General features: G+C 37.6%; 15 protein-coding genes and 1 long non-coding RNA gene across 26 annotated transcripts in view; 8 read left to right on the top strand and 8 right to left on the bottom strand.

The window, feature by feature from the left end:
* The window catches only part of kif16ba (kinesin family member 16Ba), a 29,542-nt gene extending 10,405 nt beyond the window's left edge, over window positions 1–19,137 (top strand). Inside the window, exons 14-33 of one of the 3 annotated variants that reach the window (XM_081361938.1) lie at window positions 127–178; window positions 1,105–1,242; window positions 3,582–3,664; window positions 4,038–4,126; window positions 4,222–4,284; window positions 5,508–5,540; window positions 5,969–6,022; window positions 7,064–7,265; window positions 7,562–7,785; window positions 8,475–8,859; window positions 9,988–10,248; window positions 11,887–12,224; window positions 13,223–13,381; window positions 13,484–13,589; window positions 14,569–14,616; window positions 15,536–15,580; window positions 15,660–15,782; window positions 15,921–16,010; window positions 17,324–17,407; window positions 17,488–19,137. In XM_081361938.1, coding sequence (XP_081218064.1) covers window positions 127–178; window positions 1,105–1,242; window positions 3,582–3,664; window positions 4,038–4,126; window positions 4,222–4,284; window positions 5,508–5,540; window positions 5,969–6,022; window positions 7,064–7,265; window positions 7,562–7,785; window positions 8,475–8,859; window positions 9,988–10,248; window positions 11,887–12,224; window positions 13,223–13,381; window positions 13,484–13,589; window positions 14,569–14,616; window positions 15,536–15,580; window positions 15,660–15,782; window positions 15,921–16,010; window positions 17,324–17,407; window positions 17,488–17,649 — 2,739 coding nt within the window. In that variant the 3' untranslated portion in view covers window positions 17,650–19,137. The remainder of the gene's footprint in view (window positions 1–126; window positions 179–1,104; window positions 1,243–3,581; window positions 3,665–4,037; window positions 4,127–4,221; window positions 4,285–5,507; window positions 5,541–5,968; window positions 6,023–7,063; window positions 7,266–7,561; window positions 7,786–8,474; window positions 8,860–9,987; window positions 10,249–11,886; window positions 12,225–13,222; window positions 13,382–13,483; window positions 13,590–14,568; window positions 14,617–15,535; window positions 15,581–15,659; window positions 15,783–15,920; window positions 16,011–17,323; window positions 17,408–17,487) is intronic. The other 2 variants (XM_081361939.1, XM_081361940.1) reach the window with 2 other exon arrangements.
* ndufaf5 (NADH:ubiquinone oxidoreductase complex assembly factor 5) lies at window positions 18,976–24,072 on the bottom strand. 2 transcript variants are annotated; one of them, XM_081361943.1, is made up of 11 exons: window positions 23,754–24,072; window positions 23,627–23,667; window positions 22,877–22,940; window positions 22,113–22,160; window positions 21,451–21,554; window positions 21,335–21,374; window positions 21,057–21,254; window positions 20,589–20,649; window positions 20,426–20,509; window positions 19,350–19,432; window positions 18,976–19,242 (listed from the first exon to the last, which is right to left on the bottom strand). In XM_081361943.1, the coding sequence occupies exons 1-11, from the start codon at window positions 23,919–23,921 to the stop codon at window positions 19,141–19,143; spliced, it is 993 nt and encodes a 330-aa protein (XP_081218069.1). In that variant the 5' UTR covers window positions 23,922–24,072; the 3' UTR covers window positions 18,976–19,140. The 2 variants fall into 2 exon arrangements, with proteins under 2 accessions (XP_081218069.1, XP_081218070.1); XM_081361944.1 differs by having other exon boundaries at window positions 22,027–22,160; window positions 23,754–24,018.
* Window positions 24,073–24,874: 802 nt separating this feature from the next.
* On the top strand, window positions 24,875–33,119 carry esf1 (ESF1, nucleolar pre-rRNA processing protein, homolog). Its single transcript, XM_081361941.1, has 14 exons — window positions 24,875–25,063; window positions 25,613–26,069; window positions 26,190–26,458; window positions 27,205–27,318; window positions 27,409–27,518; window positions 28,340–28,492; window positions 28,652–28,766; window positions 28,843–29,008; window positions 29,130–29,288; window positions 30,836–30,960; window positions 31,049–31,145; window positions 31,227–31,315; window positions 31,385–31,534; window positions 31,697–33,119. The coding sequence occupies exons 2-14, from the start codon at window positions 25,649–25,651 to the stop codon at window positions 32,000–32,002; spliced, it is 2,274 nt and encodes a 757-aa protein (XP_081218067.1). The 5' UTR covers window positions 24,875–25,063; window positions 25,613–25,648; the 3' UTR covers window positions 32,003–33,119.
* Window positions 33,120–33,462: 343 nt separating this feature from the next.
* Window positions 33,463–40,637, bottom strand: btbd3a (BTB (POZ) domain containing 3a). Its single transcript, XM_081361942.1, has 5 exons — window positions 40,523–40,637; window positions 39,714–39,909; window positions 39,531–39,621; window positions 38,559–38,677; window positions 33,463–37,283 (listed from the first exon to the last, which is right to left on the bottom strand). Exons 2-5 carry the CDS (start codon window positions 39,854–39,856, stop codon window positions 36,251–36,253), a joined length of 1,386 nt encoding a protein of 461 aa, XP_081218068.1. The 5' UTR covers window positions 39,857–39,909; window positions 40,523–40,637; the 3' UTR covers window positions 33,463–36,250.
* A 32,402-nt stretch (window positions 40,638–73,039) lies between these two features.
* jag1a (jagged canonical Notch ligand 1a) lies at window positions 73,040–103,727 on the top strand. Of its 2 annotated transcripts, none has more exons than XM_081361910.1 (26): window positions 73,040–73,241; window positions 73,556–73,864; window positions 79,300–79,357; window positions 81,740–81,997; window positions 83,117–83,177; window positions 83,636–83,766; window positions 85,013–85,132; window positions 87,859–87,972; window positions 88,890–89,003; window positions 89,308–89,421; window positions 90,566–90,612; window positions 92,213–92,386; window positions 92,510–92,660; window positions 94,105–94,269; window positions 94,360–94,473; window positions 94,594–94,707; window positions 95,832–95,945; window positions 96,021–96,137; window positions 96,712–96,739; window positions 97,532–97,617; window positions 97,723–97,836; window positions 98,845–98,954; window positions 99,044–99,268; window positions 99,392–99,523; window positions 100,255–100,408; window positions 101,028–103,727. In XM_081361910.1, exons 1-26 carry the CDS (start codon window positions 73,170–73,172, stop codon window positions 101,576–101,578), a joined length of 3,747 nt encoding a protein of 1,248 aa, XP_081218036.1. In that variant the 5' UTR covers window positions 73,040–73,169; the 3' UTR covers window positions 101,579–103,727. The 2 variants fall into 2 exon arrangements, with proteins under 2 accessions (XP_081218036.1, XP_081218035.1); XM_081361909.1 differs by having other exon boundaries at window positions 101,025–103,727.
* A 12,941-nt stretch (window positions 103,728–116,668) lies between these two features.
* On the top strand, window positions 116,669–119,045 carry LOC308688581 (uncharacterized protein). The gene is made up of 3 exons (XM_081361719.1): window positions 116,669–116,712; window positions 117,009–117,262; window positions 118,019–119,045. The coding sequence occupies exon 2, from the start codon at window positions 117,011–117,013 to the stop codon at window positions 117,242–117,244; it is 234 nt and encodes a 77-aa protein (XP_081217845.1). The 5' UTR covers window positions 116,669–116,712; window positions 117,009–117,010; the 3' UTR covers window positions 117,245–117,262; window positions 118,019–119,045.
* Window positions 118,591–130,345, bottom strand: srd5a2a (steroid-5-alpha-reductase, alpha polypeptide 2a). Its single transcript, XM_081361716.1, has 6 exons — window positions 130,138–130,345; window positions 128,278–128,671; window positions 123,006–123,169; window positions 122,528–122,629; window positions 119,190–119,340; window positions 118,591–118,839 (listed from the first exon to the last, which is right to left on the bottom strand). Exons 2-6 carry the CDS (start codon window positions 128,649–128,651, stop codon window positions 118,773–118,775), a joined length of 858 nt encoding a protein of 285 aa, XP_081217842.1. The 5' UTR covers window positions 128,652–128,671; window positions 130,138–130,345; the 3' UTR covers window positions 118,591–118,772.
* Window positions 130,346–130,370: 25 nt separating this feature from the next.
* On the top strand, window positions 130,371–137,883 carry psen2 (presenilin 2). The gene is made up of 11 exons (XM_081361713.1): window positions 130,371–130,490; window positions 131,499–131,663; window positions 132,510–132,724; window positions 133,503–133,644; window positions 133,771–133,838; window positions 135,040–135,260; window positions 135,853–135,951; window positions 136,072–136,122; window positions 136,248–136,367; window positions 136,542–136,657; window positions 137,248–137,883. The coding sequence occupies exons 2-11, from the start codon at window positions 131,532–131,534 to the stop codon at window positions 137,401–137,403; spliced, it is 1,320 nt and encodes a 439-aa protein (XP_081217839.1). The 5' UTR covers window positions 130,371–130,490; window positions 131,499–131,531; the 3' UTR covers window positions 137,404–137,883.
* Window positions 137,884–139,448: 1,565 nt separating this feature from the next.
* On the bottom strand, window positions 139,449–142,028 carry dpy30 (dpy-30 histone methyltransferase complex regulatory subunit). Of its 2 annotated transcripts, XM_081361717.1 has the most exons (5): window positions 141,960–142,028; window positions 141,625–141,665; window positions 141,343–141,390; window positions 141,046–141,197; window positions 139,449–139,677 (listed from the first exon to the last, which is right to left on the bottom strand). In XM_081361717.1, exons 1-5 carry the CDS (start codon window positions 141,967–141,969, stop codon window positions 139,605–139,607), a joined length of 324 nt encoding a protein of 107 aa, XP_081217843.1. In that variant the 5' UTR covers window positions 141,970–142,028; the 3' UTR covers window positions 139,449–139,604. The 2 variants fall into 2 exon arrangements, with proteins under 2 accessions (XP_081217843.1, XP_081217844.1); XM_081361718.1 differs by lacking the exon at window positions 141,343–141,390.
* Window positions 142,029–143,594: 1,566 nt separating this feature from the next.
* On the top strand, window positions 143,595–157,893 carry spast (spastin). Of its 2 annotated transcripts, XM_081361709.1 has the most exons (17): window positions 143,595–144,094; window positions 146,369–146,452; window positions 148,666–148,749; window positions 149,546–149,626; window positions 149,740–149,894; window positions 150,836–150,981; window positions 151,389–151,482; window positions 151,829–151,903; window positions 151,994–152,065; window positions 153,664–153,739; window positions 153,823–153,914; window positions 153,992–154,071; window positions 154,153–154,195; window positions 154,338–154,417; window positions 154,498–154,568; window positions 154,686–154,726; window positions 157,037–157,893. In XM_081361709.1, the coding sequence occupies exons 1-17, from the start codon at window positions 143,770–143,772 to the stop codon at window positions 157,160–157,162; spliced, it is 1,725 nt and encodes a 574-aa protein (XP_081217835.1). In that variant the 5' UTR covers window positions 143,595–143,769; the 3' UTR covers window positions 157,163–157,893. The 2 variants fall into 2 exon arrangements, with proteins under 2 accessions (XP_081217835.1, XP_081217836.1); XM_081361710.1 differs by lacking the exon at window positions 149,546–149,626 and having other exon boundaries at window positions 143,603–144,094; window positions 157,037–157,757.
* A 927-nt stretch (window positions 157,894–158,820) lies between these two features.
* ugp2a (UDP-glucose pyrophosphorylase 2a) lies at window positions 158,821–180,991 on the bottom strand. 2 transcript variants are annotated; one of them, XM_081361712.1, is made up of 10 exons: window positions 180,903–180,991; window positions 177,803–177,930; window positions 173,339–173,446; window positions 167,579–167,764; window positions 165,006–165,139; window positions 163,913–164,210; window positions 162,759–162,956; window positions 162,443–162,685; window positions 159,150–159,254; window positions 158,821–159,062 (listed from the first exon to the last, which is right to left on the bottom strand). In XM_081361712.1, exons 2-10 carry the CDS (start codon window positions 177,899–177,901, stop codon window positions 158,955–158,957), a joined length of 1,479 nt encoding a protein of 492 aa, XP_081217838.1. In that variant the 5' UTR covers window positions 177,902–177,930; window positions 180,903–180,991; the 3' UTR covers window positions 158,821–158,954. The 2 variants fall into 2 exon arrangements, with proteins under 2 accessions (XP_081217838.1, XP_081217837.1); XM_081361711.1 differs by lacking the exon at window positions 180,903–180,991 and adding an exon at window positions 178,117–178,745.
* A 132-nt stretch (window positions 180,992–181,123) lies between these two features.
* On the bottom strand, window positions 181,124–193,197 carry mdh1aa (malate dehydrogenase 1Aa, NAD (soluble)). 2 transcript variants are annotated; one of them, XM_081361715.1, is made up of 9 exons: window positions 188,397–188,570; window positions 187,700–187,798; window positions 186,373–186,469; window positions 185,349–185,524; window positions 185,087–185,209; window positions 184,586–184,762; window positions 184,049–184,162; window positions 183,858–183,947; window positions 181,124–182,172 (listed from the first exon to the last, which is right to left on the bottom strand). In XM_081361715.1, exons 1-9 carry the CDS (start codon window positions 188,397–188,399, stop codon window positions 182,050–182,052), a joined length of 1,002 nt encoding a protein of 333 aa, XP_081217841.1. In that variant the 5' UTR covers window positions 188,400–188,570; the 3' UTR covers window positions 181,124–182,049. The 2 variants fall into 2 exon arrangements, with proteins under 2 accessions (XP_081217841.1, XP_081217840.1); XM_081361714.1 differs by lacking the exon at window positions 188,397–188,570 and adding an exon at window positions 192,689–193,197 and having other exon boundaries at window positions 181,743–182,172.
* Window positions 193,198–216,938: 23,741 nt separating this feature from the next.
* otx2a (orthodenticle homeobox 2a) lies at window positions 216,939–221,990 on the bottom strand. Its single transcript, XM_081362559.1, has 4 exons — window positions 221,686–221,990; window positions 219,928–220,045; window positions 219,589–219,740; window positions 216,939–218,045 (listed from the first exon to the last, which is right to left on the bottom strand). Exons 2-4 carry the CDS (start codon window positions 220,022–220,024, stop codon window positions 217,314–217,316), a joined length of 981 nt encoding a protein of 326 aa, XP_081218685.1. The 5' UTR covers window positions 220,025–220,045; window positions 221,686–221,990; the 3' UTR covers window positions 216,939–217,313.
* Window positions 221,991–224,128: 2,138 nt separating this feature from the next.
* LOC308688208 lies at window positions 224,129–227,867 on the bottom strand. The gene is made up of 3 exons (XR_014029846.1): window positions 227,598–227,867; window positions 226,838–226,871; window positions 224,129–225,102 (listed from the first exon to the last, which is right to left on the bottom strand). It is a non-coding gene; the product is annotated as an uncharacterized lncRNA (long non-coding RNA).
* Window positions 227,868–264,710: 36,843 nt separating this feature from the next.
* Window positions 264,711–271,521, top strand: gprin3b (GPRIN family member 3b). 3 transcript variants are annotated; one of them, XM_081360850.1, is made up of 2 exons: window positions 264,711–264,806; window positions 267,510–271,521. In XM_081360850.1, exon 2 carries the CDS (start codon window positions 267,603–267,605, stop codon window positions 269,592–269,594), a length of 1,992 nt encoding a protein of 663 aa, XP_081216976.1. In that variant the 5' UTR covers window positions 264,711–264,806; window positions 267,510–267,602; the 3' UTR covers window positions 269,595–271,521. The 3 variants fall into 3 exon arrangements, with proteins under 3 accessions (XP_081216976.1, XP_081216978.1, XP_081216977.1); XM_081360852.1 differs by having other exon boundaries at window positions 264,722–265,035; XM_081360851.1 differs by having other exon boundaries at window positions 264,726–264,932.
* A 7,809-nt stretch (window positions 271,522–279,330) lies between these two features.
* The window catches only part of LOC308687895 (ovochymase), a gene marked incomplete at its 5' end in the record, with an annotated part of 20,634 nt that continues 11,606 nt past the window's right edge, over window positions 279,331–288,358 (top strand). The window contains 9 exons of the mRNA XM_081360720.1: window positions 279,331–279,352; window positions 280,485–280,653; window positions 281,662–281,887; window positions 282,572–282,665; window positions 283,132–283,272; window positions 283,638–283,735; window positions 286,260–286,386; window positions 286,492–286,716; window positions 288,253–288,358. The exon at window positions 288,253–288,358 is cut by the window's right edge and continues 116 nt beyond it. Coding sequence (XP_081216846.1) covers window positions 279,331–279,352; window positions 280,485–280,653; window positions 281,662–281,887; window positions 282,572–282,665; window positions 283,132–283,272; window positions 283,638–283,735; window positions 286,260–286,386; window positions 286,492–286,716; window positions 288,253–288,358 — 1,208 coding nt within the window. The remainder of the gene's footprint in view (window positions 279,353–280,484; window positions 280,654–281,661; window positions 281,888–282,571; window positions 282,666–283,131; window positions 283,273–283,637; window positions 283,736–286,259; window positions 286,387–286,491; window positions 286,717–288,252) is intronic.

The raw sequence follows: 288,358 nt of genomic DNA, 5'->3' as shown, positions 1-288,358 counted from the left end.
AACATTAGAGTTTGTGCCGTCAGCTCTAATTGTCACCTGCCACTGCATCTAGATGTGTTCATCAGCCTGTAGTTCACAGTAAGAGTGTGTATTGAGTGAATGTGATTGGCTTGTGTTTGTTTACAGGAGGGAAGGACGTACGTTGGCCGTGTTGACGCCACTAATGAACAGGACATCAGTGAGTTTGCAGTCTTATGTGTTTTCATTGACTGAACTCTCTCTCCTTCAGTTCAGTTACTGAAAATTATCTTTCCATTTAAACATCCTATGCATCATATCATGTAATTTTTCCGGAAATAAAATGTAATCAATTTTTGTTACTTTAGATTTCTTTCAATTTCATGTGAATTCCATCCTTAAATATCCTTAAAGGGATACTTCACCGATTAGCATTAAGCTTTGTATCAGTAGAAACCCGGTAGTATTTTCGAATGACCGTGCTTCCCCTCCCTCATGTCCCTCTGAGACGAGAGATTTCTGTATTGTGTGTCTGGAAAAAAAACCTCGGATGACGCAAAAATCGTCATTTCGGTCATCTGAGGCTTTTTTGTCCAGAGGCGAGAGACTGCAGCCAGTAGTAGGAACTAGTTCCGCATGTTTTCAACCCGCCCATAGGGGGATCTCACGATAAAACTGCGTCTTTTCAGTTTCGAGTCAACTAGTAGCCTAGTTGTATCATTTCTTCCGATACTGCCCTCTGTAACCGGTAGGCGTGGCTCGGGAGTGTCCTCGTAGGGCAGCGAAGCAAGGGCATTCTGGGAGTTGTTGTCTTTCATCCACATGAGCCAAAAATACATTTTCTGGCTTTTCTCAGTCTAGAAGACACCAACTTCTAAAATAATTTCACATTTCTACTTCATAAATGACCCAATTTAAACACACATTCAACTTTCCAGCGGTGAAATATCCCTTTAATATTGAAAGTATAATTCTGCATCCTGTTTGCTGCCTAAATTGAACTTCAGATTGAATTGAAATGCAATTTTCGATTGGCACAACCCTGTTATTATCATTCATAAAGCCTTTGTAAATGTGTCTCTCTCTCTCTCTCTCTCTCTCTCTCTCTCTCTCTCTCTCTCTCTCTCTCTCGCTCTCTGTGTGCAGTTCTTCATGGTCTGGGTCTGGAGAGTGAGCACTGTCTGATAGAGAATCGGAACGGAACGGTCACTCTCATTCCTCTGAATGATGCTCAGTGTTCGGTCAATGGAGTTCAGATCACTGAGAACTGTCAGCTCAACCAAGGTCACATATATATAATAAAACCATTTTCTCACATTGCAAACTACAATCTTATAAAATCAAAATTCTCATTTTCTAAGGCAATACACCACAAGTGAATATGGTAAAAATTCAAACCAATAGACATCACTATATACGCACCAGAGAAACAAGGGCGCCGCCATCTTTAGAATATTGTCTTTGAACTTTTGTTTTTGCAGTCGCTCTGTATATTCCTATGGCATTGCTGTTCAAGAGTAATTAGCTTTTGAAGTGGATTTACTTAATATAAAGTTAACGAAAGTTATCATGAGGATTGTAATGTTTAAACCAGATGTCTTAACAAATGTCAGTTGACCGGGAAGATTTTACAACGAGCCGCTCATTCATAAATACGCAAGATCGCTGTGAAAATAAAACCGGAAGTCAAAAGACAACGAGCGCAGCGCTGAAAAGGGGCGGGGCTACATAAGGTCTATACAGTCCCTCCAGTCTTTCGCGTCTGCGATCGCTCAATACAGTGCGAAATCAACAAAATGTCACTTTTTTTTTGTTGCGACCCTGCATAATTCAGAACAGAATTCTGAACATTGGATAAAGCTAGGCTCAAAATTTGTTTAATTTTGGTGACGTATAAAAAAAAATTCAGAGGGGATTTTAGATCTCTTTTTATCTCTCCATAAATCAGAAAATACTTTCAACAGCCAGAAACAAAAAAAAAACATTTTCACCATGTTTTTAGGAATAAAATGTAATATAAATGAGGCGAATTATACATGAACAAACCCCTCTGAAATAACCTTCAGAATTTAAATGGGAATAAAACTAGTTTAAGGGGAGCTTTGTAGTTCAGTACTGGTTAAAAACTCATTTTGAGAAAACAGCCTTCGAAGATATGTATTGTAATTGAATCCTACAGATAGAAAAAGTGTTATAAAAGAAACTCTTAAATGTATATTATGTTTTTTTGGCCACTAGTCTGAAAGACGTGTTATGAATGCAAAATAGCATTCATAAAATTCCCAAAATCTCAAAATTGACCAGTGCATGAAAAAGCAGTAGTTTCGCGTAGGGCTGCAACAACTAATCGATAAAATCGATAATAATCGATTATGAAAATCGTTGTCAACGAATGTCATTGTCGATTAGTTGGTCTGCTCACGTCACGGGGAGCGTTGCTGATGACGTCACTTTCATGACAACGCAGTCACGCGAAATGGCAGAGAGTAATCGGAGAGAAACATCAGCACGGCAAGCAAAAACTATATTCTCATTATATGAAGATGTGAAAATGGTATAGTCTAGTTGAATTCAATGCTACTGTGTAAACAGCTTTGTTTACTAACTTCGGGACAGTCACACTAGATCTATTTTGTATCGAGCATCAGGTTGCGCAATCAGTTCGCTCGCAACATAAGTGATGGATTAAAATAGCGCTACCGCAGAAATAGGTTAAATTAAATGGTGTTTACAAAGTGAAGCACTAAATATAAAGGCAGTTAAATAACAGCAGCAGTAAAATATTGTTTTTCAGTCACTGTAGTCAGTGGTTTTCAGCGAATGCTTGTGCAGTAATACATCATTTTTCCTGTAACTTTTAACCAAGCCTGTTGTCAGCTGCGTACCTCCATTCCGCTCTTTTTATAGCATTTGTCTACTATGTAAGGGATAATCCCGCTTATTACATGGCTACCCACCAAATAAATCAATTATTTTACACAAAATATTGATTTAAAAAGGAGTTTATTGATTTAAAAATGATTGTATTGCTTCCGCTAAAGAAAATAGTCCGTTCCGTCTCTACGGTTAGAATCCTGCGTCCATAGCAACGCTCTGTTTTTCTGGTGTGTTATACTTCGCAGCGGCCTGTTATCAAGAAATAACAGATCGCATTCTACATTGGAATTCAAAATCTGCTGCTTAATATCTTATTACAAACATGTTTGTGTCCTAATTTCATAATGTGAAGTTTATATGAGCAGCGCAACTCAATATTTTGTTTTGTTTATATATAAATATATATTTTGGATATTTAAAGAAGTTTTACTGTTTAAAAACTGGACAAACTTTTGTGTTTGGGGTTTAAAATGTAAAAATTAAAGATTATATTAGTAAAACTCAATGTGTGGCTTTTGCACTTTTTAAAGTACACTTTTACACATAAATACCCTGATTTAGGGTTTTATTTAGTTATAAACAAAAATCAAATTGAATTTTAAAAAAACCCTATCCGATTAATCGATTAATCGAAAAAATAATTGTCCGATTAATCGATTATCAAAATAATCGTTAGTTGCAGCCCTAGTTTCGCGTTAGTGTCTTTCCCTAAACAGCACTTTAATAAGTGCATTTGTGTTTCTCAGGTGCTGTCATTCTCCTCGGCAGAACCAATATGTTCAGATTTAATCATCCTAAAGAGGCGGCTAAACTACGAGAGAAGAGAAAGGTGAGAGAAATTCACACATGAAGCATTAGACACACGTTTGTTGAAGTCGGCGTGAAACAGAGTCTTTTTTCCCCTATTGTGACGTATGTCTAAGTGAAACGGCAGCTTGAACAAGAACAGATGTAGGGCGGGACTTGATTTAGTCCATAGGGAATTGATTGAATGATTGTGGTTTGCTATTGGTGGATCTCATGTGAGTGACAGGTGGCTCCGCCCTCACGCCAGTAAACGCATCATCAGAGAAGACATTTTTTTTTTTTAATTTAAAAAAATAATGATATGCACAGATTTATAATAAATTGCAATATTCCATAAAATAAATAAAAATTGACAATTTTGATTACATGGTGACTTTAATCTTCCTGTTCTCCAGAGCGGCCTCCTAACCAGTCTGAGCTTATCCATGTCTGATCTGTCCAAATCCTGTGAAAACCTCTCCACAGTCATGCTGTATAACCCCGGGTAAGCCATCGCCTGTGTGTGTGTGTGTGCACCTGTGCGTTAGAGCGAGTGGTAGCTTCCTCTTCCTCAGCCCTCCTCCCTCTCTTCCTTCCCAGGAGCCTCCTCTTCCCTCCTCTCTCCATCCTCCACTCTCTTCATGCCCTCCGGCGCCATTGCTGGTACCGCTGATACCCAGTGCATTAAAACAGCAGACAAAAACACTAATTCAAACCCCGCTTGCCAGATCACCAGAGACCCTTCCCCAAAAACAGACACTAGGGATGCACGATATATCAGTGACCATATTGGTATTTACCAATGGAGGATAATGCGCATATTTAGAAGTATTCTTAAATTATGAATTGGACAAGTACACAATAAAGACCACCAACAGCCAATAAAATGTTGGTATATCCACTACTGTTCAAGAGTTCGGTATCAGTAAGATTTTTTTTTATTTATTATTAATAATATTATTCAGCAAGGATGCATTGTATTGCTAAAAATTGACAGTAAAAACAAAAAATATATATTTCAAATAAATTCTGTTCTTTTAACCTTTCTATTCATCAAAAAATCCTGGAAAAATGTATCACGGTTTCCGCAAAAATATGAAGCAGCACATTTGTTTTCAACATGATAATAATAAAAATGTTTCTTGAGCAGCAAATCAGCATATTAGAAGGATTATGTTTACAAGAGGCTGTATACCAATTTTTTGAGAATCGTTGCAGATGTTGCACCTTAATGATTGATTTTAATCTAAACTATTGCCAGTGGTTTGATTTGGTTAGTAATGGATGAAAATAATTCTTTTTTTTTACAATTAAAACAGTGTTTTTTTCAACAGTACTAAATACATATGCATCAATTTTGCTGTACATATTTTAATATTTTAATGCCTGATTTCAAGCATGTATAATTTTAGGCTGGACACGGCTGCTCTAATGAGAACACACGTTTAAAATAATAAAAAACACCATAGGTTTATCAACTATAGACTTTTTTATATACATATATATCGATGCATCCCTAGTAAACAACAAAACGCATGTTGTCTTTTTGCATTGTCAGATTAATAGAAGGATGCACAGTAGAAATGAGTTTTATGATGGTTTTGTTGGTGAGGTTCTGATCTGCAATCGCGCATGATGATTGGCCTGTAAAACCCTTAACAGTTGTGATGTCATGAGTCTGGGCGATGACCTGCTACTACACCAACTTCATGTCATGAATGAACGCCAACCACTCCATTTTTACACAACTAAGTGTTTATTTTATTTTAATATTTAGAGTTGTTCATCATTTACTCTTTTGAATTGTCTTTAATTAAATGAACTCAGACTAATAGCTAGGATTTGTGCAGCGGTATTTGGTGACATTTCCTCTTTCCTCATGGCAGTCTCTTCACTGAAAAGGGTCCCATCTTTCTCAGGTAGAACCAAAGCACAACTAGTGTTCTCATATTAACTGTCGTGTTATTTATATATATATATATTAATCATCAGTATGTGTGGGTTCAGTCTCTGCATTTCTCGTTCATCATGCTTGTGAGGAGCACATCATCATCTTCATAATACTTTAGTTGAACGTGTGTCTTCATCTCTTTTTTTGTTGTTGTTGTTGTTGTTGTTGTTGTGTGTTCTGCAGCATGTGCTTATAGTTGCAGCGCATGCATTGTGACTGATGGATGCTCATAATAATGCAGACCCTCATCCCATGCGCTGGTGTGAGTTTGCTGTGGTGTGTGTGTGTGTGTGTGTGTGTGTGTGTGTGTGTGTGTGTGTGTGTGTGTGTGTGTGTGTGTGTGTGTGTGTGTGTGTGTTCTAAAGGTGGAAACTTATTATGTCTTAAATGTTCCAGACTGGAGTTTGAGAGGCAGCAAAGAGAAGAACTGGAAAAACTGGAAACTAAAAGGTGTGTCTTGTGACTTATCAAATATTAATATATGCAAAACACTCCAGTGAAACGTAATTGACATAAAGCAGTCCTGCCCGCTAATTTACAGTTAATTTAGCATTTTATCCAAATTAACTTATGCAAATACACAATTGTCGGTAACACTTTACAATAATGTTTTTGTTATTATTAGTTAACTACTTTAGTTAACATGAACTAACAATAAGCAATACTTCTACGGCATTTATTAATCTTAGTTAATGTTAATTTCTACATTTACTAATATATATTTAAAATCAAACGTTTTACCTGAAAACATTTGTTTACTGTACTGTGAACTAACACGAACAAATTGTATTTTTATAAAAGTCCCCGTTTTGAAAATCAAGCTTTTAATGTTGTTTATGTTTATGCTTTAAGACAAACCATGTGTAAATTCATAAGTCGACACCATTGCTGAGTATTTTCTCCTTAAAACTGCAGTGAATATCAAAGACAGTCTCAAAAACACGGTTTGAAATTGCTGGTGTTTCTGACGTCACACACTACCTTGTAACCAATCAGATCAACGTGTGATCGTCAACGAGTGGATCTCTGAGCTGGTGCGAGTGAGTGGAGGCGGGGCTCATTTGCATATTCATAGAACCGCGTATATTAAATGAGGCAAGGGTGTAGAGATACATTCAAGCTATTTTAAGGCATGAATCAATTTTTTTTAAAGGGAAAACGTTTAAATATGTCATTTTGGTGATTTTTAAGGGAAAAAATTATTGACTACAGTGGGACTTTAACTAACATTAACAAAATGCTGTAAAAATATGTTAACAAATGAGAAAGTGTTTCCAAATTATCAAAAGCGAGCTGCATCAATACATTTACATATACAGCGGAATCTCATGGTATATACTTTGCAAATTCTAACAAAAATCATGCAAAATACAGTTTTATGGATATGCAATATATATTAATGACTGGTAAATTCAATTTCACCCACTACTGGTTAATTTTGGGCCCTTGCCTGTCCAATCACCATCCTTGCCTTTGTGTCTTTTGGTCCAGGCGGCTGATAAAAGAGATGGAGGAGAAGCAGAAGTGTGAGAAGGCGGAGCTTGAGCGCATGCAGCAGGAGGTGGCGTCTCAGAGGAAGGAGTCCGAGCAGGTGCAGCTGCGCATACGCAGACAGGAGGAGAGCCTGCGCAGACGCAGTCAGGACATCGAGAGCCGCCTCAGGGACTTGATCGCTGAGAAAGAGCGATTCCAGGTCAGACTGCCGTTTGGGTTGTTAACAAGACAATAATATTTTATTGCCATAATGATGGAATTCTTCTGTTCTTCCTGCTGATAAAATCTTAACAGTTATTTCTCCTCAAGGCAACACATAAATGCATTAATTTGTACTTGGGTAAGTTTTTGCCTTGCCATTTAGTGCATTTTTGCACACACTAAGAGTCAAAATTCACCTCAGACAAGAGTTTAAATCGAAACAGTGCTTTCCTATAAACCATTTTTTGAATGTCAAGGCAGACTTCTTTATATGCTAATGTCTGTTTTGTTCAGGAGGAGAGACACAGAGAGCAGAAGGAGCAGGAACAGCAGAAGCAGAGGAGATTACAACCGAAGCAGAAGCTGGAGGAGAAGGAGGTGCAGGAGGAAGATCTGGAGGAGGAAGAAAAGACTCAGGCCCAGCGAGAGCAAGCGGAACAAACCGAGCTCTTTCGTGAGCTGGAGCGGCTCAAAAGAGAGCGGGAGGAGCAGGCCGTCAAACTCCAGCTAGAACGCAGGTGAAAAAGAGAAATACTTTTACCTGCTGTTAATGCCTAGCTTGGAAAATATTTTTAATTATTCAACTAGTCTCAGTATAAGAGTGAAAGCAATCCAAACTAAATTGCAGAAAAGCTTTGTTTTTAATTATTTAAAAATGTAAATCATTGATTTAAATTTTTTTTAACTTTACAAAAATAAAACTAATAATAATATGAGTAGTATAAATTATTTTATTTAATTATTATAATATTTTAAATAATTAAATTGATAAAATAATTAAATTATATATATATATATATATATATATACACACTAATAAAACTATTATATTTACTTTTATATAACTACATTTAAATATATATATTTAAATGTAGTGTTATGTAAAAGTAAATTTAACTAATAAAACTATTATAAGTATAATCATATTATTTTAAAATGTATATACACAGTAATATTAATATCACATAATATTTTTAGTATAAATTATTAAATTAAATTAAGTTATTTATGAAAATAATAATTATGTGTGTGTATTATTTAATTATATGTCGTTACTTTTATTTGTTAAAGTTATAATCATTATAAAGTTATATTGGAAATGTTATATTATAAAGATATCATACATTTAAAAATTTATTTAAATTTAGATTTTTTTAATATATGGAGTGCCTACTTTTGCAAGCGTGTCGGACTGAATGTCTTCCAGGCGTCTAGAGGAGCGTGAGAAGGAGCAGCTGAGTCTGGTGGGGCGTCTGGAGGAGCAGCTGAGGGAGCGCAGCGAGGAGGCGTCTGTCCTGCTCACTCCTGATGAAGCTCGACGACTGGAGGAGGAGAGGCGGGCGCTCACCGAGCTCAGGGAGGAGCTGCTCAGAGCCAAGGAGGCGCGCATCGATGGGGAGGAGGAGAGCGGGGAGGAGGCCCGCAGGAGTGCGCAGGCAGGCTATGAACATTTCAAGCAGATGCAGGTGGAGGAGCTGGGTTTGCTGGAGGAGTCGCTGATCCAGCAGGAGGAGCGACTGCAACGGGAGGTGGCCAGTGAGCGCACGTCTCTCGGCCTGTTGCTGCACGCGCACAAGGACAAACAGAGACAGGTAGAGCTGTCCGTATTTCAAAAGCTCACTGAAACCAGAGGAAAACGAATTCGAACAGGCCTGTCGTTTTTAATTGTTTATTATCTAGAGTGTTGTCTTTAAAGGTTTAGTTCACCCAAAATTATAATTCTGTCATTAATTACTCACCCTCATGTCGTTCCAAACCCGTAAGACTTTCGTTCATCTTTGGAACACAAATTAAGATATTTTTGATGAAATCCGAGAGGTTTCTGAACCACCCATAAGCAGCAACGTCATTGCAACTTTCAAGGCCCAGAAAGTTATTAATGATATTGTTAAAATAGTCTATGTGACTACAGTGGTTCAACCTTAATGTATGAAGCTTTTTGTGCACAAAACCCCCTAAAATAACGACTTTATTCAACAATTTCTTCTCTTCCATGTCATTCTCCTACACTGTTGACATAGTGTTAACTGCATGCTTATTATTTGCAGACAGAATTTTCACTGAACTACTGTAGTCACATGGACTATTTTAATGATGTCTTTACTACCTTTCTGGGCCTTGAAAGTTGCAATGACGCTGCTGCCTATGAGATGGACAGAAACTCGGATTTCCTCAAAAATATCTTAATTCGTGTTCCAAAGATAAACGAAGGTCTTACGGGGTTGGAACGACATGAGGGTGAGTAATTAATGACCGAATTTACCTTTTTGGGTGAATTAACCTTTTAACTATTGGGATAATAGTGTGGCACTTAAATACTGTTTAATATGGTAACATTAATATGGTAATGTTGCTGATTTTTCTTAATTTTTCTTTCTTTCTTGTTGTTTTTCTTTTAATCTCATGAAATAGTGTGACCTGTGAAGGCCAGTTCTCGAACAAATGACTCTTTTACTCTCTTGTAGCCCTATTCCTGAAACAAATTACTAACATGTGTGAGTCATAATATTGAGTCATAATAAATATTTCACTAAGACGAGTTACCGGTTTGAATCAGTCTGAAAAAGTGAATCATTTAAAGCATTATTAGAAAGAAAATTTCTTTCAAATGTGAGTAAATTGAACTTTATAATCAAATAATTAAATCAGATCAATATTAGATTTAAAATGGAATGGAATCTGGCGATTCGCTGCGTCTCATGCTGTTCTCCTCTTTGCAGGTCCGTGACGTGATGGACCGTGGCGTTCAGGACGTGTCCTCTCTGGGTCAGGAGGAGGCTCTGATCCAGCAGGCCGAACACAGGCTGCAGTTTAAAGAGAGACAGCTCCTATCTCTCCGTGAGAAACAGCTCCCCGCTGTCTCCGAGGAGCGCCAGAGAGCCAGTGAGCTCCTGGAGCGAGCGAGAGGGGGAACAGGCTCTCCTGGTTTGGACAGAAGTTCAGAAGAAATGGACAAAGAACTGGACGAGACTCTGTATCAGGTAACACACTCAAAACTCTGGTCCGTCAGATGGTCTCATCTTGACGCTACTCGGCCAGAATAAGCTGCATTTTTTTTGCTATTTAAATAACTTAAAGGCAGGGTATAGGTGATTTGTTCCAGAAACATTTTTTGTTATGCTGGTTGAAAGTCCACATCCTGATAGCAATCACTACATTAAGTGGTCTAAATGTATTTATATGTAAATATATCATCTGTGGAAGCTTGGGACCATAAAATGTTTGTTCAATCATTGAATTTGGTCTGAATGTGATGAAACAATGTCCTACCTGCCTATCAGTGTATGTATTTCCACACCTCATCATATATCATCATATTTGTTTACTCACACCTCATCATATCACACGTCATCAGTGCATTTAATGCTATGTAGAATTAGACAGACGTCAGTCACTGAGCAGCGCAAACGAAACACCAGCCGCCTTTTACAGTTCCTCCTGAACCAAAACTACCAGCTGATGCTGCGTTCACTTCACACCATAACTGCTGTAATTTGGAAGACATGGAAACCTGTGACGTTATATATACTCAGATCAGTTTATGACTCGAATTTATGCGTTTCTGTGTCAACACTATCAACACTGAAATGAATCTGCAGCAGTCAGGTGGTACAGGTCAGACCTGTTTAAGTTATTTGTTCATTATTATTGTAATGTTATTTGCTTTGAAACTTGAGGTAGTTTAACGCTGTCTCTTGTGACACTTTTGCTCTGGCTGTGTGTGTTCAAGTTCATGTGTTTTGAAGGAGGCATGGTTTTGGAGGCGCTCTGAAGGGAGGGTGGGATCTCATGCTTTCAAAGCTAACTTGCTAATTGCTAGCCTTCTCCGAAAGTTGCCTACCCTAGCTTTAAACTTTAAACTGAAATGTTGTCTTGGTTGAAGTTGAAGTAGTAAAATGATTAAAACTAAAACAGAAATAAAAATAAAGCTAAATAGAAATATTAAAAATTAATAAAAGTAACAAAAGCACAAAATTACTAAAAGCTAAAATTTAAATGAAAACTGAAAATATAAACAAGAAAAGCTAATTCAAAATATTAAACACTATAATAGTATATAATGATACAAAAATCACTAATATTGCTGAAATAGTTTTGTGAATTTAGAAACAGACGTTCAGCTGTTTTCAAAACTGTCTCGCTTGTCCATTATTTTTGTCCTGTTTTTCCAACAAGTAATGGATTCATGTTATGTCAGTGTGGCAAAACACAACTTCATTGAAATGAATCAGTTCCAAAAAAAACTGATTCACCAAATCATTAGAGTCATCATTCTAGTTTACCTACAAATCCCAGCATGGCATTTGAGCAAACTCTACAGGCATGAATGATAATACCTCAAATCATGCTGGTGGTTTAGAAGGTTTTTTTTTGTTTGTTTGTTTTTTACAGTGACCAGACATATATAATTTTCATCTGGCTATAGATAAAATGAGAGTAACAATTCCTGTAGACTTACATTGAAGGAGGAAGTTGAGCAATATCTGGATACCAGAATATTAGAGACTTGTTTAACTTATTTAAACCCTAGATTTTTTTTCACCCTAAGCACTTGTTTCAGTAGCAGCATCTCACAACCTGTCCTTCATCTTTCTCTGCTGTGTGTTTCCTCTCTGCAGGTTGAGAAGGAGCTGGAGGAGAAGGAGGAGCGCTTGTCTCAGTACAGCGCGAGCGCAGAGCAGTTGCAGCAGCTGCAGCAGTCGTACGAGTTCACTGCAAACGTGGCCCGACAGGAGGAGAAGGTTCGCAGGAAGGAGAAGGAGATCCTGGAGTGGAGGGAGAAACAGCAGCGGGAGGCTCTGGAGCAGGCGGTCGCGCGTCTGGAGCGGAAACACTCGGCCTATCGCAGGAGCCTCAGCCTGGAGCCGGACCCTGAAGGGCCCCGCAAGAGGTCACAGTCCGCACTGGGACAGAGCACTTCCAAGTTTACAGGAACACAAGATCCGGACCAGGACAGGTGAGGACTTGTTTTTTAGGAGCACACTAGCACTGGGGGTTTCCTTTTCAAACTTTGTGATGTGAAAGACCCTCAAATACAATGATCCTCTTGTGGGACCCTGCTCATAAATATAAAGGTAGCTGAGCTGTATATTTTTATGTATAAAAATCCATTTGTACTGTGTAGGAATATGATTAAGGTAATGGTAACAACTTTATTAATCCCATTATGAAAGTGTTCATGCCAGACCACTCACATAAATCCTCAAAAATACAAACATAAATGTATAATAATTTGAATAAATATACATAAATATAAACCACCCATAAGCATCAAGACAATATATATGTTTATATGTTTTCAATATATATATATATATATATATATATATATATATATATACTGTGTATGTATGTATATATATGTATATGTATATGTATGAATACATGGTATTTGCAACAACAAAAAAAAAAATGCAAATATGAGAACATAATAAAAGTAAATGTGAGGTTATAAAGACAGCTGATCAAATAATTGTTTGCAAAATGAAATAATTAGCTTTTAGTAGTCAGTATACTAAAATAAATTATTAAAATATTACCTGGAAAATATTTACTTTTTATTAAATTGACAAGTGTTTCTGAAATTGACACTTAAATTGCCCCCCCCCCCCCCCTAAAAAAAAATATTTAGAATACAAAAAAAAAAATAAAAGTAAAATAATTATAATTATTGTCTTATTAATTGTAATAAATTAACAAATTTCCGACCGGTCTTTAGAAAGCTGGATGGAATACTATTAAATTTAGTTAAAAATAATCACGCTAAGCATATAATATTTAATTAAGATTTTAAGTGCAGACATGAACTATAACAGCCTCAAAAAATGTACTTTAAAAATAAATAAAAACAAACTCGAACCCTAGGACCCCCTTGCGGCCCCCAGGGGTCTCTAGAAATGAATGTGATAAATCCAGAGCTCTTATCCTTCTGATTTTATTGTGGATGTTTGTCAGGATGGAGCGAGAGATTGCCCAGCTGAAGCAGAGGATCAGTGAGAGTGAAGGAAGTGTGCGCAGTCTGAGCGTGAGCGGAGAGGAAAAGAACAATGTGAACCAGTCGCCCGTCAGCCCCATGCAGACCCTCCCCAGCGTACTGTCTGTGGGAGACGAGAGGTGCGCGCGCTGCTCAGTGCTCTCGAACACAGTTTTACTGCTCGCTTGTGATTTGGCCAAGCAATGCTGGACTGTTCCTTTAATGACTCGTTTCTCCTTCAGGATAAACATGTATATTGAAGAAGAGGTGCAGCGGAGGCTGCAGGAACTGAACCTGCTGAACAGAGAGAACAACAACACGCTCTCGCTGTCCTCAGACTCACTGCAGGTATATGACTACAGCTCGAACACTCACTCACTTTAAACTGCAACAGCTATAGTCTGGAGACTAGGAATTAAGTGTGAAACCACCAGAAAGTCTTTTGCAGTCAATATTCGTCTGGTTGTTTTGTGTGACCCTGTTACCCCAATGAGCATTTCTTGTCCTATGGTCACACTTTAATTTTTCAATTTTTATTAGTATTGCATCCTTCTCATGGGCATTTAATAATTTTTGACTTTTCAGTGTGTTAAATCTCTTTTTTTAGCCCATTTTTTTCTTGATTTTTTTCGCTTCTAGTCCTTGTTAACAATTATATATATATCAACATTAACAATGATTATATACAAAATGAATAGTAGTTATTAAGTTTGATGTAGTTTACAAAAAAAATGTGTTTTTTGCTTGAAAAAAAAAGATCGGTATATTGAATTGCCTAATAATTATGCACGCACTAATATATATATATATATATATATATATATATATATATATATATACAGTATATATATATATATAGAGAGAGAGAGAGAGAGAGAGAGAGAGAGAGAGAGAGAGAGAGAGAGAGAGAGAGAGAGAGAGAGAGAGAGAGAGAGAGAGAGAGAGAGAGAGAGAGAGAGAGAGAGAGAGAGAGAGAGAGAGAGAGATGTATATATGTATTCAGTGCCTTGCGAAAGTATTCGTACACCTTCATTTTTTTTTCACATTTTGTTATGTTGCTGCCTTATGTTAAACTACTTTAAATAACTTTTTTTTTTTCACATCAGTCTACACTCCATAAACCATAATGACAATGCAAAAAACAGATTTGTGACAACTTTGCAAACTTATTATAAGGGAAAGACAATCAAATTAGCCAAAGCTTTTAACGTTTATCCACAGAGATTTCTGTGCAGGCACACATTGTGGGAAAATAGTTTAATGTCTCCCTAGTCGTGCACAAGAGACACATTATTTTTGGCACCAACACAGTTGTTTAACTCTACAGGAGGAGGAGCAGGATAGTGACGGTAGCTCTGTTAGATTGACGGATGAGGTAAGCACAGGCCTCAGCCAATCAGCACCATCTGAGTGGGCTGTGATTTGCATGATCCAGCCTTAATGATTTGCATATTGCTCACAATCTCTGATGTCAGTAGATTGGGTGTTTCCTCTGCGGTTTTCCACTTTGGGAGCATGCAGCCTGCCCACCGATTTCTTGGATAGATGCATTTGCTGTTGCTGCAATGATTTTTTTTTTTCTGTTCCCAGACATGTTCCTAGATCAACATGTTTCCAAGTCCTAACCCAACCCATAACTTATTCCTAAAATCAGAGGGAAATGATAGGTGAATAACACTGATGTAGAAGCACCTAACCCTTGTTGTAAGCCTAAACTTGACATTAACTGTAGACTTATCCCTCAAATCTGATTGGTTGATTGGAATCTTTTTCCAGGATCAACAAAGATGTTGATCCAAGAACATGTTCTACTAGTTTAAATCACATTCACTGTTTCCATCCATCTATTTTTATGGAAATTTTGGGATATTGCATAAAAACACTGGATGGAAATACCAAGATGCGCATAAATTCTAAAAATGGGCATAAAAAATGTATGTGCTCAATTGAGTCGGATAAAAAAAAAGATCCGATAAGAAGTGAACTACGATGGAAACAAAAAACTCATGTGACTTTGCCTCAACAGAGGATGTGATTGGATAACTGGACTGACCAAAGATGTTGGTTTGGACGTTCTGAAATCCCTGAGCCAAAGTCTGTCATCAGAATGATTTGGTTTAATTCCCTTCCAGAAGCGATATTCCACTTTAATTCCAAGTTAAATTTGCAACATTGGATGGAAACATAGCTATTCATACGAAATGAGAAACAAGTACTCGCTTGACCCCTGAAATCAGCTCCGTTGAGTTATGTGTAATTTTGTGACCCTAATAAACTCAATTTCAATCTCTCAGGACAGCGATAAAAAACGCTTGGATCCACGCAAACTGAAATACGAGGTATGATCTTACTGTAAGTGTTTAGGGAATGATATTTCATTAGCATGTTTTCTGACCGTCACTGGCCGTCTTTCCACAGCGACTGGTGTCCATTCCCCTGGATCCGAGTCCAGAGAATCTTAAAGATCCTGTGAAGATCAGTATTCCACGTCACGTCCTGTGCGGACAAGGCAAAGACGAACACTTCGAGTTTGAAGTCAAGGTTTGTCTGCGTTTTATAGTCTCAGTCGGTGCATTATCTATGAGAATTGTCGAATTGACCAACCGGCGACCTCCACTGAATAAAAAATCTCTGTACATGAAAATCTTTGATGACTTGGTGTTTTGCGTCTGTGTTCAGATCACTGTTTTGGATGAAACGTGGACGGTGTTTAGAAGATACAGTCGTTTTCGGGAGATGCACAAGTCTCTGAAGCTGAAATATCCAGAGGTATGACCTACATGGACACATGTTATGGGTTTGAATCCCAGAGAGTGCACGTACTGATGAAATATAAACCTGGAATCTGGGCTTGACATTAACACCTGCCAAATGCAGGTGTATTTACAGTGGTGTGTAATGCAGTCACTCCTATAGCCACTTTGGCGGGTTGAATTTTATATATAATACATACATTTTTCAATTGTAGTCTTTTAAAAAAGCATCTGAAATAATAAAGTGCAATGTAGTGTTGTCAAAAAATATCGATTTTTTTTCAATACATATCAATACTGAAATATCTGAAACGCTTTTAATACTCATTTTCCGCAGAATAGATACACGAGACCAGCTGCTCTTTCTCTCTCTCTCTAATCTCTCCGATAAACCCGCCTCCACTCACTCACTCCTTTCATTTGCTCCAGATGAATAGTGTTGCTGTTACAGGGCTTGAATTTCAGTGTGTGATTGCACATATTGCGCATAACTGTACTCATTCCCGCAGATTTTGTGCTCTCACCTAAAGTGCGGCACATAAAGTCGCCTCTCAGCACTAAACGGAGTTATTTTTCACTGCTTATTGCGCTTAAACAGTCAAATACACTCAAAATGGCAGTCCTGGCATTCACGTAAACACAGTTATGTTTTAAGTGAATGTAAACAGTTGAGAAAGAAAACGCATGTGTAACAGTATAATGGATGTGTGCGTCAGGTCTTAAAGTGACAGCAGCCTAATATTCCTGCTGCCAAATTTTAAGATAATATTAAAAATATCTAAATGGCAGCTTTTCCCCATGGTATCGATGTCAAAATTGTAGCCAGTAAAAATGCGGAGTGGCTAATAATTGTAATAATTGTAAATTTTTAATGATTATTATTATTTGAATGAATGTATTTCAACCCAAAATAATTAAATATTATGCTTAAAGAAAAGTTAAGCACATTTTTCGGACCATACATTTATTTTGATTTATTTATGCATTATTTTCATGCAATAAGCTTAATGCATTACAGGTTGTTCTAGATAAATGCAAAAGATTAAACCGATTTTAGATCAAATTTATTCATGTAACCTGTCCATTTTTTTTTTTATCATTATTTTAAATATTTATATGTATATATGTAATATTTATAAAATGTTATCATTCCTATAAATATATAGAACACCAAAATGATTAAATATTTTGCTCTAAGGAAATATACAGTAAGATCATCCATTCATTTTTTTCCCCACTTGATTTTATTTAAATATAATCTTGCCTTGTTTTCGTGAGATTCACCCAACTATGGAATATATATTTTAACTCGTGAATGTCTTGTTCTAGCTCGCGGCTTTGGCCTTCCCTCCCAAAAAGATTTTTGGAAACAGAGACGAAAGAATGATTGCGGAGCGCCGGAACCAGTTGGAGGTAATCAGATGTGCTGACTGTCATCCACCTTTGAATGAGAAGGTGTTTTTCTAATCTAAGATGCCATTATGTTTTCCCAGCAATACCTGCGGAACTTCTTCCATGTGATGATGACTTCATCCTCCTCTTCTCCTCTGAGATCGGACGAGTGTGGATTACAACTCTCCAAACACGCCGTGTGCGACATCTCTCCTTTCTTTAAGAAGGGAGTGTTCGACTACAGCAGTCACGGGACGGGCTGACACACACACACACCAATAAAACACATAAACACTAATTTACATGCACTTTATGCAGCTCTCTGACACACACACACACACACATAAATACAAACCGAGAAAGGCATTTTACCCTAAAATCAAAGGGAAAAAAATAAGAAATTATATTCTCCATTTTAAAAAAAATTCATTGTGACATTATTTGCATGACAATTAAGCACGTTTTACCTGTTTTTGCTTTTGAGGGTTGTAGTTTGTTATTCTGGGGTGATTTAGAATTTGTTTACTGTATTCACGTTAAAAATTACTAAAATATTTTTTATTATAAAAAAATACAACCAATGGTACCATACTTTACAATCACTTTAAATAATATAGATTTTTTTCTTCTTCATATTGTCATGTAAATAATATCATAATGGAAACAATCCTAATAATAAAAAATCAGCTTTTTTTTTTCTTTTTTTTTTGAGGTGAAATATGACCTGGATACACTCGTATTCTCATGAACACACTCAGGAAAGTTGGAAATCAGGTGAAGGAGGAATGAGAAAAGATTAAAAAAAGGATCCAAAGTAGATGTAAATAGTTTTGTTAGTGCCTTTTTGGCTGTAATTGAGCTTTAAAATGCATCAAAGGTAATGAAATATGTTAATATGACAACTGATGGTCACCGTAACCTGCTTCAAACATTGTGTGTTTACATCGAGGACCATGAAGCCTTTTTCTGTGGACAAACAGGACGTCCTGTAGCTGCTACTTGAGCTTGTGATTCATGTTTAGTTGCTGCATATAATGAATCGCCACTGATTTGCTTTGTTGTAACTGCCATTAATGAGAACGGAGGCCTCTGATTGGCTCCAATCCATGTATACTCATTATCATCCATTATACTCATGCTAACATTTAGCAGATATGTTTTTTAATAACCACTAAGAGGTCAAAGCTCACAAAATGCCACATGTACCGTGAGCCAATGTCTTCCAGAATCCGAAATGGAAATGATTGTCCTGCTCACTGCCCTGGACGCAGTTAAAGGGCTTTTAATGTAGAATATGCTGCAATTTGAATTTGGAGAAAGATTAATGTTCAGCGCTATAAAGCCATATGTATATGTAAATGTATTGTACACTTGATCTGTACAGAGGAGCTTGATCTCATGATGTTTGAAGGAAAGGGATAGTACTGTTATATTAGCCCTTAGGAGTTTCTTGAGCTAGTGCTGAGTGTAAGATGTATACATTTTTAAAAGAATATTTTCATTTGCTTTTTTATTTCTGAAACTGAATGTAATCACTTGTGCGTAACATGATTTGGTAACTCAGTTTTAGAGAGTAAGGCAAACTGTTTAGCGCCATATTAAATTCATGGTTTATTTATGTCGGAGTACATTTGTCAAACAAGCTTTAGCAAAAATACAGTTTGTTGATGCAACATTTCAGTGTAATCATGTTCATGTAAGTAAAGCAGATCCTTCAAAGCACGTACGTTGATTTGAGGGATGAAACTCGACTCCTAGGACTTGTCATTGGTTTTCTGGTGGTCGGTCTGAAGTTTGTCTATTTTTGATAAATCCGCCAACGAGACATTCGCCGAACCCCGTTTTGCTGGTTTCGCCTGTAAATTCATCACAAAATGGCAAAATTAGAATCTGACTGCAGTTCCACTTTTGGAGGAATGTGATTGGCTGTGGTTCCATTCTGACCAATGAAAATGCAACAGACCTGAGAATCATGAGGCTTCCAGCCAATCATGTAGAGGATCTGAAACGTGGCTGGAACTGAGCCGTCTTCACTGCCGTACATCTCTAAAAGAAATTACACAATATCTAGGGTCATCAATCTCATTTAGGTAAAGAAAACAATTTAGCGTTCAAGCCTCACTGAATCCATTGGCAAAGACAATATTTGAAGGTCCAAGATACTTCTGCTATAGTGACAAAACTGCTAATTTTCTTTCTTTCTTTTCACAGTAACTAGGAGTTGCAATATAATATAACTAAATAACCTACTTATAAATAATTAAAATTCCGTAATTCCAATAACTGAATGTTCTTCATAGTTTACACTTTTTATCACCTATGAATCTACATTACTTATTGATTAAATATAAATTTTCTACCGATAAAATGTTATGGCTTGACTAAATTTATATAAAAATGCAAATATAAATTATATTCATTATAAATTACTTAAACTTTTCCAGGTCTATAAATCACACTTTTGAAAAATGTCCTCATAGGTTGTCCAAAATCATTAGAATTACATGATTAGAATTGTAAGTGTTAACATAATAAATATATAATAAAAAAAATACTATGGAAATTTAAATTGTCATTACAATGTTAATTTAAAATAAAGGTACTATACAGTTATCTGGACCACACGTGACCACAACCGCTCTTGGTTGGTCGTAACCCCAGTGACGGGTGGGTTTAGGGACGGGGTTGGGGTAGGTCATCAGGTCTGGTCCGGATAACTTAATAGTACCAAAATAAATAATATTAGTAATATTATTACATTATATTAGTTACGTTTCCATCCAAAGATGCAAAATTAACTTGTTTGCAGGATTGGAGTATTGTATAAAACTTCACTTCCGTGGAAAATATCTGTAATAAAGAGACCGCCTCAATTGAGTGCATATGTTTTTTTAAGCGCGTTCTTACAATTTATGCTAAATCTTGCCGTTTCCAAACTTTCCGTCCAGCGTTTATATGCGATATCCCAAAACTTGCATAAAAATAGGTGGATGGAAACATAGCTATAGTTATATTTGAGTGAATCCTTTGCAGTCTCACCTTTATAAATGGCAGCAGCCGCCAGTATAGTGTCTCTTTGCAGGAGTGACTTCCTGTTCCACGCACAGTTGCTCTCACCCATACCTGAAGCGGATGAATAAACCATAAACACATTCTCCTTCAATTTAACAAAAAATCACCAAATTTATAAGATGCAGTTTACCTTGTAAATCACTCATGACCTCCAGCATACCAGGGTAATGGACCTGAACCTCATCAATGTCCTGGATTACAACACAATAATGAGCCTCAATATAATCACTCATAATTCAAATCAAACAGATCCCTTAACGTGCAATATATAAACAGTGGCTTCAATGTGGATTATGTACAGTAGTGGCTAAAAAATATTTATTTTTAATGACCGTACAATTTGATTAATTCATCAAAATATGAGGATAATCTTTCTGATTTTTAAATATGAGGGAAGAATAAAACACTAAACCTAGTTCTGACAAAGTTATTTGGCAAAAAAGGCAAACTAGCTACTAGCTTGACTCAAAACGACTATACAATATGCACACAAAAGCTTTAACTAATAACATTTGAGTAAGGGTGAAGATGTCGGACCTCACTTTTGGCCACTACTGAAGCTGAATCTTTGAAGTGAGATGTATTCGAGTACTCGTACCACAGTGAGCATGTTGAATCGGGCCTGTCCCATCAGGTTGCCCAGGTCAGTGACGGCTGTGTAGGGCGAGATGTGGGGCGCAAACCCGCCCTCCCTCTCCAGCTCGGCTAACTGCAGAGAACATCGCAGCTCGTAGAGCGTCTCGCCGCCAACCATCGCTCCAATGAACACGCCATCCGGCTTCAACACATGGTGGATCTGAACGACAAAAAGAGGGAATTTCGGTTTGTTTAGCACTTGCGCACCACAGGAACGCACACTTGCCTAGATCCTCGTACCTGTCTCAAAGCTCCGGGAAGGTCGTTGATCCAGTGCAGACTGAGGAGACGAATACGGGTTTATAAATGAGAGTTCATCTTTACATTTCCCATCATGCACTGGGGTGGTACAGTACCTCAGGCTGCTGAGCACTAGGTCAAACGTGTTTTCTTTAAAGGGCAGGAACTCCTCATCTGCCACGACACAGTGAGTAGGAATCTCACATTCCCTCCTGTTCCTCTGAAAAACGAGGAGCAGAAAGAAGGTTCAAGTAAATGTAAGTGTTGAAAAGTTTGGGGTCTGTGAGATTATTTTTTTGTTTTTAAATGTTTTTGAAAGAAGTCTCTTCTGCTCACTAAGGCAGCATTTATTTGATCAAAAATACAGTAATATTGTGAAATATTATTAGAATATTTTAATTTTTTTAATTTATTCCTGTGATCAAAGTTGAATTTTCAGTCTTCACTCTTCAGTGTCACATGATCCTTCAGAAATCATTCTAATATGATGATTTTCTGCTCAGGAAACATTTCTGATTATTATCAAGGTTTGTAGAAACTGATTTTTTCGAGATTCTTTGATGAAATATAAAGTCCAAAAGAAGAGCATTTATTTGAAATTTAAATTGTTTGTAGCATTACAAATGTCTTTACTGTCACTTTTGATCAATTTAATGTGTCCTTGCCGAATAAATGTATTCAATCTTACTGACCTGAAAGGTTTTAACGGTAGAATCATGGGTTACACAATGAGTTCCAACTGCATTTCAATGAAATAAAGACGTGTGCAATCTCTTACCAGGGAAGAGTCTGAGACGTCTGTTAAGAAGAGACGTTCAACAACCTCCTGAGAGGAGAGAGAATCAGTGTCAATTAGATGGAAACACAGAAAGGAATAATTTACTTGCCTTCATGTCGTTCCAAACCTGTGTGACTTTCTTTTTAAGAACACAAAAGGAGATGTTGTAAAGAATGTTCACGCTGCTCTTTTCCATGCAATAAAAATACATTTAGGGAATGTCAAGCTTCTAGTGTCTCAAAACCAATATAGCACACTAGGAGCTCGACAGTCTCCATTCACTTTCTTTATGACAACTCTCTGAGTGTTTGCGATGGTAATGGACATGATAATGTTGATATATTTGTTCTCGGTGAAATAGCTCTGTTCTGCTGCTGCTATACAATATAGCATATATGAATTACCCATAGCAAATCTATACAGGTGGAGCTGGGGAAGGTGGAGGGTTTCTGAAAAGCGCGCCGCAAATGCTGAGCAAGTATTTGAATGTTGAGCAGCGAGCTCATTGGCTACTGATACAGCAGGAACCAATCAGCTGTGCCCTATAGAGAATGATGTGATTGCAAGCAGGTTGAGTTAAGGACCTATTAGCCTGCGCCATCTAGAGTTTCATGACAGAACTTTGTATGAAAAGAGTAATGTGAACATTCGTCAAATTATCCTATGTATATAAAAAAAAAAAAAACATGAAGTTAAGTAAATTGTGACAAATCTTAATTTTTCTTTAACAATACCAATCACTGTAACATTAGGAACAGTTCTACCTTACTCAAATGCTCTGCGATGTGACTCTTCCCACATCCTACATCCAAAGCCAGAGGGAAAGTCCTGCGATGACATTTAGGGGATCAAAAACTTGCATTTTGTTATTTTCTCACCCTCGTGTTATTCAAAACCCACATGACTACATTTGTTCTGATTAACACACAATTCGACATTGCTGTTGCAATGAAAGTGGATGGGGACTGGATATCTTGAGCTCCCAAAATGCAATAAAAAATAAATGTGTCTGTTCGTTACCCAGAGCTATCGTATGAGTTCATCAGACTAGAAATATAGCACAAAAAGTCGTGTGGAGCACTTTCATGGTGCTTTTCTGGAGGTCAACAGCCAAAGTCCCCATTCACTGCTATTGTGCGGTAAACAGTCGGTCGGACATTCTGCTCAACATCTCCTTTTCTATCCCACAAAACTGAATAAAGTCAAACGGGTCTGGAATGACATTACATTAAAATTGTCTAAATGTTTAATTTTTGGCTTAACTATTCTTTTAAGTTTCTTTCTTCTGTTAAAACACATTGACTTCCATAGTATCGAAAAAAGATACTATAGTCAATGATACCCATCAACTGTTTGGTTACCACAATTCTTCAAAATATCTTCTTCTGTGTTCGGCAGAGGAAGGAACTTCATGCAGGTTTGGAACAACATGAGGGTGAGTAAATGATGACAGAATTTTTATTTTTGGGTGAACTATCCCTTTAACATGCGTTTAATAATATGTGGACAGTGACCTTGAGACGTCATAAACTCTGTCTGCCACTCTGCTCGCCACCTGCAAACACATACACACACAGTTCACACACACAGCTTGACTTCTCGTAGAAACAAACGCAGGTATCAGAAATGCATCTCTCTCACCTCGTCTCGAAGGTAATCGTATTTGCCGCTGTCCTGTAAAGATGATGCCCATTGTTTCTGCTTGCGCTTCATGTTCCTGTCAAACACGTTCATCGCGCCTCCGTGACTGGAGGACAAACACCTCCATCCTCTCCACACACAGCGGAGGCTTTTCACACTCATATTCATGCTTCCTAATTCATGCTCATTTCAACAGATACATTTCATAACACTTTCAAACACATTTCATCTGTGTGCCTCTAAAAACAGAGCTCAGCTTTGCGTCACATAACAGGGAGATATGAGGTAAAATGTGGAATGGATCAGACCATCATACCGGACTGGAGCATGGACCGGAGTCAGTTTAAAGCGATTGTTCAACCAACAATGACTATTCTATTCTATTCTATTCTATTCTATTCTATTCTATTCTATTCTATTCTATTCTATTCTATTCTGTTATATTATATTATATTATATTATATTATATTATATTATATTATATTATATTATATTATATTACAATGAAAAGCAAAGGGAAAACGTCTAAATATACAGAACAATTTACAAACATAAAAAGTGTGACTTAATTTCAAACTAAATCTTTGTGTTCTTTAAAGGTTATAATTCCAATATTGCTAATAGTAATATTAATGATATTTAAGAATTGTGTTCATATTTTGTGATTTAAAACTGATGATGAATAATGGAATTGACCGAAGATTTTCTTATTTGCACATTTATTTATATATTTCCAGCTTCAAGCTCGATTAGACAAATCAGAGTTATTTTAGTAGCTTATTTATTGTAGTTTTATAAATATTTTGAATTAATTTTCGGTTTTGGTTTGTGTTTCAATTTTGTTTAAAGTTTTTGTGATTTCGTTGTTTGTTTTTCCTAAATATGTCAATAAAGTTATTAAATATATTTTTTATTTCAGTCATAGTTTTAGTTATTTTAGGACATCAATTAAAACTAAATGAAAACGAGAATATTGCTTTGGCAACTATCTGAAATACATGTTTAAGAATTTTGTTTTATTTCAGTTAATGTTAATTTTATTTCAAATAACGAGAAATTGTTTTTAATTGTTTTTGTTTTATTTTTAACTGTTTAAATGAAGTACAATAACCCGTCCTCAGCTTCCCACACAGTCGCATATCAAAGACAAGAGGACAGACGCTCGCGTCTGGTGTGTTTTGAACTTTTCGACTTGCCGTAGGAAAAAGAAGGCGTGGTTTCAAAGAGGTCACGGAAGTAGTGAAGTAGTGAAGCATCACGGGAAACAAAACACGTGTGGAGCTGCTTAACATCGCACGAAAAACCAGTAGGTCAGTATTGGCCTTTAAATAACTGTTTTATTTGTTGTGGAGTCCGTTTTGTGCTGAATTCTTGTTTCGTGTCCTGTGCTGTAAATTAACGGCATGCTCAATGTTTTAGTTTGTCAATACAGTCATATACAATGGAACAAAATGTTTGCTCTGTAAATCACATACACACTGTAAACAAATAAATTCAAAACAAAAAAAGAGTATGCATATTGCCTTTTGACAAGTATACATTATAAAATACAATGCTCTGTAATTGAAAATAAAAAATAAATTACACTAATAAGTACTGCAGTAAACATTGTGACAACTAGCCCCACTCTACCCTATTTTTCCTTAATTGTCGGTTTGTTTTGCTGTAACATCACTTGTTAAAATCAGTAGTTGATTTAGTTTATTTCACTATAAGGAAACACTCAAGAACCACATTATTTTGGGCTGTCTGCGTAAGAAATATTTCGTGACATTTCTTTAAATGGATATACATTGACAGGTAATTCATATAATTCTAGGCAACTGGTTTCTCATGAACCTCTTTTGTGTTTTCCACAGGTTAACACTTCCACTCAGTTCTTCCAAATAATCACCATGACTTCCAAAAACACTGCAAGCGGCGACGACCGCTTCTCCAAGGTTAAAAAGGACCCTCGCTTCTGGGAGATGCCCAACAGAGAGCGCAAGGTCAAGATCGACGAGCGTTTCCAGTCCATGTTCCACGACCAGCGCTTCAAGCTGAAGTACACGGTGGATAAACGGGGCCGGCCCGTCAACCACACGACCACCGAGGACCTCAAGCGCTTCTACAAGCTCTCTGACTCCGAAGAGGAGGACGAGGACACAGAGAAGGAAAAGAAAGCTGAAGAGGAAGCTCAGGTTGAGGATGAAGATGAGAGTGATGAGTCTGAGGAGGAGGAGGAGGAGGAGGAAGAAGCCGAGAAGGTTCTGAAGTCAGAAAAAGCGAAGAAAAAGAAAGAGCCGCTGATAAAGGGAGTGAGAGTGTTTGAAGAAGGTACTGCTGATTTATTATGTAACTGTTTGTTTTGGATCGATTTTGATAAGTATGTTTGTATAATCTTGTGGGGTTTGTTTGTTATTTATGAATTGAGACCGTTTTTATTGGTTTTATCAGATGAAGATGAGAAATCTGGTGTTGAAGAAGATGATGAAGAAGGTTCTTCTGTAGGGGAAGATGATGATGACGATGAGGAGGAGGATGATGATGATGATGAAAGCGAGTCAGATGAAGACGACGAGAAAGGACCTGATCTGGCCAGAGGGAAGGGTAACATCGAGACCAGCTCTGATGAAGATGATGATGATGATGATGATGAGTTGGAGGAAGAGGAGATTGAGCATGACTGGGGAGAGATGTGTAAAGATGCTCCACGCGGTGACAATGTGAGATTTCATCCAAACACTTTATTCTGCTCACCAGGGCTGCATTTATCTGATCAAAAATACAGTAAAAACGGTAATATTGTGAAATATTATTACAATTGTAAATAACAGTTTTCTATGTGAATATATAGTCAAATATAATTTATTCTTGTAATTAAAGCTGGATTTTCAGCATCATTACTCCAGTCTTCAGTGTCACATGATCCTTCAGAAATCACTCTAATATGATGATCTGATGCTCAAGAAACATTTATGATTATTATCAATGTTGAAAACTTAATTTCTGTGAAATAGAAAATCTTTAGTAACATTATAAATGTCTTTTCAGTCTTTACTGTCACTTTTGATCCATTTAGTATATCATACTTTTGAACATTAGTACATTTATTAAATGAAAATTATATTTTATATATAATATATTTAACATAATTTATATTATATTAAAATTGAAAATAATAAATAATAAAATATAACACATTTTCCCCACCAAATTAATATTTTAGCATAATGCAATTGAAAGAATTATTTAGTTTAAAGAAGAATCTTACTGACTTAAATTATATTTAATATTTTTTTGTGATATATATAATATATTTAACATTATATTATATTAAAATTGATAATAAAAATAACAAAAATAAAAAATTTCCCCACCAATTTTTTTTTTTTTTTTTTAGAATAATGCAATTAAAAGAATTACTTTAAAAATGTATGGTGTGTTTTAGTGTGTTATTTTCTGTGTGTAGACGACACGGCGGTTGGCAGTTTGTAACATTGACTGGGACAGACTGAAAGCTAAAGATCTGCTGGCTCTCTTCAACTCGTTCAAGCCCAAAGAAGGCGTAGTGCTGTCTGTAACGGTAACTGTCCCTTCTCTTCCTGCTCTGGCTCCTCCCACAATCCCTTTATCATTTCCGTTCGAGTCTGAATGCTTGTCCTGCGTTTGTCAGATCTACCCGTCTGAGTTTGGGAAGGAGAGGATGAGTGCAGAGCAGACCCAGGGTCCGCTGGAGCTCACCAGCCTCCCGGACGACCCCGACGCAGACACAGAGGAGCAAAGGTACCGCTTTCATCACCTTTCAGTGGGCTTACAATACAGAACACAATACCAGAATGCATTGCAAACAAACTTAGTCACAAAAAATGCGTCCTAGATGGCTAACTCTGGTTTAATTCATTCTATACTAAAAACCGGACTATACAAATATTTCAGTCTGATTAAAATGTGACTTTTTCACCCAGTGCTGTGTGTTTTTATGGTTATCAGAGTAGTCTGATAGATAAAAAAAAGTGATCAAATGATTTTAGCTGTAATGCCGTTCGAGAAGTTTGGGTCAGTCATTTATTTTTCATTGAAATTAATACATTTATTCAGCAACGATGTATTAAATGTATGACAGCATAGACAATCATAATGTTGTGAAATATTTCTATTTCAAATCATTCTATTCATCAAAGAATCCTGACAAAAATGTATCACGGTTTCCTCTAAAATAATGTTTTCAACATGGATAATAATACATTTTTCTTGAGCATCATGTTAGATCATATTAGGATCATGTGACACTGAAGAGTTATGATTCTGAAAATTCAGCTTTGATCACAGGAATAAACTACATTTTACATGGAAACAGTTATTTTAAATTGTATTAATATATCACAATATTACAGTTTTTACTGTATTTTTGATCAAATAAATGCAACCTTGTTGAGTATACCCTAACTTTTGAATGGCAGGATATAACTGTATATTTCACCCTTTTGATAATATTTCATATTTTGATATGGTTTTAAAGGACAGTATTATTATTTTCCGATCAGAGGAAGCCTCATTTATTTCAGCCCAGTGTTTTATGATGAAGGTCTTCCATGTGTTTTCAGGATCTGCCGGGAGAAAGTGCGTGACTATCAGTTCAAGCGCCTGAGGTATTACTACGCAGTGGTGGAGTGCGAGTCCGTCGAAACGGCGGTGAAGATTTACGAGGAGTGTGACGGCCTCGAGTACGAGAGCAGCTGCTCGATGATCGACCTGCGGTGAGTCCCTCACGTCCCCGGGGGACATTCAGTCAAAACCTCGGCTGAAAATGGCGTTTAAAACTGAAACCATCAACATTTCTAAGAACTTAGCACTTCATTATCTCTGAGAGATTTATTTGTCAGTTGTCATTGGTTGATGTTGGTTTCATTTTCCAGGTTCATCCCTGATGACGTGACGTTTGACGATGAGCCGAAGGACAGAGCGACCGATGTGGATTATGGTTCCTACAAGCCCAAACTCTTCACATCGGCGGCCACCACAACAGCCAAGGTCTGTCACGCTGAACACTACACGAGATCTGAGCGCCTGAACTCGGCGTACTGTAACGTCTGCTGTCCGCCATCAGGTTGAGCTGACGTGGGATGAAACGGATCACGACCGGGTCACTGCTCTCTGCCGGAAGTTCAATAAGGACGAGCTGTTGGACATGGACTTTAAGGCTTACCTGGCCTCCTCCAGTGAGGAAGAAGAAGAGGAGGAGGAGGAGGAAGAGAAACAGACGGAAGTGATAGGCTAGTGATGACTAAATCTCATCTATCATATGGAAAAGAGCATGCTGTTAAACATCTCCTTGTGCTGGTGAACTTGTAAGTCTGGCTGTCTTTGAAATGTTTTGTTGTGTTGAATGTTCAGCTAAGGAGCCGGCTCAGCCTCTTCCCGAGGAGAAGAAGGGCAGCAAGGGGAAGAAGAGCGCAGAGCAGATCGCCAAATACAGAGATCTACTGAAGAGCATTCAGGACAAAGACAAGGGGAACGATGACGCCATGGACATGGAGATCACATGGTTACCAGGTATCAGAGATACTCTTCTCCTCACCTAAAAAGTTGATTAAGTGTTATGTTTTATATTATTTTTAATATTACTTTATTTTTAAAAGAACATATTTTGCATTATTTTATACCTATTAATATTATATTATTAATATTATAATAAATATTTTTAATAAAATGCAAAAAATATATCAAATAATTATGTTTTAATTATTGCAGAAAACGATTCTCTATTTTATTTTACGTTTAATAATATTATATATTATTATAGTATTAATTAATTATATATATATATATATATATATATAATTGTATTTTAAGTAAATATAATAAATATGTACATGAATGTGTGAATAAAATATATAACGTAAATTGAACATATATACATATAAAAATGCTTTATGACCAGACATTTTTGTTTTTAATTGTATATAATATATATATATATATATATATATATATATATATGTATATGTATATGTATATATATGTATGTAAATATAAACTATTACAAACAAAATAAATATATGATAATTATATATATAATTATAGAATATGTATATATATATTTATATAGTATTCATTATATATATTATAATTGTTTATAATTATATTATTAATATAATATATATTTTAAGTAAATTTAATAAGTACATAAATGTGTCAACAAATTATAAAATGAACAAAATAATATATACATATAAAAAAATAATATTTTTAATAATAACATAATTTTTTAAAAATTGTTAATATTTTTTATTATATATATATAAACACAAACATACATACATACATATATATATATATATATATATATATAAGTAAATATAACTAACTATCAAAAAATATTTAAGGGATAATGTATAGAGAGGCGGTCGTTATAGAGAATAACAAGCCCGGTTGTTATTCGCTATAACGCCCGCCTCTCTATACATTATCCCGCTTATTACATGGCTACCTACAAAATAAATAATTAATTTGACACAAATTATTGATTTAAAAAGGAGTTTATTGTTTTAAAAACGATTGTATTGCTTCCGCCAAAGAAAATAGTCCGTTCCGCGTCCATAGCAACGCGCTGTTTTGCATGGCAACGGTCTGTTATAGCTCGCAGCGGTCTGTTATCAAGAAATAACAGACCGCATTCTACATTGGAATTCAGCCAAGCCATGTAATAAATAAATATAATGTATATATTTTATATGTATTGTATTATAATTGTTTATAATTATATTATTAATATAATATATATTTAAGTAAATATAATAAATATGTACATAAATGTGTAAACAAAATATATAAAATAAAATGAACAAAATAATATATATACATTTATAAAAATAATATTTTTAATAACATTTTTTTTATTTTTTTAAATATTCGTTTATTATATATAAACACACACACATATATATATATATATATATATATATATATATATATATATATATATATATATATATAAACATATAAGTAAATATAAACTATAAAAAAATATATATATATATATAAAAAATATATTTTATTTATACTGTATGTTAATGTTAATGTTATTTGATTGTTTTTAGGACTGAAAGAAACAACCGAGAAGCTTGTGAAGAAGAAAATGTTGGGCAAAGATGTACTGTCTCCGTGGGAGGAATATCTGCAGAAGAAAAAGGAGAAAAAGAAAGAGAAGAGGAAAGGAAAGAAGGTAAGCGTGTCACTGAGGAATAACCATTCCGTTTGCCCTTCATTTCTGTGCTTCTGACTCACTCACATACACCGTCTCTCTGGTGCAGGACGCGCTGGAGGCGGAGCCTGCGATCAGTGATGATGAACTTCCTGCTAATGTTGACCTCAACGACCCCTTCTTCAAGGAGGAGCTCGGCGCGACAGGTTAGCCTGCGCTTTATTCCCCTCACACTTCAACACATTCAACATGAGGGAGATTAAACCATGAGGTCAATTCTATTGCAGCATCCCTGGAAAACAAAAAGAACAAGAAGAGCAGGAAGAAGGATGAGGAGAGGACACCAGAAGAACAGGAAGAGCTGGAGAGACGGAGGGTACGTTTCTGTCACAACGTTTGTTTCTGGGTAATGTATCATGATGACCAACTGTGTCTTGATCTCCAGGCCGAGATGGAGCTGCTGATGGCTGACGATGAAGACGACAAGCACAAACATTTCAACTACGACAAGATCGTAGAGCACCAGAACCTGAGCAAGAAGAAGAGGAAGAAGCTCCTGAAGAGCGACACGCCACTGGAGAACGACGACTTCAAGGTCAGAGTCTCACAGAGTCACTCTTTTAGATTTACAGGAGAGGAAAGATTTGTTTTTGTGTGCATGTGTTTGAATCAGAGTTTTGAATCGATTCTCTGAACTGATTCTGTAAAGTGAATCAAACTTGCCAACTCTAACTCCATTTCTGCCATGGTTCTCCAGGTGGACGTTCACGACCCGCGCTTCCAGTCTATGTTCACGTCCCATCTTTACAACCTGGACCCGTCCGACCCGGCCTACAAGAAGACCAAAGCGACGCAGAGCATCTTAGAGGAGAAACTGCGGCGCAGAGAGGAGGAGCACCAGAGACAGGAGGAGACGCTGAAGAGCAGAGCCTCACAGGAGAAGATCACAGCAGAGACTTCATCCGCCACTAAAGTCATGGACCCCAATTTATCACTGCTCGTCAAATCCATCAAGAACAAAACCCAACAGTTTCAAGCGCGCAAGAAACAAAAGACGCAGTAGACTGAGAACGAGAGTGATGTCTTTTTGCTTTGCCTGGTAGAAGACAAAATGAAAAGCTGTTTGATAATAAACTTCATATTTTGTTTGTGTTGCTATAAAATCTTCTCCTAGTTCAAAATCATTAAAACATCTTTCATGCTTGACCTGCCGTTTTTGGACCAAACATCACAGGTTGTAATCACAGACGGACTCGATGATGGTGAGATCAGATCATACCGGCTGTTGTCAGACTCCTTGTGCATACACACATCTCACTGGATTATTACAATTAATGGTAAAAGGAATATTTGGAAATGTAAACGAATATTTCCTACTGATATGTTTTAGGGCCAAGCACAACAGAAGCAAACAACAAAGCTAGCAGCAGACCAACTGCAAAAATGAGGAAATAAAGACATTTGACGACAATTTTGAGCAAAAAGATTGACAACCCATAAATACATTGAGTTGTAATGAGATATAATTGCTTTTAATTTCATAATTTTTGGTTACACTTTATTTTAAGGCGTAATTGTTACAATTATAAGTGCTGAGTAATATTAAGCAACTACATGTACTTACTATACGTTTAGGGTAGGATTAGGATTTGGTTGAGGGTGAGTTGCATGTAATTATGCATAATTTACTGTTATTACTATGGTAAGTACACATATGTAACAAGGACACTGTAAAATAAAGTGTTACCCAATTTTTTTTCTGAAACTTTTTGAGTACCTTCAGGGCATGGTGCCGAAGAAACATACTGAGTTTCGTAACGATATGCCAATGCGTTCGTAAACTATAATATGCAAAGCCATTGCAGTTACAGCTTTGGATCTTTTTTGTCATTTGGTAATTAAAATGACGGCCATGTTTTTCAAAGTTCACCAAGTCATAATGGACTACGAGAGCAACTGAGACAAAGACACTGCATGTCAATTTTGAAGTTCAGACCAACGGTACTATAGAGCCAATTTCATGTTTTGTGTAATTATAGCACCAACAAGTCCACCACTTTTTTTGTGTGTCCCCAGAGTGTGCCCATAAGTAAGTGTCACATTTGGTGAACATATCTAATTTTGTTTAGGAGTTATAGACATGTATATGTGTGAATATATAAAAAATGACCTATGCACGACTTTGATTGCATTTTTTCTTTTTTTTGCCACTTACTATCAAAATCTTGGCATTTGGGCTTTAACAAGTACCTTATGAACATATAGATTAAAAAACGCGCCTCGAGACATTGTGCTTTTCCCAATTGCACTGCATCCTTCAAAAGCAAAAACACGTTCTGTGTGAACGAGCTCTTACTCCCTAAAAAGTAACTAATTGTGTTACTTAGTTACTTTTTATGAAAAGTAATGAGAAGTTACTTTTTTTTTTTGCGTGACTTTTTCTCACGTTTTTTGCTGCCCGTTTGAACAAAGCCAAAAATGCTTCAGAGTGACACTTTTAATGAAAGACAAGACTGTAAAAAATGGAGTTGAAGTTAGCTTTATTCATAATGACACAAAACGCTGCCCACACATTCAAATAAGTCTGTTGGCACTTTCACAGGCACCTCATTTCCGACATAACAGAAGAAACAGGCTTGTCCCATGTGCAGTATATCTAAATACAGCTGTGAATGAATGAGTGAATAAATGAATGAAAACCTCTTATCACACTTACAATTCCAGTGAATGTGACCAGTGCATGTAAAAACATCTCGATTCATGGTCCAGGAATATAAAGTGTACATGTAAGAACGGCTTGAGTAGTTCACACCATTAGACTCAATCCAGAAAAGGCACAAATTGCAGATTTTAAGTTTGATTTGACCAAGTAACATGGAACTCCAGTCTGGATCACAATGGAGCATTTCAAGAGAGAAACCAAACAGAATTAAATTATTCTAGATTGTGCCACAGTGTTAAAAAAAACAACTACTTAATGATAAATAGTGCAATTAAAGTTTGACATCGACATGTACATCATCTGAAAGAGCTTGAGGGGAGTTTAGTGTTTCAGGTTGGGGGTTTTTCTTCCCATTTTATGGCAAAAATTGTTTGGAAAAGTGTCAGAACACCTCGAGTTGTGCACCAAAGTTTAATACTTTAATAAAATCTATCTAAGTTTGAGTAATAGTGTTTTTTGTCTTAACCAGCACCACTATTTATCTCTCTCCTAGTCTTTGTAAAACCCCTTTTAACTTCATGCCACTAACATACAATATTGTGTTCCACCAAAATGCTATAAAATATAGGATTAGGCTACATGAATATTACGTAGAGAAAATAAATTCTTAGCGAAACGCTTCAGGACAAATTGTGCTTCACGTGTCGAGTAAAAAAAGTATACAAATACTTTAGAGTTCAGTAAAATACAGTTTCATTACGATACAACGCACAAAGTGATACAAATATGATTTTGTAGAATAAATCAAGCGTGTGACTTCACAAATTAGATTTAAAGATATTAAATCATCTTTCTCACTAAGAATCACAACATGTCTGCCGTTAGTCAGAGCAGACGGTAAACATCAACGGAATGATAACTCAGCTTAAACGTTGCCAGTCACGAGATAATCAATCATGTGACCTGTAAACCCAAAGGAGACCCCGTGTCTAGAGGGTTTTAGTGTTTTACCAACACTCACTTCATGAGGATTTGCGTGATCTAGATGTTATTTGTGTTTAAACTTAAGATTTATGTATTTTAGCAGACTTGTTCTTACTGGAGTCATTTTCATGAATGCTTTGAGACAAAGATCTATCCAGCTAACGTTATATCGGTGGATCTAAGGGTACGTTTACACGTCAACGATGTACTAAAAATGGAAAAGTTTTTCCTTTGTGGTTTTCGCGAACAAATGACAATATTATCAAACGATCTTCGTTCACACGGACCCGCGAAAACAACTAGAAACGCTGCTTCGTTTCAGTAAACGGACCACTACATTCCAAAGTCAAAGAAATTACAACAATTTACGCTTCACTAGGAATAACGGTCATTTTAATAATGGTTACCTGTCTGAAATAAGACATCCTTTAATGCTAAACTTGCACTTTGAGTGTACGTTTTACATGACAGCGATGTAACTTACTAAAAACGGAAAGTTTTTTTCTTGAAGGTTTCCTTGAAAACGACTAAAAACGCTGTATTCTGCTGATAAGCCAGTAGGTGGCGATGTCACTTTGAAAAGAAACACTACGCGCCTTTAGACTGAACAAGTAACACATAAGCGCATAATGTCACTGTTTTCACAGATTCATGTTTTTGTAGTTTACACGGAGACGATAACGGTATAATTTTCAAAAACTTGCAATTTCAAAAGTATGAATTTTCAGGCCCCCAAAACGCCGCTGTTGTGTAAACGAACGGTCAAAGCGGGTATAAAGTTTCTCGTTTTCAGTTGAAAACGGTGTCGTGTAAACGGCCCCTTAATTGCGGCTCTTAGCAAAATATGTCACACAAAAATGAAAATTAGGTCATTTGCTCAAGCTCATGTCATCTATTTGACTTATGCACAATTTCCCACGTGATCTGAAATTGTATGATAGCTTTCTGTGAGGAAATGCACTGTTAATTGAAAATCATTCCCTCCAATCTCATTTGCATATGCATATTTAAACTTGGCGTCACATTTAGTTGCAAAACTTGCAATAACCAATTGCCTTCGGCTTCAACAATGTCAAACATGGCAAGACATGTCTTGACACCAAATTTGCGAGATTGGAAACTAGATTTGAGAGCTTGAGGGCCTCAACTGACCAACAAACTTATAACTTGCACTACTGTTCAAAAGTTTGGGTTCAGAAAGATTTTTTTAAATGTTTTGTCTCTTCTGCTCACCAAAGCTACTTTTATTTGATCAATAATACAGTAAAAATAGTAAATATTGTGAAATATTATTACAGTTTAAAATAACCGTTTTCAATTTGAACATATTTTAAAATGTAATTTATTCCCGATTAAAGCTGAATTTTCAGCATCATTATTACATGTTTTTTGCTCTTTCTGAAGCCTGACAGCCCTGACCTGATTGAAGAATAGCATGAACTTCTATGTTCTACAGAAGTAATAAAGTCGTACACGAGGGTGAGTAAATGACTGAATTTTCATTTTCAGGTGCACTAATGCTTATCATATATAGTCTATAAGGATTGTCAAGAATCTTATTCTTTTTGCAGCCTTTGTGCAAAATCTGAGCAGCACTTCATTACCGGAACAAAAACAAAAAAAAACGTTGGTTTCTGATTAATCAGTTGTGAACGGGACGCACTCTCAAGCATAAAATATGAGTTCAGGTATCTGCCCCCCTTGCACACCCGTCCCGTTGGTGCTGTCCGAGGAGCACTGGAACTGGAAGGTCACCTTCCCGCACTGGACCTCCGTCATGCCCTCCTGGCCGAAATAGCTCAGCTCGTTCCCGTCCAGAACCACGCTGGCCGTGTAGAACGTGTCGGGTTCGATCTGCACCGGGTACTCGAAGAACACGGGAAAGGTGTTGCTGGAGCCGTCGGAGAAGTATTTGATGATGGCGACGCCGAGCGTCACGCCTTGACGCTTCAGCTCGATCTTGGCCTGGTACTCGGCCGAACCGCAGCTGGAGCCGTACAAGCCGAACCCGGCGATGAAGACGCGCTTGTCCACGGCGAACTGGATGCTGTCGCAGCGCCCGCGGTACCGCCACTGATTGCTACGGTACGCGCACGACTGAAAGCGGTGGCACTTCTGCGGCGTCAACCCTTTCCGTGGTTTGCAGACGAACTTCAGCTCTGGTTTCTTGGCCGCCGTGTACCACAAGAAAATATCGTTGGTCTCGTTGAGCGTCAACACGCCCGACTGCGCAACGCCGTTAGCGAAATCATCAAGCGCCATCGCCGGGATCCGTATCAGATAGATGGACTTTCCCAAAACAAGCCGTTTGTTCTCGATGGTGGGCTGGAGTTCCTGTCGTTGACACTCGGCCTCCGCCCAGCTCAAGGCCGCGTCGAACACCACCATCTCCTTGGCGTTGAGCGTCTCGCGCCGAAGGATGCTCTCTAAAGTCTGAGTGTCTATGTCGCAGAATCCCTCGGAGCGGAGGGCGAGTTCGGCCTGCGCGTCGATGACCTCCCAGCAGCGCTGAGTGAGGTCGGGCTCCTCGAAAAGGCAGCTCTGAGAGAGCAGGACGCAGGCGTTTCGAGCGCTCAGGCTCGTCTCCAGGAAGTTGACGCAAGCGCGGGCCAAGTGTGGAACGATGTATTTTTTGGCGGCGTACAGTGTGGCGAGGACGGTGTCTGCACACAGGTCGATCTCATCACAGTAGATATACCTGACAACAGAGAGCAAAATTATTCTATTTAAAGGGATACTGCACTGATTAGCATTAAGCTTTGTATCAGTAGAAACAGAATTTTTCGAAATAGTATTTTCAAATGATCGTGCTTCCCTCCCTCGTGTCCCCCTGAGACGAGAGATTTCTGTATTGTGTGTCTGGAAAAAAAACTCAGATGACGCAAAAATCATCATTTTGCGTCATCTGAGGCTTTTTTTTATTTTTTATCATTTCTTCCAATACTGCCCTCTGTAACCGGTAGGCGTGGCTTGGGAGTGTCCTCATAGGGCAGCGAAGCAAGTGCATTCTGGGAGTTGTTGTCTTTCATCCACATGAGCCAAAAATACATTTTCTGGCTTTTCTCAGTCTAGAAGGCACCAACTTCTAAAATAATTTCACATTTCTACTACATAAATGACCCAATTTAAATACACATTCAACTTTCCAGTGGTGAAATATCCCTTTAATGCTGCTGTCATTTAAGCAAATGACAGGCAAACCAAATACTAAGACATTCTGAAATTCATGTTAATTCACTCTAATTGTTATGCTAATGTAAATTTAATTTGTAATGCATACTGCATGTAATGCAAAATGTTATACTTTTTTTTTTTTTAAGAATTCACTAATGATCTCAGACTTTTGAAACCTATTATATATCTTTATCCTTAAAGACACCATAACATAATAATTTGAGTTTTTGTAGTAAATATTTATATGTATGAGTTTTTGTAATAAAATAAGAGAAATAAAAAAGGTTAAGTATATTGTATTTGGAAGGTCAATAATTAAATTAAAAAATACTTTTCAAATAAAATATAAATATATAAATATTCACTATTGGTTTCAGACTATCTTCATCTTTAAAGACAATTACATCCTTGTTATTTTTGTAATGGAAATAAGTATAGTATTATATCTATATTATTTATTCTATTAAAAATATATACAAAATGTAAAATATTATAATTTAATACAATTTAAAATTTTAAATATATACATATTCATCACCAGTGGTCTCCACAGCATATTTTTCTCTTTAACGACTTTAAAATATATTTATTTGATTTATATATATATATATTTATAATTTTATATAATATTAACAAAATGTATATTTTAATTTATACAATATTAAAAATATATTTATTTTATTAGAAAAATAAATTCTCTAGTGTTTTCTTTAAAACCCATCAAAATTTAAGTTTTGCATCTTTAATTGATGTTTATTAGCTTTGTGGCAAAGTACATGCTAGAGACTGAAAGTCATACTTTAGCATGGCAAGGAAAGAAGGCGGCTCCACATCAGGGATCCGGATCTCATCCTTATCTTCAGCCAGTTCTCCGTAGAACATGGCATGAAATACAGAACTGCCCACAGCCAGGACATACTGAAAGAGAGAGAGATGCAAACAGAGATCATGAGCACCACTCTTTTTCAGTTTTATTTATTCCTGCATTTGCTAACAGTGACTCCCATGAAACCTGTAACCAACATGTCCCTGTCCAAAAATATATATATATATTACATTTATATATATATATATATATATATATAATTTGTAATATACTTGCTGTCACTTTAAGACGGATCCATTATACTGTTACACTTGCGTTTTCTTTCTCAAATGTTTGCGTTCACTTAAAACATAAATGACTGTGTTTACATGAATACTCACCAAGACCGGCATTTTGACATTATTTTGAGTGTATTGTGATTTTAAGCGCAATAAGCAGCAAAAAATAACTAAATTTAGTACTGAGAGGCAGCTTTATGTGCCTCACTTTGGGTGAGAGCACAAAATCTGCAGGAATGAGTAAAATTATGCTCGTTTTGCTCGTTTCCAAGGCTGCGATACGCTGCGTTTCCTGCCAACTGGCATCCCGGGGTGTCTAAATACTATTGGGTGAACAGGCAGTGGGCGGAGTCACACAGACCAAAACAAATCCCGACTGACAACACGGAACTTGTAAAATAATAAGTAAAATAACTGGCTGTAGAAGTGTTTTTCAGAGAAACGAGTATGTGAACTTAGCATGTTTCCTAAATATCTGCAAACATATTATGGTATTTTTATGCTTTAGTAGAGTGAAAGAGTTACATACAGCACCTTTAAGTCGCTTTAGATAAAAGCCATCTGTCAAATGCATACATGTTTTCATGAGATTCACCATTCTGCAACAAACTGGAGTGATAAGATGCCCATATTTTGGTTGCACGGCTGAACAGTGGTAATTCTGTACCTTGTGTCCCGGCACTCTCTGGGTTCCTCCAGGAGGTCCCACCACAAAATGAATATCGGCCATCAGCTCGTTGTTGAACATGACTGAGTTTCTGCACGGGACAAATGGATAATGAAAAGACCCTTTAGCCATCGGTGCAACATCACATGCTGACTAGGCAGTGGAAGAGAAAGAGTGGATTACCTCTCTCTGATCGTGGGATACAAGCCTTGCCAGTTACATCCCTGAATGGTGTTGTTGTTGCTCACGTTCTGCTGATGGTACTGTTGGACAGCATTGGCTGTGACAGCGGGCAGTTTTTTGGCAGGAAACAGCTCAGCGGCCATTTTACCAACACGTCAATTAATCAGGAGGATTTCATGGCAGAGGATCTGGCAACCTTTAAAAGATTAGAATATAACATAATATTAATATACCATGGCATGATATTATAATATAACATAATATATTATGTTTTTAATATAACGTATGAATATAAATACTTTTTATACATCTACTTCTCTCATGTATAGGCTATGACTCTTAATGCTAGTCAATAATGAAATTGGTTGCTAATGGCAGTTAGTTAAGATTATCTCATAGCTGTCGTTACAGTCTTTTTGATTTGATTTTTCTCATGTATGTTGTCTTCAACTCGTATATTAAAACGAAGCAGTTCACATACGAAACGAAGTTAATTCACATTCTGGACATAAACACAGTTAGCAATCACAGCTAAAGCTGCGATAATCATCCAAATACACACAGAACAGCAGCACATATTGTTAAACGAGGGATTAAATTATCCAGAAGCACATGCATTTAATAAATACTTTGATATCGGTCAATAACAGATGCTGATCTATAATTCAGATGCAAGCAACAGGAAATAAACAAAAACAGGCACCGGGCTCACACACCTAAAAAATAAACCACACAAAACATCTAACGTTAAACACCAAGACGAAATGCCAACGCTCGTCAACCGATAACAGTTCAATAGTCGTAATTACCAGAGGCTGATTAATGCAGCAGGTTTCGTGAGAGTGAAGAAAGTTTGCAGCTGGTTTGCACATCAACAACATCCTCCATGATCGGAGGATCCGCCTGACGGACTGCGCATGCGCCAAACAAACAAGCAACAAGAAGAAGAAGGAAGAAAGAAGTAAATACCACTTGGAGTTAGCAGTAGGTACTACTAACTTTTCACACTTTAGTCTTTTATTTATACATTTATTCAATTATTTGTTCATTTTTTGCCCGTTCAAGAATAATTCGAATATTTTATTTGAGGTACGTTAATATTTAGAGACTAAAAGTGGTGGTTGACAAAAAAATTGGTTCCCACACACTAAAAATATTTGCAATATTGTAAGCAAAATTGCTGCCAAATTATTTACATACCAAATAAAAAAATTAAGGAAATAAAATATATATTTTTTTATTGACGCTGACAGAGCGAATGAAGACCAGCAGGTGGCGCTCGACGCAAGGTCTTAGAATATTTGATAACCTTTTTTAAAATCTTTATAATGACGTCTGTCCTCGTTATAATGACGTCTGTGTTATAGTGACGTTTATCCCCTATGTCCAGATTGAGGTATACATGATTTTTTTTTATTTGATTTTTTTTTTTTTATTGTATTGTATTGTATTTTACGGTAAATATGTTTTTAATTATTTGTCATAATATTATAATCGCTCTATTTTAATGTAATGTTTTGTATATATGCATATTCTGCACTGTAAAACTCATAATTACATTTTTAGCCCACTTTGACTTTAATTGTCGATGAAGAAAATCAAGCTGAAAATACATTATATATAAATTAAATTAGCATATTTTATTGTTTATGTCCTCAGTTGGTCCTCTTCTACATCGATGTAAGAGTTTTGCAAATTTTTCAGTTTGCCAGCCGTAAGGGAATTAATGGATAATATTCTAATACAAGAATTAAGCTCATAAATAATGGGCAAGGCTATCTAATAATGTTTTTAAAGCAGTGCAGTTGCAAATAATTGTGAACTTGCATGTTTGAATCTAGTCTCTCTTGCCATCATTGACAAAACATGCATTACAAAAAGTTTATTGGATTTTTGCACCTTACACACAGACATCTAGTATCCTAACCATCTTCAACCTTAAACAGAGGTCAGGGTGCGAAATTCGCAGACCGCAAAGAATCTCTCTTATTAGCGATAAAATAACAAATATTCAGACGCATCACTGGAATCCCACGGCCAGCAAACCTCTGACTGAACATTGACCCTGAAAAGCAGCTTGACTAGAGCTTAACAGCAAAAACAGTCACAGGAATGCAACGCTGCCCTTGTTGCACTGATGCAAAGGCTTTACGTAATGATTTACTAATTACACTATGAGGCCTTGGCCGAGGGGGATGCTGGGTAACGGGTCTCTCGGTTAGACACCGGCAGGCACCGACCTAATGGAAGGGGTCCATAAACAAGCAGCACTTTTATTGTCTGGACAATGATTTGTATCTCTCAGACCCATTTAAAAGCTATTTAGAGGGTTTTAAACATGGGAAATGACCATTGTTTGCCCGTCTACAGTAGTTATGGTCGGCTTCAATGCAAAATTGTTCGTGTGGAGTCTTGCTCTATGTTTACTCTTCTATTCATAGATCCATTCGAAGACAAACTTTTTGTTTTCCACAAAGTCTGAAATTAAACTTCTGTGGTAAAGCTTGTGAAATGTCATATTGAAATATCAGTTTATTAAAATATCACTTTGCTTTTATAGGATGGGAATGGTCGATTTGGTTATGGCAGACACTAAAACATTATGCAAACCAGAATGGTAAGTATTTGGACACTTAGCCACACTTAAAAATGTCTGCATTTCATTGCATTTGCAAACAATAGGGTACGTCGAACGTCGCATGACGAAACCGGAAACCTGGTCTCATCGCATCCGCTTGTCATAGAAAGTGTTAACAGCCGTATGAACTGATGCCGATATCTATGGAATTTTAAGGTAATCAGCTAACCTACCTATCTCACTTTGTTATTAGCTTTTTATTCTATTTAAATATCTAAACGTTAGTGTGAAGATTTTTTATTTTTTTTACTTTTAAATATCGATCTTCACATGCGAGGGACATTGGTTATGATCATCTTTGCTCGCTCCTTTTAAGTTATCTTGAGTAAAACAGTAAAAAAATGCATGAAGCACATACAAAAGACCTGAACCGGACGCGATGCGTTCTGTTTTCCGGTTTCGTAATGCGGCGTTCGACATATACCCTATTGCTACAGTTTCTCAGAACTTTTTTTTCTTTTCAGACATACATAGTGAATCTATGAAGTCAGTTCACACAGGTTTCCAATCAGCAACCTCAAACTATAAACATTTTCCATTTATATTTTACCAAATATTTCCGTAACATCTTGATTTTCATAACAGTATACCCAGCTAACAGGGAATGTTTCTCTTAACTTTTTCTGGCAAGGTTCTCTCAATGTGATGAACAAATAACAAAGACTATAGCAATACAGAAAGATGGTGCAATCGTCGTAATACTCTGAATGGAAGAAAGCTCAACACCATGGTGCAATAAGTCCTGCCTTCTAAATAAAAGAGCCAATCGCCGATTGGTAAAGTCATCGCTAGAAGCTCCGTTTTACTTTGTGCGCTTAGGACTGCGCATGCGCATTAGCTTGGCCCATCCTGAAAAAAAAGTTTATTGTCATGGTTCGAGCGTCTAGAAACAAAATGTATGAGACAGTTGTTGTCAGATTTCATTGGGGATTTCATAAATGAAATTTAATCGTAAGCTTGGTGAATAGTTTAGGAGAATTTGATGTTTTCCCATTCAAAGAGATAGGAGCTGCTCTTGCATGCCCGCGAAGCGTTTCAAAGATGGCCGCCGAGTGAAATGTCTGGTCTTAAAGGGACTTTGACTAATATTCTTCCAGGTACGTTAATAGAATGTTCGTTCAAAGTTACGTGGTCTATGATAATGTTCTCAAAACATTAGCACAAATATGCACACAAAGTCACATGACTTATGTAATAATGCTGTTAACCACAGCTCACTATCTATGGTTACTCAAAAATTTATTGCAAATACAGTGCCTCCAAAAAGTTATTATTAGCCTACTTAAAAGATATAGCCTAAAGTTACTTAAACCACACTTAAAAATACCAAACTAAAGGACATAGGCATATGTTAAAGAAAAACAGCACAAGCACACTTTTCAAGCACAACTTTTTTATAAAAAAAGAAGTTTGTTCAAAAATATGTTCTTAGAATGTTAAACTAACATTGTGAAAACATTATTTCTGAATGTTCTCTGTACATTAAAAACATCCACTTTTTGTTTAATCATTCTTCAAACATGGAAATGTTACTTTTGAATGTTCTTTGAACATTCTGAAACTACGGAGCGTCTAAAGGGACATTCTGATATAAAATATAAAACGGGAGGGAAAAATATATTTCAATGCTTTTGCGTTCTCTAGCAAAACCTTTGTCTTTCCCCAAAAACATTTGCATTCCCTCACAAAATGCTTGCATCCCCCTGAAAAATAGTGTGTTCGCTTGCAAAACGTTTGTGTCCCTTGTGATTGAACGCAAAACATTTTGTGAGAGAATGCAAAAACATTGACATCCTATTTTTTTCCTTCACCATGTCCCTTTAGGGGCTCCATATGAAACAATTAGTAACATTTTATTTTAAAAATGTTAGAAAACGTTCCATGAACAAAGTATAAATAATGTTTTAAATATAACATAATCTCTGCAAGTACAGATATTGTATCATTTTTGATGAATGTCAGCTGCTTATAAAATCCAGTGTTCTCTTTTTCCTTTGTATAGTGAGCGGCGCTGATTTATGCCTCAAGTGTATTGTGGGATATCAGAGTCTCTGAACACGGGGTTGGTAAGACTTTTCCTACTCATATTGATTTAGGTTTGACCTTTGTGTGTTTTTCCTTCCTCTATTAGATTATCTTTCACTTTGCAAAACTGATTTTGCACCATTGCACAAAACATCTATGCGCTTGTGATATTGCTTATCATTTCAGCCCATAATAGTAAATTTGTTGTTATTGTGATAAGACATAATGAGATTGTTTCTGTTCATGGATATTTGCACGTAAGAAATATTTCATTGCCACATGGAAATAGAAACGCTTTCATTATATATATATATATATATATATATATATATATATATATATATATATATATATATATATATATATATATATATAATATGCCATAGTTTTTAAATAATATAGGCTATACAGTAGTGGCCAAAAGTGATGTCCAGAGTGGATATTGGTTTCGAATGACCCTACAAGTTTGAATAAGCAATCAAAATATGAAGAAAATATTTTATAATTTTAAATATGAGGGAAGAACAAAACACTAAACTTGGTTCTGGCAAAATTATTTGGCAAAAAATATGTTTTTGCATGTGTTCATATTCATAATTTCTTTGTATGACAGCCTGGCCAAAAATATATGTCCGCATAATTCTGCATGTTTCATTGCATTATGACAATTAAAACAACTAACTCCAAGCACAACTACACAATGCTTAAAAATCTGAAACACATTTTTAATAATATTTGAATAAATGGTGAAGATGCCAATTTTCCTAGGCTGGATATCACTTTTGGCCACTACTGTATATAGGTGTTCATTATGTTAATATGAGCATGTTGCATATATTTGACTTTTGAAAAGTGTGTAGAGTGGTTTTTTTTTTTTTTTTTTTTTTTTTTTTTTTAAATCTCCCAGCCCTACTTCTCTTTTCCTGAGAGTCCTGTCATGGTGTCACATTTTAGGGTTGTTTTGACGGCACATGCATTCAAGCCCAAACCCCCCAAGATCCTTTTCAGATCCTCGAGTGAGCAGATTGGCCAAAGTCAATTAGAAGTCTATTACAATGAAATGCTGTTTATGGAGATAAAGGATGAATTAGCCGTACTAACTCTCTTCATTCACAGCCTCTCTCTTTCTCTTTTTCTGTCAAGTGGCATTCACTGAATTGAATAATACGTCTCATGCCTGGGAACCGCAGCGTTTGGGACTGAACACATGGTGTGATAATGGGGGGCTCTGTATTCATAGGCTGGTCAGTTCCTGCCCCTCGTATTGTGCGCTGGCTTTCTCAGGGCTCAGTGTGTGTGTGTTGTGGAGAAGGAAAGGGTGGTAACAGTGTTTCGTGAAGCGTATTGTAGTATTTCTTAGCAAGGGCTCTTATTGTTCATTCTGGCTGCGAGTGAGAGGAACAGACGGCTGGGCTGCACATCCCAGGTGCATTTTGGGATCGTGTGTATCTTGATTCAACCCCTCCTTTCTCACATCATCCATTGTCATGATCTCAAGCGGTGTGTGTGCTTGTGTCCTTAAGTAAGGGTTAATGCCCGACGAGGTGTCCATTATCAGGTATTATACCATGGTCTGGGTGAATACTCGATTCTGATTGGCTGCAGGGTGTCCGTTAAAAAGTGATAATGGACACCTAGGAAAGGCGTCCCATCAATTTGCCTGATGACAGTTCTAAATGATTGCGCTGGCTCAAAGTCACTGATCAACTGCTGCGGTCGGGTCGCTGTGGCCACGTTGCTTGGCAACGCCTGTATACGGGAGATATTAAATAGTGCGCTCGACTTAATAAATAAAAACCCTCACGATTTTTACTCTAAAACACATTAAAGTATTATTAATTGATTAAATATTTCTTTCTTTCGTAAGTAACCATGGTATAAGCGTGTTAATGCCCTTCGAGGTGTCCATTGTCAGGTTTTAATGGACTTCGGCGGAGGCAACCGTCCTCCGCTGCGCGTCAGACGGTTCACGCCTCGCCGTCGTCCACTAAAACCTGATAATGGACACCTCGTCGGGCATTAACCCTTACTTAATGGACGACGGTTGCCTCCGCCGAAGTCCATTAATACCTGACAATGGACACCTCGAAGGGCATTAACCCGCTTATACCATGGTCACTTACGAAAGAAAGAAATATTTAATCAATTAATAATACTTTAATGTGTTTTAGAGTAAAAATCGTGAGGGTTTTTATTTATTAAGTCGAGCGCACTATTTAATATCTCCCGTATACAGGCGTTGCCAAGCAACGTGGCCACAGCGACCCGACCGCAGCAGTTGATCAGTGAGTTTGAGCCAGCGCAATCATTTAGAACTGTCATCAGGCAAATTGACGGGACGCCTTTCCTAGGTGTACATTATCACTTTTTAATGGACACCCTGCAGCCAATCAGAATCGAGTATTCACCCAGACCATGGTATAATCATTTATATGTGGCGCACTTTGACATTTCTCAGATCGCAACTAAAATTCTTAAAACTACTTGTTCAACCTCCACATCATAATTACTTGTGCACATCTTAAAAGCAATTTTTCATTCTTGTGTTTCCATGCATTATGCAGTTATGTGATCATTTGGCTCTTGATCTGTCTACCTGACCATTACCAAACCAGCATAAACCAGACTGAAAACTCATGCCGGCCAATGTCTCTCCTTCTGTCCTCCAGTGGTCATTCATACAGCACTAGCCACCACCAATGAATAGTCAATAAAGAGCCCATCACTTTCCGCTGCATTTGCTTGAAAGAAAAGCACCTCAGAAAGCTCTTCTCCGGCCCAAACCGTCACCCCTGCCATCTGTGCCGCTGTTCTCCGCCCTCCTGCGCGTGGTTGAAAGGGATAATGGAGTCTTGAATAAGTTTTGAATACTTGAGAATAGACCGTCCCTTATTATCTCTGCCAGCATCTGCTTGCCGCTCCATTGATGTGCTCCGTGTATTTACTCCACTCAATTAAACCACTATAAACTCCATTAGCAACAACAGAGGCAATGAGAAATGGCCACACAATAGGGACGGATGAGGGCCCTTCCCTCACTTCTTCACGGGGAGGAGGTCTCCATTCAGAGGAGCCGTGTTCAGCGCTGGAACAGCTGCTGATAATCTGCTTCTGCGCTGCTCGCCGTGTCTTTCTTACTGTCGTGTCAATGGTTTCAAACAGGTGTTGTTTTAATTAGTGTAGCATTCGTGGGCATTTAGAGGCCCTTTGCCTCATAAGGGCCCTCTGACATATAAAGAGCAGCCAAATACACATGCCATCACTCTCTGGACCAATATTACAGGCGTTAATGACTTTAAATGGGGTTAAATGAGGCCATTATGCAAATGTGTCCACTTTGCACTCACAGAAATGAACACACACATGTTGAATGTTAGAATGTGGTGTTTTCGTGTTAATTTTCGCTATAGAAAAAGAGGAGGGATGGCTCAAATGCGTCTGGAGTATATATTTACATATGCGAAGTGTTTTTAATTTTCTCCATATGGATTTCAGGAAATTCTTCAGTAAAGAGGCACTGAACCAAACCAACCAGATCTAATCACAATTTTTTGGGTTGGGCTACAAGTGACACTATTGCAGTATAGCAGCAAGTATTTGAATAGGTTTGTAACATGAGGAAAGTTTGGGGTTAATTTGTCATAAAGCTCAAAAGCAATAGTTCACCCCAAAATTTAAATTCTCTCGTCAAAGAAACGTCATCCAATTTCTTTCTTCTGTGGAAAACAACAAGAAGTTATTTTGAAGAATGTTTCAAATGTTTATGCCATGAAGGTCATTTGGGACCAAAACTCGATTAGACTCCTTTTATGTTTTACAGTCCAACAGGTTTGAAATACTGCCATTGTGAGTAAATGATGACAGAGTTAAAATTTTTGGGTGATCTATCCCTTCAAAAGTTGTAAAAAGCTTGGTTGCTATTTTGATAGCATCTTCCAAAATAGGAAAAACCATTTTAAAAACTTGTTTTTAACATTCTTTTGAAATAACATTTTCACAACTTAATGATAATGTGAGTACAACGTTCAGTGCAGTTGTGATGTCCAGAGTGATCAGAAACTTTGTTTAAAGGGCTCCTATTATACTTTTTTACATTTTTAACTGTCTTAAGACTTACAAAGTACAAAATTATTCTCTATATCAGTACGCACTGTTTCTGAACTCCCTGAAACGACTCGATTGTAGTCTTGAGTTTTCTTCTGGGAACAAACACGTCACAATATTCCTCATGAATAATTCCAGCCCATGGAATATGCAAATAAATGGACTTGGTTGCAGTTATGGTAAGGGGTGTGACATTTCAGAAACACGCTCAAAGCGACTGACCAATCACAACACACTGGTCCAGCCGACCAATCAGAGAACAGTGTGCTTTTCAGATGGAGGAGCATCTGGAACTAATCAGAGCGTTACTGACAGACTGAGAAGAGAGGTGCTGCAACAATGTCAAATATATAGAAAAGAAAATGTGTTTTTTTTTTTAACATTCAAGCATGAAAACCTATTCTAGTGGACACCAAACACTGAATCAAGACTTTGTAAAAGGCAAGAAGAGCAAGATTGTGTGTGTATTCTCTGTCCCTGATCTTGTGGGTCACATTTCTGTCAGTTGATTGTTTTATTGTTAAATGATTGTCCTACAGTTGTACCAAACAGCATGTCTATATTGTTTCATTATATCATAGAAATATAGTATCTGAGTGAGTATTTTACTTTGGAGAACCTGATCTGCTTACAAAGTGGTTTTGACCCTTAAAACCACCCACTGGGAAAACTAAAGAAATGGAAAATGTTTCTGAAATGCGATATTTGAACTTATTTTCCTCTGGAGGGAAGTACTAAAGTTGCGAGAGAACAAGGAAAAGAGAGAATAAAATGAAATTTTGAAAAAGGTTATGAAAAAAGCGTTGAAGCGAGCCATCACTCACCGACACCGGAGGGCCTGAACTGTGGCCGGTGTGGAGACGGTGCATGGCACATTGGCTGGAAACTATGCATTCACTGCAACGCTGCATGAAGAAACCATTACCACAGAGAGCCATGGGAAACAGCTCCATCCATTATTCAATCAGTGTAGAGACGTTTTCTCTTCTTTAACTGTGGGTTGAATCGGATAGCAGATACTGAAGGCGTGCAGAAGAAGTGAAAAGCATCGTCTCATGTGCCTGTTTCTTCACTGTTTCAGGAATCACAGGTGATTTGTTTTTTAGGGGTTAATAGAGAACAGATCTGAGACTTTCACCCAATACTTCCTTTCTTGCTTTGGGACTTCCTCTTACTTTGACATATTAATGTGGTTTGGACTGGACAAACAGTCTCTGAGCACATGCTGGTTGGAGTATAATATATTAATTTGGCCTTTTATATCCCAAAAAGTGGCATTAATGAGATCCTCAGAGAGGAAAGCTGCTGAGAAGAGGTGTTTTTACTTTTTAACCAATCAGGCTTGCTATTTAATTATGGTGTACAATAAAAAGTGATAAAGACAGCTGTGGACTTCACGCAGGAGCATCAGTTCTTTGCAAGTGCACAAAAGTTGCAATCTCACTCTTTCTCTCTGTGTGTCTCTCTCTCTTCCCTGAGGCCCATGGGATCCTGAGCTCTTGGTGTCCCCTGCTTTAGGACAATAGGAGGAATGTCCAGTCCTTTCTGTGGCTCAAACAGAGCGTCAGGAGAGGAAGTGGCCTCAGCACGTTCAGTCCATCCACAGCCTCAGGCTTTCTCATCTAATCCCTGTCTCTAATGCGGCTCTCTCTTCCTTTCTCAATCCCTCTTTCCATCACTCCCCCTCTCTCTTTTCATTGTTTAATTTACATGCTCTCGGTTGAGGTATAGAGAGAGGCTGTTTTCACAGCGTGCTTTGCTACATTACAGCAGCGATGATGGGCTCCCTTCGTCCAGGTCACTATACTTTATTATATTTTCGTTATATGAATATTTTTAAGAAAATCAAGACTGTTTTTTCTGCCATATCACATTATTTTCATGAAAAATAAACACGTTTTTTTCTCATTTCTGTAATGCAAAAACATTTTCATTACCGAATTGTATTACAATAATTTGTCAAATAGTATAAAACTAGTAAAATGTTTGCATTACAGTAATTTAGCAAAAAATGTAAATGCTTATAAATAATTAAAACAACAAAAATATAATCACAATTTTGTAAATAATTCCATTATTTAAAATGTACTGCATGTATATATTTCAATGGTATTTGTTTTACTTCATTCAATTTATGCTGTTTTAAATTGTATTAAATTAATACAATTGGTCATACTATAAAAGTCATATAAAATGAATATTCAATAGTATAAAATTAGTAAAACATCTACAGTAATATGGGAGATAAATGTGCTAAAAACAACTACACTGTAAACAAAAATATATATTTAGAATTAGATGGGGAAATTGACAATTAAATATTGACTCAACAAATTGCTTTCAACTAATTATCCCCAAACAAAAAGATGCATTGTGGTAATTTTAGCTTAAGGTCTGAAGGTAAAATTAAAAAATATATATTCACTGAACATATTAAATTGTGTTCAGCCAATCCATCAAGTAGAAGTGAAAAATCTGTGTTTGCCGAACAAGCCTTGCAAAAAAAAAAAAAAAATGTATACGCATGCGCCTGAGAGAAACCGTTTGTCAGCAACTGTAACATAAGAAGGCAATAGGATCCAATTGCAAGTTAATGAACAGTTTAATGACAACAGTTCAGAATAAACAGAGTAGAAGATGCTGGTCAGACACGTTGGGACAAAGCTGGAAAGAAACAACACGAGCCAGGAAACGGTGAACCAGAAAAGCACAGGGCTCACAAAGTGATCCCCTCAAACGATCTGACAAAGACAGGATGAAATCACAGACAATAAATAGGTTGCTACTTGAGAAACAGCTGGCGCTGATCAGCTCATCAGCAGCGATAACGAGCCACGCCCACACTCACACTAATACACACACTATACACACACAGAGCGAGGGCGAGTCAGTGAACCCATGAACCGTGACAGTTCCCCCCCAGGTTCTCCCAGGAGAACTTACTCGTTGATTGTAATCATCAATAAGGGAGTGATCCAGGATTCTCTCCTCCGGACCGTAACCTTCCCAGTCCACCAAGTACTGAAATCCGCTTCCCCTCCCGTCCAAAATTCAGTGAACGGAATAGGCTGGTTCCCCATCTACGAGACGCGGCGAGGGAAGAACCGGGGCAGGCGGATTAATATGAGAATGAAACACGGAATGAATTTTCGTGTGCGTAGGAGGGAGTTTGAGGCGGACTGCCACTGGGCTTAGAATCTTAGTGACAGTGAACGGGCCGATAAATTTGGGAGCCAGTTTATTACTAATGGAATGGAGAGGAATGTTCTTAGAAGAAAGCCACACTTTTTGACCAACGATGTATAAGGGAGGCTTGAGCCGGTGGCGATCGGCCTGAGCGAGAGGAGAGTCTCACGGGCTCTACTCCATGTGCGGCGACACCTCTGGGTGAAGGCGTGAGCAGAGGGAACCGCGACTTCAGACTCCAGACTAGGAAAAATAGGTGGCTGGCAACCTAGACTACACTCAAACGGAGAGAGGCCTGTGGACGAAACTGGTAACGAGTTATAAGCGTACTCAACCCAAGCAAGAGAGTTGCTGGCTCCAGGAGGAAGGATTCTGAGAAACCAGACATCGTAAAACTCTTTCTAAATCTTGGTTGGCTCGCTCGGCCTGACCGTTAGTCTGGGGATGGAATCCAGAAGACAGACTAACCCTCGCCCCCAGTAACTGATGAAATCTAGCGCAATATGGGACCTGGGTCTCGAAGGGACAGACGGCGGTTGAAGCAGCCCATCTGGGGGTCGATTGGAAGTTTTGCCACGGGCACAAACCGAGCAGGCCAAAACAAAATCCCGAATATCACGAGCCATAGAAGGCCACCAGAATCGTTGTTTGACCAAAAATCTGGTACGACTAACTCCTGGATGACACGCCACATGAACCATGACCCCACCGAATAACGTCGGTCCAGACTCCCTCCGGCACAAATAACCGACCCGGTGGGCAATAGGGCGGAGGCGTTACCCCTTCTAAGGCCGTGCGGACCTTCAAATCGACCACCCATGTGAGTGTAGAGACAAAATGTCTCTCAGGTAGAATGCACTCAGGAGTAGACGGGCGTTCGGAGCGATCAAAAATACGAGACAACGTGTCGGGTTTGATGTTCCTGGAACCTGGATGGTACGAAAGCGAAAAGTCAAAACAACCGAAAAAAGTGCCCACCGAGCCTGCCTGGAGTTCAGTCGTTTGGCGGACCTGATGTATTCAAGGTTCTTATGATCAGTCCAGACAATAAAGCGTTCCCTCGCTCCCTCTAACCAGTGGCGCCATTCTTCCAGTGCTAACTTGACTGCCAACAACTCTCTGTTACCAATATCGTAATTACGTTCAGCAGTAGATAAGCGATGAGAAAAAAACGCGCAAGGGTGCAACTTGACCTCCACCACAAACTGACGTGAAGGATCAGGGGCTACAAGAATGGGAGATGAAACGAAGCGGCTCTTGAGGTTGGTAAATGCCGCTTCCGTAGCATTAGACCACCTGAACGCCGTTCTGGTAGCGGTCAAAGCGGTCAGAGGAGCGGCTAGTTGGCTGAAATTACTAATAAAACGCCGGTAAAAATGGGCAAATCCCAGGAACCTCTGCAGGGCCTTACGGGAATCTGGAATTGGCCAATCTACCACAGCCTTAACTTTGTCAGGATCCATGCGCACTCCCTCAGACAAGATGATGTATCCCAAAAACGGGACTGACTGAGCATGAAACGCGCACTTCTCCGCCTTGACAAAAAGCCCATTCCCATTCAGGCTGCATAAGCTATGAAGTTGATGTCTGCCATTTTGTTAGTCTGGGGGCAACTCCTAGTACTAGCTTGTTGAGGACATAACGTGGCCATGGTATCATTTTAGGTAACGACATCCTCCTCAGTTGGTTCTGGCTTACTTAGTGCCCTAGGCAAGATTAGATATGGAGCCTCTAAATTAGGAAATAAAAACAAATGTAACTATTAAGCCCCTTTCACACAGCGCTTTGAACCCGGGAAATTGCCTTCTGTGTGAACGCAAACACGACCCGGGATTGATGCCGGGATCGATGCCGGGTTGGGGACCTAGTAACATTGCCGTGTTCAGTCCCGGAACGCGCGCTGTGTGAACAAAAGCTGTAATAATGCCGTGTCGTAGTGATGACGCTGAAGCCGGGATCGTTCGCCAGCTGTGAAACGGTACGTAATGCGCAAGTTTATGATCGAATCAGAGAAAAAAATGCACAAGCGTGGATCTTGAGAGAGAAATCGCAGCTCATAAGCAAACTTAAGACACTGCTGAGACATTAAAGTCACATCGACGTCATGTGTCTTCTCGGGATTTTTACGGGTTGTGTGTGATTGCACTCTCTGATTCCGGAAAATCACTGGCAGTGTGAATGAACCAAAATCAAACGAACCCGGGTCAAATCCCGTGTCACTTTATCCATGTATTTTCCGGAATCTCTGTGTGAAAGGGGCTTTATTGTTTTTAATACAGAACTATAAACCAAAATTTTCAACAACAAAAAATGTATTGAATAAATGTTGTTATTTCAGGCCAAATACAATAAGAATATCAATAAAAATAAAAGTGGTGTTTGGGTTAATGCTAATGTTACGTATAGTATTATTTGATGATATTACATTGACATTATTATTTAATTGACTAATTTAATGAATTTAATGAACGAGGACCAGATTTGTTTGCTGTAATCCACTAATGTATCCACCTTATTATCAATGCAGAAGTATAAGCTATTTTACGTATGCAAGACTTCCAATTCATTTGCTGCCAGGATCCGCCACTAGACATCCTCGTGAATTTAAAATTCATTAAGATGTTTTAAGATTGCAGCATGTGATTTAAAGACATAAATTAATCAAATTTGGCAGTGTTATGTTAAAAACATTCTGTTCTGTCACTTGTTGTCAGCTATTTGATGCAAAGAGGCTTTTTCATTTATTTATTTTGCAGGTTTTCCACATAAAAAGTCCATGCAGTGCCGCTTCTGCAAGTTTTCATCACATCACCAAGACATCATCATTTTCAAGCACTACAGAACTTGCCATTGGTCAGTTAATGCAGCTTCCTTTCCCTGTTTACACCCAGAATGTGTTTGCATTTTCAAAAGAATTGGGCCTTTAAAAACACATTTGTGGAGGGTACATCCAAAGACTGGCATTAAGGAGAATGCCACATTTTCTTGTGACAACTGTGATTTTAAGGACATCTGCTCTCAATCAACATTTCTTCACAATTTAAGAGGACATCATGAGCTCGAAGTACCTCCTGTGAGAATACAAAAATTCAAGTGAAGTTACACTGAACATTTGAAGTAACCCTCTCCAGTTACTTGCATCTTATAGTGTTTTTGACGTTTTTGCACTTTAGCAATATTTGTAGATGTTTAATGTTTGATGTAACTGCAGTTTCAGGAACTCAAAGTACCTAAATACTAAAATTTAAGTGAAATTTCTCTAAACACTGGGTGAGGACACTCCCCAGTTACTTACATTTTATGGTATTTTTTGATGTTTTTGCAGATAATTGATGTTTTTCAAATTTGATTTTGTTAATGTAAGGTACAATTCATCAGCTTTGTGTATCTTAGCAGAATCCTGAATTTAAATGCATGATTTGTGCAGAATGTCCTTTCAATGTATTTACCATTTTAAGGCATTTTCACAATACTGTTGTAGATTTAATAAAATGTATTAAATAAACTATTATATTATTAAATAAACTGGCAGAATGACTTGAGTGTTTAATATATAATGTAAGATATATATATATATATATTTTTTTTCATTTTCTTTTGGGGCAACGGGGAATAAACAATACAGTAAAGTTGCTTTACTAATATAAATTTACCAATATACATTTTTAGTTTAGGTAAAACAAAAAAGAATGCTATTACAATTTAAAATATATAATTGGGCCAATAACATGGTTTGGTAAACGTAATTTTTTTTATTACACTTACAGAATTTCTCTTGGGGCAATTGAAAAATTTAGATGTGACCAGTCACTAGAACATTTTGAGTTGGGGAGATGTTTTACAGTGTACAAAATAATAATAATAATAATAATACAAAAACAAATTCAATTTAAATCTACTACCATGAACTAGAAATACTTCACATTCCGGTAATGAGAATCCAGGATGGAAATGTGTGTAATTGTTATAAACATTATGTCACAATTCCCAAAAATGTTAATGGTTCCAAAAATAAGCTTTCATCTCTTTATTTTAAATATATTTTGGGATGAAATGTGACTTGGACACATTCTTGACAGGCTTTGAGAGATTCATCCACAGGTTTACTTGTTTAAATGCCCTGATAGCAAAAGAAAACCTCCAAAGCTCTGAAATCGGAGGAAACAGCCTCACTCATCAGTGGAAGGATTAGATGAGCCTCAGCGACTGCAAACAAGCCAGAGAAATACTTCACGTTCGTGTTTTTCAGGGCCCTGTGTTGTTTTAATTTAGTATTGTGTGTGTGTGTGTGTGTGTGTGTGTGTGTGTGTGTGTGTGTGTGTGTGTGTGTAGGGGAAGAGGGGGTTTGATATGTTCCTTCCTCTTTGCTTATAAATGAGCCGTTTAGTGGCCGAAAAAGCCAGTTTACAGTGAAAGACCCATAATAACTTGTCGAAAAACATTGAGATTCACATGAATAAATGTTTCCAACCAATGTGAAGTCACTTAAAGCAGTTTATCGTCATTTGCTGTGACAGATGTTTGGAACGTAGCTGATTTTTCAGACTCTGAAAACTAAAGTGACTCTGAAGAGCTTTTAGACTTATGAGATACTGAGCACATGCTAGTTTGGGGTCATTTTACTTCAAGTATACTTCAAGATTTATACTTCAAATAAATGCTGTTCTTTTGAGCTTTCCATTAATCAAATAATCCTTAAAAAAAGAATTATTATCATGTTTGCACAAAAAATATGAAGCAGCACAACTGTTTTCAACATTGATAATAATCATAAATGTTTCTTGAGCATTCATGTTTCAAATCATCATATTAGAGTGATTTCTGTAGGATCATGTGACACTGAAGACTGGAGTAATGATGCTGAAAATACAGCTTTGATCACAGGAATAAATTACATTTTATGTGTTAAAATTTAAAACAGTTATTTAAAAGTGCAATAATATTTCACAATATTACAGTTTTATTGTATCAAATAAATACAGCCTTGGTGAGCATAAGAGTCTTCCTTGAAAATATATATATTTTTAATTACCGACCCCAAAATTGTGAACAGTGTAGTGGCATCTGCAAACAACTTATGTTCACACAGGTAAAATAAATAAATAAATAAATAAATCATAACAATCATTATTAAGTATGGCTCCAGTGTCCAAATGCTTGAAGATGGTCAGTGCAGGAGACTAAACATATTAGGCTATAGTTTCTGGTTATTTTGTCTGTCCAGAAATGTGTGTGGTTTTCTCTACATACTGTGAATGAATAAAGTGATTTACAAAGCATACCTGTGTGCGTGCGTGTGTGTGTGTGTGTGTGTGTGTGTGTGTGTGTGTGTGTGTGTGTGTGTGTGTGTGTGTGTGTGTGTGTGTGTGTTTGAGGATACAATGTCAGAAATTTTCCTCATGCATTTGCTAATGGGGCTTTCAGAATGAACAGTTTACACTGCAAAGACCAAATGACTCTGTATGGCCAGCAAGGTGTATGTTAGTGTCTGTGTCTTTCTCTGCACACTGTGAAAGGGCTTCTCAGTTTGGCCAGGCGTACCTGTGTGTGTTTTCAATGCACACTGTGAAATGAGGCCAGAGTTTGCACTGACTGATATCTGCACACACAAGATGCATGCTGACAGGAATGCCCCTAATAACCACCCTTTAAAGACCATCCATTCAAACTCAACACACCTTCACTAAGGTATTGTCTAGCACTGCGAATGATTATGCTGTATCTGCATTCTGACTAGTACACATTCTGATATATATTTCTTTTTCTTTTGCGTCATAACCATCTGAAAGCCCCTCATTTGGGTCTTATGAGATGTTATACAGTGATATCACAACCCAGAGAGATGATTGTTTGGATTAATGGTTTCGTTTGGTTTCCTCTCATGGGTTTGTGGTCGTGATTATTCGCCTCAGTTCTCCGTGTGGGATTTTCATTTAGTTGCTCTTTCCAAATCCACATCCACACTCATATAAACAGAAAATAAAACAGAACTTTAAAAAGTTGTTCACATTAAACATGAAAATGCTGTCGTCAAAGTACTAAATCAGTCATTTATGTTGTGTTTCAGTTGAGAAGCACCCTTAAAAGGCAGCAAGGCAGCTCACAGAGTATTGGGCCGGAGCTCATGTTCGACTTGCTCTTATAACCATCAACAGTTCATCTGTGTGTCATAATTTTCAAGAAAGGGGTTTTTGAGTTTGAGTTCTGTGACATTTCAAACGATGATGTCATTGCTCTAGGTTCCAGGGCTCCGATTTCCATCCCAGAGAGAGAATGAACGAGGTTGCCATGGTGATCAAGTCGTCAGTCATCATCACAAGTCATCGCGCTCTCGCATAGTGCGACGCACAGCGCGTTTCCACCGCGCTCGTAAACACAGTTGTGTTTGGTTAGCGAGGTTAGCGTTGCTTTTTCTTTTTTTGTCTGTCGGCTTCAATATCGCTCTGCTTTTTCTCCTCGTTTTGCCTTTTCTTTCAGGCGCCCATAAACACAATCGCGAGCGCATTAAACAAAATTAATATGTGTTACATTAGATTACATGCCATGATCATGTGGTTAAACATTCCTAAACGCTTGTGCTTGTGTGTGTGTAAACTGTGGAGGAAGAATTGTGGTTTCTAGGGCAAATGACTAGAATTGAGGCTTTCTGAACTCTTGCCTCGTTCTATGTGTGTGTGTGTGTGTGTGTGTGTGTGTGTGTAAACAGTCATCCTTTGTAATTAGCGTTATAGCGCACGGAGTGTTTGAAGCTGAAGCCTGCGCCACCACTGGGCGCTACAGCAGATCTACATCGACCACAGTAAAACCGCGGGAAAATTTGTCGCCTGAGAAAAACATATCGGGCAAGAAAAAGACTAAATCTGCCATCGTTTACTCACCCTGTCGTTCCAAACCCGTGCGAAATCCTTTCGTCTGTGGAAAACAAAAGGAGATGTGAATGAATCGTGCGGTGAGCGACCGGACCAAAAGCTCACGCTAAATAATTATTCAGTAAATTAAAGGGAGAGTTCACCCGAAAATGAACATTCTGTCATCATTTACTCATCCTCATGTCGTTCCAAACCCGTAAGACTTTAGTTCATCTTAAAACACAAAATGAAGATACTTTTGATGAATTCCGAGAGCTTGTCCGTCCATTGACAGTCTGCAACTACCTTTGACGCTTCAAAAGGTTCCTAAAAGAGATTAGCAAACTAATCCATATGAATTGCCCGGATTAGTCTAAATTTTCTGAAGAGACTCGATCTCTTTATATGATGAACTTAGTTTGAATTTAGGCAATTTCTTGTCGTCCCAAACCCATAAGACTTCATCTTCAAAACAAAAATAAAGATAGTTTTTAATAAAATCTGAGAGATTTAATTTTCTCCATTGAAAGTCTATTCACCCAAAATTGCCGGTTCAAAACCTTCATAAAGAGATCGTAAAATAAATCCATATGAATCAAGCGGTTTAATCCAAGTCTTATGAAGAGAGACGTGCATAGATACAGCGCACAAATAGGCTACAGTAAACGGAAGCTCAACTGAGTTATTAAAGTATGGCACATCTCAGGGTAAAGTTGAATTGAAAAAGACACATGATTGACATGATTAATTTTTGTATAGCACTAATTCATTTACAGGAAATGGGTACAGTGACTGAACTTTTAGCACAGGGTGGAGCGCTCAGAAATGACATTTAGATTTACTGAAAACGAATGGCATTTCAGTGAAGGGAAACTGCACAAAATGGAGAGGAGAACTCGCAATTATTTTTATTGACTATAACGTGCAACAAAAGCCAAGAGCTCTTCAAGCGCCTCACCAGAGACCGTATACCTCCACCCGATCAAAGCTCTCAGAAACGCTCCGACTCTGGCACATCCACTCTGTGATTGGTGTGTGTTGTGTCAGACTCTCATGAGGGCAAATGGGAATGTATGAATGTGTCTGTCCAAACGATTGTGTGTGTGTGTGTGTGTGTGTGTGTGTGTGTGTGTGTGTGTGTGTGTGTGTGTGTGTGTGTGTGTGTGTGTGTAATAAAAGTAAGGTCTATGATCTGTGTCCTGCGTCCCTGCTGAGAGCCAATCTGAAGTGGGATGTGGCAGCTGGCCATATACACACACACTCACACACACAGGTCAGAAAGGTTTTGTTAGTGAACGATATTCACCTGCAGTAAAACCAAATTAATGTAAATAAACATTGTTAATTATCTTGATAACGTTGATCGAGCCACCAAAGCACATTACATGCATTTATTTAAAAAAAAATACGCTCCTCACCCCAAAGCACTAGATACCCATTTGAAATTCTAAATGAAACGTGTATTGTTATTATAATTTATTTGATCATTATTGTGCATGATGTTGCTGTATAGGTGTTCTGGGTTGATGTTAGGCTTTTGTCCACTGGCCACCAACAAACACATAATCATATTCTGCAAGTTATGACTTGGGTCCAGTGTTGGCAACTATTTTCAATGGAAAGATGCTAGATGTTATGCGCAGATTGTCGGCACTTTATGTCTGTTTTCTCTCCTAATCTGTGCCCACTGTGCTTTGAAAAGAAAAAAAGTTGGCGGCACTGCTTGGGTCCCTGTTTTAAATTTCCCCCATTTATGGTTGCGAGTAATTTATGCTCCAGAGTTTACAGTATACCTACAGTTGAGCAATATTATAGTGATTCTAGCCTTGCAGCACTACCAATAAAATCCTGAGGATTCTCACAGTCATCATTGCGGCATATTTTTGATGATCCATTTGTGTGTCGTAAAACTGAGAGAAAAAAAGACAGAGAGAGTTTCATGCTTGAGAGACCTGTTTGTTTGCCGTTCCAGAGATTTGCATATAAAAGTGAGCACAACAAATGAGCATGTGCGTGGGCTGTTTGAGTTTGTGTGTGTGAATGAATGTGGATACTCGCATGCTTCTGACAAGATACTTTGGACAGTTTCCTGCCCAGCTCTGAGTGACAATATAAAAAACTAAACTGCTAATGCATGATTTCACAGGCTGGAATACTATCTTAAAGGTCACAAAAACCCCAAAATGAAAATTCTTTCATTATTTACTCACCCAAATGTCGTTCCAAACCTGTAAGACTTTCGGTCATCTTCGAATCTGAGAGATTTCTGTCCCTTCATTGACAGCTACACAACTACCACTTTGACTCTTCAAAAAGTTCATAAAGAGATCGTAAATCTCGACCGCTTCATATGATGAACTGATTGAATTTAGGCTTTTATTCACATAAACATTAATCAGTGCACACATCAGTTATGATTAACGGAAGCTCAAGCATGATTGGTCGACGTGTGAGAACCAATGAGGTTCATTCTCATGTTACGCATCACGTTTGGCTTGTGCAAGGACCAATGAGATTCATTCTTGTGTTACGCATCACGTTTGGCTTGTGCAAGGACCAATGAGGTTCATTCTCATGTTATGCATCACGTTTGGCTTGTGCAAGGACCAACGAGGTTCATTCTCATGTTATGCATCACGTTTGGCTTGTGCAAGGACCAATGAGATTCATTCTCGTGTTACGCATCACGTTTGGCTTGTGCAAGGACCAATGAGATTCATTCTCATGTTACGCATCACGTTTGGCTTGTGCAAGGACCAATGAGATTCATTCTCATGTTACGCATTACGTTTGGCTTGTGCAAGGACCAATGAGATTCATTCTCGTGTTACGCATCACGTTTGGCTTGTGCAAGGACCAATGAGATTCATTCTCATGTTACGCAGCACATTTGGCTTGTGCAAGGACCAATGAGATTCATTCTCGTGTTACGCATCACGTTTGGCTTGTGCAAGGACCAATGAGATTCATTCTCGTGTTACGCATCACATTTGGCTTGTGCAAGGACCAATGAGATTCATTCTCGTGTTACGCATCACGGTTGGCTTGTGCAAGGACCAATGAGATTCATTCTCGTGTTACGCATCACGTTTGGCTTGTGCAAGGACCAATGAGATTCATTCTCGTGTTACGCATCACGTTTGGCTTGTGCAAGGACCAATGAGATTCATTCTCGTGTTACGCATCACGTTTGGCTTTTGCAAGGACCAATGAGATTCATTCTCGTGTTACGCAGCACATTTGGCTTGTGCAAGGACCAATGAGATTCATTCTCGTGTTACGCATCACGTTTGGCTTGTGCAAGGACCAATGAGATTCATTCTCGTGTTAAGCATCACGTTTGGCTTGTGCAAGGACCAATGAGATTCATTCTCGTGTTACGCATCACGTTTGGCTTGTGCAAGGACCAATGAGATTCATTCTCATGTTACGCATCACGTTTGGCTTGTGCAAGGACCAATGAGGTTCATTCTCATGTTACGCATCACGTTTGGCTTGTGCAAGGACCAATGAGATTCATTCTCGTGTTACGCATCACGTTTGGCTTGTGCAAGGAACAATGAGATTCATTCTCATGTTACGCATCACGTTTGGCTTGTGCAAGGACCAATGAGGTTCATTCTCATGTTACGCATCACGTTTGGCTTTTGCAAGGACCAATGAGATTCATTCTCGTGTTACGCATCACGTTTGGCTTGTGCAAGGACCAATGAGATTCATTCTCATGTTACGCATCACGTTTGGCTTGTGCAAGGACCAATGAGATTCATTCTCGTGTTACGCATCACGTTTGGCTTTTGCAAGGACCAATGAGATTCATTCTCGTGTTACGCATCACGTTTGGCTTGTGCAAGGACCAATGAGATTCATTCTCATGTTACGCATCACGTTTGGCTTGTGCAAGGACCAATGAGATTCATTCTCGTGTTACGCATCACGTTTGGCTTGTGCAAGGACCAATGAGATTCATTCTCATGTTACGCAGCACGTTTGGCTTGTGCAAGGACCAATGAGATTCATTCTCGTGTTACGCATCACGTTTGGCTTGTGCAAGGACCAATGAGGTTCATTCTCATGTTACGCATCACGTTTGGCTTGTGCAAGGACCAATGAGATTCATTCTCATGTTACGCATCACGTTTGGCTTGTGCAAGGACCAATGAGATTCATTCTCATGTTACGCATCACGTTTGGCTTCTGCAAGGACCAATGAGATTCATTCTCATGTTACGCAGCACATTTGGCTTGTGCAAGGACAAATGAGATTCATTCTCATGTTAAGCATCACGTTTGGCTTCTGCAAGAACCAATGAGGTTCATTCTCGTGTTAAGCAGCACATTCAAGTTTGGAATGACATGAGGGTACGTGAATGATGACAGAATTTTTATTTTTGGGTGAACTAACCCTTTAATGCTTACTAAATACTATACTGCCGACTATTTAAAATGTGCAATGTGCTCTGGCAATTCTAGTGCATAACCGTTCAAAAGTTTGAGGTCAGTAAGATTTTTGATTGATGCCACTTGTGCTCACCAAGCCAGCTTTTATTTGATCATAAAACTGCAATATAGCAAAAAATTGCTGAAGAATTACCAGCAGCCATTTCTCACCTGATAACTAACTAGAAATAGCATTTACTGTCAGGATATTTGTGCTGAGAGTAATACTATGATCATTTCATTTTATTTATTTTTCTCTGGTAGTACTAGAAGGATAACAGTGACCTTTGACTTTAGTTATGTGACTGGAAGAGGGTTGCCAGGTCATTAGCCTAGTGAGACTCAGTGTGTGTACCTGTATGTTCGTGAAGTGCACCGAAACTCCACCAAAACCAATATTTATACTCTCAGATGAATTTTGTGTGTGTTTTAGGGCCACTGAAGTTAGCATGTAGCAATGTAGCAAGAGAAAAGTTCCTAGGCCCTGTTTACACCTGGCATTAAGATACATTTTGCTCGATCGAATCACAAGTAAACAAGGGAGACATATTTACATTTTCCCGTTTACACCTGGGGTTTTAATTGTCCACTTCCGACCACTTCTGTCCTGAGTTATTCGAAGAGTGGGTCTATGGGCAGGTAAATGTATGGGCTTTTTGAGATCTTTCAATCGAATGGATGAAATAAGCTTCCAATAAGACAATGGAAAAACACACGGAGAGCAGCAGCTTTTGTTTCTGCTCTGAGAGCCGCAAGAGCACTCCTAACGCTGTGAGTGTGCGTTAGAAATCAGGAATGGTGAGAGAACATTGTGCTTGGTACGTTTTTCGTCTTCAAACCAAACTTGGGTCTTCAGCCGACAAAGTTTAAATCCCGTATGGCATACATGCTTCCCATAAGGTTCTCACATTAGGTCAGTAGACGGAGAGTAGGCGGTCTTTTGTGGCTGTTCGAACACATTCGACCACATGAGCTTCTACACTACGAAAGCAATCAGGTCGAATGCGTTTTTGACTACCTCTGGAAGTGGTCGAAAGTGGACAAGCTCAAAACGTCTCAGACCCTGTTTACACCTGTATTTAGCGTCTTCCACTTGTGATCTGATCGACCAAAACGCATCTTAATACCAGATGTAAACATGCAGGGCCTTAGAGAAAGAGAGGAATTATGAATCATGAATCATGGTGCTGTTGCACCAGATGTGTGTACAATTCATGGGAGCTGCACAGTTTGAAATCAGTTTTGTGTGTGTGTATTTCTGATTTTACAACTATTTCTTTTGCTGCATTCAAGAACAGATTGCCACATTGTTTAAAAGCAAATGCATTGGCACCCATTTGTGCGCCCATGGGCGTGTTGGTCTGAAAAGTGCGCGATTTGCGCAATTTGCACATTACGCCCAAAACACACCCATTACTCATTAAGAGACAACCCTTTTAGACCATGAGTGTGCCGTCCATTTTTCCCGTCGTTAAACTAGCAAAAGTGGATTCAGACACACCCTAAGTGCACTTGCGGCGTGCGCTTTAGACCATGCACTTAGATCGTTAAAATAGGGCCCTTAATCTCTCAAGAATATCTCTCACCTTATAGGTAATATCTTTATCAAAGTGTGTAATTTCTGTGCCACTAGAAGCCCCTAACAGAACCACAAAAATACAGTCTGTTTTCAGACAATTTGTTATTTCTGCCATTTGTTGAACAAACTGGTAGTTCCGGTGGTGCTATAAACTGTTGTGTCTGACCCAGTACGGCTACTCAAATGAACAAACTGCAATTATTTTGTTGCCTCTAGAGCTACAGAAATTTCAATTTACAAGTTAACATTAGTCACTTAGTCTCCATAAATTTGAATGGATTTTCTTTCGCACAGATATGTCATCTGAATATCAAAGCAAAACTGATTTGAATATTCGTGGGAAATTTCAGGGCTAAAATGACTCAGCTGGATGTGTTTCAACAAGACTATCAAAAAAAAAGAAAAGAAAGTTTTTAGGAATATGCTGTGAAATCCAGTTTGTGGGAAACAACTGTTGTGACTTCTTTGGTCAAGAGCGAGTGAGTGTGTGTGTGTGTGTGTGTGTGTGAGTGAGAGTGTGAGTGTGTGTGTGAGGGACGAATTATGGGACGATTTACAGAAAACACAAACACACAACCTATTAACAAAGTGGTAGCCAAAAACACTAGATTTCAGCTCCATAAATACACGTTTGTCACAGCTGTTGAGTCTCCTCAGATACCTAGATAGATAGATAGATAGATAGATAGATAGATAGATAGATAGATAGATAGATAGACAGACAGACAGACAGACAGACAGACAGACAAACAGATGTTCTGTCTATCTCCTCTCCAGATGTGCTTCTTGAACCTGCTGTAGTGCTGGATCTGTTTTCAGAGAGTGAAATGTTTTCCTGACACATCAGGGACTGAGGACTTCAACTCCCTCACAGGCGCGTGCAGGCTGGATCTCTTCACACACACACACACACACAATGGATCCTTAAACCAGCCGTTTGTTAGGTTTGTATGGTTTGTTAGGATATGACATTATTTGGCCGATATACAACTATTGAAAGTCTGGATTCTGAGGGTGCAAAAAAATTGAAACATTGAGAAAATCGCCTTTGAAGTTGTCAATTTATGTTCACGATTGTGCTGCATTCACTCACAAAAATAAATGTTTTATATATTTACGGTAGGAAATGTACAAAATATCTTCATGGAACATGATCTTTACTTAATATCCTAATGATTTTTAGCATAAAAGAAAAATCAATAATTTTGACCCATACAATGTTGGCTATTGCCACATATACCCGTGCGACTTGTGACCGGTTTTGTGATCCAGCGTCACATATTACCGAATATCTCCTAAGCGCAATGGTTTTAATACTAAGCTAATGATATTTGTTGTAAAAGTCTAAACTTAAACCTCACACAAACCTGCTAATTTAAAGCAAAACAATCAAATAATGAGGTCCAGCTCACAAATCAGTGGTCGACGGATATTCGTGAGGACATTTGTGAGCTAGACCTCAGCTCATTTTCAGATTCTATTGACTATGCGCTCACAAATGTTATGTGACTGTCCTGCAAGTGTTGTGTCGAGTAAATCGTTCCTGTTCTTTTCTCTGCTCGTTACTGTGTAATCATGGAAAGCTGGTGTGTGCGTCCCACGGAGCGCAGCTGCACGGCCCGCGGTGCAGGGTCTCGGCTCGAGCTGGGCCCGTGTCCCGCTTCTCTGGGAACGGATGGGAGCATTGCACCAAAACATCTTAAAACAAAACATGGCCTTCGCCGCATGATGTCTTTTTACCAGGTCACAGATTCAGCAAAGTCTCATGGGAACGACACCTGTTGTGAAACAGACTCAGAGAGCTCACGGCCAAGAGAGGTGGCTGTTGTTGTCGGCCTAATGAACACAATTCATAAAGCATACAGATAAAATACATATTTCTACATTTTTCAGAAATTCAATATTTATGAATATAGGAATAAGATTTTTTTTATGTATTTTAAAATAATTAAGGCATTTCCCCCTGTTTTTTCACTAAATTAACACATTTGAATCATTTTTATAGCAGTACATAAACAGTAAGTTTTACTTAGACATATTTTTACTACATTTTTGTAGATTAATCACTTTTTGTATATATTTTGTAAAAAATCATACACATTTTCTCCAAAGGGAAATAGATTTATAACCATATTTAGGCTATATATATATATATATATATATATATATATATATATATATATATGTATATAAATCCAACAATCAGGAACGCTGCTGTTAGGGAACAGAATTAGCGACAAAAAGCTAAGCACTATTAAAACATTACTAATGATGTAATCAATTATCCATATTCCTATATAGGCCTATCTGAATATTTTGTACTATACTTAAAGGGCACCTATTATGCAAAATTCACTTTTACATGGTGTTTGAACATAAATGTGTGTTGGCAGTGTGTGAGCAAAACCACCCTAGAATGATAAAAATCCACCCAGTAGTTTTTTTACTATCTCAATAAATCATAAGCACTGTCTCAGAACGCCCTGTTCTAGATTTCCCTCACTGTGACGTAGAAATGAGCTAAGCCCCACCGACGTGATTTGATTGACATCTGGTTTTGGCATAGACCCCGCCCTCGGTGATCTGCATCCTCCATTGTTTCAACGACAGCCGGTAATGTCTCCTAAGAAGTGTAGGTGTTCTGTTGTGGGATGTAAGAATGGACATAATAGTCTTCACTGACATCAGAGCCACTGAAAACGCAGCGGATGGATTTTATTTATAAAGAAAAGACACCACTTAAACTTCCTAAATACGAGATTCATTTTCTGACTGACTGTTAGTGAACGAGGGTCAAAGTTAATCCTCAAGTGTGGATCGTTGCCTACAGTTCGCGATCCAACGTCACCTCCTGAAGAAGTAAGTGTATTTTATGATTTATGAGCAAATAGTCATTTCAATCGATGTCAGCCAGTTCAACAACAAATGCGTCTAAAGCTATTTATTGTCGTCGTCATAGGATGTCTCAACAAACAACGTCAGACAGTTTTATGTCACGTAGGCATTTTTTTTGCAGCATTTACTAATGTAAATAAATTAAGGTCTGCTCTATCTCCATAGACAGTAGGCTATATAAACGTCTATCTCCCTCCCCTTAAGAAAAAAATAAATAAATCGTTTGTACTTAGCAAACGTTATCACAGTAGTGTGTGTGTGTGTGTGTGTGTGTGTGTGTGTGTGTAGTTTCAAAAAATTGCGCGAACGTTATCACAGTTCGTGTGTGTGTGTGTGTGTGTGTGTTGCACATCCATAATGGCAAAGGGGACGCGATTAAAACTTTGTAAGTACATAAATGTATCAAATAACCATTCCGAGACGTTTAGTCCATTCTCATTCGTGTTTATTCTGTGCCGGAGTCTCTTCATCATCTGGGTCCAGCAGCAGGGCGGGGATATGCAGCTCATTTACATTTAAGGTGGTAGACGCCAAAACAGCTCTTTTTAAAACAGGCCCCAAAAATGACATTTTCAAATGGTTATAATAAATTAACTGTGGGGTATTTTGTGCTGAAACTTCACAAATGCATTATGGGAACACCCAAGACCAATATTACATCTTCTAAAAAGGGGCATAATAGGTGCCCTTTAAAATGTATTGTTTCTGACTTTATTACATCACTTGCATTGCTTTATGGGATGCATAGTTTATTATCTAATAAAAGTGCACAGCCTTGATCTCTTTTCGTCTGTCTGTCTAAAGAGTAATATATCACTAAATGCACACACACACACACACACACACACAAACAAACACAGAGACACAAAAACACACACACACACACACACACACACACACACACACACACACACACACACACACACACACACACACACACACACACACACACACACACACACACACACACACAAACACACACACACAAACACACACACACTAGAGATCTCACACATACTTTTCCATTGACTCCTGATCATTGATAACATTAGCGTGCCATTTACAAACCAATGATAAATGGTTATAATGGTTATACTGACACTACATACCGTCTTCATTCTGTAATCTGACATACTTGTGAGTAAAACAAGATATTTAATGATAAAAAGTGTAGGGTGGGACATTATTTATCCATTAGGAATTTTTGAAAGGTGGACGGTACATTCCAGAATGGAGTCAGGTGGTCTATGGGGGAGGCTGAAGAATAATGAGTTAAAAAGTAATGGATCTGTGATGTCAGCCAAAAAGAAAGATTGAGGTGGAGCAATGCAATATTAATGAATCATGTATAATAAGACCATGCTTGTTGGCATAATTAGATGTAGAAATCAATTAAAAAGTGAGTCAAATGTGTGATGTGTGTGCCAGTAAAGAAAGAAGACTTATTTTCAAAGTTTTGCCAAATGTGTAAACTTTGAGCTGTATCTGTAATAGTAATCTTTTGTCATACTGGTGCCTTTTTCCTGTTGTTGTCAAATGTCTTTTGTGTTTTCTTAACTATAGTATCTGTGGAAATTCACAGCGTTACATTTCTCAGCTTTGCCATTTCTTTTATTCTTGTGAATCTTATCTGTAACAAAGGTATGTGTGAGAAAATGTTGAAGACAAACTCCATTACTTCAATGTCGATTACAGCACAGCTATAAACAGAAAACTGTAGAAACTGCAACAATTTTTCATTTAAGACAATGACAACATCTGGCTTAACTCGGAGAGATTTGAAATGTGTTCATCATGTTGTCCAGTTGTAAGTATTTACAGTGTCTGGCTTGCATTGAGCTATTTAATCTTCAGAAAACAAAGAAAGAGTTGCAATTAGCTGCGTTTTCCCTTCAAACAAACTCTTTCCTCAAAGCTTTCCTCAGCACGCACACAAACATTGACAATCTTTCTTTTTTTCGAGACCAAGATGCAACATGGCTGAGCAGACGAGAGGAAGACTTGTCATGTCCATCAGACCCTTATACAGATTCTTATACATAGTAGTTTATTGTCTGAGAGCTGATGAAACTCAATCATGTTCATTTAAAGGGGCTATATGTAGAATTCAGAAACACTTGTTATTAGCGACACCGGTGGCCATTAAGTGAACTGCAGCCAGAAACGTATTCCTCGTGCTGGTATTCGCGCACACATAAACGTACAAGAGATTGAAAGTAACTCAAGGCCCCGATATACTCACAGCAAAGTTGTTTTTCATTCTTTGCTTAAAGTAAAAAGAAGCTGGAAATACGTTTAATGCGATATACTGTTAATGATCATACTGGCAGCGTCCACTGCTGAGAGCGACGTTTACATGTAAATATGTGCGCTTTCCCTTTGAACAAAAATGACAGCTGTGAGAAAACAGCAGTTAAGAACGCAATAAATACATGAAAATTCTTATATATATACCTCCTTAAAAAAGTTTTACAGTGTGGACAACTGTGGACAGAGGTCATGTAACCATATAATAAATAATGAGAATTTTGATAAGATTTATGCTCAAATATAAATATAAATAAAAGAAGCATGTATATTTTATATATCTAATATTTATATATATATATATATACACGTATATAAAATATAGACATCATGTTTTAAGATATTTTATTGGAAAAAATTACAATAATGCTGATGAAGGAAATGATTTTTGCATTGGGTGTCTGTGAGAAATCCGAAGGACAGATGAAGCGTTGCAGATATAATATGTAACAATAGTTGCTCATTAATTCTCCTTTTTTTTCTCACTGACAAGTTTCGCAACGTCGCTCCTGCAGGGAAATGACACACAGGTCAGAGCAAGAAAGGAGACGAGAGGCTGTGGGAACTTCTGCTCGTACACAAACACACACGCACACAAACACAAGCCGAGCACGGCGTTACTGTAAAACATCCCAGTTATGAATGATCAATCTACGAAAACTAAGTCAAAGGTAAAGAGATGAATAAACAAACATGCAAATAAACAAAAACACAGACTGATAACGATTTTCTCACGAGGGTGTGGAAACCCTTGCCATCCGTCACGCATGAACAGACAAGGCATGAAGATACAGGAAAGTAAAACTGGTTGCCTCGTGAAGGGGAAAGAGTAACATGGGCTACTGGCGGCTTGACAGCGTATCACTGCTTGCGGCTACAGGCCTGTTGGGATGTTCATGTCAGTTTTGGTAAATCATGGTTGAGGTGCTATACATGATGTCACTGCACTTATGGGTTCTGAGGAATTGGGAGATTGTGAGATTCCTCGATAAAAGACACCTGGATTTTTGTCGTTTTTTAGTTTTTTGAGTAGGTTTGTGTGTGTCAACACACTGCAGTGTCACAGCTCAATTGTTTCTCGACCACAAAGGGGAATGGAACAGATTTCAATATGCCAACAAACAATTTTGCTTCTGTAATGCTCTGTATTTTAAAGTGAAACAGCCTTTTTGAGAAAAGAAAGACTGGAAAATTGGAATAACATCAATTTTGAACTTTCTCTTCATCAAAGAATCCCGAAAAAAATCACAGTTTCTACAAAAATATGAAGCATCACACCTGTTTTCAACATTGATAATAATCAGAAATGTTTCTTGAGCATCAAATCATCATATTAGAGTGATTTCTGAAAGATCATGTGACACTGAAGACTGGAGAAATTCAGCTTAGATCACAGGAATAAATTACATTTTACAATATATTCAAATAGAAAAAAAGTTATTTGAAATTGTATTAATATTTCACAATATTTTTATTTTTTATCAAATAAGTGCAGTCTTGGTGAGCAGAAGTCGTCTTACTGAACTTACTGAACTGTGTTGACTTTTTTTTTTTTTTTTTATATGTGTGGATGAATCATACCTGCTCTCTTAATTGTCAATGTAATGCAGTTCATTCCATCCAGCAGAGGCGGAGGGGGCGTGTCCTAAAGAAAGGGGGCGTGTCCCAGAGGAAGGGGGCGGGCGGCTCCTGTTTAGGCCTGTGCCATAATCTATTCATGACCGCTCTTTAAGGAGAGTGAGACCCAGCTGCTCTAATTTAAAAATAAAGACCCCCACCTTTATCAGCCCCTCCTTCCTCCATCTCTATTTCACAGGAGATTCCCCTTTTCTTCTCCATCCCCCCCCCCCCATTCCTGTCATGTTCTTTTCATTAGGGACTCCTCAAGCACGGACTGGGAGATGATTAACCGCTTCACGTTTAGCTTTGAAAAGAGCAGTTTGTCGTCCCGAGAAAGAGCCGTCTCCGACCAGCTGCCATTACAGGCATGAAAAGACTGAGGCTGTTTCTGTGGCAAAAACAATGGAGAGCTAGCAGTGGCCCTGTGTGGTGATATTCATGCTTCTTGCTCATGAATAATATATGCATAATAACAGGACTGTCACAATGGAAACTTGTACCGAAATGTGTAGCGAATGAACCTCATTAGAATGCAATCAAGTGAAGTATAGGCCTACCGAAAACGCAATGAGGCAGAGACACCAGGAAGGAAGGTCAGAGAGCGATGCCTAATACGATTCAGACCGACAGTCTCTGGCATGCTGATACGCAGATAAGGCTCATGGGAATAAACTGTCAGAAATCATGGGTATGCTGTCTGAGTTGTGTAAACCTAGACAGGACAGACACCAGTTTTAATTTGACCTGAATGAAGATGACACTTCATTAAGGGATAGACGTATACAGTCAGTTAAATGTGTTGTCCCACTGTGTCTTGGTGTTGATTGTTGAGACAATGAAACATTAAAAACATGTCTTTCTAGTGGAGAAAAATCATGGGTTGCAAAAATGGTCATAATCATAATAATTTATTATAATCTTAATGGAACAAGGGAATGGACAATTTAGTGTATGTGATTCATATTCATTTAAAATTATGCTTAAATTTAATTTTAAGATTTATTCAAAATGTTTTATTAAGCTTTATTTTTTGTATTAATTCATAATATGAATATTTAAGGATTATTCAATTCAGTTTGATGGAATTTTACTATTAATTGAAATGCGTAAATCTTGAAAAAAGGCTTACAACATTGAAAAAACATGGGCTGTAACAAAATTATGTGACAGCAAATACAAATTAAATGACATTATATATGTGTATATAAATAGCCTATATATATATATATATATATATATATATATATATTCTAAATTTAGAATAAATAAATTAAAATATAATATATATATATTTTTTATTTTTTTATTATAAATTTCTTGTATAAATTCTATAGTAGGCTATAAGTCTTGTATAGGCTATAAACATTTTCCAAAGTAAACATTTTATTTTATTTTTGAACCCTCATACCTCATACCATTAGTTTTCGATTTAATAATTTTTTTCAAAATAACTGGTCGACGAAAATTGCTTTAGAAAACAAGGTGGATGTTATTCCCACCCATGGCCCCGCCCACTCATGAATATGTAAGCATCCCAAGTGCCGGCCCCGCCCCTCCTCCGTGAACGCGCTGTATAGATGGAGCGTTCGCTCAGTCGCATTCGCAGCTTTTCCTCTCCAGCCCGTGGGCATTGTTGTAAAAACAGAAGGACAATACAAGAATAGAGTGGAGGATAATAGAGCCTCTAAAGGGGCATCAGGGAATCTGTCCTCTATTGGATCTGAGCGGCTCAGTCCTCGTGCATGAGGCACTATATGAGAGCCGTGTGTCGGATGAACGTGTAGTTTCACAGCGAACAGACAGACAGAGGAGGCATGATTCTGAGACGGAGTCCAAGTTTTGCGGTGCTGTCCGTTCATGTGCTTTTGCGGTGCCTGTGGATGCGGGTACGTGCGGTTTGGCTTTTTTTAAATGTGACATGTGATGGTGCCATCAGAACATTTACACTGAAATAGATTTGAAACCAAGATGTGGTAGTTTTGCAGTTTTTCTTGGATCTCACATTTTGCTTCAAACTTTTAAGTTTTTTTTAAAAGCTTTTAAGGTTCACAGATTTTGCTTATTATGCACGCAACATCTGGAAGAAAAACAACAACATTTTTGGCACTTACGTATAGATAATGTATGGATAGATAGATGGATTTAATCCACATGTCAAAGATGTTGACACTAATACTGTTTTGCGTATTTTTTGTTCCAGGTATGTGAGGCATCGGGGCATTTTGAGATGCAGGTTCTGTCCGTGCAGAACGTGAACGGGGAGTTGCAGAGCGGCGCGTGCTGTGACGGCGCGCGCGTCGCGTTGGACCGCACATGCACGGCGGACGAGTGCGATACGTTTTTCCGCGTGTGTTTGAAGGAGTATCAGTCGCGGGTGTCTTCGGGAGGCCCGTGCAGTTACGGAAGCGGATCTACTCCCGTTATCGGTGGGAATACTTTTTCTGTCAAGCCCCTCGACAACACGAACGATAAATCCAGGATTGTGCTGCCCTTCAGTTTCGCGTGGCCGGTGAGTTGAAATGCTGTTTTGTTAGCAAACACGTTGGGAAATCATAATCTGATTAAACAAGACGGCTAAACATATGATTACGGGAGACAGGGGCTAGTTGTCACACTCTTTAGTGCAGTAGGCTGAATATTTATCACGGTGGGTTTACGTGTGAAAGTCAGTTTGTGTATAGACTATTTACAGAACAACCACACTGTTAATGAAAAAAGTTTTTGTGACAACATGTCTCCAATAGCGGGTCATGAAACTCTCTGTGACAACTTGCCCCGGTCTTTCCCTCGCCTTACCATTTCCAAGAGGCATCCAGCATCACATTCTGTTTGTAAACACACACTCGACATTTCCCAGGACTCTGATTACAAGCTGTTGTTTTGTGAGAGCCGGTTCTGGCCCCGTTCACGTGCTCTGTGCCATGGCATTCCTGTATGGTGACGCTCAGGTTGGACAGGGGTCTTGTGTTACCCCACCCTAGCCGGCCCACTCCACCAGTATCCTCTCAAAATAGCAAGACAATGCGTTATTAAACACCTGAGTTTATCTCCAGCACCTACTGATGGACAATCAGAGGCTGTTTTGCACACAATGGCCACAGGAAACTGTTTTAGATATCTAGTCAGAGCCACCATTGATCATTTAAGGGGGAGGGTTATCTTTCAATCTCTGTATCTCTTAATGAAACCAAGCCTATACCTAGACAGCATTTCTGGGCACCTAGGTGTCCTCCTTGTCCAAATCGTGTCTATGATGCTGGTAAATGAATGGTCCATTGGTTTTGAAACACATTCAGTAATTCGACCTTCAAAGCATGCATTCACATATAAGGTGGCCAATTCTGATATGAATGGACATAGTGGACTATATAATGCTGTATGAGGAAATAAAACATTACAGTTCAATCATAGCAAATGATTAAATCAATACTACAAAATATTTACTTTAAATTCACAAGAAAACATTGTTATCGGCTCATGCTGATGATAATTTCAGAATGGCCAGATATAGGCAAATTGACCACCCAAGCTGATTTATTAGCTTGTGATTGACCAATATACAGTCGTTTCTCCATGATTGCCATTGGCAGATAACCATGTACGCTTGATTGGCAGAAGTGTTCGTTCCCTCTTGTGTCAGTTCTAAAATCTGCGGACAGCCTTGTCAATGAATAATACACATTTTTTGGGGGGTGAATTTGAGTAAAGATTGTGTAAAATATGTGTTTATATCAGTAATTTTGTGTTTCACATTTGGTATATATTGACCAGTGATCACCTTCCTCTGTCTAGACATTACAGCTTCTTTATTTGTGAAAAATAGGATTGCATTATCAAGACGTTCCTAACTATCTGTATATTTTACTTTTTGATCAAGTTTAAATTATTCATTTTCAAATTATTTCTAAACATTTTAGATTCAAGAAGTTCCTATCTATAAATCTAGTATAAGTATAAATCTATTTATTTGACAGATTCCCCCCCCCCCCCCAAATTATTTATTTAAATAGTTTAGTAAATATTATGTAAAATAAATACACGTTTAATTGCAGAAATTGTTCAAATTAAATATAGAGGTCGACCGATAGTGGATTTACCGATAACGGTAACTACTTTAATCCCCCGATAGTCTTTTGAATGGATACTTAATGGAGAAAACACATTAAATTGTGCTGAACTTTATTAAAAAACATTTAAAACAGTACTGAACCATGAAAATGTACTGTACTTTTAAAATATAAAAAAATAATATATTAATTATACCTTGATCATTTTTGTTAGTTCATAGTGCATCAACTAATGTTAAGAGATACAACTTTAAAATGCAAAAATGTATTGGTAAATGTTGAAATTAACAATGAACAGTAACCTTAGTTATTTTTACAAAAGGACTCTTATTATGAAGTGTTACCATTTCATATAAATCCAGTCGCTTGACGTACTGTTATCGTCCTTTCAGCCTCGACATCAAACACACTGCTGTTCTTACTTATAAATATAAATGAATTACTTTAATGGTTAGAAAGCACATATGGTAGTGTACTGTACACATACCATTTCATTGTCTGTTTTATATCGGCATCTGAAGTGTCCCGCTCGCGTCAAAACAAACTCCACGAGGCATCAGTGATGGTTTTATTTCACCTCTAGAGGCCGCTGTCGTGCTGTTTAATGCCAGCAGATCCTTCTCAGCCGCTCCAGAAATGGACGAAAAGCGGAAAAACTATCGGTATGGATTTTTTCCGATAACAGATTGTTCCAGGAATTGGTTATCGGTGCCGATTAATCGGCAAAACGATCAATCTGTCGACCTCCAATTAAATAATAAATTGTGTGATATCATATAGGCCTATATCAGCTTTATATCAGACACCTGCTCTCTAAGATATCGGCATCGGTCATCGAAAAATCCATATTGCTCAACCATGCAGCCATTTAAAAATCACTTTATATTTTATAGACCGTCTCCCAAGGCTTGATCTGATTCTGGAGAGCATTTTTCTCTGTTCGGAATCTGAATGGTGGAGTTGTTTTTTGCTGAAGCCCATGTTTACTTTCACAACTCCTAAGACCGAGCCGTCAAAACGAGGTCAAAGCGAGTCAGTCTGATAGTCCAATTAGGGCCAGTTTCCGTGGCAGCCGCGCTCAAACATCTCACCCCCTGCCCACGTCGATCAGAGCGCTCTAGACCCGCCTCACAGCCGCTCTGAATGGAGATTAATTAGACATTGTCATCTTGCATGCTTTCTTTTCCGTCACAAGTCTACCTAGCAATTGAACTGGGTGCTGGATTGTGGGAAGGCGGTTCAACAAAGCGGGTTTACAAAGAAACACAGGGGGTCTTTGCACGAGTGTGTGTTTGTGTGTGTGTGTGTGTGTGTGTGTGTGTGTGTGTGTGTGTGTGTGTGTGTGTGTGTGTTCGTTTCTGCACCATCAGCAGTGGTCAGATAAAAATTCAGGGTGTGTGTATGGATGTTTAGGACGGTGTCTTGGAAACCAGCGTCCTGCTGTTGGTGAACTTGGAGACGCTGTAGATGAGAGAGCTTCTAGATCGCAACTCGGTTGTGTTTGATTGTACTGGAGATATTTCATGCTTCACTCTTGTCTTTAATGGTTCCGGAAATTTAGTGAAACATCTTATCAAGAACCATTTTCACTGTATAGGGTTGTTGAGTTGCTCTTTGGTAATTAAAAAAAGGTTCTTTGTTACATTTTATAGGTTTTTGGATCCATATATTGATCTCTCAGTTATAATAACATCCTGCTCGTTCATGGGACATTTAATATGGCGACTCCTGATGGTCTTTAGTTTGTAAAAAAACTCTTTGTGCGAACCTTTACGTTTTAAAAGTTAAAGTCGCCCTGTTGTCAATAACTTTATCCCTTAAAACTCATCTTTGATCACCAAAATTACATATTTAAACGTTTTTTTCCTTGAAAAAATTCTATGAATATGCAAATGAGCCCCGCCTCCACTCACTCACACCAGCTCAGAGATCCACTCGTTGACGATCACACGTTAATCTGATTGGTTACAAGGTAGTTTGTGATGTCAGAAACACCAGCAATTTCAAACTGTTTTTGAGACTGTCTTTGGTTCACTGCAGTTTTAAAGAGAAAAACTCAGAAATGGTGTCGACTTGTGAATTTACACATGGTTTGTCTTAAAGCATATTAAAAACACCACATAGACATATAAACAACATTAATAGCTTGATTTTCACCACAGGAGGACTTTAAATGTTTTGATTTGGGCTGTGCAATATAATGAACGTTCAGAATGTTTTTACTATGATTTTTTTTGAAAATATAAAATAAAGCAGCAACATCATCAATATCTGGTGTTGGAAAAACGCATTATGGTGCATATGAATGAAACTATGAATTAAATATTCTTAATTCTGCTATTTTCTTTAACTAGATTTTTAAACATTTTTAATCTCATTGGTTTCAATGACTTGGTTGAAATTATGTTTTTTTCTAACTGAAGCCATTACAGAGCAAATACATAAATATTAAGATATAAATATTGAATATGGTCAAACAAACACTGTCAGTGTGTGTGAAGTGAGCGCTGTCCGAAAGGTTCTCCATGTCTTTCTCACACCGTCTCACTGAGGTGTCACTTGCAGCCCTTCTTACAGTGTCTTTCTGTGTGAGTTCGAACCATGTGCTTCAGCCCAAGCTACACACACTCCTGTGTGTACCTTTTTGTGTGTGTGTGTGTGTGTGTGTGTGTGTGTGTGTGTGTGTGTGTGCGCGTGTCGTGTGTATGGATTAAAGCACATAAAGGCCCATAGATCCCTCAGACTGCAGAGGCAGGAAGAGTCGGCATTGTTTGAGTGTGTGTGTGACGTGAGGTCATCATCTCACTGAGAGTGAATGTTTTTGTTCTCAGAATCAGACTCGTATTCTGAGAATCTTTTCTGTTAGTTTCATGTTTTTTTCCCCTCAAACATCATCTAACAACATCTTGTTGCGGATTTTCTCACGCATTCTTTCACTCTCCTGTCTGTCCTGTTACTTATCTTTAATTGAGATCGTGAAAGTAGTTCAGTGATGTCTGCTGATAAAGCAAAGAGTGATCAATCATTACTGTGTGTATTAATGATCCTCAAACATTCTGAAAATGTTTGTTATTAACCCTGTAATTCAGACTGAACCGCTTGAACGTATTTAGAGTATATTCAAATTTAGAGATAGTTTCAGTCTTATTAATATTAACTATTGTTCAAAAGTTTGGGGTCAATAAGTTTATTTTTTAATGAAATTATTATTTATTCAAAAAGGTATCACAATTTCAACAAAAAAGATGAACAACTGTTTCCACATTGATAATAATCAGAAATGTTTCTTGAGCATCAAATCAGCATATTAAAATGATTTCTGAAGAATCATGTGACACTGAAGACTGGAGTAATTTTGAATGGTCATAATATTTCACAGTTTACTGTATTTTTGATTAAATAAATGCAGCCTTGCTGAGCAGATGAGACACAATAACATATCTTATAAACCTCAAACTTTTGAAAGGTAGTGTAACTTTTTTTTTTTTTTTTTTTATTACTTTTAAAAAATATTGATCTTTTAAATCCCAGGTTTAAGTTGAAAAATCACAGGTTTAAGTTTAAAATCTCCCATAGACTTAAATTGATAGATTATTCTGAAATGTAATAGACAGCAATGGTGTTGAATTGTGATTGGTTTGGCTGTCTAGACTGCAAAAAGACTGAAGTTTTGGTTAAAACTGTTTAGCTCTGAAATTAGTGAAAACCTTTTGGTGGGAAAGAAAGATTTACTGACACTTGCCGGCCAGCGGGTCGTCCTTATTGTATTTCACTGGCACATTGTGAAAGAATAAGATTAACATTTGCCAATTTAAGGTGATTATTGAGTTTTGATGTTATTGCGTATTGATGTTTTCATATTTTTTCTTTCTTTCAGAGGTCATATACGTTGATTGTGGAGGCTTTGGACTTCAATAATGACTCAAGCACTGGCAGTAAGTATCTCTCTCTCTCTCTCTCTCTCTCTCTCTCTCTCTCTCTCTCTCTCTCTCTCTCTCTCTCTCTCTCTCTGTCCACACACACACACACACACACACACACTTTGTTCTGCATGTTTGAAGAGAGTACAGTAAAAGAGTGACAATGTGATCAAGAGTGTGTAAATGCAGAATTCTGTTTGTGTGTATTTTCATGCATTTATCTCTCTTTGTGTGTGTGTGTGTGTGTGTGTGTGTGTGTGTGTGTGTGTGTGTGTGTGTGTGTGTGTGTGTGTGTGTGTGTGTGTGTGTGTGTGTGTGTGTGTGTGTGTGTGAATGGCTGGCAAACACTTCCTGTTACTAAACCGCTGCCTGCACCTGCTTGCATTCATCAGTCTTTTAAACACATTTTTATAAGCATGAGACAACACACACCCACCCACACACAGCAGTGAAAAAGTAGGAAATTTGTGTCATTACTTGCAATAGTTTTGTATAGAAATGAAGATTATTAAAATTATTCAGATCTAAGTGAAGTGTGTGTGTGTGTGTGTGTGTGTGTGTGTGTGTGTGTGTGTGTGTGTGCGTGCGTGTGCGTGTGCGTGTGCGTGTGTGTGCCAAACATGAACATATTGACTTGTATTTAACACCAACATGTCAAGTAGCCTTTGGCACGGGTCCAGCTTCTGTAGTGCATCGTTTATTTATACACACACACACACACACACACACACACACACACACACACACACACACACACACACACACACACACACACATTAGTAAATGAAACAGCAGTAAGCATAGGCCTAACCAATCAAATGACGATTTTATCTGCTATTTAACTATGTTTTCAAAGTGTAGTACTCATACTAATTCTCATACTAATAATAATACTTGTACTAATTCTGCAGTATGTAGTGTACTGTGCATAATTAATAAAAACTGGACATAATATTTTCTGTAATGTAATGATTTTTAAAATCATTTTACATATGTAATGACAGTTTTTCCCTCTTGCACAATGGTGTGATGTCTCCAGCATGATGCAGGAGTGTGAGGGTCTGTCTCGCTCTCAGGTAAACAGCGAGGAGAGGTAACAGTGAGTTCTCAGGTTTGGCAGCCTGACACTGACTGATGCCCTTCCTCCTGTGTTTCTGAAGGACAGGTTTGGGTCAGGACGCTTGGTTCTCCTAAACCACGAGCCGCACACACTTCACACGCACCTCTCACAATTTATAGCCCTTCGGCCAAATACCTCACCGCTGTGCTGGATACTGGCCTGCCCTGAAAAAATTACTACGGTATTTCTCTGCACATAAGAACAATAGTAAACAAAGTATATTGGTCACTGCTCTTAAAGGGACAGTTCACCCCAAAAATGAAATATCTGTCATCATTTACTTATCCTTATGTCATTCTAAACGCAACTTTAAAACACAACAAACACACACACACAAACACACAAAGATATTTAATAAGAACCTATTTTTTACTTTTCTTTAGTTCTGCAAAGCACAAAGTCACTCCAAAGGGAGTTATTCTCTATATCAGTTTCTGAAACGCCTCGATTGTAGTCTTGAGTTTTCTTCCAGGAACGAATCACAATGTTCCTCATTTAAATAATTGCTGCCCAAGGTATATGCAGAAAACGAAGAATCCTGGTTGAGTTAGTTAGTAGTTAGTTAGTGTTGAAACTCACAGTTATGGTAAGGACATTTTTTCCGAACACACTGGTCCAGCCGACCAATCAGAGCACATTTCGCTTTTCAGAAGGAGGAGCTTCATAGAGACGGGAACTAATTAGAGCGTTACTGACAGACTGGGAAGAGAGGTGCTGCAACAATGTCAAATTTATTAAAAATAATGTGTTTTTTGAACATTCAAGCATGAAAACCTATTCTAGTAGAGCCTAAAAACAAAATCAAGACTTTGTAAAAGGGCATAAGAGGTCCTCTTTAAGCAGAATGTCCGAACTGCTATTTCCACACAACAAAATTATACTATCAAGATCCAAAAAGGATAAAAAGATTAAATTTTGATATATTTGTCATGCTAAGCTTTCTAAAAGACTTGGAACATAGAGTACAAATCATATAAGGGAACATTTATGATACTTTAATTATGTTTTCTGTCATTTTGGGGGCTATAAATCATCTACTTTTGTTGTATATAATAGACATTCAGCCTAAAATCTCCTTTTGTGTTTAAAGGGCTCATACCCTATCAGAAAACCTTTCACCTTAAAGCCAGTACACAAATCCGCTTGTTGCAAACAGACTGTGTGTGCGTGTCAGAGTTGTGCAAGCTAGTGGCATACTTTCACAGTCACGCCGAACACAAGCGTAATTAAACCACAGCTGCTCCAATTCTCCCTGTTTCTCTCTCTCTCTCCTGCAGGCATTAATGGACAAGTAATAGAGAAAGCGGTCCAGTCGGGCATGATCAACCCGAACCGTCAGTGGCAGCTTCTGAAGCACAACGGCCCCGTGGCTCAGTTCCAGTACCAGATTCGGGTGACCTGCGACGAGCATTACTTTGGCTTCGGCTGCAATAAGTTCTGTCGGCCCAGAGATGACTTCTTCGGCCACTATACCTGCGATCACAATGGCAACAAGACCTGCCTGGAGGGATGGGCTGGCCCAGAATGCAACACTGGTAAGGGGCGGGGCCTTGATGGTGGCCTTCTGACATATTTATACTGCTGTTGTGCATGGATTTATGGATTACGCTAGAGGCACGCTACCATTAAAACATTTGGGATGTTCAGAAAGAATTTTTAAATGTTTTTGAAAGAAGTCTCTTCTGCTCACCAAGCCTGAAAAATACAGTTTAATACTGTGAAATATTATTACATTTTTAAATAACTGGTTTCTATTTGAATATATGTAATTTATTCCTGTGATGTAAAGCTGAATTTTCAGCATCATTACTCCAGTCTTCAGTGTCACATGATCCTTCAGAAATCACTCTAATATGCTGATTTGATTATTATCAATGTTGAAAACAGTTGTGCTGCTTCAGATGTTTTTTTATGTTTAAAAGAACAGCTTTTGTTTGAAATAGAAACCTTTTGTGACATTTCCAAACTTGAAATACTCATGGAAATTAATACCATTTTAAAAGTAATGTACATTTATGTATTGAATATACATTTTTAGAACATTTTTAACTTTCTAATCGGTTGCAAATTTTTCTTATTTTTAATAAAATCACAAGATACTGGAAAAGTCGTGGAAATTCATTGTTGAAAAAGTGTGGGAAGTGGATTCAGGCTCGGTCAGACTGGACTTATGATGGCTCTGTATCATTGACCTCATGGGGATGTTGTTATTTGAGATTGTCACTATCACAACAAAGCTTTGTGTCTCTCTCTCTCTTTCTCTCTCTCTCTTTCTCTCTCTCTCTCTCTCTCTCACACACACACACACACACACACACACACACACACACACACACACACACACACACACACACACACACACACACACACACACAATCATCCTGTCTGACAGCCAGTGTGTGTTTAGTGTTTGATACGGTGTGGGTTTGCGACAGTATTAGGGTGGATTTTGTTTCTGTAATAGTTTTTATTCCCTCATTCGTTCCCGCATGAAGAAACATGAGTGGAGGGGAGGAGAAATGACATCATGTTGGCAGAGTGTGTGCGATGATGTTCAGAACGGCTGAAATGGCGTGATGAGAGAGAATTGCTGAGATCACACAGATGGAGCTGATAGCAGTAACAATATTCCTCTTTCTCTCTTGTTTTCTTAGCGATCTGTAAGCAGGGCTGCAGCACAGAGCATGGCTCCTGTAAAGTGCCTGGAGACTGCAGGTAACCTATAGCATTTATTTACACAGAAAATGGTTTAAATGACTCTGTTCCAAAACCAGGTGAGCTGACTCACTGTCTACTGTATCCAAATAGACAGCAAAGGCAGCATGCTAAACAAAGCTTTTTTTTTTGCATTTTCTGCACTGGGCTACTCATTAGTAGGGATGTTTCCGAAGCCAAATACCTTATTCGGAAAGGGTACGGATAATGAATAACACATTCTATAGAACCCCTAAACTAAAAATATATATGTCAATGCTTTTGCATTCACTCACAAAAGTATCTCGGGGGAACGTGAACGTTTGCGAGCGAATGCAAAAGCATTGAAATATAATTTCTGAAATCCTGTCTGGGTTGGCAGCTCACTAGGAATTGCAACAGAGCCGCATTACGTCAGTGACTTCATGTTACAAAAAGTGTGTGTCTTATATTCAGAGGTGACGTTGTGCCCTTCACAGGTGTCAGTACGGCTGGCAAGGCGAGTATTGTGACCAGTGTATTCCACATCCCGGTTGTGTGCACGGCACATGCGTCGAACCCTGGCAATGCCTGTGTGACACAAACTGGGGAGGGCAGCTCTGTGACAAAGGTATTCTAATCTATTCTGTTCTGTTCTATTCTATTCTGTTCTATTCTGTTCTATTCTATTCTATTATGTTCCATTCTGTTCTATTCTGTTCTTTCCCATTCTATTCTGTTCTGTTCTGTCCTATTCTGTTCTGTTCTATTCTGTTCTGTTCTGTTCTATTCTATTCTATTCTGTTCTGTTCTATTCTGTTCCATTCTGTTCTATTCTGTTCTGTTCTGTCCTATTCTATTCTATTCTGTTCCGTTCTGTTCTGTTCTGTTCTATTCTATTCTGTTCTGTTCTTTCCTATTCTAATCTGTTCTGTTCTGTTCCGTCCTATTCTATTCTGTTTTTTTGTCATGTTCTATTCTATTCTATTCTATTCCATTTTATGTTCTGTTCTGTTCTGTTCTGTTCTGTTCTGTACTGTCCCATTCTATTCTATTCTGTTCTGTTCTGTTCTGTCCTATTTTATTCTGTTCTGTTTTGTCATGTTCTATTCTATTATGTTTTGTTCTGTCCTATTCTATTCTATTCTATTCTGTTCTGTTCCGTCCTATTCTATTCTGTTCTGTTTTGTCATGTTCTATTTTATTATATTCTGATCCATTCTGTTCTATTCTGTTCTGTTCTGTTCTTTCCCATTCTATTCTGTTCTGTCCTATTCTATTCTGTTCTGTTCTGTTCTGTTCTGTTCTGTTCTTTCCTATTCTATTCTGTTCTGTTTCGTCCTATTCTATCCTGTTTTGTTTTGTCATGCTCTATTCTATTCTATTCCATTTTATGTTCTGTTCTGTCCCATTCTATTCTATTCTATTCTGTTCTGTTCCGTCCTATTCTATTCTGTTCTGTTTTGTCATGTTCTATTCTATTCTATTCTATTCTGTTCTGTTCTATTCTATTTTGTTCTGTCCTATTCTATTATATTATGTTCTGTTCTGTCCTATTCTGTTCTGTTCTTTCCCATTCTATTCTATTCTGTTCTGTTCTGTTCTGTTCTGTTCTGTTCCGTCCTATTGTATTCTGTTCTGTTTTGTCATGTTCTATTCTGTTCTATTCTGTTCTATTCTGTTCTATTCTATTCTATTCTATTCTATTCTATTCTATTCTATTCTATTCTATTCTATTCTATTATGTTCTGTTCTGTTCTGTCCTATTCTGTTCTGTTCTATTCTGTTCTGTTCAGTTCTTTCCCATTCTATTTTGTTCTGTTCTGTTCTGTTCTGTTCAGCTTGGCTCATTTGTTGAGTTGTTTTATCTGATTTAGATTTGAACACCTGTGCCACGCGGCAGCCCTGTCTCAATGGCGGCACCTGCAGTAACACCGGACCAGACAAATACCACTGTGCCTGTCCTGATGGCTACTCTGGACAGAACTGCGAGAGAGGTGGGTCACACACACAAACAGACACACCTCCTCGCATGAGTGATGTCCACTGCAAACATCCGATATAAAGAGAGAAAAGGATGGCGTGGGCGGAGGGAGGAGGACTGGGAGGGGCATCCACTCCTGATTGAACTTGTATCATGAACTCAGATTCCTTCATTTAGAGTATTGTGAAACACAAAGTTGTGATACACCATGATTTCTCAATATTTACACTACAGTTTAAAAGTTTGAAGTCGGTAAGATTTGTCTTTGAAAGAAGTCTCTTCTACTCACCAAGGCTGCAATCATTTGATCAAAAATACAGTAAAAAAAAAGTTTTGAAAAACGAACTCAAAACTTTTGAACTCTAGTAGTGTATGTATTTGATTTGATGATTATTCCACATTCATGGAAGATCTGGAGAAAAACTGTCCTGGATAAAATACTGATTGATTCGAATTTTCCAAAGAGAAGAAAGCTGTTCAGCAATGGTTTGACAGATGTTTTCTTGAGTGCACGATTTGTATGTTTTTGATCTGAATCGCTCGTGTTGCTTATCAGCGAGTCGTCCGATTAAGCATGTATCATGTTGCCGTTCGTACCGTCCAACTGGCAAGAAACTCAATTTTATTTACTTGCCAAAGCCAGTTTTTACTCACATTTGGCACTTGGTGAGGGTTCGTTTTGGATCCTGCTTGTCAGTGCTTGCCCATATTTCTCTCTTTCTTTGTCTGAGATTTCTTTAGTCAAAAACATGCACACATACACTTGAAATACCAATCAAGCAGTCGACGTCCTGGCCAAGCCAAAGAATGCAGTGTGCATTAATTTGATTTGAGCAGAAAAATCCATCACATCGTGTGCACGCTCCATCACAGATGTGTGTTGGAAAAATAGCTCTGGTTGGTTTGGCATGATGTGTCTGCTGTCAAACACACTTCGCCAGGTCGTCCAGGACGCAATAATAAAGATATTTTCTTGTTCTGCTGTTTTCGTTTTGTTCTGGTGTGCATCGGTTTTCTGTTTATCCTTTTTTCTTGTCATGTCTTATTGGAAATACATGCTCACAGCCTCTTGCTACACTCCTCTGTTTTTGTTGGTGGTCTCTGTTCGGTGTGAGAAAGGCCAAAGGGGCTTTCCCGTCCACTGACTGATCTGATAAAGAGCGATAGACCGAAGAGAGGGAGTGACTGGGAGATTGAAAGGGGGAAAACCAAGACATGACCCTGCCTGACTGCATGTGAACACTTGAGGGAATATGATTTTGATGCAACAAAACTGATACTGATTCTTCTCTCTCTGTTTAACATTCAGTTGACCCTTTGCTAAACTTGACCCCCTCTGTTATTGTTGAGAAGCTTAACAAAAAAAAAACAAAAAAAAACATGATTTCTGAATTGGTGAACTGCACGGTTTTCAGGAAAGCTTTCCAAACACAGAGGACTTCTATATAAATACATTAGTAAACTGCAAATGATCATTTTTTTTATTTTTTTGGCAGATATTTATAAAATGTTAGTTCAATCATGACAACTCTCTGAATAGTTTTAGCATGCTATTGAATATGCCAATGTTAATGTATTTGGTCTTGGCGGACTAGATCTGCTACACTGCTGATACTGTTGATTATTGCTGCTGTAGAGCAAGTATGGACTTGCTACTGCTAATAGATACACAGATATGGTGCTATGAGCGTGTAAGATATCCTGCCGCTGCATGAATAGACAGATATGAATAAATCCCGTAGCAGATCTGGGCAGGTGGAGCTGGGGAGGTGGAGGGGTTCATAGGAACTCTGATGACGCGCTGCAGGACTAGCTTACGGCTAACACTGAACCAGACTATTTAAATGTTGAGCAAGCATTCTCATTGGCTGGAGGGTCAGCAGAGGCCAATCAGCTTGCGTCATGTGGTAATCATGTGATGGCTTGCAGGTTGCATGTAAAGGAATGATCAGCGCCCTCTAAAGTTTCATGACTAAACTAGATATTTTATTGATATAGCTCGCATTGTTAAATAAGTAAAAAGTGGAAATGGCAATAGTGTAAATGGAGTAAAAAAGAAACAAATTTTAATTTAAAATATAAAAAAAATAAAAAATTAGCAATGCTATATGTTTTAATTTAGTCATAATGTACTGATCATATAAATAAAAAACGCTGCAATCAGGATCTTAACATTTGTGTCATTTTAACATTACTAATTTACTATTATAGTATTTATTATTACTATAAAAATAAAGTTTTTTTGTTTATAACTTAACTTAATATTTCCATTTCTATTAAGCTTTCATTTTATATACCTAAAACACATTAAACTTATTTTATTTCACATAGTTGCCAAGGCAACATTACTAAATGTAGTTTAATTTTTCATCTAATATTTATATCATATTTTATTTCAGCTTTATTATTTTTTTTACATTAACAAAAAGATTTCTAGTTTTAGTTTAGTGCTGCTGGAACAACAACTGAAACTACTAACTAATTAAATAAATAGAACAAAGAAATATTACGCAAGTAGAAAGAGGCCGTGCTGCCATAAGATGACATGAAACAGGCAGAGGCTTGAACAGAAGGAGAGTTTGTCATTGTTTGGCAAATGTGTGGTCCATGTGTTTTATTTTGGGGTTGAATGTCTGTATTTTGTGCATTCCTTCAGAAAACACTGTTCTGTCTCAGTTTGTATTTTGATTGTGTGTGTGAGCACAACATTATAACATCTCTCCCTCTGGCTCTCTGTAGCGGATAATGCCTGTCTGTCTGAGCCCTGCTTGAACGGAGGTAGTTGTGTGGAGTCCAGTCAGGGGTTTGAGTGCCAGTGTGCGCCGGGCTGGACAGGACCGTCCTGCAATATCAGTAAGCCTTCTCTACACGGTCTCAAACTGCTCAGATTTGCCTTCAGTCATAGGTCAGCAGTTTTCATACGTTAAAAACATCTGATTGACAGCGCCGAGGCATATATAGAAACCAGAATGTCATAGAGACTTGGAGGTGGGCTCCTTTAACTCGGGCCAGTAACATTCGAACCACTCGTAACACTCTAGTAACATGACATTAGCTATGTTTCCATCCAAAGTTGCGAATTTAACTAAAAATGGGAATATCGCAGAAAACATTTGCGAATAAAGCAGCGAGTCGAAGAGAACAAAATCAGATCGTCACTTCTTGATAATACTGGTGCTAAATATCACTAAGAAAGGTAGGAGAAGCCACTCTATATAATAACTTTCGTATGTAATAAATTGCTTAACGAAGTAGACGAAAATCAATAAATGCATTTCGGAGGCGCATTTCGTGTAAGACCGTTCCGGCAGGTAATTATACCGAACCACTCTGACGTCAGACTTTGCTCAGGCATTTCAGAAAAACCAAAACAGCATTTCAGATGCTGTGCAAAAAGACCGTTTGCCAGTTATGCAACGCGCAAAGTCACATGATTCAAATCAAATAAATGTGTTTCCATCGTAGTTTATGCGCATGTTAATGAGTGCATACTTTTTTTATGCAAATTTTTTAGAATTTATGCGCATCTTGTTGTTTCCATCCAGTAGTTTTTTATCAATATCCCAAAATGCGCATTAAAAAAGGTGGATGGAAACATAGCTAGTGACAAGCACCACACTTATTTATGTCAGAAAATGTAAAAATATGATTTTATGGCAATTTCCTTTTTTAAAGAGAAAGATATGACGCTTAAATGAAACATAACTCAGAACTCCAGAAGTCTCTTGAAATATGATGCAAATCTCCTCTGGGTTTTTCCTCTTCCTCAGATGAGGATGACTGCAGTCCAAACCCGTGCAATCACAGCGGTGTGTGTGTGGACCTGGTGGACGCCTTTAAATGCATCTGCCCCGTGCAGTGGAGCGGGAAGACGTGTCTCATTGGTGAGTGTTTGTACCCCTCTCTGTGCCTCCGCTTCCCCTCTCTTTCTTTGAGTCAGGGTGTGTTTGTTCAAAAATCCAATTTCCGTGGAAACCGAGTCCGCTTTGGAAGAATTTAAGTTACAGACCACCATGAGACCCCACCGCTGTTTCATACTAGAGTGCATTCACAGTCCATTAACACACACACACACACACACACACACACACACACTCAATTCTTCAGGGACGTTTGGCTGTATGTGTATCTGTCTGATTGTAATTAAGACTACGCTCATGCTGATTTCTTTTGTCATTTTTGGCACAGATGCTAATGAGTGTGAGGAAAGCCCATGCATCAATGCCCACTCCTGCCGGAATCTGATTGGCGCATACTTTTGCGAGTGCCTCCCTGGTTGGACTGGACAGAATTGCGACATCAGTAAGTATTTCATGGTCTCGAACTAAAGCAGTCAGAGACTGACTTCTTAAGGTCGGTTCACACAGAATGCGTTTTTGCTGTTAAAATCGTGAGAAACAGGTCAGTGGAAACAAAAAAACCCTCAAGGTACCTGTATAGAGACTTTTAAAAGTCGAACTGATTTTAACTTTTAGAACACGCAACGGTTAAAGACGTCCGTCTACATTGAAAAACAGCGTAGTAGAATGGAAAAAGTGCAATAAGTGCATTTGCAAATAGAACTGCAGTTATAGCGAGAAGTTCATATCGCATAGGAGTGTTGGGAAGTAATTAACGAAAAGTTGTGATTTTACTCAGTGTAATTTAAAAATAAAAAATATTAAAAATATTTTAATTGAAAAAATACTGAAATAAAAGAAAAATATTAGATGAACTTAAAATGAAAAAATATTTTTTTTACAGTTTAACAAAAAAAATTTGAATGAAAATTTGAAATATGTTGAAATAAGTTGAAGTACTAAAATGACTAAAACTTTTTTTAATTTTAATTAAAAACTAGTTAAAGCTAAATATATATATATATTAATTGACAAAAGCACACAATTATTCAGACTAAACTAAAATTAAAATGAAAATATATAAAATTAAATAAATTATGCAAAATAACACTTACTATTGATGAAATATTTTTGTGAATTAGAAACATGACTGAAGTTCAGCTGTTTTCAAAACTGTCTCGCTTTTTGTCCTGTTTTTCCAACAAGTAGTGGTTTAGTCAGTGTGGCAAATCGCAAGTTTATTAAAATGAATCAGTTCCAAAAAAACTGATTCACCAAATCATTAAAGTCATCATTCTAGTTTTCCTACAAATCCCAGCATGGCATTTGAGCAAACTCCTCTAGTACAGACATGAATGATAATACCTCAAACCATACAGGTGGTTTAGAAGAAGTGTGTATTGTTTAGAAGATGTTATTTCAATATTATGGCTTTTATAATTTCTTTTAGATTTCTTGATTAAACCCAGGATTTTACGCCCTAAAGTCAGTGTGCGGGAAATGCAAAAAAGTGTGCATTGATCTGGGCCTGATATGGAGCCTAATGTTGCTTTCTTGGCACGATTTCTGAAATGTGAACTGATATTTTGATGGATTACCCCCCGCAGATGTCAACGACTGCCATGGACAGTGTCTTAACGGAGGGCTGTGTAAGGTAAGTCCTCGAATGTTTCCATTGGTTTTGGCAGATGTAAAAGCCCCCCAGACTCTCTTTCTCCTTTCTCTACCGCTCCGTTTCCATCACCTCCATCCATTCTTGTTTTAAAATAGTAGAAGCTGAGTCATGCTTTGGAGAATGTACATAAAGAGACAAAGTGGTCAAAAAGACAGAGTGAGTTTGTAAAACGATCAGATTACCATAAACATTCTTGTCTCCTGCCCTTGTCTCCTATTCATTGTTTTTTGCTCTTTTTGTGTACTTTCTTCACTCGCTCTCAGTGCTGATACTTGTACAGCTGGAGTGCATTAGGACATTGTCTGAGCCAGTTAGCTAGAAAAACACAGGGAGTAAAGTCCTAATCAGTACTGACAATCCCGCGTTTGATTTGATCAGATTCAACATGTTGTAATGGACTTTAGGATATTAGTCCCTTAGACTGAGAGAAAGTAGAGTATACTTACTAGGGCTGGGTGATATTGTTTTGGTGTAAGCCTCGCAAAATATTTGTTAGATTTATGCTTTAAAGAAAAACACTATTTGTTAGAAAAATGTAAAATATATTCTATGAAAATTAGGGCTGTCAAACGATTAATCGCGATTAATCGCATCCAAAATAACAGTTTGTTTTTACATAATACATGTGTGTGTACGGAGTATAATTATTTTCTATATATAAATACACACACATGCATATATGTATATTTAAGAAAATGTGTTATTTATATATAAAATATTTATATATAATATAAATATATATACACAGTATATACATGCAAATATTTCTTAAATATATACATGCATGTGTGTGTATTTACATATAGAAAATAATTATACACCGTACACACACATGTATTATGTAAAAACAAACTTTTATTTTGGATGCGATTAATCGCGATTAATCGTTTGACAGCCCTAATGAAAATATGTCTTATCTAAAACAAGACTAATTAAGAACATACTTATTAATAATAATAATAATATTAGTATGGATACAATTAATAATTATTTTACCGTATACCAAGTAAGAATGTTTATAAAGTAATAATTCAGAAAATGTATAAATTATTAAATAATATTACTAATTATTATTCGTCATCTTAATCTGTATGAAATACTAATACTTTTGTTATTAATATATAATAATAATTATTAAAATATTATATACATTATTGCCAACATCATCATTGTTATTAATGTTGACAATAATTATTATTTATCATCTTAATATGTATTAAATAATAATAATAATTATTATAATTATTCAATTTTACAAATTATTATTATTTTACTGTAACAGGTAATAAGAAAATACTGTATGTAAATAATTAAGTAATATTATTAATAATAATTGTCAACATCATTATAATAATGTTATTAATGTTGACAATAATTATTTTAATCTGTATATAAAAAATAATAAGTTTTTTATTATTCAATTTTACTAATTGTTATTATTATTTTACTGTATAACAAGTAATAATTAAGTATTTAAATCATCAAATTGTCAACATCATCAATATTATGATTAATAATATTAAAATATATTATTATTGTTATTAAGCAGTCCTAATGTGTCCTTGTCTCTGTCCCTCAGGATCTGGTCAGTGGATATCGGTGTCTGTGCGCTCCAGGCTTTGCAGGGGAACACTGTGAGCGGGACGTGGACGAGTGCGCTAGTCGACCCTGTCTCAACGGCGGGCGCTGCCAGGACGGTGCCAACGGATTCCAGTGTCTGTGTCCACCTGGTTTCTCAGGTGTCACGTGTCAGGTGAGCAAAACACACTCATGCCAGAACACCTTCATGTGTCTTAACCACATCTGGGCATTTCTATGTCGACACTGAATAAACACTCTCACAATGACTGTGTTGTCTGTGTGATTTTGTCTTCAGCTGGACATAGACTACTGTGAGAGCGGCCCGTGTCAGAACGGAGCGCAGTGTTTTAGTTTGGCCTCGGATTACTACTGTAAATGTCCAGAAGATTACGAAGGCAAAAACTGCTCCCAACTCAAAGACCACTGCCTCATCACACCATGTCAAGGTAGGTAACCAGAAGACGTCCATGTATATCGACGTATCACTGATGATGAGACGGCCATATCATTTAATAGTCATTGGTAGATAAGGAAACCTGTTTATTTTGGGATGAGGTGCAGAAATTACACACTTCCGCTTGAAGGAACTATTAAGTGAGAGTTGGAAAGCCGTAGAGTCTAGACTCGTAAACCTGAGATAGTTGGTTTATTGTCAGTGAAAGATATCCACGATAGTGTACTCTAGGAGTCCTGGTGTCTCCAGCTTTATTGAGTGCTAATCGGCGCTCTCAGACTCCAGATCTCGGCTCTCATGTGTGGGGTTGTAAGATTATCTGGTTGGGCGCATACTGAGGTTTTAATGGGCACTGGAAATAGAAGTGGAGCCTTTTTTAGTCCACGCGGCCGTAAGACTATCCCCATCTCAAGGCCTCGCTGCGTTTGATGCCGTGCCATTGTGTACGCTGTAGCGTTGGCGATCGCTAACTCTAGTCTATTGGTCCCCCGGCCCGTTTCACCATGGTAGCAGCTAAAATAGCGTTACACGATGCGTATGCTAACCCGAAGTGAGCTTACAGAGAGCGGAAAACCCCCCGCTAGTCAGACTACATGACGACTTTGCTAATTCTTAGCATGCCGCTAAATGCTTTCATCATATGTGTCAGTGTGAAAGAGATATTTTGAAGTAGACAGGGTTCCCACGGTCCAAATAAAAATTACATGTGATTTTCCAGGCCTGGAAAAGTCACATTTCTAGCTTTCTAAGTTTCTAGGTTTGTAATTTTTGTAGTTATAAAATATTTCAAATTGCACAAATTGCTTTTGAAATGAATTGATCTTGTTTAGATATTTTTTTTAATCTAAAACTAGACTAAATAGCAAAATACTTATTAAATTATATTATTAATTAATAATATCAACAATTAAGAATTTATAATAATAACAATTAGTATTTTACTGTAAAACAAGTAAAAATTCCAAGACCATTTACATAATTACTGTCAACAATATTATTATTATTCTTACTAAAGATAATAAGTATAATAACAAAAATAATAATTGTTATTGTTTTTAATGTCTACAATTATTATTTATTATCATCTTAATCAGTATGGAATAATAATGATACTACTATTGCAAATAATAATAATAATGTAAAAAATAAAAATAAGTATACTGTTTTCTCTGCTGAGATTACCTGCTGATTAATATAGCAAAAACCAGTTTCTGATGGTTTCATTTGGTTTTTAGCTGGTCTAAATAGTCGACCATCTGGTCTGCCAGTCGTTGGACCGGATTTGGTTCTGGTTGACCATTTTGGTCAAGTGAGATCTAGACCACCTAGAACCTGCACCAACCAACTAGACTAGACATTTGTAGTCGTCCATTCATACGTCAGGTCTAGTTTGTCCTAAAAGGACTCTTGATAACTCTGTCCATATTTCCCCCCAGTGATTGACAGTTGCACGGTTGCCGTGGCGTCTAACAGCACTCCGGGCGGCACGCGCCTCCTCTCCTCTAGTGTCTGTGGTCCTCACGGGCGCTGCCGAAGCCACGCCGGTGGGCATTTCAGCTGCGAGTGTCAGGAGGGATTCACGGGAACGTACTGCCATGAGAGTAAGTGCCGTGTTCAGCGCCGTTTGTGTTCTTTAAAGTCATAGAACATACAATCTTTTTAACATCACGTGTCTCACTCTTTACTCTCAGACATCAATGACTGTGAAAGTAGTCCCTGCCGCAATGGTGGCACTTGCATCGATAAAATTAACACTTACCAGTGTATCTGTGCTGATGGATGGGAGGGACCCAACTGTGAGACCAGTGAGTGCATCTCTCTCTTTAGTGTCACTTGAAATGGAATTCAGTTATTTGGAAATTGTAATGAAATCGTTAAACATTTAAGTATATTTAGCACTAAAACAGTGTTTGTTTCCGAACCAGACATTGACGACTGCAGCTTGAACCCCTGTCGGGACCGAGGAGTGTGCCGGGATCTGGTCAATGACTTTTACTGCGAGTGCGAAAACGGCTGGAAGGGAAAGACCTGTCATTCACGTAAGCCACACCCCCTCATTTGCATACCGTTGACTTTGGGCTAGATCATTTAACTAGCAAAATGATATACAAAAATAAAATAAAAAGAGAGATTTTGTTGTCAGGTAAATTCAAAATATTTATTTTAAGAACTAAAATACAGTTAAAACCTAGCATTTTTGTTCGGTGTTATTTTAGTATCATTATTTTTTATTTTTGTATTTTCTGTTATTTTAATTTTAGTTTAAGTATTAGTAATTTCATTGTGTTTTTGTCATTTTACTTAAAACAAAAAAAGTCTATATAGTTTTTATTCATTTTTATTTATTTTAGCACATAAAGTTAAACTAAATTAAATGAAAACTGTTGCCTTTGCTAATAGCTGAAATAAAAATCAGTTTGTTTTTTATAATTTATTCTATTTCAGCTAACAATATATATTTTTTAAGTTGCGAAAAGTTATTTTTTAAATTTTTTAGTGTTTTTTAATTATTTTAGTTTTAGTTAGCTAAAATAACCCAGTTTTTTTTCACAAAAATTGTGATATTTAAACTTTCATTTTATTCAATCTTTAAGAATAGATTTTTTATTTTAATATTTTTTTTATTGAATTTAACCTTTAATAATGATATTTATTCTTTTTAATTTAAATAGCAATGTTTAGATTATTTTATATAACAGTTTAATTTACAAGTAATACATACAAAATAATAATATATATATATAATAACATACTTAGCAAAATAATAATAGCAAAATCTACATAATGTACATATAGTTTTGCCAAACCATTTACACGTATGAAACAGCATGCAAAGAGACATTTGAGTGATGATGCAAACAAATAATTGAATTAGAGTTTAAATCAATTCATTTAAATGAACAGTTTGATCTCATTCATAGAAATGAATCACGCTTTCTGACTCTGTCATTTTTGCTAATGAAGTTTAAATCAGAGACACTTTTATTTTACATTCTCATAGTTGCAAGACATGAAAGTATCGCAGAACTAGTCTGTAATAAATCGTGACATTCATCATATTGCTTAACTTAAAATGTGAAGCAAAATCATCACATATATATATATTGTAGGTTTCTCTGAATGCCGTCCGTGTGTCTGACAGCTGCTTTCTTCTGGTCCACAGGCGAGAGCCAGTGTGACGAGGCCACTTGTAACAACGGTGGCACGTGTTCAGACGAAGGCGACTCGTTCAAGTGCATGTGTGCTCCTGGATGGGAAGGCGCTACATGTAATATAGGTAAGGCTGCTAATGTCCTGAAGGAGCGTTTCTGTGAATCCATCCGTTATAACGAACGTTTATCATCGTCTACAGCAAAGAACAGCAGCTGCCTGCCGAACCCCTGTGAGAACGGAGCCACGTGTGTCGTGACAGGTGACAGCTTCACCTGTGTCTGCAAAGAAGGCTGGGAAGGGCTCACCTGCAGCCAGAGTACGGCAAAACTTCCTGTTCCACTTCCTTACTACTTCCTGTCTTGACTCCTGTCTACCTCCTGTTTCCAACTCTCACCTACTGCTGCTTAAGGTTCTCTTCCAAACTATATACTAATCGGATAGTTCCTTAAAGCTGAAGTGTGTCATTTCTGCGCCTCGTCCCAAAATAACGACTGACCTTATCTACGAATTACGTGTGTCTGTATATTACACTGGGATTGAAGCAATTATTTAAATGTAGAAAAATGACACACGTCACCTTTGCCGTTAGTTGCGAACCCACACAGAATCCGCACGGCAGAACTCCGGGTTTTCCATAACAAACACAGAAAATGCCCTAAATAGTCCATAGATTCTGTCTGTGCCCGTTTAGTAGTTTCAGCTCAAATATCATTAGCAGACGTAACTTTGATGAATGATTGTTCAGGTGGGATTATGAGCTAGTATGTAACTATGGTAACAATATTGCGACTTTCAACGTGTTGATTTCATTCTAACAAGAAGAGTTTTTAATATTTTTTATATCTGTATTCAATGTATGATAACAAAATGTTTGATGTTTCGTTTTACAGATTCCAACGATTGCAACCCACAGCCATGGTAAGCTTAATTCTGTCAACATTGCAATTTTGTTGCTGCCTTCAAGTTCGATAAATTAAATTAAATTAAATTTAACTTAATTCAACTTAATCTAATTTAATTCAGTTTATCTTAATTTAATCTTTTAAAATTATATTTAAAAAAAATATAACAATGTATAACAATAAAATGTAAATTAGTGCTGTCAAATCAATTAATCGCGATTAATCGCATTTAACATAAAATTTGTTCATATAATATGTGTGTGTATATATGTATTTATATATATATATATATATGTGTGTGTGTGTGCGCATATATATGTATGTGTATATATATGATTAATTGATTTGACAGCACTAATAATATACACAATACATTTTGATCAACAGCAATATTTACCCACATTTATTTTTACTTTTACTTTCTGAATTTAATTAAGTTTGAATTAAAGAAAAATGGTGGAAACTAAGTTTTTATTGTGAGCATTAACTGTACAATTTAGTATATACATATTTTGTGTATTGTGATTTTACCAGAAAATGCTATAAATTAATACACAGAGCATCCAATTAATAAAAGAAATGTTTAAATTAATAGAAATTAATAGAATAAATATGTATTATAAATTAATAATAATAATAACTGAACTAAATATAAATATAAATGTAATCATTACGACTTAAAAAATGTGAAAAAAATGTATTCTGACAAAAATGATGCTCATCACCACGTATTTGACGTCCAGACTTGTAGCATGTGTCCTGTTGAACTTTGACCCCATATCTGATCACGTGTCTGATCTTTGTGCAGTTATAACAGCGGTACGTGTGTGGACGGTGATAACTGGTACCGCTGTGAGTGTGCCAGTGGATTCGCAGGGCCGGACTGTCGCATCAGTGAGTGATCAATGACGCTTTATCTAATGAATACAATATATATAGTCATATCGACACATAAGATGGTGATTTTACAGCAATCTAAACGTGCGTCTCGCCCCACAGACATCAATGAGTGCCAGTCGTCTCCCTGTGCGTTCGGCTCCACGTGTGTGGACGAGATTAACGGCTACCGCTGCCTGTGTCCCCCCGGCAGGACCGGGTCCAGGTGTCAGGAAGGTACAACTCCCATCATTCATGCTGTTTAATTAACATCAATATTATAAGTCATGGTTGCTATTGAGTTTGAGGTTCTTCAAATTAGTACATCATTTAAATGTAATTATTTATTTTTTTGTTCTAGATTTAAAGGATATATTATAATATCTTTTAAACTTTTAATGTTATCTATTGTAATTTTTTTCTTTTTTAAATCATGATCTCAGCATAGATCTCATATTATTATACTTGTAACATTTTGACTGAATATTGTTTAATCATTATCTCAGAATACTTAGGTGTCGTTAACGAAACCCTTAGTGTTTTAATTTGAATAAGTTTTTCATTATAGATTCAAAAGATATATTATAATGACTTTTACACTTTTTACTGTGACTATTGTTTTAATATTATTATTTTTAGTCATGATCTAACAGTAGGTTTGTTAGATGTTGTTTACGAAACCCTTAGTGTTTTAATATTACTTAATTCATTTTGTTCTAGATTTAAAGGATATATTATAATACCTTTTCATTTTTTTACTGACTATTGTGTTAATATTATTGTTCTAGACTTAAAGGATATAAAATATTACCTTTTAAACGTTGTACTGTGACTATTGTGTTAATATATTGTAGTGTTTTTTTTTTTTTTTTTATCATGATCTCTGAATAGGTTTATTAGGTGTCATTACCGAAACCCTTAGTATTTTAATTTTAATTATATTTAAATAATTCAATAATTTTAGTATTTTAATAGTAATTTTAATTTAGAATCAATCTATTTCTTTGTAATTTTTCTGAGTACTTATTGTATTAGCAAGATCAAGGCTTATTTTTTCTCAAATAACATAAACATCATTACCATCACAAATTGAAAGTGGATTATGGGATGTGTGAAAAATGTTTCAAACCATAATTTGAAAAAGATTAATTTTTCAAGATTTCAAATAGCCAAAAGTGGCCCCATTTAAAGAATAAAAAGTGTAAATGTCACATGATTTTTAAAGTGGCTCGTCTTTTCTCTTAGTCACGGGACGTCCGTGTGTGTCTGGAGGTCGGATTGCTGTAGACGGAGCGAAGTGGGCGGAAGACTGCAACACCTGTTACTGTCACAAGGGGATCGTGACCTGTACTAAGGTATGTGTTGTAGCTGTTGACAGACGTTAATAGCAATGCGTTATGGTTTCTGAATTTGCTCTCTTTGCTCTCCTTCCTCTTGTGCTCAGCTGTGGTGTGGCCCTAAACCCTGCCGTATGCTCGGCTCCGGGCGAGGCGACTGTCCGCTGGGTCAGCTGTGTGTGTCGCTGCGTGACGAGCAGTGTTTCGTGAAGCCCTGCTCGTCTCAGGGCGAGTGCATGTCTGCTCACCGGCCGGCCGTACGCGCGCGCTGTCACCCCGAGAGCGACTGCGCCAACGTCACCTTCACCTTCAACAAGGACACCATGCCACAGGTGAGGCCACTGAGACTGTCCAAGTTTGGTGATAGGGTTGCATTTACTTAATTAATACATGCATATTAAAAAGTGTTCTTATTATATGATGTCTTTAATGAGTGTGTGTCTTTCGGCTCTCAGGGAGTGACGGTGGAGCAGGTGTGTCGTGAGCTGAGACATCTGTATGTGACTAAGAATGTTTCGACTGAGTTTTCCATCTCTATGACCTGTGAACTCTCTTCTGCCGCCAATAATGAGATCCATGTGGCCATCGTAAGTGATCTAACGCAGTATTTAATTGGCTAGAAATTGCTGCAGTTTCTATAAAATGCTGTAATATCCTTATAGTTATAAAGAACGACTTGAAAAATCATTGAATTACAGGGCTTGACTGTAACTTGTTTGCTCACCGGCCACAATGGCTAGTGTTTTTCCAAAGTTTTTAGCCACTCAGCATTTTCACTGGATCGATAACATGTGGAAAAGCTGCCATATAGATATTTTTAACATGATCTCATAATTTGGCAGCAGGAATATTAGGCTGCTGTCACTTTAAGACCTGACGCACACATCCATTATACTGTTACACATGCGTTTTCTTTCTCAACTGTTTACATTCACTTAAAACATAACTGACTGTGTTTACATGAACACTCGCCAAGATCGGCATTTTGACTTTTTGAAAGTGTATTTGACTGTTTAAACGCAATAAGCAACGAAAAATAACTAAATTTAGTACTGAGAGGCACCTTTATGTGCACAAAATCTGCGGGAATGAGTAAAATTATGCGCAATCCCACGCCGAAATTCAAGCCCTGTACTACGTCACTGCTGAAATCCACCCGCATTTGGCAGGTGTTAATGTCAAGCCTTGTGTGTGTATATATATATATATATATATATACAGTTGCCATGTACAACGGGCATACAGTTAACTCTACTGTAATTTTCTAAATCTAGCTAGGTCAGAATTGTTTTTTTAAAGGAAATATTGTGTTTTCCAGCATGTGACTGAGGATGGCATTCACGGCAGAGTTCCTGTTAAAGAGATCACAGACAGCATCATCGATCTGGTGAGCAAACACAGCGCGAACAGCACCATCATCGGCTCCATCGCCGAGGTCCGCGTGCAGCGCAGGCAACCGCAAAACCCCAACGGTGAGACACTTCTTAAGGAACTTCTTAAACCTCACAGAAAGTAGCCGTAGGTCAAAACCACGGATCCTCTGATTGGAAATGAAATGACTATTTCAGAGCAAATACATAAATATTGAGATACAAACTACCGTTCAAAACTTTGGGTGTGGGAGTTTAAAGAATTAATACCTTTAAAAGGGACATTTGTAATGTTACAAAACATTTAAATAGTAGTTTTCCACATTGAATTAATGTTTTTTGAGCATAAAATCATCATATTAGAATGATTTCTGAAGGATCATGTGACACTGAAGACTGGAGTAATGATGCTGAAAATTCAGCTTTGATCACAGGAATAAATTACATATTAAAATATATTAAAATAGAAAATAGTTATTTTAAATTGTAATAATATTTTACAATATTACTGTTTTTACTGTATTTTTTTGGTCTAATGAATGCAGCTTTGGTGAGCAAAAAATCTTTAGATTATAGTGAGTGTATATACAGTGTTGAAAAAATTAAGATTTTAATTTAATAACGAATAAATAGAGTAAAATGCTAGATGCTTTGCACACAGTGAATGGATGTCATATTTTGCCAGCTTGTTTTAATTAATCCATTGGTTCTCATTCAGTAGACTACTTGGTGCCACTGCTGGTTTCCATTGTGACGGCGATCTGGGTTTTGGCCCTGGCGTCGGTGTTCCTGTGGTGTGTGCGCCATCGACGCAAACAAAGCTCCAGCCCCACCGCGATCAACCCCGCCGCCCCGTTCTCCACAGGAACCGCGGAAGAAAACACAGTGAACAACGCTCGTGAGCAGCTCAACCAGATCAAGAACCACATCGAGAAGAACGCGTCTAACGGCAGCCTGCCAGGAAAAGAGCACCACTGTGACGACAAGAACACCGTCAACGCCAAAATCAGGACGCATTTCTCCGAGTCCACCAGACTGACGCAGGACGACTCCAACACGCGGTTGCAGAAGACACGCTTTCCACGTCAGCCGGCCTACATGCTGGTGGACCGAGACGACAGGCTCAGCTCCAGCGACACGGACGGTAAAACCCCGCACTGGACTAACAAACGCGACAACAGAGACCTGGAGTCGCAGCACAGAGCTCCGGATACACAGCAGAGAGACCCGGACACGACACACAGCTTGCACAAAATGGAGTTTATCGTATAACAATCATTGACGACGTCTCGGAAAAGGTCAAAGAATAGCCAATGAATCAAAAAGCTTATTGTTGACTGTGACGACAAGTCCGGACAGTATTTGTTCAGACGTTGCGCTGCAGTGGGGACCACAGGCTGGTCCGTTTTCTGTTAACGTGCGTCAGTCAGTGTCTGTAGGGCCTGAAGACATTAGCCTGTGCAGAACTTATAGCCTCGAAGACAAAACCTGAACGTGAATGTAATTGGCCAAAATCTGCTACGGATCTCACAACAAAAAACATGTCCAGGTCACATTTCACCCTAGAATTCATAGACATGACAATTAAGCACATTTGTCTCCTAAATTCTCATTATTGTAATCTTATTTTTTCGTAATTTCGTTTTTTTTGGTTTTTTGTTTTTTCAAAGGTGAAATACTGCAGTTTTATACCGTGACAAAATACTGTAATACTAGGATTTTTTATGCAAATCAGCATTCATTCACAACAATGTACTAAAAATGGAAAAGTTTCACGTACCACAAAAACAATTAAATACGCTGTATTACTCATGTCAGGCCAGTAGATGGCGATGCCACTTTGTAAAGAAACGCCTATAGACTGAACGCGTTATACACAAATTTCACAAATTCGTGTTTTTGTAGTTTACACTGAGACGATAACGGTATCGTTTTCAAAAACATGCACCTTGAAACCTGTTTTCAAAAGTTTTCAGGCCCCCAAAACGGCGCTGTCGTGTAAACGAACGTCCGAAACGCATAAAACGTTTCGGTGTCGTGTAAACGGCAGTACAATAAATTCTACAATAAAAATAAATATACCATTTATATTGTTTTTTCAAACATTACTTTACAGTAATGAAAATTATGCTTGAATTATGCTGTTTTTTGCATTGCGGAAATGAGAATTACAGGGTAATGTGCTTAAACTTTATAGCGCTAAACATCTAAAATATAGTGTCTTTTTACTTTCTAATGACTTTGGGATGAAATTAGCCATGGAAATGTTCCATGAGGGTTTCGTGAGCATCACCCAGCTGTTGAACTGAACGGCACATGCAGACTGTATTCGGTTTTAGAACTTAATGCACCGGAAATAGCTTGTGAATCAGTGATTACTGGTTCATCATGTGCTTGAAGATTGTATTTAACTCCCATTTATTGGGTTCTTGACTGGATTTTATTTCCCCGCTCTTTCCAGCAGTTCATTTTTATTTATTCTGCTCTTGTTTTTTTTTTTTTACATGTGTACAGTCATGCTTAGAAGTTGCTGTCTATATGAAATCCACTGTCAATTTAGATGTTGTATAGATGACTTTGTACATATTTTCGAATTAATCATTGTGTATATTTGATTTATTAACTTAATAATCGAGAGCCTATCGTTTGTTTTTATTTATATACATGGTTTAGGTTTGATAATGTGTCCGATCTTTGTATTTTTGGATGGAAAATATTGTCTCTTGTTTCTGAAATGCCAAAATAATAGTTTATTTTTTGAAGAATAGCTTGTTTATTTGTATCTAAATCCAGAATACAATGTGCAATGTTAAGAAAACGTGCATGGCTTGTGTTTGTACTGTCCTGAGACGTAGGCTAGATGGGTTTTCCATCTAGTGTTGATGCAGATACACTTTTCTAGATGTTATGACTTTAAAACCATTCCTGAACATTTTTAGCATATTTTCTGCTCATAACTGTGTTAAATGAATTTGGCAGCCCAGGATATCAAACAACGCTTTTTCTGGTTAACCACAGTATTCAAATGAACTCGAACCAAAACGTCTAAAGGGAACGAACAGTATTAGAAGTGCAATGTAATGTGAAATATGAAGAAAACAGAACTGAATGTGATAAGCGAGACAAACATGAAATCAAAATCATTTTAGTAGACCATTTTTATTAATTGACTGTGGGGCTTTTCTGCTTCGGTCCCACTTGCAATCTGTGTTACTACTGCCATGTTGTCTAGTTCATTTGTTGAGTTTGTTCCTTTGATTGTTTATTTCTTGTGTTTGTCTATGAAATTCTTCTATGAAAAAGCAGAGCCATGAAAACAAATCATCCTGGGGTTTGTCAAAGCATTTATTTCGATTTTCATTCAGTTGTTGACATTTGGATCCTTAAATCAAATAAAATTTCACTTGAATGTTTTGAATTTAAGAATTTGATCTTTCTTTTTTTGCAAACAATCCAACAACGAGTTTTGGTTTGTGTGTCAAAAACCATCAAATAATCTGTATAATAATTTAAAGGAAACTCTATGGTGTAAATACTAATCCTAAACTGTCCATTATGCCATAAAAATACATTTTATACTGTAAAATATTGCATTGGATAAATATGTCTTGTGTTGCGTGAAACTTGCTTACATAGTGAGGTCTTATATTTGTGAGTGAATCATTCTTTGAGTCAGTTCATTTAAATGAATCAGTTGAATGGGTTCACAAATTGGTCTGAATGATTCATTGAATGATGAAAAATATACATATATTTACAATTACAATTTAATTATACATGATTAAGTGACTTATAAACTTTTATATTAGATGTGATTAATCAATTTGACAGCATTATACGCTATATAGACACATATTTACAGACTTTTATGTTAGAGGTGACAACACAAAATAAGTGCATACTATCAAATGGAGCTTATGTATCAAACGGCGTATGATCTCCTGTCCTAAGAATATTATAAATGTTTCCTTATTTATGCTTGATTTAATGTAACCCAGGTTCTGAATTGCAGGCCTGACACGCTGGACACAGCCGTAACCGTCCCAACAGGGTCCACATTGTGTGTGGCTAGACGTTCAGCTGAGCGCGGCGGGCGGCCGACCATGTGAGACAGGTTATGAAAGGCCTTCACACTATCTCTCTCTGCTGTCGTGGGAAAGCTGAAGATGCACACCAAAATAGACGGCATGAGATGCGTTTGCCTAACCTGTTTGCAAAGGCATCGCACAAAGAACGTCTTCTTCTAGCTTTTCAGCTTCAATCAGCTTTTCTTTGGAAACCGCGCGATGACCCTTTCTCAACAGGCCTGATTCACTGAAGCAATGAACATGTGCAAAACTGTTTTTCCAGAGCTAAATTGACTGACATGCACTGATCATTAATCATGACACATTGAGAAAGTATTTGGACATCTAAGACAATTAAAAATATATACATGGCATTGCATTAGATAATATCAAACCACAATGTATTTATATAAAAAAAGCACAGTCACACTTTTAAAGCATAAAGGTTTTAAACACCCCATGTTGACAAATTGACAAAATTCACTTTTAGCCCATATGCATATTTCAAATCTAATGTGAAAAAACAGATGATGTATATATACTAATTTATAATGCAGACCCAATATATTGATGACTCATCTTGACTTACAAATTTTTGTCCAATCAAATACTCTCTGGAATAAACATGCCCCTCCCACTAATACGTCTGACTAGCAATAGCAAGTAGCAAATCATGTGCAGTTATGACGTAAAATAAAGGATGGTGACTATTAAAATGGGATGAGCTCTTAGAAATGTCCTATTGTTCCTAAAGGAAATGTCAACGCGGGAAACAACTGCGCACGTCAAGCGATTTCACATGGCCATTTAGCATACATCAGTTGCTTAAATATTTTTTTTGAAAAGCTGTTCAGCATTTGAGCACACATGACACTTGGTTTGACGTTTTGAATGCAATGACAATCCAAATGCTTTCAGGGGCCACTCATTTTTTCATTTTAACAGATGTATAGCAAGCAGAAGCAGTCAGAACAAATGCCTTCTGTGAAAGTCCCACAGTTGTCTGAAGACGTAGACAAATCCATAAACAGATTCTGACTATTAATCTAACTGACCCTTCGTTTCCTGGTCATCAGAACAGAAAATATGACCATTTCGCCGACTTCAAAGCCTAAGAACTGGGTCAGGCTGAAGGAAAGTCTCTCTGAAACTTGACTTGGCCACAATCTCCAACACTAATGGCTCCATCATGTTAACAAATTTGTCACGGTAAATGGACTCAGTGTCCGCTTTAGAGCAACACTGCCAGGGCTGAGGTGATGAAACATGAGCTTCCAGAAGGAGTTTTATCGTCATTTGTTCTATAAAAGCGTATTAGAAACTGATCTGTGTGTGTGTGTTTGTACTGTTAGGAGAGTTATTCCAGAGCAGAAGGTTGGAAAGTACAAAGCATTTATTACTAAGAGACACTTGCACTCAATTTTAGCCAGAAAACCATTAGCTCTGTTCCAAAACCTAGTGAGATGCCTACACAAGTAGTGTTTTAAAGGGTAACTCTCGCCAAAATTGAACCTAGGCTCTTTTTGTTAATCTACCCGAGTCAAACTTTCGTTTAAAAGCATAATTAGAATGGAAACGCCACTTTTAAGTTTGACCGTATTTTCATTTTAGGTCAAATTGCTTTTTGAATGGGAGTGCTTGGGGCACTACTATGATAGCATCAAAATCGCTATTTTTAAAACACTAAGGAGGCTCGACAGTCGACACAACATGAAACTTTGCTCGAAGTATCACCAGGGGCTCTACACATGAACTCAAGCATTGAGAACATTGTTTGTGTACACAAAGTTTATTAAAAAGAAAGGTTTTGTACGACTCACTTTATCAGTTAGTGTTTCCGGTGGCTGAAATTTTGTCAGTCAAAAGTAGTCGATCTCCGAATGCACTCGTTGACGATCACACTTTGACCTGATTGGTTACAAGGTAGTTTGTTTGTGACGTCAGAAACACCAGCGATTTCAAACCGTGTTTTTGAGACTGTATTTGGTTCACTGCAGTTTTAAGGAGAAAATACTCAGCAATGGTGTTGGTTTATGAATTTGCACATGGTTTGTCTTAAACCATATTAAAAATATCACATAAACATATAAACAACATTAAAATCTTGATTTTCACCACAGGGGGACTTTAAATGTTACTGCTTGTTTTAGAACATTCAGAGAACATTCAAACATTCCCATGATGAATGCAAAATGATAAAATGGAATGTTGCCTGAACATTTCGAACTAAAACATTTTTTTTTAAAAAGTTCCATAAATGATGTATAATAATGATTGGTGCTAATGCTGTGAGATAATCGTCAAAGACTAAAACTCTGAGCGAAAATTCTATTAACGTTACTGGAAGAATGTTTGTTCATAACTTTGAAAGAACCTTTCTAGAACATTAGCCAAAGTTTTAGGAACTATAGGCTACCGATGTTAGCTGGGTATGCCGCATAATAATGCCTCGTTTTGGCCTTCATGGAGAAAGCAAACCCATAATGCATTGCAATGTGGTAGGTGAAAACATCCATCCATTCAAGATGGTGGAAAAAGCGGGAGATCTGTCAAATTATAAATACCTAATACCTAAATTATCAAAAGAAATAGACCAATTGTCTATTTTTGTGGCGTTGTTAGCTTAGCAACATGATAGCGAACAAACTATTTTGAAATCAACTGTGAGTTAAGACAGTTTCCTGTGAAGTGCTCTACTGGTATGAGTTCTTGTACGTGCTTTTGGAACAGAACCATTGTATGAATTTCAGACGCCATATAAACTCACACATTGTCCTAAACGCTAGGTCTCTCGACAGACAACTCAGTTCACACAGTGCACAGATTCACGCACCCTGAGAAGACAGAGACCTATTCCTGCAGAAACACTTTCCCAGCGCAGCCACACCCGGAGCAGAGTCAATAATTAGGTCCGTATCATGACTCAGCCTACGAATGTGTGTGTGTGTGAGTGTGAGACAGCGAAACAGAGAAACAGACACGAGACTGCGTGGGAACTTATGTGTCCTCAGATGATGATGTCAACTTTCTTTGAAAGTTGGCCGAAGAATGTGCAAAATAAAATAAGGGAAAGAGAAAGACGGCAGAAAGGACAGCAGTCGCCCCTCAGGCTTTAGTCAGCAATTTAGACTGCAGTTGCATTGACAAATAGTTTATTTACAGACTAACAGAAGCAGTTTGCCACTGACTGTATAGTGATTTGCAAGCACATTATGTTGTTGTACAGGCTATTAACAGAGTGAAATAGGAAATCATAATTGACTCCATTTACTTTCTTAATGCACGTCCCTGGCAGGGTTACCAGGTTTGCATAACAAATCCAGCCAAAACCGGCCCAATCGCAGCCAAAACAAGCCCAATCACGCTCCACATTCGCTAAACCCGTGCACTAAAAAAAACAACCCGCAGCAACAGTTTAAAAGTAAATACATGTTATTGGTGTCTAATTTCATATGCCCATTGTTGTTCCCTACTTGAGTTTGTAAATTGATATTGTTTAATAAAAATAAAAAAAATGAAAAAACTCTATAAAAGTAGGCAAATTCTGCGGGAAAACTTGGCAACACTGGTCGATGGTTTTATTGTGCATGATTCAGCAATGCATGTGGTTCCAAAGAAGAAAAAATATCTTAATAATCTTTCATCAAAAAACAAAACATACATAAATATAGAAAACACTTATTTTTTTCTATCTATATAATCTATAGCCTGCAAACTCAACCAATAAATAAATAAATAAAAAGATTTACATGCCATGAATCACTCTTTTTCAGCTCCAACCACCTGGTTCATCTTACAATTTGTCAGTGCTGAATATTCAGTTTCAAGCTAAATGGTCAGATTGGTCAGACAAACCTGCAACCAGACTACATTAGACTTGTGCACATATAACATCTTGTGAAGTCAAAATAGAAATCACATGCTTTCATGCTAATAGCATGAGATCAGTGAAAACCCCCATTTAAAATGGTGAAGAAATAGGGAAAAATGCCAATTATAAATACAGTTACTTTAATACCTAAAGAGTCCATTAAAATTCCAAGTTTTATATGCATGCATTGTTAGCTTAGCAACATGCTAAACATAAACATCAGGCTTTTAATGCTAATAGCATATGCTAATAATCATACAGAGTCACAAAACCACACATTCTTCCATGAACCGATCACACGCAAACACACTGACACACTCCCGTTTCCTCTTTAGTTCCTTTAATCACTCTGAAACATGAGAGTGTTTAAGAGAGGTCATAAAAACAACATACAGCCTTGCAGCCGAGAGAGAGTCTGGCCTTTATCTAGAACGTGTATGTGTCATGGTTTTTAAGGTCTCTTTTATCTGAGCCGAAAACAAAAGCTGGATCTTTGGTTTCGGAGTCAGGAAGAGTGTGATCAAACAGACGGCCGGTGTAAGACAGTCTAGATTTCAGGGCCTCGCCGTTAGCGATTAGCTTATCTGCAAGGCGTAACTGCTGTGTTATTCTTCAGCGTGATAACAGTCTGATTCGCTTCTCTGATGTTGCAGATATTTCCCACAGTATCATATCCTCGACGTAGAGCTACACAGGGCTACTTAAACACTTCACAAGTGGCTTGTTGACACAGAGGTTACCATGTTTTTGAGTAGGTTAAATTCACACATAATGAACAAAATAAATTACTTCACCACAACAAGTCAGATATAGGAACATATATGTATGTTTCTGCTTGTTGCATAGACTAATGACATTTAATATTTGACATAACCAAGGCATTGCTAGGTTTTACACTGTTCTGGATGATTTCTATAGTGTTACTATGCTATTGGGTCTTCTTCGGGTGGTTGGTAAATTGTTGCTAGTGTCTTCTCAGTGGTTATTAGGTTATTTCTATGCTGTTCTGGGTTGTTAGGATGTTCTGTGTGGTTGCTAGGTGGTTTCCATGTCATTGCTAAGTACGTACTAGATGCTTGGTTTCTTTCCTTAAAGAATCGCAGAGAAAAGGAAATAGCAAAAGATTGTTCCGTCCTTAATATTGCGTACATCTGAGTGCAACAGATTATTCGAAAAAAGATTATCGACAGATTATTGTACAATCTACAAATGTAGATTCTATGCATTGGTTGTTGGTTGTATGCAGGCATATCTAAATGCAAGTTTGTGAGGTTTGTTCAAGAATATTATTTAATCATTATTTTCGTCTTATTTTACCAGTGTAAATATTTAAACATCCATGAGAGAAGATACATTTACTTGAGAAGCAAAATTGCATGAGATGTTCAGGCTTGTTGTCAGAAAATATAACCTCTTATTTTAAATCAATGTAATTGTTTTAAAGAAATTGACTCAGCTAACAAAAATATGTTCTAAGAAAAGTTTTCGCTAACCTTCCTACAAAGTTATGAAAACCTCTTTAAACTTACTTCTTTAAAAGATTTGATTTAAAAAGAAGATTATTGCTAAACGTTAGCTAAAACATTAAGAGAACGTTCCATTTTATAATTTTGCAAACATTATGGGAATATTTTTTTAATGTTATCTGAACACTCTGAAACAAGAAGTTAGTAACATTCAAATAGCCTACATTAGATGAACGTCCAACTAAATTCAGAAAAACACTCGTGAACCATGTATAAATAATATTTTGAGAACATTATTAACTCTTTCCCCACCAGTGTGTTTTAAAAAAAGTTGCCAGTCACTGCCAGCATTTTTGATAATTTTCACAAAACTTTAAGTGTGTAAGAGCTGATCCTGTTGCAGTGTTTTAGATGGAGTATGTGGTGCTGAGAGTCCAGCTCTCTCTGTGGACTCACCACTGGGCTGTTTGTGTGTGTTTTATCACCCTACAGTGCAAACTGTTGACAAACCGCATGCTATTGCAGTGCACGAGGAATGTAGGTCAGGCACAAGTAAAACTAAAAGTCTGACCTGTTCAGGCCCTCTGAAGTTCAAAAACAAAGTGGACGAAAGTCCAGATTCACAGATGTACCGCCAAGCACTTGAGAACACACACACACACACACACACACACACACACACACACACACACACACACACACACACACACACACACACACACACACACACACACACACACACACACACACACACACACACACACACACACACACACACACACACACACACACACACACACACACACACACACACTCACTCATTCGCCCCAGCAGTTATCATGCATGCTTATCCAGCCTCCACATATATTCATTTCTGTGGTATTTGTGAGGGCGAAAAGTTTTTTCCCAAGTTTTTTAATGAGAATGCAAAAATGACATGATGATAAATCATGTTTTAGTCAAGTAGTGATGTTCAGTTCCCAGAACACCGGAGAGTCATCTTTGATTGACGACGATTCATTCATTCCCATCAAACAACTACTACCTCCACCTTTGATGACATCATCAGGACATCCTTTGTTACATCACATATGAGAAGCTACTGGAATAAGGTGTGTCCACCAAACACACACACACACACACACACACACTGTTATCTCGGTTTAGATACTGTACATCTGCAGGTAAAACTATTGGGTGTGTCAGTGCTGAGTTCCATTTCAAGTGTTCTGGAACAAACCTTCAAAACAAAGGTAACAGAGCCTAGGCTGAAAGCTTAAAAACGAACCATTTTAAACCATTAAACCATTGTTGTAGTTGCTATGGTGTTTCTAGCTGTTGCCTGGGTATTCTAGGCTGTTGCTGATATGTTCTAAGCTGTTGCTAGGACATCTCTCGACTGTTGCTGGGGTAGTCTGGGGTGTTTCTGGGGTTTTGTTAGCTGCTGTTGCTAGTGCATTGCTAGGCTGTTGCTGCACTGTTCTCGGGAGGTGTTACGGTGATTCTAGGCTGTTGCTAGTGGGTTGCTGTGCTGTTCTTGGTAGTTTTTAGGGTGTTGTTAGGTTGTTGCTGGACTATTCTAGGCTGTTGCTAGACTGTTGCTGGGATATTATAGGATGTTGCTAAGGTATCACTAGGCTGCTGCTGCAGAGTTCTATGGAGTTGTTAGGGTGTTGCTAGGCTGCTGCTGGGGTGTTCTATGGGCTGTTGCTAGTGCATTGCTGTTGCTGTGGTGTACTAGGGAGTTACTAGGGTGTTGCTAGGTTGCTGCTGGGGTGTTCTTTGTCTGTCTATAGGCTGTTGTTGGGCTATTCTGTATACAGACAAAAAATATATGATAGATCAAATTTTTAATTCAAATATCACTAAAATTTTGTCCCAAACATTTATTTTTTATTATTATTTTTATTACTTTTTAAATGCAGAATGTTTTCTGTGAGGGTTGTGTTTATGTAGGGTTAGAGTTTGTGCTGTATAAAAACATGGAAACCCAACGTGTGTGTGTATGTGTCTGTGTTTGTGTGTGTGTGTGTTTCCTATTTTGCATGGACTGTAGGTGAAGGAAAATTATGCATGTTTCCTATTAAAATTTCCTGGGAGTGAGACAGAGAGGGAATAAAGGGAAAAGAGTGGGTGAGAGAGGGGAAAGGTCTCACACTAATGGGTATAAGTGGTTACTGTCATCTAGGAAATTGCCCTGAAGTAGTAATGGAGAAGCTGTAGTACCAGGTGTTACACTCACACAACACACCCAGGCAGACACAAACACACACTTCATTTTTTTCATAGAGATGTAGCCTGGAGGCTGTTGTCCTTCAAAAGTGGTAGTCAAAGTAATAAAACTTCAACATTGCTGACTAACCACCAAACATGTACATGTATTTGCAAACACACAAGACTGTGTATACAGTGATTTATTGCATGTTTTTCCATAATACCAGTATAATAGCAATTTTGTTGTTTTAAATAATACAAGAAAAAAAAATATGAATGGAAGATCATTTTAAATAACACCCATATCAGTGGGAGTTTTCCGCTCTTGCTATAAACATGGTGGTCAAGTCAGCCGAGGTAGTGCTGGGGTGCCTTGACAAAATCTGGTGTATGACAGCCTCCAATAAGAGCAACAATTACAACAACATCTGTCCCGGGGAGCAGGTGGTTTCTACAAGGCCCTGAGAAAGAACTTAAGAAAGAATGAGTTTCAGAGCCATTAAGGCAAGATCACTGGTGCTGAAGAAGGGAAAGGTGGTGGATACATTTCCGCTTCTTTCTATCTGGATTCTGGAATGACGTGTGCCTCTATCCCACTAGCCCATTTAGAGGTTATTTTTAGAGTAAGCTCTTTGATTTCGCACTGAAAGACTCTACTTCTATTCAAAAGTCCAACAAAGAGCTTGAAGATTGGCTTATCTGGGATCTACCAGATCTATTGCATTCTGCATGAGTCATGTGGCCTTTGCTGGTCTATGTTGTCCCACTGTCAACAGTTGAATCTCTAGAGAGGAATATCAGCAGATTTCTCCCTATAGGTGTTGGGTTTTCCCTGGAGCTTGAGTAGTGGAGCACTATCTGGAACCAGTAATGCTCTACAGCTCCCATTCACTGCTCTCACTGAAGAGTTTATGGTGGCATGAATGAGAGAAGCCCAACAGTACAAAGATCCAAGAGACCCAAAGCTGTCATCAGCCAGTATAGAAGTGAGGACAGGCAGAAATGGAGGGTGGAGAACACCTTGGAGGTGGAGGAGTCCCAGCTAAAGCAGAAGGCATTGGTAAGAAAATGTGGCAACTGGCTGAGAAGGTTTGGGATATTTCCCAAAGGTCTAAGTTGGAAAGGCTTGGGGCAAAGATTGTCACACCTGATCCAACAGAATGTCCAATCTGGTTTGGGAGAGGAGTAGGTTATGGATGAAATGGGAAGGCATATCTCAGTGCAAGATCACCTGGACAAACATCATGCAGGCAGACTACTTTCATGTCAAGTTCCTTGTCCAGGCTGTGTATGACCAAGTCCAGCAAACCTCCATGTCTGGGGCAAGAGCAAAACACCCTCCTGCTCCCTGTGTCCAGGGTAAGGCTCATTGAAACATCTTCTCAGCGACTGCAAAAAGGCCTTGCGGGAAGGCCGTTACCAGGTGCTCGGGGCAGTTACTGATAGCATATAGCTAAGGCCATAAATACCAGCAAAAACCACTGTGCCCCCATAAAGTCCATCCATTTTGTGAACGCTGGAGAGAAACACCAGGTACATGCTAAAACAAGGTTGGGCCTCCTCTAACTTGCTTCTGTTGAAAGTTGACCTGGGAAAACGGTTGAAGTTCACACCGCACGCTGCAATAACATGACTCCGGCCACACATGATCATTAGCTCTGAGGCCACAAAACAGCCGATCATGCTGGAGCTTACAGTATCCTGGGAAGAGCGGATGGAAGAGGCATTCGTTCGAGCGGAAACATGCAAAGTACCAGGATCTGGTGGAGACTTTAGCTATCTGTGGGTCACTGGGGCGGCAAAGAGAATATAAGCCATCAAATCCATATAAAGCTGCAGAAACAGCCATTAGGTGGCTTAAGAGAGCTGAGCCGTGGGCTGTTGTCACTGGGGCCTGATCAACCCCGGCCGGGTCTCCTGGGAGAAGGTGTCTGATGTTGAAAGACCCAAAAGCCTCGAAATCAGAATTTTTTTTTTCTTGTGTAGCGGAAATGAGGCTTCCAAAGTGAAAAAATAAAATATATGTAAATTGAAAAATGTAATTGTTGTCAATAGGAGTAAACAAGACCTCTGTGTCTGCACAAGCCCAGAGAGAATGGGTGCTGATTGGTGGATTACCATGTGCTTGTGTGTGTGTGTGTGGGGGGGGGGGGTGTAACACCCTGTAAACACAGTAAAAGTTTCACACTGTAAAAGTTTCCCACACTAACTACGTGTGTGTGCCTGTGCGCGCATATGTGTGTGTGTGTGTGTGTGTGTGTGTGTGTGTGTGTGTGTGTGTGTGATGACTGCCATATAGCCCTGAGCTTTTTAGCCAGTTTAAACTGTTCTGTCATTCCTTCAAAACCTGCCATTTCTCTTTCCCAGTCTCCTCACTGCATGGGAACACTGGCAACTGTTTGAGGAGAGATGGAAATAAACAATCACCCTAATACAGGGAATGAGTATGACACATGTTTTCTGTGATGTGACTTTGTCGTGATCTATTACTACTGTCTGTTTCTGTGAATCTGAGACGTGAATAAAGACTACAAACCAAAACTGAGACAGACACTCCCTCTCATTAATCTTTATTTAGCGTCTTATAGTGATCTAGTAGGCCTATAGAAGTTGTCTTGACACACACACACACACACACACACACACACACACACACACACACTCACACACGCACACACACACACACACACACACACACACACACACACACACACACACACACACACACACACACACACACACACACACTCACTGTGGGGGAACCTGGCATGCTCTTTGGGGGATTACTTGTGGAGTTACAGTGTATGTGAGGGCAAATTCTCATGGGAACTGCAGAGATGTTGGCTTGTTTTAACAATAGCTTGTTTACCACACAGGCTAATTACAGAGTAAGCCTGGTGTCGAAATGAGTGGGAATGCTGTATTGTGAAGGATATTTCCAGAGAATTGGATTTATGGAAGCATTAATGGAAGAGTTCACCCAAAAATGAAAATTCTGTCATTATTTTCTCACGTCATTCCCAAACACATACGTTGTGATTTGTATGGTGAATCTTCACGTAGATCTTTTCCAAATATTCCGGGAACATTCGGAAAATGTTTACCAAAACTGTTAGTATCAGCTGTTGTTGTAGGCTACATGAAAGAGCTGCTTGAAGATGTTCCTACACGTTATAAGAGCATCAGTTGCAACTGAGTTTTCCTGTAATTCCTACAGTCATGTCAGTGGAACGGAACTCTGTGGAAAGATCTTGCATTTAATGTTGGAGTATCAAATCCTCCGAAAGCTCCACACCCTATCATTAGTGTCTTTAAACAGATAAGACCCAGATGCTGCACATTCCTGGCATTATAAAAGAAACTTCACAGACTATAATACATGAATGTCAGAACAACATTACATTTGATAGATGTTTTTGGAACATCTATGCAGTGGAACAAGATTGTGAAGAGTAATGTCAAAGCAACAGTTTTGGCTTTGACTAACTTAAAATTAAAATAATTATACACACAATAACACGAAACACATTATTCACTGCATAATATGTTGTATGCAGTTCACTAGTATTCCCGTGCGAACTATTGCTCATCGCTTTTTCAATCCTGTGATCGCTTACATGCTTTACTATATGTGAGTAGCTCCCTCTGCTGGTGCTTTATAGACGTTACGTTTTTTTCTCAAATGAAAACCTGTTTGATTGATTTTCTTTTGAACCAATGGGGAATTGTTTAATTTGGACGACGGGGAATTGATTTTAATTTGGACTCTGTGCATGCTCTTTGAGACAGTAACCATATAGACCTGCATTAAATGACTGACAGACAAGAACGGTTTGACCTAAAAATATCAAAATTGAAACTAATGCGGAAAAAAAGACACCTACATCTTGGATGCCCTTGAGGTAAGCTAAAACATACCAAAATTTAATTTCAAAGTGAACTATCCCTTTAAAACTTGTCTTTGATCACTAAAATGGCACACCCACACCAGCTCAGAGATCCACTCGTTGACCTGATTGGTTACAAGGTAGTTTGTGACGTCAGAAACACCAGCGATTTCAAACCGTGTTTTTTCAAACCCGTCTTTGGTCCACTGCAGTTTTAATGAGAAAATACTCAGCAATGGTGTTGACTTATGACTTTGCGGTTGGTTTGTCTTAAAGGATACTATAATAAACATTAAAAGCTTGATTTTCACCACATGGGGACTTCAACAAATCTATGGCTGTGTCCTAAATTGCCCCCATATACCCTTAAATAGGGCCCTATTTGAGGGGACAGCCATTAGTGAACATTATTCGAGTGCACTTATTCAATCCTGCATCATGCATGCTAATGTAGGTAATAGTGCATTAGGGTATAGGCTATAGGGGTCCATTTCGAACACAGCCTGCATTTTGTTCGTAAATAAATCAAACCCAGTATTATAATAATAAAGTCACCTGCTAAGAAAAGTGATTATTTTATCATTTTCCTTAAGTAACTTTTTTTTTTTTTTTTTTACAAATAATAATACAAACCCCCAAGTGAGCGATGTAAAAGCAACTTTAAGGATGCTTCCTAGGAAAAATACTTTAATCGATAGATTTTACATTACTGTAATAATTAAAACAATTCAATTAAAAAATCAATAAACAATAAAATCATTTCAATGCTTGCGTTGCATTAACATATTTACCTTCAACGGGGAATTTTCCTACTATTATTTTTAGGCAGGACAGTCATCGGCTACCTAAGCCTCCATCGCCAGGACCCAAAATGGTGGCGACGTGAAGCAAAAAGTTGAAGGTGAGTGAGAAATTTATATAATCATGTAACTTACACATTTAACACTTCATCGTATACAGATATTTAATTTAACAACCAGCGTATTTACTTCTAAACATGTCAAAGTAATAAACTAGACCGGTACACAGTATTACTGCGTCTGAAGTGTATGAGAGGAATAACTCCCATAGAGGAGGAGAGACCCGTCTCTTTTGAACTGCAGTGGATGTGATGTGATGTCAACTGCCTATAACCATCTCTTCCCACGGGTCTGGCATTAGTTTATTCATGCGTTTCATGTGTTTTGGTGTCTATAGACATGAGTAAGCTCCGGAGCTTTTGGGATAACTATAAAGTCCTGATTGTTATGGGCTCTGGCCTTGGCTTGGTTCACTGGGGCTGGTACTCGATCAAATCCAATCCACTGCTGAAGAAGAGCAGGGAGGACTATATTCCCGAGCCGGGCATCGTGTCCTACATCGACCCGTCCCCGCCTCCCCTGCCTCCTCTGCCCGAGAAGAGTAGAAAGAGAGAGAGCAAAGCCAAGGAGTAACTGCAGCTGCTGCTCAAGGTGGGAAAGGTTTTACTTTAACTGAGAGTAATTCACCTCAAAATGAAAGTTCTGTCATTATTTACTCTCCCTGAGAGGCTTTTCTGTCACTTCAACCTTGAGCTGGAACTGTCATTGAACTGTCATTTGGTTTTCCATTCAAGTAATAAATTCATAGAGGTTTGGAAAGAAATGAGCGAGTAAACGATGACAGAATTCATTTTAACTGGCTCATAGATAAGTGTGTGCAATCTGTTATCAGGCACTTGGGTTCATGTCACTATTTCTAATCGTTTACAATAGAATGAGATCACACACTGATCTTTCCTCTGATGAAATGTGTGTGTGTTTAATCTTATCTGTGAAGATAACAGGATTTTCTTGATAATGACAGTTTTGGTCAAAGTGTAGAGTGTGCAATTTTTATGATGGCACTTCTCTGTGTCCAAACATCACACACACACACACACACACACACACACACACACACACACACACACACACACACACACACACTCTCACTGGCCACTTTATTAGGTACACCTTGCTAGTACCGGGTTGGACCCACTTTTGCCTTCAGAACTGCCTTAACTCTTCATGGCACAGATTCAACAAGGTGCTAGAAACATTCCTCAGAGGTTTTTCTCCATATTATCATGATATCATCACGCATGTGCTGCTGATTTGTCGTCTGCACATCCATTATGCGAATCTCTTGATCCACCACATCTCAGATATCAGCTTTTTCTTTCCTAACTTTCTCACTTGCATTTGCAGGTCCTGAGCTGCACCTCCCCTTGAGGACCGAGAAGATGAGGAACCAGAGCTGGCTGAGGAAGAACTGGTTTTGGGTCGCCGGCGGTGCATTTGCTGGCATCCATTTTAGCACATGGCTCCTGCAGAAGGCGATGAAGAGTTCGGTGCGCACAGAACGGCAGATCAAAAGCAAGTCGGCTTCAGAGGAGTGACAGCAAATTTTACATGCATTTGAGTGGTCATAGGTGTGGTTTATCACAGTGATTTGTTGTTGTCTGTCTGGTGACAAATTCAAATTACACACTCTGTTTCTGATGCACACATATATGGAAATCATTTGAAAGTAATTCAGTTTTAATTCTAATCCATCGCCATGAAGCATTTACCAAGGGGAAAACAATAGTGGTGTGTATCGACCGCGTTCAGTGAAACGCTTCACTTCAGTGGACTTTGAACGGCAGATTTGCTCGGTTTGCGTTTCATGTTTGAGCACCAATGACACATGACCGATGTCATAATCATTTATGACTGATGAATAGTTTTATGACAAGTCCATGCTCAAATGGGAATATGTATAGAAATGACCACTGTGTACAGATGTAAACAGGTTTTTAATGGTGTATTTAAAAATAATAAATACAAACCTTCAGAAATGTCCCCTTGGGTGGTGTTTGTGTGTGTGAGCAGGACATGCGGTAACAACATCAGCACGTGCAGTTCTTATTTAAACTTTGTCGTTTTTTTCTCTTTATAAAATGTTTATGGCCGCCGACTGTTACAGCAGAAAAGGGATCACAGCCTTTCTTGATTTGGGGTAATCTTTAAATTTCTCCAAGTAATACCTGTGAAGAAGACAAGTAGGCATTTACTTCCAGGTTGTTAGCATAAGATAAAGACATAAACCCTTTACTATAATCCATTAATGTAACTTTGTGGGCTGGATTCTGGATTGACTTAAGAAGTCAAACACCATTTAAATGTTGCTAAGATAATGTCATGTACTCATGTATCCCATTAAGTATAATACTTAAATGAAACTTTTTATCAGTACTTTTTGGTTTTGAATGAATTATGTTTATAAATAAATAGTATAATCAATAGTTCAAATAAATAATAATACATTTCTAGAATCAAAAGTAGATATCTTTAAAAGGCAGCATTTCGGAGGAGAGTTTTGGGGTTGGAGGAGCACCTGTGATGATGGTAGGCTCGAGGCCCAATGGAGCAGACGGTGAACAGAGCGAAGGAGAACGCAGGAAAGGACCAGCTGGCCACAGCGTATCCGCACCATTCAACGATCTCCCCAAAGAAGTTTGCGCCGGAGACCAACTCAAACATTCCTCCTAGAGATAACACAACAAATATTTAGTGTACAATTGAATAAAGAAATGAGGAGGTTTAATCCCACTCAGATAAATCTCATATATATAAGTATATGTATTTATATATTTTTGAGATTTGAAAAAAAAATATGAATTGTCTTTATGCTATAAATTATATTGGTTACACTTTATTTTAAGGTGTCCATGTTACAGTGTAATTATACATTTAAGTACTGAGTAATATTAATGTACATGTACTTACTATAGGGTTAGGGTAGGATTAGGGTTTGGTTTAGGGTTAGTTGCATGTAATTTATGGTTATTACTATAGTAAATACATGTAACGTGTAAAAAGGCACATTAAAATAGTGTATAGTATATGTATAGTAATGTATTTATACCTACCACTACACACATATACAATATAATATGCACACATTTATATTATATATGTATTTATATAATTTTATACTATATAATATAGTAGATATTCTTTTATAACTATATTTCTATTCTATTATATATATATATATATATATATATATATATATATATATATATATATAATATAAAATAATATATATAATACATGACTATATTTATTTTATAGGAAATATAATTTATTCATTTATAACAATAACTATATATATATATATATATTTTTTTTTTTTATTATATATATAAAATACTAATAATATATATAATACATGGCTATTTTATAATATAATTTATTAATTTGAATTTATAACAATTTATATATATTTTATATAATATATTATTTTATAATCATATTCTATTATCTATTATTTTATATACGGTACATGTATATATAAAATAATATATATATATATATATATATATATATATATATATATATAATCAAATTATTATCATTTATATATATATTATAATATTATATATAACTCATGCAATTAAGTTTTAATTATATTTAAAGGAGAACTCGGCAACTCTAGCGAACTCTAGTTACTTCTTCGCTGATTTTCCCTTTTGTTGTCGCATGTTTTCCCCACGAGCTCCCCCTACAGCTGTGGGGGGGCGTATATTTCACAACACGGTCGTAAAAAACTCACTTGCGGCGGCCTCCTCCCCCTCTCTACCGCTGCTCATGTGTGTTTGTTTTGATCGGAGCAAGGCAAGCCAACCATAGACATAATATACATAGACGCCCTATTGGCCGCTTTGGAACGTTGCTGCGATACGTCAACGCGTCCGCCATTTTGTGGAGGGCAAGACTGCGCTGTAATCAAATGCAAGTAAACTGCTGAGCTGCGGTTTTTCTGTATAAAAACCAAAAAAAATTACATTTATCAACCGATTTCGGTGGTTTGTATGTGGTGTACAAAAAAAGTTCCATCTGTAGTTAGTTAAACTCTCGATAGATAGACTTATATTTTATTTTATTTTTTTTAATAAGGAATGGCCAAAGCTCTGGCTTGTCATGTATTTAGCTTTTCATTCTTGGATAAGAATTGTGAACACCCCCATACTGAGATATAATTTAATTTTCACATTAAATTAAATAAAGTTTCTTATTGTGGGAAAAGCATATTCTGTCATTGACCCGATTTTAGCAATAACAAAGATAACTGATGGATCATTTATGGTAATATGATATGGTACAACTACAGTGCAATGCAAATAGTAAATATAAGATAAAGTGAGAGGTAGGCTAATAGTAAATAGTTTAGTCAATAAAATAAACAAACAGTATACAGTAAATAAAATAGTAATGAAAAGTATAATTATATAATATCATAAGTACTAATATAATAATAATAATAATATATTGATAATAGCATATAGTTTATGTATACTATAATAATAGCAGTAGAATATGAAATATCAATTACAGAATATAGACAATAAAAAATAATAGGTTAAATAGTTACTATGAATAGTAAAATAATTTGACAGCATAACTATAATAGATTGATAATTGTAAGTGGTATATTATTATAATAACAATAATAAATAATGTAAATATATACATTTTAAAATATTATTACATAGGCTATATAAAATAAAATGACGCAACCCTGTCTCTTTTTGTTAAATTTCAGTTTTTAAAAGGTATAAGAAGCTATACAAATCAAGAAATAAAGTAAACGATCCAGTCAAACATACAGCAGGCTACACTGTTATAATAGCCTAAATATATTAAGTTATGAAACTTCACTTTGCCCTCAGCCAAAACAATCTGCCAAGGAACAAATTATAGATTAATGAAACCAAAGATCGCCCGTTAGATAAACACAAGACGAATTATTCTCACTAGACTGACAGCGACGAACGTCAGAACTCAGAAGCGGTGTACGACATGCACTATAGCCGAGGCAAGGCTGTTCTCGGCGGGGTACATGAGCGCTGAACGCCCGCGGGGATCGCTGGATCTCACAACTCCGAAACCGTCAGATAACATTTTTAAAAAGGCGCTATCTTTATATATAAACCACAAATTTGAGCTTTAAACAACTACATTGTGGACTGAAAAACTCTTAAAACTACACTTCGTGACACAATAACAGTAGTATTTTTAAATTTCGTGGCCTTTCTCCTCTGAAAATAAAAATAGTAAATGAAATGCAACCAGAAACAAATTTTCAGTTTTGCTTGAGAAAGGTAATTCCCTGAGACCTGTTTTCAATTGTGTGGCGATTTGTAAAGCCCCAAGCAGCACACGAAATAGGCATTTTTCTCAATTCTCGTTATGAGAGGTATGGGAAAGTTGCCCTCCGCAGTATGGCGGCGCCGTTGACGTACGATCCAGCGGCCAATAGGGCGTCTATGTATATTATGTCTATGAAGCCAACTGTATCATGTGGAGCTATGTCTACCGAGGTGGGTAATCTGGTAATACATCATACATGCGTGTGTGTTTATGTCGAATTGCCGTAAAGCAATTCGTGTTTCGCGCTCGTTCTCGTTCTCGCTTCTCACGAGACTTCCAATTTCTATCTTGCCGGGACGGTAGTCCCCAAGTTGCAAGGTTGGTTTTCCGCCTGGGAACGCTGGGGGGAGCGGGGAAAGTCACCAATATAACCAGAACAGGTTGTTTAACCATCCAAATGATTTCTAGACAGTTTATTAAGTTAAAAAAGTTACCAAGTTCTCCTTAAATATATTTTTTCTTTTTCTTTTTTGTACTTTTCCCCACACATTTATTCATAAATCATAATCAAATACTGACCCCTAGGGATTTTATAGCTGAGCTCTCCTGGTTTCCTCAGGTTTCGTAAAATATAGTCGCTGTGGATGTTGATGGCCATTCCAGAGAAAAACATCAACACACCTGGAAGGAACATTCATTTCAATTGAGTGTTTTTATGATTAATTATAACCAATGAAACAGCAGCAATAATTAAATCCATTCAAATGAATCACGTAGTTGACCAAAAAGATCAGTCACACTTTATATTAGGTGCTGCTATTGAGGTGGGTGACAGGTTGGGAGGTTTAAGTGTGGGTCAAAGGAAGGGTCAACAGTGTAATTAATTAAAAGACATAATTGCACGTATTTAAAAAAACAAGTACAATGTAAAAACATGCATTTACACAATAAATGCTTTGTATTAAAAGACTAATTGAAACATTATTACATAGTAGTCAAAGACACTTAATATAAAGTGTGACCAAAAGATCTAATGGTCTATTATTAGCACCAGTACCAGTAATGAAGCGTGTGTCTCTGTGCCATTCGGAGTGGTACTGAGTGCAGTGGAGCATGTAGTGACCCTGCAGAAAGCCATTCACAGAGCAGAAGATGACCGCACTCAACACAATGTGCAGAGGGGACGGCCTGCCTTTGGTCAGTAAGGAAAACACAAAGGTCCTGCAGAACAGCAAAGAGTGTGATCAAACAGTCGCCCGAAAAAGTGATTTCTTATGTTTAGAGATTTGATTTGATAAGCATGGTGGCATTTCCTGTAAATAAGACCTCGGCAGAAATGTGGCTAAAAATAGATATGTTGGCAGTGTGGAATACATGCTTCCTTACATAACATCACGGTGAAGAATATTGTATTTAGCATTTAAGGTTAAAATGATGATACCACACGAATGATTCTACTCAGCAAAGTTGCAATTCCTGTTTTCTCTTTATTGTCTTTAATGGCTCTTGGAGTCCAAGTTTGACTCAGGCTGGTGGGATTAGCGTCTATGCATTTTAAATGATAGTGTTATGCTGATTGGGCCTGGGCCGAATTGTTGAGCAGCCAGATAACCTGCCTAACCGGTTTTCGCTTGATCGAATCAAATCACTGAAAGATTCATCCCTACATTTGCATGCTTTGTTTGGTTTTGTCTCCACCTCCAAAAGTCCCTCCTCCTTGTAAATGTATAAAAAACTACACTGTAAAAAGTTTAACTATTATTTACTCAATTTTATTGGTGAAACATTTTTACACTCAAAAAAATTGAGTAAATTTTAAAGCTGTGAAATCAATGAAATATACTGTATGAATTGAGTAAATGCAAGTAAAAAAATTAAGTACATCTGAGTAACTGCATCTGGTACATTAACAAATAAAATTGAGTAGAAATAATTTAACATTTAAACATTAAAAAAACAATATTTATGAGTAATATTAACTGTTTTTATTAATGAGTAATATTAACTTTTTTATTTTCTCTAAAGCTTTGTAAAATAGTACTCCAGACAACCACCAGTATACATTACATTGGCCTTTATTTTCAATGAGTAGCAATACAGCACATTTTAGACTGTTTTTTCATGTATAGAATATTGCCTGCATTTAAACTTAATTAACAAGTAAAAATGAAATATTTAAACATTCAGGTAGCCTAATTCAAGTGTAATCAACCACTCTGTTATCCAATATCCACCGAATCTGCGCTGGTCCTCGTGCCGGAGACAGACTCGTGCTCTGCGGGTGAACTTTGAACTTCATACCGCCGTCCTGCGTTTCACTCACAGTCACTGTCTGAAGCACAGCCGAAATATACTGCGAGTGACTGACATAACCTGCCAATAAACAAAAAGTGATAGTTCTGAGGACATTTTATCATCCAAATGATAATAATTATATTCATTATCATTATGAAAGTCATGTGTTTATGCAAAGCGTTTCAATCACGCAAAAAGACAAACGCGGCTCTGTCTCGTTTAGGTGTCGAATTACGCCTCTGTATGTTGTTTTGCATTAAATATGATTTAAAGCACCGTAATGATTTTATAGATAAAATAAAACATACACCAACCTGAATTTCACAGTGAAAATGCACCAAATCTGCGACGCTGAGAAGAGAGCTGTTGTTCTGGAGACTGGAGAGTTCAAACAGCCCGCGCTCACTCCAACCGTCGAGTTGTCGTCACGTCAGAGGGTGGGGGAGGGGAGGGGGGGCATTGTTTTAATTGAGTAAACTTACTCAATTTTAAGAGCGTGTTAAATATATTAATAATATTGATTTGAATTAAGTAATTTTTTTGTTTCTTGAAACAGATCAGTTTAATTAAACATTCTCAAATATTTTGATAGAAATTTCACATATATATTAAGTATATTATAAAGAAATAATTGGTTAGTCAAATACTAAATTATTTTATTGAAAAAAACTTAAATATATCTGTAAATTTTAGATAAAATTAACTGTTGGATTTTTACTCAATTATTTTGGTATGTTTAACTCAAACAATCAAGTAAACGATATACAGAGATTTTATTAAGTTAATAAAGTTAAAAATTTCTGTAATATTTACTAAGCCACAGAATTATTTTTTACAGTGTATACTGTATAGAACTCAGTTAGACTGTTGGACGAACTGCAGCAACGCACAGCGAAGTCCTCAATAAAGAATAACTTTTGCTTGAACGCGATCCCAACGTCTCCTGGTCTCTGCTTTGAAGAAGGAAAGAGTTTCCAACAGCAGTAAGCATGAGAGTACAGTCCTGTTTAACTGAATGCAAGTACAATCCTGTTAAAGGGATAGTTCACTTTGAAATTAATTTTTGATATGTTTTAGCTTACCTCAAGCCAAGGGCATCCAAGATGTAGGTGTCTTTGTTTCCGCAGTAGTTTCAATTTGGATATTTTTAGGTCAAACCGTTCTTGTCTGTCAGTCATATAATGCAGGTCGATGGTCACTGTATCAAAACACAAGCACAGAGTCCAAATTAAAACAATTCCCCATCGTCCAAATTAAACAATTCCCCATCGTAAGTACACATTGATGGCCTAAGACACGAAACGAGCGGTTTGTGTGAGAAAACGAACAGTATTTATATCGTTGTTATGTCTTGAAAACAGCACACGTCTAAATGATCTGACGGCGCGGGCGGGTATAGATATATACATAGATGTCGCCTTGGCTACTGCAGTTCATTGGAACGAAACCGTAGCCAAGCGACATCTAGTGTATATATCTATACCCGCCCGCGAGCGGGTATAGATGTATACACTAGATGTCGCCTTTGCTACTGCAGTTCATTGGAACGAAACCGTAGCCAAGGCGACATCTATGTATATATCTATACCCGCCCGCGCCGTCAGATCTCTCCAGTAGCACCTCAATGCAGTACACAAGATCCGAGGGGAGGAGTCGGATCTTATATAAGGGGTGGAGATTGGTAGGTTTAGGGGTGGAGATCGGTAGGTTTAGGGGTGGGTTTAGGGATCAGGGGGTGGAGACGGGTAGGTTTAGGTATATGTAAGGTGGGAGGAGTTGGATTTTATCCAACTCCTCCCCCTGGATTTTATGCTCTGCATTGAGGACCATCTCGATCATTTGGACGTGTGCTGTGTTACAAGAGGTAAAAACGATATAAATACTGTTCATTTTCTCACACAAACCGCTCGTTTCGTGTCTTAGGCCATCAATGTGTACTTACGATGGGGAATTGTTTAATTTGGACGATGGGGAATTGTTTTAATTTGGACTCTGTGCTTGTGTTTTGATACAGTGACCATCGACCTGCATTATATGACTGACAGACAAGAACGGTTTGACCTAAAAATATCCAAATTGAAACTACTGCGGAAAAAAAGACACCTACATCTTGGATGCCCTTGAGGTAAGCTAAAACATACCAAAATTTATTTTCAAAGTGAACTATCCCTTTAAAGGGATAGTTCACCCAAAAATGAAAATTCTGTCATCATTTACTCTCCCTCAAGTTGTTCCAAACCTGTATGAGTTTCTTTCTTCTGCTGAACACAAAAGAAGATATTTTAAAGAAGGTTGGTAATTAAACAGTTGCTGGTCCCCATTGACATCCATAGTATTTTTTTTTCCTACTATGGAAGTCAATGGGGTCCATCAGTCGTTTGGTTACCGACTTTCTTCAAAATATCTTCTTTTGTGTTCAGCAGAAGAAAGAAAGTCATACAGGTTTGGAACAACTTTAGTGGAGCGGCTAAGTGCTTATGTTTGGCAGAATCGTTCAGTTTATGATACAAGCGTGAAAATTGGCATGAGCAGTCTCCATGGGTCGCTTGACAAGAAAATTGTCCGAGCCACTTGAAATTTCAAGATGGCGGCCATTTTTCAAGATGCCCGACACCTTAGTGGAGCAGTTAAGTGATATAGTGGTTTGTTTGGTGATACAAGCATGAAAATTGGCATGAGCAGTCTCTGTGGGTCACTTGACAATAAGCCACCTACAGCTACTTGAAATTTCAAGATGGCGGCCATTTTTCAAGATGGCCACCACCTTAGTGGAGCAATTGAAATGAAAAATCTTGGCCACCACCTTAGTGGAGCAATTTAAATGAAAAATCTTAAAATTTTCTTGTTAAGTGACCCATGGAGACTGCTCATGCCAATTTTATCATAAACTGAACGATTATATCACTTAGCCGCTCCACTACTTGAGGGAGAGTAAATGATGACAGAATTTTCATTTTTGGGTGAACTATTCCTTGAAACTTAAACGGTGTCTGGATTATGTTTAAGTAACATACTGGCGGTTGAGCAATAAAATATGACAACAATGGTATCTTAAATGTTGCTTCTTCAGCTCAAATCAGGATGAACAATTTTTATATTTCCAGCTGGTTAAGTCAGTGAGGATATGCATTCGATTTTCTAAAAAATAAATGATTTATTAATCACGTCCATCTTCATGTAAAAGCAGCAGTGGTTCAATTGCTTCACGAGTAACAAAAAGATGTGAACGTGATATTTGCCTTCGTTGACGTGCACTGTTGCTCGGTTATGAGAAGAAGCCAGTCGACTATTGACAGGCTGTTACAAAACAGTTTTCCTTCCTGTTCATTCCACTGAACTGAGCTGAACCTTAACTGAAAAAGAAACAATTTCTGCCTGTACACCAAAAGTACACCAGGTTTAATGAACTTGAGTAACTGTACTTTACTATGCTAAAGTAGTGTGTTTGAGAGTTTGCACTTAGTTTGAAGTACAAAGTACATTTGTGCAGGCTCTCATGACTTCATTTTTTTCATTTGCCCCATTTTATTGAGTTGGTATGCCGGTTTAAATCAAATTATGATCAAATCATACTGACTAGAGCAAGATATATGAATCATAATCACTGCTGAAGATGGACAATCTTAACTCAAGTGTGAATGCAGTCAGTGAACAGCTATTTTCAATTGCCTGACTGTTATAATATCAACTGGCAGGTGTCCCCTAATTATAATATTTTTTCATAATATATTATTTCAGTGCATCTTACATCTTGTTATGGACGTAAAGACTCTGATAGAGATTATACTTCATGCACCACTCACTTTCCTATTCCAAAACTCAAAACAAAATCAAAACTAGTTACGTAATAGCTTATCTGATATCGGCAACAAGCACGCATACAGTCCTGTTTAACTGAAACTGTGTCTAGATTAAGTTTCAGTAACATACTGGCAAAACTCAGCTGTGCTTCTCTAGAACACTCAAGTTCCTTGTCAGTATTAAAATGTAATGCTTGTTAAGGTATTGCTAATCTATATGTGAAATGTTATTACCTTTGAAAGTAGTGCAAGCAAAAGGTCCAGAGCAGTAAATGTCTTCCTATCCCAGGCAAACTTTCTGTTGTCAGAAAAAAGAGCACAGGAACAAGGAATGATGGAAGCTCCTGAATAAACCAGCCCACCCTGGCTGGGACCATCATCCCGGGGGATTTAGTGTCCACGTAACGTCCGTACGGCGTGTGCGTGGTCATTTGCCGCAGGAAGTAAAGCAATCCACCGACTACAAAAACCCAGCTGCAATAGTGAATAGTGTTTTCCTGGCAAATCATTGCTTCTTCTGTTATGTTTCTCAGTGCACAGTGTGTTCTTCTGATGGTTTTGAAACCACCCTTGTGTAAAACCCTTGAGTTCCTCCCACCACATTTCATTGGCTCTATACCGTTTGTGCCTGAAATGTACAAGAGCAGATAAACATCTGGAATCATGGAGTGACTCACTGGGGCAGTACCCTTACACTTTCAAAATATGTACAATTTAGCACTCTTACATACGCCCAGTTTCACAGACAAGGCTTAAGCTAGTCTCAGACTAAAATACATGTTTGAGCTGTTTTAACTGAAAGCAACTTACAATGAATATCTTGAAATATGTCACTGCCATTGTTTTGTCTTTTGTGCATTGTTTTTGCACACCAGTAATTTTTTTTCTAAAACTAAAAGCTACTTAAATGTTCTAATTAAACTATCCTGGCTTAATCTAAGCCCTGTCTATGATACCAGGCCTTAAGGTACTAATATGCATCTTTTAGGGGTAAATATAGTACAAATGTGTACTTTTTTAAAGGGTACCTATGGCAAGCCGTTTGAACTTTTATTAATTTCCGGGATATGAATTGTTGATATCAAGAATTACATTTTTGATATCAACAATTTACTTTCTTGATATCAACAATTGAATTCTTGGTATCAAAAATGTAATTGTTGATATCTGTAATTATATTTTCACTAGTGAAATGTCACCATAGGCTGCCATTCAAAGTCAATTGTTGATATCAAGAATTGATTTCTAACTAGCAGAAATATAATTTTTGATATCAATAATTACATTGTTACTAGTAAAAATGCAAATTACTGATATCAATAATTCAATTGTCACTAGTTGAAATGTCTATTCTTGATATCAACAATTGAATTGCTACTAGTAAAATTTTTCATTTTTGATAACTGAAAATGTATTTCTGATAGCAATATTATTTCAGATATCTAAAATGCCTTTCTTACTAGTAACAATCACATTCATGATACCAGAAATTAACATGATAAGTGAAATTGGAATTTCAACAAGTAAGAAATCAATTCTTGATATCAACAATGGATTTTGAATGGCAGCCTATGGTGACATTTCACTAGTGAAAATACAATTACAGATATCAAGAATTATAGTTTTTACTAGTTGAAATTAAATTGTTGATAACAGATTCTTCCTATATAGGCCTATGCTTACCACATAAACCGCGTGTGTCTCTATCAGTGATATATCAGAGGTAGCATTTATATAATACCTCTTTAATCCTGTTAGAAATGCAATTTTTTTTTTTTTGCCAGAATGTAACCAGACTCTTCTCCAATGACCATTTAAAATTGGGTAAAACATATTACAAATAAATAAATATTTAATGTCACAGACCACAGAATGATAAAAAGCAAAATACTATTACTGCTAATAATAATAAGAACTATAAACTATAAAATAACAAAAATTAAAGGGTTTCAGCAAACTTTTTTGAATATATAATGAATGTGTCATTTAATTTATTCAAAAACAGATGACATTTATGTTGGCAATTAGCGCACGTTTGTTTCTGAATGTAATTTTCCATGCAGAATATTAGATTAAGTTTACGACGTAACCTACCTTGTAGGTTTGTTCTTGTCTTGTTCTTATTAGTATTGACACATATAATATAGTTAATGGACTGACTATGAATAATTAGTTGGGCCAAATATTGAGACAACTAAAATTCCGACCACACATAAAATAAAATAAAATAAAATAAAATGTGACTTGTTGAGACTAGAGCCATTTAGAGTGAGTTATCTTGTTGACACGAACGTGGTCAGGTGACGTGACGTGACGTCACGTGGGGCAGTGAGGATCAGCTGATCGGCATCACTTCCTCATTGGAATTCGCAATGTTTTGACGGAGTCCTCCTGCAAATCACACTGCTGGATCATCCTTCATGTAAATAAATACCGTCACATTAAAGGTATTTCATTCTTCTCACCTGTACGATTCGGCAGATGTTATTTTATTTTAGAATTGTGGAGGAACTGGGTTTCCAGACACATTAATAGGAGACGTTGGGAAATCATGGATCATGATGATTGCTTTAATCTGCGGAACATTATTAATACATGGCATTATATTAATAAATAAGAGTAGGGCTGTAGAAGTAATTAAAACTGGGGGAAACGCATATATTTGTCCCAGAGATAAACTTCCTCTTTTTAAAGATCCATGTTTTCGGTGTTTTTAAAGGCACAATCCACTTACAGAAGTATTGTGATACTTTCATGATGGGAATTTCATATCACAATATATAATAATAATTAGAGATGCAACGATATAGAAATGTAGCCGATACAGATGGATATTGTAAATCTATATTCCTCTGCCTGTTGTATAAAATTGTTCACACTGAAGCTCCAATCTTTAATATTTCATCTATAAAGTAAGGCCACTAGGGAAACATGATATGTCAGCACCATATCTGTTACTGACTTACAATTGACTTGTTTCTATAGAAGATTTTTAAAGGAAAATTTGTCTTTTTTTTATATAAATTTATAATATCAGCCCGGTTTATTGATCATTGCCTTTACATTAGCATTTTAGCCACAGAAAATATTGTAATATATATATTTAAAATAAATAAATAAGCCCTGATAGTACCCGCTTCCTATTATAACCAATTTAGGCAGATACATATAATAATAACATTTTAAGAAATGCTATTATTGACCTGTACTGATATTGTTACTGAAATATTGTGCGTTATGTAATGAAAAGTACAATAATTTTCCTGTTTATGTGACAAATAAAAAAATCTTGACTCTTTTATAATATCTTATTCATATACCATGATGCTTAAATACAGTATGGTATTACCATAATGCTGAGTTCCACAAGAAAACAAAAAACTATGGTATTACTGTGGTTTTTATGGTTATTGAGGGCTGTCAATTGTATTAATCTGGTGTGATGCATCTTTCAGCTCTGGGCATTTGGCTTCGGTCACATTCTCTTCATGAATTCCTCGGACAGTGAAGAGGACTCTTACAACGAGAGGTCCGCTCTGGTCCAGTCCGAAAGCCCAACCCTCCCCTCGTACAACCAAGATAATGATATGTCTCTGCCAGAGGAAACAGACACTAAACGAGTAAGTGTAGGCTTTTTATTACAGTGGACATGCTAGCTCAAAGAACTAAACTTGAAGTGTGCCAAAATTGAGAAAGATTTTAATTTGCATCTAATTTCAGTCATGATAACTCGGTGCCGGTGCCGGTGTCCATGCCGGGGTGTCCATGTCTGTGCCGGTTATTTTCATTTGTAATGATATTGTCACATTTTTCCGTGTCGGTGTCCGTGTTGGTCTTTGTAAATGATGACAATTTAAATTTTTGGGGGAACTATCACTTTAATGTTAATAAAACAACAAAAACAAAGAGAAAATCACTCACTGCTCTGAGAACTTTAATAGTAGCTTTAATAAGTATCAATGTATAAGTCTATGTAGTGTTTTATTTTTATATATTTGTTCATTTTCTTTCTTTCTTGAATGCTTCTGTTAAATACACCTACTGTAGCTGAAAAAATAAAGCACTATTTCATTTGTATATTTGTGTATATGTAATGTGTATCTTTGTTTTTATCTTTTAATAACAAAGAAATTAATGACACTTTGGTTTAAATGTCTGCCATTCTTTTTATTTAATATTTTGTTACCTTATAAGGCTTTGTTTTTAAAATAGGGACATTAGTTTGGCTGTAATTCTCAGTCTCTTGCAAAATAGTAAAACCAACATGCAAAAAACAATCGTGATATGATATTTTTGCCATATCGCCCACCCCTACTTGCAGGTTGCACCGATCAGCCTGCGCCCTCTTGAGTTTCATGACTGAACTAGATATTTGCATGATTATGCTCATAGTTATTGTCTATAAAATGTGTATATCTGCATCAGCAAATCCCATTTTTCTCATCCGCACCTTTAATTTTCCGCAGCGGCGTCCGGTCACCTCAGGCTTGGACGAGCACGTGCCAGTGGCAGTGGAGAGAGAGAGAGTGGCCACTCCTGATGGAGAGGAAGAGGAGCTGACCCTTAAATACGGCGCTAAGCACGTCATCATGCTCTTCATCCCCGTCACGCTCTGCATGGTGGTCGTCGTGGCAACAATCAAGTCCGTCAGTTTCTACACGGAGAAGAGCGGACAGCGGCTGTATGGGTTTTGTTACTTTAAAGTTCAGCAAAAAATGAAAATACTGTCTATTCACCCTCATGGTCTAGACCTGTATGTTGTTATTTTTCCATGGAACTGGATTTCCTCTCTTTTTAAAAAAATTCTTAAATTTTTTTTTAAAGTATTTTTTTTTTAAATATTTCAAATAGAGAAAAAATTAAACACAAAGGTATATTTTCTCTTTTTAAATTTTTGAAAGTGTTTTTTTATATTTAAAAAAAAAGATTTTTATTCAAAAATAGATTTCAACATGAATATTTCCTCTTTTTTAACATTTTACAAATATAAAAAAATATATATATATTTTTTTTAAATATTTAAATTATATTATAATATCAGCCATTTTGTGGTTGTATGCCATAATATTAAAATTGGTGAGCATTAAAAAGCATGCAAAACTTAATGATTTAGTGATCTTAGCCACTGAAAAAATATCTGCATCCAATATTAACTGATTTAGGCAAATACGTATAAAAGTAATTTGAAAGAAATGCTATTATTGGCTTATACCGATATTTTACTGATATTTTGTTCATTATACAATGAAAAGTTTAAATTCTTTTATTAATGCTTTCTTTTTGTATTAAATATATATTATAATATTCGTGTTCTTATCATATTGTAACTGATGTCTTACTGCAGGATGTGTCACAAAAAAAGTAACAGATTTAAGGATGAATAAAGGACAGATTTTTCATTTTTGAATTAATCCTTTAAAATGAAGCAGAATTTTATGAAGGAAAGTCGTGTTTTGCAGCATCTACACTCCGTTCGAAGAGGATCCGAACTCTGTTGGTCAGAGGCTCCTGAACTCGTTCCTCAACATGATCGTCATGATCAGTGTCATTGTCTTCATGACGATAATACTGGTGGTGCTTTACAAGTATCGCTGCTATAAAGTGAGATCCTCTTTATTACTGAAACACTATAACACTATGAAGTTCTGTGCTTTTGATTGTGACTTCATGAGACTAACAATCGTTGCTGTATCTTCAGAGAGGTGTTTATTTTCTCTGTGTGTGCAGTTTATTCAAGGCTGGCTGATTCTGTCTTCACTGATGTTGCTCTTCTGGTTCAGCTTCATGTATCTGGGGTGAGATTCTGCTGAGATTTGCTTTCTTATCATATTGCTACTGTATGTAACCCATCTCATACAGCAGGATGTGTCAATGTTTGGCAACATAGCTGAACAAAATTATATCTCTATATTTTTAGCCTTTCGATAACGCTGCACGAATAATCATGGTCACGTTTTTTGCTTCTTTCGCATTAGCATTAGCCGCTGAAATATGATTGGCTGCTGGCCATGATTTTTTGAGTATCCGAGTCATTCACGGCATGTTTGCTCTTGCTGTACTTTGATGTCATACGCTGATCGGTCTGTGTTCAAGTCGAACAGACCTTAAATCTGTAGTGGTCAGGTGGTACAGCGGCCGGCCACATGGTACAAGTCGTATGTCTCAGATAGTTATGAGTTTACACGTTGTAATTACAAGCATGTGAAGGCTTTTCACAGTTCAGAATCGTTACGGTAATTACGACATGCTGTGAATGCACCGATATTATAAGATATGTTAGGACGCCCACCAAAGAAGATGCATACCAATTTTCGACGACATTGATCATACGGTTGCGGCTTTATAATGTTTTTTTTAGTTGTAGCGCCCCCTATTGGCGGATTTTTACAAAAATTGGTGTGCATCCTCAGAAAGTCCTGTTATCTTTGTGTGTTAAGTTTCGTTAAGTTTGGACATTGCGTTCAGCACATATAGGTCAACTTGTAAAAATGGAGGTTACCTGACCAATTAATTACCTTGTAACTTTACAATGCTTAGACGAATCAAAATTCTTTTGATAACTTTAATAAACTTTTTGCTAGCACTGCCCCTAGCTGCTGTATGCCTATTTTGGAGCAGATCGGACCAACAGCTTAGGAGAAGTTAAAAAAAGTAGGTTTTTAGGAAAATTCAAAATGGCGGATATTTTGTTGGGCTTGACTCAATGTTCCTGGGGGAATTTTGTTTCTAGCCCTTTGGGTTCCAAAGTTGTGATCCAAAATGCAAATTGCCTTATTATTATAGCGCCACCTAGTGTTGGATGGGCATGTGTCTGTGCTCCTGAGTAGCGGTGCACGACTGGGACCATCCTGCCAGTTTTGGGGTCTTTACGTTTTACGGTCTCTGAGACGCCCAATCACTTTTAGGGCAGAAAAATAAGGAAGAAGAAGAAAATCAATAGTTTGGTTTGAGTTGATTTAAATGTGTAATACTTTCGCCAAACCCTTTGCTTTTCAGAGAGGTGTTCAAAACATATAACGTCGCCATGGACTACCCAACGTTAGTGATGATCATCTGGAATTTTGGCGTTGTGGGAATGATCTGCATCCACTGGAAAGGGCCGTTACGGCTCCAGCAGGCGTACCTCATCGTCATCAGCGCCCTCATGGCTCTCATCTTCATCAAATACCTGCCCGAATGGTCGGCATGGGTCATTCTGGGAGCCATCTCCATATATGGTACGTTTCCCTAAAGATTGATTGACAGCCCTCGAACCATCGTTTGTTCTTCAACTTCTCCGTCTCTTTCTATACTGAGATATAGAATTATTTATTTAAAGGGATAGTTCACCCGAAGATAAATCCTGTCATCATGTCGTTCCAAACCAGTATTACTTTCTTTCTTCTGTGGAAAAGGAATATTTTGAAGAATAATTTTGGTTCCCATTGACTTCCATTGTATCTTGTCCATCCAATGGAAGTCAATGGGAACTGAAACCGTGTGTCTATCAACATTCTTCAAACAAAATACATATTTTTATGGTCTGCATGAGAAAGAAATGCATACAGGTTTGGAATGACATGAGAGTGCATAAATTATGACAGAATTTCCATTTTTGGGTGGACTATTCCTTTAAGTTAAAATTTCAGTTCTTAAAGGTACAGAGCAGAATTTCTGTAATAAACAAAACGCCGTTTTCCAAAGCCAGCTCTTTTTTTTGCAACAGTGACTCAGAAATCGCAAACTTGACTTTTAATCACTGAAAATGCTCATATCTGTGTGATTGGCGCACATGATAGTATCAGTAATGGCGTGTGTTTGTTTTTCCAGATCTGATAGCGGTGCTGTGTCCGAAAGGCCCGTTGAGGATGCTGGTTGAGACCGCTCAAGAAAGAAACGAGCCAATTTTCCCTGCGCTCATCTATTCATGTATGTCCTATAGAAATGATCCCAGTTTTGAAATTTAAGCCAGTTTCTATTTCCACATGTGTGCTCCATTTAAGTCCGGTCAAGATGAGTCATGCACTAATAAAAGCTTCTCTTTCTCAGCTGCCATGGTTTGGATGGTTGGAATGGCTGATGTTAGTAATCCAGATTCAGGTGATTTAGTTCTTTACAAGCACTTTACTAGTATTTTAGTACGTTTTAAAAGGCTTTGTGTAGAAAGTACAGTATAATATCTTGTAACCTAGATAATGGCTAATAAGCGGTTGTTGTCTTCCCAGCTAATGTAAGGCAGCGTGGCGAGGGCGGAGCCAGGGCACAGGAAGGGGTGGAGTCAGAGGACGATGTGGTTCAGGGAGGGAGCCGGAGGTATTCGGCAGAAGAGGACCTTGAGGAAGACCGTAAGTGGTGTCATACAGATCATATTCTTGGTTACAAAACATGTAAATAGGGCTCATATGAACTAAATTACTAATGACAGTGAGGTGACCTAGTAAAAAAAATGCCCTAGGGAAGCTTTACAAACAGGTTTAACGATTGTTCTTTCTAATGCCTGTTGGTTGACTTTGACACAGGAGGGATAAAGCTGGGTCTCGGAGACTTCATCTTCTACAGTGTCCTGGTGGGAAAGGCGGCGGCCACCGGAGGAGACTGGAACACCACACTGGCCTGTTTCGTGGCCATTCTCATCGTGAGTATTTCAACTAGACCGTGAGCTTCACAACTAATGTTCACTACTGTTCTAAAGTTTGGGATCGATACGATTTTTTAATTGTTTTTTAAGTCTCAAGTCTGCCTTGGTTTGATAAAAATAATTCAAAATATAATATAATTGATATATATATGTATATACACACGCATTATATATTTACAAACTTTTATGTTAGATGCGATTAATCACGATTAATCAGCACTGGTTATATTATATTTTTTCTAATATTTATAATTTAATCAGAGCACTGATTATATTATAATTTTTTCTAATATTTATAATTTAATCAGTACTTAAAGTATTGATAAAAAAGTGTATTCTAATTAAATATTGACTGTCATACACATTATTTGTGTGTGCTATGTATCGAGTGCATGTTGTTAGCTGTACAACGTGTTCCCATCAAACATTTGGAGTGTCTGCCTGTGTTGAATGTTCCATACCAGTGAAAGATGCCTTAGTAGGGCACTAGATCTAGTGATTTAGATGGCTCACTAGGATTAATAGTTTAATTTGGTGAATCTGGAGCAGTCAGATAACTTGAGAAAGTTGCTGTGGTTGTTTTGTAGGGACTGTGCCTGACGCTCCTCCTGCTGGCCATCTTCAAGAAGGCTCTGCCGGCTCTTCCCATCTCCATCACCTTCGGCCTGGTCTTCTACTTCTCCACGGACAATCTGGTTCGCCCCTTCATGGACAGCCTGGCAGCCCACCAGTACTACATCTGACAGAAACCCGCTGACACGTGAAGGACTTTATGAGAACGTGATAAGCGCCCTTCAGTCATTATGTTTCGATGGGATTCAACTGGTTTTAGTTCTTATAATTCTGAGCTGGTTTCTGATATTTCTGAGACGCTCTTGGTGAGTGAGTGAACGTGTGAAAAGCATCAAAACAAGCCAACCGATATCAGTTTTGAGTTGTCATGCATCTTTGCATTGGCATTTAGTTTTTTATTGAGCAGCTACACATTAGCTCTTTGGAATTTACAGTAGTTTTACTAATTTTTTTGTACTTACTGACAAGATAAATGACTTAGGGGTGTGACCAGCATCCAGACAGGTGTCTTTTTCATCGTATATTATAAAGAGAAGAACCAATTGCAGCTAGATTCAGCCCTAAGACAGAAGCCTGTATATGTGGCCCACGTGCAGCTGATGTTCTGTCAGCAGTGGTTACAGCATAATAAACCAATGACACAAATAGAGAATTTTTCCTGCATACTTTCATTTTTAGAACCACTAACGTTATGGCAGGTAAAAAGTTGCATAACGTAGATTTATCATGATCTCGGCAAGTAGGATGTGATCCTGGATCAGCATATTTGTTGGTCGTAGATAGGGCTAGGTGATATATACAGTATATATAATATTTACAATAATTTTATATATATATATATAAAATAAATGGCAACACTTTACAATAAGGTCCCATTAGTTGACATTAGTTAATACATTAAATAACATTAACAATGAGCCATAAATTTGTTACAGTATTTGTTAATCTTTGTTAACATTGAATAAAAACTGTTCATTGTTAGTTCACGTCATTTAAATAATATATACAGATACAACTTTTAATATTAATAATGCAATTGAAATGCTTTAGAAGTATTTTTTATTAGCTAGTTCATGTTAAATAATGTTAACAAATGGAACCTTATTGTAAAGTGCTACTGAAATAAATAAATGTCAATATATAAACGGAATAATGTCAGTAATCTCATATTATAAAATGTATGATTTATATGATATTATTTCATAAGTTGTATCACCCAGCCCTAGTCCTGAAACAACATAGCAAAATCATGATCATAATGAAACTTTTTGTTATAGAGATGAAACGCACATTTGTTGGCATCAGTTTATAAATCTGATCAAGTCTTTGGTTTACATTAATCCAGAAACTCTTGCAGACAATGTCACAGGCATTGAAAGAAGTACACTGAAAAACGTGAGCCTCGTCGCTCCGTTTATATCGAGGTTTTCTTCTAGACCCATATCAGGTATACCAGCTCATAGAAGTTATTGGTGCCTTGATTTGTCGTTTTTCTGTGCCGTCGAAATTGTGCATGCGAACTAGTGCACTGAAGCTGAGACACAGAAAGCAGAAACTGAATTATTCTACTCTACTTTATCAAGTTTCAGGTCAATTTTTTCCCAGCATTTTCAGTTTAACATCATACTCAATGTAATCTATTATCACTTAATATTAGTCTGAAACTAATTGAAAACATGTTGGTTGTATATTGTGCTGAGAGTCATTTGCTGTAAAATGATCCCCTCTCAGTTTAATAAATCTGAATTTCTTTTTTATCTGTTAACTGAATGAAACTAACTATGTTTCATCTACTGCTTTATGAAAGAGCTTTAATGGCCATGGTGATTTCAGCTGCTGAGAAACAGACCTGCTGTGAGTGCTTTAGGATTTTTTTTTTTTTTGCATATGCTGAGAGTGTCTAATCTTTATATAGGAGAAGGAAATTATATTTACTACTGATTCAAATTTGAATTGTTTTTGTATGTTCACAGTTAAACGAAATTGTTTCCCTCAATAGTTTCTGTCTGTTACTGTCATGCACAGTGCTTGGTGTCGTGTAATAAAATATCAAGCAAATTAAAGGGGAATGAAGCCGAGCTGCATTTTTGTATATGACAAGCCACATGTCTGACACAGTTTGTATGCAAATGTAAAATTTTGTGTAAAAAAAAAAAAAAGTTTTACCTGCCCAACAACTTGTCAATTCTCAAACAAAGAAAAACCACACCACTGAAACGTACATCACTGCTTGAGCATTTTATTAGCTTAAAAAACTACAGTAACATCGGGAAACAATCTGAAGAGCGTGACACCATTACATTTAAATCCACAACACAAAAAAAAAGAAAAGAAAAATGAAATCCTAAGTCTTCCGCAGCACGCTGTGCCTTTAATTCCGTTCCTCAAACTGGGACTTGTTCTTCAGTAAGAATGCCGCTAAAAACTCGATGGGATTTGGAGGCCTGAAGGAAGATGGACAGTGAGATTAGATACATGTTCTTAATTTATACAAGTAAGGAAATTTAATAGCGATTATATATATTATATTGCGATTCTTGTATATTCATATTATTTCATTATATATATTCAGTCACCGTGTGCGAGGGCTAAATTTAAAAATTTCAAACACTGATGGCAGACACTCCTTTGTTATTTTCCTTATATATATTTTTTATTTTTTTTGTAGTGCCTTTCAAACAACAGGGGACCTCAAGATGACTTAGGGATGCGCCGATATATATTGGTATCGGTCGATAAAAGCAATTATTTTAACTATCGGCCGATTGTATCTTATCAAAAGTCAACAAAATTTGTCAAACCGACTTTCAAAGTTGACAGTTGAAAATAGTGACGTTAAAGCAGGCTCTGTGATTCACCTGTAGTTTTTTCCCACACCAATCATTATTTGTAGCGCCTCCCATTCAATAATCTCAAGGAGCTTTGTGCTCTGTTACTTCAGATAAGAAACAAAGTCTCAGCTTTCAAATTCTGTCCATTTTATCACGAAATTCAAACAATAAATGGCGTTTTGACGCTCCTAAATGTGACGTGACAGATCTGTAGAGCCTCAGATGAAGCGCCAGAGTCTTTTCTTCCACTTTAACACAAATTAAAACAAGAAAAAACATGCATGAACATCAGAAGATATGTTGAATGATACAGTACAACTTACCAAACTGCATCATGTCTCATGTTAATCACTCAATAAGTGTTTAAACCACGGAGAGACGTCAATAAAGCTGCTTGAGAACAATGTGTCACTTAACATTGTATTTACCTCAGGAAAGTTTTCCAATGTTCACAGTTCATTAGTTAGCTAAATAAAATAAACTGTTAATTACATATGTCTGATTTAATAAATTTGTCATGAAGACAACAAGCGTTTCTGAAAACTACCTTATGTGCAACCGAGTTGTATATAAACATTTCAGAGTGTAATTATTATATATGAAAATAAATACCAGTTTTTAATTATGGTAATGTACCAAATGAGAGGGTTCCCTGGCCTGAATAGTAGTTTGCCGCATTATTTGGGAGAGATTGTTTTTCCCCTTAAGAAAATCAAACTATCGGCAGATATCATTCTGAATAATCGGCCATCGGTATCAGCGTAGAAATAAAAATAAAGACAAAACAAGCATTAAAATAAGCTAAAACTCAAGATATTTCTTAGTATTTGGTTATTTTTATAGCAGATATACCTCTTTTAGTTAGGAGGGAATGGTGGTTTGAAGACAAGATGGTTGAGATACACTGGTTTCGGGCAATCGTGATCCATACAACGACGTGAATTTTTACATTTGGAAAAATGGTGCATTGATGATACAGACCTTTCCTTGGCCAGAACCGACAAGCCCTGCAGGAGAATAGGAACCACCGTCTGATCCAGGTACGCTCGTGTAGGAAGCGTCTGCAGGGTCTGAGGGTCCACCTTCTGTTTGGTGACTTTTTCAGAGGTTGTTTTCTCATTCTCCACTATTCTCTAGAGGAACACACAGACGCCGAGCCGTTACACTACAATCATAGAACTAACGCTTGATTCACATTGCAAACAATTCGGAACTGTTTATCAAATAAGATTCTCAATATAAATTCAACTTCCTCAAATTTAAGCACAGATGTTGTACCTGGATGTTTTCAGTGAGGCCATATTCTGCATGAGGATTTTCTGGGACCTAACATAAACAAGAAACATCTTGTGTTTTGCTTATTGTCTATTTTTATTCCTCTATCTTATACCCTTTTAATTTATTGTGATTCTATTAATCTTTGTTCAGCACTTTTGTCAACCTCGGTTGTGTTTAAATGTGCTCTATGAATAAACATTGATCGATTGATTGATCAACTGATCAAGAAAAAGTGACAAAGTGCTTCACTGGGATGAAATGAAATTGTGCAGTGATACTCACAGCAGTGTGTCCCTCCATGCTCTGCTCAGCATCAGTGTGTTCTGTTAGAATCAAAATTAAATTACATTAATTTGTTAATAACAAGTTTAAGAACTCACGCACAGTACTACATTATATACGAGCAGTGCATATGTTGATGTAAAGTCAAATTACTGTAGTGAATGGCGGGATTCAATGAGCCGTTGCAGCACAACGCTACCAATAATAAACAATCAGCCGTTTGCCAAGAACTACAACTCTCCCTACAGTATGCTAACATTGACGATGTCTAAAAATATAATCACTGCAGAATTCCTGAGTGTAAAATAAACCACAAAGCTCAGGACAGCACTTACCGTCCGCCATAGTTTGTTGTTGGTTTCTACGCTGTTGGCGTTGCGCATGCGCAAAACACACGCTTGAATGACGCTAGAGTAGGCTCTAAAACGCAACATTATGAAGCTGCAGACTCGGAGCCTGCAGCTACAGTCCCGCACCCAGAGTCCCGCATTCTCAGACCCCTCGTTTTTCGAGACAGCGCCTCCTGCTGTCCGAAAGATCGTATAACACCCTTATCCAAATGCCATTGAAAACAATAGGATGCAATATTACGGTCTCGTTTTATTTAAAGTTATCCAAATAAATATTTGCTTAATGCATGTTTAATGCATGTGCCAAAAAAAAACGTGTTCTCAGTAGTTATTTTTTTAGCATGGGTGTAATATTATGTGATATTATATTGCTACAATGTTTTTTATTTATTTATTCAAATTTCAATTTTTCTTTCAGTTCAACCTAATGGTCTAATTAACATTATACCATGCTAACATTACAAAACTATATTTTGAATGCGAAGCAAAACTCAAATAAGAACAGACAAAACACCAATAATAAACAATTCTGTACTTTATTTAACGATCACCTAAACATCATCTTGCTGTAAACAGGACAAAGCAAAGAAAAAAGGAAGAAAGAATTGTGTTAGTGACTTCACTTTGTCTTCAATTGCATTAAAAGAACTCCTCATAAGTCGCTTTGGATAAAAGCGTCTGCTAAATGAATAAATGTAAAATGTCATGTAAATGCATAAGGTAAAATAATTACTTTCTGGTAGGCGAATATGTTCCTTCTTTTTTCATTATTTTTGCAATCGCTGTCAAATTCCTCGACGTCACTAAAATAAAAGATGAATGCCGATCATGCAGATGAATGAAAGTAATTTTAATACTTACGTTTTATAAGAACTAATTTAAATAGTCTACATAAATTAGCCTATATAAAGTAAAATAATTACTGGATTAATGGTTGGACTATTCATATGTTGGTGTATCGATGAGCTATAAAGTAGTTTGATTAAAAATGAAATCGAATGAGTATGATTCGCTAAATTAAATTAAATTTGATAGGAGGAGCTGTCTCGAAAAACGAGGGGTCTGAGAATGCGGGACTCTGGGTGCGGGACTGTAGCTGCAGGCTCCATGTCTGCAGCTTCATACTACTCCTAAAACGGGCGCGGCTTGTCGGCCAGACGTTGCCTCTGATTGGCCAGGTACGATTGGCTTAAATTATTTTAACTATTTTCTGTGTATTTTATTGTATACAGTGTTTCTCAGTTATTGATATTCACTCATATTATTGAGGTGTAAAACATTTCCTAGAAGCTGCTGAAGCCAAACCTTAACGGTGTGGTCACGTGACATCTGTTACTGTTCCAGTCAGATGTTTGTTATGTGGATAATAAATATGGATACTTATAGATATGGATACTTTCCGTTGTACAAATGTCTCCAAAATTATGCAAAACTTACATAAAAAATAAAAAGATGTCAGAGTATAATAAAACAGAGAGGAAACGCTACCTCACTTATAGCTTCATAAAATCATTATTTTTTAGTAACTGCTTAAGGTTATGTATATTTTTAAAAAAATAGTTTGGAGCCAGACCGTTTCATTTTATAATATTTTTGTAACATTTGTCGCCCAATGTCAGCGACGCGATGTGGTTCACGTCATTAGCGCGAGACCATATTCGCCAAACACACACAACAGTGACTTCCGCGATCGATGCTGGCCAAAACAAACCGGAGAACCGACATCGCAGAGAAATAAAACTCTTCGTTGTCAAACACCCGGTCCATTATGGTATGGAGAGCCCGAATAGGGTGAATGAATTCTGGGGACAGAGCGAGACAACGAGGATCAGCGCGTGCGGGAGGACGCACCCGCGCACAGGTGTCTGACGGAACCGGCCGGAGTTCGTTACTGGACCGGCTGCGCTCCTTCATCCGAACCCTCGCCCGGCTCCCGCTGTCCCTGCTCCGGGCTCTGCTTCTGCTTCTCCTGTGCCTGTTCCGGCCGACCCGACGAACCATGGCGGCCAAAGATCGCGGCTCCGACGCGTGCGACGAGACCGGAGAGCTGATACGAAACTACCACAAACAAGCGTTTGAGTTCATTTCTTTGGCTCTGCAGATCGACGAGGATGACAAAGGTGTCTGTTTTTTATTACTATTCTCTAAATATGGTGTGCATATAAAAAAATATACTGTCCCCTTACAAATTAGCCTACCTAAGTAGTTTGTACATGTACCCTGGGATAGAGAATCATGAATACTTTACAGTAATTATTAATTATTATGAGTAATGATGTTGATTATTATTATTATTATATAGTGAAATATGTGTGAAAGTAACTGTCCCCTTAAAAAATGAACAAAACGTTACCTAAGTAGTTTGTACATGTACCCTGGGATATAGAATTATGAATACTTTACAGTTATTATTTTTATTATGAGTAATGATGACGATTAGGCTATTATTATGAGTATTATATAAGTTTTTTTTTTATCTTTTAGTTGTATTCATTTTATCTTTATGCACAGTGTTTTCAACTTTGTTTTGGTTTTCCTGGTTCTCATTTGCTATTGTAGTAAGTTATGTAACCTATAAACATTGATTTTTATAGCACTACAGTGCAATGCTGCATTGTATGGGTTTTTTTGGGGGGCGATGTTCTTTAGAGACCCAACAAAAGTCACTATTTATCTGTAGACCCGGTATTATGAAACTGAAAATCAGTTAAGTAGAAAATGTGTATACCATGGACATTATATGCACAGTAATCACTGGTACCATGGTATTACCATCTGATGCCATCACTTTACCAGGGTCTCGCCACTGGACTTTTTGTAAGACTGCCTTATGTTTTGTACTACATTCCAGCACTGTAAACCAGTTCTGGTGTTGGTTTTACTTTCACTTCGTCTGTTCAGAAGGATCCTGCACTTCATGTGACGCATTGGTTTGAAGTGTTTCGACTCTTGACTGAGATGACCTAGATTGACATAGATCAATGTTGGATGTTAGATGTTGGATGTTGGATGTTGACATAGATGTTGGACGCCAGCCATGATAACCGCGGTCCCAAAGCTGTGTTTGCGGTCAGTAGAGCGGTTCAGAACACAGGTCTGCTTGATCCCTGAGGTCAGGAGAGTTGAGAGGCCTGATTCAGGTTGACATGGATTGTCCTCATCGGCAGTCGAGTGGAAAACGAGGCCCCATGTACTGACACTCTGTGAAGAACCCGATCACTGGCTCAGCTTTGCAAGGCTGTCCTTATCTTTTGATATCATGCTTATCATGTCTTTTCTTTGGCCCTGTTTACACCTGGTATTAAGATCATGCGTTTTGGTCGATAGGATCACAAGTGGACGCCGCCTACTGACCTGATGTGTAAACATTATGGGAAACGCGCTAGCCAGACGGGATTTAACCCAGAGTTAAAATGTTCTTAAACGATAGTTTAAACCTACTTTTAACCAGGGTCATTTTTAAAGTGGATTTGAACCATGCAATGTTGTTTAGCAACAGTCAACCAATCATAAACTGCCTAAGTAAAATATTGCAAAACATTGATCTTAAATTTTTTTATACGAAAATAATTATTTATGGTCAGAAATCGATACACTACTATTCAAAAAGTTTGGGGTCACTACCATTTTTTTTATTTATTTTTTAAAGAAATTATACTTTTATTCAACAAGGATGCATTAAATTGGTCAAAGAAGACAGTTAAAATACTTCTTTTATCAATAAATGCTTTTCTTTTGAACTTTCTATTCATCAAATAAGTTTCCACATTAAGCAGCACAAATAAATGATTTCTGAAGGATCATGTGACACTGAAGACTGGAGTAATGATGCTGAAAATTCATTTAGATCACAGGAATAAATTACATTTTAAAATACATTCAAATAGAAAACACTTATTTTAAATTGTCATAATATTTCACAATATTACTATTTCCACTGTATTTTTGACCAAATAAGAGATATCTACCAACCCCAAACTTTTGGACAGTACTTTATATAAATATATGTTCATGTGATTTATTGTGACCTGGATTTGTTCCATTCGTCATATCTCAGGACATTATGTCGTCTGTCGCTCATTGTGCGCCAGCGGCATCAGTGAAAACAAAGAACTTGTTCAATAGATTCATCAGCTGTTTCTCAATCCCATCATGCCCAGGGGCATAATGTTTGGGCCGTCACGCATGACTGTTAGCACGTACTGTTTTATTTTGAGAGCATATTTCAACTAAAGCATTGACAACAAAATATCTGTGATGTAAATTGTATCTGGAAGTTTGACAGTGGTGCTTTGAAACCCAGGCGTGTTGGTTAAGAATTAAAGCATTAGTAGTGTGTGTGTATCATCCCTACAGGATAGAGAATGATCTGTGATCTGTCTGACCTGTTGTAGGTGATAAAGACAAGGCGGTGCAGTGGTACAGGAAAGGCATCACTGAACTGGAGAAGGGCATCTGTATCCAGGTCACTGGAACTGGTGAGATTATTCAGTCATATTGATTTCCGTTAGTGTGTAAACAAACTATGTGATGATGTGTTTTAATTACATTAGCATTCACGACAGATTGTGTATGTGTGTGTGTGTGATTTTGTGTGTGTGTGTTTGCGTGTGTGTGTGTGTTGGCACTGTTTAACCCTATATTCTTTAATGTACACTGTCGTTCTAAAGTTTGGGTCAGTAAGAAGTCTCTTCTCACCAAAGCTGGATTTATTTGATCAAAAATAAGTCTCTTCTCACCAAAGCTGGATTTATTTGATCAAAAATACAGTGAAAACAGTAATATTGTGAAATATTATTACAATTTAAAATAATGGTTTTGGATTTGATGCTGTATTTGTTTATATTTTAAAATGTCATTTATTCCTGTGATCAAAGCTGAATTTTCAGCATCATTACTCCAGTCTTCAGTGTCATATGATCCTTCAGAAATCATTCTGATATGATGATTTGATGCTCAAGAAACATTTCTGATTATTATCAATGTTGAAAACATTGAAAACAAAAGCAGTTTTTGCTGCTTCATATTTTTTGTGGAAACCATGATGCATTTTTTCAGGATTCATTGATTAATAGAAATAACAGCATTTAACTGAAAATCTTTTGACATTATAAATGTTTTTTACTGTCGGTTTTGATCAATTTAATGCATCCTTGCTGAATAAAAGTATACATTTCTTTAAAAAAAAATAAAAAATTAATTAAACTGTCATCATTTATTTACCATCATGCTGTTCCAGACTCATGTCACTTTCTTTTCTTCCTTTGTACACAAATGTGATTTTTTTGAATGAATAAATTGCTATCAAAGTCTAAAATGAGTTTTTGTCAGAGTATCATAGAATTGGCCCATATGTATGGAAGAATAAAACATTTTAAAAGATAATTGCGACTTTTTATCTCACAATTGCGACTTTACATCTCACAATTCTGACTTTATTTCTCAGAATTGTGTGTTATAAAGTCAGAATTGCGTAAAATAAAGTCGCAATTGCGTGTTATAAAGTCAGAATTGCGAGATATAAAGTCAGAATTGCATGAAATAAAGTCGCAATTGCGTGAAATAAAGTCGCAATTGCGTGTTATAAAGTCAGAATTGCGAGATATAAAGTCAGAATTGCATGAAATAAAGTCGCAATTGCGTGAAATAAAGTCGCAATTGCGTGTTATAAAGTCAGAATTGCGTGAAATAAAGTCAGAATTGCATGAAATAAAGTCGCAATTGCGTGAAATAAAGTCGCAATTGCGTGAAATAAAGTCCGAATTGCGTGAAATAAAGTCGCAATTGCGTGTTATGAAGTCAGAATTGCGAGAAATAAAGTCATAATTGCATGAAATAAAGTCGCAATTGCGTGTTATAAAGTCGCAATTGCGTGTTATAAAGTCGGAATTGCGAGATATAAAGTCAGAATTGCATGAAATAAAGTCGCAATTGCGTGAAATAAAGTCGCAATTGCGTGAAATAAAGTCAGAATTGCGTGAAATAAAGTCGCAATTGCGTGAAATGAAGTCAGAATTCTAAGGAAAAAAAAGACAGACTTTTTTTTTAACCTCAGAATAGTTTATATCTCATAATTCTGACTTTATATCTCCCAATTGCGTGTTATAAAGTCAGAATTGCGTGATATAAAGTCACAGTTGCAAGAAAAAAAGTCAGAATTCTGACTTTATAAGACGCAATTGCGACTTTATTTCACGCAATTCTGACTTTATATCTCTGACTTTATATTCTGAGAAATAAAGTCAGAATTGCGAGATGTAAACTCGCAATTGTGAGATAAAAATTCGGAATTATCTTTTAAAATGTTTTATTCTGTGGCGGAAACAAGCTTCCATACATATGACTTGTGCGGTGTTTCTAATGGTGACATTTTATTTAAGAGTTTCAGTGATTTAACCGCTTAAATGTCTTTATTTCGCTTACATTTCGATCCGTTCGTCACACAAAGCTCTAAACTAGGGCCACTTTATGGTGCTTTTATGTTTCTTATCTTCTACTTTCATTATATTGAAAATAGATAAGACTATTCTTTTTGAATAAGGAAGAACAAAAAAAAGTCAAACCGCTTTGGAACAACATGAGGGTGAGGAAATGATGACAGATTTGTCATGTTTGTGTGAACTATCCCTTAAAGCGTAGATGAAGAAGTTTTTGTAGGGCTTGATAGAAGGTCTTCATCTGGCTATTTCAGGAGAGAAGGCAAACAGAGCCAGAAAGCTTCAGGACAAAATGATCAGCAACCTCACCATGGCCAAAGACCGGCTGGAGCTTCTGGGTAAGCGGATACAGTGACGTGACGAGGATGTGTGTGTGTTGATTCATCAACTCTAATAAGAGATGATGTCATGTGTTGTGCTTGTGCTCTATATCCTACACACGGGTGTGTTCACCTCACACTCTTCTGTGAAAGCCTGTGTGATTGTGCAATGATTCACGTCTGTTTTATGTTTGATCATATTAAGGTAAAGTTTTGGCACTCTGCACATTAAAGTGGGATAGGAGAAAGCATTTTAAAATGACACGCTTCACTTTTATTGCATGCACACACTGTTCTTATTCCTCCATAATCAGCGTTTAACACTTTCTGTGTTTCTGCTTGGGTTCTTGTGTGTGAATCGGTCAAGAAATGTATCCAGAACATGCCCAGATCACCTCAAAAACAGAAGGAAAAAAATCTAATTAAATTTTGCCCAAAGAGTATGAAGACTATTTCGTTTTATTTTATTGGTTGTGACATTTTTATGATAAAATTTAAATTACAAGCACATTTTACACCAAAATTGTCATTTACTGCAAGGCAAAAATGTATGTTAAAATTTTATATATATATATATATATATATATATATATATATATATATATATATATATATATATATATATATATATATATATATATATATTTGCAAAAATAATATTTCTCTTCCTTTTTTTGTATTTTGAGGTGAAATGTGACTTGGACATGTTTTTCACCCTAATAACTTCTGTTCTGCTTCATTATTATTCTCTGGAGGTTTTGTTTCCCTTTAAATGTCTTCCTCTCTGTCTGTTTCCTGTTCTGCAATCACAAAGGCAAACTGGTTTCTAAGTCTCCAGCAGAGGGCTTCTCTGATCACACCAGCCTTTCTTTCTCCAATGGGAACCTGCGTCCAGGTGTGTGTTTTGGGGATTCTGGGAGATCTGTGTGCTGCATATAAGGCGATCAGAGAGACTCTAGTCTAGAGGGACATTTCTGTTTATGTACGGGCATGTGTTTGTTGTTGCAGGCGGTGGAGCAGTTTCCAAAAAGAGGGACACTCTCACAATCACAAGTCAATCCCATCTGCGACCCAAAAACCCTCCCAAATCTGCCCAGAATGCATCTGGCCTGCACCGCACGCCCTCGACCAGCGGCAGGACCGGCCCTCAGAACAACCAGAAGGTTCGTCTCACAGGGGTCAGACTTCAGACTGTCTGCACATTGTCACTTCTTCAGGCCATGTGCCACCTTAAAGGGATAGTTTGCCAAATTTTTTTTATTAATTAATATATAATAAATGATAAAATATAAAAAGATATATATATAAATTCATATAAAAAATTTCTGGTAATTTACTCACCCTCAGGGCATCCGAGATGTAGGTGACTTTTTTTCTCCAGTTGAACAGTTGGAAATGTGGTATTTGGTGATTTGTTTAATGCAAGTCAATGGCTGCCGTCACTTCAAGAGTCAAAAAAACATACATAGGCTAAACATAATTAATGATGACGAGACATTGAGGTATTATGAAGCAATATGATCGGTCTGTGGAAGAAACTCTACATACATTACCTGTAATCCACAGCCTCTGCAAACGGTCCTGACAGTCTACAGCGCGAGCTTCCTGTCGTATAATGGCGTATGTGCGGGAGTTCAAACGTTGAGAATCTGTGAAATGCATATATAGGTTGCTGCATCCAGGATAAGCACAAGTTTGATTTTGATGAACAATACAACATGCTCATCCTCCATCTCTCTTGTAAACAAACACAGCATCAGCTCACTTGTGTGTTTGCTCGCGCGAATACGTCATTATGCGACAGGAAGTTCGCGCTGCAGACTGTTGTGAACGCGATCTGGACAGTTTGCCGAGGCTGTGGATTACAGATAATGGTGTAAATAATGTACAGTTTCTTAAACAGACTGATCGTTTCGCTTCATAAGACCTCAATGTATCGTCAGAAGCCATGGGTATTAATTTAGTTTCGCTTGTATATTAACAGTAAATTAACATCAAATTTTAATTTTTGGGTGAACTAACCCTTTAAGATTCTGTCTATGTAGGCAGCTCATTAGTTTTGGAACAGAGCACATGTGGCTGAACCTCGCTGTGGTGTTTGTAGGGGCCCTCGGCAAAAGGAGGTGTCAGACATAACGTGAAAGCCAGCAGCGCTGCCACTGCGTCACCTCAGAGGAAAAGAGACATGAAGAACTTAAAAAATGTGGACAGCAAACTGGCCAACCTCATCCTCAACGACATTGTAGACAGGTAGCATTAGAACCATTCTGATCAAGCATGTAGAATATGGATCTGCAATCAGATATTGTTTGTATATGAATTGTTTAGAAAAAAAGACAGGCAAATATTGCTGTTTATGACAATGGTATTATATTGATGCATATAAATGATTAGATTCTGTATGTGTTTTTTGTAACGGAAAGGATATATTAAGTAAATTGCATCTAAAAGTGATCCATTTAAACCATTTTAAAAGATATTTTATTAGATATAGTTTCCACAAAAATACTAAGCAGCTAAACCTCTTCAACATTGGTAATAGTAAATGTTTCTTGAGCACCAAATCAGCATTTCTGAAGGATTATGTGACAAATATCTAAAAAAAATGGTGATGTTTCCATTGAGGCTGATGGTGTGTGTGGTTGTGTTTGTTTCAGCGGGGCAACGGTGCAGTTTAATGACATAGCAGGGCAGGATTTGGCGAAGCAGGCGCTGCAGGAAATCGTTATCCTTCCCGCTCTTCGTCCAGAGGTCTGTCTGCACACCTGTACACATCTGTACCCCCAGTTTTCACTTCTCACAATGGCCCAGATTGACTTAAATGTCCAAAATAGCGTCGATGGGAGTGAAAAGTTCTTCGCGAGATTTCCTGACGACATGCAAATAAAAGAACACAGACGGAATCGGATCATTTCCATAATGACAAACACAATCTGCTAAAAGCAGCGCAAATCAGCGTCTGCTTTAATACGTGCAAATACCAGTTAACTGACTAGCGCAAGCCTTAGAAAATCACCTTGCATGACAAACCTGGTTATAATAAACTATTGTTATATTTGTTACGTGTTTCTAATGACATTTCTGCTGCTCTCCACAGCTGTTTACTGGTCTCAGGGCTCCTGCCAGAGGACTCCTGCTCTTCGGCCCCCCTGGCAATGGGAAGACCATGCTGGTAAAACACAAAAAAAGACTTCTTTTTAGATGAATGTATATTTATATACCATGGGAATAGAACTATAGTGATCTTTCCATTTCCTCACAGGCGAAAGCTGTTGCGATGGAGTCTAATGCTACGTTTTTCAACATCAGCGCTGCCAGTCTCACCTCCAAATATGTGAGTGATCATGCGATGTTTCATAGACACTGTCCACAGTTAGACTAATGAACTGTCATTGTTTATTTGGGTATCTTCTTCTTCTTCTGAAAATATTGTCCAAAATTTGTGTCTGTCTTTGTGGTTTATGCTGATTCTGATGATATCCCATTTGTCAATTTTCGTAACTTTGCTTGTCCAGCATTTTGAAATCTATGAAAAACAGGTTTTTTGGTCACACTTTAGATTAGGGTCCAATTCTCACTATTAACTGACTTTTGCCTCAATAAACTCCTAATTACTGCTTATTAATAGTAAGATAGTTGTTAAGTTTAGGTATGGGGTACGATTAAGGGATGCAGAATATGGTCATGCAGAGTAAAGGCCCGTACACACCGGGATGAATATCGGCGCGCGTTATTCGCCAGCGTTTTTCAACGCGTTTTTTGTGTTCACACCCAAGCGATTTTCGCTGACGATGAGCCGAGTGAACATGCAAATTCATTCCCTGACATTAGATGGCGCTTAATACCACTCCATAACAGTTCTCTTTTATCAAGATTTTTGTAGTCGCTGTCGCGTTTGTCATATAGTTATTTATGTTCCGACACCAACGAGACCAGCAGCTCTACATTCATCTTGCCTTGCATCTTCCTCGTCTTATTTCTTCCCGGCAGTGTTTAGACGCTACTCGGCGTATATCTTCTTCGCCGTTACGTATGTGTGCTCGGCAAGACCGTTTTGTGTTTGAGCGCCCCCAAGTTGTGTTTTACTGTAACTTCAGAAGCTCCAGACACGTGAGCAAAAGCGCCAATCTCATTGGTCGGATAGTTTTTGACGCGGCGCGTCAAACCAAAAAAACGAACCCGAGGCGTTTTTTTTTTTAAAATGACGCTTTTACGCGTGCCGTTTTTCGCGCCGGTGTGCACACTCACATTGGCGCCCTTTGTTTAGTTACGAGGCGTTAAACGTCGGCGAATATCGCGCGTGAAATTCGTCCCGGTGTGAACAGGCCTTAAGGCATTAATATGTGCTTTATAAGTACTAATAAACAGCCAATATCCTAGTAATATGCATGCTAATAAGCAACTAGTTAATAGTGAGAATTGGACCGTAAACTAAAGTTTTACCGTTTTTGCTATTCCTCCTCCTCAATCTTTTTGGCTCAGATGATCTTTGGATCAAACCGCTCAGAAATGACCAGAATTTTTTTTTGATTTTTGCTATCATTACTGAGAAACACCTTTCCAAAGTTTGTTGTCCTGTGCTATTTCTGCTTAGCATGCTAATCATAAGCTATTCTTCTGAATATGGCTTGAGGGTCATCAGGCAAACTAAGGTTAGGTTAACAACTAAGTTAGCTTAGCATGTGAAATAATTAGCATGTAACTAATGCATCTGCGCTACTTGTTTTCAACGTAAACACCTGCTAGACTGACATCTTTAAACCGCTGCGCTCAAGTTAAAAGAGGTTCAACACATCTCTAGACTTTTTTGCGCTTTTTTTTTTTTTCATTCCACCTACAGCAAAAATGCGTTCTGTGTGAACCGGCCCAAAGCCATGTGTTGTTCTGTCTTAAGAAACACTTGTTGATTCATGTTGTTGTGTGCGTGTTCAGGTGGGAGAGGGTGAGAAGCTGGTTCGAGCTTTGTTTGCGGTTGCTAGGGAACTGCAGCCGTCAATCATCTTCATCGGTAAGAGCTGTCAGTCAGACTCATTGGTGCCTCAGGACTTGTGTATATGTGTAAACGTGTCATTAATGGTGGTTTGGGTGCAGATGAGATTGACAGTCTGCTGTGCGAGAGGAGAGAGGGCGAGCATGACGCCAGCAGAAGACTCAAAACAGAGTTTCTCATCGAGTTTGATGGAGTAAGTGCGCGTACTTCATATGAAAGTGTTTTCCCGATCGCGGGTGACGACGCTCATGGTGTGTGTGTGTGTTGTAGGTGCAGTCAGGAGGAGATGAGCGTGTGTTAGTAATGGGAGCCACTAACAGACCTCAGGAGCTTGACGAGGCTGTTCTTAGGTACCTTTGACCTGTCATCTGACACTTTCTTTCAAAGACTTCATCATTCTGCTCCCTCTAATGGACTCGTTTCTTCCACAGGCGGTTCGCTAAACGCATTTATGTGGCTTTACCTACAGAGGAGGTACTGTGTTCACACCAGGAATGGGCAAAAGACATTGCTTCTCTTTCACTGAATTAACTGTACAGTTTCTATTCGATTAATGATAAATACAGGTGGTAATCAGCTGTGTGTGTGTGTGTGTGTGTGTGTGTGTGTGTTTCAGACTCGTTTGGAGCTGCTCAAGAACCTCCTCAGTAAACACAGAAACCCTTTGTCTCAGAAAGAGCTGAGTCAGTTAGCCAGGTAAAATACAGGTTTATGTTTATGTAATGATTATTAATACTGTGTGTTTAAAAGGGAATTATGTTGTAATGTGCTTTCAGGATGACTGAGGGATACTCCGGCAGTGATCTGACCTCATTGGCTAAAGACGCTGCTCTCGGTCCGATACGAGGTACGATTGTGAGATGAAGATATTTTATTATGCATCAAGGCATTTTGCCCACTAGACAGTTTGGTTTGGAATTGGACTTTTGGTCAGATAATTATGTCCTGTTCATTTTTAACACAGAACTGAGGCCTGAACAAGTGAGGAACATATCACCCAATGAGGTAAAGAGCTTTCCACTTCTGAAGATTAAAGTGTGTGTGTGTCTATATATATACATATATAGACACACATATATAGACATACATATATATGTGACACACATATATAGACATACATATATATGTGTCTATATACATACATACTCTTATCGCGCGATAAAAAAAATATCGCCGTTAATCTATTCTCCAAGTTGGGTTGGGAGCTGGCTCAAGCTACACAAGCTATGATGACGCAATCTACCCGCGGCCGCGAGGAAGACCCGGCTGCAACCATCATATTCGTCGTCATCTTAAGTAAACGCGGCTGAAAGTGAAAGCTGGTGTAAAAGATCCGTGCAACATCCATTATTTGGACTTGGTTCGGATTTAAGCCGTCCGACGTAGACTGTGTGGTGTAACAGTTCGGTAAGTTAACACACGACTAATCCGTTCTACCACGTTCTAAAACGTTCTACCGTTTCATAAGTTCCAAGCCATAATAAACATTAGACCTACTTAAGTCTCTGCAGCTAGTGTACTTAAATTTTATTTATCTGCAAAATTATGTTGTATACTTACAGTTTTGCACAATATATGTTCTCAAAACTACATACACCCTTTCAAAAAAACAAAAACAAACATTTAGCAGTTGTTTAGCAGGGTCTGTGTAACCTGTTCTGAAATGGTTTTATTATAATATCGTTATCGCAAGAGGCTGCAATGTATATCACAATATGGATTTTAGGCCATATCGCCCATCCCTAATTAATAGCCTATAGTAGTTGATAATAACATAGGCCTACCTAATGGTGCCTACGGACGGTAACAGTACAGTAGTAACCTTTTACAGTCTATGAGTAGAACAGCTTTCTCAAGCAGTTTGTGATGCATTTTGGAAACAGGAGATGAGCCCCTGGTCTAATGCGCCACCTGGCTTGAGAAACCCGTTCTCAAAGACTTACTTTTATAGTCATTATTTGGGTAGCACACATATTCTGAATGCCTTCGGCAGAATTCAAATGAGCCATTTTAATCTAGATTAATCTAGATTAATTTCAAAATTAATCTAGATTAATCTAGATTAAAAAAATTAATCTATGCCCACCTCTAATATATATATATATGAAGAGTTCAGATGCAAAAGCCTCTAAGTGCCATCTGAAAGTTTCTTCTAGAATGATCATTTTTATAAAGCTTTTATATTTATTTTAAGTGTTTTCACTTAAATGACAATTAATAGGTAATTTGCATTGCCATTTAAGTGAAATTATTGTACTTAAATATATGAGCTTGATAGAAATGATCATTCTAGAAGAAAATTTCAGATGGCACTTAGAGGCTTTTGCATCTGAACTCTTCATATATATATATATATATATATATATATATATATATATATATATATATATATATATATATACACATTTTAATTAGTTTAAGAAAAAATCTGCTTTCATTTGTTTTGTTTTTAAATGTCTATGAAGGTTTTATTAATTTTCATTTCAGTTTTAGTTTATTTTTGCTAGTTATTAGTTTCTATCACTTGGTTATTTTAATCAAGTTAAACTAAATGAAAATGAGAAATGTTGCTTTGTCAACTAGCTGTTATAAAAACATTTTTGGGGTATTTTAATTCAATTATTAACATTTATTTATTTAATTTATTTTAATGGTTGTAGATTTAGCTAACTATAATAACCCTGCTATCAATTCTCTTATTAAAGGGATAGTTCACCAAAAAAATTAAAATTCTGTCACCATGTACTGCATATGATGTTTTTCTAAAATGAAAAACTAAAACAAACCAATTTTACACAAAAGTCAGTTAGCTGAGTGTTCATGCTGACAACAAGTCATTTGTACACAAAAATTGAAAGTATTAAGGCCCGTTCGCACCAAAGACGATTAACGATAAAAGTCGTTCTCAGTATAAAAGTCTAGCAGAGTTCACAGCACAACTATAACGATAACGGCACAGAGAAACAATATCATTGCAATCACTTTCAGAACGATTTTATCCAGCTGATGAACGATAAAAACATAGACAGCCAATCAGAATCCATCCTGCTGTAACGAGCTTGGATAAAACAGAACGTTATCGTCCACTAGTGTGAACGCTAATATAGTTATCGTTCTTGGTGTGAACGGGCCTTTAGAATAATTAAAAAATACTTTTAGATCCAAGATGAAAACTGAACGCCACTAACTGAATTAAACGTGACAATGGAACATTCTACACTTGATACATACTGTTATTTGAAAAACTAAATCCCCATGCTATTTTTGAACAGCATGACACATGCTGAGTTTCTCCCTCGTGTTTTTCTTGTTCAGATGAGGGACATCCGGTTTTCGGACTTCGCAGATTCCCTGAAGAGGATAAAGCGGAGCGTCGGCCCTCAAACGCTGGATCAGTACGTGCGCTGGAACCGAGAGTACGGCGACACGACAGCTGTATGACACCAGGACGCACTTCAGAACTGGGAGGAAGGCAAATGTTTTTTACTTGGAATAAAATAGTCTTTTCTATGACTTTTGCTTTTGCCTCTAACCTTGTGACCTGGAGCTCAATTCCTGCCCGAATTACGCCCAGAGCTTGAGATCTCAGATGATGTGGACAGCAAAGCATGACAAAAGATGTTTCGACAAAATCAAGAAACTTGTTTTCCCAACAAGTTTAAATCTGTACCGTGATAAATGTGTTGATTGATGTGTTTTCCTTGAATGACGGTGTGATGTGATGAAGTCAATCAAACGTGCTGAAGGATTGAGGTGATGATCTTGTTTTTAATCTTCAGATTTAAATGTACAGACACTAGGGGGCATCAGTTGAGTCTGTATGTCAATGTCTTCCCAAAGAACTGAAACCATGATACTGCTCCGTGTACAAATGTTTTCAGCCGCGTCTTTAATGTCAAATTTTGAAATGTTTGCAGTGAGCCATTGAGCAACGATTTGATTCATTTGTAAAGTGCATTACAGATTTATATAAAGATTGTAATAACTGAGTTGGTGTTAAATGATGCTTTATATTTATAAAAATGAAATATACTATAATTTACTTTTTAGTTAGGCTATAATTTATAATCTATTATTAATTATGTAAGGGATAATGTATAGACCTTGTCTTTTGACTTCCGGTCTGTATTTTCACAGCGATTTTGCGTGTTTATGAATGAACGGCTCGTTTTAAAATCTTCCCGGTCGACTGACATTTGTTAAGTCATCTGCTTTGAACATTACAGTCCTCATGTTAACTTTCGTTCACTTTACATTAAGTAAATCCACTTCAAAAGCTAATTTCTCCTGGACAGCAATGCCATAGAAATATACAGAGCGACCGCAAAAACGGAGGGACGTCTTTTTAAAAACTGAATACAGGGTTTCTGAAGTCTTAATTCACGCTTACACAAATTAAGGCCTTAAAAAGATCTTAAATCAGAGAAGAAAGTCTTGAATTCATAAAGTTATGGCATTAAATGTTGAATGCATTGCAAACAAATGATATTTTACAAATATTGAAAAAGATTCTTGATACGTTTACCTGAGATACAAATGTAAAATGAAGTCTTGAAAAATGTAATAACAAAATGAAGTGAGTTTATGCTTAAAACAAGAACATATGTCTGTCAGTTTGAATTAAGTTGATTTTTCTAGTTTTAAGCCAAACTCACTTTGTTTTGATCAATTTCACAGAAAACAAGACTTCATAATCTGTCATTTTATATCCAGTAGATCCATCTGATTTAAAAGAATCTTTAGAAACTTGCACTGGAAAACAAGACAAAAATACTGAGGAAGAACACCACTTTTTTGCAGTCTGATCAGACGATCCAGTAAAAGTTGTCTAGTGGTTGAGAGCAGAGGTATTTAAGCTACTTTTTTGTAAAATGAATTAAAAAGTAATGGATATCTGTGTGTTTTCAAACTCTGAAGTGTTGCCCATCAACACTGTGCTTCTCCCCAAACATTTACATTTCCGAGAACATATTGACGTATTGTGTTCCCTTTAAGTTATTCCTTCAATTTTCTTTACTTGGTCTTAAAAAGTCTTAAATTTAGATTAATAAAACCTGTGACTATACAGCCCTTTTTGAAATTCACTGTGAAAAGAATGATTGTTTTCTTAAGGGATTTTAATAGTAATCAGATAGACGGCTTTTGATAGTCACACTCAAATCTGACACACATTTCCACACACACACATAGAAATGTCCAGGTGAAATGTGGTTGTAGTTTGGTTGTAAAGGCCTCAGTGGTCCAGGATGCGCAGGTTTCCTGAAACGATCTTGTTCTCTAGCATCGCTCCAGCCGGGATGTCAATCCTGTCTCCGTGATTGGCAATAATGATAACAGTTCCCTGTTACACAAACAGCAAGTTACGATACATATGTACACACAATGTTTGTGAACGCTCTCAAATGCCTACATGCATATCAGTCCGTACCTTGACCGTGACTTGTTTTCCGAAGGTAACGTCCCCTGATACAGTGAGGTGATCCAGTTCCAGCATGTCTGGGATGCTCTCAAACCTTTTCAGGAAGTCTCGAACCTAGAAAGTTCAATTTCTTTTGTGCTGATGTGCAAATGTATGTTCTTACAAAGTAGGCTTAAAATAAAAATATTTAAAAGGTACTTATTACTGAACAAGTAATTCAATGGTTCAGGCCTTGAATAACTGAATAATGTCTGTGAAAATAGCTTATAATATATAAACATTTTAAATCTAAAATATTTTATTAAAATAATTTAAAAGGATTTAAATACTAAACAGCTCATTTTAATAACTTTAACAACATTTTTATTTTTACTAGGGCTGTCAAGTGATTATTTTTTTTAATCTAACTAATTATATGATGTGGCGATTAGTTAAATCTAATTAATCGCACCATATTTGGCTGAGAAATTATCCCCAAACGTTCATTTAAAGTCATTATTGTGTTAATCAAACATAAAAAGTAGCTTTAGAAACAAAATTATTTGATTCAACATAGAATTTATTACACATAAACTTTTAGGCTACAAGGGCCATGGGGGTGGGTTTGATACTAAAACTGCCAGTAGGTGGCGGTAAATGTCTAAATTACTAAATCGTTGAATCATTCATTCATTCGATTCGTTCAAACGGCTGATTCATTCAGGAATGAAGTAAATGACTCTTTATGAATGATCCATTGAATTATTGGTTCACCCGATTGATTCGCTCAAAACATAGCCTAGAAATCTAGACGCACCCTAGCAGGAGCAAAATGTATTTTGCAGCCAGGGTAGTCTAGCAACTCTCCGTTGACTTTCGGAGCTGTAAAAACCTAAATTGGGTCAGGCCAATCACATCGTGCATAGAGTAGGCGGGGCGGGCTTAACATAATGAAGACAGAGTTGCGACTGTTCACACAGATGTGTTCGTAGTTTTGCCGGCCAGATATGGCAAAAGTTTAATCTATCAACTAGCTCCGCTGTTGGGAAAACGCTCTGATTGGTTGAAGCTAGGGCTGCACGATTTGGGGAAAATTGCGATAATTGAGGTCAATATTGCGATTACGATTGCGATATGCGATATAATAAACAAATGGTTTCATGAGTCAACTTGCTTGGTTCTCAAGGAAAATAAATGCACACACAGATTAGTGATAATCAGCCTAAAGAAAAAAGTTCTTTTGTCAAGAGCAGTGAGTGTTTTTCTCTGTTCCCATTGTTCTTTGATTAACTTTAGCGACAGATTTTTATTTTTTATTTTTTGCATTTTAACAAGAACAAAACATAATTTACATACAAGAGTACATATAACCATACATGTCAGGGGTAAAGAAAAAAAATAAAAAAGAATAACTTTAGCGACAGATATAATTAGTGGCTACTGTGTACTGTCCCTTTAAGACCAGCCGCTGTCAGAGACGCGGATCTCACACGCGCCTCATTCTTTCACGAGTCATCACAACTCTTCATGTTCATCAGATAAGACTACTCTTATGTTATGAAGACACTCGACAAAAAGACATTTTGGCATAATTGTGAGTGTTATTGTTCGTTCAAGCTCGAAAGAGAACTGTATTCTGTCATGCTGTTTTGTGCGCACGCACGATATTAGCGCGAGTCTTTCTGTGTGTCACAGTCAGACATTCACAGGCAGCGCGTTCATTATGGCATACATGTGTTGTTCGTTCCACCGCTAAAGAGAACTTGATACTGGCGCGCGTCTATCTGTGTGTGTGAGTGTGTGTGTGTGTGTGTGTGTGTCTGTCAGGAGGACATTCACAGGCAGCTCGTTATTTTATGTCTTATCGCGCATGAATGGTTTAAAAGCATTTGCATTAATAAGTGCGTTAACAGCGCTAATTTGTTTATTTAATATAAAATCGCAGCATTTTGCGTCATATAATCGCGTAGGCTTGACATCGCGATTGCGATTGCGATACGATTAATCGTGCAGCACTAGTTGAAGCGCTGTACTATTGCGTGCAGAGGGAATTTGAAAGACAGCCGTTTATCCCGCCCCTGGATTGAGCCGTGTCTATGGTGAGTAGCCAGACCCAACATCTTGATGTAGGTCTGGCTTGCCAGGCTACTCAAAACGCGGATTCATTCAGAAACGAAGCACTGCTGTGTGTTGCTCTGAGACTCACAACAGTTCTGCTCCGGCTTTATAGGTAATATTTTCGTTGGCATAATTGAGCAAAAACAGACAAGATTGTGTCTAAAACATAACACAATATTAACTTCTTATTTATTTACCTGTTGTATAAAATCAATTTCACATTTGCACTATTCGGGACAAAAACATCACTCGTGTGAAATTGCGCTCCTTACTCACGCGATATTGCTTAACTATATCATGATATAAATATGAGACAAAAACTCATACAGGGGCATTTTTACATTTACATTTTTGAGCTGATATCTTGAATTTTAGGGGCATTATAACTGCATTCAATAGGGTCTTATCAGTTATCACACAGTGAGTTGTTGTTGCCCTGCTTCATGTTCGTCAGCAATCAATTTTATGAAAAGTAACTTTACGTAGGTTTGATACGGGGCGGGTGCGTTAATAATTTTAATGGCCCATAACTAATTAATTAAATTAACACGTTAAATCGACAGCCCTAATTTTTACACAAATTTCTTTAATGTTTTAAATATATAATTTATACTACAATAATATAAATTGCCTATTACAGTCTATTATTATGATATGGAGTGACTGGCTGCTTTACCTTAAAGTCAAGCGCTCTCTTCCTGTCTGATTCCCCTTTTCCACCAAAAAAGAACTGGTTCGGAACTGGTGCTGGTTCAAAGTTGGTTCAACTTGCGAACCCTCTCAGAACCTGTTTGTTTTTCCACTGACTAGAGAGCCCAGCGAACAATGTCGTTACGTCACTGTGTACGTTGCCATACGTCTTAGCTTGCGCCAACTTCAAGCATAACAATTACAATGGCGGACTACATCGTCTTTCTGTAAATGTTTCTCCTGGCTTTGCGATCCTATATTGAGGACAGAAGACGACGTTTAGAACACATTTGTGCTGCTCGTCTGGATTACTATAGACGGAGGTTACGTTCGAGAAGAAGTTCGACAATAACCGCCCCCAGCCCCCGACGTAAGCATGATGCCGTAAAAGAACGGTTCTAGTCCAGCAAAGTAGGTTTGCGAGTAGGCACCGGCTCTGAACCGGCACCAGCACTGCCTTGGTGGAAAAGGGGTATGAGTGGCTTTGCAGTGTTTAAGTCTGTCTCAGAGCTCACCTTGGTGAAGGAGCTGCCCAGTTTGACGTGAGGTGTTGAGGGGAACTCTCTCTTGGGGCTCATGGTCAGAGACCCCGCGTCCATGCTGTACAGGTTGGACATGACCAGCAGGAGGTCAGAGGTGGTTTTGACGGGCAGAAAGCGGCTGCGGGGCACGTTGATGCCAAGCGCGTTGTCGAAGCTCTTCATGGCAGAGCCCACAGCCGTCTCCAACTGAATGACGTTCAGACCGCCATCTAAAGTCTGGAGACAGAAGAGGAATGCTATTTCATACACTAATGTTGATATGCGTTAATGTGGAGGGTATGGTGTTCACCTTAGGGTTAACAATGATCTCCATGTCCATTGCGTTCTTTTCGTGAAGCCTTTTAATGGCCGGCAGGCTGATCCACAAGTTGTTGGTGTTGAAGATCTTGAACTTGGTGACGGATTTAAACTCGTCTACGTGAGCTTTGGGCACCTGAGCGATCTCCAGCAGTCTGAGTTTACCATCATACTGCGTCAGCGTCCCACCCTGAAACAAACAACACCAACTGATCTGCATTGGCCAATGATGTGGATTTGCACAAACTCTGCACGTCACGTCACGTTTATTTATATAGCACTATACAATAGATTGTTTAAATGCAAGCAGCTCTACAGTACTAAACATGAAAAAAGGCAAAAAGTCAGTGTCACTTTTGATTAGAATTACAACTTCTACTAAAAATGCGATGTGTTGATGTTTTTACGCGCGTCTGACCTCGACAGGCTGAACAGAAGAAATGAACCGGAGAAGATTTCCATGTAAAATAAGGTGGATTCTTATAATATAATATAATATAACTTACAGAAACTTTACATCTGTGCTATTTTTTGGCCTGAATATTTCTAAATAAACAATTCCCATGTTTTTTTTGTTTTTTGTTGCTGTTTTCTGCAATTCCAGTCATGTCACGTTTAGTTATATAGCACTTATCTTACAATATACTACAATAGATTTCTTAAAAGCAAGCAGCTTTACAGTTTTAAAAAAGAAAAACAGTGTCAGTGTCGCTTCCAATTAGAATTAGAGCTTTCATTTCTACTATAAAGCAGCTTTCCGGTGTGGTCATGTTTCCACTTGCCTCCGACTTCTATGGACCGAATAAAGGAAATGAGCCGGAGAAGGTTTCCACGTCAAATGAACACACTTTTTTTTTTGTAAAGTTCGCTTTGGCAAGCTGTTTTGAACTTCCAGCAAACTTCGTTTTGCCTGATTTTGTTCTAAATGACATCACACCAGTTCGTTCTTCAATTTTACTTGAAGTCTACCGGGGCCTCAGAGGACCATTTCACCCGAAAATGAAAATTCTGTCATTTATTCACCCTGTCATTCGAAACCCATCTGAACCCATAAAAAAAAAATATGAAGAATGCTGCTGCAATTCATGATGCTCTGTTTCTGTGTTCCACGAACGAAATGAGGAATATGTTGGTGACAGCCCTCACCTTCACATCAGCTCGTGTCTTATCGGTGACCTCCATGACGAATTCGCAGCGTTTGCCGCTGGCCTGGCTCACGAGGTGGTTCAAGATGTGCAGGTCCACCGTGGCGCCCAGGTTATCAATGTTGGACACAAAAATGTACTCTTTCCCTTCAGCGATGAGCTTGTCCAGCAGGCCGGAGTTGTAAAAGCTGGCGTAGATGTCCCCGTGCCCGGGCGGGTACCAGGCTTCTTCATTCTCACCCGTCAGGCCTATGTTAGTGGCCACTGGTAACAAAGACTCCTTATTGATCCTGGGATACCTGTGCAGGAGCAGAAAATAGACAAGTTGACAACCCACAAAGCTGTGGCCAAGCAATTGGGTCAAGCAATTTTGAAATACCTCAATTACTAATGTTTTATTGTGAGAACTGATAGGTGAATCAATCTTGAAATAATATTACCTCAGTTATTGATGTTTTAATGTGAGAACCAATGTTCCCTAAAGCTGGATGATATATTTTTTTGCATATTTACAATGTATTCAATATTTTGGGGCAAAATTAACATAGAAAATACCACGGTGTTCTTTAATGTGGCCATTGAGGGTTTTGTATTTCAAATATCAAACTTTATATTTACAAAAACACTGGAACAAATGATTTTTTAAGACATTCGTTTCATTAACACTGTTCTAAAATACTGAATTTGACAAAATATGAGTACCGTATTTTCTGGAAAAGGAGTCTCACCGGAGAAAAAAATAAACATGAATAAGTCGTACCGTGAATAAGGGACATTTTATTATTACATGAATGTAAAATACTGGTAAATAAAACGAAGCGTTCACAAACAAACACCATAAACATGTTTACGTTTCCCTCAAATTCAGAACAGAAGCCTAAACTCAATTATTTAAAGCAAAACTGAAACTACCCGTGTTTGTTAAATGCGCTATACAAATTCAGCAGTTTCGTGTGCTTGACGTTAATCGTATTATTTAAATCGCTCTGGAATATAAGTCTCTGCATGTTTCTGATGATAAAAAACTGCGCCTTTGATTCCAGAAAATACAGTAAGTTGATATTTCTCACTGGCCTGGATAAGGATGTGTGTACCTGCTTTGGTTGAAGGTGTGTATCTTGACGCGGTGATGTGTGTACTTCTGCAAGATCTTCTTAGTGTCCTCATCTGTGTTGAAGGAATTCATCAGCACCAGGGGCACGTCTGCATTATACGACTTATTTAGATGCTGAAAGAGAGAGATTCAGCTAAGATATTTAATTCCACACACCAAAATTCTCCATTCGCTTTATTTTTGCTGTTCATTTGAAATAAAATAAACCATTTTATGTTTTTATGAACCATTTTTACCTGTATGACCATTACATTAGAGCATACGATGGCATTAAGTCACTGAATTAAATTATTCTAGATGTTAAAATACGTTCTTCTCAAAACCGGGAGCAAAAATCTTAAAAAAAGAAAAAACCAAGCACTGGTTGCCATTTCAATGTAAGTATATCATAGGTATTTTTTATTACATAAAAAAAAAAAGTATTTCTCAAGACATTACTGTGAATTTCTTTTATTTTTTTCATGTGGAAAAAAACCTGTTATTATGCAACTCTGGGGAAATTGGCCATTGCCACAGAGGGAAACCTTTTACCAAGGTCTGAAACTGCAAACAGAGTCTTACATCATCTTAAATAGATTGCAAATAATCCAAAGAAATGTCTAAACCCACTAGATGACACATCATCCACTGTTCTGAAGTTACACACAATTCAGTTCTGTTCAATTATAAAAACTTAAAGAAATGCTAACTGCAAAAAAGTTTGGGGTCAGTAAGATTTCTTTTTAAAGAGGACCTATTATGCCCTTTTACAAACTTTGGTGTCCACTAGAAGAGGTTTTCATGCTTGATTGTAAAAACACATTATTTTTCATATATTTGACATTGTTGCAGCACCTCTCTTCCCAGTCTGTCAGTAACGCTCTGTTTAGTTCCTGTCTCTATGAAGCCCCTCCTTCGGAAAAGAACAATGTGCTCTGATTGGTCGGCTGGACGAGTGTGTTGTGATTGGTCAACCACTTCGAGCATGTTTGCGAAATGTCACACCCCTTACCATAACTGTGAGTTTCAACACATTACTATCGCAACTTAATGAGGTCTCGACTCGTTTTTTGTGTGTGTGTTTTTTTTTTTTTTTTTGCATATGCCCCAGAAAAGAAAACTCAAGACTTCAATGGAGGCGTTTCAGGGAGTTCAGAAAAAGTGACACTGATATAGAGAATAACTCCAGCTCTAGTGACTTTGTGCTTTGTAACTTTGCAGACCTTTTTCATGCTCAAACAGCAACATTACACACTAAAGAAAGCTGAAAATGTAAAAACGCATAATATGTCTTTAAAAGGTCTGTTTTCAACACTGATAATGATAAGAAATGTTTCTTGAGCAGCAAATCGTCATATTAGAATAATTTCTGAAGGATCATGTGACACTGAAGACTGGAGTAATGATGCTGAAAATTCACCTTTGATCACAGCAATTACATTTTGCTATATATTCAAATAGAAATGAGCTATTTTAAATTATAATAACATTTCCCAATATTACTGTTTTAAAGCAACAACATGTAACTTTTCAACCTTCATAATATATTTCCAAGACCCTTGTGATAGTACATCGACTTACAATAGGTTGAATGAGACGTCTGCCAGAGCCTGACGGGGTCTGTATCGCTTTTACTGGCACTATGTAACTTCGGGGTGCGGGTAGTAACCAGCGCTCAAAAAGAACTACAAAATTCGACTGCTTTACGGCATACGTCACTTTGCCCACCACTTCCTCAAATGTGGCCAACCAGCGCGTTTGTTTTCGTACGTCTGTTTTCGTCATGGCTGAAGCAGCAGCGAAACGTAAGAAGTCCAAGGTTTTGTCGGAGTAGAGTCGGAAGAGGAAAAGGGAGAGTGATAAACTGAAAGGCAGGACGAGGATCAATATGGTCGAGCGTTTGCTCGCTGGCGTTAGCTTATGGAGGAGGAGAGTTACCAGACCGATGCTGACTTGGCCGTCATGCTGTTGAACTAGTAAGTAACTGTAAATTGCTTGCATACTATCTTTAGTTTTTCTAATCTGTTGTCTGCCTGGCTACGTTATGGAAACTATCTGGTCCTCCATTTATTTATCTTCATGAATCAGCTAGTAGATGAGCGAATTATCAATCTGGTAGCTAGTAAACACTAACATGGTAGTTTTAGATGGTTAGGATGCTATCGCTATTATTCTCGTTCAGATTTGAGCATTGCAATCGACATGCAAATCGCAAATGTTTGAGTTAAAATGTTTAGTCTACTAAACATGTATAAATTATGAAAGGGGGAAGATTAATAATATTATCATTGCCCATATGAAAAAAAACCTGCATGCTTCATATACAGTAACCGTAAATCATTTTACGACAGCGGTAATGGACAATTCCGCTTCCAACCTGTAGGGCGACCGCAGAGGAAAAGTTCCATGTTGTTGCTTTAATATATTTTCTTTCAAAAACAAATTTAAAAAAATCCTACCAACCCCAAACTTTTGAGTTAACTGTTTAACGTGACAATCTCATCACCAGTTTTTCCTGTAAATCAGTAATGTTCTTGTTATTAATAACGGCAGGAAGCATGTGTGATGTAATACCTCAATCTGCTGTACAGTCAGATCCAGGAAAGTGTTCTCATTCCGGACGCTGATGAGACTTTTGGGTCCTTTGCAGCCCATGCTGGTCCCCAAACCTCCATTGAGCTTCACCACAGCCAGTTTATTAAGGCTGGAGGCCACATCGGCAGGAAGACCCTTCAACTTGATCTTCTCATAGGGCTGGATCTGTTGAAGCGAGAGAAACAATGAGGGAGTGAAAGACAACCATTAACCATACGTGTAAAGTTACCATATCATTTGTCCATTGAGCTTTATATTTATCAGTATCTAGGAAGCACACAATTTTTAATATTTTTTTCAGGATACAGAAAGCTTGTATGGAGTGGACTGAAGACAGTTAATTATCTGAATTCTGCCTCTTTGTACTTCTCACTTCAGAGATGTATAAAATTATGTGAGAAAGACCTTTGATAGATGTTTATTTCACTTTTCAGTCCAGGGTTTATTTACTCCAGTCAAACAGAGCTGGCCCTTTAAACTAAACTCCAAAAATCAGAAGTCATTAACCCCGAGATCATGACATGAAGAGCAGCGCACTGTGAGAGCTTTGAGAGACTTACATACAGTATTATTCTATATGAAATATGAGCTGATTTGATCAGTTCTCTCAGAATTTGGGTGTGAAGTTTTTGATACGAGCTTCCAGCCTGCAACAGATCTAGATCTGCACACACATCCACCTCAGATGAACAAAGCATGAATTAGAATTGCGTAAAGCAAGTCTTCCTACAGCAGTTTCATCACAGTGACAACTGTTGAATTTAGTTCACTGCTGTCAAGGCAAAAATGTCAAAGTCCAATGACTCAGAAACTGCAAGTTGCCGTTTTATTGCTTTTAAGTCTAGTCTTTCCTCTACCAGTTTGCATCAAAAACAAATTGATTTAGATCTCTAGGTTAAAGAAATATTACAACACAAACAAGTTAAGATTAACTGACAGCATTTGTGACATAATGTTGATTACCACCAGGGCCGGCGATTGCTATAGGCGAACTAGGCGGTTGCCTAGGGCGACAAATGTGTTGGGGCGCGGACGCACTGTAGTGTCGCCCTATCTACTTCCCATATTAATCATAAAATTAGAACGAAACGCGAAATAAAACATGTTTATTAAACATGATCAAAGGGCAAAGGGCGCCCCCTCAACCACACGTTTAATTACTTGTCAACCTGATTATTAGATTGAATTTATGATTTTTGTCGACCATTTCTGGATTGGCGGGGGGCGGGAGGGTTGCGTTACGTTACGTTAGGGAAGTGCTCAGCTGCTGCCGCGTTGATCGAAAATGAAGCGGTCTAAACCTCTGGTGCACAGGGACGAAAACGGAGAAAGGAAGAAGATAAAAAATAAAGCTCAGTATAGAGTAAGTCTTCTCATCTTAGCTATTAAGGTGTCCAATGAAATAAATTTACTTAGTATTGCAGCCTACATCACCTAATATTGGACGTTTCATTGCTGTCACTAAGCTATAGTTTGCTAGCTATAGTTACTTTGAAGGTGAATAGAAAAAGGAGAAACAACTGTAAATATTTTATTATTTGAGATAGAACTAAAAGAACTTAAATATTTAAATTTTGTAGTGGTACATACATTAATCCATAATAGCACATTTGTTTGTAGAAGGTATAGTTAAACCAGTTTAATGGTCATAATTTGCTTAAATTAATCCAATTTGGCAAATATCCTTGAACATTCTTTGTAGAATTTGTGTATAAACAATTTACAGTTGATTCTTCAAGTCATAATTTGCTTGTTGAAGTGTTGGAGTGACTATTAGAGCATTTTTGTTTGTTCATCAATGAACATTCTTTATAGCATTTTTGTATGTGCAATTTATTAGAGTGTATCATTTAAGTAATATTTTGCTTGTTGAAGTGTTGGAGTGACTACAGGTGAAAAATTTGAATATCGTGCAAAAGTTCATTTATTTCAACTTATTCAGTTCAACTTATAAGGTGAAACTAATATATTATATTGACTCATTACATGCAAAGTGAGATATTTCAAGACTTTGTTATGGCTTACAGCTTATGACATATCAATTCATATCAATTCTAATTTTCTGTGATTTTGAATTTGGGGTTTTCATAAGCTGTAAGCCATAAATATCAAATTTATAACAAATAAAGGCTTGACACTAATCAATTTTCTTATTTCTTATTTTCTTATAAAGAGCGGGGGGTGGGGGGTGGGGGGGGGTGGGGGGGTTGGGGGGGCACAAAAACTCAATCTTGCCTAGGGCAACCAAAGGGCTAGAGCCGGCCCTGATTACCACAAATCATTAACTTCCACTTAATTTCTTAACGTTTCTTTTTTTTTAAGCAAAAATCTTGTTTACACTTATAATGAAAGAGAGTGGTGCCAATTCGTAAACATTAAGTCGGCATGACGCAGAAGCTACGATAGTATTTTCTTCCCTATTGTGACATTTATCCAAGCGAAACGGCTTTAAGAACAAGAAAAAATGTAGGGCGGCGATTTTGTTCATGTGGAATTGATTGGATGGTTGTGGTTTGCTATTGGTGGATCTCATGTGAGTGACAGGTTGCTCCGCCCTCACGCCAGTAAACGCATCATCAGAGAAGAGATGAAATGAGCTGCAAGAGTTTTTTTGATTGAAGATTATGAGGCACATGAATTTATAAAAAAAAATTATATGTGTACGGATAAATCATTTAAAATATACTGCAATATTCCATAAAAAACAAGAACAGTCCATTATGATTTCTTATACCATGGTCTGGGTGAATACTCGATTCTGATTGGCTGCAGGGTGTCCGTTAAAAAGTGATAATGGACACCTAGGAAAGGCGTCCCGTCAGTTTGCCTGATGACAGTTCTAAATGATTGCGCTGGCTCAAACTCACTGATCAACTGCTGCGGTCGGGTCGCTGTGGCCACGTTGCTTGGCAACGCCTGTATACGGGAGATATTAAATAGTGCGCTCGACTTAATAGATAAAAACCCTCACAATTTTTACTCTAAAACACATTAAAGTATTATTAATTGATTAGATATTTCTTTCTTTCGTAAGTAACCATGGTATAAGCGGGTTAATGCCCTTCGAGGTGTCCATTATCAGGTTTTAATGGACTTCGGCGGAGGCAACCCGCCTCGCCGTCGTCCATTAAAACCTGATAATGGACACCTCGAAGGGCATTAACCCTTACATAATGACTTTAAAATACTAACTGTATATACTGCTTGTTAATATGATTTTAGTGTGGGAAAATCACATACTAAACATAGTATAGACCCTAAAATGATGATGTAAACACTTTACAGCTTAGGAAGAAATAATTTAAGTACTTCAAATTCTCCACAAATCGGCACAATTCACTTTCACTGTCACTTGTTTTCTTTTAAATGGAGGGATAAGGCCACATTTCTTTTTTTGTGGTAGTCAACATTTATGCCACACATTCTGGTGATCAAGCTTAACTTGTACTGAACCAGGAATATTCCTTGAAATGTCAATTTCAACATTCTCTTTTTGGACTGGAGAGAAGCTTATAAAAGATTTCCTGTTCTATACAGTTATCTGCATTTATCAAATCAATTTCTCTTTATATAACCCCTTTATAAGAAGGATACTCAAGGTGACTGTTAAAAGCACAGGCCAAATATAAGGTTTCAAACCGCCTCTCTCCTGACTGAACGTCTGCCAACAAAACTAAAACATTTGAGACGTCGGTTGAGAAAATGACAGGCACATATACACAGCTGACCGATCAAGCATCCAGCCAATGAGCGTGTGAGGACTGAACTACAACCATTGAGAATTATGCTTTACGCCTTGTGGTAGATTTTTCTTACGTACCTGAAACACCTAATTACCTGGGGCGTCTCCAATCGACACCCAAGCGTCTACAGTCGACACTTAATAATCTTTATACTCTAGCTCTGCGACTGCGTCTACAGTCGACAACTGGCTTCGAGTTTCCTAACCCTAACTTGTTCCACTAACTAACTTGCTGCGTAGCAATAACAACCGACAGACTTCAGACAGTGCCTTCGAATATGCTTTAATCACGGATGAAGAATCTAAGACAAATTTCAGAGAGAATTTTTATAGAATAGGAGCATGGCGAAAATGACATGACACATTAAATAATTTCCCTACAATTTGATTGGTTCTTCATAGGCAAACCCTTCTGTTACTAGGTAGAAGCAACTTCATTGTTCATGAACTTCATTGTTAATCAAGTTTTCAAACCTAGACATCTGTCTAGTTTCATATCCCCTATTTATTATTTTTACTCTCACACACTCAAAGTCACGAGTTTTCAACCAAAGGTTTTGGAAACATTTAAAATTCACAAGCATATGAATGTTGTTCCTGTAAGAAAAATAAATGTTAGTTATGATTAAATAAAAAATCCATCACAGCCTCAATGCTGATCTAGTAGCAGCCGTGAAGTTTATTTCGTAATGGGTGTGATTAGTGTCGATCTAATGGAGCTGATTTCAGATCAGCCTGAACTTTACTACGTGCTGTAACATGAGTTTCACAACGGCCGTGTGAAAAGAAATGTCAGCCAAAGTTGTGGGATGCTGGAAGTGCTGTGCTATTCATAGTTTAACCTTCAGTGTTTGTAGAGGGGCCGTGGGTTATTTGGGGAGGGAACCAACAGGGAAATGTCATGGGCTTGATAAAGCACCCATACACAAGCAAGTTATGCTGCTGCTGCTTTCCCTTTCTCGCTGTTCAGGGGTCCATGTAACACATACAAGCACATGTATATGTAAAAAATATGTAATATTTTATAATTTTGTATTATAAAAAGGACATCTATTTAGGACAACTGTTCCAAGTTGGATTACATTATATGTAATCTACATCTAAAATGTACAGTGGACATATCTATAATAAATAAAAAAATAAAAAAGAGAAAAGAGTAAAGAAAACAAATATTGGGAATAATTTTATGCTGGTTTTGAAGTAAAAGAAAAAATATTTCATTGTGTTCATAAAAGATTTTTTTTTTTAAAGAGTTATTATTGTTAGTTAAAACTAACATTTCTGTTAATTGAAATAAAGCTGAAATAAAAAAAAAATAAATATTAGTTTGAAAACTTTAAACAAAAATCAGAAATGTCGCCTTGGCAATACACTAAAATAAGTTTAAGTTGAAGAACTAAAATTAACTGGAAACAAAATAACTTAATAAAATCTAAAACTAACTAAAAATAAAACTGAAATAAAAATAAATAGTGAAATTTAAAAAACTAACAAAATGACAAAAGCACAATGAAATTGCTAAAAATTAAACAAAAATTAACATGAAAACTAAAAATATAAAAATAAAAGCTAATTCAAAATATTAATAAAACTAAAATAAAAACTAAAATAACACTGGTTATAATATATGTAGCATTGCTGAAGCGATATCTATTTTAATATAAATTCTTTATGTATGTATATATATATATATATATATATATATATATATATATATATATATATATATATATATATATATATATACAGTAGTGGCCTAGGAAATTTGAAATCTTAACTCTTTATTCAAATAATTTTGTCATATAAATACCTTAACCAAGTTTTGGGTTTTGTTCTTCCTTTATACTTAAAATATTTTTTTTAAATATGACATTCTTTCCTCATATTTTGATTTTAGAGTCATTAAAAAAAATCCCCTCCAGACATCACTTTTGGCCACTACTGTATATCTTAATATCTCATTTTGAATTCCTCATCCAAGCACTCATCTGTCTCACCGAGTCTTCGGGTGGTCTCTGGATCTTGGCCCAGTCAACAGACGGTCCCTTCTCCTGAAGGAAACGGTGAAAGAGCTTCTTGAAGCCCTCAAAGTCCTTCCTGGAGATCTGCAAGAGCACAAATAAGCAAATTACAGTTCCTTTTTTTTCTTTTTCTTTTTACAATTTCAGTACATTTTAAGTTTGGTAGAATGTTAAGCTCTATATCCTTAAGTTCAATATTCAATCATTTGTATTGTTTCAAGGCCAATAGTGAAAAAGAGACACCGGAGTCGCACTAGACAGGCTAACAATTGTGAGGGTATTGGGAAGCTGTCGGCCTAAACTATGTCGCCCAGACCTATGAATGGAAACTACATCTAGAAACTACTCTTGTCCCATAGACTGCGGTTGCAAGTGCATTACTGTACAGAGTATACAAATCTTTCCTTTGTTTTTACAAACTGAACACTACTCCATAGAGATGAACTTGCATTAAACCTGGAATATTCATTTAATGGTTTATTAAATTAATGAAATGCTTTACAATATTGAATTTGAATGCTTTATAACACTGAATCAATACCTTATAGAGTTACGAATGTGTGATTAATCATATTCTTAATTACTCTGTACAACACTGTGCAGCATAAAAGCATAATTAATACTCTGAAGAGTCTCCTTTAACCTTTAGACTAAACCTTCTGGTGCTTCATCATGGGATGACAGACAGTAATTAAGGTTCACTGCCTTCATTAGGTCACAGTTTCATAAAAAACTCATGAATAAGTCTACATGCTGTGTGTGCCATAACTGATCACATTATTAACAGTGGTTTCATTGTGAATAAACATTTCAAAACTAGGCTGCATAAAATAGATTTCCAATATGTGCACAAGACTTCGAATGAATCACTTCCAAATGAGTTTAGTTTGTTAGTCATATTAATGTCAATGGATGTCTTCTGATAAAAAAATATGTATATAATTTGAAAAAAATGTTTAAAATGCATGTACCAAATTCTTAGAAATATAAACTTTTTAAAAATGTATGTTAGTTACATGCATTTTTGAAAAACATACATACTATTGGCTCTAAAAAAGTAAATTGGTGTAACCATCAAGCAAACAGTAATACATTTTTTACCTTACACCTTAATAAATGTGTGATTACACATCATAATCATTATTTGCAAACTTTTCAAGGTAAAAAATAGGTTCTCTCTCATCATCTCGTGTTCGGGATCCACCTATGGGAAGGGCATCCGTACCTGACCTCAGCAGAAGCATCCGATTGCACCAAGTCTGGTTAGACGGACAGAAGCGCGCAGCCAATGCCCGGTTAACCCCACCCCCTTACCTGAGGGCATATAAGGCCTGCATGCGCTGCTGTTCTCCAGCTGTCATTCGCTTCTCGCGATCTCTGGAATATTTTTACACTCAGTTCGTGGTTTCACGGACTTCACTATTGTCTGCAGAACACATCTTTGGATCAGCCTCCGCAGGACGTGTTTGGCCTGGCTTGGTCTGGTTAGCTGAAGTAATTACTGCAAGCCGCCGACGCTCGCTGCCCTTCTTGCTCCCTTCGCTATTTCCCCCTGTTCTACGACTGCCTGTCTGTCGGATTATTCGTTTATTTCTTCAATGGCTCTCTCTAAAACCACAACGGCTACCCCCGGGGACAACCAGCCACGTGCGGCGCCCTCATCGCCGCTAAGGATTCCCATCCTTACTGTGTGGTGTGAATGGGCCTTAAACACACTGAAGAGGTAACGGATTTCCCTGAGTACTGTAGCCATTGCCTGGCGCTCCCCAAGATACTCCCGCGACTTTACCCCGACCGGTCCTCTTTGAGGTTTGTGAGCGAGCGGCCGCTCGCCTCAAAATCAAATGGCCGGTCCCTCAAAGTACCTCTGACCAAGAGCGGGACGCCTATAACGGGAAACTCCTGGGACCCACTCCCGGCCCTACAAAGTAGTTTTTCACTGTCCTCCCAACACATTAAACATTGCTGGGGAGACACGTTCGACCTCAAACACGGTCTCACGGGTCTGGGCGTTAAGGATATGACAATTCTCTGCATGGGTGACCCCCCCCCCGCCATCGAGCCCTCTATCGCCAGGCACCTTAACCCCTCTCAAGATGGGCTGCTCGCCCCTCCTAAGCCTGTTCTCCCCGACAAATGGACTGCTTTTCCGCGCCCATCCATCAGGCCTCTTATAAAGCCTCGGCCTTGGCTGTAAGAGCACGCAACTTCTCCTCCCTGCTTCCCACTTACCAGACCGAGCTCCTGGTCGACATGGGAGAACAACGGGAGAAAGGGACTTGCGCTCTCTGAAAGGAGAGGATTGTCACTATTAATGGCCTCGTTCTAGGTAATGCCCGTCAAGAGAACGTAACTGTGGCTTAATCTCCCTGATAGTGAAAAGTGGCGCATCGCTTGAGCCTGGCCACGCTTTCTTTGGTCCTGCCGTCGCTTTAATGCAACAGCGTTGCAATGTCAAGAATAAGGAGGACAAGGCCAAACTTTGCCTTCTTAGAAAGCCTGCGCCGCGCCAGACGCCCTCTGTGCTTCCACCTAACCCCCCGCTACCGAACGCCATTTCCATAATGCAGGCAGGGCTATTAAATCCCACAGCAAGCCACCGGCTTAGCTTCGTATTCCCTCGTTCCAAAGACGTAGGCTATTTGTCAGTGAGGTCAGCTCAAGTGTGCACAGGCTTCACTGTTCCCCGTGTTGCCCAATGTGTGCTTTTATGTGTTTTTTTCTGAAAGCTGCTGTCCTTCGAGGCGGCTTTGCTCTTGGCATCAGCTAAACGTGTCAGTGAGCTACATGCACTCTCGGTGCATTCCTCGTGCACTAAATTCTCTCTTAGGTTTTCCTTAAGCCAAAAAAGCCCAATCCGGCTTTTATGCCTAAATGCTTCCGTGTTCACATCGTAGGTGTTTGAACGATTTGTTTTTACCCTCCGCCTTTTTCCTCCACGGAGGATAAGAGGCTAAATGCTAAAGGACCAGTGCTTTCCGGAAGAGCGACCAGCTCTTTTTTTCACGGGCACCCCCTCATAGGGGAGTCCCATATCTAAGCATTACCTCTCACATTGGCTATGGAAGCTATAGGTTTGGCGTATGAATCTAAGGCAGTGACCCTTTTTTCTTTCCAATCACACATTGGAGTAAAGGAACAAAGGGTCAAGCCACGCACATTCATATCACCAAGCAAGCATTTACATTCCTGCCTGGGTGTGTGTATATATGTGTTACAGGGTTTATTTTCATGTGTGTGCCTCTTACATAATTCATGTCCTGCACAGCATGTCCTGCACAGCAGTTATGTGTGTGCGTCAGGGATGCAAGGTGCATGATTATGGGACGTGTCAGACACCGCCTCCTTGGGGCGACCGTCCTTCACTGGCTTACAGAACCTCACTGTGAGTGTACTGGGGAAACAGGGAGCTGTCCATGTCTCTCCCATAGGTGGATCTCAGACATGAGAGAGAACAATAGGTTACTGTCGTAACCCCGGTTCTCTAAAACATTAGGTACAGAGATCCACCAGCTTTGCCCCACTTGCCGCACGAGAAGGGAATATACTTACTGGAGAACAGCAGCGCATGCAGGCATTATATGCTCTCCGGCAAGGGGGTGGGGCCTTGGCTTGGCCTTGGGCATTGATTGCGCGCTAGGCATTGGCTGGTGCAAGAGGTCAGGTACCGATGCCCTTCCCATAGGTGGATCCCTCCACTCGATGTTTCAAAGAACCGGGTTTACAACAGTATAAAGTCCAATTCTGAGTGGAAAAAAGAGTGACTTTTTCTCAGAATTGTGACTTTATAAGTCGCAATTGCAAGTTTATGTCTCGCAATTCTGAATTTATAACTCACAGTTGCATTTTTATATCTTGCGATTCTGAATGTATAACTCGTAATTCCGAGTTTATATAATGCAATTTGAAATTTAAAACTCGCAATTGCGATTTTATATCACGCAATTCCAAATTTATAACCCGTTATTGTGAGTTTATATCTCGCAATTCTGACTTTATAACTCGCAATTGCAAGTTTATATCACGCAATTCTGACTATCTAACTCGCAATTGCATTTTTATATCACGTAATTCTGAATTTATAACTCGCAATTGCATTTTTATAACTCGCAATTCTGAATTAATTTATAACTCGCAATTGCAAGTTTATATCACGCAATTCTGAGATAATTCTCGCAATTGCAAGAAAAAAAGTCTTGTGAGATAAAAAGTCGCAATTACCGTTTTTGTTGTTGTTGTTTTTCAGTGGCGAAAACAAGTTTGGTTACTGACCCTTAAAACAATAAGTCTATAGCATGTTTCCTTTCTGCTAGGTAAACGTATGTGTGATGATATATCTGGGTACATGTGTGAGTTGGGCATTAGAAATGCATATAAGGACAGAAGAACCACTAGGACGTGTTTGTCACCTCAAACGAGTTTGCGGGACAAGGATCTCACCTCCGCCTCCGGTGTCTTGGCGGTGGTCAGGAGCTTCTCCAGCTCTGTGTGCATGGAGTTCTCATGCTGCAATCTCAGCTTCTCCTGAAACTCCGCCATACCTGCATTAGAGCTGCTCCTATACAGATCTGACATGCAAACACAAGGAACAGAAAACATTACTTCCAACATCAAAAACTGATGATTATCATTCCTAGGAATATTTTGTCCTACCATGGTTTTCGGTTCTCTGAAGTACCATGCGTATCATGTAAATAATGCATATATCAGAGAAGCATTATTATCATCTAACATGCTATGAAGAAAAAACTTACCAGCAACAAAAGACATGTTCAAGAACTTCTGACAACTCCCAGATTAAAAAACAAAACAAAAACAGTATCAATCCTGAATGGATTTCACCAGTCTAGAAAGGTCCAAATCATCAACTGTTGTACGGTTCCTTCTATTACACTGCATAAAACTACAACAGCCTCAATGTAGCATTAACAAGATGCTTTGAGAACCTCAGACACTAAAAAAGAAAAGCTATAAAGTGTTCAAAACAAACAAAGTGCAGCATCCGAACTCGAAGCGAAGCCTCTGTACAGCCTGATCAGATGAGATTTCAGACACATTCACAGACTGTCATGTTCAGGACACCCGATCAGGGCTTTGTAACGCACTGCTGCAATGACCGAACCGCTGAAGGAGATGCGCAAAGAGAGAGAGAGAGAGAGAGAGAATAGCACACGATTCTTTTAATAAACCCCAGCACTGCCCAGCGCCCACCCGTCACGTCACGTCACGGACTTGGGGAAAAATAAATAAGTCCAGAAAAAGTGAACAACTCTAACAGGTACAGTGTTTAATGTGTCAGTTGAATTATTAATCGCTTCACTGTCGCTTTGTCACGTGCAGCAAGAACTGGACCCTGTTGACACCTGAGACACTGATGCGTTCTGACTGAGCGCTGGACGTTCGAATAAAACGCGTTCTCAAATCTGACTGGGCAGGGATTTTGATTCATCCGATCCCAGTGACGGGAATCTTCTGAATTCGTTCACTAAAACGCTTGTCCACTCCCTTTTTCTGTTGGTAAAATTATTTGTTATAAAGTGAATCCAATTCGTTTAAAAACACAGAGTTTACCCAAACAAAGTCATTATTCTTTATTGAATTTGTGACATTTTAATTGTGTTTGTGTCTGTCAGTGATTCTTCCGCCTCCATTCTGTCCTGGTTGTGAATGAGAATTCTTGTTCAGTGCATCGCGTTCACACTCAAAACTGTTTAGTGAAACTGTTGTTTTAGTATCGAGATACTAGCCTATTGTAGTTTCTTTTTCTTTTTATTTTATTTTCCGTTTGCAAAAAAAAGTTGGAATTACCTTTTTTATTTTTTATTCTATTTTAGTGGAAACTAAGTAATGCCATATATATATAGCAACAAAGAAATGTACGGAAAAAAAATAACTGAATGAATGTGTTTTTATAGCTTTTATTTCCTTATTTATGTATATTGTATTTTTTCCCACATTTCTATTTTTCATTTATTTATTTATTTCATTTATTTATTTATTTCTATACTGTATGTATTTATGTGTACCTTTATTTATTTTCACATTTATTTCTACATGTCTTTGTCCATATGGTAATGAGGGGGGCGTGGTTTATCTCAGACATAGCAATCGAGCTCAGACTTTTCAAGAATTCTCTTACAGCACAAGATAAAACGCTGCTGCTTGTCAATGACAAATCAGATATTACTTTATTCACAACCAATAAAACTGCAGTTGGCTTTATATGATCTAAAACAACACAACATGATACATTGATTCGGCCTTGATTACTAAAACAATTAATGGCTTAATGTACTAAGACAGCGATATTGGATGACTAAATTACGCACACACCTTATTAATAAAGCATACAGATGAGCAGAATAACGTAGAATATGCAAGCAATGAGCTTAAACACGTTAAGCATTTTCCTCCCATATAAAACTGTTATAAGGAAAATGCTTAATCTGCTTTCCTGTACATAGTAGGCCTACATTTTATTAACAATCTGTATACTAAATTTGGTGCTTCAATACCATCTTAGTCCATTGAGCCACGTTAAGCATTTTCTATGGTTTTATATGTGAGGAAAACGTTTAACATGCAATTGAGCTTGTTGCGTTCATATTCTGGGCTCTTCTGCTTGATTGTACATGCTTTTTAAATAAGTTTACTGAATATTGTCTTTTATACTATCTTATGGCTATATTGCCCATCTTTAAGTCATTCATTCCCTGTGTGACTTGCAAAGGCATGTCCGCCGCAAACCTTTTGCAATTCGTTTGGTCACACCACAAAGTGTCACAGTGGCCTCAAAGCTTCGCCGAAGCCACTCAGAGCTCGATTGCTATGTCTGAGGCAGAACACGCCCCCTCATTACCATATGGACAAAGAAATGTATAAATAAATAAATGTAGAAATAAATAAATGTAGATATAAACATATATATAAATGAAAAAATAAATGTGGAAAACATATGATACATAAATACGGAAATAGTATAAATACACATTTATTTGTATATTTATTTATTTATGCTCCTCTTACATTTATTTGTATATTTATTTCTTGTTTTGGAGGTTTTGGCATTCCATAGGAAACTTCCAAAAGCATGCCACTTTAGTAATTTTACCACGTTAAGGTTGTTTTAGCGCTTCGTGATTCTTCTAGCTGTTTTTGGACGCAATAACTGTTTGAAAGCCCCCTTTAAATGTCAACTGAACGATTACAGTTGACTGTGAGTTTTACTGATACAGCACACAGCAATGGCATGAGGGGGGAGTAATCTTTTTCTGCTAATACAGACGTAAATAACTGCTTCTGTCTGTCCAAACACAACGAAAGTCACAAATAGCCTCCTTTTCCAGTTGATAGGATTAAATCTGTCAGGAACTTTGCCCTACAAGAACTCCAAGCTCAATGGCCCCTTGCAAGCAAACACAAGCATTGCCTACACAGATAGTGGTTTGGAGGGGTTGGGGAACTATAATACTCAAGCACATCTAGACAGCAGACAGGCTTGCTTTGCTCATTTTTTGACAAGCCATGCGAGGATACTTACGTCCAGTGCACAACACGCTGCTTCAAGGGCGGAAGTGTCAAAAGAAATCGTTGTGTGGGAATGATGTGTGTTCACGGACCAATCAGAGCAGGGGGCGACCTGGCTCGACCAATCAAATAACAGCTGTTTGTTGATGGCGTTCGACAGAGAAAGCATGTGAAACAGCGCCATCTCTTGTTCATCTCAGGTTGTAAACAAACACACAATACACTTTTATTTTATCCGTGCTTTTATTAAATAAAAGTTTTATAAGGAAAAAATCATGCTTTGCTAAATCATAATTTATCACAACTATGACATAAAATTAGAAATTATGACCAAGTAAGTCATATTTATGAAAGTCGAAAGAGTAATAATAATTGTGATGACATAAAAAATAAAACTCGAAATTTCTTATATACCGATTTTGAATTCATGTCATTATTGCAACCTTTTATATGACAAAAAAAATCGAAATGATCTAATTTTACTTAATCATAATTTAAACTGTCATAGCTGATTTCTTATCTAATATTTATGACTTTGTATGTCCTAATTTTCAATTTTCATCTCTCAAATATGACGTCATAATCTTGAACTTTTATGTCAATTGGGATTTACCAAATCATTATGTGGTGGAAATAGGTTAACCATCATTTCTGACCAATGAATTTAAATGATTTCCAGTCCTCCTTTCTACAAGGAAAAAGGAGAATAAGACTGAAGCTCCAAGCTTCTCCTGGAGCCAATTATGGAAACATTTTTACATATATATATTTTGATAGGTTGAACTTTTGTGTGTTCATAGCTAGAGAGGAGATGGACATGATCTTGTATGAGAACAACAATCCAAACAAGTCTGACATTCATTTTCCACATGGCATTTTATTGTTGCATGACAGATGATCATTATTTTGGTCAGGACAACCATGTGCGTAACAGTTTAATTGGAAATGTTTTCCTTCAGGCTTTGCCCCGGACACTTCAAGCAGGGCAAGTTACATTGCAAACGTTTCTGGTGAAGCAACACACACGCACGCACGCACGCACATGTTAAGATACATGAATATCCACACACACACACACGGTCAGCTGTGACAACTACAGGACGTTACAGTCGGGGATTTGGGGACTTGGAAAGGTCTAACGGCTGCTGTGTTGTCGTGAGTCACGCTCCGAGGAAGGTGAGTGCCGTGTCTCTCTCGTCGACCAGCTCAGTGGCGGTGGCGTCCATCTTACCGCGGGAGAAATCGTTGATGGCGAGTCCGTCGACCACCTTCCAGGTCTTGTTCTGTTGTGGTCGACATACAGAAACACACGGAAATGAGCAGTACTTACATACAACTTATAAACCTTATATTTTTAAACTACTCAATGCTTTGATTTCAGTTATTCATTATTTAAAGTGCCCCTATTATGCTATTTCTTAAGTTCCTAATTTTGTTTTGGTCTCCTACAATAGGTTCACATGCATCCAAGGGCAAAAAAAACACTTTAATTCTCTCATAATATACATTGCAGCATCATCTCTTTTCTCACAGAATCTGAAACCGTTTGATAAAGGATTCCGTCTCTAAACCCCTCCTCTGAGAACATACTCTGCTCTGATTGGTGTCATCATATATCAGACATCTGATCTGCTCATCATAGATAATTAAGTGATTAATTTAGTGACTATTGAGCATTATTGAAGACACCTGATGTTAACAAGCAGAATCACTGAAGGAGAAAATCACAAATTGTAAGTTACCATTAAGGTGATGGGTGTTTGCTTTAGTTGGACTCTTGACCATTACATGTTTACTTTAACTTTTATTGTTGGTTGACTGTTGTTATTGATTTATAACAGTTAAATGAACAAAGTAAAGTGTGATCTGATAGTGTTGGTTATGTTTTGAAATAATCATTCTGTGATCTGAAAAATGAAATTTATTGAAATTGCTTGGTTTAACTTGATAGCAGCAGTTTTGTGATTCTTCAGCCTATGATTAAAAGTACTTATAATTCAAAATATTTAATAAACATTGTTCTGATCAAAAGACTTTCAAATGATTTTTTTTAGAAACACAGACTTCAATAATCAGCCTGTGAATCTCAACAATGGTGACAATAATAAAGCATGTTGCAGTGGCTGCCACCAATCACAACTCATTAATGGCTCCCATCATGCATTGCGGTATGAATAAATTATGATCTGAATTGTCTATGTAATTTACTTTTCCTAATTGAATATTCTGCTCGTCACCATTGTTGAGATACATTGACTGAATCTTGACATCTGTGTGTGCCTAAAAGAAAGATTTTTTTAAACAACTGTTAAGAAATCCTTCATATTATATAAAAAAATTCTGGTCATTTATGCAGTCACAGTTATGCTGTAAACAAAACCAAACATCAAAGTCAGAAAGAAGGATCTGATTATCATAATATAACCAACACCATCAGATCACTTTTTTTCTTTGCTCATCTGGCAGTTATAACTCAGATACAGCAGACAAACAAAGTCTAAAGTAAACGTATAATGGTCAAGAGCCCAACTAAAGCAAATACCCATCACAATAATGGTAACTTACAATTTGTGATTTTCTCCTTCTGTGATTCTGCTTGTTAACATCAGGTGTCTTCAATAATGCTCAATCATCACTAAATTAATCACTTAATTATCTCATTAACTTAAACACTCGAGTGTGGACTCATACACTCCCAGGAGTGTTAATTTGACAGGAGTTTTTGCCGTGTACAAAGAGCCGTATTTAACTGACAAGCTGATCCATATCGCATTAAATATCGCTGGCGATACGTCCGCGATATTGATGCGATATGGCTCAGCTTGTCAGTTAATTACGGCTCTTTGTAGTAAATGCCGCTCCATCTGAAAGCAGGTGATGGCGATTTACTACTAATCAAAGAACCGGCTTTACTGACGAGATGCGCATAACAATATCGCGCGATATATCGCCCAGCCCTAAGACAAACCTTGATCTTAACAGGGAAAGAGTACATGAGGTCATCATCAACTCCATAGGAATTCCCAGAGGAGTAGACGCCCATAGACACCCATTCGCCCTGCTCAGAGACAGAATGATTTAGCATTAACAAACTGGAAATATTTAGGAAAAACTGGAAATGTCTTCTTCTGTAAAGGGTTCACAGAGGAGCAAACTCACATCAGGAGTGCCGAACCAGATGTCCCTCATGTGGTCACAGATGGCTTTGGCAGCAGACATTGCGCTGGAGAGCTTCCTGGCCTTGATGACAGCTGCACCTCTCTGCTGCACCGTCTGCCATACAGAAGTTAAAAGACTTACAGTTGGGGAAATTAAGCAATAAGATACAAGAGGTCATGTCTAAAGGTGCGGTCAGATGTCTATTGTCAATAGTGCAGCGATGTATGAAGCAGAGCTCACATAGAAAAAAAAAATCCAGGTTTGCTGTGCTTGTTAGTAGGGCTGCACAATTTGGTCTATATTTTCTTGTCAATATCGCTATAAAATAAAAGTTATGATATTTATTATTAATATCTCTAGTTGGAACTATCCATTTTATAATAGACATAAGTCCCGACAAAGGCACAAAAAAAAAAATTCACCATTTACAAATGTGACGTAATTTTTTTGTGAGCAGGTTATGGCTTTTCAGATTTTCCTCCTAGATAATAAAAGGCCTGATAATCCAACAAAAGTGGTTCAGGTGTTGGGACTTACGGAGATGAAGTCGCCCTTCAGCCAGCTTTCGTCATTCACAGCGTCAAAGGCTGCCATCTCCTTCCCATGGTGGTTGACAACAGCATGGTGCACATCTGGGTACTGAGTTGAGGAGTGATTTCCCCAGATGATCACGTTCTTCACATTGTCAGAGGACACACCAACACGCATCGCCACCTACAGGCATGGAGGAAAACTGCAAATGAGCAAGAGGCCTGTATGTGTGATATGTGCTTATCTGCAGGGAGGGCTAAAAGTTCCTCTAAAAAGGCATATGATGATCACACAACATCAACACCGAAGTCACTCTGATGGTCTATGAACTATTTTAGAGTACATACCAATAAATGGCTACTCTAGAACTAAGCTATATGTGGGACACTGCCATTGAGTTGACAATAAAAAGCTCAGTTACCTGCAGCTCTGGAAAGCACACAGACTTAGAGAACTTCAATAAAGCAGAATAACAACTGAAGGTGAATGAGGCAGCGGGGTTCGGACCTGAGAGCGGGCCCTGTTGTGGTCCAGACGGGTCAGGCAGGAGAAGTTCTCCTTAGGAATGGAGGGAGCAGATTTGGAGGCGATCAAACAGTTGGTGTTGGCTGGGTTCCCGACAACAAGCACCTGTGGAAAGAAAAGAAAAATTGAACGCCAGGCATGATTAGGCCTGTATCAAATTATCACATTGTAGTCTAAAATTAAACGGCAAATCATGTGAGCACAAAAACTCACTCAGGCTGCATTATCTGTTGCAGACTTTTACCTTGACTGTCTTCTTGGCGTACTTCTCCAGTGCTTCACCTTGGGTTTTAAAGATGGCCACGTTGGCCTTCAGTAGGTCCTTCCTCTCCATGCCCTCTTTTCTTGGCATAGACCCCACCAAGATGGCAGCGTCAAGGTCTTTGAAGGCCACCTCAACCTTATCAGTAGGAATCACATCTGTGAAGGGGGAAGACAGGGGAACAGGACACAGAAATAGTATCAGAGTAACATTTAGGTCAACAAATTTCCATGGCATGAAATCTTTCCAGCTATTATTGCAAATTAAAAAATTTTCGTAGCTAAAAAAAGCTTTATGTAAAAAAAATAAAAAATAAAATTAAGTTAAGCCTGACTGGACCAGGAAAAAAAATATTATTATTGTTTATTGTAATAAGTTGTAGACTATTTTAGTTGATCAAGCATGGGAGAAATGCATGTGACTGAAAGATAAACTCACGTAAACTGCACATGCAAACATTTCAGCATCAGTATTGGGAAATGCAGCCTCATTATGTTTGTACCAAGACTATTATTTCACAGGAGCATGTGCTGACATTATCTCCTGACATCTAACCCTAACATCACCATAAATCGTTTATGAGGCTTTTGATATTTCCTGAATTGGCTCATTTCATTGCTAATCTTCAGAACGACAGTTAGTAAAGATCTATTTATCAGAATGGACTTCAACCAAAATGGACTTCAATCCTCTCCGCCTCCCATTGTTGTGGCGCCATCCCGTTTCCCATTGGTCAGAGTCTATCCCACAGTGCGAGCCAATAAGGTCAGCCGGTGCTGGTTACACCTCCCTGCTCTTCAAACACTGCGTACCACATGATGTTTTTTGTGTGTGCTACTGCTGCAGACCCGTTCTGCAGAGTCACGCTTGCTCTTCTGCATTTTAATACACTCCAGATGTTGGCTATAAATAAACCAAGTTGCCGTACAGAGTGTCCCTTAGGAGTCTGATGAAAACTGTGCCACTGTGATGAGGTTTGATTAAAACAAGAGAAGCAACCCCTCACCCCTCAGAAGAGGAAGAGCACAATCCTGCAGCTCCATGACGACCCCATCCAGCACGGGCAGCATGGGAGTGATATCCAGAAGCACCAAGATGATTGGCTGACAGAGGAGGCAGAGAGAAACAACATGCATGTTACACTGCATCAGCCACGGACAGAAAACATGTTCGGAATAGAATATGTGCAGCATAATATACACTTTAGACAGAGGACATACAATTATACACGTTCAGTAGCACACTTCGTTCATGTCTTTTCTTGAATTTCAGGTTTAAAATTAGAGCACATTTTGGCAAGCGAAGCAGGAAGTAGCGATGGAACGATATGACTGATGTTGATATAATGCCAATTTAAAACAATACATGTGTGATATAGGCTAGGCGTTGAAATTACACATTTTTAATGAACATGACCAAACATTTACACAATATTTGCTTAAGACTCAAATACCATTTGGTGGCTCTCTAAACAACAGCACCTAACAATGCCATAAATAAATTTATTTAAAAATGTATTTGCATTATATATGGGAGTTTGTTTTCGCCCCCAAATAAAAATGTTCTCATCTCACAATTCTGACTTTTCACAGTTGAAAGTTTATATCTTGCAATTCAGACTTTTTCTCAGAATTATGTGATATAAACTCGCAACTGTGAGTTATTAAGTCCGAATTCATACATTTTCTTGCAATTGTAAGTTTAAATATTGCAATTCTGACATTCCCTCTGAGTTGCAAGATATAAACTAATGTACAGAAAATAATTTTTCAGTATTGAAACTCGCAATTGCAAGTTTATATCTCTCAGTTTTGAGGGGGAAAAAAGTCACAATTGCGAGCAGAATTACTAGAGGTTTTGAGATATCAATATGAAAGCTTGTTTCTGCCACGGAATTACAAAATTCTTTCAATTGCAAGTTTACTTTTCAGAAATGCGAGTTTGTATCATTACCTTATTTATTTATTTTTTCCCATGGCAGAAACAAGCTTCCATATTTATCTCTCAAAATATCCAGTAACATTATTGTTGTATTTTGCTGTTATCAATCAAATATTCAGTAAGATTATTTTATTGTTATAGGCCGTATAGGTCGGTTTCAAATTATCAGTTCAAAACCATCTCAAAATGACTAAATATCGGCTTTCAAGTGTTCCATGCACACAATACATGTATTCCATACTGCATAAATAACCAGTGACTTATTCTGAGGGATCAAAAGAGTCGCATATTTTAAATCACACATTACATAACACAAGAGCATGGTTTAAAATCCAGATTGCTCCACTTGCAGTTTCCCCCCAGTGTGATGTTACGCAATAACCCAGTCTCACCTGGTCCTTGCCGAACACATCTCCTTTAGCAATGCTGTACAGCAGAGAATAAGCGATCTGTCCCGCTGCGCCAGTCACCAGGACTCGGATCGGCTCGGCCTGCAACAAAACACAGTCACGGGCGTCAATAGCATGACCCATTTATTGGAACAAAGGCCTAACTCTCTGGAATCAGTAAAGAAAAGAAAAAAATTATATCAGAAGTGGCAGATTTGAATATTTAGTTGCACATAACTGTTTCAGCGAATGGGAATTCATTAATTTCTACTTATATCCTCCTCAATGAATGAATGAAACGGTGATGCCACGGATGCTCCGCGCGACCATGGTAACGTCACTATGTGCGCGAGACTGTAACTTCGACGAAAATTTCCACTTCGAAGTATTCAAAAAAACAATCTGACAAAATTGCGACATAATAGCGCCAATGGGTACAAAAGATGGCACCTCAATTACACACACTCCACAAACGCGGAAATGGCAGTTAAACGTTTATTAAACTGCTTCAAAATGATTCAAAATAAATCGTTTCCTGATCACAGAGTTTAAATTAATCCAGATATCAAAAACTAAATATCACCCTTGGAAGATCAAACAAGCCCACCATGCATGCTATACAAAGAAAAAAACATTGCGAACTTGATTTGATTATGCTAAAATATCGTGCAGGACTAAAATGGAGGGATGAGGATCTCACCATGTTTCGGGTCTGATTGTGCAGGTTGAGATGCGCGACAAAGCTGTGCTGCTGCTCTTCCTCAGACTGAACGGAGGGTCACCTCTATTCTTGTATGGAAATGTGTCATGTGCTTTCACAGGCACAGAAACGCTGTACACTGGGATATGTAGTTGATTTAGCTACTCTCCCCCATCAACCAGCTTACAAAAGGAACTCCTTTACCCATAATGACCCGCGCTGAAGCCCTCCCATCCTACACGCCCCCTGCACTTGCATATAAGGAGCATAAGCCTTAGAAACCGTATAAAGGTCGAGTTTTGAAAGTCCCTTTGAGTTATGGTGTTAGGTTTGGGTCCTTGAACTACAAATTGTCTATGATAGCCAACTGAAAACAGATTAGTTGAAGTTATGTCATTTGAATAATCAGTCAAACAGAATAAGCATATTTTACAGAGTGATAAAGAGGACTTTGAAGACATGTGTATCCTTATGTCCTTTACAAAAGACATTAAGAGGTCATTAAAGACAGTTTGTGTGTGTGCGTGTGTGTTTCTAACTCTTTAATAACAACATATCCTGCTCAAATGTTGACACAATAGCTTCATGTTGTCACCTTCAGATGACACTAAAAGGCAGGGTAGGTGATTTGTTCCATAAACATTTTTTGTTATGCTGGTTTTAAAGTCTCTTCACATCCTGATTGTAACTACGTTAAGTAAGTAATATACATTAAGTAAATGTATATATATATATATATATATATATATATATATATATATATATATTTATATATATATATATACAGTACCAGTCAAAAGTTTGGAAACATTACTATTTTTACTGTTTTTGAAAGAAGTCTCTTATGCTCATCAAGCCTGCAGTTAAAAAAAAAGCAAAAAAACAAAAAAACAGTAATATTATGAAATATTATTACAATTTAAAATAATGGTTCTCTTTTTTAATATATTTTAAAATGTAATTTATTTTTGTGATGCAAAGCTGAATTTTCATCAGCAAGTACTCCAGTCTTTGGTGTCTTATGATCCTTCAGAAATCATGATGAGCATAAGAGACTTCTTTCAAAAACAGTGAAAATTCAGCTTTGCATCACAAAAATAAATTACATTTTAAAGTATATTAAAAAAGAGAACCATTATTTTAAATTGTAATAATATTTCATAATATTACTTTTTTTTTTAACTGCAGGCTTGATGAGCATAAGAGACTTCTTTCAAAAACATTAAAAATAGTAATGTTTCCAAACTTTTGACTGGTACTATATATATATATATAAATACATACATACATACATACATATATATATATATATATATATATATATATATATATATATATATATATATATATATATATATATATATATATATATATCGTCTGTAGGACCAAATGTTCGTCCAGTCATTGAATTTGGTCTGAATGCAATGATACGGTGGCCTACCTGCCTATTAGCGTATGTATTTCCACACCTCGCGCAGACATCACACGTCATCAGCACATTTAATGCTATGCAGAATTAGACAGACGTCAGTCACCGAGAGCAGCAACCGAAACAACAGCCGCCTTTTACGGTAACTACTGTAATTTAGAATAGAGTTATTACAGAGTTATTACAGTACCTCCGGCGAGGTTCTGAGCGAGCTGAGGCGATACTAAAATGTGACATGAAACCACGGCAGACTGCTGATTGGTCAGAGAGAATCGTCACTATTCACTGCGTCATCATTTCCTGCGGCGTCGCTATGACGACCAGGTACTATTGTGGAGGTACTATCTGCAATGGAAAACAGAGCGAAAAGCGAGCCGAGACGAGTCGAGTCGAGTCGAGTCGAGTCAAGCTGGTACTGGTAATGGAAAAGCGCCATTAGAGCTCAACTTCCATTGAAGCACAAAAAGCTTTTGGGAACATTCACAAACAGGATAACATGATCACCAAAAATTTTTTTCAAGAGGTCAAATCCAATTTAGCAATAATTTTCTATGCGATTTTCTCTTATACTATAATTTGAGAATTATTATAATAAATTTCAAAATAGAAACACTTTCACTATGGACTCTTTCTTTGGACCTCATTGAAATATATAACTAATAACTGAGCTTATTGTCAGTTCAGTCCGAATGAAATCATGCTTGTGGTCTCTGGGAGATTATGTAAATAATCTAAAACAAGTTCCCCTTCTGTCACAACAGCCACATTTTTGACGGCAACATTTGCACATCAGAATCTCACATGACCTCGTGTGATGCCAAACTGTTATCATGTTCTAAAGACATGATTTCACTTTCATATATAAATTCATGAGCTCCACTGTCCTTAATAAAAAGACCATGTGCATTTCCATGTGCATAAAGAGACCAGTAAGGTCAAATAGCTTATGTGCTTTCACTTCTGTGGTGTGATTTTAGTGTTTTTAACCCTATAAAGACTACTGTATCAAATATGATACAGTAAATTCTAAGTTCTCTAATTTATCAACATGATCAAAACTTTGCTGGGATAAACTGTTGTGCACAATCTACAATATGCCTTCTGTCGCCTGATTGATATTTTATACTTTGTAAAGTAAACGTAAGAATAATTGTTATAGTGTTATTCATATTTAAACACTAACTAAACTGAAGCAACGTAGGTTAACTTGTTTACTTTATTATTCATACATAATTTTTTAAAGAAAAATCATGTTAAAAATATCAGGCTTTTGAGGAATGTTTATGTGTCCATCTCTCAATCATAAATTGTATTGCATTGCATTATATGTTTCGCCCCACAATTAAAACTATAGAGCTTTGATCATAAAACTAAGCATACTTTATTTTACTATATTATTTATAGAGTGACAACTGATATTTATGCATTTTATGTATGTCTGTATTGCTGTTATAAAAATCTCATTGATTTACATTAAAAGCTATTAGAATTTAATCTTACTTTTTGGCCAAAGTAATAACAACTGCACCAAATTGCACATTTTGAGGTGTTAAGGGCATAAAATTATATATGAAGAATTCAGATGCAAAAGTGCATCTGAAATTTTCTTCTAGAATGATCATTTTTATAAAGCTTGTATATTTAAGTTAAGTAATTTCACTTAAATGATAATTAATAGGTAATTTGCATTGCCATTTAAGTGAAATTACTGAACTTAAATATACGAGCTTGATAAAAATTATAATTCTACATGAAAATTTCAGATGGCACTTAGAGGCTTTTGCATCTGAACTCTTCAAATATATATATATATTTCATACAAGCCTGATGGGTTAAACCCTTTGAAAGGTACAACACAGATGTTACAATGTTAACCCCAGATTGTGGTGCTAAATGTAAAAGTGGAGGTCAGGGCTTGATGGCACAAGAGCTAATCTCAGCAAAAACCACAATTGATATATTATTATTATTTTATTTATAGATTTTTTGCTTTTTATCTTTTAATTAATTTAATTTATCTTAAAAAGTTGTCACAAAAAGTCAAGGTGTGTTAACAAGATAACATGATTACACCATACGTCAGGATTAAATAATGACCCTGGGTTAACCAATGTAAGCTTGGCTTCTCCTTCAGGCTAAATGATGCATTTTACTTTCATAGTCTGCCTCTGCATTTCTCTGGTGTGACCAGCATGGGTGTGTGTTTAACACACCGCTACAGATCAGCCACACACTGATGCAGATATTTGCTCCTGTTTGGGACAAGGGCACTTCAGCCAAGTTAACATTACATAACACCCCGTTGGAAAGGTGGAGATCCAGACGGAGCGAGTGCTATCCATGGTGCTGGACTCTGCTTGCCAAAAGCATCCTAAATTAATCATCATGCCCTACTGCCACACTATACGATTTCAAGGCGTGCATGATGAATGAGACTAATGCCAGTATTAACCAATCCCTAATGGAAAATGTGTTTTTTTAAATAGCTGGTTTCTAGCAGGTTCAAGCTGGTCATTAGCTGCTCCTAAATGGTTTTTACTTGATCTAACATGGCAATTGACTGGTTTACCAGATCACCTTATATTGCAATGTCCAGCAAATGACCATCTTGGGTCAGGTAAAGACTATTTGGACCGCCTATAAATCAGCCACCACATTCCAAAACACTGCAACCATTTGAATATGAAATTTCTATCTTGAAATCAATTGCTTTAAATATTACTATCAGATATATGGCGAATTCTGCTTTAGCATGCACGGTAAGGATAAATCCTTGATATGTTAACGCATACCGCTTGTGTTCAAAGAAAAAACGTACGTTTATGGTGCATTACGCCTCCGTTGTCAAGGAGAGGCGTCTTACCTGCGCCGAAGCCGTGCGCACCACCAAGTACATAGCCGACAACAGGGTCAACATTTTCAAGCAGTTTGTCCCTCGAAGTGTCCGATGGAGTCTGTTTTCCCTCCCCAGAATACAAAAGTGTGTGTTTGTGTGGGACGCGCTGAGACGCAGAGCGGTGTTCGCGGTAACCTGAGCTCACAGGCGCGAGACAGATACACAAGAGTCGCGTGGTGTGTTTTCAGCAGGCACCCCTTCCGCACCTAATGAGCTTTGGGAGACAAAAATAGCTCGACGTCGAGTAATCTTTCCGCCATTTCTGATCACAAGGCAAAATTAACGAGGTAGTGATCGGAGCTGCGAAATTTGGGGGTGACGTCAGTCAGGCTAGGATTGATGCTGCAGCGCGGAGTTGCTGAGTGAAGAAAAACATCCCCCTGAGGGACACACGGTCCAGGACAAGGGCTTTGACCATGTAACCTTAATTATAACAATGGCTAGACATTTCCTTGTGGGTTATTTATTTAGTGAATGCCATTGAAAGGCAGTTGCAGTACATTTTCACGTTCCCCCCATTGTGTCTTAAAGGGATAGTTCACCCAAATTCTTCCTCAGAACACAAAATAAGATATTTTGAAGAATGTTGGTAACCAAACCATGTAAGTACAAAAACATTTCTCAAAATATCTTCTATTATATTCCAAAGAGAAAAGAAGGGTCCGACATGAGGGTGAGAAAATGATGACAGGCTTGTTATTTTTGGGTGAACTATCCCTTTAATATAATGTATAGAAGCCAATAAACTCAAAACTTAAAAGGTAAAATCATGATTTAAAATCTTAGTCATCTGTGATCACAATTAAGTGAACATGGGTGAATGCATTGGTGAAGCAAAAAAAAAAACAAACAAACATATTTTTTAATACAAAACATGTTTTTCTGGAAATATTGGAAGTGTTGTTTTTCCCCCAGAGTCCTAAATATCACATTTCATAATGCTGTTTTTTTTTTGTAATATCCCTCAATAAACAATAAGTAAAATTTACTCAGTTTTTCTTTTGCAAGTTTAGTAACTTCACACATCGGAATTAAGAAGAAAAAGTATAATGAACAAATTGAATAAGTAGCCATATATGCCTATACCTTTTGCTTTTACTCACTTTATTAAGGCAAGTGTTTAAAAAATGTAATCTTAATTTTAGTCTGTCACTGCTTGCCATCGCACATTAGCAACTATACGTCCCTTGACTGAAGCAATGAACAATACAATTACTAAGAACTATATATTATTCTCTATATCTATCTATTATTATTATTATGAGTCGGAAGTCTCGCACATTAAAAAAAGAAGCAACTTAGGCCTACTTCCGCCTTGCAAAAAAGGTGGATATACTATATATACTGTACATAGTATGTAATTTTCAGTGAATATGGAATACTGAAATGCTAATTTTCAAAAATTTGCCAGTGTGGTATGATCATAGACAGTATATAAACTGGACACAGCGACCCCATAGGTTTCAACGGAGAGAAGTTGAAGCACATAAGGAGCAGTTACTTCCTGATTGCCAGGCGTACTGCGCAGACTCAAACTGAGCTTGACGACGGGGATGTGACGTGAGCAGCCTGCCTGACAGTTGTAAGTTTTCTAGCAGCTGTGCCTGACGAAATCGGAACCATTCCCTTCCGAATCTTGCAGAGACGGAGAGTGTGAGAAGGAGCTGTCCATGAGCTAGGAGCAGGAGCAACGTCATGACTCTCTATGGGCTTCTCCTTTGACTTTATGCCTCCGCGTCCCCCAAATTGCCCGCGAGCTTCTCTTCCTGTCTCTACGGTAATTTCCAGAGAGTCGCGTGGTTTTGACGCAATCGTTAGCCTACTTTTACAAAAACTGCTCCTACGGGGCCATAACGTAAGATACAAGGTAATGGAGCCTTTTATACATTGTCGTGTTTCTTTAGAAATAAATAATGGACAAATGGAGTCTTTAAACGCCTCAGATGTAAAGTTATTCGCTGTCAAAGTGACGCCAAAATGAATGGAAGTCAATGGGATGCTAACAGCAGGTGAAGGCTTGTTAGCCAATGGCGGCTCCCGGGGGTACCTTCAAACTAATACCAAACGCTTACCCACTGGGTATGATGGCCACATGATGGAGGCAAAGTAGGTCTACCTTCCTCAGAGTCACGTGACAGCCAGGAGTTCTGCTGCACTACTTTCATCCACCAGAAGAGGGCAGCATAGCGTGGCCATTAAAGCATCTGAGTGACTTCTGTTTAACAGTAGGAATTACACCAAGAAGTTCTCAGGCCTGCATTCAACTCCTGCCATTTGAAACAGTGTCATGTCACAGCCAAACTGATCTGAGCATGTTAAGCACACAGTGTCAAATGATCACTGAGTCAGCCTGTCGGTGAAGAGAGACGGCATTCCTCACTCAGCACATCATTGACAAACTTATGCTTGATTAAACAGCCAGGAGCCATTTTACACAAGTCATAACCTGACCTCAGCACACTATGCCACTTTACTCATTCACACAGCGCATTATTATCACCTGTCAGAAGTGTGAACTAGGAGCCATATGTAATTTTGTCTGCACAGTATAGAACAATATAGATCTTTTGTCTGGAATGACTGACAGTTTCAAGGCATGGAGAAGGACATCACTCGTTCAGAGCCTAAGACATCTCCACTCTCTCTCTGGTTTCTCTTCTTCTGTCAGTCAGTGCCATTTTCAATAGTTGATGGGTGTGAGTGACTTGTTCCTGTCCTCTGTAATTACACTAGCCGTGACCTGGGCAGTCAGGAGAAGATCAGAGCAGCAAGGCATGCTGGGAATGTTGTCATTTGTATATTTGAAGAATCGGCTGTCATTAAAATAAATAAATACTGGGCTGATATACATCAAAATTATTTTCTTCTTTAAAGCAAGACTTCTTTCAAAAATTAAAAAAATATATAATTTATTCTCCCTCATATTTTAATACTATCATATATATATATATATATATATATATATATATATATATATATATATATATATATATATATACATTTATTAAGATTTAATTTATTTATTTTTATTTAACTTTATTTAAATATTTTTTATTTTATTTAACTTTAATTTATTAAGATTTATTCCAATTAATGAAAATACTGTCATGGAGATCATTTTCATTCATATAATAACAGTTAATATTACTGACCACATTTGTCCAAAAACAAAACCACATAAAAATAATGTGTAGTGACTATAAGTGATGTCTGGCCTAAATTGACATCTTCACCCTTTATTCAAATATTATAAAAAAATGTGTTAAAGATTTTGATCATATTGCATAGTTGTTCCTGGAGTCAATTGTTATATTTGCGATAACGCAATTAAACATGCAGAATTGAGCAGACATAATTTTTTGGCCAGGCTGTCATACGTAGAAACTATGAAAACAAGAGAGAACCAACAGAATATTAATAAGTGAATGTGTTGTAGACATTGTATGTTTTTTTAAAAGATATTTTTTGCATAGTAAAATAGTTTGCCTTTTTTGTCTAATAATTTGGTCAGCTAAATACCTTAACCAAGTTAAGGGTTTTGTTCTTCCCTCATATTTAACATTTTTAAAAATATTAAATATTTTCCACATATTTTGATGGTTTAATCAACCTTGTAGGGTCATTAAAAACAAATATCCCCTCCGGACATCACTACTGTAATTAAGGTCTTCTGACACCACATGATGCTTTAGCAGACTGAAATTTTAGTTATTCATTTTAACGAAAAAAGCTGCATAAATCTTCTTTAAAGCACGTCCTGTTTTGTGAAAGAAAGAAAAAAAAAACTATTTCTGAATTCCTGATCCTGTAAAGCCGATCATTCTCATGATTAAGACATATTTGCAAAGCAGTTTATGAGATTCAAATGCAAGAAAATAGAATGTTGGATTCATTCCAATGGAATCCATTGATCTGGTCCTCTGAAGCTCCTCCATGTGTGTTATTATGGTCAGAACGTGGACAGTCGAGAACGGTGGGCATTCTCTCCTTGACACACACTTGAACCCTGAGCTTGTGATCGGCCCTGTGATTGGTGGGTTTATCACGAGCTCTGCGTGAGTGTGAAAAGCTGCCCCACGAGCTCGACGTGAGCTGTTTGTGCTGTGACCCGATGGCACTCGGTGTCTTGAACTTACACAGAACTGCGCAACTTTTCCGCTCTCATGCTTCAGCCCCGCTGTGTCCTGCTGCTCGACAACAAGCTTCGTTGCAAAAACACATCTCACTGTCTACACAGGCAGCTTCCTTCTAAGGCAGCATTCTACTCTAAATGGAACTTCAGAAATAGTCATTTAGAACACCATTGATGCTGTAGAACAACCATTTTTGGTTCCTCAAAGAACATTTCTGAAACCATTACTTTTTTTTTAATGATATCGTGCATTAGTGTGGACGCGAGCAGTTATTATCGTTATAGTTATCGTTCTTGGTGTGAATGGACCGATAGAACCATAGAAGGCAATAAAGAACATTTATTTTTAAAGTTGTCAAGAAAAGAAAGTTGCGATAGACTTTTCTTCCCTATTGTGATTTATATTCAAGTAAAATGGCTACTTGAAGAAGGAAAATGTAGGGCGGGACTAGATTTTTTCCGCGAATATTTCCATAAAAGCTCTTTTTTGACTTTTCCACCTTCCACGAAATCTCAAAATACTCTTGGATAAAAACCAATTGATAACTACTTGAAATTTGTATATTTATTTACCATAAACTGCATAAACGTCTTTTCTTTGCTTCCACCTGAAGGCGCTAAGAAAATGGCGGCTTCTCCGACTGGTGTCGTCCGTGTTGTTGCGTGACGTGCGTGCTCTCTTTCACGTCCGCGTTCCCAACCCAGCACTGCTGGGTTACAGATTAAGAACGATTTTCAACCCAAATTGGGTTACATCAACCCAGCATCCTTACCCAACAGTCTCAACCCAGCGTTTGGGTTGAAAAAACAACCCAGCATTTTTTAGAGTGATTGTTGTGGTTTGCTATTGGTGGATCTCATGTGAGTGACAGGTTGCTCCGCCCTCTCGCCAGTAAACGCATCATCAGAAAAGAGATGAGCTGCAGGAGGGAGGGGAAGTTATTTTGATTTCATGGTAACTTTAATAGTGCAGGTACATACTCTAGTTCAGTGGTTCTCAATTCCAGTCCTCGTGACCCACTGCTCTGAACATTTTGTATGTCTCCCTTATTTAACACACCTGCACCAGATCATCAGCTCATTAGGAGAGACTCCATGAACTGAGTGTGTCAGATAAGAGAGACATACAAAATGTGCAGAGCAGTGGGTCACGAGGACTGGAATTGAGAACCACTGCTCTAGTTAGTAGGCATCCATTGCAGTCTCAAGCATAGGCCGAATTTTATTAATACTGTAAAAAAGAAAAACTGTATAAAACCGACGTCCATGTTTACTCGTGTTGATTTTACATCGCTTTTACTCAGAGTTCATTGGAAGGTAATATGTGCGATCCGTATCTTAATACGGGCAACACACTCACACACATTCCGACAGGGATTAACCAACAGACGCAGGATTGCTATCTTCATCTGGATTATTGTGGACCAGCTGATAAACCGATACGAGACGCTCATGGAACACAGAAGCAATCGTTCCTGGTTTTGTTTTGGATTGGATGTTTTCGAGACTGCATCAGACACAACAGCTCTTGCAGACATCTTGTCGTCTCAGTGACAATGTTGAAATTCCAGCGCACAAAGATTACAAAGGTTAATGTGTGAAAAATAATTTTCTGAAAAGCATAATACTACTGTTAATAACCCAACAGGGACCATTCTCAGAACAGTGTTATGTCAAAGATAAATGCAAAAAATCTTCCAAAAATGTTAATAGAACATTTGTTCAAAGATATCTAGTCTTTAATAATGTTCTCAAAATGTTAGCACACAAAAATATTTATAAACTGTTCATGGGACTTTTTTTTTTCTGAAACAGTTGCTCGCTCAAATATTTCTTAAATGTTACTACTTGTTTCAGAACGTTCAGGCAACATTCAAAAGAAACGTTTCCATAATGTTTGCAGAATTCTCAAATGAAATGTTTTCTTAACGTTCACATAACCCAAAAACTTTCAACGTTCAGAGGAAACTCAGGAATAACATTTTCATAACCGAAACGTTCTTAATTTTACATATTTCTGTTAGCTGGGAAGATGCAGTGGGCCACTAGTGACACCAAATGCAATTGCAGTCATGTTTGAAGTCTACATGACATTTCTAATAAAAAATATAATGTAATGTAATGTAATATATACTGTATACTACCTTTCAATTTTTTTGTAGTAAGAAATTAATACTTTTATTCAGCAAGGACGCATTAAATTGATCAAATGTGACAGTAAAATGTCACTAGATTAAATAATTTGTTCACCATATCCAAATCCCACAAGTTAAGTTATTCCCGTGTCATGAATTATGTTTATAAAGTTTATGGCTTTATTGCTTTCCTGAAAAACCCATAAAATATTAAGCAGCGCAACTGTTTTCAACATTGATAACAATCAGAAATGTTTCTCGAGCATCAAATCAGCATATTAGAATGATTTCTGAAGGATCATGTGACACTGAAGACTGGAGTAATGATCAGGGAATAAATTACATTTTAAAATATAATAAAGTATATGTTATAGATAAAGTTTATAAGTCAACTTTACAGTGCAGAATTCAGCTTATTCACTATGTGTGTCTGACTGTGTTCAATGACAGGTGCTTTAATATTTGTTTATAGACGTGGATGATATCTTGTGTGCTTCTGACAATACTGAATATTTGTGCTGCATCTCATCATCAGGTACTAAAGAAGGGTTTTTACATGGGCTAGCATGAATGCGCACACACATGACAATACACACATGCATACGCACACACTTACCCCACGAGCTGTCTTGTCTGCCACTCTTTTTTTGAAAGAGACACTTGATCGGCCACTAGGAAGCGTGGGCTTCTAAACACTTGCTCTCACACACACACACACACACACACACACACACACACACAGGCGCCGCTCTGTCCCTGTCCGGGGCTGAATGGGAATCCTGTGCCACCAGGTGCGGTTGTGCGCTTGTTTTCCTGCCCTCCTCATCAGCCTTTTCTTTATCTTCTTCATGTCTCCTTTCTTCTCCTCACCCTCCCTCAGGGCCTGCAGAGCGAGCGAGAGAGAGAGAGAGACTCTGAGGAACGGTAACTCTAGAACGGAAATTAGTGTGACGCAAATTGGGGTTGGATGTCTTTTTTTTTTTCAGTGCAAATGTACAGTCTAACAAGCAAAACAACCCAGTCAAAGTCCCAAAGGCCTCAAACACACTGTAAAGCTTTAGGAGTGACTCCCTATTTCTTGTTCTGAATGTGAACCAGACTACAGAATTCACTTCTGAATTCATAATGATTGACACACACACACACACACACACACACACACACACACACACACACACACACACACACACACACACACACACACACACACACACACACACACACACACACACACACACACACATTGATTCTTAAGAAATCATTTTGCTTTTGCTGATCAATTATTATTGGTGCTCAAATAATAATCTTACCCCAACCTTTTGGATTGGTAATGTATCACAGTTTCCACAAAAATATGAAGCAGCGCAACTGTTTTCAACATCGATAATAATCAGAAATGTTTCTTGAGCATCAAATCATCATATCAGAATAATTTCTGAAGGATCATGTGACACTGAAGACTAGAGTAATGATGCTGAAAATTCAGCTTTGATCACAGAAATCTTTAAATATATTCAAACAGAAAATGTTATATTAAATTATAATCATATTTCACAATATTTCTGTTTTTCTTGATCAAACAAATGCAGCATTGGTGAGAAGAGACTTTTTTCAAAAAGAAATATTAATCTTAATTTAATAATAATTTGATGCCACTTGCAGAAATTAAAACAATTGATTTTACTCTTTAGTTTTATTTTAAATTTATTTTAAGAAATTTCGCATCGGCCATAACATAAATATAATTAACGGCTTATCATTATCAGCCAGAATATTATAATATTAGTGTATCCCTATTTAAACGATTAAAGGGGGGGTGAAATGCTCATTTTCACTCAATCTCCTGTTAATCTTGAGTACCTATAGAGTAATATTGCATCCTTCATATCTCCAAAAAGTATTTTGTTTTATTATATTTTTAATTGAAAGATTGGCTGTACCGAGTCTTTCCGGAAAAAAAACGAGCGGCTGGAGGCGGGCCGTGTGGGCGAAGCTAAAGCTGTGCTAACGCGCCGAGCTAACAACACACAGAGACATTTGTTCAACAGTTTTACTCACCGTTCCAACGCACGGCCGCGAACCTTTATCATTGTGACTGCTCGATCCTTAAGCATTAGACGATCTGGGCTTTGTTTATAAAACAATCATCGTCGAAATGCAGGGAACAACAGTCTTGCACAACTCCGTTTATGCTCAGGAAAACAAACTCCATCCACGGGTCCCTTAACGCTGGGTTCTTTGGGAATCTTTGCAGGGTTGTCTTGCCCTGGCAACCAAAAACACACTTCTTTGGTGACACTGACTTCCCAAAAGCCGGGCAGGGCGCTTTGATGAGGTACTACTTTCACTCTCTTGCTCTGGTCTACGAGTGCGCGCACGCCCGCGCTATTCATGGAGAAGTGCCCTTAGGACCCATATAAGGAAATTCCGCCCTCTCTTACGTCAGACAGAGCCATACTCGAAAAAAACTTTCCGAAACTTGTGACAAACCGGAAGGACAATTTTTGGAACAAAAATACTCCTTCAAACGTTCTACTTAACTTTTTAAACTTTGACCATGTTTAGCATGGGAATCCAACTCTTTAACAGTGTAAAAAACTCAGTATGCATGAAACAGTAATTCACCCCCCCTTTAAGGAAAATGTATTCTTTGTGATGTGACCCATTGAAATATCACGGTATACGTGCAGCTTCTCAGTGATTTATTTCACATACAGCCAGTTTGTCTCAAGTCAAACGTGCGATAACAGCTCTGCCATTTCAGGAGAGATATTATCAGGCGATGTTAATCAAATTGCGAGATTTGTGCCATCAAATCTTTCATTGTTGCTTCGGACAACTGCAACCGATCAGATTCATCTGCCTTCTCGGTCTGAATGAGATTAGAGCGTATCCACACACCACAATACAAGACTCATGAGGGCCGTAATCCAGATTACTGTTCAAACGATCGTTAACTCAAGAGATTGTTGTGTAATCGTTTTGTTTGAGCATCCAGCAGGATCGATCGCATTTTAAAGCGTTTTAATCCTTCTGATGCTCATTTCTTTGGCTGGTATTGAGGATCTGCTCTTTCCTTCTAATGGGCAGATAGACTGATAGAGAAGTAATCTATCCTATAGTACAGGCTGGATGAGGAGTGTGAGAGTGATAAGATTTATACCCCCAATGTTTTTGACTCGAATCCCTTTAAAAAAGCCTTGATTATTCCACTGGCCAACAGTGAATGTTCTCAGACCTTTAGCTAATGTTCTGACACGGACGGTCTCTCAAAGTATTTAGAGTAACACTAATAGAATGTTTGATCAAAGTTATCTGGTCTTTAATAATGTTCACAAAAACACTGTTTATACATTTTGATACGTTTGAAGGGCGGTAACAATACACTTTTCGTTCCATTGATTTCCATTCACATGCATGCAGAAAGCTTATGGTAAGAAATGTAACATTTTGCAGTGCTTCTGATCTGCGAATTCGGCCCTGTCCCAAATGGCACACTTCATGTGCACTTGGGGGTTTTGCAGATTTACAATGGCCGCCGCGTACACGTGTCCGTTAAGACCGCAGGGTGTCCCATTCGTCATTTGCGGTCGATGTGTGCCCTCAATACGCACTTTTGCTGAGATCACAAACCTGCGAGCTACGCAGACTCAGAGGAAGATCCGTTTTAGGGGTCCATTTGGGACAGGGCCTTCGTATCACATATAGACGTGTGATCGATAGAAGATTAATACGGTCTGAATTAAAAGGACACATATTTTTGGCAGTAAAATGGAGTAGATTTGTTATATGTTGAATTTATGTTTCTAAAAAAGATGCTGCAGAGTACGACGTCATAACACGACCTTTGCAGTGTCCTAGAAATTTTGCGTGCTCAAAGTCTGGTGTGACCGCGGCTTACGTTGAATGTTCATCATTTTTTAAATGTTACTACGTTACAAAAGTAACGTTCCCATAATGTTTGCAAAATGATAAAATAGAACGTTTCCTGAACTATTTTGTCGCCATTGACGGAATTTTCCGGCAATCAATGTTTTAAATGTTAAACGGTAGGGGGCGCTATTACGCATCTTCTGAAAGAGGACTGGATCTCCAAATCAAAACACAGGAAAGCAGAAACAAGACATGCACATGTAAAATAACATGATCATCAAACATGATATAGCATATAAATTAGGGCTGTCAAAAGATTAATCGCGATTAATCGCATTCAAAATAAAAGTTTGTGTTTAAATAATATATGTGTGTGTATAATTATTTTGTATATATAAATACACACACATGCTTGTATATATTTAAGAAATATTTGCATACATATACTGTATATATTTATATATAATTTATATTATATATAAATATTTTTTATAAATTATACATTTTTCTTAAATATATACAAGCATGTGTGTGTATTTATATATACAAATTTAATTATACACAGTACACACACATATATTATAATTAAACACAAACTTTTATTTTGGATGCGATTAATCGCGATTAATCTTTTGACAGCCCTAATATAAATCAAAATGTTACCGAAAGAAATGTTGAACCCACAAAGAGGTAAAGAACTGTGAAGCTGAAAAAACACTGAGGGATTTGATCTATGTTTTGATCATATTTCTGAATCCAATCTGGACATAGATTTTCTTGTTCAAAATGTTGCTTTTTTATGAAACGTATCCACAAGTGTTGATGGAAAAAAATAATTCATGAAGCTAGAATATTTTTTGTTGTTGCTGTTTAAAAGCAGAGACTCTGTTCTTTCTTGTATGTTCAGATATTCATACAACAGAATATTCTGGGGGCGATAAAAAGTTTTGTGAAGACGATCCAAAAAGCTGGTGCTGACAGGTATTTTTTATTTATTTTTTACGCAGGTGGGGAAAGAGTTAACGATTGCATAACCACCAATATTTTTATTTATTTATTATTATTTTTTAAAAGACATTTTGAACGCTCAGAGAACATTCAGAATAGGAATATTAACAAAATGTTCTTAGAGCATATTGTTTTTTTAGCTGGGCACAGAGATGAATGAATGCAAAGTTCTTGAAAATAATGTCACAGTGCAAAAAAACTATTTAATGGTCCTACAAATAGGCTTTATGACCTTGACAGGTGTTTCATAAAACAAAACAACAATTCAATCTAAATGTCAAAAAAGGATGATTTGAAATTCCCTTCCCAGTTTTAGCAGACCTTACTTACAACCTACCAGCAGTATCTACCAGCAGAGACTCATAAAACCTTGGATGACAATGCAAATTGATTAAATAAACTTCTGTTTTACAAATGTAATGCAATGCAATTAAGTTGAAGTTCAAGAATTGTGTAACATTTTAATCAGGTAAATACAAGCAAAAAAATAAAATAAAATAAAGGTTTTTGCAGCGATGCCATTGAAGAACCATTTTAGGTTCCCCAAAGTACTTTCAGTGACCAGTTCTAAAAATAACAGTTTTTTCTTATGTGAAGAGCATTTTAATAATCTGAAGACCCCCTTTTTCCACTAAATGGCCTCTTGAGGAATGGAAAGATTCAATGCACGTTAAAGGTTCAACATGCAACCACAAGATGCCAATAAAGAACCTTTATTTTTAAGAGTGAAGTGTCAGATGGCCCGTATTTTAACTTGATCAGTTTTGTGACATTTTCGCTTCCCGGTGTGTGTGTGTGTGTGTCTTTCCTCTTCCACACATATCTAATTAAAGTGTGTGTTGTCAAATGGCTGATCTTTAGCGTGAAATCATCTTAGCGGATAGAAGGGCTGGGAGAAAAAGAGAGCGACAGAAAGAAAAGAGACAGGGACTTCAATCAGCTCCAGCTGGGACGGTTGTTTTCATTGTTGCTTGTATTAGCTGTAGTTTAAGCCTGTTTTCTACTTAGAGCGGCAGCTTTTGCACAAACGTTATTGCTCTCGCTGTGCTCTTCACCTGCTCTGATTCCTGAAGCCAAACATTTGTACAGCACTCACCAAAACTAATATCCACTATCATCAGAAACACTATCAGAGCAACACAAGCATGATTGGAGTTTAGAATTTGGCCTATATTTGCATCGGTCCATTTTTAACCCTCCACTGTAAAAAAAGATATGATATAATAATCAGTAAGTCATGGCAACTTATGTTTTTACAAACCTTTAATCAAAATAATTGTATATATATACAAAAGCTAGATTTTTTAAAAAGCTAGTTTAATGTAATTTTGATTACTTCCTGTGTTGATATTCTTTTTATAATGATTTGTATTTTTCTTGTATTCTGTAAAGAATCTTGAGAAGCTTAGGCTACTTTAAAGGCGCTAGATAAATACAACGTTATTATATTAAGCTAGCACTGTTTTGAAATTCCTGTCCACAAATCACCTTTCACAAATTTCTGCAGTTGTAATGTCGTGTAATAATGCTTAGACTCCATTCATACTTCCAAAAACCACCAGCACAGTGTTATATATTTTGTTCACTTGTGTACTTATATTATCCCAAATGTTTACACTTTATTTCATTACCTCTTCCATGAACATGATTTGCGATCGGATTTCCATCGGATTGATTTCTATTGGCAGTGGAGGTGAAGATGACAACTCCCATCATTCCCTGTCATCAAGCTACGCCTTTGTTTTGTATATGGGACCTCTAGTGGCAATAATCACATACTGTGTCTTTAACTGTGTCTTTAACTTTTAGACATAGGCTGCATCCGAAATCGCACACTTCCCAACTATATAGTAGGCGAATAACAGTATGTGACAAAAGTATGTCCGAATTCACAGTAGCCTACTCATAAAAGAGTAGGCAAAAAGTACCCGGATGACCTACTACTTCCAGCGATATTCTGACGTGTGGACACACTTTACTGTCCCATGAGGCCACAGGAGAGGATTTATGAATGACAGTGAAGCGACGTAACTGACAACATGGCGAATGTAGTACGTCCAGATTACATTCATACTACATGCACTCATACTATATAGGACTTACTGTTTTAGTGGTCGTGGAGTAATAATTACCTTATTCAAAATAAGTACAGACTCAAGAGAGTACACTCGCGAACTTCCCTATGCACTTCTCATCAGGGGAACCCTGCCGCCATTTTGAAGTGCGTTCACTTTCAACACACTTTTCACACATGATTCAAACGATGGAGGGAGAAAAAAGCTGTAAGGTAAGTCAATTGAGCAGTTTAGAAGAGTTATGCGGAGAAGACAACAGCATGACTCCATGGCAGATTCAAGTGATCAAGGGCTCAGGGCGATCCATACAAATATTGCAAGGGTTCTGCCAGTAGTGGGCACTTGTGCAACGTAAGCAAAGACGTACATCCGAGTGAACGAGACGGAGGGAAGTTAGCGAGGGAAGGGCATAGAAAAGTGCTGAGAAGTTAAATGCAGCCTTAGTGACTCAAGATTCACAGTATTGATTCTTCATGCTAGCTGTTAGCCAGTTTCACTCTAGAAACTTTTTTACCTTACAATTCTTACGACCATCAGTCAATGTCCCTACAATAACAGACTGGCGTGCATCTAATAAATGATTCATTCAAGAACGTTATGCAAGTTTACTGGAGCCGCAAACTTCACATACCTTTGAAAATCTAGCATTTAGTTGATCCTGGTTAGTGCTCATTGTCCCACTTGTAAACACACGGCGTTCTTCTACGAGGGGGTTTGGCGTCACAACGGCTTTGTTTCCAGGCGGACCATTAAAGAACGACACACACACATCTCCTGGACATCCTGAAAAATTGAACCAATCAGATGACAGCTTGGAAAATCCTGAATTGTTTTCCAATTAAGTGTGCCATATGTTTTAGTCCGTGGGAGTGACCTCTGAGGCTGAAACTAATATCCAGCTAACAGGAAACGTTCTCAGAACTTTAGCAAACGTTCTGGCAATATTCTCTCAAAGTTATCAACAAACATTCTTCCAGTAACGTTTATAGAACGTTCGCTCAAAAGTTATCTAGCCTGTAATCATGTTCTCAAAACATTAGCACAAAAACGTTAGCCTGCATATACTTTTTTTATATACTAAGTTTTTGTCTGAAACGCTTTAGTTGACATGTTAACATTTTTTTTTTTAATTAGGCCTAATTCTTGTTTTAGAATGTTCAGACAACATTCAAATGTAACACTGCCAAAATGTTTGCAGAATTCTAAAATGGAATGTTTCCTTAATGTTCCCATAACCAAGAAAAAAAGTTTTTTAAATATTTAAAAAACTGGACTTTTGAACGTTCAGGAAATTTAACGGCAACATTACCAAAACATTCTTAGAACACATTTTTGTTAGCTGGGTACTTACATATGAACTTTCACTGTAATCTCTTACACACACACACCGGGAGATTCCAAAGATAGCAACAGTTCCAGTTGAGCCGCTCTGAGAGAGACACTGCGGTGCGCCCAAATTGAAAGGGTGGGACCGGGGCCGCCAAGCATGAAAAAGGATAGAAACGAGGTAGGGAGAGAAAGAAAGCATGAAAGAGAGCGAAGAACAGGGAGGGCGGCACCCTTAAAGGACCCCATCCCGCTCTCTTAAGGAAGATGAGAGAGTGCGAGTGAAGAAGGATGAAAAAGAAGGGAGAGAAACAAATTATTAACACCCCACCGACCACTTTAAAGAGGACAAAAGCAGGGAATGAGAGAGGAGAGGTGAAGACACAGAGGAGAGGAGGGACGCTAACGTTTCACCGTTACACACACAGGGGTTTCCACCCGTTTCATTTAGCCACAGAGGATAAACTGACCAGATCAGTGTATGTGCATGTTTATAGCCACTATATATACTACTTACAGGATGACTGCATTATTCCTCAAAAAAGAAAAAAAAACACAGAAATTATTATATGAAAGAATTAATAAAGTATAATAATTTTAAGTATTAATAAGAATTAATATAGCCTGTTAACTGTTAGTGTCCAGGTATAGAGGGACACTTGGCATGCTATTTTATTGCCTTTTATCACATATTTTAGTAATCATCATAAGTTACATATCATTCGAACGCTCTAACTCTCAAAATTCATACTGTGAAATTGGACAGTGAGTTACAATCGAAACGGTTCTTTAAACCCTTTTAGTGGGCTTAGCCTATTTTTGTGATATCAACTTCAAATTTGGAACAAATTTGGAACTTGGTTAGCAATATATATATATATATGTGTATATATATATGTATATATATTTTTTACAAATAAAATTTGTTCAGTACATTTGCTTTACCTATACTTTTATAACGTTTTTACACTTTCCATTTTTGAAGCTCATTTCATTTTTCATATATTTTATATATATATATATATATATATATATATATTGTATATATATATATATATATATTATTATTATTTTTTTTTTTAAGTAACGTTCCCTTAATGTTTGCAAAATAATAAAAAGGAACATTCCCTTAGTGTTTTCTCTCATGTTCGCATAACCAAGAAAAAGATTTTAAAAAAAATATACAGAACAAATTAAAACATTAGCATTTTTGTTAGCTGGGATGTCCCTGGGCAACCTGCATTACCAGCTAGCTAACATGTGATGATTAACATCTGGACAGCAACAGATCAGGTTTAATAAACAATGAGCTGTAGCAGACGGATAGGCCTATATAAAACTAATTAAAATAGTCAGAGTACTACTCTCAAAAACGAACTAAAAGTGTGTTTCATGTAGCATGACCACCAACATTCGTAATGCTCGTCGCATCAGAGCCTCTTTGATTCCTGAACCATCAGAACCTTAGAAGTTCAAAGGTTCTGCTCAAGTATTGTCCGAGTCTCATTCAGGACCATAAATAGTCATAAAGCGCGTGCGAGTGGTCCTGGCAGATGAAACCTCGGGGTTTGTTTATGCTCGGCCAACCTTAATCCTGCAGCTCTCTGCTGTCACTCAAAGTCTGACAGTACCCAAGGGCTGCTGGGAGATCCCTTTACGCTCTTGCTCAGACACGCAAAACAAAGCAAACACACAACAAGCTCAGCTGTAAACACACTTTGGGCAGGGTTGTGGCGTGCTGGATATAGTTTCAAAGCCGGAACATTGACGCATGTGTGCACAGAAAACACACAAACAGATTGGAGAGGTCGAGGGAGTCATCTTTAGTGCATTTGGGGCGTTTTGGCTAAGATGTGACCCTGTCAAAATGTATTCACCCTCATGTTGTTCCGACTCTTTCTTCTGTGAAACAGCTATCAAATCTGCTACCTGGGATGACGGTTAAATATACAGTTTAGTGTTATTATGCAAAAACATTCGACCACAGAATGCAGCGATTGACCACAGTGAGGAAAGGAAAGAGAGTATGTCATTTAAGGACGCTGATGATATAGAGCTTAAATTGGTAGCTTTCGGATTGTTAATAATCTTCTTTTCTATTTCCGCGGCTAGCACAGATAAACACACATCTACATATGGAAAATTGCAAATCATTAATGCTTGCATGGTGGGAGCAATGAGCACAGGTTTTAGGCCAACTTAATTGAGTCCTTTCTTTCCTTTATCTGAATTATTCAAACAGAGAGAGAGAGAAAGAAAGAAAGAGAGATAGTAGAGCTGATGCCACACATGCCATTTTAACGCTATTTTTAGACAGGGTCACGCCATGATCAAGGACTTTAGTCAGACAATAGAAAAAGAGACCGAAAAAAGCAAGAAAAAACTGACAGTCGCTTGGCATGGAAAATACCAATGCTAAATGTACAATGTGATTGTAGCTAACCACACAATCGTGAATAGCCAGAGTAAAATAATAAAATAAACAGTTACTACCGTATCGGTACTCTGGCCAGCTCTCATTTAATATTCAAATCAGGATGACGGAGATGCACAGCATTGATTCTCGCACGTCTCGTAAATAAGCATTTGTTACCGATCTAGACTTGATCTTTATTTTTAAAATAAATACACACACAAAAAACCCTGACAGATAATTTGATTTCAAATGAAAATGGCTGTTGGAATGAAAATGTAAAAGCATTAGGAATTTATTGGTGGACCGCAGCTGACATGCAAATTCTTGATGGGCTTTATAGCATGTCCTAGCCAATCAGAACATATTCCTTAGAATACTCGATAGGTATAAATATAAGTGAAGAGACGTGAACTTATCAGTGTACTTCACGTCATGCTTTTGTACCAGGTCATCATGGAGTTCTGATGCCACAAACAGGCATGGTAATAACAAAGATTTGACTTATTTTATTCACAGAATTGTCCTTTATCTTGTATTACTCTATATATTCAGATATTATAAAATCATTGTTTGTCTTCCCCCATCTAGGCGATATATAATCACTTTCACACTTATGGGTTTGGGCTGAACTGAATTGTATGGAAGATGTGCAATTATATCTTTATATATTCAAGTGGTTTCCCCAAATTCAACTGAAAATTCTACTTTAAATGACTTCTGCAGTCTCAAAATTATTCAACACCTTCATGGCAAGCATCTTTAGTACTTAGTAGAACACCCTTTTGCTGTTATGATCTGCTGCAAACGAGATGTAGTATCCAGACACCAGCTTCTGGCAGCGTTTCTGAGGAATCTTAGCCTATTCCTTATGAGCAATGGCCTCCAGTTCAGTAATACTCTTGGGTTTGCGTCCAGCAACCACCATCTTCAAATCTCTCCAGAGATTTTCTATTGGGTTCAATAAAATGACTGTGATGGCCCTGTAGAATCTTCCAGGACTTCTTCTGCAACCAAGCCTTGGTGGAATTTATGGTAGGCTTAGGATCATTGTCCTGTTGGAAGGTCTAATGACGCCCAAGCTTCAGTTTCCTCACTAACGGCATGACATTTTCTCCTAGGATTTCCTGATACTTCAATGAATCCATCTAGCCTTCCACACACTGCAGGTTTCCAGTGCCAGAGGATGCAAAGCAGCCCCAGAGCATCACAAGCACCAACATGCTGAACTGTAGGCAGATCGTTCTTTTCAGCATATGCTTCATTCTTCTTCCTCCAGACATACTGCTGATCCATAGGGCCGAAAAGTTCCAGTTTTGTTTCATCGCTCCACAGAACAGAATCCCATAACTTCTGTGGCTTATTAATATGACTCTGAGCAAACTGAAGGCAACTTTTCTTGTGCTTTTGGTTCAGTAGTGGAGTTCTGGCATGGTTTAGTGCACGCATTACTGTGCAAGCTGAAACCTCAGTGCCTGTTGCCACCAAGTCTTGCTGCAGGTCTTTTGCCGTCACTTGAGAGTTTTTCTGAACCTGCCTTCTCAGAAATCTGGTTGCAGCCATTGATAGCTGCCTTTTTCTGCCCCGTCCAGGTAGTGTAACAACTAGAGATGCACCGATTGATCGGCTGGTGACCGGAATTGGCCGATTTTCACGTGATCGGCCGTGACCGGCGACCGGCCGGTCAGTCTGACAAATGCCGATTGTGTGCCGGTCAAATGCACTCGGGCGCCGCATGATTAACATCGCACAACATCAGCATCACACATGCACACATGTAGGAAACCTCGTGAATTACGTCCGTTCAGCCCGCAAGCGCGTATTTTTCAGCGTGCATGTTAATCGATGAGTGCTTTCAGAGCGGGAGCAGGAGCAGCGCGTGAGCGTCAAGCAGGAGCGTCGCGAGGCGAGCAGTGAAGCGCGTGTTTCGGTGCCGAGTCTATTTGCTGCACTGCTCGCGCTCAATTAAAGGGAAAGCACACTTTTGATGGATAAAATAGCCTAAATAGGGTTTCACAAAAAAGCGCCCAAAATGCACAGAATTTGCGTGTTTTAACAAGAACTGGGGTAGGCTATGTCAGAAAAGAAAACGAAGACTAATATTTATAGAAAATGTACCCATTTAAACTTGTTTTATTATTCAGTTTGTACAAGTGATTGCAATAGGCCTGTGTGTGAGTGCTTTGAGAAATATCTTTATACTGCAAGGCTATTTATTTTTTATTTAGATATTATTTTATTGCCATTCCCTGTTTTCATACAGACGTTTAGTTTGCTAAATACATATATAAAAAATTATTGGATATTGAATGTGAAAAGGAAATGGTTCTTCCATAACACTGCACTTTAGATGTTTGAATCACCCACACCTGGAGTAATTTATAGTTCTATTTTATAGCGTTTATCTGTTCAAAAAAATATGTACTATGCAAATTGTAAAATGTTCTATTACAGAAAAGACATAAAATAAATATTTGTGTGTGCTGTAAAGTGGTTAGAAAAAATGAAATCGGAATCGGCTAAAATCGGTATCGGCAGGTCAAACTGAATGAAAAATCGGAAATCGGAATCGGCCCAGAAAATTGTGATCGGTGCATCTCTAGTAACAACCACTGTTCCTTTAACTCTGAACTTGCGAACTATGCTTCCAACGGTGTTTGTGAAGGGCTGCTTTGTGATGATATCTTCTCTAAACTTTTTGGACCATTCTTTTGACTTAGCCATATTTCTAACATGCAGTCAAACGTGACACTCAACAAACCTAGCCAGTTCAGATATTTCATGTGTTCTAGCTCAAGCAAACCTGGTGCAACTAATGAAGCCCTTGATTAGTTGCATCAGGTGTGCTTGAGACAACACCTGTTTTGCAGATTCGTGCTGTTGTGAGGGATCCTATTCAGGGGGGTTGAATAATTTTGAGACTGCATAAGTCATTAAAAGTTGAATTTGCAGACATATAAATGCAGCAGTCAGCAGTCAGCAGTCAGCAGTCGTGGCCTAATGTTTTAGAGAGTCTTGTAACTTGAAGGTTAGTATGGCACCTCACCCCAATCGCTCCCTGGGCTCACGGTTTGCAGTGTGTGTTACCAACTCACTGCTCCTAATGTGAGTGTGTGCACTAACTTGGATGCAGAGGACAAATTCCAAGTATGGGTTGCCATACTTGGCCTTCATGTCACCTCACGTCAATTAAAACACATTGTGTTGAAGACAATGGTCTATTCATCCATTTAAAGGCACACTATGCAAGATTTGTCCCTTAATATCAGCTTCGAAATCATTTAGGTGGTAAACGAACTCGTAGTAGGGCGAATCATCCTGATAGCAAAGTTTGCTGGCAAAACCAGCAATGCAGGTTTGAGAGGTGGCGCCCCGACAAATCTCACGAGAATCACGACTTGCTTTACGGCACGACGTCACATACATCAACAACATATGAAGCAGCCTCTATGGAAGACACTAGCACGCATTTCAGACGTGAATCATGGCAAAGTCGTCAAAGAAAACGCGGTTGGAAGAGTCAAGAAAAAAAAAACGACGGCTCTGCGTAAGTGGTATTTACGACAGTAACGTTAAATACAAGTACTCCACAGCGACTCTAGGGGTCGCTGTTTGAGAAAAACGGAAACTGCATAGTGTGCCTTTAATTTAAAATCTTTTTTTTTTTTACATTCAGTCACAAACGGATGAAAAGTTTGGGCAGATTGATTTAATATTAATATAAAACCGTTATTTTTAAATTTGAATAATATTTCACAATATTACTGTTTTTCTCTGCCTCTGCGTGACTGTGCAGATGAATATACCTTCACAGTAGTTTATTCTTTAACAATGAACTCTGTTAGAGAGCTACATGCTGTATGCTAATGTATGTTCAATAAAATACCTTATTCACCAGTTGAGTAATAAAAACACCATCTCTTTTACATCATTTCAAATCCCTCAGTTCTCAGCATCTCCGAAAAGCCAAGCCCATGTTGAATCTAGTTTTCTTCTTTTTGCCAGCAGACTCTCCTCTGTTCGGTGTTTTTTCTTAAAACGGCTGATTTCCCGGAGGTTTGAGATAGGGGGCTGTTTAAACGATACCATTTTCAACTAAAAACGTAAAACTTTTTATACGTTTTGGGGGCCTGAAAATGCAAACTTTTGAAAATGGTTTTCAAAGTGCACGTTTTTGAAAATGTCTCTGTGTAAACAACAAAAAGGCAAATCTCTTGCACATGCGTATTATGTTTTCAAACTATAGCGTTTCATTTTACCTCTGGCCCTGGCATTGATTATGTATGTTCTTAGCAATAAAAAAATGATAATAATAAACTATAGTGTTTCATCCCCATCTAATGGCCTGGCAGCAGAATACAGCGTTTTTAGTCGTTTTCGCGGATACTTGTGCATGGGGACAATGGTGTCGTCTGTACGCGGGAAAACTCAGAGCTAAAACTTCTCCATTTTAAGCATATAGCCTAGTTGTAGTGTAAACTTACCTGCTCCATGTCAACCTTTCTCGCCCGTTCGTTATGAAAACTAACCTCACCCACACCACACGCCATACACGTGTCAAAGTAGCCGAGCAACTTTTCTCTTATGCATATGACGAGACGTGCACTGGCAAGTGACTCATGTACGCAATTTCCCGCGAAAACAATCCCGTCAGGTCAAAAAATATAAACACTTTTCCTCCTGAGACCCCCCCCCCCCCCCAAAAAAAAAACTTTTTATGAATTTAGTATTTTTTCATGTCATCACAATGTTTAGAGCAAAAGTAACAAATGGTTTAAAAAAAATTAATAAATAAATATTTTTTGGAAAATGATATTTTATGTATATGTTATGCAGTGGACACCAGGACTCAGTTGTTTAAAAAATGAAATGACATGAAATTACATGTATAGGCAAAAACAATGGGATTTTTTATTTATTCACCAATTAATTTTTGGGTTTCAGGATTTTTAAACCAAAATTTCTATAAAGATGAACTATGTTATTCTCAACTATGTTATGAAAGATATAACTTTATTCAAAATGAGGGTAAAATGGCAATAAATTAATATTCCCATTCAATACAATGTATCTATTCACTGTATCTAATTTGCATATTAAGGGTTTGGTTAGGTTGGGGCAACATGTAATGAAAGAAGAAGTGTAATAATGGGAGTAATAACTGGCAACATTTTAATAATAATATCTAATATTTCACACACACACACACACACACACACACACACACACACACACACACACACACACACACACACACACACACACATATATATGATGTATAATTTCTTTCCCTATTCACTTGTTGTGTCTCCCAAAATGTCTGATAAACATAGTCCTGGTGTCCACTAATGCCCTGTTCTGTAACAGAAAGTCATGTTAAGATTTGAAACCTCATAAAGTTTTCCTGAGATTTTGGTTTATGAAATACAATTTAAAAAGTAGTTCAATTTAAATTATAATTACAATATATTATCATATGACCATAAGAGTGGTACATTTTATCAATAAATTAATCATTAAACATTTGATCATTTTTAGAGACCAAGGAGGAGTTGTCCTGGTGAAACCTCCAAACACGTGGCATCTCTGAAAATCCCTGAATGTGCTCTTGTACATATAATAGGCTTGCCATAATTATTCGGGGTAAAACAAAAACACGTTTTAGAAGGGGAGTGATGATGTATTTACTCCTTATTTAAATTTTGTTAATGTTGAACAAAAAGTTACGTATACAGTACATTTAAATTAATATCAGTTTCCATAAGTGTTAGAGCACTCCACCAACGACAGCACTCTTTGCACTTGACTATCACACAGTTAAAGTCCATGTTTTTTATTTCTGTTTGGTCATCTTCCTCAAAAATGTTACATGACACCCTATGTCATCTTAATTGCATATTGTTTCCCTAGGAAGTTCATTGTATACATTTTAGGATTTGATAAACAATTTTTTTACTGTTGGGTTACCACTTGATTTGCAACGCAAAATCTGGGTCCTAAAGTAAAACCTGTTTTAGGTCACATAATTATGAAGTGTCTAAATACCAGGATAAATGTACGGGAGATGGTGTAATGTGTTGAGAACAGGTGTTTGGATTACTTCGGTCCAGTTTTAACTACAACAGCATTCCTCAAACATGCTCAGAGATTAGTTGAGCTTGTTTGATGCAGATTTACCAAATCCCATGATGTTTGCGCCTCAATAAGATGCCATGCAGCTTCAGCACAGCAGGATTCCACTGACCAAACAAGCAAACATTGCCATCCCGTTTATCTAGCCCTATTTACCCAGCTGCATCGAAGAGAGTCTTGAGCTAGCTGATAATTAAAATCGTGATTTGTTGTTTTTCTGTTGGATAAATAAATCTGCACATCGTTGCAAACCACTGATTGCCGGTCAGAATACCAATATGCGTTCATCAATGTGTTGATATGACTTAATTATTGTTTATATGACTTGTGAGCTTTTCTCTTGGATTGAATCTAAGCCACCCTTTAATTCCAGCCAGGACTAAACAAATCAAATTACAAGCAGTTTACTCAGTTATTAAACTGTGAAGATATTCTCAATTTATACACTTTTAGCTTTATAAAACAGACACATTTCCACTTTGAAATTGCTGTAAAAGTTCCTACAACAACCTACAGTTAACAGGCTAATAATGAATCATATTACTTTGGTGGAAGAATTGGTGTTTTTATCATAATGCTGCCACCACCATATTGAAAAGCAACAAACTATTTGAATCCATATGTTACAGTGATTTCAACATGATAAAAAGACGTTGTGCACGTGGCCTTGAGTGGCTTATTGCGTAATTACAAAAATAATACAAAAAATGAGTGGATAAACCACCTCTGAAACTATACACATTTATGACGGATAGACAGAACATCATTTGAATTATATATCTATATATCTACAATGTCACCTAGAGTTATGTTTATGAACTTTTTGGTAGAATGAACATTTAGATTTACCATGGTAATGGATTATAGCTTTTAAAAATTAAATAATTATAACCTTTATTGTGGACCTTAGTCATCTTTGTATGTGACAGATTTTAAAGCATAACATTCTTTACTGAACAACTTTCTTTTTTGTCTGTTTTGAAATATTAATTATTGAGAGAATTTTTTGCAAAGAAATTATACATAGAAAATAAGACCGCCATTTCTGTTACCTGAATGCCTGATACTTTATGCACAAAGCCAATGAAGCTTAAGGAAATAAGGAAATGAAAAACAATTTGTCTCAGTTTTAAGCTTATATTTATTAAATGAACATGAATGCAAATTAGTTTTTAACATCTCACATGAGGCTGCAAGTCACCTTTTCCTCTGGAAAGAAAATCATATATAAAAATTATTATTGCCTTCATTGTTTCAAACACCACGTGTCTCATTCATTCAGTGCGTCATGCCGGGAGTGCCCTCGCTTCTTTCTCTGTCCGTTGAGGGCGACGAAGAACCCGTCTGGATTTTAAAATGCACAAGAAACTTTGGTAACCCGTGTTCCTGCGGCTGGAAAAAGTTGGCACAAAAGTCTCAACTTCTTCCCAGTGGTGTCCGATGTCGAGGAAGGGACGAAAACAAACGAGTAAACGTCAGGAAGCCACATCAGAAGCCCTTACAAAACCTGAAAACGCCAGGCGGCCTGGTCTTTGTAGTCTAAGCAGTCGGCCGCCGCGGAACTGAAGTTCAGTTTCCACGATGATGCCACGGCAGCCTGCTCTTTGTAATCTTTGTAATCCAGACAGTCTGAGGAGCTGAAAGGCAGCCCAGTGCCGCCGTACCCCTGGTGAGGGTGGCTCTGCCCGATGTGGTGATGCGGGGCGGTGCTCAGCTGTGTGTGATGGGCGTGCGGGTGATGGTGGGCGTGACCTGGCATGGGCGCCAAGTAGGATCCGCAGTCCATGCCTCCGAAATAAGAGGCGGCGTTCGAGGTCGGGTAGCCCTGGGCGTAGCTGGGAGCCTGGTTGTAGGGCATGGGATACGACGGCACTCCTGTGGAGCCGCCGGCGCCCGAGATGGCCCTCTGCATGCAGGACGCACTGGCCGGGGGGGAGATGTCGGGTAGCGAGGGGGGAGCAGGGAGAGGCGAGACCGGAGCGGGACTCCAGATGGACGAGACAGGTGTTGTTCCTGAGGACGAGCTGTTGATCAGAAGGCCGGAGGGGTTGGAGCCTGAGGACGAAGACGAGGACGACGAGGAGACGGCGGGAGGAGTGAAGTGGCCGCTGCTCTCTGACCCCGGGCTCTCACGGGACGGAGAGGGTTTCTTTTTCGCCGGACGGATCTTTGAATTGCCGCTGCTCTGCTGCTGCTGCCGACACTTCGCCCTTCTGTTCTTAAACCAAACCTGTCAACAAATACGTCACAGGATAATGATTGATATGCTTATGGACGGATTGGAAATGATACAAAAATAACTGCACTGACACTTTCCGATTAGATCAAAATTTGAACTTTGAACTAACTTTGCAACATCGACACTTATTGAGTTGAACTGAATCAACATTGAACTGACTTGAGTTGAATAATGACACTATTGTCTTCTGCAAGCTGCTTTATGGCTGATTTGAACTTGTTTCATAATTGAAGAACTTTTCCAATTTGACACTATAATTGAACTTAATTGGAACAACATTGAACTAAACTGAGCTGAATAATGACACTTTCGGATGAGAACGAAATTTGAACGTCAACACTGTTATTGAACTTAACTGAAACAATATTGCACTGAATTGAGTTGAATAACAACACTATATTAAAGCAGAATTAAACTCGTTTATAATTGATGAACTGCAACATTGACACTGTAATTGAACTTAACTGGAACAACATTGAACTAAACATGGCTGAATATTGACACTTTCGGATGATTACAAAATTTGAACCGAATTGAGCTGTATAATCACACTAACTTTGTAACATCAACACTGTTATTGAACTTAACTGAATCAATATTGAACTGAATTGAGTTGAATAACGACACTATTTTATAGCAGGATAAACTTGTTTTATAATTGATGAACTGCAACATTGACACTGTTACTGAACTTAATTGAATCAATATTGAACTGAAGTGAGTTGAAAAACGACACTATTGCCTTCTGTAGAGCTGTTGTATAGCTGGATTGAATTTTTCATCATTTTTTTCATAATGATGAACTGAACTGAAGCAACATTAAACTAAACCGAGCTGAATAATGACACTATTAGATGAGAACGTTTTTTGAACTGAATCGACCCGAATAATTAGACTAACTTTGCAACACTAACACAGTTAATGAACTGAATTGAACTTTTTTTATAAAATGAACTGTGCAACACTGACATTTTCGGAACTGAATCAGCATTGAACTAAACTGAGCTGAATAAAAGCACTATTGTCTTTGGTAGAGCTGCTTTACTGCTGGATTGAACTTGTTTCATAATTGATGAACTTTGCAGCATTGACACTGTTACTGAACTGAACTGAAACAACACTGAACTAAACTGAGCTGAAATGACTATTGGATGAGAACAAAAATTGAACTGAATTGAGCTAATGACAATCACTTTGAAACATTGACAATATTATTGAACTGAATTGAACTACTTTCACAATCGATGAACACTGCTTCACTGACACTGAACTGAAACAACATTAAAACAAACTCATTATAATAAATGAGTCTTCCATAGAGCTGATTTAACTTGTTTTATAATTGATGAACTTTGCAACATTGACGCAGTTTTTGAATCGAATCAACATAATTGATGAATTTTACAATTCTAACACTTATTTTCCTGTTTATTAGCTACCTTGAAACAATCTGTATTGTATGCAGCACTATATAAACAAATGTGACTTGACTTGAAATCTATCAGCATTAGGAAATTAGGACAACGACACCCACCTGCACTCTTGACTCGGGTAAATTGATTTTCAGGGCCACCTCCTCGCGCATGAAAATGTCTGGATAGCGCGTCTTAGCGAACAGGTTCTCCAGTATGTCCAGCTGAGTGCGAGTGAACGTGGTTCTCTCTCTTCTCTGTTTACGAGGATTTGCTGCAATAAGGAAGACATCCAAAGTTACTAAATCAAGTCTGAAGAGTTACATATAGATGTACTTTAAAGGTCATTTGCCCAAAGTGTTATTGAATCATTGCCATGCACTGTACTGAGAGGTTATTATATGTTGCTTATTTGAATAAAGATTCTACTCTTTAAAAGTTTATCTTTCTGGTATGCTTACTCGGATATCCCACAGAGGGATGGAGGAGGTCCATGGTTGCCCCGCTGAGCCCCAGCCCGTTCATGGCATATGGGTTCTGTTTGAGGTATGACATCATTGTTGAGCTCCAGAGAGACAGCTGCAGCAAGAAACAATTATTATAAATTGAATAAAACAATAATTGTTTTTAACAAGAGGACTGACAAAGTGCAGCAAATTGCCTGTATTTTTTTTTTTATCATACATGCATAAATAAACAGCATTTGGATATACACCCCCATTGTAAAAACACGTAAAACACATCAAACGCATGTCAGGAGAGTGATCATCAGTCTGAATATGACTAATGTCTTGCCTTTAATGATCTCTTTTTTCACACTCGATTAATCAAGGGCTTCACACACACTAATTGGCCATTTGCATGTCATGCCCTATTAAGCGTTCCTGATGGACACAACGCCGCGAAGCGTTTGATCTTTCCTTTTGTTGGCGGTACAATTATGAATTTACTTAATGGTCGTTTTAATCTAACAGCTGGTAACAGATAGGCCTACATTTAAACGCTATGTACATTTGATTTATATATAAAAAATAAATTATTTGCATTAATAATTTAGCTACAGTCTATGGAATGATTGAACTCACTATATTGTTCTATCTATCTATCTATCTATCTATCTATCTATCTATCTATCTATCTATCTATCTATCTATCTATCTATCTATCTATACACACACGGTAAAAAAAAAAAGTTGCTGCCTTACATTTTAAGTAGCCTACCTACAATCAACTTGGGTTTTTAAGTCATTTCAACTTAAATTTTAAACTGACTTAAAGACAAATGAGTCGGATCTTGTTTAACTTATAAAAAAGAAAATTGCTTAACTTATTTTTATTTCTAACGAATATATGCTACTGAATTGGTTTTCTAAAATCTTCTGCATTGCCGAGAAACAGCAGAACTGAAGCGCTTGTTGCGGCTGTGGAGGAGTTTTCCGCTCGGGATAAACTCGAGACTTATGCGCATTTGGAATTATTTGGGAGGACCAAAATGTGTTTCGCTGCAATTGTTATGAGGCAATCGTACAAATGTATTAAGACAAAAGTTCTGTAAATGACATGTTGCGCTTTTTCTGGGTCGCTCATGCCTATGAATGGCCCCATTAATCCCACGCTGAGGACAGATAACATGGGCCTAAAGATTCCACAATCGAGCTTTAACTATATGTAAATGACCACCGAGTGTGCAAATTATTCTCCATAGCCATTTAGATTAGACCCAGAGGGGACTCCATTTGCAGAAGAAACCTTATCAACTAAATAAACGACACAAATTCTCATATTCTCCGTGCACACTGAATAGCCTACTCAAAGTTTGTTAATTAAGACTGCAATTGCGCTAATATGTTCTGAAATAAACAGTAGCTAGGAAAATATATTTATAAATGCTATCTATAGGCAAAATGATTTATTTGTGTTAGGCCAAATTATTTTTCTTAAAACATCAGTCAAATGTAGGCCTACTTACAATTGCCAAACGCAATTTAATGAACCAACTAAAATTGAAAAATTAAGATTAATTGCTGACAATTATTATTACTATATTATTATTTATTGCACTTCTAAATCACATTTAAAAACGTATAAAATCTGGTCGGAATGACAAACTTTTGAGACAAAATGATGTTGTTAAAAGCAATAATAGGCTACAATAACAATACAGTCATCTACCTTTGCATTTAGATACTTAAAATATATTTAAAACATTTCTACTGTACCTTTTATTCTTGGTCTTCTGTGCTCTCTTCTTTGAGATCCACTGAAAATCCACAAAACCAAGAAACACTCTTTTTTTTTTTTTTGAACTCCAGCTGGTTGGATTTGTAAGAAAACGAATTAGCCGCAAACTTCAAAAGTTCCCAATATATTCACAAAGTCCGTTTGCACTGAGTCAGATGTGGCTCGTTGTATCCACGCGTAATATGAAGGTGATAGCCAATGCTGACGAATTGAGATTGATCACCTTCTTGATGGCCTGTCCGTCTATGAGCAAAAGACACCTGCGGACCCGCCCACCACAGCCAATCAGAAGTCTCGCCTGTCCTTACAGACGACTGCTCTAGCCAATCAGAACGAAGAAATGCTCATTAACTCCTCCTTTCGATGTGACGACATATTAACCTGCCGTGTGAATAGGCGAGTCCAGAGAGAGTAAACTATTTGAATACACTTTTAATTCGAGCCTTAAGTGAGCGTAACACTGCGGGAAAGGAAATACGAATGATAAGACATCGATTTACCGTTTGGTCGAGGAAAATGCGTAGTGTTTAGAGACGAAATCTTTTCTGAGCACCAATTAAGGCGAATCAACATGCATTAAATAATTTCATCCTCACATCTGCCTTAAATAAAAGTTAGCTTGTATAAACCTAAACGACTTATTACAAACATGTTTCAGTTGCTCATAATTTTAAATGAGATGGTGACAAAGTTTTAGACATGCGCCTTCCTTCCTTGCGGCCCAAATATAGCCTAGCCAAGGCCTATTTACTTAAATCCGGATTTATTTATTACAAAATAATATATATATTTTATATGAAAATATTTAGCCTAATAGACTACAATTCATGCAAAATTAGTGAATTTAGTTTCAGAACTAAATAGCCTAATTTCCTTTTTTTTTTTTTTTTTTGTGAGGCGTTGACTAGGCCAAGTTAGGCTAACCGTGCGAAGAAAAAACGACATTAAAATAATGACATTCTTACAAAAATAAACCTTGATATAAGTAGGCCTAGTTTTATATTATCATGTGGGCCTGTTATTAAGAATCATAAGCAGTGAAACTATTTAAAAAAAAAAAAAAAAACATCTAGGCCTATTAGAAAAATGATTTGTCTGCCAAAATCAAAGTCAGTGTGGCGTAACCAATAGCCTAGATTTCTGTTGAAAAAACAAAACATAAAACAGAAGTGAAATAATTCTGACTTTTTAGTCGGAAGCCTAACAAACTTCTTGATGTCAACTGCAATGTAACAGCGAAATAAATAAATAAATAAGTAAATAAATAAGAATATAAGTAAAACACTCTTGTTTTTAAGAAAAGTATGCTAGTAGGCCTATACTTTTAAGACATTTTAGTGTGTTAAATTATAGAAAACGGCCTAAACTTAAAATATAAACAAAGACTCTAATTAGACTAATCAGTTCTTCATATAAAGTTACGAATATGTGAATAAGTTAAATAAATGGATCATTAAAAATTATCAAAAGGGCATTACATAGGCTATTTACACAGTTATATTGCCAGATACAAATTATAGCTCAGATCTGGCATTACTGTCGCATCCACAACGATGAGACACATTACAACAAAACTTCCTAAACAATTTTGCGTGCATCAAAAGCTGTAAAAGAGGATCGATCCCGTAAAATCAAGATATCTGCTTCTGCTGGCACTAACCTATTGTCCAGGGGTATTTGTGTAATCCCAAAATGCAGTAGAGTTTCCTGAGCAGTATAAACCCGTAAAGCCGTGGGATCAGCCGGCCTGAAGCGAGTGTGTGTGTGTGTGTGTGTGTGTGTGTGTGTGTGTGTGTGTGTGTGTGATTGGTCTCTTTGCCAGGCGGATTGTCGTGTCTCTTGTAAATTGTCGGCGCTTATTAAAACGATGGTGCATAAAATCCCCTGTAAATCCCAGAGTTGTCAGAAAGCGCGAGCGCAGGACGCGTTGATCTGTCACTCACCGGGACTGCGGGGAAAAGAGGAAGAAGAAGCGGGAAAGTTTTAGGTTACACCTGGATTGCGAGTTCATGGAGGAGGATCAACAGGTATAGCCTAGATTCACAGGACCAGCACTGTAAAAAAAAAACCTGTAAAAAAACGGTATTATTCCGGCAGCTGGGGCGCCAGAAAATTACCGTAAAATAACGGCAAAAAACAATCTCGTTAAAATACAGTAATTTTCCATAATTAAATAACAGATTATATCTTTAATATTACATTAAATCTTATGTAATTATTGGGATTTTTAATGTTTTAAAAAGTCATATACACCTTTAAAACAATTAAATACTGTAAATTTAAGGTTTTATAAAATTATTTTATATAATAATGCTGTCTATCTACAGTAATTTTCTTTTAATATAGTTTTTATGTGTAAAATAACAATGAAATTATGTATAAAAAATGCACACAAGTACATAAATTCAAATACAAATGTTTGTAAATTTACAGTTTTATTTTTTATTTGTACAGATCCAATTTCACAACATCTCTAATTAAGTTCTTAATAATAGCAAATTTACAGCCAATTTCTTTTAAATTAACTAAATGTATGAGTACAAATTACCTGCATATTTACAGTATTAGTAATTGAACAAACACTAAACATCAAGATAAGTGATTGATAGGAAATAGAAGCTTAGTATATAATTTAGAACATGTAAAAATATCCACAATAAAAAGCAATTACCGTATACCTTTACAGTATAACTTATTTTAACATTTACAATTACATTTTATCCAAAGTGACTAACCAATTAAGATAATAATTAAAGATAATAAAAAGCAACAAGTGCAGTGACAAGTCCCAGTTAGTCAAGCACAGTACACATAGAAAGGTGTTTTTTTGTTGTTTTTTTTTACAAAGATTTAGTATTATTGGGTGAAGTGTTTATGAAAAAGATGGATCTTTAGCAGTTTCTTGAAAATGTGTTGCGTTGCGCCGGTCATTCCACCACCAGGAAACAGTCCAGGTAAATGTCAGTGAAAGTGGTTTTGTGTCTCTTTGGGATGATGGCACCACAAGGCGCCGTTCACTTGCAGAGCACAAGCTTCTGGAGACACACAGATCTGAAGCATTGAGTTTAGGCATAGGGCTACCTTTAAAGACAACTCTTGCTGCAGCATCTGGATCAGTTGCAGAGGTTTGACTGACACTGGAAGAGCTGCCAGGAGAGCATTACAATAGCCCAGTCTGGATAGAACAAGAGAGTTGTGTAGCTCCGATAGGAAGGGCCTGATCCTCCTAATGATAAGGCAAATCAGCAGGATCGCAGCAAGTATGTTTTGGCTGAAAGCTGAACCATAAGCAGTTCTGTCTTGGCAAGGTTGAGTTGAAGGTGAAGGTCATTCATCCAGCAAGAATTTTCCATCAGGTAGGCTGAGATGCGAGCAGCAACCGTCAGATCATCTAGCTGGATTAAAAGGTAGAGATATGTGTCATTAAGATAGTAGTGATAGGAAAAGTCATGTTTCTAAATGACAGAGCCCCACTAAGCAAAATGATGTCCGAAAGACTTCTTTTCAATGTCTTTGTTACAAAAATCAAAGGTTGAAATGCCGTCCACTGAGGAGCCAGAATGAAAGTTATGACGTCTTTTTTTGACGTGTTCTGCACGTCCGATATAGACGTTCATCGAACCTTCGTACAAGGTTAAAACTAGTTAAAATGTGGCCATTGTGGACATATTTCAACATCATTTATGGTCTCATTTAGACATAATTACTTTGATTATTGCTGTCAGATGATCTTAGTGAGAATGAACAGAGGTTTAGATGTTTATATTCGTTTAATTTGAAGTGTCACCATTGTGGCGATCCGTGTTTGCTTTAGTTGGGCTCTTGGTCCCCGTTCCTTTTATTTTAACTTTTCTTTGGCTGCTGTAACAGTGTGTTTGTGTAACACAATTGTTGTGGCAGAGAAAGCCTAGAAAAAGTATGAGGTGTTGATGATGACATAATTATCACAAAATGGGCCTTTAATATTGTGTTTAAAGTTTTGTGTTTATATTTGCCATTAATAACCAACAACCTTTTGGAACTGCATTATTGGTGCCAAAAACATTAAAATGATCCCTTATTTGAAGGTGTATAAAAAGCATGTGCACATGTTTTGAGCAAGAGTATCATACAGTCACACACAGACATCAAGATTGTGCATATGATTTCCAACAATGGTGACAATTTAAAAAAAAGCTTCATGCTGCAATGCATGATGGGTAGCTTTCATAGTACAAAACTCATCCTTAATTCCCAAGCTTTTTTTGGTTGTCACCGTTGTTGTGATTCATATCCAAAATCTTGATGTCTGTGTGTGACTGTATGATACTCTTGCTCAAAACATAATGTGCACATGCTTTTTATACACTTTCAAATAAATACACCTTCACCAATAATGCAGTTCCAAAAGGTTGTTGGTTATTAATGGCAAATATAAACACAAAACTTTAAACACAATATTAAAGGCCCATTTTGTGATAATTATGTCATCATCAACATTGAACTGATAACACCTCATACTTTTTCTAGGCTTTCCCTGCCACAACAATTGTGTTACACAAACACACTGTTACAGCAGCCAAAGAAAAGTTAAAATAAAAGGAACGGTGACCAAGAGCCCAACTAAAGCAAACACGGATCGCCACAATGGTGACACTTCAAATTAAACGAATATCAACATCTAAACCTCTGTTCATTCTCACTAAGATCATCTGACAGCAATAATCAAAGTAATTATGTCTAAATGAGACCATAAATGATGTTGAAATATGTCCACAATGGCCACATCTGAACTAGTTTTAACCTTGTACGAAGGTTCGATGAACGTCTATATCGGACGTGCAGAACACGTCAAAAAAAGACGTCATAACTTTCATTCTGGCTCCTCAGTGGACGGCATTTCAACCTTTGATTTTTGTAACAAAGACATTGAAAAGAAGTCTTTCAGACATAATTTTGCTTAGTGGGTAGTTAAAAAAAAATAAAAAAATAAAGAAAGATGGGTGGAATCTAACACAATCGTAATCTTGCTGTAGCAAATCCAAACCTTGTGCATACTTTTAGTGCAATCATATGGAATCAGAAGACTGTTATGAACATATGGAATCAGAACCGTTATGATTTTTATGTTTTAATGAATTCTTCCCATACCTTGTTTGCCATGATCATCTGCTTTCCACGTGACCTGAAATCACACACACACACACACACACACACACACACACACACACACACACACAAGTTATTTTAAAACTCAGTATTAGATTTACACATGTCAGAATATGTTCCATTGGGACAATGCAAAGACTCAAATGACTATGATCTTGAAGCTGAGCTGGAAAGGCTAACAGTAATATTTTGAGCTGCCATGTGATTTTAGCTAAGTTACATTTATAGAAAGTAATGTTAAATGAATATGATTTACTGTGACCTAGCTGCACACCTAGTAGGCCTATTTTTAGTAAAACTGTGGCTATTACAATGGTAAAAAATCAGCTAAAAACGTGTTTACTACAATTTTATTATAGTAAAATAAAGTATGTTTTTTAAGAGAAAAGTTTTCAGCTTCCAGACAGTGTTTCAAAATATCCCGCCATTTATTGGTTTAATGTTACTGACTATCATAACGAAGATTTTATACACAATTATGGACTTTAATATGAATAACAAGTCTACTAAAGATTGTTTTAGGTCTTTAAGTTAACAAGTAGAGATGTGGGTTGGGTTCAACTGATCTTTCTTAACACAGATCGATAATTAAAAAACGCATGCTGCATTTTCAGTGTTTTGCCCTGACCCAGTTATAACTGAACATCATTTAAGAATGCTAACGTTAGCATGGAAACTGTCTAACCACTTAACACAAATGTAATATAAAATATCGTACACACATGTAGTATGAGACTCTTACCTCAGCCGTTGATCGGTCGGGATGAGGTCTGCTGTGACGACGAACCAGGCTCACTGAAAAAGGGCGCATTATTTCTGGACTGACTGACAGACTACAAACAACTAATATGTGTTCAGCGCTCCTGCTCACGGCTGGTTGCTTCTGTCGAATACGATTATAGCTTTGATCCACTGTGATCACAATCCACGACTACTTCACGAGCGTAGACTGAAACTTCAAATCTCCCGCTTGCTCTTGACACAGATCGACGACAGAGACAGATCTGTAGGTAGCTAACTGTTGTGGGCGGGACTAGCAGCAACGAAACGTAATGGCGGATAATTTGAATCTGCGCGCGCGCGCGCGGGCACACACACATACACACACACACATACATACATACAAACGCACACAAAGCCACGCAGATTTGGAAAAACGATTCATAAAAGACATAAAATATAGGCCTAAATGACATTTTCGGGCAAATAGCCTACAAATGATGATCAAAATGAACATCTATTTGCAAGACAAAATTAAAAGACTAAATAATTAAATAGGCTTGCCTAATGTGTGTACAAATCTTAAAACTCACTTTAACCCCTACATGCTTAATAATCTTTAAGGAAAACATGTTTAGTGACTGCTAATTTCTGCAGTTATACCTTATTTTATTTGTTTTCTAATTCCACAGAAATAATCTGTAAAATATTACTTAATTTTGTATGTAAAATTACACATAACCCTATAAAATTACAGAGAATTTCCTTTAAAAAAACGTAAAATTAATGTAAAACCAAAATAAAAGCAATTACCTGTAAATTTAATAGTGGACCTTTAAATTACAAAAAATATCTGTAAAATAACAGGTATTCACTGTATAATGACAAAACGACAAAATTCTGTTAAAAAATACAGACCGTTTCCTGTAAATTTACAGTTTTTTTTTACAGTGAGCTTTAAATCATAAAATGAAATTTCCAAAAGTTCTAGACTTGTTTTCTCGGTTTATTTCACTTATATTTTACAGCCTAAAGGCATATTTACGTTTTATTTTAAATAAATCGGTGACGAAATTTTGAAGTTCTGTCGACAATATTCATCGAAAATAAAATAAACTTATAGGCCTACTTCTGAATCGAAGAAAAAAAAACTTTTCCTGTGTCTGTTCTTTGTTTTGTTTGTTTAATTTTAGATTTTAGATGTACTAATGTAAGATAAACCTTAAGATGTCTACATAATTTCTATTCAAACAACATAATTTTAGATTTTAAATAGGCCTATTGATATTTATTAATTTAGGCCCTATTTGTTTGTTTTCTTTTTTTCATGATAAAAACATTCACTGTAAAAAAAGTTGCTGGTTTAAAATACAATCAACTTGTATGTTTAAGTAATTTCAACTTAAAATACATTCAACTGACTTGAAAAAAAGTAAAAAAAAAAGTGTTGAATCTTAAAAAAAAGTAAAAAAAAAAACGTATTTTAATGAGCTTAAACAATGTAAAAGCATATGTTGTTATAACATATTGATCATATAATTTTTTACAGTGTTCTTCATTTAAAAAAAATTCTGGACTCAGATATTGGTTTGCATTGTTATAAAATACTGATCCAAAACTAAATCCAATAGCTTGGAGAGATAAGCCTAAACTTAAAAAATTCTTTGATTGATATAAGATATGGGCCTAGTTATCCAAAAATAAGATGAATTCAACAGCTGCATTTAGATATCAGTTCAATGGTGTCATAATGCTTGGCTACACCATATAGTTGGTTAAAAACAGTCAAAAGTTACTTTAAGAGAAATGTGCACAAGTATCAAAGAGCCATAGACTGAAGAAATGTGACTGTAGAGCTCACTAACTGATCCAAGCTTTTGTTCAGGGGAAAATTCAACTCATAGCTGCCAGAAAACACAAGCTCTCGCCTGCAGCCTTCAGCTGATCTCAGTTCAGAGTTTGCATTTTAAACCCAGATCAGAACTATAATCGGAATCCCTCAACACTTAACCTCAATACATTATTCAGAGGACTAATTTTAGGTTGTCTGAGTTGTGTAACATTACAAACATTACACACACGGTTCTTTATCGGCATCTCGAAAAGCTTTAACATCCATGGAATCTTTCCATTCCTCAATATAGTGTAAAAGGTTCTTCAGATTATTAAAATGTTCTTCACACTGAAGAGAAAAAAGGTTCTTTTAACATCTGTTCGCTGAAAGGTTTGAAGAAACGAAAGGGTTTCTTTTGGAACCTTTATTTTTAAGAGTGTTTTTGAGTTTTTTGAGACTTTTCCAGCTGTTCAAGAAAAAAAAAAGTTACAGTGATTTAAAAAGAAATAAAGAAAATACATGACTTTTAAAGACTTTACTGATTAATTTTCCTTTTCCATGTTTTTGACCGTTGGAACCCTGATATATGATCATGCCTATATTCAGATAACACTTACATAGAATTCAGTCCAATGTAGGCCTAATGCAATTTACATCATGAAAAATTACATAACATTATGAAATTAACCTGATGAAAGAAAGCTGTTTCAAGCAAAAATATTTCATTACATTGGTGACATGACTTTCAGTGTTATTTTAATATCACTGAGATACTATAGGCATATATATATATATATATATATATATATATATATATATTACAGTTTTTATGTTAAATATATATTTACATATAGTATATTATATTTTTTACAGGTACACACACACACACACACACACACACACACACACACACACACGCACACACACACACACACACATATATATATGTGTGTGTGTGCATAATTATTATTATTGTGATTTTTATTAGTTAAAAAAATATCTATATAATTTTTATTTTTTAGTTTTATTTATTTTAGCCTGCTACAGGTTAAACTAAATGAAAATGAGAAATGCTGCCTTGGCAATTAGCTGAAATGAAATAAGTTTACTTTTTATATATATTACATTATTTCAGTTAACGTTTCTTTTAATGGTTTTAGTTTTACTGGTAATATCCCTGGTGACGTCACTTAATGATGGAGGGTAAAAGCCAAACACTCACTGTGAGTGTGGACATGAAGATAATGGAGAGGAGGGAAGAGCAGGGGAGTGTGGAGCTGTCAATCACAGCACAGGGGTCCCGCCCCCCTCATTAGGAGGGTAAACAGAAGGGAGGAGTGATGAGAGATAGAAGGAGAGAAACAAGACTCAGGTGGAGAAACCAGATACACGGCTTAAACACACACGCACGCACACACACACACACACACACACACACACACACACACACACACACACACACACACACACACACACACACACACACACACACACACACACACACACACACACACACACACACACACACACACACACACACACACACACACACGAACACGCACACCAACAACATACTCCACAAAAAACCATCACTAGCACACTTAATTTGCTTATTTCCATATTCAGATCTTTAGACACCCGGATCTAACACGGATGGATCTCTACCTGTCATGATAATATAAAACTCTCCTGATTTTAGAGTAGCAATTACAGAAGAATAAAATAAAGCGCATTTTATTACCTTTTGGAGCTGGTAAGGGTTCAGTTTGAGCAGATGTTTTATACCATCATCATCACTGTCTTCTTCAGAGCTCATTTCCCAGTACATTCAGCATCTGGCTCATATTCGCCATCTCAGACATATTCTCAAAACTATCATATTCAACGTCTTCAAAATCAATATTTTGATCGCTGACAGCTTCTTCACCAGATCCATCATCAAGTGACAGTGACACTAATATTTGATTGCGTTCAGTACTTGCTGTGCAGTAAATCACTGAGACATTTCAAGTTTTGCTGATGATTCTTACTATTCTTTTGTTTTCTGCCTGCGATAACTATGAGTGAAACGTCACTACATCATTGCGTATCAGACATTGCCACCTTGTGGAATAAAGGTAAATTGCACTTATTCGGTGATCAAAGATTCAATTATTGTTGTGCAGAAAATATATACTTACACTGTAACACACCTCGGGTCATTAGCGACCCTATTCAATTTATACAAAAAAACTAATGGGAAATTGAAAACAGGCATTCTTTTATAATTGTATTATTTATTTTTTTGGTTTTACACTTTATTTTAAGGTGTCGTTGTTACAGTGTAATTAGACATTTAAGTACTGAGTAATATTAAGTAACTACATGCACTTACTATAGGGTTAGTATTAGGATTAGGGTTTGGTTCAGGGTTAGTTGCATGTAATTATGCATAATTCATAGTTATTACTAACTACATGTAACATATGTAACAATGTCACTGTAAAATAAAGTGTTACCTTTTTTTCTTGTTATATTGTTTATAATGAATTGATTGAGGAATACTAAGAAGGTTGATATCTAACTTTAAAAAATGAATGAGGAGGAGGGTAGTGAATGACGTCCCGGGTCACTAAAGACCCGAGTTATGCGTTTAAGGGTTAAAAGCATCTTAGCTGCTATATAACCTCAAAAAAATAAAATCTTGAAATTATTTGCGTGTGACAGACTAAAATTTCAGTTGCAATTCAATGAATAATGACTAAAATTTCAGTCTGTCTATCAAACAAACTATATGACTTCATTGAGTAACACTTTTTAAGGTGACATAGTTACACGTTACTACATGTACTTACTATATAACAGCAGTAAATTATGCATTTAAAGTAACTAACCCTATAGTAAGTACATGTAATTAATATTACTCAGTACTTATTTGAGAAAGTACAATGTAACTACATAACTGTAAAATAAAGTGTAACCCTTCATTGCTCTCAAAATGTCTCTTTTTGGTGTTCCGTTGTAATAGAGAACACTATTCCTAAAATAGAGAAGAACTATTCCTTTTCAAGCCAAGTTCATTTCTGTCACTCCAACCGTCCATCTATATCCCATCTCAGCATTTCAACTACATCTCAACACTTGCTAACAAACACAAGTGGTTCATCTCAACAGGAAGTGCACAAGATTTAGCTGCCAACAGATGGAAGAGTGTGTTTCGTTCCCTTCAGGTCTGTCTTTCTAGGCTTGCGAAGACTTACGTTATAACTTGCATGGCTGCCATAATCCTTCTCTCTGTCTAACAATGCGGTTCACTGGTTACCATGTGAAGCTCACACAGCCCCTCAAGAATGTGCAGGTTCAGATCCTCATGACCCGCCCCACCGAAACGAGAGAGAAAACAAAAAAGAGAGGGATTAAGACCTGCCTGCAGGACCCAACGGAGAGGAGAGGGGAAACTCAAAAGTGGGTCTATTGATAGACAGTCTCAAAACTAGTTTCCAGCGAGAGGCAAATGCCATCTTGGCTGTCGTGATATTGATCCAGTCGTGTAAATTGCAGAAAGTAATTCGATTTGTGCTTCCAAATCAGAAAAAAAAGAAAAGTGTTAAAGTTTTAACTGCTTTCAGGTTGTCATGACACTGAACAGGCATCTTGTTTTGTATTGGCTAAGTATGAGAATTAATGCAACGTGACACTTGCATCTTTGCGGTGTAAAGGCAGCTTTAAATATAGTATTTTAAACATAATATATATATATATATATATATCATTCAATTAATCACAGTTAATTGTATCTAACATAAACGTCAAATATAAATATATAATATGTAAATTATATATATATATATATATATATACTTATTTTTGTCTTACTAAGCTATTGAATCACATAAAATTAAACTAAATTGAGCAAAATTGCTTTGGCAAGTAATTAGTTAAGTTATTCATTAGTCCATTTATTTCTTAATTAGTTAAGCTATAAATTAGTCAAGTTATTAATTTAAATAAGTTCACATTTTAGTTTAAATTAACTATGCAAAAAAGAAGACCAATCAGAATCTAACATGACGTGATGACCTAATATTTATCAGTTACATTTTACAAGCTGAACATTCTATCAGTGTCCAGAGTGGGCTAGATCTTAAAATTCTAAAGTTTACATGAAAAAATAGTAGCTAAGCACATTTGAATGAATTGATCCATAAAAGTTTCGGTTACACTTTATTTTAAGGTGTAATTGTTACAGTATAATTATATATTTAAGTACTGAGTAATTATAATTAACTACATGTAGGCCTACTTACTATAGGGTTAGGGTAGGATTAGGATTTGGTTGAGGGTTAGTTGCATGTAATTATGCATAATTTACTGTTATTACTATGATAAGTACATGTAACATATGTAACAAGGACACTAAAATAAAGTGTTACCAAGGTTTCATACAAGTTGTAGAATGTAATTGTGGAACATCAATGCATCCTTGCCTATGAAAAATATGTGTAATTTCTATAAATATCTATGGTGCCAAATAACATATGGAAATTGCAGACATAAGGAAAACTCTTAAAAATCATAATTTGTAAAAAACAAAATTATGTGAAAATTAGAAATTTTAATTTAAGAGGCCATTTCTACCTCCATGATCTTACTGTAGTCAGACTGATTCAGTCATATTTAATAACAGTTCACATGTGCAGTTGTCCAACAGGTCACTTTGTAACCGTGTTCATAAACGTGAGCAAACAGCAGTCACTTCCTCCTCGTATCAAAGCACCTACTTAATCTCTATTTCATAATCTCATTACTTGATATCACACCAACAGATTATGAGAGCCAATCTCCTAATTACCATGTTAAAAAAACACAGCATTAAAGCGAATTGAAAAAGTTAAGCCGTCCGGTCATCAAACTAATTGCAATCTATTGATTATGGATCTGAATCTTTATCTTGAGCTCAGTGGATTCACCAAGGCAACCGATGCGGCGCTGGCAGGTTGCCATACAAACGTCAGAATCGATCAGATGGAAATGGACTATTTAAAAAGGCTGAGCGACATATGGACGAACCCACTGGAATAATGCTTTTATACAGGCCATTCCTGCCCCGCTACTGCTGTTCATAATCAGTGGCCAGTGTGTTTTGCCTGGGTTAAGCCGGTTATTGTCACTGAAACATATGACAAATACAGATAACAAAGACTCTCGTTTATGTAATCAGTGTTTTGTTCTCAGCATTTTTTAAAATCCTTTAGTGTCCCAAGGCAATTATCCGTCAGGAACCACTGATAAACCAACTGCAAAGTGCAAAACCAGGTGACATCTATCTATATTCAGACAAATGCATCATTAAAAAACATCAACTGATAACCATGTTGTTGATTTTCTTTTTTCTCTTTTTTTGGATGGGGGCTTGTTTTACATCATTTTGTACAATAATTCTGTAAAATAGTGCAATTTTGCAAAAAAAAAAAAACCAAACAAATAATATATATATATATATATATATATATATATATATATATATATATATATATATATATATATTATACAAACTACTTGCCCTACATATATTAAAGTCACTATAGAATAAACTCAAATTAAATAATTTGACCTCTGTGAAGCATTAACATGTCAGAATTTTGCTCTTTCAGGCTTTCAAAATGTACGTGTACGCTAAAAAATATATAGTTTTCTATATTAGTTGGCTCAATATTAGCAGTTATCAATATTTAGTTAATGTGTAATTTGACTTATTATGCAAAATGTGTGACTTGTGTTATATTTGACTACTGGACACACATCGACACTTCCTTTTAACACTTTCATAACACATTAATGCGTGTTCTTGCACTTATCCACATGTAAAATTACTTCACACTCACCTACATGCAGTCAGATAATAGGACAGTCCTGCCATGTCATAAATGAATATTCATAGAGAAAATGATTTGACTAGGTGCATATTTTCCTGGCAGGCATCAACTGTTAAACCTGTATTAACGGGAACAACAATCGCAAACATGCAGAACCTTTTCGGTTCATTTTTGCAACATGTCTCGATGGCTTTCCTCCTTTTGTGAAGGGCAGATATTACATGCATACGACTTTCACTTAATCTGCAAAGCTCTCGAAAGCTCCTTAAAAAAGCTCCCTCTAAAACTTCAGTGCTTCACAGTCTTTTGTGCATCTATTTTATTGCGCTTCACCCTGTTTGCTTTAGATAACAAATCTGCTGCTCACCCTCAGGGTAAAGGGAGCATTACAAATTAATCCCAGCTTTAATAAGTCCAGACTAAGCCCGAGTTTTCCCTCCGTAAAAAAAAAGAGGGAGAGAGAGGGTGGGTCAGTGGGGAAGAAGAAAAGGAAGAAGGGAAAGAAATATATTAAAGCCTGTGATCACAGCCGGCTTGTCTTGTTTGTCATCCCCTCTTTTTTATTTAATCCTTCGCTCTGTAATCCAATTTGTCTATCGGAGTTTCGTCAGGGCCTCAACCTGCCCCATCCACATCTAAAAAGCTTGCGTCTGCCCTCTAAAACGATATTTCCTCTTCCCACTTCCCGGTTTGATCCCAGTGCACAAAATTTTATTTACACCGTTTTTTTCTGTATTTGTATGTACACAGTCATAAAAACAAATCGCAATGAAGAATTTTTGGTTTTGTTGATCTTAGAACTAAAATTCAAAGCTATACAAAAAACATAACGGTATTTCTTGAGGGTTCATGTTTTTGCAGGAATGGGAAGGAGTGCGCTGGTCGTTGAGGGAGGATTATAGATCTTGATTTAATTAGAGGATGAGTGCTCAAGCACACTCACTTAAGAGCTGCGCTTGATGACAAATGAGCGGAGAGGAGGAACTCTTCATTATGACATTCTGGTCAGAAACCATGAGATACATTGTAATTATTTCAATATTGACAGTCAATTTTTTTATTTTATATATATATATAAAACTGGCTGTCTATATTATATACGTATATCTGACAGTCAATAGTAATAATATTAATAATAGTAATATAGGAAGAATGAATGGATGGAACGAAGGATGGATAAATGATGGATGGATGGATTGAAAGAATGATAGAAAGTTGGATGGATGGAACGAACGAACCATAGACAGAACAATGGATGGATGGATGGATGGAACGAACCATAGACAGAACGATGGATGGATGGATGGAACGAACGAACCATAGACAGAACGATGGATGGATGGATGGAACGAACGAACCATAGACAGAACGATGGATGGATGGATGGAACGAACCATAGACAGAACGATGGATGGATGGATGGAACGAACCATAGACAGAACGATTGATGGATGGATGGAACGAACCATAGACAAAACGATTGATGGATGGATGGATGGATGGAACGAACCATAGACAGAACGATTGATGGATGGATGGATGGATGGATGGATGGATGGAACAAACGGACCTTGGGCAGAACGATGGATGGATGGATAGAACGAACAAACCTTGGACAGAACGATGGATGGATGGAACGAACAAACCTTGGACAAAACGATGGATGGATGGATGGATGGAACGAACAAACTTTGGACAGAACGATGGATGGATGGATGGAACGAACGAACCATAGACAGAACGATGGATGGATGGAACGAACAAACCTTGGACAGAACGATGGATGGATGGATAGAACGAACAAACCTTGGGCAGAACGATGGATGGATGGATAGAACGAACCATAGACAGAACGATGGATGGATGGATAGAACGAACAAACCTTGGACAGAACGATGGATGGATGATAGAACGAACAAACCTTGGACAGAAAGATGGATGGATGGATAGAACGAACAAACCTTGGACAGAAAGATGGATGGATGGAACGAACGAACCATAGACAGAACGATGGATGGATGGATAGAACGAACAAACCTTGGACAGAACGATGGATGGATGATAGAACGAACAAACCTTGGACAGAAAGATGGATGGATGGATAGAACGAACAAACCTTGGACAGAAAGATGGATGGATGGAACGAACGAACCATAGACAGAACAATGGATGGATGGATGGATGGAACGAACCATAGACAGAACGATGGATGGATGGAACGAACGAACCATAGACAGAACGATGGATGGATGGATGGAACGGACGAACCATAGACAGAACGATGGATGGATGGATGGAACGAACCATAGACAGAACGATGGATGGATGGATGGAACGAACCATAGACAGAACGATTGATGGATGGATGGAACGAACCATAGACAAAACGATTGATGGATGGATGGATGGATGGAACGAACCATAGACAGAACGATTGATGGATGGATGGATGGATGGATGGATGGATGGATGGAACAAACGGACCTTGGGCAGAACGATGGATGGATGGATAGAACGAACAAACCTTGGACAGAACGATGGATGGATGGAACGAACAAACCTTGGACAAAACGATGGATGGATGGATGGATGGAACGAACAAACTTTGGACAGAACGATGGATGGATGGATGGAACGAACGAACCATAGACAGAACGATGGATGGATGGAACGAACAAACCTTGGACAGAACGATGGATGGATGGATAGAACGAACAAACCTTGGGCAGAACGATGGATGGATGGATAGAACGAACCATAGACAGAACGATGGATGGATGGATAGAACGAACAAACCTTGGACAGAACGATGGATGGATGATAGAACGAACAAACCTTGGACAGAAAGATGGATGGATGGATAGAACGAACAAACCTTGGACAGAAAGATGGATGGATGGAACGAACGAACCATAGACAGAACGATGGATGGATGGATAGAACGAACAAACCTTGGGCAGAACGATGGATGGATGGATAGAACGAACAAACCTTGGACAGAAAGATGGATGGATGGATAGAACGAACAAACCTTGGACAGAAAGATGGATGGATGGAACAAACAAACCATAGACAGAACGATGGATGGATGGAATGATGGATATATGATGGAATGAAAAATGGATGGAAAGAACGATAGATAGACGAACAGACAGATAGACAGACAGAATAGATAGATAGATAGATAGATAGATAGATAGATAGATAGATAGATAGATAGATAGATAGATTCAGCAGAACCATTACAACATCACAACAAATGAAGGCTTTAATAAACGAGCACTTCAATCTTCTGTGAGGCAGGAGCCACACAATGACAAACTCAACCTGAGCTCTCTCTCTCGCTCTCTCTCACTCTCTCAGTAGGTTACGGACCGAACAGAGCGGCATAACAGATCCTCATAATCTCATGACAAAAGCTAAAAGGTGTCCTCCTGCTCAGTCTGTGATACGCGGGGCGTCCCGCAGCTCTCGCTGTCTCTCAGAGACACTGGGACTACAGAAAGCTCTCATCTCCGTCCTCCTCGCTTCCCTCAAAGAGCTTGATGTTTCAGAGGGGGTCCAATCTGGCTTTCTTTTCAGAGGGAAAGCTTAGAAAACACACTTGTGGATCTGTGTGAGTGTGTAATGTCACTGCCTTTCATGTGAAGTATGTCATTTCTGAGGGGGATGAAAGAAACGCTCTTTTACTAATCTAAGATGGAGACCGTTGCGTTGAGGTAAACATGATGTGGTTCATATCTGGGCGTACCAGCATCACGCTATATAGCTCACTGTGACAGGTTGACTTCTGTACGATTTATACATTATATTTGCATATCGTACAGTGGCCCCAAAAATATTTGGACACTTTAGTCACACTTAAAAATGTGTGAATTTCATTGCAATCAAGTAGCATCTGCAAACGCTAGAGCCTCTTTTTCAATTATTTTTAACCAACTGGTGTCAAAGTGATTTTTCGTGGATACATATTTCTGTGAAATAAATGCCATTTGTTTTGATTTTGTTATATGTTATAATGCAAACTTTATAATATAATATAATATAATATAATATAATATAATATAATATAATATAATATAATATAATATAATATAATATAATATAATATAATATAATATTGTTTAATTAATTTAAGTTTATTTAACTGGGGCAATGGACAGTATATAATATAATATAATATAATATAATATAATATAATATAATATAATATAATATAATATAATATAATATAATATAATATAATATAATATAATATAATATAATATAATGTAATATAATATAATATAATATAATATAATATAATATAATATAATATAATACAATATAATGTTCTTTATTAATTTAAGTTTATTTAACAGGGACAATGGACAGTATATAATATAATATAATATAATATAATATAATATAATATAATATAATATAATATAATATAATATAATATAATATAATATAATATAATATAATATAATATAATATAATATAATATAATATAATATAATGTTCTTTATTAATTTAAGTTTATTTAACAGAGACAATGGACAGTATATAATAAAAAATAAAAAAAATAATGTTTTTTATTAATTTAAGTAATAAAATGGACAGTATATAATATAATATGATATTATAAAGATTCTAGGTTATAATATTTAACTAAAATTTTAACCATATAAAAAAAGAAAAATACTTAATTACTTAAAATAAAATAAACACTACATGAAATAAATCTTTTTTTATTTCAGGTTTACCAAGGCAAAATTTCTCATCTTAGTGTAACTAAAATTAAAATCAAAATGGACAATATTTATATATATATATATATATATATATATATATACACACACACACACATATACATAATATCATCAATTACTCACACTTGTGTCATTCCAAATCCTTCTTTCTTCCATGGAACACAATCGGTGTGGAATATTCTGGCAGCTCTATAATGAAAGAGAACAGGGACTGAGCAAGACTTTCCATGAAATTTCCATCTGTTTCTCAAACAAAGTTATTATATGACTTAAGAAGACTAATAATATAGTGCACGAGTCATATAGACTACTTTTATGATACATTTGGGGTACTTATTTAGAAATTTTGGAGGTTCGATAGCACCCGTCCCACTTTACACTCATTGAAAAGATTGGCCTGGACAATCTGCCTAACAAGCCCATTTGTATTCTATGGAAGAAAGAAGTCATATGGTTTGGAACAACATGAGGATTTATAAAACCACTAAAAATCCTGATAAAACTCACTAACGTTTCTCTAATTGGCCTTTCGTTATCGTGCTCACGCGCTGACTCCAAAAAGAGCAACATTTCACATCTAATTACCCAAAGCTTCTTTTTCACATGTTCTTAATCTCTAGAGAGAGAGAAAATTTATACAAACAACAATAAAAGGATCGCCGCTTCTCCGCAGACGTTGCCTTTTCTCGCCCGCTAAAAAGACAAACCCTGACCGGCACCAGATGTCACTGGACCGGCCAACATTGAGAGCAGTCAAAAGCAGCCGAGAAGCGAGGGAGGAGGGAGAGAATAAATTAATCACTCGCTTTTCTCTCTCTTTGATGGAATTAAGCTCACTCGCTTCTCAACGATCTGCCTTGCTGTGTGAATGTCCGTGCGTTTAACATTTTTTTTCTCTCTCTTTTTACTGGCACCCCCTCCATGCTCTCTCTCTCTGTCTCCATTCCTGATGGGAAGCATGAGGCCACCCAGAGGAGATGAAGGACAGAAAGAGAGAGAGAGAGAGAGAGAGAGAGAGAGAGAGAGAGAGAGAGAGAGAGAGAGGTAATCCCTCCGTTGTGTAGGGGTGCGGGCCCCTGTCCTTTACCCCCACATTATCCTCTAAAAAATCCTCTCTGCATCCCCCCCCCCCCCTCTCTCTCCTAGTGTGTCTGCATTTACATACAGCAACAATGTGTGTTGCACCGGACTGATTAGTTGTAGGGGGAGGTGTTTGGTGTGTGTGTGTGTGTGTGTGTGTGTGTGTGTGTGTGTTTGTTAGCATTGGGAATCGAGAGCCGGTTCTGGAACCAAAGATTTCTATGACATTCAGCTCCGTTTAGGTTTCTTAAAGTCCCCATGAAATCAAAATTGAAGTTTTTTGGCTTTTAGTATGAACCGTTATCGATAAGCCAGCGTGCTCCAAAACAATGACAAAATTCACATTTAAAAGATAGAAACATTCAAAACTTACAATCTCTCACTTCCGCTAATACGGATCAATGATTTGGATGACATCACTATGCACTTCAGCTTCTCATCAGATTTCCTGTCCAATCAAATGCTCTCTAGAATCTAAAGCGTCCCGCCCCCTATAAATAGATGCTGAAGCTGCAGGTAAAATCGTCACTTGTTCACACATTTACTAATTTCTACATGATGAATGGCACATAGTGCACTATATAGGGGATAGGGAGCGATTCAGACAGTGCTTTCCATTGGGGCGAATGAAGTATGGATTCACGTTAGTGTCACGCGAACCGCTGTTTTGCTTTAGCAACAGTTTCATATTAAAGGGATAGTTCACTTTGAAAGTCGTAAGTACTTCACCCATCGTAAGTACACATTGATGGCCTAAGACACGAAACGAGTGGAAACGAACAGTATTTATATCATTTATACCTCTTGTAACACAGCCACGTCCAAGTGATCTGAGGGCGCGGGCGCTTCCTGCTGTGTGACGTGTGCTTAGACTGGTGCATAGAAATATACACTAGATGTCGCCTTAAAGACATTCGTTCCAATGAACTGCCGTAGCCAAGGTGACATCTAGTGTATATATCTATGCACCAGTCTGCATACACGTCACACAGCAGGAAGCGCCCGCGCCCTCAGATCACTTGGACGTGGCTGTGTTACAAGAGGTATAAACGATATAAATACTGTTCGTTTTCTCACACAAACCACTCGTTTCGTGTCTTAGGCCATCAAAGTGTACTTACGATGGGGAATTGTTTAATTTGGAAGATGGGGAATTGTTTTAATTTGGACTCTGTGCATGCTCTTTGAGACAGTGACCATAGACCTGCATTATATGACTGACAGACAAGAACGGTTTGACCTAAAAATATCAAAATTGAAACTACTGCAGAAAAAAAGACACCTACATCTTGGATGCCCTTGAGGTAAGCTAAAACATACCAAAATTTTAGTTCAAAGTGAACTATCGCTTTAAGAGAGTCTAATAGTCTAATAGTTAGACTGTGGCTGTCAAATGCGGCTTTGCCAAGCTCAACAGCTCTGTCTGAGCTGTGATAGACACAAGGCTATTGGCTATTTTGAAAAAAAGGGAGGAGCTGATCGATATGTCCCGCCCTCTTTTCCTGTTTCAGTGGAAATTACGTCAACACACTGAATAATGCTGCATGTTTCAAGACACTTCAATGGCCTTCAATGTTCTTCTGCCAATGCAGATGGAGCACCACTGATAGTGTATCCTATAATCAAGTACACTTTAGCACAGTTTAAAAGCACTTATTATGGAAATTGCATACTTTAAAAAAATATCCTTGAGTGCGAACTGAATGTAATGTTTTTGGAAGCTTAATTGCATGTTACAATAAAATGAAAATGCATTATAGTTTAAATTTATATTAAACTTACTGTAAGTAGGACTGAAATACGGAGCCACGCACATGACATGCAGGGATAAATTGTAATTCGTGCCCATAAAGAACGCAGTTCTTTCCCTCGTTTTACTAAATCATGAGCACCATATAAAAATTCACTCCCTCGATTTATTAAATCATGGCCATGTTGCACTAATTCGTTCCCTCGCTTTCATTTTACTTAAACGTGGTCACAATTTAGTAAAACAAGGCAACAAATTTTTATATTGTGCGCACGATTTAGTAAAACAAAGGAAGATTTTATACATACATATACACAGTACTAAGTACTAAATAAATAATTAATGGAATTAATTAACAGAATTAACTGAATTCATGAAATACATATAATTCTACATTTACATCTACATTCTACATAGTCTGTGTATGTATGTGTGTGTGTGTGTGTGTACATCCTTAACTATATTTTTTGGGACAAAAATGTACCCAAAAGTGAGCTAAACCTGACAAAATCTCCCAAAACTAATTTTGGGATATATATATATGATATCAAATGTATATATATATATATTTATTTGAACATTTTTATATTCAAATATATATTATTTGAACATAAAAATGGTAAAATAAATACCGTTTTCTGTTAGGGTTAAAATGTGGGTTATAGTATAAAAATAATATCAGTCTATGCAATGTCCCTGTTTAGATATAAGTTAAAAGTGTGTGTGTGTGTGTGTGTGTGTGTGTGTGTGTGTGTGTGTGTGTGTGTGTGTGTGTGTGTGTGTGTGTGTGTGTGTGTGTGTGTGAGTGTGAGTGTGTGTGTGTGTGTGTGTGTGTGTGTGTGTGTGTGAGTGTGTGTGTGTGTGTGTGTTTGTGTGTCAGATTCAGACTCCACCTCACCAATTAGTGAGGGAAACAAATCAGTGCAGTGTCACATTACACACACACACACACACACACACACACACACACACACACACACACACACACACACACACACACACACACACACACACACACACACACACACACACACACACAAACACACACACACACACACACACACACACACACACACTAACTTAACTTAATGAATTAATCACATACTAAGGCATCTTAAGCTAACACCATTAACTAAATTTGACTCAGGGGTGTAGGGAGTCTCCAGAGACCCATGTGGAAAATCAGCTTGTGATAGGATGAGAACATCTCTCTGGGACTACAAATCATTTAGATTCATGTACATTTCAAGTCCAATACATCTAAAAAGTACAATAAAATCCACCCGAAACCAAACAGCTTTTTCCAAGTCCCATCAGGACATTCACATGTCAATCAGCAAACCCATCTCAGTGGACGTCCCTCAAAACACAAAACAAACACAACAGGCACTAAAGAAAACAAGAGCGCTGAAGTTTGAAGTCTGTCTTTATCAGGGTGCAGGTAAGAGCGTCTGCGCCGGTTCACATGTGAATGGACCTCTAATTAGCTGCATATCTAACATGGAGAGCTCTGTGGAGTTAATGACGCTCCATTTAGGACAGAGCCTTTGGCTAAGACTTCAGTTTCTTCAGGATATCCTGAGTGTTTGTTTATCTGATACTGAGGTGGGAGGGAGAAGGAGGGAACTGGGGAATGAGGAAGAGAAAAAAACAACACTTATAAAAGGGAGAAAAGGGAAAGAAGTATTATTATAGTAAAAGAAGTACCATTCCACGCAAAAAAAAAAGTATTGTGGGAAAAACAGTGTCAGGGAAGCTACTTTGAACCTGTTAGCTAGTTTGTTAAGCTACAAGCTATTCATTCTCAAGCTACAAACAAAGTAAACAAAGCAGATAGCAATACTGTAGCTAGGGAGTCAATATACATATGTACATATATAAACATAAATCATTACATTTCCAATCGGAGTAGTAGCCTATTTATGTTGCACAGAAATAAGAAAATTTGCAAACTAAAAATATTCAAATTTATTAGTCAGAAACAACAATCAACTGTGAACGCAGAGACTTTTGCATAGTGATTCAAATCAGTGAATCAATTTTAAATGATTGATTTAAATGAATCGTTTCACTAAGATTCAAAAAGATTCACTGCAATGAATCTGATTTTCCAATGATACTGAAAAATTCAGCGCGGTTACTTTTCTCTTTTCTTACTTTTATCTTGTACGGTACTTTAAAGAATACACTGAAAATATGGTGTAAGATTTACATTTTTCACTCAGAAATCACTAGATAATTTCACAAATAACTACAAAGAAACAGCAAGTAACACAATGAATTAAACGTGAAATTGTACTGAAATAGTATTTTCTTAATAATCTTTATACAACTTCAACCACAGTCATTAGACTAAAACATTAGACTAATTACAATATTTTCTAGTGTTATTAGAAAGCGAATTTACTCATTGGTTTTTGTGCACGATAAATAGGCTGCAGATCTGATTGTAAAAATAAATTAGATGATTTACATAAAATCTAAATGTGACTTTACCGTCACGGTAACAAAACGGCTTTACCACAATAACATGTTAAAAAAATGCCATCTTAGCACCACAATACTTTTTATTGTAAGAATAAGAGGATAAACAGTTAAGATGTGATACTCGCTGTGCAAGATCACTGAAACGCAATGCAATCAGAATCATAATGCATAAATTAAGGGGTTTATTTTGCAATAACGACTCTACACTGATACATGCTAAATAAATAAACTGATATAAAATACTGATTTGAACTGAAATTAATTTCAAGAAAGTGTCTAAGTTAAATAAAAGGCATGAAACTAGCACAAGTGCACAATTTAGGGTCACTATACTAAAATATGCCACGACTGACCAATCAGAATCGAGTATTCCATCGAGGCGTGTAATAAATATACATATTTTTATCAGGCGTTTTTAATGTGTTATAGAGCCATTCATCTCCTCTCAACGCATCTGACGGATCAGTCAAAGATGAACGGCAAATCTGAGCAAGTGAGCATCCGGAGAATTGGGTCACATGTGTCTCTTGAGCTGGACGGTGACTGTGCTGAGTAAGAACATACACTCCTCTAATGAATGCATGTTTGCCCCCAGCCTTTCAGATCAGCACCCCGAAACACACCTCCCTCCCCCTGCGCTCTGACCACCTGCCCCTTCCTTCTTTATCTCCAGATTTCCAGACAATGCCCAAGGGATCCTGATGCCTAATCCTCTCCATCCCTCTCTCTCTCTCTCTCTCTCTCTTTACCTCCATCCCCCCATCTTTTCTCCCAACACCCCCCATTTACCCATACTCCCCCTCTTTTTTTTTTTTTTTAGACATTGTTTAGGCATGTGATGCCAGGAATTAGCTTAAAATGTGATAATGATTATGATGCAGATGCTACGAAGTAACACTGAAGAAGTGTGATCTAAAGTAATCGGTTAATTAGGAGTTTATTAGGCTTGGGAATTGAAGTGTTAGGCTCCATTTTCTAATAAATACTGCAAATAAGTGATTTTTATGATGATTGGTTCTGCTAATGTAAAGTGAATTGTCTAGAAAGACTCAAAAACTGTCGGTTTGAATCAGACTAAAGACTCACTGAATCTTTCAACATGGTTCTCGACTTCACTGCAGCTAAAGCTCGTTAGAATTACATCGACAAATACTGACTTATTGTACATTTGAGAATGTTCAGTTAAATATAAACATTTGTTGTTACTTTTATTAAAAAACATTAAAATATGCTTATATATATATATATATATATATATATATATATATATATATATATATATATATATATATATATATATATAGGTAGGACAGTTGGTTCTGCCTCAAAAGTACTAAAAGAATCATTCATGGAATTGTTAAATGGAATCATAATTGTAACCAAAATCTTTAAATTCCTTATGATTTCCAGCTCTACATAGTTTGTTGTCTCTTTTTCATCTTTCATCTTGTCTCTTTTTTCCTCCTGGTTAAAATGTAGTCAAGCGACCTTTTTAAAAGCTTGGTTAGATACTCACAAAGCTTCGAACAAAAAGTTGCTCAATATCTTTAAATACATGAACTACCGTTGTTTGGGGTTGATACATTTTTTTTGAAATTCTGCTCATCATGGCTGCATTTATTTGTTAAAACATTAATATTGTGAAGAATTATTACAATTTAAAATAACTGTTTTTGATTTGAATATATTTTAAAATGTAATTTATTCCTGTGAATCAAAGCTGAATTTTTAGTATCACATGATTCTTTCGAAATCATTCTAATATGATCTGATTTGATGCATATTTTTGAGGAAAACGTGATACATTTTTTCAGGATTCTTTTATGAATAGAAAGCTCAAAAGAACAGCATTTATTTGAAACAGATTTTTTTTTGTAACAACGTAGAAGTCTTTACTGTCACTTTTGATCAATTTAATGAACTCTTGCTGAATAAAATTATTAATAAAAAATTTTAAAACTTAAAAAAACTTATTCGAAAACACAATAATCAACCACATTTAACTAGATATTTCACTATAAAAAACAAGACGTAACCACGGGGGATTCAAATGATTCGGAAAAAACCTCAAATAATTCAAAACATGAATCATTAAAGAAGTTTGTTCTCTCTTTTCCATCTTCAAATCTAAAGAAATATGAGGATTCTCGTTTCCATATTTCCAGCTTAAAACATTTTTCTTTCTGTTCCTCTAGAGTTTCATAGTTAAGACCAAATCTTTTCTACGCTAAAAACCCCCACCTCCCCTCCACACCCACCCAAACTGAAACACAGACTAAACTAAGACTAAACTAAATCTGCAGAGGCCTGCGAGGGACTACAGCACAGATTCCCCACGAGTATCCCTTTCCTAGCACGCTCCTCCTTTCCGTTCCGTCGGAGGATTTGGACTTGAAACTCTTAGCATGTCTAGCTCTTGAAAGATTATAGCAGTTATCCCATTTGAGTTGTTTAAGAACGGCATTCTTGCATGGGCCAGGTCAAAAAGACCACAGCGCTGATTACAAGCTGAAGTCCAGTGTAAAGCTTGGCAGAGTAACATTAATGAATGGTAAGCTTCTTTGGCCGTGTGCTCCCTAAAGAACCGGCCTGATAATATACTTAAGGCAGGACGCAGAGTTGTTTGTGTCAAAGCCAAGGCGGTGTTTGGCCGTCCCGCTCACGTAGAGGGGCTTAACACCAGACGGACTAACAATGTGACATCATTTACATCGCAGGCCGCTCGGCGTTCAGAAAAGACTCACATAGTAAGTAGCAGAGCTTTTAGTGTCAGATTAAAAAAAGTGTTTTGGAAGCTTTTCCAAAGTCAACAATATTATGTACAAAGACCTGCTGATTTATTCCCAAACATCCATTTATCACATTTATTTGCAACTGGTTTTCCTTTAGGACCCAGTGGACATCAAGTGGCAACCCAACAAAAAGTTTCTTAAGATCAAACACTGACTACATGCACCCTCATATGACTAGCTCATAATCAGTAACCATATTGATCACAGTAATAGATGTGGCATACAGCCGATATTAATCGCAATAAATAGGCATGAAAACACTTTAATCTCATCTATTCCACTCTGTTGGAAAAGTGACGTTCTTGTGACGTCATGCACAGGTAAACATAATGGTGAAGGCATCACAGTTTTGGGGTGATGAAAAAACTGAATTCATGCTGATAATGTTTAGTGACATGTATATAATACAATTTTACTGATGGTTGAAAATTTTTTTCTTAAAATGGTGGCCAGTAACACAGCTAATGTGAGATCGTCATCTGTGCTGTGCATTGAGGTCTGTGAATAATGGTGGTAAAAATAACCACAATTCTTAGCGAATAATCAGAAAGATTAAAATTGCATATTTTTTTTTATGCAATTTATGCAACGAGGTTTGCTCGTGTCAAGTAAACATCTTGCTACGATTAAATCCTTACTCTAATTATTAGAAATAATCGCATTGTTGCACATGCAAACGTAGTCAATGACATATGACCCTGGACCACAAAAGCAGTCACATGGGTAAATTTTTTAAAATTTGATGTATGGTTTGTTAGGATAGGACAATATTTGTCCGAGACACAACTATTTGAAAATCTGGAATCTGAGGGTGCAAAAAAATCGAAACATTGAGAAAATCGCTTTTAAAGTTGTCCATTTATGTTCGCAATTGTGCTGTATTCACTCACAAAAATAAATGTTTTATATATTTACGGTAGGAAATTTACAAAATATCTTCATGGAACATGATCTTTACTTAATATCCTAATGATTTTTGGCATAAAAGAAAAATCGATAATTTTGACCCATACAATGTATTGTTGGCTATTACCACAAATATACCCGTGCGACAAGTGACTGGTTTTGTGATCCAGGGTCACATATTTAAAAAGTATCCAAATGATTTTTACTCTTTAGTAGTCAATAATTAACCCATGATTGATTGGATTGAATTTTCAATGTTAAAAGGACAGTTTATCGAAAAAACTAAAATTGTGTCATTATTTACTCACCCTCATGTCATTTTTAACCAGTATTGTTAGAAAAATGCCTGTGCATTGACAAAAACAGTTCTTCAAAACTGACAGTTGACAAAAAAATACTCTTTTGTGTTCCACAGAACAAAGAAAGTCATACAGGTTTGGAACGACATGAGGGTAAACAAGCTCATTTCTTTAACAATATACAATTGTACAGTTATTTGCATTTTATTTTCCATTTTTGGAAGACAAATTTGGTTACTGCATTGACAGATACACAAGTTACCTTCGTCGACGTTCCTTTCAGGCCATGTCTGGAAACGATTGTGGCACATGGGTCATTCCAGTGTGGAAATCCAAAGGGAAAAAATCCCCTTCGCCCAGATGACTGTCGCCTGTTAATGTCATTAATGAACAGGGTTAATTAGCACCTATGTCTCAGTGTAAACATCGGTCAGTTGAGCAATTACCAGCTTTGCTGTTTACGAAAGAGTCATGTTGGGACACAATCACCACACCTTTACTAGCACTGACATATCCAAACCCCAGAAGAATCAACAATGTGAAGACGAGACAGGAAAGAGAATTATGTTTACAATCATTAAAATATGAATCATATCCACCTCACCTCAATGAACAGGTTTTCACTCTTTACAGAGGGTACAAATGTGAAAAGCTATTACATTTTACTTTTTGAGACACAGACACTAAAAATGATAGGGAAACACATCAACTATTTCCCAAAGAAAATCATTTTATATTGCACAATATTGCTGATTTGTCAAGACTTTGCATGTTTCCAGCATGTATTGCAGCATAAATAAAGTGCATGGTTTTTGTTTCTGGGTTATTATTTAGCAGTTTCCATGTTTTCACTAAATAATTGTTGATTGGCATTGAGCATTTGTGTATACATTTTCCGTTCTATGTGTGTCTATATACAATTATTGTGTTACATTTTATTTTAAGGTGACGTAGTTATCTTGTACTTACTAAAATAAGTCCGGAGTAATACTAATTAACAACTACATGTACTTACTATAGAGATAGGGTTAGGTTTTAGGGGTTACTTATGCATAATTTACTGTTATTACTATAGTAAATACATGTAGTAACATGTAACTACGTCACCTTAAAATTAAGTGTTGCCAATTATTCCACAATAATTTTTTTCCGCAAAATATTTAGCGGCAATGATTACAGAGTTTACTTTACATTATGAGCCATATGCAAGAATAAAATGATGCTGAATTAATATTTCTTGTGCTAACTGATAATTTTTTTTAACAATTGTGGCTGGATGAGAATTGTAGCATTTACATATTTTTGTGATCAGATAAATTAAAATTGGCTAAAGAATGTAGTGTTACTTTGAATAATTAAAAAAAGATTATTAAAAAACCTCAATGCATCCCGTTGCCTGGATTTTTCTTCTCAACTTCTCAATTATTTTTTACACAGAAATCAAAGAAAGCATCACAAACGGCGGGTCTATAACCCTCACAGTGATGTGACACGCACTGACGTCTCCGGCCAGTCCTGAACAAGTGTCTTCTTGCCATTAATGGGACAATAATGACAAAAAAAGCACTTAATCAGGGTTATTCAGTGCTCTTGATGAGGTCATTAAAATGTGTCTTTTAAAGCCAAGCTGTTAACAATCACCAATCAACAATCAGCCGGTTAACACGTGATAACAAGACTTGTGGATTCGCACCTGTGAAAGAGGACGATAAACAAATGAAAATGACATGGGCAAGTGAAGAAAAAGACTAAAAATTTGTCTGCGGGCCAAAACAAATGAACCAAAACTGGAAGGACGTGTTATAGGTTTAGATTAAACATGGTGTTATTCAAATACATGCTGAAAGCTGCGTTTGTACTAGCTGGAGAAAAAAATACTACAATTTTTTTTTAAAACTGATTAATGTTTAAATGTTGAAAATAGATCAATTCAATGCGTTTCAGCAGAAGAGTCTCAAGTCTTAATGTAAAATCTGTCTGTCAGAAAAGTTCTTGTTCATGAGACGAACATGATTATAGCTTTAGTAAGATTTTTTTCCTTCAGATAATTAAATATTGACTGTTAGAGAAAAACTTTAATATTAACATAGAAAATATTTTACTCATCTGAAAATAATCAGTTAAAATGTTTAGAAAATTGTGAAATCTATGCAGAAAATAAATTAAAAATGTGTCTGTATAATATATATATATATATATATATATATATATATATATATATATATATATATAATACACATTTTAAGCAAAGGCCAGAGGGATATAGAAAAATTAGGCAAGTCACCACAACACTCAAGTAGGAATTTGTGTCCACCTGAAATGTTGTTAATTCTCTTAGAGAGACAGACAGAGAGCTCCAATTATCCACCCCCTCTCCCTGCTAACAGTCCCAACACAGATAACTAATTAGCTACATTACAGTCATTTCCATTTTAATGCTTTGTTTGCTGCCATTGTTTAGGGAAACAATGGGGAGAATTGCAAATGGGAGAGGACTGGTGAGACTCGGCTAATGAAACTGGCCATACACTGCCCTACCCTCAGGACAAAGAGAGAGACAGAGGGGTCGGACTTAAAAACTGGGCCATTGATAGTCATTTAATTGACAGATATGACTGTTAATGAACTGGGACTCAGGAGCGAGGACATACTGTTCATGTGTTCAGAATAAAACTGCTCGATGCATGAATTAAGTTTGAAAATGTAATACGACATCGCACAGTTTTGCCACTCATTTCCTTCCTAAACTCAAATTCAAATAAAATTACACCTCTAGTATTTTTTTCTCTTCACCTTTCAAAAGTCTTTAAAATGTTATTTCAGTAGTAACAAGATGTTTACATCTATTAATTTTGCAGATACTTTTATCTAAAGCGACTAACAAATGAGGAACATCAACAATCTGTCAGAGCGAAATAGCATAAAAATAAATGTAATGTAAATGTAAACAAAGATGTTTAAACTGTAGATGACACCTGGTTGAAACATGATATGCTACATATGTCACACATCTCAGGAAACCTGTCAAGAACATGTCTGGGTCATATTTCACGATGTTCAAGATTTTTTTGTTTTGTTGAAAAACTTTTTTTGCAATGTGACATTCTTTTTATCAGAATTAAGCACATTTAATGTTCCAAATTTTGAACTGCAAATAAATAAATATTCTGAAATGTGTTTAAACATCATGGTATTTGTTGTAATGTGTTATAGTCTTTAATAAAATAAGTAATAACTTAATCAGGGCCTTTACATTAACTTAATAAATTAATTATTACGGATGGACGGACGGACTGACGGACAGACAGATAGATAGACAGGGATGGATGGATGGATGGATGGATGGATGGATGGATGGATGGATGGATGGATGGATGGATGGATGGATGGATGGATGGATGGATGGATGGATGGATGGATGGATGGATGGATGGATGGATGGATGGATGGATGGATAATTAGATAGACAGAAACAGATGGATAGATAGATAGATAGATAGATAGACACAGATAGAGATAGATAGATAGATAGATAGATAGATAGATAGACACATATAGAGATAGATAGATAGATAGATAGATAGATAGATAGATAGATAGATAGATAGATAGATACAGATGGATAGATAGATAGATAGATAGATAGATAGATAGATAGATAGATAGATAGATAGACACAGATGGATAGATAGATAGATAGATAGATAGATAGATAGATAGATAGATAGATAGATAGATACAGATGGATAGATAGATAGACACAGATGGATAGATAGATAGATACATAGATAGATAGATAGATAGATAGATAGATAGATAGATAGATAGATAGATAGATAGATAGATAGATGCATAGATAGATAGATAGATAGATAGATAGATAGATAGATAGATAGATAGATAGATAGATAGATAGATAGATAGATAGATAGATAGATAGATAGATTCATTAGAGAAGTTTACTGGCCAGAGAATGATGTTGTTATCTGTGTTGTGACGGTGTGAGAACAGCTGAGGATTTCTTCTCTGGTTGAAGTCATGAGGTTTTCTGTGTGAGGTAGAAGTCAGAAATCAGGTATGTGTGGAATGCTGGCGACGGCACTAATCTCTAATCCCCCTCTGAGTGCAGACACTGGAGGACCCGGGGTCACTTACCCTGAGAGAGAGAGAGAGATGACGGATGAGAGAGAGCGCAAAATGAACAGAACTTGCCTTGGCTTACTTGCTTCCTGTACTCGTCGCTTCTGCTGACCAATGGGCTTTGAGTTCACCTTTGTTTGGAATGGAATGCTATATAATTTACCAGGCCAACAACACTCACTTTTCCCTATTGCCAAAATGCATATCATTAAAACATTAATAAAAACAAGGCTGTGCAGAATAGACATATGATGTTTAATGGGATTTAATACTCAAAAATAAAACAAAATAAAACTTTCATTTGCGTTTTAAATATGGCATCTATTCTGACTAGGCCTGTTGCATCCTTAAGGAATAAAGCTGAGAAAAATAGGTGAGGTAACCCAGTCTACCACAGCGACAGTCAGCGGGGGATTTTAACCGCCAACACACTAACAAGAGCCCTTTAATTTCTTGGTAAGTGTTGTAAGATTTGGCATTGAGTTTTGACATGGCTTGTGGTCCCCTAAAGACTTTGAGGATTACGAGGGCCACCCAAGAGGAGCGAGGGCCGAGAGAGGAGCGGAATACATGAATTCGCAAAAACCTTGCTGAAAAATGTAAGGTACGGATGGAGGCTGAGTATTTGCCTCCTAATGAGAGGTCAAGGGTCAACCGAAACATGCAGCATATGACTGGGAGAGATTTGCTCAATTAGTCTCTCTATTTTTCAGCCCGTTCTCAAAAACACACACACACACACTCATAAATGTTGCTTTATAATATGTATAGGCTAAACAGTATAAAATTAAAAATGAATCAACTAATCTATGCTAATTCACATCAGTCTGACAATTATATGAATGACAGTTTTGGTGCTCAAGAGTGAAATGGCATCATTAGCATTAGCTGACTGCTTCTGCCCCCTATTGGTCCCAAAATATATAATATTGGACATTTAAAGAACAAGCACACTAAAATATGCCACACTTTTTTTTTTTGTTACACTCAAAGAATAGCCCAATGTACCGGGTTACTAAGAAAGAATTTATGTTCTGATTTTTCACACACTGTAAAAAGTGGTAACCTGCAATCGTTATTGTTCTTTCAGTGAGATAAAACAATAGAAATACAGTTGAAAATGCATTCAAATAGTATTTGAACACTTTCTAGTTGACACGTGTCCAAAGTTTAGTTTATGTCCATAGATTCCTCTGCTAGGACTAAAAATGACCTCAAAACTATTATTTTGGGGGACCCAACCTCAGAATGGACCACTTGCGGCTAGGATAGGAAAAAGTATTTTAATATTGAAAATAAAAACACAAATCTGCATTTCCAAGAATTAGCGAACATACTTAAAGTAAGCAATGTTTATTATTAAATGTATGAGTATTAATTGTAACCTCTAGAATAAAAATAAAATGTCCGTCTTATGGCACATGTGAAGTGTATGCTTACATGCTGATCAAGCTCATCATCGAAGTGTCTATGGTTCAGTGGGCTGATGGCCTTTATTCCCACCAATCAAATTACATCCATAAATCCATTCCTGTTATTGAGGCCGCCACTGCTCAAAATCCACTTTCCTCTCATCTCCGTCCCTCTCTGATGAATCTAAACAGCTTAGACTGCGAGTGTTAGCTGTGGTTCTAGTGCTCTGCAGAAAGATGCTTTGGTGCACAACACTTAGACGTTTAAACGACACCGTTTTCAACTAAAAACAGAAAACTTTTTCTACATTTTGGCCGTTCATTTACTCTACATCAGCGTTTCGGGGGACTGAAAACGCAAACTTTTGCAAGTGCAAGTTTTTGCAAACGATATCGTTATTTTCTCTGTGTATACTACGAATTTGTGAGAATGGTGACGACATGTGTATTACGTGTTCAGTCTATAGTCATGTCTACCGGCCTGGCATGAATAATACAGCGTTTTTAGATGTTTTCGTGGATCCATGTGAACAGGGATCGTTTTCACAACGTCGTCGTCTGTACACAAAAAACGCAAATCATTTTTTTTTCTTCAGTTTTTAGTACATGGTTATCGTGTAAACTCCCTAAATATGGCGGCTGTACGAAAGGAAGAGTCATCCTTCAGTTGACTCTTCAGCTAATCGTCTTTTTAATATGAAGTCTGTTGGTTTGGTATCACATATATCATGATGTGACTGTTATTTAAAATGTTTCTTAAGCAACAAATATGAAATACACAAGAACTTGTGTGAAATGTAAGACTCAAAGTTTCCTCGACTTCTGAATCATCCAAAGAAAATTCACTGTTTCTTTATCCAGTTGAGGTTCACAGTTCATCTGTCAAAGGATGTTTTTTGGTTGTTAGTTTTTTGGATCTCAATTACTAGACTGTTGCAGCACTGAAAAGAAGAGTGAGAAACCCATTTTACCCTCACAAGGGTTTGAGGACCAGGCATACAAAGGCAGTGGCTTTTACATTGTGTAAACATAAATAAATACACTTACAATTAAGATAAATGTAATTTACACTAAGTACAAATAATGCAAGATACTATTTATACTTTTAGTTATTTGCAGTGTGCAAATAGTCACTACAAGTAAGTAATCATAACAAAAAATGTGCATTTTGTGTCTATGTAGCTAATTTTGAACATAAAATATGTGGGTATATACATAATATACCTCTAATGCAATAGAAATAGACAGGAATTGTTACATTTCTCACTTATTTTATATTTTTTCAAGTTTCTGACAAGCTCCAATAAACCTTATTTGCTACAATGTTCTGTTTTACATGAATCATCAGTGTTTTTCATTGCATTGAAACCTAGGCAGATTTGTATGACCCGCAAGACAAAAATGATACACAATTTTTTAACACTACAGGAGGGTGCATTTGTTTACAGAGTTTAGGACTTTCTAGACAAGTCTAGCTTTACCGAAAAGTGGCACACTAAACTCCAAATGCGAATGTTACGTCGCAATTAAACCTTACGAACAACTCGTGCAACCCTACCCAGGTTCTGCTCAGCGTCGAGCAGCAGATGAATGACTTCTTATTAAAAAGTGTTAACGGTTAAAGTCGTGAGCAGAAATGAAATCTAAACTAGCTCTGGACCGGAGGGGTGGAGCCCGAGTTAATCCGAGGCCCTGGGCCTCTCTCTCGCAGATCCTTGGCCTCAAGAGCTGTATTGATCCTTGGGGTGAGATACAGAGAGAGGTTTGGGTCCGACCATCCCCACAAAGCCAGAGGGCCACACACACCTGTGAGCGAGTGTGTGTGTAGCAGCGCTAAGCCTAGATTAAGCTAAAGTTACCCGTCTCTCTCCCCTCTTGCCATGTCATTCAAACCCTTGATAGTTCTGCAGCCACACGGCACACACAAAGACCCTTTCTGGGCCGTCCTCAGCATCGCCATCAGCTCTCAAACATCAAACAAGGGGGATTATGGGATTGCGAGAAGTCCCCGAGGGCGGAAAGAGAGACAAAATGGAGTTTTCCGAGGGAACCCCCTTGGCCCGAGCGTCTTCTCTCAGGAGATTACTCTACAATTTGTTTCCCTTTATTCCGCCATTTTGTCCGACCTCAACCGCGCTACCGCGGCCGTACTGTAATCCCTGTGCTATGACAGATTACACACGGCTTTGTCAACGTGTCTAATACCTGACTGTGAGGGAATTGCAAGGTCTTAAAGCACTTAACTCCTTAAGACGGTTCACACACACCTGATGCATGAGCACAATCATGCGGCTGGGATCCATGTCATGTGTCATGTCTGCTTTGTGATTCTCAGCTAAGTCATATGCAGACCCAGATGGAATTTACTGACCTTATGGGCATTTTCTGTGCTGTTTTGTGGGGGTAAATTAAGTAAAAATGGTGATCAATGGAGCTGAGAGTAGGCTACTTTAACACTAAAATAAATTAGTAATAAAATAAACTAAGGAATCTGTAGATTTTCATGCAGAAATCTTTTGGGAAATCTTGCCGCTTTCTGCAGAGTTCTACACAAGCAGATTTCATGTAGGTCTTGACATATGTAAATATTTATGGATTATGGAATGAGCTGGTGTTGTTGGATGTTTGTCCTTGAGACAGAATGACCTCTGAGTGAAAGTGCCTCCCGAGACGAACATGAGATGTGACATTCTCTTAATTGTCCTTGATGTCAAATAAAGAGATCAACGACTGAAAGAGTGGAAGGATAAACCTCTAACTGACAGACAGACAAACAGACAGATAGATAGATAGATAGATAGATAGATAGATAGATAGATAGATAGATAAGATGGTAGATAAATAGATGGATAGATGATAGATAGATAGATAGATGGATGGATAGATGTTATCATTTTCAGTCTTTCATCCAATGGTGGGATGACCTTAGTTTGTATGAAGTCAGGGAGGATTTAGAGGAGGATGTGGGGTGGGGGTGTCTCCATGGCAACAGCAGGTCCAGTCTGGGAGGAAGGTTCAAAGAGTAACAGATGCTGTCTTTGTGGGACATATGTGGAGGGTGGACACCTTCTCCACTTTAGAGAAGAAAGTGTAACGTAGCCTCAGAGAATGAGAGAAAACTGAGTCCCTTAGAGTCATTTCAAAATATCAAATATGATAAATAAACTGTTGTGATCATTCTGTATGAGGCTTTCTAACATATTCTTGCCTTCACATCACTACACTGCATAGTGGACTCAACAAACACAAGAAGTGTTTAGTAGTTCTCAAATCTCTCAGAACAAGAGGACACATATACTGTAAAGTTTATATAAAATTATTAACCATTATATGAAACATATAATGGTTATATATATAGGTCTATATCATAAAACATATGGAAACATGTCTTTGTTTTTCATATATTTATTCTTTTAAATTTATGCATTCAACTGATGAAAAATATACTCTAAATATAATGTTATTCTACAGAAATGTTACTATACAAATATTCTATACAAATTAGATCTTTTAAAAAAAATATTTTCCGGAGACGGTGGTGTCCGTGCCAGAGAAGTTGGTGTCCGTGCAGGAGATGGGGGTGTCCTTTCCGGAGACGTTGCTGTCCGTTCCGGAGACATTGGTGTCCTTGCCAGTGTCCGTGCCGGAAACGGTGGTGTCCTTACCGGAGACGGTGGTGTCCATGCCAGAAACATTAGTGTCCTTACCGGAGACGGTGGTGTCCGTGCCGGAAACGGTAGTGTCCGTGCCGGACACGTTGGTGTCGGTGCCGGACACGTTGGTGTCGGTGCCGGACATGTTGGTGTCCGTGCCGGAGACGGTGGTGTCGTGCCGGACACGTTGGTGTTGGAGACGGTGGTGTCGTACCGGACACGTTGGTGTTGGTGCCGGAGACGGTGGTGTCTGAGCTGGAGACGGTAGTGTCCGTGCCAGAGACATTAGGGTCCGTGCCGGAGACATTAGTGTCCTTACCAGAGACGGTGGTGTCGTGCCGGAGACATTGGTGTCTGTGCCGGAGACGGTGGTGTCGTGCCGGACACGTTGGTGTCGTGCCGGACACGTTGGTGTCGTGCCGGACACGTTGGTGTCGTGCCGGACACGTTGGTGTCCGAGCCGGAGACAGTAGTGTCCGTGCCAGAGACATTAGTGTCCGTGCCGGAGACATTAGTGTCCTTACCATAGACGGTGGTGTCGTGCCGGACATGTTGGTGTCCGTGCCGGAAACATTAGTGTCCTTATCGGAGACGGTGGTGTCCGTGCCGGAGACGGTAGTGTCCATGCCGGAGACATTAGTGTCCTTACCGGAGACGGTGGTGTCCGTGCCGGAGCTGTTGGTGTCCGTGAGAGACACGTTGGTGTCGGTGCAGGAGACGGTGGTGTCGTGCCGGACACGTTGGTGTCCGAGCCGGAGACGGTAGTGTCCGTGCCAGAGACATTAGTGTCTGTGCCGGAGACATTGGTGTCCGTGCCGGACACGTTGGTGTCGGTGCCGGAGACGGTGGTGTCGGTGCCGGAGACGGTGGTGTCGTGCCGGACACGTTGGTGTCCAAGCCGGAGACGGACTGTGCCGGAGACTGTGCCAGAGTCCATGCCGGAGACAGTGGTGTCTGTGCTGGAGACGGTGGTGTCCTGACCGGAGACGTTGATGTCCGTGCCAGAGACGTTGATGTCCGTGCCGGAGACGGTGGTGTCCGTGCCGGACACGTTGGTGTCCGTGCCAGAGACATTAATGTCTGTGCCGCAGACATTGGTGACCGTGCCGGACACGTTGGTGTCGGTGCCGCAGACATTGGTGACCGTGCCGGACACGTTGGTGTCGGTGCCGGAGACAGTGGTGTCCATGCCTGTGTCCGTGCCGGAGACGGTGGTGTCTGTGCTGGAGACGGTGGTGTCTGTGCCGGAGACGGTGGTGTCCTTACCGGAGACGGTGGTGTCCGTGCTGGTATCCGTGCCGGAGACGGTGGTGTCCGTGCGGAAGAAGGTGGTGTCCGTGCCGGAGAAGGTGGTGTCCTTACCGGAGACGGTGGTGTCCATGCCAGAGACGTTAGTGTCCGTGCAGGAGACAGTGGTGTCCGTGCCGGAGACGGTGGTGTCCTTACCGGAGACGGTGGTGTCCGTGCTGGTATCCGTGCCGGAGACGGTTGTGTCCGTGCCGGAGAAGGTGGTATCCGTGCAGGAGACAGTGGTGTCCGTGCCGGAGACGGTGGTGTCCTTACCAGAGACGGCGGTGTCCGTGCCGGAGACATTGGTGTCCGTGCCGTAGTCGTTGGTGTCCGTGCCGGAGACGGTGGTGTCCATGCCTGTGTCCGTGCCGGAGACGGTGGTGTCTGTGCTGGAGACGGTGGTGTCTTTACTGGAGACGTTGATGTCCGTGCCGGAGACGTTGATGTCCGTGCTGGAGACGGTGGTGTCTGTGCCAGAGACGGTGGTGTCTGTGCCGGAGACGGTGGTGTCCTTACCGGAGACGGATGGTGTCCATGCCGGAGACGTTAGTGTCCGTGCCGGAGACGGTGGTGTCCTTACCGGTGACGCCGGTGTCCGTGCCGGAGTCTGTGCCGGAGACGGTGGTGTCCGTGCTGGAGACGGTGATGTCCTTACCGGAGACAGTGGTGTCCGTGCCTGTGTCCGTGCCGGAGACGGTGGTGTCCGTGCCGGAGACGGTGGTGTCCTTACCGGAGACGGTGGTGTCCGTGCCTGTGTCCGTGCCGGAGACGGTGGTGTACGTGCCAGAGACGGTGGTGTCCTTACCGGAGACGGTGGTGTCCTTACCGGAGACGGATGGTGTCCATGCTGGAGACGTTAGTGTCCGTGCAGGAGACGGTGGTGTCCGTGCCGGAGACGGTGCCGGAGACGGTGGTGTCCGTGCTGGAGACGGTGGTGTCCTTAACGGAGACAGTGGTGTCCGTGCCTGTGTCCGTGCCAGAGACGGTGGTGTCCGTGCTGGAGACGGTGGTGTCCTTACCGGAGACAGTGGTGTCCGTGCCTGTGTCCGTGCCGGAGACGGTGGTGTCCGTGCCGGAGACGGTGGTGTCCTTACCGGAGACAGTGGTGTCCGTGCCTGTGTCCGTGCCGGAGACGGTGGTGTCCGTGCCGGTGGTGTCCTTACCGGAGACAGTGGTGTCCATGCCGGAGACGTTAGTGTCCGTGCAGGAGACGGTGGTGTCCGTGCTGGAGACGGTGGTGTCCTTACCGGAGACGGTGGTGTCCATGCCGGAGACGTTAGTGTCCGTGCAGGAGACGGTGGCGTCCGTGCCGGAGATGGTGGTGTCCATGCCGGAGACGTTAGTGTCCGTGCAGGAGACGGTGGTGTCCATGCCGGAGATGGTGGTGTCCTTAACGGAGACGGCGGTGTCCGTGCCGGAGACGGTGGTGTCCTTACCGGAGACAGTGGTGTCCTTACCGGAGACGGTGGTGTCCGTGCTGGAGACGGTGGTGTCCGTGCCGGAGACGGTGGTGTCCTTACCGGAGACGGTGGTGTCCGTGCTGGAGACGGTGGTGTCCGTGCCGGAGACGGTGGTGTCTTTACCGGAGACGGTAGTGTCCATGCCGGAGACGTTAGTGTCCGTGCCGTAGTGGTTGGTGTCCGTGCCGGACACGTTGGTGTCCGTGCCGGAGACCGTTGGTGTCTGTATTGTGTTTTCATTTGATGCATTAGAACAAAGTGTGAAGAAAACAAAAATGTTCATTTAGTTCAGCGCCGACAAAAAGTTTCAAAACGTATTTTAAACGGAAACGGTTTTGTCATCACTGTTCTGATGACGCAAGAGTTGCAACTATGGCAGCTGAGAAGGCCATTCTTCGTGTTCTTTTTGAAGAATTTTCTGAGCCTGACGAAATCAGTATAAATACGTGTTTATTAATACTGCAAAATACGCTTGATGTTACAGTCACTGCCCTTGCCGTCCAGAATAAAAGAGAACATCCCAATCGAGTGAAGGGATTTGTGGAAACTGTGGTTCCTAATCATTGTGATCCAACATTTGCCTCACATTTCAGACTGAAAACACATCTATTTAGCCTCACATTCTACTGACTAATTATGTGCACCCCATTTAATTATCTTTTTTATCTCCTGCTAATCAGTTCTAATTTAAGTTATTTTATTTCTGGTTCTTACTTTCTTAATACCTTGCATTTTCTTTATATATATATATATATATATCCATACATGTCTAGCGGATGTATAACAATTTATGAAATTTCTATGAACAACTAAATTTTCACACAATATTCACTAAACTGTGCAAAACAGATTTTGGGAAATAATTGACACTGGTTACAAATGACTGACTGGACCAAATCACAACACTGATAACAGTGACACCTAGCGGTGAACATGTAACATGACGTTTGTTGATGAGACGGTTATGCCATCGTTTTTAAACAACAAACTCGGGATGAAGTTGTTTCTAATTAATATGCTATTTGAAGACTGATTTTGTAGGAGTCTAGAGAGTTATTATCCATACCTCAGAACAAACAGCGGACAGTAACACGTCTTGAGATTAAGATGGCGTCGGCACAGCAGGCCACGAAAGATCTTAATCGAGGTCTGAGGAAAAAAATATATTGCTTATTTATTAATTAACCAACTACTAACTATTAACTGTTTCAGTGATTGATTTCAACACACGCCAATGGCTTATTTAGCCTATAATGTTTAGTTCAGAACAACTTACCGTTCATAAAGTTGATGAAATCCAAATTTGGGGAAAGTTTCAGACATGGGAAGATGATAATCGCTGTAAATGTTTATGATTTGTTAAAGAGTTTTTTGACCTTATACAAATGTTAGGAAAAAAGCCACAAAGTTTATTAATTGGAAAAAAGACAAGTCCGACATGTGATGACAGTGACGTCTGGTGGTGAACCTCAGTGCATTTGAGTCTATTTTGAACGCAGGATGTGCTTGTGTTTTCATTTAAAGGTATAGGCAATTTTTTCTGGTTCTGGTTGAAACTCTCTTCACATCCTGATACCAATCAATAATATAACTGGTCTAAATATTAAAATATGAACATATCTTTTGAAGTCTCAGGACCAAAAATTTCCAACAGTATTTCCATACCTCCACGCACCTGCTTGCGCAACACGTCACACGTCATCAGCACGTTACGCAACGCTATGCCAAGCCTATTGACATACAGTCAACGAGCGCTGCAAACAAGCAACAGCCTTTTACAGTTCGTCCTGAACCAAAACAACCAGCTTATGCTGCGTTCATGCCGTGTCTACGCCGTTATTATGACATGGCAAACCGTGACGAGGAGATGTTCAAGTCCTCAGATTCAGGTTTAAGCGTTTCAGTGTCATTGTCAACACTATCAATGCTGATATGTATCTGCAGCAGTCAAGTCAGAGCTCTGTATGATGTTTACGTTCATTATTATTCTAATGTTATGTGCTTTAAGACATGAGGTAGTTTAACACCGCGTCTCATGCCGCGTTGCAAACTGGGATCTCATGCTGTCTAAAGGGCCCTACACACCGGGAAGAATATCGGCTTGCGTTATTCGCCAGCGTTTTTCAACGCGTTTTTTGTGTTCACACCCAAGCGATTTTCGCTGACAATGAGCCGAGTGAACATGCAAATTCATTCCCTGACATTAGATGGCGCTTAATGTAAAACAGAAACCACTCCATAACAGTTCTCTTTTATCAAGATGTTTGTAGTCGCTGTCGCGTTTGTCATATAGTTCTTTATGTTCCGACACCAACGAGACCAGCAGCTCTACATTCATCTTGCCTTGCATCTTCCTCGTCTTATTTCTTCCCGGCAGTGTAGACGCTACTTGGTGTATATCTTCTTTGCCGTTACGTATGTGTGCTCGGCAAGACCGTTTTGTGTTTGAGCGCCCCCAAGTTGTGTTTTACTGTAACTTCAGAAGCTCCAGACACGTGAACAAAAGCGGCAATCTCATTGGTCGGATAGTTTTTGACGCGGCGCGTCAAACCAAAAAAACGAACCCGAGGCGTTTTTTAAAAAATGACGCTTTTACCCGTGGCGTTTTTCGCGGCGGTGTGCACACTCACATTGGCGCCCTTTGTTTAGTCACGTTAGGCGTTAAACGTCGGCGAATATCGCGCGTGAAATTCGTCCCGGTGTGAACAGGCCTTAAGTCAGCTTGCTATTGCTAGCCTCTCTGAAATTGCCTACCCTACTTTTAAGAAAGTATTTATAACAAATATGCTATCGTCAAGCTTAGACACGTTATTAATTATAACATGATTATTTGCACAATGACATGAAAATTAAAGGTAGACATTGCTACAGTAAGTGAAGGACTGAAAATGAGTTTACCTGAGGATGCCAGCTCGAAGTTAATTTCAGAACTAATTTCAGACTCATGTGTTTCACAAGGGTGAAAAGGGTAACGGCCAAAATGGTGCAGCCCACCAAATTCAACACTATTCCCAGACATATTTTGTTTAAAATTGTTTGATTAGAGAAAGGGGAAAAAAATTATGAAAAACCTTGAAACTTTCCTAATAAAATATTAAATGATTTCAAATTCATTTAAATCCCAAACCATTAATGTTGTGATACTGTGCAAAGAAAATAACCCAATATTATTTCCATTTTCAAGAAGAAAATGTTTCATCCAATGTATTAAGACATTTAATATGGAAGGACCTGAAGGAATTTCCTTCTGAGACATCCTCTTGTTTTTTTATATTTAACTGGAACGATGGCGTCATCTAGCGGTGATGGAGAGAACAGCACGCTTCCTCCTGCCACCCGCCACAGGCTGAGTGAACTTGCGCTTCGGATGCGCTTGGAAGGCGTGGTTTTATCTCACTGACACGCGCCTAACATTCTTTCATTGATAATCCGTCGAGTGCACTAACTAGTGCACGAGCAGCGCGTCAATAGCGCACTAATCAAACGGAAAATGATGTGATACAAACGCAGACGTACCAGGTAGGATTTTTATGCGCGTTTCTTATCTGCAGCTCCTACAGGGATACATCACAATGATGCATTTGCCAACAAGGTCAAGTTATGGGATTTCGATACGAGTCAAGGCAAGGATTTGTATATGAATGGGTGGGTTCAGCATTTTTTTAGGAAAAAATCTTTAAACGTCAACAAAATTTTTCTAATGCAAAGCTTTTTCTTATATTTTTCATATGGTTTTCTCAAGATAATGGTTAGTATTACTAGCAAATTCTCAGATTTAAGAGATATGGCCAGTTAATCTGGTTTTAATTCATTAATCATAATAATGCATAGTGCTATTTAGACTTTGTCTGGCATTTTGTCCTACTGTGTGTGTTTGTTTGTGTGTGTGTGTGTGTGTAGGTCAAGTTTTGCCTATATTGTGGGGGACCAAATGCACCCTCAAGGATAGAAAAGCCTGAAATCAGCTTCACTGTGGCCAATGATTTTAAATTGTATATACAATTGCAGAATGCAAAATATTTAGTGATAGGGGATTGAATATCATTTAAGGGTGAGAAACTGAATATCATTTGCTCACTATAAAATCAGCAGAAGTCAATGAAAAATGTGTGTGATTGTGCACGCACACATAACCCAATTTAAAGATGAGTTTGCTAGTGCTTGCAAATGAAACGTGAGTGTCTCTTTGTAAATGATTGCATGGATTGCAGTATGTCGTCTTATTTACAGCCCCGATCAATATGCGAGACTTCGTCCTATTAAAATGGATTATTTTTAGGGTCATTTGTGTAGAGTGTTAACCAGCTTCTGAGAAAGAGGCATTTCTCTGGCTTTATGTATGTTCCTGTGGGATATCTGCTGGATGTGGAAATTAACATTTAATCTATGAGACACTGACGCCAGAACTTAATAATGTTTAACGGTGTGTTCCCCACCCCCATCCTCCTGCAGATGCGACCGTCCTCCGAGCGGCTCTCATCAATGACATGTCAGGTCACGATTTGAGACTTGGCGTAATTGACTTTCATGCTTTTGTCAGACGATTAGAGTGAATGTTTACGCAGTGGCCAGTGAATCGCACTGGCGCAGTGTTTCCTTTTTTATTATTTTTATTATGTGTGTGTGTGTGTGTGTATGTGTGTCACAGACTTCCTCTAATGTTTGTTATCAACTGAAAAGGAAGAAAATGTAAAATACTTTGCACTGATTATACACCATAACTATACAAACTTCACCAAAAGTGCTTTCTGCAGCAGAAAGAACTGTTTTGTTCATATATGCATATTAGTGGTAAACTGATGGGTTTGTCATTGTCATTAGTCCAATGGTTAATGTAATTGCCGATATGTACATAAAACGTAATATGTTGATTCATTTTGGACCTGTTATGCATGCTATATGCACCAGCTGATTAATCTACGGTATGTCAGCTTATATATTGGTCTATAAACAAAGCATTTTTAGTGATCTAGTATGATAAATATTGTAATATTGTAAAAAGTAGCTGTTGTATTATGGATACATGATGCTTAATGAAACTTCTGCATGCTCAGAATACTATAAAACCTTGAATGCTTTTGTAGGATTCTTTGGTGAAACTATCATTGTTCAGTGTTGTTGAGGCTGATCAGCTGTGGTTTGTGTCTGACTGTCAGATTTCCATTTTTGAGGCTCCTCGGGGCTATTTGAGTTGCTAAGGTCAAATACAGAATAATTGCTCACCAGCTCTTCAGAATAGAGAATGATACAGAATGTGGTAGAATGAATTGAAATACTGACTTTCTGATTTTATTTTTACTAATAAAATTGTCATAAAATATATTGCTAATCATCATTTTCAAATACACTCTTAAAAATAATGGTTACAAAAGTCTTTTTTTTTTTTTGCAGTGATGCCATAGCATAGAAGAACTACTTTTGGTTCCTCAAAGAACCTTTCAGTGAACAGTTCTTAAACAACCTTTTTTTTTTATTAGTGTGAAGAACATTTTCCACTATAAAGACATTTTTGTGGAATGGAAAGCACGGAACCATCGATGCCAATAAAGAATCTTTATTTTTAAGAGTGATATTGAGAAAATGTGTTGTTGTGCATTATCTAAATAATTTGCTAATGAATAGGATGAATGGAGCATCACATACCAATGAAAACCTCTGGGATTGTTTGAATATTCCCAATATATCAAATGTTGAATAATTTGGCACTAGATACTAAATCTGTCCTTCTGAATATTTAATAATAAGAAATATATGAAACAATGCGTTTTATAGTTTAATGCTTTTGTGTGTGTGTGTGTGTGTGTGTGTGTGTGTGTGTGTGTGTGTGTGTGTGTGTGTGTGTGTGTGTGTGATAAGCCTGTGTTGCGCAGTGTAATTGATGTTGCAAAAACTGTTTTATTTATTGATATAATGCTTTACAGAACAAGTAAAGGATGACACTGCTACGAGTAATGGCTTATGATGGATTAGTTGTACTTTTGCTTTATTTTATTGGAACTTCCTATCGAGCTGTTCTGTACAGTTATAAATGACCTCAAACATTTACACTGCATCACTGAAATGCTTTACTATTTGTATTGTGTTCCCTTATAACTGTATATAGTTTGCAGATAAATGTTCAGGCAGATTCTCACACAGTTCATTCATAATGATCATAAAAAGACAGCAGTTGGTATGTCTCCCCTTGTGTTTCTAAAATTATTTTTTATCTCTCTGCTCTAGGGAAGCCTTGAACGGGACAATATCAGGCTTTAAAAGGGGGACCAAACTGGAATATTTTGACTTTGGATTTCCATCACATAAAAGGGATTCAACATGGAAAATGTACCAAACCCCAAAAGGACTGTCACTGTCCAGATGATGCCTCAGCTCGCCAGTATAGATGTGCTGGGAAATAAAGAGTTAAATGCTAACTGGGACATTGAGCCAAAGTTAAACTTAAATCAGGATTGCTCAGATCAGGATAATATGCATCTCAATTCCTCCATCAAAGATTCCCACACCACACTTCTTGGAGGAACTGTCCTTGAAGACAAAAACATGCCATCCCATGGCAGTGAAGATCACAGGCGACCTCAAAACAGTAACGCAAACATAAAGACCTCGGGTCAGTGTGCCAAGAGTGCTGAAGGTAGAAAAACTGATTGTGATATGAATTCAAATTCGAAAACTGTCCTTTCAACATCCAGCCCATCATCTACAAATACATATAACGTTGACAAGGAGGAAAATGGCAATAGCACAACAAAGGCACTTGAAAATGAACAACATGAGCCCAAAGCACAGAGCAAAGCATCAGTAGTTCAAGAAACTAGTGCAATCAAAGAGACACTGCATAATCAAACGCCAAGCCAGACTCGGGCTCCCAGTACCAACAAAACAATTAAGGACATGCCACTTTTGTCTGGATCAAAAGATGTGAGTTGCACCACCAGCATAAGCATCAGCAGTACACAGTTTGAACTGGTATCCACCACCAATGCTCCTAAAACCAAACACTCAGCTGACGAAACATCTGGACCAGTACCTGGGACAAGATCTCAGACCCCACAACCACACGACATCCATCATATGCCTGTTAAAGAGGACAAATGTAGCAATGACTGCATGAAAAAGGATTTTAAACCACCAAGAACCTCTCAGGAGACTTCTTCTGGATGCCCATTGGTGTCCTCAGCTAGCAGTGCAAGTCACTCTGTCCACACGGAAGTGATTGATGAGGAGGTCCAAACGCAGGGAGCTGTTCCTGAAGAGCAGAAGCAGGTCCACTGTAAACTCTTTCGTGAGGCATCTACCATGACTTCAGCAGTAGAGTTTGGCGACCAACCCGGGACGCAACGGCATGATGTGGAGGTGCAGGCGGTTGCTACGGTCTGCAGTCAATCTACAGCCACTAGCCCTAGTCTTCTGTCTCTACAACCCCATCGGAGATCCGTTGGCCTACTACCTGAGGAGACTGACAGTATAGCAGTGGTTGTTGGGATGAAGACGCCCTCAGAGGTCACATCTGTCATTGCATCCAGTACGATCCTCCCTGTGAAGCCTACACAGTCAGACACAGTGATGGTGCATGTAGATGCTGACCTTCAGGAAGAGTCCAAGCTTGGGGCCAAGCCTAAAGAGCCTCAACACAACAGCCAAAGAGGATTTTCGCCGCTTCAACCCGTTTATCAGATCAATATCGAGACCTGCAGCCAAAGCAAACAGTCAAACGACACTACCTGTCGCCTTCAGAGCCAAGCTTCACCTGCGGTTTCATCATCTGGTCCACATAATGTAGCATGTGTGCAGGAACCCAAGACAACAACTGCTCAGGTCTGCCAGGATCTGCCAGTAAAACCGGCCAAGCCTCCTGCATCGAAATCCAAGGAGGCTAGTTCTGCAAAACCTCCAAAGGACATCGCAATGACCACTCCTCCAACATCAAGCTCCACACCACAAAGTAAAAAGGTAGAGAAGAAACAGAAGGGAGCATCCAAGCTGGAGCGTAAGAAAAATGACCAAGAGGAAGAGAAGGCCAAGCAATCCAAGAGTGTAAATGACGTCGTGTGGGACGAGCAAGGGATGACATGGGAGGTATACGGAGCGTCCGTGGATCCAGAGTCTTTGGGATTTGCCATTCAAAGTCACCTGCAGTGCAAAATCAAGGAGCATGAGAAGATCCTCACCCAGACGGTTATCAGAAAATCCTTGTCTTCGCCTCCCGGCAAGAAGAACAAGAGGAGGCAGGTTAACATCAACTTGAGGTCCATGTTCCAAAATGTCCGCCGACCCAACTGTTGTGCACGGCCGTCAGTACTAGAATGAAAGATGTGTGGTTGTCATTAGCCACTTTTCCACTGTCGGGCCAGTGCGAGCCAGGGCTAACAACGTGCCGGGTGGGGCCAATAGCCTCAGACCTCGAGCACCAGTAGCCCCACAGCACTACCCTAAAACCAGCCCTTAACACACCTGCATAGAACAACGTCACACAACCCCACCGTTTCACCAGCTGAGCTGACTGAAAACTAGCTAATCACAAAATGAGCATGACAGAAGCAAACGTTTGGTCTTTACTTAAAGACTTAAGATTCCAGTATCAATATTTTACCAATGTTTTACAATAAAAAAATGATACAGTGACCGTAATTTATTAATTTGTGTCAGGAGTGCACATCAATCATGCTCAATCAAACTGGTATTTACCATTTCACATAAAAAGAGAACACATACCAATGCAGTTGTACCTGCTTCCATTTATTTGCGATCACAAGAATGCACAAAACAACTCTTTTAAGGCTTTTTAAGTCCAAAGGCTAACGCATTTAGACAAATATTGATAAATATCCTGTTTACGTCACATTTCTTTAGAAAGAAAGACATTTCTATTAATTTTCCACGAAATTATGCGATCTCTCCCGTCTCACTATACTGTTATCCTTTCAGCCAGAGCAACAGGGGGAGCTCACGAGAAGAAAACAGGAATTATTAGTTATACGACTTAACCGGAGTACGTTTATGCTGCCTTCACGTGCTATCGGAAATTTCCAACTTCCACTTCTGAGGTCGTGATTACGAGCTCATTGCATTACAATTTGGACTTGAGTTCATGTCCAATTTTATTTTTTAAATAGGAAACTTTACGATAATTCCAATAGCATGTGAAGGCAGCATTAGTCCGGTATCAACAAAAGCACAGGGAAGAGACAGATAAAACATTAAACCGAATAAATAGACGATTATAATCATATGTGATTTGTCTACGTTCTGCTAGCAGTCTCTGGTATTTTCCATAAAATATGTGTATTTATTATCACAACGTAGCATACGTAGCCTTTAGCATCGCATATTAGGTTTGAATCGTTGATTAGAATCCCCATCGGAGGCAAAGGAAGTTATTTCAAACACTCGCTGTGTCTGAAAGTGAGTTTTGAGCAATTTTTTTTTTTTTATGTCTTAAATGTTAAAGTAGCCTGATATTTAATATGAAATGAGCAGTGGTGTTGTTCCTCTCCTGACTCAGATAAACCCCACCTTTGTTCATGACTCATGCCCCAGTTGGCTCGCTTTGGACCAAGTTATTCGGCGGGCCGAAAACCACTGGCCGTTGACCCAGAGGAGAGCCCGATTAAGCCCAGGGAGTGACAGTGGAAAAGCGACTCGCTTTTGGCCTGACAGTGGAAACATGACTATTGAGAGGTCAATGTGATCTTCCGTGAGACAAGCATGTTGGGAGATTTCTCTCGTTTGTTTTCTGAAGAGTTTGTTAAATATAGAAACTAATGGTTATTTGAGTGTCATGTGGGGAACAGAAAATATTTTTAGATAAAGATTATTTATGGTGATAGTAAAGCTGTAACGATGTTTAGAGTGCTATGGCAATAATTATAATTAATATAATAACAGTAATGATAATATGTAGTTATCTGCATGTGTATTAGTTCAGAATGGCAGTCTTCTAACTACCCAAAATTATGCACTGTTCTGACGAGCAGCAGATGTATGCATATTTACATAACATATTTACATATTGTATGCATAACCCTTTTTACCTACTTTGTTTAGTTGACTATATTTTTAAACTTTAGTAGGCTAGATATGTTTGGAATTTTTAATTTTTTTTTTGTAACTGTTGATTTATTGTGAATATTTTTTTTTTAATTTAGAAAAAAAGAATGAGCTTCACAATGCTTATTATCATACTTGGTGTAAACAGAGCCTGTTTATGATTTTATATTAAAATGGTTTGGCAAGCATTTCATAGCAGTGTCTTTAGCAGTCAATTTAGCATGTGTATTTTATACCTAAAACTTTTAAATAATATCACTCACATTAATGAAATAATGATGTGACATACATCATGGATTATTTTGGAGGTTTACATTTCTGTTACATCTGTAGATCTCATGTGAATGTTATTTGTAAATGCTGTATAATGAAAAACAGATCTTCATCAAACCGAATTTAGATCATTTAAGCTTCAAAAGGCTTAGCATGATCTCAGAACGGGGCTGTACACAGCCGCTGGAGGCCCTATAACCCACAGATAAATATAAAGGAATGCACATTTTAAAACCAGTCCTTCTCTATTATTCATACCGTCATTAAGACTGCTAATAGATTCCCTGTGGATCTCAGATTTGATCTCGCTATCACCCTACAGGAGTTCTGTGTGGTTATTAGCGCATTTTTTGCTACATGTTGGTTGTTAGGGTGGTTGCTTACTGGCCCAAGTCATAACAGATGACATCCAGATCTCTGTGATCTTCTCGTCTCTAGATATGACTAAGGTCTTTCCTTCTGTGGTGAAGGAACTATTTGTTTCACCTGTTTTATCATCATATCTTCCAGGTGAAAATCTTAAGTCTGATCACTTAGAGAAGTAAAAGTCACATCATCTGAAGTATAACTCATGTACAAATGGTGTGAGTCATGCCCTGAAGTTTCATAATTATTATATAACCCTAAGTATGAGAAATAGTAATGGTTAAGTGCTCTTATTAAGAGGTAAAACAGCAATTAGATTTGTGATGGGTTAAAGCATGTTGTCACTATAGGAGTGATTTTGGTCACACTTTAGATTAGGGTCCAATTCTCACTATTAACTATGACTTTTGCCTCAATAAACTACTATTTACTGCTTATTAATAGTAAGTAAGGTAGTTGTAGCGATAATGTTTAGGTATGGGGTAGGGTTAAGGGATGTAGAATGGTCATGCAGAATAAGGCATTAATATGTGCTTTATAAATACTAATAAACTGGTAATATCCTAGTAATATGCATTCTAATAAGCAACTAATAGTGAGAATTGGACCCTAAACTAAAGTGTTACCATAATTTTTTTTTAAATAATAATTTGTCTTGCGAATGAGTGAATGTTTATATTTATTTGATATGCATACAAAAAATATGTAATCATTAATTTACCTTGGTCATAAACTCTTAAAAATAAAGGTTTTTGGCAGTGATGCCATTGATAGAAGAACCATTTTTGGTTTCCCAAAGAACCTTTCAGTGAACAGTTCTTAAAATATATTTTTTCTTAGTGTGAAGAACATTAAAAAAAAAACCTTTTGTGGAATGGAAAGATTCCATGGATGTTAAAGATTCTTCATGGAACCATCGACACCAATAAAGAGTGCAGTTTTAAGAGTCCAGGGCATCAACGTAGTTCTAGGTCAAACAATTATGAGTGAATCCTTTCTCATAAAAGGAACAAAATTCCACGTCCAGGTCCTCGCATATGTAGTATTTAAAAAGCCTTTATTTTCAGGGCTACATATTAAAAAACACCAGTTTTAGGTCACACTGAAAGCAACCAAACGCAATGCTTCATTTACTGCAGGGAATTCTGCAGCTCTTGTAACTGCAAACCCAGCAAGTTCTCATGCATTTTTACAGTATATTTCGTAGTCTATTCCCCTGCATCACTGTATGAAGCTCTCTAGGGGGCCAGAAGCTTCAGGAGATTACATCAGAACTTCTCCCCGGTTGTCTGATCAGTTTTGCATCAGCTGTCGTCTCCATCACAGCTCCCTTTTGTTTACTTGCTGCTGCTGCATTAAATAATTGGAAGAGCTCCAGCGCTTCCTCTCATGGCGCCGCTCCATGTGGAATATTTGCCCTACATATGTTTGTGCAACACACACACACACACACACCTTGATTTACTCTCTCTGTCCTTCTCCTATACTGCACCTCCCTCACGTTTTGTTTTTGTATGGCACGTTACACCTTCATGTCCCCTAAAAAGCATTAGGAGACACAAATAGGCAACCATGTTTGTACTGATATCTAGATAATCTATTATCTAGTTAAATGTTTAATTAACCTAACATGGAAAATAGTTAAATACATGTCTGAATCCCTTTAAGTTAATTTTCATTATAAAACAACAGTATTGAGCATTCTGTAAGCATTATTATTTATAATGCCTTATAAATCAAATTGTAAAAATAAGTATATATATATAAAATAATTCTACAAAAAAATCTCTCTAATCCAAATTATACATCTACATTTTTACCTATTTATTGTGGGGTTCAAAAGTCTGAGACCAATATATATATATATTGTGCATGGATGATTTCAAAAGTGATCCTATAAAAAAATGTATCCGTTAAATGTCTGAGATTTGACTTTCAATGTCACTGAACTTTATGCAATTCTTAAATAACTCTTAACATCCAATGATTCTGCTTATTATTTCTAATCTACAACATTAAATATAGGCTGCATTGAAAATATTATTAAAATATTGAGGGCTGGATAAAGACGTTGCACTCTTTATACAAGAGGCATGGGCATTCTGGTTATGTGGTGACAGCACTGTCACGTCCTATTAGCCACAATTTGTGAGCGGTGCTTTGAGAATATTCAGTCTCTTCATTGGCTCTTATTAAATGTTAAATAAATAAAAAATTTGTATATAGCTGCAGGGTGACAGACCATCATCCTCTACGCACACCTGATCCCACACTGAGACGCCGCCTGCCCTTCACTCTCCTCCTCGTCTTAATTAAATCCTGACAATATGGCGCTCTTCACTCACAGCTTCGGCTCACAGCTGACCGTGACAGTCCAAATAAGGTGTCAGTAACTGTGCATTGTACCCCACACATGACTCTATGGCAGGTGATATTGATATAATATTGCATTACAGATCTCAAGTCCTTCTGTTTACTTCTACTTTTATCCCCTATGTGCCTTGATTGTCTGTATATGGACAAAAAAGTAATCTCTCTCTCTCTATATAGAAGAAAAGGTTCTACAGAAACTTAGGCCATTTGAAGACGGTGTTTCCGTTTCAAAGCGCTCTCCATCAACACCACTTTCTCCTCCACACTGAAACCTCGAAAAACACTAAATTCACCTTTACTGCGCATGTGAAAAAAGCTCACTGAGATGATACAGATGAAACAGACATAAAGTTCTCATGCTATTGTTCTGGCAGGATTTTATTTAGCAAAATATCTCATTATTTGATGTGTCCAGGTTGCACTCACTCACCATTATTTGTTTGGTCTAAAAACACAACTGCTCTTATGTTTTGGCTGCAGGACAGCAAATGCGAGAACATTTTCTTTCATCTTTGCAGAACTGCGATATGAAGAGTGTACAAAGTAACATATTTTAGCAACAGTGAGAAAGTGAATGGCACATAACAGGCACAATACCGTTATAAACAAGAATATCTATCGGCACAATATGCATCACATGTAGTTTACACAGAGAAAATAATGGGATCGTTTGCAAAAACATGCGCTTTGAAACCCGTTTTTAAAAGTTTGTGTTTTCAGACCCCCAAAACGTCATTGTCGTGAAAATGAATTTTTTTAACGTTTTTATTTCAAACGGTGTCGTGTAAACGCCCCCTAAAACTAAATCCATAAAATTATCCCATGATGGAAACCCCTATAAGGTTCTATATGAAACGCCTGAAAGAACCCTTTAAGGCCTTGTCCACTAATGCGTTTTTGTTTGAAAACACATCTTTTTCTCTCCGTTTTGGCCTTCTGTCCAGAGGCCCTTGCACACTGAGTCCGAAATTCGCATCCCAAATTTTTGCACTTTAAAAAATAAATACGACCTCACGTTATGTCAATCACATTGCCTCCGATACTTTTGTACATCGTTAAAAAAATTGGACCAAGTTCAATTCGCAGCAAGCATGCGTCATCGCTTTCAAATGCCTCCGTTTTCACAGTCCACACTACAACGCGAAACGCCGTTTTCAAATTTATCTACTTGGGAAAGGCTTTCAAAAAGCTCAGTTTTCACAGGACAAAAACGCTGTCTCAAGGTCCTTGCACATGAGTCCGAATTTTTCGTATTTGTGATTCGGTAGCTCTGAATTGTCAAAACACCATTCAAAATGCTTGCTGCGAATCGAACCTGATCGTTCGCAGCGATTTTTTAACGATGTACAAAAGTATCGGAGGCAATGTGATTGGCATAACGTGAGGTCGTATTTATTTTTTAACGTGCAAAAATTTCGGATGCGAATTTCGGACTCAGTGTGCAAGGGCCTTCAGTGTGGACAGAAGGCCAAAACGGAGAGAAAAAGATGTGTTTTCAAAAAAAAAAAACGCATTAGTGGACAAGGCCTTAAAGGGTTCTTTCAGGCGTTTCATATAGAACCTTATAGGGGTTTCCATCATGGGATAATTTTATGGATTTAGTTTTAGGGGGCGTTTACACGACACCATTTGAAATAAAAACGTAAAAAATTGTCATTTTCACGACAATGACGTTTTGGGGGTCTGAAAACAAACTTTTAAAAACGGGTTTCAAAGCGCATGTTTTTGCAAACGATCCCATTATTTTCTCTGCGTAAACTACAAAAACGTGAATTTGTGAAAACAGTGACATCATGCACGTGTGTATTATGTGTTCAAACCACTGATCTATATAGAATGACTGGATAGCTCATGACGTCATAAACAGTGAAGCCAACGCGCCGCCATATTGGTATTCCCTAGTAAGCTCACGCGTTCTATTGAATCAATAGGAAATTTTATGATTTGACTGAGAAAACATTGCCTAACGAGACACAGTTTTTAAATCTAAAGTCTCCCTGTATATTCTCACAACGCAAACATCCTAAGCATTTAAATGGGTATTTGTTTAAAGTCGGGAAATTTTTCCTGCTTATTAAAAAACGGCAATTTCTTTGCAAAAGGAATAAAAAGCTGTACGAGAACACTAGTCGGCCTTCACTGAAGAGCTATCTTCACAGGTAAGAAAAACAGTTAGATAATATTAATTAAATAGTGAATGCTAAAGACCTATATTTTTGTGAATTGGTGAATATTCAGGTGAATATTGTTTCGTGGCCACGAATTAATAATACCTCAGCACGTTATCTTGTGGCCACGTTGTAATTCGTTAAATCAAAATGAGGGAGGGAATTAGTTCAACGTGTCCACGATTTATTAAAACGGGGGAACAAATAAGTCGTCGTAACAACGAATTATTTAGACCAGTGGACAGGGCGTATAAGAACAAGCAGAGAGAGAGACAGAGAGCCCCGGCCGCGCGCGCGCGCACTCTCACCGCCTTCACACAACACGAGCGCTGTATGCTCTCTCTGCCTCGCTCATATCAACATAGGTCGGAAGACCGATTGTGTTTTATAGATTAGTAGTTTGTTCATATAAAGTGTTTGATTAGCAAACATGTTCAGGAAATGCATAATACAAATTGTATGGGTTAATGTAACGGTAAACGGAGTCTGGACGAAGCTCTTTTGAAGCTGTCAAATGGTGTCGCTATTGGACACTTACCGTAATTGTGATTATTGCTGCCCTGAGGTTTCTTATAGGCTACTGTTGACTGTTTTATCGTTGTTTTTTGAAGCAGCAGCATTACTCTTGCCTCGGAGAAAACAACACGGGCATAGCGACAATTTTGCATATAAATTAGTACTTATAGGGCTTGAATTACAACCTTTGGGCAGTTTTTCTACATCCTTTTGTGAACGTCGTTTTACACTTGTTTACTGCACAGCGGGTCATCTTAAAAGTGCCGTCGGATCTACCAATCTCTGTATAACGGGCGTTGGAGCCCTCTGCTGGTAGGGAATCGTAAGATGGCCGCTCGAACACTTCCGGTGGCTTCACTGCCTACTGGCAGTTTAGAACGTCATGAGCTATCCAGTCATTATATAGACCTTATGCACCAGAGAAACAAGGGCGCCGCCATCTTTGGAAAATTGTCTTTTAACTTCCGTTTTGCGGTCGCTCTGTATATTTATATGGCATTTCTGTCCAGGAGTAATTAGCTTTTTAAGTGGATTTACTTAATGTAAAGTTAACGAAAGTTATCATGAGGACTGTAATGTTTAAAGCAGATGACTTAACAAATGTAAATCGACCGGGAAGATTTTAAAACGAGCCGTTCATTAATAAACACGCAAAACGCTGTGAAAATACAGACCGGAAGTCAAAAGACAATGAGCGCAGCGCTGAAAAGGGGCGGAGCTACATAAGGTCTATAGATCAGTGGTTCAAACTGTTTTTTCTTTACAGAGTGACATCGCCATCTACTGGCCTGGCAGCAAATACAGTGTTCTTAATCATTTTTGCGGATCTGTGTGAATCGTTTTGACAACATTGTCATCTGTACGCAAAAAAAAAAACCCCGCAGCAAAGGAAACACTTTTCTGCTTTTAGTACATCGTTGTCGTGTAAACGAACCCTTAATGAATTAATTCGTTTTTTATTTTATTTTAATAACATTTTATGAATTAAGCAGCTCGTAAACATACTTTATCACTAGAAAACTAGTATCATGCAATCATTTAAGACCTTTCTCCTCATTTAGAACCTTTTTGGCATAAGGGGTTCTTTAAAACTAAGTCAAGAACCCTAGGATTCTATATAGAACCTTATTCTTTTCTAAGAGTGGTATAGATGCATTTAAAACAATAACCTTATTTACATGAATAAAACTCAAAATGCCTAACAGTATCTATCAAAAATTGTTCTTGAGAGATAAAACCTCTCCAATGACATGATAGCACTATTGATAGCAGCTCATTCCAGGTAATTCCAAGTGAGCAACACACAGTTCCTCATTATCTTTATGAGATAATGAAGTGCCACTCGGTGCAGAACTCTATGCAAACTTATTTTCTCTTCAGAATACCAGGAAGAACCTCAATGACACTCTTTTAAAGAGCAAGCCAGAAAGTGACACTGCCTTCCAAAGGCTCCTTCAGAACAAACCTCTGGTGGAGCGACTGAGCATATATGGGCCACTTCAATGAAAGCAGCTCTTTAAAAAGATCCTCTTTCATTCTCCCAGTTCAATGCCGGAGCAAACAGGCCTTGACAGTATGTGTGGCACAGCAAGCCGGTCTTTCTCTTCACTGTTGATTTTTTCTCACCAAATACAAAGTATTCAGTCAATTGCCGGCCCTTAGGGTGTTTATTTTTAGGGCACAATAGATCCAGGTATTTGTATGAACTAAGAAGTATTGTGTCCAGACATGCAGGAAAGTCTAAAAGGGATAGTTTTTGCCAAAAATAAAAATGTTTTTTCTTGCAATGACACACAACGGCGTCCAAAACAACAGTGAACCGCAATGACTTTCCCAGGCATTAAATGACTAAAAAGCACAGAGAGTATATGTTTATGAAATAAAGGTTAAAGGGGCTATATGTAAGAATTTTCATGAATTAATCACTTTTTATTGCCAATGTGTGAACAGCTTGTTACGAAACTTTAAAAAACGAGCCCTTCCAAGACTTGTTAAGTTCTATGAATTCCTGTACACTGATTTTTATGTGAAAGACTCACGACATTTTGCAGGGAAAATCAAATGGATGTGACGTTTATGCTCCCGAAAGCCTGTCTTCCTTTCTATGACACATGAAATGAATGCTTATAATGTTCAGGATAACGCTAAAAGAGACATTCTGTACTCTAATGTCAATGTGTCATGCAAATTATAAGAATGAATTCAAACTAGTGTCACATAATCAGACATAATCTAGTCTCAAATATAGACTTTATAATCAAACTATCAGTGCAATTTTAATTACCTCATCTGTCGACACGATGCCGGTGAATTGCAGAGCTGGTGAAAACATATCCACATCGCTATGATTAGATGCTTTCTTAACTGTTTTTCAATGCTGCCATTGTATGTTTATTTTGGTATTGAGGGGAAAGTGCACAGCACATATTTAGGCAACGTCGCTCTCAGCCGGTATGTTCATTGACAGTATATCACTGCAAAAATATTTCCAACTTCTTTTTACTTCTAAGCAAAGAACGAAAAAGAACTTTGCCGTGAGTATATCGGGGCCTTGAATCACGTTCAGTCTCTTGTACGTTACGTATGCACAAGAGTGAACATGTTGCTGGCTGCAGTACACTTAATGGCCACTGGTGTCGCTAATAACAAGTGTTCTGAATAGACCCTTTAATTATATAAAGGGATAGGCCTATTTCACCGCTGGAAAGATGAATGTGTATTTAAATTGGGTCATTTATGTTGTAGAAATGTTAAATTATTTTAGAAGTTGGTGCCTTCTAGACTAAGAAAAGCCAGAAAATGTATTTTTGGAACTCCCAGAATGCACTTGCTTTGCTGCCCTACGAGGCACTCCCAAGCCACGCCTACGGGTTACAGAGGGCAGTATCGGAAGAAATTATACAACTAGGCTACTAGTTGACTCGAAACTGAAAAGACGCCGTTTTATCGTGAGATCCCCCTATGGGCGGGTTGAAAACATGCGTAACGAGCTCCTACTACTGGCTGTAGTCTCTCGCCTCTGGCCAAAAAAGCCTCCCATGATGCAAAATGACGATTTTTGCGTCATCTGAGTTTTTTTTTCCAGACACACAATCCAGAAATCTCTCGTCTCAGAGGGACATGAGGGAGGGAAGCACGGTCATTCGAAAATACTACCGGGTTTCTACTGATACAAAGCTTAATGCTAATCGGTGAAGTGTCCCTTAACTAATTAATTTAATCTTCACAATCACTGCAGTATTAATAAACAAGAAGTCCACTAGTGGTCTACAACCAAGATACTTCTTATTTAGTTAATCATTTGAGAATGTAACCATTGCTTTCACTTACCTGATAAGCCTTCTTAGATAAAACCAGTATGATTTCCTAAATTTACAACCTGACCTGTCACACACGCAGTAAAATGCATCAAGGAGATATACTCGCAGAAATAGCTTTTTGTGGTATCACACAGCCAACCCATCCGAGAGTAAAGTACAGATCAACAAAGGTCAACACAACATTATAAATATTAGACCATCTGTGAGGAGAACGTTAGTAAGTCAGCTTCGGCTGAAGACCATCACACTGTTTCTAGATTGGATAACGCTGAGGAACATCGGCACAAATGAAGTCCAAGAAAGGTCTGACAACACTAGAGAAGAGTCTGATCTTCCTATTTGTAGCCCTGACTGCAGTCACTATTGGACTAGTTGTGGTCTTTGTTATTGAGAAGAACAACTCAAATCCAAGAGGTGGGTTACTGTTACTTCAAAGCTGTTGGTCCAAATCCAGATATATTTAATGAAGATAATTAATTTTGCACACTTACTTAGTCCTGACTTCCCCTCAGATATAAATGTAGATGTAAATTTAAAGAATCTCAGAGGTAATAAAATACAGCAATAGAAATGGTATAGTGATTATCCGGGCATATAATGTCAAATCAATAGACTTGATCAAAGCCACAAAGATGTTTACTTGATATACAACTTGTCCTGTAACGAATCTCTGCTACTTCAAATTCATGAAAACAGCTTATTTATGTTAACACTTTTAATGAAATTCTAACCCAAATGATTTCCTTGCACTCTTCTGATAAACTCTAACTATACAATTACTTTTGAATGAAAAGTTATTGATAAAAACTTTAAATTACTTCTCAGCACAACGAGCCAACTATACATTTGGTTGAATCAGACTCACTGGAACTCACTATTGTAAAATCTGCGCCATACAATTGCAGCATCCTCCTATTTGAAAGCATCTAAAAGCGGCATTTAAATGTAAATTATGAAGTGAAACTGTATAATACTCTCAAAAATAGCTCTCAGAAGCTTCCTGTAATCACTTTCTACAGAAGGACGTCTGGTGCACATTAATTTAAGTTTCATGTGATTTAAATTACACCTAAAGTATATCTAAGTATAATGTGTTGCAACAGTTTCACTTAAAACTTACAATGCTTATGTTTCACATAACCATTATACCCATAAGATTATTTTTGCATCACAAATGATGAATTCAGAGCAATGTATAGGCCTATAGGAATTTCTTTGGTACATGTATACACACACATTATCCTTTCTTTTAAAATTCAGTTACCAGACTAAAACTGCATTATGTTCCACGAGGCTGAATCCATGAAATAGCTTCACCTGCGGGGTGCTGCTGAGGAAATGCAATCAATCTGTTTACAGGCGATGTCAAATTCTATTCCTCGCTCTGTCTCTGTCCGCAGAGGATGAGATCGATACGGGATGTGGGAGTCTGCAGGAGCTGACGGCTTCCTCAGGGGAATTTTCCAGTGGGAATTACCCCAGCAGTTACGACAATGGCATGAGCTGCAGTTGGCACATCACAGTAGAAGCCAACAAGGTACCGGGTGACATTAGCTCAGCTCATTAGCCGTTAGCTGCTCATTAGGACAGGCTTACTGTAAGATGACATGCTTTGGTTTTTCTGAAAGCACTTTGCACATTTATAGGGCTGTTTTTGTATATTTGTTTTATATTCGATTTTCAAGAATTATTTGAGCATGTTTTTACAAGGAAATACTATATTCTGTTTTTCAACTTCAAAATGTCACGTTTAATTTAATGTGGCACTTCCTGTTTCTGTGTAGGCTAATTGTTTGTGAAATGTTCAACACTCTTAAAATGAAAGTTTCTTTATTTGGTTCCAAGAACCTTTCCATGGAATCTTTCCATTCCACATAAGCTTTATATATATATATATATATATATATATATATATATATATATATATATATATATATATAGTGGAAATGTTCTTTAGAATTTTAAAATGTTCCCCATACTAAGAAAAAAAAAGGTTATTTTAAGAACTGATCACTGAAAGGTTATTTGGGCAACCAAATACAGTATTGTTATTCGACGGCATAGCTGTGAAAACACCCTTTTGGAACCTTTATTTTTTAAAAAGAGTAGCAATGATACTAAATGAGTTGTTTCTACACCAAATTATTTTCAGTGTAATGGGACATAAATGTGTACCCTATTCATGGAAAATGAGTTCTCATGGTTTGTTTTCTTCCTCCAGGTGATCCATCTGTGGTTTGAAGACTTCTCTATAGAAGACTCCAATACATGTGAGGCCGACTTTGTCACTCTCAAGGATGAACTCGGCACAATTGGTGAGTCTTCCGCTGAGGTTGGTCAAAACCATTTTTCTCTTCCCTGCAGAGAGTTAAAAAAACAAATTCACTGTAAGTTAATCACCATTAGCGCAGAAGAGATCTGCCTGCATTTATTCCAGAGGGCATGAGGCAATTAACTTCTTACAGATTGACTGAATGTTACTGGTCACCATTTTTTGACTGTTGAGTTATTGCATATGCTGAGCATGTCCTGCCAAATTTTCATTATGAATGAGAGGACAAACACCAAGACAAAAATGGCCACTCTACCTAAAGCAAAAGCGCTGTATTTTCCTGGGTATTCTAGTTCTGCGGTTCTCAAAGATGGAATATAAATTCAGATAACTATATAATCTTGACTAGTTTTAGCAAAATTATGAGAAAATGTAAGAGAAAATATTTTTTTGTTGTTGATGTCAAAGGCTGTGTTCAATAAAAACTCTACGATTTATTTTTCTTGCAGGGAAGTACTGTGGCTATTCAACGCCTAAACCAATAGTTGCCTTAGGAAACAGCATTTTTGTGTACTTTGACACCAACGACAGATACACAGAGAAGGGATTCAAAGCCCTGTACCGCGCTGTGGCCCCTGAGACGGCATCAGGTAATGACAATGAGAGATACATAATGACTTAATTGCATAACAGTATTATTAGCACGATGGAAGAACATTAGAGATTTAACAATGCCCGTCTGCTGCACCTTTCATTTCATCAGACTGTATCTTACTCTGCCAGATACTGAGAGGCTGTTATAAGTGTCTCGCTGCAGCTGACCTAGAAAGAGACGCAGCGCATTAATGTGTGTGTGTGTGTGTGTGTGTGTGTGTGTGTGTGTGTGTGTGTGTGTGTGTGTGTGTGTGTGCGCGCATAACTGGGGTGTATTGGGAGGGGAGGGGAGGGGGGCTGTCAGAATACCCTTTTGGTGTCTCTCTATGCAGCTAAATCTCTCTCGTTCCCATGCTTCTAGAAATAGTTGGGGCTGGTGGTGTTCTTCAAGGTGACCGTGGGGAGCTGTTGACCCCTGGCTTTCCCGCACAAAACTATGAGAATGGCGCACTCTACCAGGTGCTTCGAATGATCGATATGACCTCTACACCTGCTCTTGATTTATCACAAACTGTCTTTTTCCTGTTTGTTCTCTGGAGTCTGTATCTTTGTCCTTTTCCACCCACTATTCTATTGCTGTTCAATATCTGCTGCCTTAAAGGAATAGTTCACCCAAAATAATTCCTTTGTTAATAATTTGTTACACAGAACTTTAATATATTAATCAAAACTGCTTCACACCTTCCCAAAGTCCACACACCCAACCCAAAGTCCACACATTTAAAACCCTAAAAATGACATAACATTATTTATAAGTTTTATTTGATTCACAGCTTGACCTCGACAACCCAACTGCATTTTACTGCAAACTTGCGACTAACGTTAGTTAAAGGTGTAGTGGAGGATCTTTCCGAATTTTAGATAAGACCCGCCCTCTCCACTTTTTGAAAAGTTTGATTGATTCACCAGAATGATTGACAATTAGGAGGACCAATAGTATAGGTGACCCACCTGGAAGTAAAAAATCCTCCGCTATACCTTTAACTTACTAAAGAAGGCGCAATCGCTTGTTTGCTAAGGGTCGGGTCGGGACTCCAACATTAACACACTGACAACATTGTATTCAGAATATAAAATATTTTTTGATCTCGGATGATCTCGTTTTCATGGAGACAGACATGGTGTGCACGTAGGGGAGGGGCTGTGTGTGTGTGTGTATGTGAGAGAGACGTGTGAGTGACAGAGAGACGGAGGGAGAGCAGGGAAAGGAAATGCAGCTGAACGAATACGCTGCGTGTTTTAAATATAGCGTTAAAAAAATAAAGAATAACGAAACGCAATATGTGGCGGCCGGTGTTGATTCTGTGGCACACCGCCACAAATTAGTCTATGTGTGGGAAACACTGAATGAGGTTCATTCTCGTGTTAAGCAGCACTTTTGAGCTTCCGCAAGAACCAATGAGGTTCATTCTCGTGTTACGCAGCACGTTTGAGCTTCCTCAAGAACCAATGAGGTTCATTCTCGTGTTACGCAGCACGTTTGAGCTTCCGCAAGAACCAATGAGGTTCATTCTCGTGTTAAGCTGCACGTTTGAGCTTCCACAAGAACCAATGAGGTTCATTCTCGTGTTACGCAGCACGTTTGAGCTTCTGCAAGAACCAATGAGGTTCATTCTCGTGTTAAGCTGCACGTTTGAGCTTCCGCAAGAACCAATGAGATTTGTTTCTCGCTCATCAAGCAGGTTTGGTTGAACTTCTGTTTATGTTCGCTGATGAATGTTTAAATGTGAATAAAAGCCTAAATTAGATCAGTTCATCATTTAAAGTGATCGTGTCTCTTTTAGAAAATGTAGACTAAACTGTTCAATTTATTTGGATTAGTTTTACGATCTCTTTATGAACTTTTTGAAGCGTCTAAATGGTAGTTGCGTCAACTGTCAATGGATGGACAGAAAGCTCTCAGATCATCTAACTGATCTTCATTTGTGTTCCGAAGATGAACGAAAGTCCTACGGGTTTGGAACGATATGAGAGTGAGTAAATGATGACAGAATTTTCATTTATGAGTGAACTATCCCATTAAGGAGTGGGGACATTAGTGAAATTTCTGCGATATTTTGTGGGCAAAAAAGGTCTCTTATCTTTTGTCTATTGTCAGTAGTGTAGAAATCTATGAACAGCTTAAACTGAAATCACTTTCAAACCAAGCAGCTTTCTTTTGGTCAACACAGTGAATTCAAGTGACCAAAATCAAGTAACCCGATGCAAAATTTTCACACTCAAGCGATATTCTCGATCGTGTGAATTCCTATTGAAATTAATTCATTTTCGCACACATGAATCCGCCTTCCCAGTTGATATGTATGATTTCTCTTTGGACTACTTGAGGGAATCCCGTGAATAAAATGAAATTTTTTAAACATAATCCATCCAGATTTATTTTTTTTATTTTTTTTTACTTTGAGGTTGTTAAACGGCCAATCAATCACTGGCCAATAACCTAGCAACCATTCAGAACCACTTAGCAACTCCATATAAATGTCCCTGCATCTATCCACAACACGGCGTAGTGTTTTGCACACACATTTTTTTCATAACTTCTAAAAATATAGAAGTTATGTTCCATCATGTGTTTTTGACCAAATTTTATGAATAATGAATCCAGTGACAATCAGATTACACATACAGAGGAAAATTTGGGAGTTTGTGTGGAGTATTTGAAGATTGGTTTTGACATGATTGCTGGAAGCTTCCTCACAGCCCGGCTCCATCTGGCAGGATATTTACCCACATTAGCTAATCTACCGCCAGCCTTCAAGCCTTGACTTGAAACTAACTCAAGATGCATGAGAAAGCACAATTTCAATCACCAGCCCTGTCAGGATACCCAAATTGCATTTGGATCAGTCTATGTATTTTGCATTTGCTAAAGTCTTCAAATGCAAAAACTAAATGCCAGAAGCAGTTTAATTGCACTGTAATCTAGTTATTCTAAGGTTAGGATTAATGTTAAATTAACTAAATTTTTCATTATGTTGCCCAGTGGATGATACGCGTGCCTGATTTGGAAAAGGTCCGGCTAACATTCACAGCTTTTGACCTTGTCCCAGAATCATGTGGTGACTTTGTGGATGTCTATGATGACGCTTCAGATGGTGCCGCTCAGCTTGGTGAGAACTGACATTTACTGAATCCAAAAAGCATCCCTTTTCTCCACGGTGAACATCTGTGCTCTCGTTTTATCTGCCAAAAAACATAAATCTCAATTACTGTAGGTCGTTTCTGTGGAAACAAGGTCCCGGCTCCGGTGTTGTCTAGTGGCAGTAGTATGGTGGTTCGTTTCAAGTCTGATTCGAGCGGGACTGCTAAAGGCTTCAGTGCAACCTACACCATAGCAAGTGCCCCACCGATTACAACCACACCAACAACCACCACCAAAACCACAACCACTGGACCAACAACCACTACACCTGTTCACACACCCACACCTGCCCCAGAAGGTATAAGTAAAGTCACAGTATTTTCAAAGAAACTACATCAATGCATCACTTACCTGATCATATTACATATTACAGGGCTGATGATCACTGAACCTCCTGCAGTCTAATGACTTTACTTTCAAATGACAGGAATAAAAATGCTTTTCCACACCTAAAGAAGTATCTAACATCACACAAAAAAAAGTTAATTTAAAGGGATACTTCACCGATTAGCATTAAGCTTTGTATTAGTAGAAACCCTCCCTCATGTCCCCCTGAGACGAGAGATTTCTGTATTGTGTGTCTGGAAAAAACTCTGATGACGCAAAAATCGTCATTTTGCGTCATCGGAGGCTTTTTTGGCCAGAGGCGAGAGACTGCAGCCAGTAGGAGGAGCTCGTTGCGCATGTTTGATCTCACGATAAAACGGCGTCTTTTTAGTTTCGAGTCAACTAGTAGCCTAGTTGTACTGTAACCAGTAGGCGTGGCTTGGGAGTGGCCTCGTAGGGCAGCGAAACAAGTGCATTCTGGGAGCTGTTGGCTTTCATCCATTTCTCAGTCTAGAAGGCACCAACTTCTAAAATAATTTCACATTTCTACTACATAAATGACCCAATTTAAATACACATTCATCTTTCCAGCGGTGAAATATCCCTTTAAAGAAGCACCCATAATCAGGGAACTATCTAAGAGGGGTAAATTAATATGGCTTGTTGTGACAAAGAAAGGAGATTAAACTAAACAAATAATACATTTATCTAATTATGGCATTAAAGGTAGACCCGAAAGACAACTGTATTGCATGTGAAGTTTATAAGTTGCTTTAAGTGTGTTGTATGTACTTTTGTCTTAGATAATATTATTATATCATATTTTTATATGTATTAATATTTACATCATATATATATATATATATATATATATATATATATATATATTAACATTTTTATATGCAGTTGTCTAGATTTTTCTTGCTTTAATTAAAATGTGTTTATTATTATTTCGCATTGCATTTAAGCAACTACAATATTTTACAAAAAAATACGTTAAATGGCAGCAATTATATTTTATGGATATTTATATAAATATTTATATTATTAGTACGTTTGTCATTTTATATTTTTATATTTTAGATATTTCCATTGTTTTAGTATTAAACTTCCATATATACAGTATATATATATATATATATATATATATAATTACTAATATTAAGTTCTTCAAAATCATTAAAATCTCTGACTTTAGATTGAAGACTATATATATATATATATATGAGATATATTGGCAAATCTGAGCACAGTTTGAGACATTGTTGTGGATCTTATCTAAGAAGCAAAAGCCTCAGTTTGCTCTCCATTTAATTTAATTTCTCTCTAGGAAAAACAGTTTAGGCATTTAAAGACAAAGAGATAACAAGCACATTTTGCAGTGCCATCATCAAGCATGACATGCTTTCTACCCTACATGAAGCCAGATGATATTTAAAGATTGCAGGTCCTGATGAATTTCTTTTGAGCATTATTGTTCAGACAATAACACTCGCTCTCTGTTCAGACTCTGGCTGTGGGTCCCCCGGGAAGCTGTTCGGACGTAAAGGTCAGATAAACTCCAAGAACTATCCTCAGGCTTATCCTGCAAACTTGAGCTGCTCTTGGGACAT

This window comes from Scardinius erythrophthalmus, assembly GCF_964197995.2.
Source record: "Scardinius erythrophthalmus genome assembly, chromosome: 3".
In the NCBI taxonomy this organism is placed as follows: domain Eukaryota; kingdom Metazoa; phylum Chordata; class Actinopteri; order Cypriniformes; family Leuciscidae; genus Scardinius; species Scardinius erythrophthalmus.
Note: the sequence above shows the minus strand (reverse complement) of the source record. Positions and strands in the feature narration are given on the sequence as shown.

Coding starts and splice junctions, on each gene's coding strand:
- ndufaf5 (XM_081361943.1), bottom strand. CDS start 23,921: ATGAATATGAGTGTGAAAAGCCTCCGCTGTGTGTGGAGAGGATGGAGG. Junction 20,510..20,588: donor GGTCATGAGTGATTTACAAG/GTAAACTGCATC, acceptor CATCCGCTTCAG/GTATGGGTGAGAGCAACTGT. Junction 19,243..19,349: donor GGAAGCCTCATGATTCTCAG/GTCTGTTGCATT, acceptor ATGAATTTACAG/GCGAAACCAGCAAAACGGGG.
- esf1 (XM_081361941.1), top strand. CDS start 25,649: ATGACTTCCAAAAACACTGCAAGCGGCGACGACCGCTTCTCCAAGGTT. Junction 26,459..27,204: donor ATGCTCCACGCGGTGACAAT/GTGAGATTTCAT, acceptor TTCTGTGTGTAG/ACGACACGGCGGTTGGCAGT. Junction 30,961..31,048: donor AGAAGAGGAAAGGAAAGAAG/GTAAGCGTGTCA, acceptor TCTCTGGTGCAG/GACGCGCTGGAGGCGGAGCC.
- btbd3a (XM_081361942.1), bottom strand. CDS start 39,856: ATGGCCGCTGAGCTGTTTCCTGCCAAAAAACTGCCCGCTGTCACAGCC. Junction 39,622..39,713: donor TATCCCACGATCAGAGAGAG/GTAATCCACTCT, acceptor TGTCCCGTGCAG/AAACTCAGTCATGTTCAACA. Junction 37,284..38,558: donor TCTTTCCTTGCCATGCTAAA/GTATGACTTTCA, acceptor CTCTGTTGTCAG/GTATATCTACTGTGATGAGA.
- jag1a (XM_081361909.1), top strand. CDS start 73,170: ATGATTCTGAGACGGAGTCCAAGTTTTGCGGTGCTGTCCGTTCATGTG. Junction 94,474..94,593: donor GGGACCCAACTGTGAGACCA/GTGAGTGCATCT, acceptor TTTCCGAACCAG/ACATTGACGACTGCAGCTTG. Junction 98,955..99,043: donor GGATCGTGACCTGTACTAAG/GTATGTGTTGTA, acceptor TCTTGTGCTCAG/CTGTGGTGTGGCCCTAAACC.
- LOC308688581 (XM_081361719.1), top strand. CDS start 117,011: ATGAGTAAGCTCCGGAGCTTTTGGGATAACTATAAAGTCCTGATTGTT.
- srd5a2a (XM_081361716.1), bottom strand. CDS start 128,651: ATGAAATGTGGTGGGAGGAACTCAAGGGTTTTACACAAGGGTGGTTTC. Junction 122,630..123,005: donor AGACACACGCTTCATTACTG/GTACTGGTGCTA, acceptor TGTTCCTTCCAG/GTGTGTTGATGTTTTTCTCT. Junction 119,341..122,527: donor CAGCTATAAAATCCCTAGGG/GTCAGTATTTGA, acceptor TGTTATCTCTAG/GAGGAATGTTTGAGTTGGTC.
- psen2 (XM_081361713.1), top strand. CDS start 131,532: ATGAATTCCTCGGACAGTGAAGAGGACTCTTACAACGAGAGGTCCGCT. Junction 133,839..135,039: donor TTCAGCTTCATGTATCTGGG/GTGAGATTCTGC, acceptor TTTGCTTTTCAG/AGAGGTGTTCAAAACATATA. Junction 136,123..136,247: donor TGTTAGTAATCCAGATTCAG/GTGATTTAGTTC, acceptor TTGTCTTCCCAG/CTAATGTAAGGCAGCGTGGC.
- dpy30 (XM_081361717.1), bottom strand. Junction 141,198..141,342: donor GCCTCACTGAAAACATCCAG/GTACAACATCTG, acceptor GTGTTCCTCTAG/AGAATAGTGGAGAATGAGAA. Junction 139,678..141,045: donor TCGGTTCTGGCCAAGGAAAG/GTCTGTATCATC, acceptor ATCTTCCTTCAG/GCCTCCAAATCCCATCGAGT.
- spast (XM_081361709.1), top strand. CDS start 143,770: ATGAATTCTGGGGACAGAGCGAGACAACGAGGATCAGCGCGTGCGGGA. Junction 149,895..150,835: donor GCCCTCAGAACAACCAGAAG/GTTCGTCTCACA, acceptor TGGTGTTTGTAG/GGGCCCTCGGCAAAAGGAGG. Junction 151,904..151,993: donor GCAATGGGAAGACCATGCTG/GTAAAACACAAA, acceptor ATTTCCTCACAG/GCGAAAGCTGTTGCGATGGA.
- ugp2a (XM_081361711.1), bottom strand. Junction 173,447..177,802: donor CCAAGACACCGGAGGCGGAG/GTGAGATCCTTG, acceptor GTGCTCTTGCAG/ATCTCCAGGAAGGACTTTGA. Junction 162,686..162,758: donor AGATCATTGTTAACCCTAAG/GTGAACACCATA, acceptor TTCTGTCTCCAG/ACTTTAGATGGCGGTCTGAA.
- mdh1aa (XM_081361714.1), bottom strand. CDS start 192,742: ATGTTGACCCTGTTGTCGGCTATGTACTTGGTGGTGCGCACGGCTTCG. Junction 184,163..184,585: donor TGAAGGGCGACTTCATCTCC/GTAAGTCCCAAC, acceptor TCTGTATGGCAG/ACGGTGCAGCAGAGAGGTGC. Junction 182,173..183,857: donor CTTTCCCTGTTAAGATCAAG/GTTTGTCTTAGG, acceptor CGACCACAACAG/AACAAGACCTGGAAGGTGGT.
- otx2a (XM_081362559.1), bottom strand. CDS start 220,024: ATGATGTCATACCTCAAACAGAACCCATATGCCATGAACGGGCTGGGG. Junction 219,741..219,927: donor TCCCTCTGTGGGATATCCGA/GTAAGCATACCA, acceptor TCCTTATTGCAG/CAAATCCTCGTAAACAGAGA. Junction 218,046..219,588: donor TACCCGAGTCAAGAGTGCAG/GTGGGTGTCGTT, acceptor ATTTGTTGACAG/GTTTGGTTTAAGAACAGAAG.
- gprin3b (XM_081360850.1), top strand. CDS start 267,603: ATGGAAAATGTACCAAACCCCAAAAGGACTGTCACTGTCCAGATGATG.